At 42.0% G+C, this 288,358-nt stretch overlaps 1 protein-coding gene, 4 long non-coding RNA genes and 1 pseudogene across 11 annotated transcripts in view; 4 read left to right on the forward strand and 2 right to left on the reverse strand.

Annotated features, from left to right (window-relative positions):
* The first annotated feature begins 11,038 nt into the window (after positions 1 to 11,038).
* Positions 11,039 to 37,589, forward strand: LOC140600163 (uncharacterized). 2 transcript variants are annotated; one of them, XR_012003352.1, is made up of 4 exons: positions 11,039 to 13,632; positions 31,957 to 32,336; positions 32,704 to 32,991; positions 37,333 to 37,589. It is a non-coding gene; the product is annotated as an uncharacterized lncRNA (long non-coding RNA). The 2 variants fall into 2 exon arrangements; XR_012003351.1 differs by lacking the exon at positions 37,333 to 37,589 and having other exon boundaries at positions 11,040 to 13,632; positions 32,704 to 37,309.
* On the reverse strand, positions 19,230 to 200,877 carry LOC140600162 (uncharacterized). Of its 3 annotated transcripts, XR_012003349.1 has the most exons (17): positions 198,881 to 200,877; positions 194,455 to 194,528; positions 179,117 to 179,266; positions 115,221 to 115,383; positions 112,289 to 112,447; positions 111,595 to 111,707; positions 82,302 to 82,611; positions 75,939 to 76,311; positions 63,507 to 63,624; positions 63,387 to 63,423; positions 54,161 to 54,625; positions 49,767 to 49,933; positions 41,405 to 41,696; positions 38,728 to 39,003; positions 35,560 to 35,771; positions 34,116 to 34,315; positions 19,230 to 19,898 (listed from the first exon to the last, which is right to left on the reverse strand). It is a non-coding gene; the product is annotated as an uncharacterized lncRNA (long non-coding RNA). The 3 variants fall into 3 exon arrangements; XR_012003350.1 differs by lacking the exons at positions 179,117 to 179,266; positions 194,455 to 194,528; positions 198,881 to 200,877 and adding an exon at positions 118,029 to 118,232; XR_012003348.1 differs by lacking the exons at positions 111,595 to 111,707; positions 112,289 to 112,447; positions 115,221 to 115,383; ... (1 more) ...; positions 194,455 to 194,528; positions 198,881 to 200,877 and having other exon boundaries at positions 82,302 to 82,890.
* Positions 76,274 to 77,517, forward strand: LOC140600160 (ribosome biogenesis protein NSA2 homolog; annotated as a pseudogene).
* Positions 112,880 to 121,361, forward strand: LOC140600164 (uncharacterized). Of its 2 annotated transcripts, none has more exons than XR_012003353.1 (3): positions 112,880 to 113,064; positions 118,962 to 119,147; positions 120,925 to 121,361. It is a non-coding gene; the product is annotated as an uncharacterized lncRNA (long non-coding RNA). The 2 variants fall into 2 exon arrangements; XR_012003354.1 differs by having other exon boundaries at positions 119,001 to 119,147.
* On the forward strand, positions 145,990 to 153,860 carry LOC140600158 (uncharacterized). 3 transcript variants are annotated; one of them, XR_012003346.1, is made up of 4 exons: positions 145,990 to 146,117; positions 147,044 to 147,340; positions 147,425 to 147,768; positions 153,111 to 153,860. It is a non-coding gene; the product is annotated as an uncharacterized lncRNA (long non-coding RNA). The 3 variants fall into 3 exon arrangements; XR_012003345.1 differs by lacking the exon at positions 153,111 to 153,860 and adding an exon at positions 148,070 to 148,330; XR_012003344.1 differs by lacking the exon at positions 153,111 to 153,860 and having other exon boundaries at positions 147,425 to 148,330.
* A 3,943-nt stretch (positions 200,878 to 204,820) lies between the features above and the next one.
* The window catches only part of SRBD1 (S1 RNA binding domain 1), a 189,737-nt gene continuing 106,199 nt past the window's right edge, over positions 204,821 to 288,358 (reverse strand). Inside the window, exons 16-21 of the mRNA XM_072768227.1 lie at positions 283,469 to 283,551; positions 234,588 to 234,694; positions 233,115 to 233,291; positions 229,265 to 229,447; positions 209,254 to 209,438; positions 204,821 to 205,718 (exon numbers count right to left, since the gene is read on the reverse strand). Of these exons, the coding sequence (XP_072624328.1) occupies positions 205,429 to 205,718; positions 209,254 to 209,438; positions 229,265 to 229,447; positions 233,115 to 233,291; positions 234,588 to 234,694; positions 283,469 to 283,551 (1,025 nt within the window). The 3' untranslated portion in view covers positions 204,821 to 205,428. The remainder of the gene's footprint in view (positions 205,719 to 209,253; positions 209,439 to 229,264; positions 229,448 to 233,114; positions 233,292 to 234,587; positions 234,695 to 283,468; positions 283,552 to 288,358) is intronic.

Below are 288,358 nucleotides of genomic sequence, written 5' to 3' on the forward strand. Positions count from 1 at the left end.
AAGAGAAATATAATTTTCCAAACAACGCAAAACATCTTTTCCCCCAAATGGTTGTGTTGCAGAATGTTTAAACATTCCTTTCTGCTCGTGTTCTTGTGACAGATGTTCAAGGTGGCTCCAGTGGATGGAATCTTATTTTCCATTTTGAATCATTCAAAGCATTTCTCAAAAACGCATCTTTAAAAGGTCAGAAAAGCCTTCGTGCAAATCCTGTTAGAATCCTGACAACCTATTGATCGTGCATTCTCATTTTCATGCAAGATTACATGTATTTACAGAGTCAGTAAGAATGTTGCTTTCATTTCTTAAGCTCTTAAGGAACCATTTTTGACAATAATTTCTTTTAACTGTCCACGTTTTACCTGAATTTGCAGGATCCGCGTGTTTTTACTATTGAACGACAGTCCAAATCATTGTATCTTTAGCGACAGGCACATTTCTTCATAATTTTTAAAAATTCTTATCGTTGAGTTGCAAAATATATGGCTTAAAAAAACACACTAGCATATTGCATAAAGAACCAGCCAAAAGTTTGCCTCTTTCCATCTTTTCTATCTCAAAACTTAAATGAAATTAGTATAACTGTTACGCTTTTACTATTTAAATTCTTAAAAATATAACTGACTTCTTTAAATTGTTTCAGCAGAAGGCAAAAACATCTGGATGTGAAGTGAAAAATTCAGTCTGTCACCCAGGTCCCAGATGTTTGGTACTGCGTAGACAAAACATCAGGATGAATGACTGAACATGTTCTCTCCAAGCCAGATGGTTTAGTGCCTGGTGCTTCTATAAGGAAGCATATTTTCCTTTCTCTAAACATCACATCCTACCGTATCCCACGTAAGGCATGATTTACACTCTTTCATCGACAAAATGCTGGGCCGTTTGGGGTGCAGCAGAGCAATCAGTGAATGAGACTCTAAGTATATATTTTGGAAAATACAGTCCAAGTACCAGTGGTAGGGTGTACTTAGGAGGGAGTTGGTGGCAGTGGAGCCAGAAATGGGAAGATAGGAGAGAGAGAGAGAGAGAGAGAGAGAGAGCGCGCGCGCCGTGTTCAGTGGGTGACTTGGCTTCAATGACACAGCCTTCCAAGAATCCGCCTGTAGCATCTCATAATTGTAAATAGGCAAAGTGCAGCGTCCAGCAGCAGCGTGAGCAGGGCTGCCTTTTGCCTGAGATGAGCAGTCAGTCCGTGAAATGTCATTGTGCCCTGTCCCCTCATTATTCCTTCCCGGAGCATTATCAAGTCAAACAATTGTCATATGGCCTTGAAACCTGATCAGGATTTACGAGTGTTATACAGGTGGGAAGATTCTATGTTTGAAACGAAAGCAGTAGAGTGACTATTTTAATAACTCAAAAAATCTAGTGATCATAGATTTCTCTTCATGTGAAATACCACCACACTCTACAGTTGTGAAGCTTGGGGATGAAGACGTAGAGCCCCATTTTTTCCTACCCCCTTCAAGTCACAGAGATTTAAAATCTTGAGCCGAGTGTGAGGTTTTCCACTTTCGCTCTGCCTTAACTCTGTTGAGAAAGGAGGAACAGATATAAGAGAGGCCTTCCACCAGAATCAGCAGATGAAATCAAACCCAGAATGAATTCCATTCTACTTATTAGCCTCACACACTCACCGGATTATAGAGGAGTGTTTAGATAATGAATGGCAATGAATGTTAAAATATCATAAAATCTGACCACTTAACAATTGCTGCAAGAAAAACATACCATTTTAAATAGACCTTCTCACAACTCAGAATCTGAGACTTGGTTAATAAGACACAGGATTTCATACTGGCCCACAACCAATTAAAAAAAATAGTTTACAGGGATATCGTAGAGTTTCAGGGGTACACATATTGGGTCTTTAAAAGGCTTGAGAGGCAAAGGGAAATCTTTAACACCATATAAAACAGAATTGCAGCTATTTTTCTTAATTGCTATAATTGGGATGTTTTCATGACTTTTTGGTGATTCATTTATTGGAATAATAAAACGACAGGGCAAACTGGAAGGGATTCAGAGCTCATCCAGGCCTCCTCTCTCCCTTTATGGAGGAGAAGACTGAGGACCAAACATATTTTAAAGGACCTGTCCAAGGCCACACGTTAGTCAGGGGAAGGGTCAGAACTGGAATCACTGGATTCCAGTCGTGACTCATAGAGCCCACCGCTTGTTCCAGGACAGCTTGCCTTCGAATCATTACAATGCTGCTCGGACTCCCAGATTTCCCCTTGGTGTCTAGCAAACTGACACCCATCACTACGGGCTGGAAACAGCTCAAAACCATTCATTGGTGTCACACACCGAAGAGTTCTATAGAACAAAGCCAGTGCGAAGGCACAGTTCTCCCATTTCTCTCCATAGTAAGGCAAACTGTGGTGAAAACATAGCTAATAAAACTCTATCAACTTCAACACTTTGGCTTGTGGTCCCAATAACAACAAATGACAGCTTAGCTTTTTGCAGAGCTTACAGCACTTTGGAAGAATGTCATACACAGAATCGGCTGCAGTCTCTTTTCTTTGAAAATAGCACATTCAAACAGTCGGAATAAGGGGGTGTAGTGGAGAGAAGGGAGGAGGAAGGGGCGGTAGTGGTTGTAGCCATACCAACGCCATTCCTGACACAAGACAAAGGTGTCAGTGGAAGTGTCTCACCTGACTTACAACTGCATCAACTCACTGTCCCAGTGGTTTGTGTGATGAAATGAAAGATTAGGATGCATGGGGTAGGTGGTGGGGGGGGATAAGGAGGGGGGGCAAAAGAAATACTGATGTAAGGATATTTAGATAGCAACATGAAGCATATGTCCCCAATTTTTAGGACCTGGGACTCTCACTGGTCCTTCGTGGCGTGAGCCAAGGAATTGGATTCATACATAATGTGATGAAACCTCTTCCATTTTCTGTTTTATTCAATATCAAATGAGGACATAAAAGCATTGCTTCTAGGAAGGGAGACAACTCTTCTTCGTGAACATTCTGGTCCAAAAACTGCAAGGAAGGATACTGATTAGGAGAAATGCGGGTGAGAGGAGGGAGTGACATCAAGACAAAGTATTGGGAGTTGTGAGAAAAGAGATAGTCATGTTTCGATTGGCCTGGAGAGAGAAGAGATCCTGGTAAGCCTTTCCTACAGGCTAATCCAAGGTCAGTGCCCCCTGAGAAGCAAGTTCTGGCCAAAATTTGAATTGGGCAGTGGAGGGGAGATAATGATGCTGGGAAAAGAGGTCTGACAACCTACATTCTTCCTTTGAAATGCTTAGGGGAGGAACTAAACCAGCAAAAGTTAAACCAAATAAAACCAGCATGCCCGTTTACCTCTTTAATTTACTCTCCCAAACAGATCATCATTTGGGCTATTCCCCTGAAGTCAAGCATGAAATCTATTTAGCTGGATAGCTACCCATTTCCTCTGACCTGCGGAAGAGATGGCCTGTTCTTTCAGAATCCCTGGAATGCCAGAATCTAGAGAAAACTGGAGCCACATGCCTGGGCTCCTTGAGATCCCCCCTCCCCCACCCCCAAAGATGGAGCAGACTTTCAGCACCACCCAACCTAGAAGCATAGCTGCTGACTCATCTGTGTAGGTCACTTTGTGACTTGAAGTTGCCATGGGTTAAAAGAAAATCTTGCCAACAGGAGTTTCTCAGTTTTCTGTGTCCCTGGGACCTTTCTGACTGTTGGTCAGAGTGTTTTAAAATGCATAAACTATATTGAAATAAGTTTATCAGAATGTTTTTAAGAAAATAGTTTGTGATACAGTATTATATTTAACCCATTAAATGCAAGATCTAGTGGTGGGTCTACTAACATCTGCAATATTGAAATAGTGGTAAGTGTGAATGATAAGCTATCATCTGCAGCTACGTGATATGAAGGTAGCTGTGATTTCTGTTGGTGACACAGGCACAGGCACTGCTGATGTTGCAGTTTGCTGTCTAACTTCATAACGTAAGGACATGCTAATTTTCAAATAGAGGTTTGTAGAAATGAAGATACCTTTTTTTTTTACATCCAAGTTTATGGAATTCTCCTTTGACTTGATTGCATTTCCAGATCACTTTTTTAAAAGATTTTATATATTTATTTGAGCAAGAGAGAGTGAGCGGAAGAGAGTGAGAGAGAATGAGGGGGGGCGGGGGGAGAAGCAGAAGAAGGAGAAGCAGACTCCCCACTGAGCAGGGAACCCAGTGTGGAGTCCGATCCCAGGAATCTGGAATATGATCTGAACCAAAGGCAGATGCTTAACCGACTGAGCCACCAAGGTACCCCTCACTTCACTTTCAAGTGAAGAAACCTTTGGGGGGGGGGGGAAGAGGGGCAGTGTAGTAGTACTTTAGCAATATGTAATATAATGGTCATTTGGATCCGTTTTGATTGGATGATGTTGGGCCCACATTTGGAGTTTAAACGTTGAGCCTGTGATATTAGGTCTTGGTCTTAAAGTAAAAACTAATTTTATACCATAATCCAAGAGAGTAGAGATCTGGAAACTTGTTCCCTTGCCTAGAGGACACCAAAGGAAGTGTCAGAGATTACCTGCCAAAGCATTTCTGGGAGAAGTGTAACCAAAGCCAGGAAAGACTTGATAAGGATGAGTGGATCACCTCTGCACTGAAGGAGCCCAGGGTGGGGCTGACTGGAATATGAAATGCACAGGGACCCAGGGATGGAGTACTGGCTGCTGGTGGTGGGCAGGGAGACCCCAGCAGTCTGATAGTTTCAACCTTCAAGACTTGTGGCTACAGAGGAAGTAGGGTCAAGCACAAGTCAGAAAAAAATAGGACAATTCTGCTTATCCAGAGAGGAGTGAGACTACAGCCTCCACCACATGGAATCTACAGCAAGCCAGCAGAGCTGAAGGGATCTGCAGGAAGGCTAGGGGAAAGACCCACAGGTCAGGACAGAACAGCCTACAGCTTAAAAACTGCAAGCAGAGAGAGGACCCAAAGCAGACTATCTTACTGCAGCCAAAGGAACAAGTGATAACTAGAACTTCATTCAATTTTAGAACTCCCGTTCACCAGAAAACATCATCAAGAGAATGAAAAGGCAAACCACAGACTGTGAGAAAAATACAACATATATCCGATGAAGGATTTATACCTAGAATACATAAAGAGTTTTTACAAATCAATAAGAAAAATACCAACTAAACCAAAGTTTGCAAATATATTAAAAAAAAAAACATACACTCAACAAAAGAGGATATCCAAGTGGCCAGTAAAGCATATGAAAAGATGCTCAAAGCTATTAGTCACCAAGAAAATGCAAATTGAAGCTTAACTAAGAGACACACATGGCAGAGGGGCCAAAATAAAAAACAAAACCCCAAAATATCTATTGACAATATCAAGTGTTGGAGATGATAATCTCGCCTACGGAAATTCTCATGGGAATGGATACTGGTACAGCCAGTTGGAAAAATTTGTAGGATCTCCTAAAACAAAGCAGTAATTCATACCCTAAAGACCCAGCAGCTCAATTCCTAGGTATAGGCCCCAGATTGCATTTGTCCATCAAAAGACCTCCGAGAATACAGCATTAAGGTATGGCTCAGTAGGTAGAGCATGTGATTCTTGATCTTGGGATTGTGAGTTGAAGCCCCACATTTGGTATAGAGATTACTTTAAAAAAATGTTCTGGGGCACTTGGCTGGCTCAGCTGGTGGAGCCTGTTATTCCTGATCTCAGGGTTGTGAGTTTAAGCCTTCTGTTGGGTCTAGAGATTACTTAAAAATAAAAAAAAAATCTTTAAAAATATATTGCTTTATATATTTTACATGTAAAAAAATAAATATAAATGTTATATATATATTTATCAACTTTATTCATCATAGCACCAACCTGGAAACAATCAGACTGTAGTGTATGGTGGAGTATCATATAGCAACGAAAAAGATCCAACTATTGCTACACACGAAGTGGACGAATCTCACTGACATAATGTAGAGCAAAAGAAGCCAGAGTACAAAAGAGTACACACTGCATGATTCCATTTATGTGAAGGACAAGAACAGGCAAAACAAATCTATGGTGGTAGAGGTCAGGATAGAATTTACTTTTCGAAGGGGCTATTGATTGAGAAGGGGCACAAGGGCACCTTCTGTGGTGCTGAATTATAAATATTATTGACTTTCTGAAAAGCGATTTGGAAATGCAATCAAGTAAAAGCAGCTGGCCACGCTGTAGATTCAGTCCTCCTAACCCTGAGGTTTTATATTACAAGAAGATTTCACTGGGCCATATGAGCATGAAGAGAGTGCAAGTCACAGACCAGCAGAAGATTTTTGCAATAGATATATTGACAAAGGGCTTATCTCCAGCTAAAAATGTGCAAAAGACTTGAAGTGCACTTCACAAAAGAGGATAGTCAAATGGCCAAGAAATATAAGGAAGGGTGCTCAACCTCATTTTTCAGGGAAATACACACTAAAAACCACAACTTGATACTAATACAGATCCACCAAAAAGACTGGAATTAACAAGACTGCTGGTATCAAAGGCGGCCCAGCATCTTGAGCAATGGAATCTTCTACAGCACTGATTGGAGTGTAAAATGGGATAAGCCAACTAGACCTCCTTAAGCTTCTTCACACATGCCTATCAGGTTGGGTCTCTGCATGGCTGGTCCAGGAACGGGGTTAAGTAAGAAGAGGAGAAGACCAGGGATCTTGGTTAATGTAGTCTACCAGGCTTAAGAAACCTTATTCTGAGTGTTGGGATTTTTTCTTAGATTTCTAGCAGAGTTCCTTATGCAAAATCCCAGCATTATTACAGCTTAAAATAAAGAGGAAGGGAAACTGGCAGAGCTTAGTTCAGATCAGTAAGGGAGAGGAGAGATCAGGTCTGCTGGTGGAAACGACTGAGCCAGCCAGAAAACCTGGGAAGATCCCAGAAAGCTTTGAAGAGAATGTGCAAGTCAGAGTGGCTATAGGGTTCTCGCCTGGGGCACCAAGTGAGAAGACCAAGAAAGCCACTCATCTCTTCCCACTGCTGTCCAGGAGGTGGCCCTCTCCCTTCTTAGAACTCCTGCCACCTTGGGTGGTGTGGACAACACACCCGTCCTGAGCAGAGGTGTTTCTGTCACCCTCACTTGTGTCTTTGACGAGCCAGTGCTGCAGGAACTGAAATGAGAGTTACATTTATTCTGAAAATCCAGCTGGGTGGAGGGGCGGGTGGGGGAGTAGAACAAGGGGGATAGAGGGAGGGTGTGGGGAAGGGGAACAAAGTGACCCAAGAAGCAAAGAAGGCCAGAGCCAACGGAAGCCTGAGGCCCAGCCTTCCAGCTATCCTCACATGAGCCCATCCATCAGCACACACTTCTGGTCACACATTGATGCCTCCCATGGAAATTGGTGCCGGGACGGACAGGCTCCAGAGTGACTCATAAGGAACAGCAAATAGCAGAGGAAGGCCAGGGATTTGACATCTGTTCTGTGGCCCATAATTAAAGCTTCTTTCCCCTAAACAATGAGGACAGTAGTTATAAGTACCAGCCTTTGTGTGTCACTGTCGAAGTATTTTTTCCTAGCTTGAGAATTTTCTCAGGAGATGCAACCAGTGAAACGGCCACCCCCGACTTCCCAGGTCACGTGTCAAAGTTCCAAGTTATCTTTACCCTTGAACGAAATGTGAAGTACAAGATACTAGTCCTCTTGCAAAGGAAGAGCTTTTGTTTGTTTCTTAGAGATACTATTAAACTGTCTTGTTCTGTTCATCTGGCTTTGAAATTTGGGAGACTGACTTTTCAAACTTCATATTCCCTGTTGTCACCATCCACTGACATGTTTTAGGCACCTACTGTGTATGGGATGCCGTGTTTCACATAGGAGGGATGTGTATAAACTCATGAAAATTATCAGTAGGATGGCCTGGAGACACTTTGTCATTAAATCCTAAGATACCATTAGTCGCTGATTCAGTCATTCAAAGAATGTTTACGGGGCCCCCAAAACATCATGTGTCAGGCGCCATGGAGGTGACAATGACACAGCTGAGAACAGAAATCATCTCTGCCCTCACAGGCTTATAGTCCAGTGAGGGAGGAAGGTTTTAATTTAAAAAAAAACATTCCCTTCTGTACACTTCACCCTGTCCCCAACCCCAAACTACCTGAAAAAGGTAGTTGCTGAATGTAGAATAATCACGGGTACATAGTGGGGAAAAATCTCACCGCACTTAAGAGGCCTATTGACTCGTGGAAGAAACAGGGAAGCAGATAGACCAAGGGGGCTGTGGCTGGCGTTTCCATCCTAAGTTGTATGGGGTTTGGGGAGTTTGATGGAGGGCAGCTGTGGCATCCTCTAAACTACGAGACACGATCCTGCCAAAGAAACACAGGGGTGTCACTATGCTTCTTATTTAGTTGTGAGAGGCCTATGTCCCCCATGTGGCAGAGGGTAGATGGAATCTGGGGCGAGGGGTGGGAGTTGGGGCCTCAGGACAGTCCGAGACCTTGACTGAGGTCCAGGAGAATACGGTTCTAGATCTTTCTCACCTCGACTCTCTGGCTGGGTCTCCACAGACAAATCAGAATGAAGGATGATAATTCAGCTAATATCGCTCCCCTACTCTTGAAAAAAGAGGGGATGTGTTTGCACGCTGCTGTCTAGTTTGGAAAGCATTTCCACGTGTCTGATCACATTTGTCCTAACAGTCTTTTGAAGTGGGCAACGCGGCCCATTTCACAGATGAGAAAACTGAGGCTCTTTCCTCAGGTTACATGATTTGCCCGACCCATACAACTAATGAAGCGGCGAGGTGGGGATTTGAACCCATCTCTGCTGCGAGTGCCGCGTCCTTCCCACAGGCACGATGCTATCATGTAAACTTGTAGAGTTGAGAGCACGGATGGGTCCTCCTGCCAAGGAACCCGGAACCCCCCAAGGTGAAAGTTTGCTCCTGACCTCGGTGGACGACACCGACGATTCCGCCAGGAAGGAATCTTGCGTGGGTCAGACCCTTCCCAGGAGGGCCCGTGTGCACTGAAGAGAGAACAGATGACGGGGACGGGCTCTCAGCCGCCAACGTGAACTCCACCTTATGGTTCTCTCCCACGGGCAGAAGGAGAGGGGACATTCCTGCTCCCCTAACCCGGCCAGCCCTATGCACATGGACAATAAATGGGTCACCACTCTGTGATTGGGCAGCAGCGGTCAGCAAACTTCCCATAAAGGGCCGGAGAGCAAATGTTTTAGGGCTTTAGGGGCCACGCATGATCTGTGTCACAACTGCCGAAGTCGGCTGTGGTGGCACCTGCACAGCCAGAGACAACATGTACATGCATGGCCTGGCTGTGTCCCAGCCAAGCTTTTGGACCAAAATGTGAATGTCATCTAATGTTCCCGTCTCACAAAATATTACTCTATTGATTTTTTTCAACCATTTCAAAATGTAAACATTAGGGCACCTGGGTGGCTCAGGGGTCGAGCATCTGCCTTTGGCTCAGGGTGTGATCCCGGGGTCCTGGGATCGAGTCCCACATGGGACTCCCTGCAGGGAGCCTGCTTCTCCCTCTGCCTGTGTCTCTGCCTCTCTCTGTGTGTCTCTCATGAATAAATAAATAAAATCTTAAAAAAACAAAATAAAATGTAAACATTATTCTTAGCTTGTGGGCCATACAGAATAGGTGGTGGGCCACCTATGGCCATAGCCTGCCAACCCTGTTCCAGAGGACCAAAGAGGTCCCTGGCTTCCTGATACGCGTAGCACCCCTACGCGTATCAGGAATTCCACTTTGGCACTTTGGGTTTTGGGGTTAAACCATACTTCTCCAGACTTCTGTTTTAAGAAGCAGGCACTCTGACCCAGCGTATTAACTTTCTATCAACCTCCTTTTAAAAGTTTATGAGCTAAGTTAGAATGTAAGTGCTCAGCGGGCTGGGCTGTCCGGCTGTTTTGTTCACTGCTTGGCCCACTGTTAGCCCAGGACAGGGGACAGCGTTGTGTAGATACTCATGCCACAACTCTTGGTTGAATGGAAGGATGAACTCTCCCCCCTAGCCCGAAAGATTGGGGGTACCAGAGGGTCAGCAGCAGGAAGAGAGCAGTGAAGGCAAGGGGCGCCCATCCCTTGGGGGTGAGGCGGGCAGAGGTGATGAAGATAAAGCTTCTGACTTAATGATGTTCCTGAGGCCTGGGCAGCACCCAAGTCAGCGCTGCTCCAAGAGGCCAGCAGGCTTGGAAGAGGCGCCGGGCCAGGCGTGCCAGAGCCCCAGGAGCCTGGGAAGGGCGTCGGGAAAGCCCCAGCGGCTGCACCCGGCGCCCGGAGGGGTGGTACCAGGCCCCGATGGCTCACCCCACCCATTTCAGTGGAGTGGTGGCGTCCCTGCCAAGGAAAACACAGGGACTTGACAGATTTGGCAAGTCCCCGGGCCATGGATTTGTGCAACGTAAAGGAAGAAGGGCCCTTCGGGATATGGGGCAGATCTGAACAGACGGTGGAAAAGTGTGCAGAACCCACTCCTCGCAGGCCAGTGCCAGGGAAAAGGAAAGCCGGGAGAGGGAAGAAAATAAAGACCACCCCTCACACCCCCAGGAGTCGCACATTTTCCTGGGTCAGACACATCATTAAGTGCTGTAGGACTAAACGAATGCAGTGGCTGTGGGGTGTGTTAGTAAAAATAACCAGAGTTCCTCACTGTGACCACAATGAAAAATATCAAGCGGGAAGTTACTGGATGGAAAAGTTCTTGGAGATGAGCTGTCCCTGCAGAGGGGCTCCAGCCTTCATTTCTCACCCCCAGTTCTCCCCATGCGGCGCAATTCACAACCAGCCCTTCCCTGGCTGCCTCAAAGTTGCTCCTTATCTCTTACTTCAGGGACACTTCGATCTGACTCAGTCATTCCCAAGCTTGTAAAGGGAGGGACCGAGCCAGGTTTCATATGACTCTGGTTAGAAAAGTCAAGCTGTGGTCCAGTGGGAGACCTTCCAGATCATGGTGCTGGGGGTGGGGGCCCCACACCGCTGGCCAAGGAGCCGCAGGATGGGGAGGGCCAAGCAGGACACACTGGGGCTGGAGGTCTGTCCCCGCAGCGGTGCAGGCCTGCATCTGGGGCCAACACAAGAGTCATACAATGTTGGGGAGGGCCTGTGATGAGTGGTAGAGACACGTGCTGCATGGCTCTTCCTTAATACGCCCATAGTGGTGGGGCCTACTCTGGGTCTTACCAGCTTTTTTTCCCCCAAAGATTTTATTTATTTACTTGAAAGACACAAGAAGAGAGAGAACTAGCAGTGGGGGGAGGAGCCAAGGCAGAGGGAGACGCAGACTCCTTGCTGAGCAGAGCCCGATGTAGGACTTGATTCCAGGACCCCAGGATCATGACCTGAATCAAAGGCAGACAGTTAATTGAGCCACCCAGGAGCCCCTGGATCTTAACCAGCTTTTTGATTTGGGGCGAGTTACTTTACCTCATAGTGGCTTGATTTCATCAGCTCTGAAATGAGAGTGGTATTTGCCTCAGTGGTTGCAGCGAGGATTGATTGAAATGACATGTGTAACGCAACCAGTCCAGTGCCCGACATGCAGGAAGCACATGATACCTAGCATGCACTATTTTTTTTTTTATTGAAGTTTAGTTGACACGCAAGGTTACATTAGTTTCAGATGTAGGACATGGTGATTTGACAACTCTATACTTTCTGCTTGCTCACCAGAAGCGTGGCTCGCATCCGTCACCATACAGCACTATTACAATACCATCGACTAGATTCCCTATGCCGTATGTTTCGACTCCGTGACTTACTCACTCCATAAGTTGAAGCCTGTATCTCTTACTCTCCCTCACCCATTTTCCCCATCTCCCTAACCCTATCCTCTCTGACAACCATGTGTGTTCTCTATATTTATGGGTCAGTTTCTGCTTTTTTGTTTGCTCATTTATTTTGTTAAGATTCCATTATAAGTGAAATCATGTAGCATTTCAGATCGCCATATACAGTATTAACTTATTTGACTTAGCACAATACCTTCTATATCTATCCGTGTTGACTCAAATGGCCAGATCTCATTTTTTTTATGCCTGAGTAATAATCCAGTGTGTGTGTGTGTGTGTGAGAGAGATATCTTCTTTATCCATTTGTCTATCAATGGACACTTGGGTTGCTTCCCTACCTTGGCTATTATAAATAATGCTGCAAGGAACATAGGAGTGCATATATCATTTCGAATGAGTGTTTTGTTTTCTTTGGGTAAACACCCAGTAGTGGAATTACTGGGTCATATGCTACTTCTATTTTTGACTTTTTTTTTGAGGAGCCTCATACGGTTTTCCACAGTGGCTGCACCAGTTTGCATTCCCACCAACAGTGCATGAGGGTTCCTTTCTCTCCATATCCTTGCCAACATTTGTTATTTCTTGTCTTTTTTATTCTAGCTTGCTATTGCTTTTTTTTTTTTTTAATTGCAGATTGGTGAAACTATGGCCATTTACTCTAAATAAGCAGTTTCCCCTCCCATTGTTTGGCCACTGTGAAGAGAAGGGAGCCTTCCAATGTCCCCTGACATCTTACTGCCTATTTCTCAGCTCTTTTACCTATGTCTCCCAGTGGAGATTTGAGCAAGCAGGTATCTAGCTGGGTATGGCCCAGAGTGATCCTCCACCCTCATGAAATTCTCTTTTGGTCTCTGCTTTAATTTACATATTCTTGTCAATTTTATATCTTACTCCATAAAATATCTTAATATATTACGTCTAATTACATTATTCCCTCAAAGTCTTTGAGTAACATTGAGATCCCAAGAAGACAAACATTCATCCTGAAAACATATCCCTATTGGAAAATCTCAAACCAAAATCATTTCTGGCTACAGCAGGTCAGCAGGTTGGGGGAGGGACAGCCCAGGTTAGACCATCAGGGACGATGGTATGAAGGGGTCTTCGTGAAGCCCTGAGCTATCTAGCCCACTAGGATACAGACATGTGGAAAGAAGAAAGGTCATGAGCAAAGGTCTGGAGGTGAACACAAATGAAACCCTCAAGGAACCACAAAGAAGTTTTGTTCCCAAACCCAGGAACCAAGCTTCTTTCTCACCTGAAAGTCACTAATCTTTGTGTCTCATTCCAGGAAAGCCTGATCCCACAGGAGCCAGATTTGCTGTCCCAGGGCCATCAGTCATCTTCAGCAAGCACGCCATTTCTTCTACTCTCTTCTCGAACTCTCTACACATTTTCCATCTGGACAGGAGGCCCCGGGCAAGCATGTTTGGCACCAGGCATTCCTCATATGCCTCCCTTAGGACTTACGGTCATTAAGAAATTTCACATAATGAACACTTTGGCTCCAAAGCACCCAGCTTTCCTTGTCCCTGTCTGCAGCCAGCTTTCAGGTTCCACCCTCCCCTGTCTCAGGTCAGGGACCTTCCCACCGTGGGACTCATTCTTACTTCCCTCCCTCTTCCCTTCCTTTCTGTGTAGCTTCCTTCCTGGAAGTGTCGATGAGGGCTGAAAGCCAAGGGGAGGATGAATCATGATCTTCAATCGCTTCTGCTACATGAAGTGTGAGCTGCCTCAGCATGTGAGCTAATTAGCTTATCGCCAGAACACGCCCATGTTTTGCTTCCCATATTGGCTGTCTTCCTCTGGGTTCAAGTGGAGACATCAAGAGACAAAGCCAGGTACAGTTGGTTCGGTGATCTAACAGTGCCCGCCTCCCACTGACACATTTGCCACAACTGAAGAAGGCTGCTTTGGGACTCACTGGTATGGGATGGTGCTATAGTAGGGGCCCCTTGAAGATCTCCAGGTCCTTAGAGTTATTTTGTGATGTTGGCTCTGCAAATCTGAAATGACAAACCCATACCTCCGGGGCCTGGCTACAAGGAAGACGTGGCAAGTGGACATGTTTTTCTGCTTGTTTTCTCGTTCTGAAGCAGGTAGCTGTGTCCTTACAGATGGGATCTCTTCTGGCTTGTCTCAATGAATACTTGATGAAAGATTTATTGGCTTCCAGCCAACATGTTTTGATGCGCTCGCTGTCTTGAACACAGAAACCAACATGAGGGATCAAACTAAGAGAACTTTTTTAATTTGGAAAGACAGAGGTTGCTATAAGGCAGCATATAATGGTGTTACAGACTTGGCAGTGAGATGAGTATGGAGAACAGGCTAAGGCTTTAACCCAGATATGATGCAAAGCCAGCTCCTCACCCGTAAAATGGGGTAATGCTTCTTAAATAATAGGTATGATATGAAACAGTTTGTCAAAAGTGAACACTTACCGAAGGGTTTAGTACAGCGTAGATCCCAGTCCTAATCATTTACTTCTTCTCTATGGAGCGTCATCAAGTCGAAGTTGGTAAAGTGGCTCCTTTGGGAGAGAAAGACGTGTACCTTTTAGGCAACGGGAAGTCAGCTTATGAACTTCACTCTTCCTAGATGTGGCCCTGGTGGGAAATACAGTGAGCTCACAGGAGAATTGGGACATATCCTGAAAGCTGTTGCATGGATGCTCAGTCCACACTCTGCCCTGGGAGCCTGTGGAGGAGGCCCCCATCCTAAACTGTGCCTGTGGTCTTAGCTGTCAGACTCTAGGCTGGACAGAACCTGGGGTACTGACACTTTCTTAGGCTCCGACTTCCTTTATCCCCCTCTGGCCTGCTCAGCACTTTACAGCTAAAAGGAGAGAAAGAGTGGCTTCAGAGGTCTCCTTAGGACTTTGGGGAGGGACATGGAGATGTTTAAAGAGGATGCAGGAAGAACAGACCCCATAGAATCACTTTCTCTTGTCAGGAAGGGGGTCCTGGGGGACAGTACCCAAAGGATGTTGCAAGGCCTTCCTCTGGGCTTGTCCCCAGCTTGAGGCTTTCTGACCTTGCGTGGGATCCTTTCTCCATGGTGGCCGAGGCTAGGACGCTGCCTCTCACAGAAGAGTCAGTACTTGAGGTGATTGTAACCAACACCAGGATCCTGCGTCTACGTGGAGGGTGAAGACCTGACCACAGCTCTGAAAAGGTTTATCTTCCTAAACTGAACCGGGTAGAATTTGTTCAGTATTGATTCAGTTTTGACAGGCCCACTGAATGTCAAGAACAAGTCAGAAGACCAATGAGGTTTCCGCAAAACTGGTTTTGCTTGCTTGTTTTTGTTTTGTTTTACCACCGCAGCAAGAGGGCAAGGACTACAGGATTTTGTAGACTCAAAGCTCTTTTTAAGCGAGGTTACCTTCCTGTGAATAGCACCTTTTTTTTTCCCCAGGAAGCTAGTAAATCAACAGAATGTGTCCCAGAGGTGGGCATATAGGAGGGAATGATGGAAAAAGTGATCCGCCTGGATCACACAGCACAAGAAGGCTGAAGGGAGAAGGAGAAGCTTCCACGGGAGTTAGTTTTCTTATTTATTTATTATTTATTTATTTAAAAAGATTTTATTCATTCATGAGAGACATAGAGAGAGAGACAGAGAGACAGAGACACAGGCAGAGGGGGAAGCAGGCTCCACGCATGGAGCCTGATGTGGGACTCCAGGATCACACCTCAGGATCCCCCGGAAGTTAGTTTTCTAACCTCTAGTTCATCTTCTCTCTGGCTGTGGTGTATATTTTTTTATTTGGAACTTTTTCAAATTGGGTCAAAGGTCAGCCCAAGATAAGGCTGCACTGGTCTGGGGGGGTCAAGCTCATACACGGCAACTCAGAGGCCTCCTGCCGTGCGGCTCTCCTCTCCCCTGGCTTCCCGCTGCAGCCCTGGGCCATGGCTGGCTGGAGATTTCCTGCTCCCGCTTCCAGACTGCCAGGAATGGCCGGAGTGCTCACCACCACCGCTGCTGTGTAGACCCGGCCCGGCAGAGCCAGGTTTCCATCTTCAGCTTGGTTCTCAGGGCTGCCCAATGCCCTATTATTCATTCCTGCTTGACTTGCTATCCCGTTTCCTGCCTGCCTCGCCTTTCCAAGCCACACCACTCTGGCTGTGCCACCCCCCCTAAAGTCGCCACACGCACCCCTTGGTTCCCTCCCCAAGAGGCTGCCACAGCTGGCACCTGCCTCGCCTTCACCTCAACATTCTCTGGCCCATCACCCCTTCTATCTGCTGCTTTCCAAGGCCAATTCCTCCACCCGTCTCTGCCTCTCCCATGATCACACCGCACCTGAGTTCCCTCTCAGGCCCCCACCTCCGCCTTCACCCCCAGGCGGCCCACCACCCAGGGAAACTTCTCAGGCATCACTGTGACCTGGCTGTCAATCCACTCTGGCTGCCTCTGCTTCTCACTTCCCACTCAGCCTTCCTGTATGTAGACTTTTCTCCCCATGATAGCCACTGTCTGCTTATTGCACACCCAAGCCCCCCCCCCCTTCTGGGGCCTCTTCGTGAAGCACTGGGAATGTGTTCCCACTCTTGCTTTCAAAACCACCATCGTTTCTCTTCTCGGCTCATCTCCTGCTGCCCTGCCGTTCCTCACGTCCGTGCCATTGGCACCTCTCTGTGTGAGTGGTTCTCAGAATTCTGCCTTTCTCTTATATTGGTCTGTTTCTCCCCCTGCTGTCCCCTGCATCTTGTCTCATGAAAGTCACCCCCAGAAACTCCAACTCCACATACCCAATTAGAGCTGGTGCTTTCTTCTCTCCCTCTCCCCAAACCACTTCTCTCTCAGGGCTCCCTGTCTGTCTCCGAGCCAAGAGCATCTTCCCAAACACCCAGAAGATAGCAAACAACTTGCTGGTACTTCCCTTCTACCCACACACGTGACTGGCTGCCCCTTCTTCCTGCAGGCTCCCTGGCATCCATCCCGTCTCTCTAGGACCACTGCCTGCACCTGCCAGCCCTCCTCCTCTCTGACCTGGGTTATTGAAATAGGCTTTGGTCTGTCTGCCTTTACTTCTTCCCTCCTCCCTGGAGCTCCCTGGTGGCTCTTCATGGCTCACAGGGTCTACTGCAAATACAGAGATGGGATCACATCTCCCTTACTTACCCCACCCTCAAGGCTCCAACTCCTTTAGGGAATGGCTGTGGTTTGCAAAATAGAGCATGGCTTCTGTAGCCTCTTGATCATGGCTTAGTAGGGCCCATCTTAACCTCAGTTGTATTTACCACCACTCTTCCCACCCCCACCAATGCACAGGTGCACACACACATGCACCCTTATCTCACCCATCTTTCATTTGAGACCACTCATCATTCTCCAGATACAGCTTTCACACCCGCATGTCGGTGGCTCCTTTCACACTCATGCTGGCTCCTTACCTTGGAACATCATCCTCCCCTCTTGAAACCCTACTCGTCTTTTAAGACTTGCCTTTCCCACGAAGCTTTCTTCTATTCCCCCTAGCGCAGAGCACTGTGTCCACCTCTGAAGTCTCGTAGCACTTTGTTCCTGTCTCCCTTAGAAGCTCTTACCGCATCCTTGAGAAGGCAGACGGTGTCATCCCGATGCCTGTACCCTGAAAATCGCAGCAACACGGCTCGCACACAGTGAGAACTTACTATCTGCTGGGTGCATGAGGGCATGAACACCGAAAGTGGTCCACTGGTGTCCAGGAGGAGTATGTATAAGCACTTTGGGGGTAGGCTGAGTGGTAGATGACAGGGCTCTCACAATATTTATATCTGAGCTTCATCAGGGTCCCAGCTCAGACTCAGCGGAGGCTCCTGTGAGTAGCCCTCCACCTTCGCTCTCTCACCATCCTTCCATGCTTCCCTCCTGGGACACGGGTCTCTCCTCTGCCCCTTTACCCTGGGTAAGATTAAGCCTTTGCCTCTTCCATAAGTCCACCAGAACCTTTTACTTCTTCATGGGGCTGCTGTGAAGGTGTCGTCTGGCTGACACTCGTCCCCCTACATCTTTGCTTGCTCCCCCTTCCAAGAGTTGCCCTCCTGCCAGGCAGATACTAGTTAACTTTAGGGCTTTTCCTTGCCCGCCACCCCCTGCCCTCAGGATGGGCTTTGCGGTGCCCATCACCTACACCCTAGAGGAGCGCTAAGTCTCTGTGTCTCCTTGCCAAGGACTCCCGCCGGCCAGCCTCTTAAGAAATGACAGATTTGTCCCCTACCCCTGGCAGTTAGATGTACGAGAGGGGTGGGGCAGCTCCGAGAAGCTGAGCTCCTTCCTCCGGCTCCTGAGAGCCCGCAAGCAGCTGCCTCCTCCATCTTCCACTGCAGTAAATTCAGGGAGGCTGGACCACACAGAAGCCCTTCCCGAAACCCTGTCCTGGCGCGCAGCAAGGGAAGGCCGAGCTGGGGCAGGACAGCTTGGGATCCTGGCCGGCCGCGGCTGAGTCAGCCCCTGGCCCCTCTCCCCAGCCTGGAGGGGAAAATGCTGAGTCGCACACCTTGTGGGGAGCCTGGGGAGCTGGACACCCCCGTTGCTCTGTAGCTCCCCGTAACTCAGCCGGCTCGCGGGCTCCGTCCCCCCTGTTGGGCTCTGATGAGGGGGCCCGCAGGCTCGAGAGCAGCCACACCTGGAGAGCCATCCTGCCAGTGGTCGGGTGAGACACAGGCCTTCCAGGGAAGGGACGGGGCCACAGGTCGTGTGTCCACTGCCTGTACCTGTGTGGGCCGGAGCACCAGCCGCAGCTTCCTCCCCGGGCAGCGGGCAGCGGGTGGAAGTGGAACCAGCAAAGGCCACAGCCCCCCATCCGGGTCTGCATTCAGGAACCTTCCTGCAAGCGCCAGGTTGGAAGGCGGCCGCCTCTGCCGTGGCTGGAAGTGGTTCGCGCAGACCGAGGCCAGATACGTAATAGCTGTTCTCTGCTCTCTATGAGAAGATTTATTCAAAAATAAATTTAGCTAAAGGGGAAAAGTTAAACAAAAAAATAGGAAAACAGAGGGACAGATTTTCTTGTTGACTGGCTGCCAGGGATTGAAAGGTTGAGGCAGCCAGTCCCTTTGGAGGGGACAGCTGCAACGTTTCACGGTGTAAAGTCAGCGAATTTCCACCGGCTTGCCTGCCAGAGACCACAAAATGGTTTCAAACAACGGCTCGCTTCATGATATTTGTGTGTGTGTGTGTGTCTGTGCATGCACGCGCGTGTGTGTTGGAGAAAAAGGCAGGGGTGGGGGGTGGGTGACGGGGAGCTAAAATGTGTCCTCTCCCGGCCAGCCGAGTGGGCAAGGGGCACGGTGAGCAGATTAATGAAAATGGTTCGCTGGCATGAGGGGTTTGATTGCCCTGCTGCAAAATTGCTTGCAGATTCAAAAACAGCATGTTTCATTTCAAACTCATTCTCTTGCCATACATTAGCACTTGTCAATGTAACCATTAAGCACAGGCAGTGCAGAAATTTAATTACAAAACCATTTATTTTATTGAAAGAAAAATAAACCCAAGCTACCTCAAATGCATTAGGTAGGTTCAAAACATGTTCAGCTGATAACACCCAAGGGTAGGGAGGCTGCCGCAAGAATAAATGCGTCTTTCATGTGCGGTGGGGACTCGATATTAGAAACAGCTGCCCATAGGTCGCTCTTTATTTAAGTTCAATTATGAATTAAAAAACAACGGATTTAATGAAGGGACTTTTTATATCTGAAATCACTCGGCTGTGGCGTTCATTCTCCTCTTCCTATTTTTGCCTCCTCTTTTTAGCGTTTCAATTAAAAATGCTAAGTAGGCGAGCAGAACTTTTTACTGAATGGGTCTCCCCCACCCCAACCCAACCCCCATCTCGGGCTTGTCTTTTGTTCGCCTCGTGGTGGGAGAACCAAGGTCTGTGGTATTAAAGGAAGTCACAAAAATGTGCTAAACACATCAGAAAGTCTCCAATCTGTGTCTTATTTATGCCTTCTTCTCTCGTCCCCCGTGTGCATCTTCTGTATGTTGGAAAGCAGGCAGTGCAAGGCTCTCTGGTGAAATAGTAGATTTGGGTCAAGCGGTGGGCTGATGTCATGCTGGAGCCGGCCTCTCCTTAGCACTACGGAGCTGCCAATAACGTGTCTGTTTTACTATTCTGCTGGAGAGGGAAAAGAAAGAGTTATAACCTTAGTGGTTTGGACTGATTTGTCAATTTAAAGTGTTTTTTTCCCCCTGTCTGAGATATCAACCCACAATTTCTTACAGACATCTCCTCATGTAGTCCGCACAGAGGAGGAATCTGGAAAGGAAAGACCTTTTTTTTTCTTTCTTTTAATTTCCCTAGTGAGAATACGAATCTCTAAAATTTCAGGGAGGCATATTTGTCCGGTTGGAGGTGGGGAGCAGGAGGCAGATAGGCACAGAGGGGGGTTGTTCTGCTGAAAGTTCCATTTTAGCTCCTGTAACTAAGCTTATGCCCAGTAGCAGAGCCTTGTGACATTGTTATAGTGATGATTTTGCCTGTGTGAGACCTAAGGAGGATGTCCCAGCCTGTTTCACAAAGGCCTCCAGACATCTGTTGCCTCTGGAGGGACCCTGGCTGATGTTCTGGAGTGGGGAGGCACGCACATCATTGTCCAATGGCTCTGAGGCCTGCCAGGAGGGGAGCCTGAACAGCTGCGCTGTCCCACGGCTTGGAAATTGTACCCACTCCCTGGCCCGGATGAGCACCCCTGCCTCTGACCCAGCTGCTCTGCTCTGTTTTTGACACGTGCCCTCTGTGCCAAAGACCCAGGGAGCCTGAGGCAGGAAAATTTCTATTCCGAAATAGAGAGACTCACCACTCCAGGTAGCAAACCCTTTACTACAGTTTGGATAATTAGTTGTTTGGGGAGGGGGAAGGAGGGCACAAGGAAACAGGATGAGGATGTTGGAGGTCGGGGGTGGGGGTTGGTGTTTGCATCCTATTTTAATATTCTAAGAAAACTGGCGTCTACATTGAGCCCTGTAAACCAAGGAAGCTCCGTAGTAGAGTGGGCCTCCATCCTGTTATCACAAGTGCACCGGACAGAGAAAATAGCAAAAGGCTACAGACCTTCTCTGAAGGGGTCAAGAAGGTGTCACTCCACCCTGACTCAGCCAAGGAGAGCCACTCTCATTCCTTGACTGTGTATGAGAAAAGACAACGGGGCACAAAGGATGGTGGGAAGAGGGTTCCAGACTGGCTAATGATACTGTTACTGAAAAAAAAATTCCACTTGGGGTGTGTGCTGCAGACTTTCTAAACATCACATCTCACTCAATAAAAGCACACATCAACATCACGTGCTTCTGCTTATGTTTCTCCCTGTCCAGTGCTTGGGATGGATAAATGTGATCCTGCCAGCTTCTGACTCGTAGGTGTGCCTTTTCTAAGTACATGATACTTCTCGGCTAGGTTTCAGGCAAGGAGAGTTTTGAAAATGTATCTTAGGTTTGGAAACCACAATGGTGTTCAAAATGAAGCGAGTCAATGGAATATTCAATAATTCGCTTATTCTTGCCATCTTCCAGAATAAGATGGAAACCCCTAGGGACCAGCCAGAAGGCCATTGTGATCGAATGTGATGTGTGAAGATAGGGAGGCCAGGCACGAGGCCATGGGAAGCGATGTGGACTCAGCGTTCTAAGTGTAGTGGAAGCCAGTCAGTGGCTTTGAGCAGTGTTCTGATTTGTGTTTTTAAAAGATGATTGGCTGCAAGTGTGGAAAATGGATTGGAGGTGAGCAAATGGAATAATGGGGAGATTTGTTGGGAGGGTACCACAAGCTAATGAGAGAAAAATGGAGGCTGGAGCAGAATGACGGCCATGCGTACTCTTCTTCTTTTGCATAATGAGGTTGATTTGGCTTCTCAACCAGTGTGAGAGCTCCTAGAGGACAGAGAGGTTACTTTAGTCTTCTAAAGTAGGAGATAAAGATAGGAGAACCACTCTTTCCCACCAGTACCTTCACATGATGCAACAAGCTGGTCCTCAGCTCGATCTTCAAACAGCCCAGCATAGACTACTCTCCTGCCCCTCCTTGGAGACGCTACACTCTATTTCCTCCTTCCCTCTCGTCCCAAACCATGGCAGCCCATTCCCAGTACCCTCCTGCCTAGAATGTTCTTCTAGTCCTGACAAAGCCTGTTCCTGCTAATTGAAATGCCTAATTAAGTGCCAGCCCACTGAAGGTCTTTCCTGACTCCTTGGGGTTGTGGCAGCCATCTGCACATCACGCACCCATAGCACTTGGTTCACATCCAGATTTTAGCACCTCCTTACACTCTTATAAAAAATTCTGTGCTTGGTGTTGGTCTCCTAACCACGTACCTAGCTCCTACTCAAGTTATGAACTCATCATACAAATCTCCATTTTCTGTAGAGAGCCGTCAAAACTGAGGACAGGCTTTGAACATCATATCTTAGTATTGTACTTCTGCTGTACTTTAAAACCTGAGCCTTCCATTGTACTTTAAAATCTAATATTTAAAAAGTTTCAATATTGAGCAGGCCTGGTTAGGAAGCCACTCTCCTAGTGAATGACAGGATGAGTGACCTGGAAGATCCAACAAAAGAAATGATCTACTCTGAAGACAAAAAAGAAAATAAAGATTGAAAAAACTGAAAAAAGATTTAGGGACATGTAGAACATATATTCGAGAAAATACTGGCTAGAAAATCCCCAAATTTGTTGAAAGATCCAAAGCATGGGGAAATCCAAGGATAATTATAAATAAAATCGCATCTAGACATATCATAATTAAACTGCTGCAAACGAAAAATAAAGAGGAAATCTTGCAAGTAGGAAAAGAAAAATGACACATTACATACAGGGGAACAGTGCTTTGGAATGGCTATGGCAACGTTGGTAGCAGTGGTTTGAAGGGCAAGTGAACTTACATTGTTTTGAGGTTTCTACATTTTATGTAAAGAGGTTCAGTATTTTAATGCTAAGTATACTGCAAAAATCTAAGGACTTTATTTGTAATCCCTAGATCAACCATCAAAGAAATAATGCAAAGTGATATAGCTAAAAATCTACTGAGTTAGAACAAAATAATAAAATATATTCAAACAATCCAATAGAAGGCTGGGAAACAGAAGGATAGAAGACAGTGGAGTGGACAACAGAAAAGAAATCATAAAATGGTAGATCTAGATACAATCAAATCAATAATCACATTAAGTGTTAATGAACTAAATACTCCAGTCAAAAGGTACAGTTTACCAGAATAGATCTTTTGAAAATGCAAGACCCAACTATATGCTGACTAAAAGAGATAAACTTTCACACCATGTTCATTGCAACACTATTCACAATAGCCAGGATATGGAAACAACCTACATGTCCTTTAATAGATAAATGAATAAAGAAAATGCGGCATAGACAGACAATGGGATATTATTCTGTCATGAAAAGGAAGGAAATTCTATCATTTGTTATAACATGGATGAATCTGGAGGGCATTATGCTAAATGAAATAAGCCAGACAGAGGAAAACAAATACTGTACGGTATCACTTATATATGGACTCTAAAAAGAAAAAAAAGCCAATTTTACAGAAACAGAGAATGGAATGGTTGGAGGGACCTGGGGCTGGGGGGAGGAGAGATGGGGGAAAATGGGATGATGTAGGTCAAAGTGCATAAATGATCAGTTACAAGAATAAGTTTTGAGGATTGAAGGTACAACAAGGCGACTGTAGAAGAATATAAGAATATATTTTTAAGAATATAAGATTGCATACTGGGAAGTTGCTGAGAGTAGATTTTAAGCATTCTCACCATATATATATCTAAAGTTAACTTTAACTACGTGAGATAACGGATTGCTAATTTTCTTGCTCTTGGTAATCATTCTACAATATATAAGTATATCAAATCATCACATTGTACACTTTAAATATATTCAGTTATGTTTGTCAACTATTCCTCAATAAAGTTAACAATACATTTTTAAAAAGAGATGAGCTTTAAGTATAATGGATCAATTAATAAGAAGATCTGATTGTTAATGTGTATGTGACTAAGAGTAGAGCCTCAAGATACATGAAGCAAAAATTGATACACTAAAAAAAGAAATAGAAAAATTCACAGTTATAGTAGGATATATTTTTTAAAGATTTTATTTATTTATTCATGAGAGACCCACAGAGAGAGAGAGAGAGAGAGAGAGAGAGAGAGGCAGAGACACAGGCAGAGGGAGAAGCAGGCTCCATGCAGGGAGCCCAACATGGGACTCGATCCCAGGTCTCCAGGACTAGGCCCTGGGCTGAAGGCGGCGCTAAACCGCTGAGCCACCGGGGCTGCCCTATAGTAGGATATATTAACACCATCCCTGCAACTGATAGGGCCATCAGAAAATTCAGTAAATTCACAGAGGCTCTAAGCAACTTTATCAACCCCTTAACTTATTTATAAAATATTATACCCAATAACCTTTCAACTGCACACATTCACCACGAGAGACCATAAGCTGGGCTATAAAACAAACCCTAATAAAATAAAAAGGATCAAAATTATAGTAGCATGTGTCTTTGAATCACATCATAATTATATTAAATTAGAATCAATAAAAATAAGATGCCTAGGAAAACCCCAATATTAAATTAAACCCACACTTCTAAACAACCCATGAGTGAAAGAAGAAATCACAGAGAAACTAGAAAATATGTAGAACTTAATGATCATAAAAATACAACAAAATTGGTGGGTTGTGGCTACAGTAGAGCTTAGCAGGAATTTTATGGCTTTAAATGCTTATATTAGAAAAGAAGAAAGGTCTAAAATCAGTGACTTAAGATTACACCCTGAACCCCAAGTAAACCAAAATGGAACAAGTAATATAATAAATATGAGTAGAAATGAATGTAATAAGAAACAGGCAAGCAATAAGGAAAATTAACAAACCCCAAAGTTGTTTCTTTGTGAAGAACAACAACAAAAAAATGGTAAACCTTATTAGACTGCTGAAGAAAAAATAGAAGACACAAATTACCAATATCAGGAATGAGAGAGAGATAATTGCTACAGATCTTACAGACATTAAAATATTAAAAAGAGAATATGAGAATGTTGTGAAGGCCTTTATACCAATAGTTTCTACAAAGTAGGTAGAAATATAAATCACTAATATTTACAAGAGATGGGACAGAAAACCTGAGTTGTAGGCATAGATAATTCTACAGGTAAATTCCAACAGCCATTTAAAGAAGAAATAACACCAAACTTACACAAACCCTTTAAAAAAATAGAGGAGGATGGGATATATTTTCCAACTTGCTTTAAGGTATCAGTAATACCCAAACCTGACAAACACATATTAAAAAGAGGCCAGTATCCCTCATGAACAGAGATGTAAAAATTCTCAACAAAATATTAGCAGGTTAGGGATCCCTGGGTGGCGCAACGGTTTAGCGCCTGCCTTTGGCCCAGGGCGCGATCCTGGAGACCCGGGATCGAATCCCATATCGGGCTCCTGGTGCATGGAGCCTGCTTCTCCCTCTGCCTATGTCTCCGCCTCTCTTTCTCTGTGACTGTCATAAATAAATAAAAATTAAAAAAAAAAAAAATATTAGCAGGTTAAAACCAAAAATATAGAAAAAAAGAAAAATACCTCATGACCAACAACAGTTTATCTAGGAATGCAAGGTTGTTTTGATAGTAAAAAAAATCAGTCATGTAACTCACCAAATTCAAAGAATAGAGAAAATCATTTTGATAGATGTAGAGAAAGCAGCTGACAAAATTTAACATACCTTTATTTTTAAAAAAATGCTCAGCAATCTAGGAATAGAAAGGAACTTCCTGAATCTGATAAAAAAAAGTATTCTTTTTAAAAAATATTTTATTTATGTATTTATGTATGTATGTATGTATGTATGTATTTATTTATTTATTTGAGAGAGAGCAAGAGAAAAGGGAGGACAAGCAGACTCTGTGCTGAGTACAGAGCCCCACGTAGCTCAATCCCATGACCCTGAGATCATGACCTGAGCCAAAATCAAGAGTCAGAGGCTTAGCCAGTTGAGCCACCCAGGTGCCCCATAAGGGTATTCTTAATAATGAAATATTGAACACTTTCCCAGCAAGTTTGGAAACAAGGCAATGAGGTCCACCTTCATCACTTCTACTCAACATTGTGCTGACAGTCCTAGCCACTGCAGTAAGGCAAGGAAAAGAAATTAAAGGTTCTAAAGTTCAGAAAGCAGAATTAAAACTGCCTCTATTTGCAGATGACATGATTTCTTATGTAGAAAGTTCTAAAGAATCTGCAAAAACATTATCATAACTAATAAATGAATTTAGCAAGGTCATATGTTACAAAGTTAATATGTAAAAATTAATTTTATTTCCGTAGACTTTCAGCAAACAATTAGGAAAGGACATTTTAAAAGGTCCATTTACAAGAGTGACAAAATATACTCAAGAACGAATTTAACAAAAAAATGCAAGACCTACACACTTAAAACTATAGAATATTGCTGAGAGAAATGAAAGACATAAATATATGGAAAATCTATGTGGTAAAGATGTCAGTCAGTTCTCTTCAAATTTATCTTTAGACTTTATGCAAAATTCCAGCAGACTTTTTCTGCGTAGCAATTAATGAAGCAATTATAAAATTTATATGGAATAGAACTGACCTAGGTTGCCAAGATATTGTTTACGAAGAACAACATTGGTAGTCTTTTACTACCTGCTTTCAAGGCTTGCCATAAAGCTATTAAAATCACGAGTGTAGACTTGGCCAAAGGACAGACTATACACACAGTACAAGAGAGCCACAGATATATTGTTGGTGATTTCTTACAAGAGCGCAAGGGCAATTCAAGGGAGAAAGGATGATCTTTTCAGTAAACGGTACTGGAACAATTACATATCCATATGTCAAAAAGGAAAAAGAAAAAGAAAGAAAATAAAGGGAGGGAGGAAGGAAGAGAAAGAAAGAAAAAGAAAATAGCAAAAAGAAAGAACCTCCCTTTACTCTCCATACTTTGAGATGTATTCAAAACTAAAAATGGATCGTAGACCTAAGTATAAAACTTTAGATTATACAACATTTAGAAGGAAACATAGGAGAACATTTTTATGACCTTGGCAAAGATTTCTTAGATACAGCATCAAAAACACAATCCCTAAAAGAAAAAAAAAAAAAGATAAATTGGATTCCATCCAAATTAAGCAGGAAACAAAGTATCACTTTATTAATAGCTAGAAAATTGAGGCTTGCACCAGGTCACACAGCTAGCAAATGGGAGAGCCTGGAAATGAACTCACGGCAATCTGATTCCAGAATCTACATTTTCATGCATAGTATTCTAAAACAACTCCCTTCACAAGACACGATGCAGGGAGCATAGACTTCCACAGTACAGCTGTGCCTCTAGGCTAATAGGCCAGGACAGCACCCCACAACCTCCCAACCCGCCCCCCCCCCCTCTGAACCATGGGGAAGCCTGAGTGCTTGAGCTTCAGCAACACTGAATGAGCTTTCAACAAACCCGGCAATGCTTCATCGCATAAGAAAAATGTTATGACGGGGGTTAGAACCGGCTGTCTTCCCTGAAGACTTGCTAGCTCGATCTTAATGACTTGTTATTGCTGAAAATAAGGGCCATCCACGTGACCGGTGTCACCCCAGGGGCTGTGCCGTAGAGAATTCTGTTAGGCATGAGCCCGCGTCTTGGTGGAGGCTTGTAGAGGGATGGGTGGGCGGGGTTTGGGGTTGAAATCCCACAGTGTGAGCCCTTACTCTCTGGACCTGCCCCTGCCTCTCCCCGTGCCCCCCTTCAATCCCCCTTCCCCACCCCCCCACCCCCACAGTGCCTAACACAGGACTAGGCACACAGCAGATTTCACTAAAGGCTCCTTGCTTGATAAATGGTTTGTAGATGCCATTTTTCACATTAGAGATCTTTTTGCAGTTGCAAGGTCCAGACTTAGACCATTACATGATCTTCTCTGTGTTCTGTAGAACAGCACATACAAATCTCTTTTCAATTCAGACTTGAATTCAGTAGATCTGGAGTGGGGGGCCGAGATTCTGCATTTCTCTTTTTAAGGATTTTATTGGTTTATTTGAAAGAGAGAGAAAGAGAGGGCACAAGCAGGAGTAGGGGCAGAGGGAGAGGGAGAAGCCGATTGCCCGCTAAACAGTGAGCCCAAGGCAGGACTCGATTCCCAGGACCCTGGGATCATGACCTGAGTTGAAGGCAGATGCTTAACCAACTGAGCCCCCCAGGTGCTCCCAGATTCTGCATTTCTTTTCTTTTTTTTAAAAAGATTTATTTATTTATTTATTTATTTATTTATTTATTTATTTATTTATGATAGAGAGAGAGAGAGAGAGAGAGAGAGAGAGGCAGAGACACAGGAGGAGGGAGAAGCAGGCTCCATGCAGGGAGCCCGACGTGGGACTCGATCCCAGGACTCCAGGATTGCGCCCTGGGCCAAAGGCAGGCGCTAAATCGCTGAGCCACCCAGGGATCCCCAGATTCTGCATTTCTAATAAGCTTCCAAGTGATACTGATGCTGTCCATGGACCACCCCCCATGACTAGCAAGGCCAGAGATCATGACCTCCAGAAAAGTGTTTCTCTTCCTTTTCAACCAGGAGGGTTCAACACGAACAATGCCTTAAGATCACTTTCTCCCTGGAAAAAAAATCTTGACTCGCTTATTGCAAGTCTCTTCGTGTATTCATTTATTTTTTAAAAAGATGGACTGAGAATATATTGTGTTTGTAGTATAGCTACTAGGCTGGAGCTACCTACAATGCCAGGTGGGCACCAAATATATGGTGCCCTTCAAACACTTTTGGGCACATATATTTAGAGGTCATGCCAGCTTTGCCTGGTGAAGGGGGAGAAGCAGCCCAGTCGACCTCTGTCCTCCTGAGGAGATCAGCTCTTGTTCAAACCTGCAAACCCCTTAGAAAAAAAAGTCGCAACTATATATAGACTGCCCCTGAGTGTTTCTCACAGCCCACTCTCCTTCTTCCCACGAGGCAGATCAAAGTATGTGCAGCTTGCCCTTCACTCTCTCTCTCTGAGAAGGATCCAGTTAGTCTAAGTTTCCCGCCTTGTTATCTGTAATAAGTAGGCATCCTTGGGAAAGGTCCTAGCCCATCCATCTTGTAATCGGTGCAACTAAATTTCATTCCACCTGTACTTTATACTCAATGCAGTGCTGAGAAAACACGGTCTCTGCCTTCAGTAGGTTTTCCATCCTCTTAAGGAGAGAAGGCTCACGGCTGCGTCCTGAGACCCTGCAGCAGCAGAATTCTGGGTCATGGTGTAGCCAATCTGACTGCGGAGTGAGGAGCAACAAGTCCCAGTGGCCTGGCCAAGCTGGTGGAAGGCTGCGTGGAAAAGGCTGGGCCGGGCTGGAGGGACAGGAACGGAATGTGAATCCAGGGAGCAGAAACCGAGGCCAGGGAAGGAAAGCTTGCAGTCTGGACAGATGTACCCATGACCACGCCTGCAGGTGGTCAGTGTCCAGATCCTCCGGGTTTTCAGAGCCTCTCTGGCCGCACGCTCCTTTCACCAGCATTCAACCCGAAGTTCCACAAACATTTCCACCCTGAGTTCAGCCAGGCTGGAATATTTCATTCTACCAGAGAGAAGAGCCAGAGGCTTTGACCTGAATGCACGAGATGAAGGAAGAAAAGCAACGTTTGAATTTTATTTTATTTTTATTTTTTTTTTAATTTTTATTTATTTATGATAGTCACAGAGAGAGAGAGAGAGAGGCAGAGACACAGGCAGAGGGAGAAGCAGGCTCCATGCACCGGGAGCCTGATGTGGGATTCGATCCTGCGTCTCCAGGATTGCGCCCTGGGCCAAAGGCAGGCGCCAAACCGCTGCGCCACCCAGGGATCCCAACGTTTGAATTTTAATACAGAAAAAGGAAGGGAATTAAAAAAAGGAAAGAAAAGAAAGAAAGGAAGGAAGGAAGGAAGAAGAAGAAGAAGAAGAAGAAGAAGGAAAGAAGAAAGAAAGAAAGGAAGAAAGGAAGAAAGGAAGAAAGGAAGAAAGAAAGAAAGAAAGAAAGAAAGAAAGAAAGAAAGAAAGAAAGAAAGAAAGAAAGGAAGAAAGAAAGAAAGAAAGAGGAAGGGACCGGTAATAATCTGGAAATTCTAGACCAGGCAGCCGTTTCGGACAGCAGCCGGAGTGACTCAGGAACGTGGAAACCTGTGAGGTTGCTTCTCTCACACTGTGATTCTGATCCTGCTGTGACGGGGAGAAGCAGAGATGGTGACATGGCATTGCTGTCTTGGGTCTTTAAAAATCCGGATCTGCCTCCGTGATCTGATGCTACAGCCAAGCCCGGGGCCTCTTCGTCAAACACCACAGCAACACCGACTCCAGTGCATTCTTGCCATTCTTCTGCCCCGAGGCAGGCTTGAGGTCAGAGCAGTTGCAAGATTGGATTTGTTTGTGATGTGTTTGTAGAATAAAGTATTTTAACAGTTTGGCAGAAGGAGGGAAAGTTGAAACCAAGGTGGCTAGAGCATGTATACCCGCTGGGCTGCTCTTTGCCGGAGTGGGGAACTATCGGGCAGTGGGGCAGAGGGAGGCTAGGGTCCCCGACTGCAGGCCCCCCAGCCAGGGCGGCCGCCTAGAACCCTGAGCCAGTGAGATCCCCCTGGAAGGGGGAGCTGGGCAACGAGGAAGGCCTAGGGTGTTTATAGCGACCCCAGAAGGTCAGGTCACAGTATAGACAAGCTCCCATGGGGGTGACCAGAGATCCCAGCCACCCACCGCCTGCAGCTTCTGCTTTAGAGGGCTTTGAGTAGCTTGGGTGCCCGGGCATTCAGATTTAGGGGAGGAGAGACAATGACAAGTGGCATCAACCTCCCATGAGTCCCCTCGTGAATGGGATATATTATGAACCCTTTGACTAGGCGTTCAAGGTTTAACCTGTGGTCCCAGCCTGTTGGCTCAACCTACCTGCTTCCCTGCACACAGCATGTGTCTCAGCGAGGCCAGCGCTCTTAGGTTCTTCATTCTCCTGCATCCATGCCCATCCTTTCCCCTGCTCTTCCCTTTCTTAGTCCAACCTATCCTTCAAGGGCCACGCTGGCCCTACAGGCACACAGCACGCTCTTCTTTCTCTAGAACTGGATTCTCTACAACCCAATCAGCAGACCACACCAAATTTAGCAGCAGCAAAGCATGGGCAATTGAGAGCATCATTTGAGAAAAAGTTCTTACCAGAAAGTTTCTTTTAAAAGTACTGAAATAATCACAGTGGGAAAAAAAGGAATTTTCTTGTACTTCTTTACTCTGATTTTGTTGATTATGATATTGCTTATTTGTGTCATTACCTGGAAGGGGATACCCTGTAAACACTCCAGGGTTCAAGTCCCCTGGACCTGCACCAGCCTGTGCCTCTCTGACCACTGCACATTGGGGTCCCCAAATCATTCATGTCTTACATATGGTGATGTAGCTATTTCCCGGTCCTGCTTCCCAGTTAGTGAGGATCTCCTTGTGGGCAGGCACCAAGCATTCTGTATGTTACAGGATATGGGTGCATGGAAAGCTGTTAGGACAGCGCCTGGCATGTCAGATATTAATACTGTTGTGATTATTATTATTTCACTTCTTTGCATCACCACAGAGAAGAGATATTTAGTTTCTTCAAAGATTAGAAGCTCAGCAGATACTTGTTAAACTTCTTTGCAGTGATATAGCATCTACTAAATTAAGCAATGTTTTTGAAAGCCAATGTAGCATAGTGGTTATAAACACAGCCTGTGGAGACCTCTAGGTCCAAATCCTGGCACCACCACTTGGGTCTGATTACTTAACCTTGGGGTCTCTGCAGTGCCAGCTTTGTAGGTTATGTGAATTAATTGTTTGATATTTCAACAGTGCCATACTGTGCTTGGAACATGGTAAGTATCTTACATACAAACATTACCACATAGAGTTGGGTAGAAATTTACTTTGGAAAAGAAATTTTTAAAGCAGTTCCAAGAAGACTGGTGCTATTTTATTAATTTGAGAAAATGAGTTCCCCTTTTCGGGAATACCTTTTGCAGATAAGCAATTGATGTGCTGGTTACATTGAGCCCCAACTTCTTCCAAGCAGGTGCAACAGGATCTTTCCTTGGCAGGACTTGGCTAATGATTGAAGTTAAAGTATCTACCTTTATAATAGTTTTATTCAAACCATCCTTTCCCTTAGGGTAGTAGATGCTGTGACCCTGACTCCTCTTCAGGACCGTTGGGAGAGCTGCTAGCCAGAGGCAGAAATCTGCTCTCAGCTGGAGAAGGCCTCGGGGACAGCCACATGCAATGACCCGTCGCTGTGCAGAAGAGAGGTCCACACCCCTCGCTCCAATTTCCAATAACACTGATGGTCATCTCTGGAGCTCCCTCTGGGGCCAGCTGAGGCCTCTGATGAGACTATTTTGCAGTCCACATTTTCTCTCTGCCCGAACCTGCTTCACTGCCTTCCCTTCCACATCCACAGGTGTGGATCCCAAGAACATTCCCTAATAAACGTCCCGCATGCTAATCTACACCTCAGAGTCCGCTTCCAGGGAGCCCGGCCTGCAGTGCCTGGTGAGAGCACATTCATTTCTTTTCATTAATGTTGATATGACCTCTGACTTACAATTACCTGGATTCCACTTACAATTAAAATGTGAGTGTAAGGTGTGGTTTGTCTGGGTCACCCTATTTGTGCCTTTCATTAATAAAAGGTTTAAGTATTAACAGCAATCCCTTTGACCTTAAAAATATTTCTGGTGGATCAATAAATTATATGGTCACCTCATCTGGAAACAACCCTAATGTTCCCAGGCCTCACTGCCAGTGTGGAAGAATGAGGTCATATTAACACAGTGTGGATTCCCCTAGGTTGGAGTGCCTGTCAAGTGTAACTCTGGGACATCAGACCCTCCCTCATCCTCCTCTGCTTCCTCCTCAGAACATCTGAGTGACTCTGGAGCCTACAGACTCTCAACGGATTCAACTACTGCTCAGCTACTGTTCTCAACCCTCTTCTGAGGCTGCTGGTTATACCCCAAGGCTGATGACCTTCTCCTCTCTTCCTGGGACCAGTGGTTCCCACTGGGACAGCTGCTTTGGGGCATCAGACAGCCTCTGGGTGTTCTACCATTGTCATAAGGCTCGGATGGCCCAAGGCGGCCTCAACTTTGACTAGGGCTGGAGTCTCTACGTTGACTGTAGCTTAATATATCTGCCCTCCCATGAAGTAAGTAAAGAAACGTATTCCCTTTGTCTTGTATACATCTTTTGAGCTGACCCCCCTAGCAGGATAGCATGCATGCTAAATGGGTGTGGTTCATCTTATATTGTCCACAAACTCTTTCCCACTCAGGATCATACACAGGCTCTCCAGGTGGTAGCGTCAGGTTGGGGTTGAATAACAGACTCCAAAATATAACTGGAAACCCTCAACCTAGCTAACCCAAGGAGTTCAAGTTCTTTTCCAGAAGTCTCCTCACATTCCATGCAATTGAGTTGCCACAAACAGATGTGAAGAAATTGTAACCTAACTCTCCACAAACCAAGTATGTTTGCTTTGCACGATAGCGCAAGTTGATAAAAATGAGGCATATGTTGCAACCCTACAAAGCGCTCTTGATAATCAATGGGAAGACAATTGTTTCATGACCTTTAAATACTTTTGGTCAAAACTTTAAAAACTCTCTTACTGTTGGCTATAAATGCATTAGGAAATGAAAAATTAGCAAAATTAATATTTACACGTTCTACTGTAATTTAAAACATTAGAAACATTGAGGATTAAAGTGCTTTCTTTCTTTCTAAAAAAAAGCTTATCAAAAGTAGTTTGAGCAGTTTTTACCTTCTTCCTCTCATTGTGTAACTTGTGATGTGCAGCTGGCACCTTTTCTATGCCTTTGTGTGCTGTCGTGCTCCTTATGAATTTTGGATCAGCTTACATTGGTTTATCTTTCACTCTTGCAATGCGATGAAATGCCTATGAGCATTTCTTAAAGGTGAAATTTTGTTGTTGTTGTTGTTGGTATCACTTCTCCTGGAACACTTTCTCAGGATTGGGGTGCAAATTTCTGGGTGCACAAGTCATTTAACATCAACCAAATCATGCTGAATTCTGACATGATGAAACCAGCCTTTATTGGCAGTAAATGGTTCATCTTCAGTCTCCTCGTGATTGACTTTGTTGTTGTTATTGCAACTGGCTTCAATCCTCTGCTCTGAATGGTAGCCAGACTAATTAGGATTTTAAAATATTATGGTCTTCTACCCAAAGTAGAAAATATTCCATTTAAACCATAAGCGGCTTTATGTTTCAACTGCAATTAAAATGGAAAAATAATGAAGTGACTTTACCTGTTTTTTTATACTCATTGGGCTTTTCCAGTAAGATCAGCACCATAGCTTCTAGTAGCTTCGTGTCTCCTCTGATCTTTGCTTTGTTGTTGCCATCTTCAAATCTATCCACATCCAATTTTGCTGCCAGTGTTGTCACTTTTTACTTCCTTGCTGTACTTCTATTTTTTGTCAGCAAATCCTCTATAGAGTCTCCATTTCTGTAAAATGCCATGTGGGTTTATCACTAGGAGGCAAGGAGGCAACACAGCCACACACTTTGCTGCCTGTGCCTGAACTGAGTCCCAGAAGCATGGTGACCAATCACGGAAAGACTTCCAAAGGAGTGATGAGATTGGTCACTTCACCATCAATCTGTAGTCTGAAAAGCAGGCAGTGAAATTTGTACTTTACACAAATGGATAGTGGCATGTGATTACTTTTGGCCAATGAATTGTGAGCAGAAGTTACACGTATCACCTCCATGCTGAAGCATTTGATTGCCACTCAGTACTGGCACAGCCCTTGAGACTATCTGAGAAAGTAGCTACTCTATTAGCCAGGGTCCCTGAGCAACTAAGCTGAGCAGAGGCTTCTGCTAAGATGTCATAGGCATATAGCTTAAGCAGTAAGTAAACCTTTGTCTTAACCTATAGACATCTCAAGGTTGTTTGTTTCTGCAATGTAATAGCCTGTTCTGACTGATATATATAATTAGGAGAGTCTAGGAAAAGGAGGATAGGAAATTGGGCAGAATTCAGAACCCAGAGATTGGCAGCTAATGGTTAAAAGGGCTCCAAACTGGGACGCCTGGGTGGCTCAGCAGTTGAACTGCCTTTGGCTCAGGTCGTGATCCCAGGGTCCCGGGATCGAGTTCCCCATCGGGCTCCCTGCATGGAGCCTGCTTCTCCTTCTGCCTATGTTTCTGCCTCTCTCTCTCTCTCTCTCTCTCTCTCTCTCTGTGTGTGTTTCTCATGAATAATAAATAAAATATTTTTTAAAAAGGGGGCTCCAAATTATGGGGGCAGGGGTAGAGAAAGAATCAGGGGCATGTAGTGAAAACAAATATACCGTCTTCATATGGCTAAAAAACAAATAGCATAAATGCAGAAAATCGGTGTATAGTTTAATAAAGTATCAAAAGGTGAACATACTTATAACCTCTACCCAAATCAAGAGATAGAACCAGGTTCAGAAGTTCCTGCCTGTGCTCCAACCTGCCATAAACCCTGCCCTGCCCTCTGTCAGTTATGGTTGGGCCACATTTTATGATGACCTCCTTCCTTTCTTCACAGCATTATCACCCAATTGTGTATCCCTCAACATTGGGGCTCAGTTTCACTTTTTAAATATTTTCAAGTCTCTGAATATACATATTTCCCACCCACCCCTTTCCACTTGTGAACTTATTTACGGCAAAATTTGTTTGTTGTCTACAGTATATAGACAACAAATCTATACTCACAATGTGGCAGATATCTTCACCAACAAAGAGGGATCTCATCCCAACTGATTTATGCTGCCTTACTCAGAGGATGCATCCAGGTTCAGTCAGCGTCATGCCATCTGGAGGAGGCTTTAGGAGCTGTGTAGGATAAGAGTTTGCAAAAATTCTTCTTGAAATATTTACAGGGGAGCTGGTGAGGCATTGTGACTGGCAGCTTTTAAATGGACCTCCTGTAATGAAAACCAATCCTGTCATGTAGCCCATGGACAATCTCCTGGCACAGTTCACTGGCTTCCAGGGGGAAATCTGATGGCCATGAATGCCCAGACCTCAGACTTATTTGAAGTGTACCTATGAGTTTTTACACAATGTTGTGTTGAAATTGTTATATTTAATTTCTAAATGCATATCATAATATCTGTGTCTCTACTTCAGTGCCACAGTCTTTAAATATGAAAAGAATACATTTAGTTTCCAATTAAAGTAAAATTTGAAGGTAAAAAAAGGTGGGGAGCCATCTGTAGGGTTTCCCACAGTGTGGATTTTGTGGCTTGCATCACCTCTTTCCCCTGACCCTCTGGTTCCTCTAAATTTCTGGTCGGATCTATAGGTTGATCAAATTTGGGTGGGTTTGATTAATTTTGGCAAGACAACTTCATAGGCAGTGGTGTGTTTGTTCACTAAAAGGTACATAATCATCTACCCATGATTTTTGTGTTATAAATCGTCATTGTTGCTCAGTTCCAGTATTTATCTGGGGTTTCAGAATTGGTAAAATTCCAATTCAGAACTTTCCTCCTTCTATGATCTGTTTAACTGTGGTGCAGTTCGCAGAGGAAAATCCAGATAAATCCCCTTTTCCTCCAGAGCTCGAAGCTCTGGCCTAACCAGGTTAAGTTGCTAAGGTCTGAATTTGGCAAGTATATCATAAAGATGGCCTTCATCAGGGGCGCCTGGGTGGCTCAATCAGTTAAGTGTCTGCCTTCAGCTTGGGTGGTGATCCTGGGGTCCTGGGATCGAGCCCCATAAGGGGCTCCCTGCTCAGTGGGAGTCTACTTCTCCCTTACCCGTTCCCCCTGCTTGTGTTCTCTCTCTGTGTCAAATAAATAAACAAAATCTTTAAAAAAAAAAAATGGCCTTCATCCACCAGCCTTCTCTCACTATGCCTTCACCCACTAAGGGTTCACCCCAGGCCCTGTGATCCCTCAGTTTTCCCTCATCTCCCCACCCCATCAGAGCCCACCTTCAAGGAGGGCAAGTTCTTATTTTCTCCCCCCTTAGAAGATAAACCAGGGGCTTCACCCAGCGAGAGGCATCTGGATTTTCAGCCACCTGTCTCAAATACTCGGTTACCATCCTTGTGGGGTTGAAAACAGGTAGCCCTAAGCCCAAATCCAGTTTGTGATTATGTTTGTTTGAGCCAGCAAGAGTGTTTTTACTTGTTGTGTTGTGTTGTTTGTTTGTTTGAAGCTGAATGAGACTACATTTGGGCAGGGGGCATTTTCTGTCTGGTTAGAGCAGAGGCCGGCACACCGTCCTGTCCTATACCCGCTCTGGTTTCTGAGTCTCAAAGATACTTGTGTCACCACTTCTGTCTTACAGCAACCTAGCAGTCAGGTGTTAGCCCGTTTCACAGGTGAATGAACACAAAGGGCCTGGGCGAGGCCTGCCTGGAGAGGAGACAGGCAGCAAACGCTCTGGGATGCAGACAGTCTGGGGAGAACCGGGGATGGGGCTCTCTGTATCCCTGCACAAACTAAAGCCCACATTCTTTTTTCTTTCCTTTTACAGAGACAGCTCAAGGAAGCATGATAAAACGAGGCCTAAGATAATATTTGGGGGGAAAGTTTATTTTTTTATGGTCTGTTTGCATTAGACCGTCGGGCGAAGAGAGGCGGTTAAAGACTTGTCCCAAATGGCCGGGCTGGAGAAGCACAAATCCAATGTCAATAGTTGGAAATACAAGTGTTTGGTTTCATTAAACTTCTTTTTAGAAAACATTTCTTCTTTCCTTCTCCTGAGGCAATCCAGGGGAAGGAGATACAGAGCCGGAACGAGACAGGGAGGAGGGGGAGCCAGCCAGGGCCAGGGGGGCCTGTCCAGAGGGCCTCACTCCCCCAATCTGAGTGTTGTCAGCCAGCCCAGGAGGGTGTCAGCCCTGACCAGGAGCAGTCACCTGCAGTCACTCGCCGGCCCCGAGGACCATTGCTAATTGAGGGCAGAGGAAGCATTTGTCCAATAGCAAACTTAAAAAACAAAACAAAAAACCCAGAGCAAGAAGGAACAAATAGTCAAATCGGGGCCAGCTCTGGGAAAAACAGCTTGAGCCCTGTGTTCTCTTAAGACCCCTCTCGGCAAGAGCTGCCCCCTTTCCTTCCCCAAAGAAGAGGCCACAAGCTGAAGGGGGCAGGTTGAGAATGCAGTATCTAGTTGGCTTGAGCTTTCAGGTTAAAATCCCAGCTCTGACCCTTATTAACTGGTTCACGTTGGCAAATTCTTTGTGCCTCAATTCCTCATCTGTAAAATGGAGAAATAATAACACCTCATGGCCGGTTAAAGGATTAAGTGAGAAAAAGGCTTAGCACAGTCCCTAGCATAGAGTAAGTGTTCAGAAAACGTTTGCTGCTCTTACTTTATTATTTTTAGAGCTCCTTCTCTCTTCCTCCTCCTCCCCCTCTCTCTACCTTTGTCCTTCCCTTACACGCCTCTCCCCAGCAGTCCCACTGGATTTGTCTAAGTAGATAAATGCAGCCAGAAGAATGAAAGCACATATTCTCTTGCAGGGTATTTTGCACATGGTCTGCCAAGACCTTCTCTCTCAGCCGGTTTCCACATGGCTCACATCCTAGTTCACACGGCACAGTCTCCTTGGATCGCCCTCTTCCCCTCCATCAGCCCAAATCCAGTTCAAGGCCCACGCCATAACAAAATGCTTTTCTGTTTCAAGAAAACCAACCCCAGTGCATATAAGAAGAAAGGAAATGGGGCAGCTCAGGTGGCTCAGTGGTTTAGCGCTGCCTTCAGCCCAGGGCCTGATCCTAGAGACCTGGAATAGAGTCCCACATCGGGCTCCCTGCATGGAGCCTGCTTCTCCCTCTCCCTGGGTCTCTGCCTCATTTTCTCTCTCTGTACAAATAAATAAAATCTTAAAAAAAAAAAGAAGAAGAAGAAAGGAAATATACTGACCACACAGTTGAAAAGTCCAAGGGGTAGGTCTGTCTTCAGGCATGGCTTGATTCAGGGTCTTGTAAGAAGTCACTAGCACCTGATATCACCTCTTGGTCTTGCTACCTTTATGTTGATGCCACTCTCAGATAGACTCTATGCCTCTGGTGGGAAGAAGTTTGCACTGCAAAGTGAACTCCAGGTTCAAGCAGTGAGAAAGAGAACGTTCTTCTCTCCAAACGGCCCCAGCAGATGTTTCGTGTGTTCCTTGGCTGTCACTGGGTCACAGGTCCATTCCTGGACCAACGTTATGGTTGAGTGAACAGAGGGAGAAATGTGATATTCCCACCTATAACCCAGCTGACAGTTCCTCAGTTGCTGAAAGGGATAGGGGCTCTCCCAGAAAGAGAGCAGGGTAGTCTCCAAAATAAGGAAGAAAACCTACAGGAAACTCTAAGTCCAGCAAATGCCCACCACACACACATATCCTCCAAAACCAAACCCATCCCCAACAATTCTAGCCAATTCTCTCCCCTGACCTCATTCTTCACAGTATCACTCACGTTGGCAATGCCTTTTGCTAGTATCCTTTGGTTAGGAACAAGTCTTGCTATGTTAGCTACTCTGTGAAACTCTTCCGTATGAAAACTGTTCCCATGTCCTTCGTTTGGCAATGAACCCGCTACTGCTTTCTGCGCTGCGGTTTCTCTTGCTGATCCTGAACTTCGTGTTGTACGTGTATGTCTCACCTGTCTTTCAGACTGTAAAGTCCTCCATGGCAGGAAACAGAAATGCTTCTTGCCTAGCACCTTCTATACCATAATTGTTTGATCGGTGCTGTCGGATTAAGAATTGAAGGGCAATTCTTCTCTTATATCTTCTGTTGGTTGAATGCCATTGGGTGGCAAATAATATTGTTGGAACCATAGATTTAGAAGGAACATTGAATGTAATTTGGACCTTGACCCAAGCATCCCTAGACTCCCTGTCTGGCCCCCTCGGGGAGGCGGGGGTCCTATAGAAAGACTAGCTGAGCCCAACCCAGGAAACAGGAGTATAGACCCTTAAGCAAACAAAACAAACAAAAAACTATCTAATCTTTCATTCCTCAGGGAATAGAGATTAAGGCAGGGCAGGTCCTTAGCAAGTGAATTAAAATCCACAAAATAAGAGAAATACCAAAAAGGAGTTAAACCAGTTTGGACACTTCGTTCAAAGCCTTTGCCATTACCTGCAATGATTACCTGGCAAAGCTCCTGTACATCTGGAGATACCTCAGTCCTAGGCTAGAGACTCCTCTTTGGGACCTGGCTGGGGGCTTGGTCCCAACACCACCCAAGCTGAACTCTGGGTAAGGCCCACAGGTCAAAAGCCCCCAGGGACACCAATCAGCCCTCAACCAAGGGGGAGGAGAGCCAGAAAGGCAAGAAACTGAAGTGTCTCCAGTTCTTCTCAATCTTCTTTACCAGATGGAGGGGGGGTCCCTGGGTGGGCAGGAAATGGTGGTCAGGTCAACAGGGGCCCCTGCCCTCAGGAAACCTCTAGCAGATGACTGCCACCTGCCACCCAATGCCCCTGCTGTCCACTGTGGGGGCTTAGGTGGATGGGGTAGGGGTGCCAGGGCCAGGGCCAGTTTTATTCCCCAGAGAAATTGATAGGAGTGACAGACTGTCCCAGTGACTTCAGCCACGATGCCTGTTTTATCATTTTCGAGCTTTGTGACCCCAAGCAACCTCTTCAGATCTAACTGTACTAACCTTCGGTGGGGCGGGGGGGTGGAGGGCGTGAGGTTGGACGGGACCCCTGCCTGCTTTAAGTTAGGGGACATCCATTCTGATGGTATGCCATCACCCGCCCCAGCTCACCACCCACAGGCCACATCTCAGGGACCTCCGCTTTCCCAGTGCACAAGGAAGACCGGTTCTCAACTCCAGCCTGGGCTATGGAGCAACAGGGCAGCGCTGCCCAGCAGCGAAGGGCAGGCAGGGCTCGGGAGCCAAAGTGCTGGCCAGGCCCAGGCCTGCCCCCTGCCCAGGCCTCCCCTCTGTCCAACGGAGATAACTCCCCTCTCGCAGAGTTCTTGTGAGGACTCGGAGAGCGGGGGTGGGGGGGGGTGGGGGGGTGGCGGGGGGGAGAGTTAGACGAAACCTCTCAGAACAGGGGATCCCTGGGTGGCTCAGCAGCTGAGCTCCCGCCTTCAGCCCAGGGCGTGATCCTGGAGACCTGGGATCAAGTCCTGCATCAGGCTCCCTGCATGGAGCCCGCTTCTCCCTCTGCCTGTGTCTCTGCCTCTCTCTGTGTGTGTCTCTCATGAAGAAATAAATAAAATCTTAAAAAAAAAAAAAAACCCTCTCAGAACAGTGCCTGGCCCTCGGTAAGGGCTGGGGGTGCCGTGAGCGTTTGGGAGCCCACAAAGCCCTTCAAACCACCTCCCCAGCTAATGGAAGGTCCAGGGTGCGGCTCCCAAGGGCTTCGTCCCAGTGAAAGCTAAGCCCAGCGCAGCCCTGGGGCCGGACGAGATGGCCTTGGCTGTTCTCTCCCTCGGCCTCGGCAGGTGAGAGGCCGCCCCCGGCCTGGAGAGGAGCCCCCCCAGCCTGCGGCTCCCGGGGCAGGGCTGGGCCACGGCCTGGGCCCGTGGGGCCTGGCAGGCCGGATGCGGCCTCCTTCCCCGCCGGCTCCTGCCAGATGGCTTGATTACCGTGGGTGCATTTCAGGCCTCCTGGCTATTATCAGCTTCTCGCTTTCAGCTGCTGGAGCAGGGGCAGGATCCTTCCCTTCCTCCGGGCCCATCCCTGGGTGTTGGTTTTCGCGCTGCCTGTGCAGGTGAGCCGCGCTGCCCCGCCCCAGCCCCGCTCCCCGCCTGCCTCCCAGGACTGTCTCCAGGGAGGCGGGCAGGTGGGGAGGGGGCTGGGCCCCAACTGTCCGGTCCATGCCACCAGCACTTCGAGCTCCCCGAAGAAAGCATCTTTCCTGTGGTGATGCCCAGCACACTGGGAAGGATAAAGGAGGAGAAAATGAGCCAGAAGTAAAAGGCAAGGGTTTACCCCAAAGTCGTAGGTACCGGATTTACAAAATTCACCTCCCCTGCAGGCCTTTCCTCACGCAGCGCAGCCTCCCCTGTGACCTCTGGCCCCCCTCCCTGCAGGGCTGCGCTGTGACAGGAGCTCTCACAGGGCCCCCCATCATGCCTTCCCCAATGGACGCCCCCCAGCCAGCTCCTTAACACCTCCTTATGCGAGACTGATCCCTGAAGATGGGGGGAGAGATGGGACCTGGCCTTTGTTTTTGTTTTTTTTTAAGATTTTATTTATTTATTCATGAGAGACACAGAAAGAGAAGCAGAGACACAGGCAGAGGGAGAAGCAGGCTCCCTGCTGGGGACCCCATGTGGGACTCCATCCAGAGATTCTGGGATCATGACCTGACCCTGAGCCGGAGGCAGATGCTCAACCACTGAGCCATCCAGGTACCCAGGGCACCTTTGAGTAAACAAACAAACAAAAAATTCTTTCATCAATGAGCTGCAGAAGTGTCCCCAGGGGGAGGGGACAGCTTGACAGCTGGTCCCTTTCCCTCCGCCAAGGTTTTTGTCCTCACTGCCACCAGGTCACCTTGTCTGCCCTGTTCTCCTGCCCAGGTTTGGGCTGCACCCCATCCTGCCCCCCTTTTGCAGAACTTAGGCTGGAATTCTCTAAAAATAACCTCCTAGAAAATCAGCGAAATGAACAAAGGGAACACAAACGGCTGAACGACAGATGTGCTTGCCCAGCCCAGGTACTTAATCCCAAAACAACAGACATCCCGCCACCCCTGGGCTGGCCAGGCCTCCGTTCCTCCATGCCTACCCCCTACCCCTGCCAGAAAAGACCCTCTCAGGTAAACCTGTTTGACACCCTCCCTCCCTCTGCTGCCTACCAGCCAGGCAGAAGTGGGGAGGGGAAAGGCAGACGTTACAGTGAGGCAAGCAGCTGGCCTTGTGCCTGAGCTGAGGTCAAAGGGAAGGTGGGTCCCTAAGGCCCCATAAGTTGGAGGAGAATCCCACTGGGTGAAGCAGCCCCCCATCTGTTGTGACCTCTGGAGGGGAGAGGTGCTGGTTGGGGGAGGGGAACTGGCGTGATCAGAAGTGGAGCCAAGGCCAAGCTCTAGTCATGGGGGGCAGGCACCTGGTTCCAGCTCTACCCGTCATTCTGGCCATTCCCTATCTTTCCTGAGGCCTTGGCTTCCCCAGGGGTCAAAGGAGGAAGTTGGAGGAGTGAACCTCTAATGTCTCTATTCCTTCTAGCCCTTTTCCATTCTGCAACTCTCCACCTTGAGCCACCAGTTCCCAGATACAACTTCAGTCCATCAAGGTGAGTCTTGGGTATGGTACTTGGGTAAACGTGTCGGTTCCCAACACAGTGATGACAGCTAACCATTCTGAAAGTTAACCAGGTACCGGAGACTATCGGAGCCACCGTGCAAGCATGGCCTCATTTCCTCCTCACACAAGCTCTCATCAGGAGGACCTCATATCCCTATTTCACAGATGAGAAAACTGAGGCTTAAAGAGGTTAAGACCATCCCAGGGTGGGCTTCAGGCAGGGTTGCTCCAGGGTCTGTGTTCTGATTCCCCAATGTTCAGTTGCTCCCTTGCAGAGTGGCTGTGATGTCTAATATAGGCACAATAGTCAAAAGGTGGAATCCCAAATGTCCATCAGCAGATAAATGGATAAAGAAAATGTGGCTCGTCCATACAGTAAAATGATAGTCCGCCTGAAAGAGGAGGGGAGTTTGGACATGTGCCACAACATAGGTGAAGCTTGAAAACATCATGCTAAGTGAAATCAGCCAACCACAAAAGGACAAATATTGTATGATTGCACTTCCATGAAATATCTAGAATAGACAAATTAATAGACATGGAGAATAGATTAAAGGTTGCTGGGGACTGAGGTAAGGAGAGAATGGGGAGTTATTGCTTAATGAGTACCGAGTTTCTATTTGGGATGATGGAAAGTTCTAGAAATGGATAGTGGAGATGGTCGCACAGCATTGTAAATGTGCTTTATGCCACTAAAGTGTGCACTTAAAGATGGCTAAGATGGTCAATTTTGTGTTAGGTTAAAAATAACTTTTTTAAAAAGGTTTATTTATTTGAGAGAGAGAGAACGAATGTGAGGGGTGGCAGAGGGAGAGAGAGAGAGAGAATCTCAAGCAGACTCCCCACTGAGTGCGGAGCTGGACATGGGGCTCAATCTCATGACCTGAGCCGAAATCAAGAGTCACATGCTCAACCAACTGAGCCACCCAGGCGTCCCATTAAAAATAACTTAAACATATCTATACTAGGGACACCTGGGTGGCTCAGTGGTTGAGCGTCTACCTTCAGCTCAGGGTGTGATCCTAGAGTCCTGGGATCGGGTCCCACATCAGGTTCCCGCAGGGAGCTGCCTCTCCCTCTGCCTATGTCTCTGCCTCTCTCTCTCTCTCTGTGTCTCTCATGAATAAATAAATAAAATCTTTTTAAAAATATCTGTAGTAGGATAGATATCATTTATCAAATGCTACTATGCCCTTTCTGTGCTAGGTGCTTCACACGTCACCTTGTTTTACCTTTACAACAACAGTGCCATAGTCTCCCTCAGGCAAGGAAACCAAGATTCAGAGGATAAATTACCCAAGGACCCACAAGTGGTAAGTGGCAGAGCTGATACATAAACCCAGGTAATGCCGAAAGCAAACCTGGAGAAGAAGGTAGAGAAATCTGAGAAGGCGAGAACAAGCTGGGATGAACCGGGGTGTGAGGCCGCTCACACCCCTACCTGTGTTTGCCAGCTTCCACAATTCCATGTTTGCATTTGTCCCATCTCTCCCTGCACTTACGTTTCCCCCCATTTCACAGCCAACCAACACTTCCCTGCCTCACCCTTCCACTAAGTCACTACCTCTGCATCTGTTCATCCAGGACTCCTCCCCATCCGCCCCCTGCACAGGAGCACAGCCTGCCAGGACTTGGGGGAGGCGGAGGGCTCGGAGTCCATAGGTCTAATTCCGTTCTGAGGGAGAGAGGCCCAGCTCTCTCCTAAAGGTGAATGCCAAGCACATGGCAACTGGGGGTCCCTGCCAGGATGCTGATTGTCCCCAGAAGAACCTCAGGAAGGCTGGACAGGCAACTCTGTAAGGTGCCAGGCCTCGTGGGTCTCAGTCTCAGTGTGAGGATGGTCAGGGCGGTGAGTTTCTTTTGTCTTTTAAATAACAAACTGCCCATTGCCCCTGAAACAAAAGGCACTCCACACTCAGGTCACCCGGGAAGGCCAAGCATCCCCACATCCAGGCCACTGCACTCATGTCCGCTTGTAGTCTCCTGCCCACTTGTAGCTTAGCCCCAAAGGTCACATGCGAGTGCAAAGCATCCTTGGGAACTCCTCACATGGAAGGGCTCAGGCAAAGTCACCAGATGCTACAGGTGTGATTGTGGGGGTTGGATGTGTGTGTGTGTGTGTGTGTGTGTGTGTGTGCGCCCCATGACTTGCTGTCTTTATCCCTTATCCCCCAGGACATTTTTCCTGGCTTCTGTTCCCCCAGGCCCTGCAGCCAGCTACTCACTGTAAATCCCCAGAAGACGTTGACTGATGAGTTGTGACTCCTTTCAGGGGACCTGAATGGCTAACACCACCCCAAGGAGTGAAATCCATTGGGTTTCCAGATCTCGGGAAAGATTTTTAAAGCAGATGGGTCTTCCCAAACACACCTTTAGTCATGTCCAGGAAGGGTGGCCTCTGCCAGCTGGCAGATTTAAAGGGTAGGCTCCCATGCTCTTGGGAAAGTCACTGTGGCTCAGAGTCACCAGAGAACTTTGGTGTCAACCCTCTAGGCCCTGACCCTTGACTCTGCCATTACCCAGCCATGTGACCTTGAGCCAGTGTTGCTGGCTCTTTCTCCTTTATAAACTGGAGATAGTGATGGTACCCACCTTCGGACACTGAAGGGAATTAAATGGGATGCAGCTCATGAAGTACTTAGGACAGCGCTTAGTACCAAGGTCCTATTCAAGAAATCTTAGTTGTCATTACTGTGCAGACATTGGTAGCCAAGCCTGGTACCTTTCCCTGGAAACCAGACTCCTCTTCAGACCCAGTACAGCACAGGAGGTAGCCACTACCTGCTATTGGCTATCGGCCAAGGATGGCACCCAAGACAAAATCTATTTGCCATCCACGTCCAACTTTTTTCTTAATGGCAAGTAGTGTGCATCCCCTGTCTCTGAGCTGGGGCCCCTGCACTGCTCCATCCTTGTGTCCTATTGTGCCAATCCTGGCCAACCTCCTCACAACACACACATGCAGTTTGGATCTCAAACTGATCCCTGATTCCCCCCACACAATTTTAAACAGCTTTATTGAGACATAATCCACATGCTCTACAGTTCCCTATACATTTTAAAGTATAGTGAACTGTATTTTTTAAAGTATTTTAAATTGTACAGTTCACTATACAATTCAATGGCTTTTCATATATTCAGAGCTATGCATGCATCACGACAATCAATTTTAGCATATATTCATTACGCCTTCAAAAAAATTTGTACACCTCTCGTCCATCACCTTCCAAACTCTCCTGCCCTCTGCCCCCCCGCCCTAGGCAACCACTTATCTACTTTTTGTCTCTATATATTTGTCTATTCTGGACATTTCATATAAATGGAATCGTACAATATGTGGTCCTTTGTGACCGGTTTTTCACTTAGCATGATTTTTTCCAATTCCATCCACATTGTAGCATGTGTTAGTATTTCATTTCTTTTTATTGCTAAATAATATGCCATTGCACAAATATTGCATATTTTATTTATTGATCTGTCAGTTGATGGACACTGGGGTTGTTTCTACTTTTTGACTATTATGAATAATGCTTCTATGAAGATTTATGTAAAATTTTTTATGTGGGTACATATTTTCACTTCTCAAGTAGATACCTAGGAGTGCAATCATTGGGTCATGTGGTAACTCTGTTTAACCACTTGAGGAAATGCCAGAATGGTAGTTCTCTGCTTTTCCAAAGCAGCTGTACTATTTTAAATTTTCACCAGCAGTGTATGAGGATTAATTTCTTCATATCTTTGCCAACACTTGTAATTATCTGTGTTTTTTATTAAACTATCCTAGATAGCTCTATCCGGTGTGCAATGGTATCTCATTGTGGTTTTGATTTGCATTTCCTGACGGCTAATGAGGTTGAGCATCTTCTCATGTGCTTATAATAATTTGTATATCTTCTTTGGAGAAATTCTTCTTATGATCCTTTGCCCATTTTTAAATTGGGTTGTCTTTTTATTATTGAGTTGTAGGAGTCCTTCATATATTCTAGATACAAATCCCTTACTTATCAGATATATGATTTGTAAAAAATTTTCTCTCATTTTGTGGGTCGCCTTTTCACTTTCTTACTGTATTCTTTGAAGCACAAAAGTTTTTCATTTTGATGCTATTTTGAGTAAATTTTGTATGTGGTATGGGGTAGGGGTTCAACATCATTTTTATACATGTGTGTACCCAGCAGGCCCAACACTGTTTTAAAGACAATTCCTTTCCCAATTTCATTATCTTGGCAGCCTTATCAAAAATCATGTGACCATAAAGTTGAGAATGTAGTTCTGGACTCTCAATTCTGTTCCATTGATCCATATGTCCACTCATAGGCCAATACCACACTGTCCTGATTACATTTCTAGTAAGTTTTGAAATCTGTCAGTATAAATCTTCCAACTTTGTTCCTCATTTTCAAGTTTATTTTGGCTAATATGGATTCCTTGCATTTTCATATAAATTTTAGGATCAGCTTGTCAATTTCAGCCAAGAAATCAACTGGAATACTGATAGGGATTATGTTGAATCTGTAGGTTAATTTGGGAATAATATTATGTGTTTCAATCCATGGGCCTTTCTATTTATTTAAGTATTTTTAAATTTCCTTCAACAATATTTTATAGTTTTCAGAGTAGCGCTTCAGTTAAGTTTATTTCTAAGTATTTTATTTTTTGATGCTATTATAAATGGATTTTTTCTTAATTGAGTTTTCAGTTTACTCATTGTGATAGAAATACAATTGATTTTTGTATATTTTTCTCTTTTTTTAAGATTTTATTTATTTTTTCATGAGAGACACAGAGAGAGAGGCAGAGACATAGGCACAGAGAGAGAAGCAGGCTTCCTGCTGGGAACCCGATGTGGGACTCTGGGATCACACCCTGAGCCAAAGGCAGATGCTCAACCACTGAGCCACCCAGGCGTCCTGGTTTTTAAGTATTTTTCATGTATCCTGAAACTTCGCTAACTCATTTATTAGAGCTAATAGTTTATTCATGGGTTATTTAAGATGTTCTCTATATAAATTATGTCATCTGCTTCCTTTCAAATCTTGATACCTTTCTTTTTTTTTTTTTTTCTTGCCTAATTTCCCTGGCTAGAATGTTTATAAGTGATGAGTAGATATTCTTGTCTTGTTCTTAATCCTACAGAGTTGTACTCAGCCTCTTACCATTAAGTATGTTAGATGTGGGGATTTGTAGATGCTAATCAGATTGAGGAATTTCCCTTCTATTCCTGGTTTCTTGGGTGTTTTTATCATAAAGAGGTGTTGAATTTTGTCAAACGCTTTTTCTCTATCTATCGAGATGATCATAAAGTTTTGGTCCTTTATTCTGTTGTGGTGTATTACATTAATTGATTTTCAGATTTTAAACCAATCTTGTATATCTGGGGTAAATCCTACTTGGTCATATGCATTATCCTTTTTATGTATTGCTGGATTTATTTACTAATGTTTTATTGAAGGTTTTTGCATCTGTATGCTTAAAAGATATTAGTCTGTAGTGTTCTTTTTTGGTAATGTATCTGTCTGGTTTTGGTATCATGGTAACACTGACTTCATAGAATGAGTTAGAAAGTGTTCTATCCTCTTCTATTTTTAGAAGAGTTTGTGAAGAACTGGTATTAATTATTTAAATGTGTGGCAGAATTCACCAGGAAAGCCATCTAGTTGAGGGAATATTTTTTGTGGGAAATTTTTAAATTACTAATTCAATCTCTTTACTTGTTTTAGGTCTATTCAGATTTTCTATTCTTCTTGAGTCAGTTTTGGTAGTAGGTGTCTTTCTAGGGATTTATCAATTTCAATGAAGTGATCTAATATGCTGCCATATAGTTGTTCATGATGCTATTGATAGCCTTTTATCTCTGTAATGCCCATAATATCCTTTCTTCAATTTCTGGTCTTAGTATTCTGAGTCTTCTTTTTTCTTGATCAATCTAGCTAAAAAGACTTGTCAATTTTTTTTATCTTTATAATGAGCCAACTTTTAATTTTGTTGATTTTCTCTGTTGTCTTTCTAACCTCTATTTCATTAACCTATGTTCTAGTCATAATATTTTCTTCCTTCTGTTTGCTTTGGGTTTAGTTTGCTCTTCTTTGTCCAGTGTTTTAAGGTGCAAGTTTGGGTTGTTTATTTGAGGTCATTCCTCTTTTTCAGTGGAATTTTTTATAACTATAAAATTCCCTCTAAGCACTGCTTTTGGTATGCTATGTTTCATTTTACTCAAAGTATCTTCTGATTTCCCTTGTGATTTCTACTTTTATCCATTGGTTATTTAGTAGTATGTTATTTAATTTCTGCATATTTGTGACTTTCTCCAGTTTTTTCCTATTATTAATTTCCAATTTCACACTTATGACTAGAGAATATACTTTGTATGATTTCAATCCTTTTACATTTATTGAGCTTTGTTTTAAGGCCTGGCATATATTCTATTCTGGAGAATGTTCCATGTATGCTTAAGAAGAATGTGTATTCTGCTCTTGTTCACCAAAGTTTTCTGTAGATGTCTGTTACCCATGCACATTTTATCTCTTCTCATTAATTCCCATTCCCAGAATGCCTTTCCCCTTATCTCCACAGAGCTAAAGTACATCCATTACTTAAGCCCTAGAGCAAGTCTTCCCTCCAATGCTGTGTAAACTGCTTTGGAAAACTGAAAATAAAGAAAACATATGCATTTGTTATCTAATGCTGCATAACAAATTACCTCAACACTCCCTGGCTTTAAACAAAAACATTTGTTACTGCAGTTTCTGAGAGTCAGGCATCCAGGAGCAGTCCTCAGTTTCTTGCTAGCTATCAGTGGAGATTTTAGTTTCTTGACACATGAGCCTTTCCACAACATGGCAGCTTGCTTCTCCTAGAGCAAATGATCTAGGAGAGACCCAGCAAACAAAAAAACCATGTGAGACAGAAGCCATAGTCTTTTACAACCTAATCTCAGAAGTGAGATTCTCCTATGTGCTTTCAATTGCACAAACTCTGTAACGGTGTAGCAGGGGGCTACACAAAAGGTGTAAACACTAGGACATGGGGATCATTGGAGGTCATTCTTGAGGCTGGCTGCTGGAGCTTACAAATGATTTGTTTGACATAGCACAACATGGATCCAGTTGTCCAGTAAACACTGGATTAGACCTACTGGTCAAGCTCACAAATGAATATTGAGGCAATATTCCTAAATTAATTTTTAATAAACAGATTCATGTGGCACATTTGAAGAATAATACCTATATACAAGTGGGATTTATTCTGGGAATGCAAGGATGGTTCAATATTAGAAAAATCCATTAATATGATTCACTATATTTTAAAAAATCTAAGGAGAAAATTTAATTATTTCTATAGATGCAGACAAGGAACTGAATAAAATTCAACACTCATTCTAGATTTTAAAAATCTTAATAAAAGAGGAATAGATAGATTCTTTTTTGGCATGGTAAAATAGATCTTCCTCAAAAGTTATCATCTTGCCTAAAAGGAAAGCACTAAAAGCAGTTCCATTGAAGTCAGAATAAAAGACAAGAATGCATGCTACCATTATTCTTTAAAAACTCTGCAGATACAAGCTGATACAAGTAAGCAAGAAGTTAGAATTAGGAAAGAAGTTAGAGGTGTAAAATATGAAAATAAGAGGCAAAATTGTCACAATTTGTACAAGTATCATGATTATGATGTATAACCATCATGATTATATATCTGGAAAACCTAAGAGAATCTACTGAATTGCAAATAAGAGAAATGGGTAATGAAGCCAGTTATAAAATTCATATGTAGTAAATGATAGCTTTTTTACATATAAATATTATTCAGTTAAAAGACACAGTGGAAGAATTTCCAACAGTAACTAAAATATAAAATAGTCTGGAATAAGCCTCAAAATGTGCAAGAAATATATGAAGAAAACTTTAACATACATGTGTAGTGGCAGATGGTAACTACACTTATGGTGCTGAGCATTGTGTACAGAATCGTTAAATCACTATGCTGTACACCAAAACTAATATAACATTGTGTGTCAACAATACTTCAGTAATAAAAATTTAAAACAAAAAAAATGTTTAAGAGAAAGGAAAGGGGGCAGGGAGAGGGGCAGAGAGAGAGGGAGAGAGAGAACCTTAAGTAGGCTCCACACCACAGCAGGGAGCGTGACGCAGGGCTCCATCTCACAACCCTGAGATCATGACCTGTTCTGAAATCAAGAGTTGGACGCTTAACTAGCTGAGTCATCCAGGTGCCCCTAAAACAAAAATTTAACATATAAAAGGAACTTGAAAAAATGCAGAGCTATACCATATTCTCAGAGAGAAAGATCCATCACTGCAAAAATGTCAATTCTCTACTCAGTTGCTTTATAAATCCAACACTATCTCAAAAAGATGCCTGCAGGACATTTTTTGTGACACTAGAAGAGCTGATTCTAAAAGTAAACAACTGAGTCTACCCATGAAACCTGGGGAAAGAAGAATAATGAGCAAGCTTTGGGGGGAGAATAAGAAGCCAGGGCTCCAGGCCAAGCTCTGCCCTAAAAAATTGAAGGACCATTCATCATTTCTGTCAGGGCTTTGGTTTTCTCATCAGCAAAGCAAGGCATGCAGGCTAGAGGAGAGGGCGGGGGTCTAACCTTCCTTTCAGCTCTAGAATTTTCTGATCGATTCTGTGGTGAGACTGTTAGTCCAAACACTGCAGACTTGGATGGAGCCATGTCTACTCTGAACAAGTCCAGGGCACCTAAAAGAGTGTTTGGATAAGTATGTGAATTTCTGGGGCACCAGGGAGGCCTTTTGCTAAAAAGCAGCCCTATCCTTACCCTTATCCCCATCCTGTCTCTGGTATTGCTCTATGGGATTTACTCAGTTGATGTGACCTCTCCCTCCATTACCTGCCCCCACTAGGACATAAGCATGGTATTTGGGTCTTACCTCTCTAATCTTTTCTTAGGAGCCAATCTGAATAGGAGAAGGGAAAAGATGGGGAGAACAGAGACTCTACAGAAGAATGAACTCCCCAGGGACAAAGAAAAGAGAAAGCGGAGACACAGACACTGCAGACATCTTAGCCCCAGAAAGTCCATACAGAGACCCCAGAGGAAGCACAAGAACTATCCCCAGATGACAGTGGAATTACATGAATCAATATCTTTACCTGCCAAATAAGTGCATTAATAGACCGAGTTCGTATTTATAGCTTTCAACAGAACAGAATCATTTGCACAAGGAGAGAAGGAACATTTCCTCCTCTCTCCTCTACCCAGTAAGGAAGGACCTTCTGAGAAAGAGAACATTTGAAAGAGTTCCTCAAAGGAGAGGGATGAAGATGCTTGGCAAAGCTTGTTAGGGTGTGCTTTCTCCAAAACCAAGAGAAGGCATAGAACACGTGGGGGCACCCAGAGAGCAATAAGGGATCCTTCACTTGAGAAAAAAGAAACAGGTGCTGGGGAGAAAAGATGCTAGCCCAGGAGGCCAAGCACCGTGAAAGGCTTCGGGTGGGGTGCCATGCAGTAGGTGCAATAATTCTTCCTCTTAAGTGATTTTAACATTTCTCATGATTTCCCAAAAGCAGGCCCCCGCATGGGAGTTTTGGAGGTAATGCTCCGGGGGCCTGGCATAGTTCGGGCCTCAGGAAAGCCTGCAGTCGGACCGCTTCTAAGTGGCCTTTATCTGCCGCAGTGGCCAGGCTGAACTCAGGTGAACTCAGCTATTTACCAAACTCCTACCAGGAGTCCAGCGTCACGCTTAGGGCTGTGGTGAGCATAAGGGAAGCCAGGAGAGGGTCCTTGCTGTTGAGGAGTTCATAGCTGGAAAAACAAGAATTGCAGATTGGAAAGTGGTATTATTCATATAATTCACCCAAGTCCGGAATTAAATATAAAAATGAGTGGAACGGTGAGTGAGTTAGGAGCTCAGAGGGAACAGAGACAGGACAGTGGGCTGGTGGCCAGGGATGACTTTATGGAGGAGGTGGAACTTGACCCCAATATGCATCTATGGGATCAAGGTCCCTCTGCTTTCCTCCATGCTGCAGGCTATGAGAGGACCAAGCCAGAGGCCCAGGAGTGGAAGAAGCAGCTTCTTTTCTGGAATCTTAGAAGTGAGACTTTAAGTGAGAACCTTCTCCGATCCTATCTTTCTCAGTGCTGTTTGTTTGAAAAGGGAGTAGATTTTCCTGTTACAACAGCCAAAAAAACAAAATAAATCAAGAAGGGAACAGCAAGCATGGACCTGGAAATGAAGTTAAAATCTCTAGGCTTAGTGAAGACACCACAAAATGGTTTTCTCCTCAAAGCGGAGCTCCACCTAGACTAGACTGCTCTAATGGATCTGGGGACATATTCTTCTCCCTGACAACTCCACCCACCCCACTTCCCACCCCATTTCCTCCAAAAGCCTTTTGCAGATGGTGCCTCTCAGTTCCCAGAACCAGTCTGGAGCAGTGATTAAAAAGATCAGAATTCCGGGAACCACTTTTTTCTTCTTGGCCACCTTGGCAAATGCTTAAGCTACACTAAGATGCGGTGAACCATTTAAAAGTGACAATCAAGATGCTGGAGAAAAATTAAGAATTCCACTAGGCATAGAGCCAGTCCGTACACACACACACACACACACACACACACACACACACACACACACAAAATCGGTTGTTTGGGAAAAACTAAGATTCTGTGAACACCCTTTTGGGGAACCCTCCTGACCCAGGGGTGCTCAGACCCCCTCTCCCCTCACTGGTTCCCTCTTTCCTTTCCCCATTCACAAGGACAGGAATCATATGCATTTCTAGCAGTTCTCTGCATACTACAGGGTTGTAACCCAGCCTAGAAAAAAAGAAATAATGACAGACTCAGGATCTCACTGGATCTAATAACCCTGAAGAGTCCTCTGTACAACACCTGATGTACAGCCACTGAAAGGACATTCTGTAATCTTTTGCCCATTTCTGTCTTTCTCGATTTTTCCTGGTGCTTGAGAAGCTCTCCCAGGATGCAGAAGGCAAGATAAGGAGATAAAAACGAGAGAGAATATAATACGTATTAAAGACACAGCAGAAACCATACTCATGACCTATAGGTGACTTGAACAAGAAACTGATCAATGTACTCACCTAAAAATGGTTTATAAACTGAAAAGACTCCTGCATTCCAGACGGCGTTAGCTTCCCAGGGCTGCTGTAACATGGCACCTCAAAGTGGGTGGCTTAAAACAACAAGCATTTTTTCTCCTACAGTGTTGGAGGCTAGGTCCAAAATTAACATGTCAGCAGGGCTATGCCCCCTCCAAAGGCTCTAGGGAAGAATCCTTCCTTGCTTCTTCCAGCTTCTCGTGGCCCCAGGTGATCCTTGACTTGTGGCAGGTAACTCCAACCTCGGCTTCTGTCTTTACTTGGCCTTCATCTCTGTGTCTATGTGTTCTCTCTTAATAAGGACACCAGTCATTGGATGTAGGGTGCCCTAAATTCAGGGTGATTTCATTTGTAGGCAGTTGTATCTTTAAGGACCTTATTTTCAAGTAAGGTCACATTCTGACATTCCAAGTAGATGCGAAATTTGAGGGGATGTTATTCAATCAACTGCACAGAACAAATCAATTAAGAGACCAATAAGTAAGCACATCTTGGCAAGAATCTAGAAAAAGAAGGACAAAGGAAAAAATCTTCAAGCAGTGCAAAGTTATTATAATCAAATGATGAAAAATCAGCCTTCTTCAAGCATCTCAACAACTAGCAAGAGATGATGAAGACAAGTGACACAATGTCTCCAAGGTTTTAAGGGAAAACGTTCTAACTTGGTCAAACTGCAATTTTATTATTCACATATGAATGTTTCAGAAAAAAGCATTCTTAGATATTCTCAGGAACATCTTTCCTGAAAATACTGCTTTAAGATCCACTCCAACCAATGGAGAGGTGAAGGAAAATGAACCAAAGAATGGGTAGGTCAAGTGGCACCTGGGTGGCTCAGTGGTTGAGCATCCGCCTTTGGCTCAGGTCGTGATCCCAGGGTCCTGGGATCGAATCCCGCATCAGACTCCCCACAGGGAGCCTGCTTCTTCCTCTGCCGGGTCTCTGCCTCTCTCTGTGTGCCTCTCGTGAATAAGTAAATAAAATCTTTTTTTTTTTTTTTTTTTTAAGAATGGGAAGGTCATAATACAAAGGAGTGTTGGCAGGCATTGAAGATATTTAGGGATACAACAAAGTTTAAATGATTATTGTAAATATAGTTTCAAAACATGTAAATAGCAATTTTTGAAAAGAACATAAAGAGTGTAGAATGTCCACAATTTAAAAGTAATACTTTGGTTCCTCATATCCCAGATCCCACAACACATACACAGAAGAAATAGATGGGGAAATGTAGAAGGAAGTAAAGAAATGTGCATTTCTTCATATTACACCTGGCTGTTCAGTATTTTAAAAAAATTCTTAGTGCTGATGTTTAGAAGAAATATGGATTCAAGTATTTTACAGATAGATTTATAATTGATGAAATGATGTGTGTAAGCAAGAGACAGAGAAACAGAGAGACAGAGCATGCACACAAAAGAGCAGCTAGTTCTCTTCCTCTACTTGATAGGAAGCCATTTCCTGGCCTCTCCCCCCCCCCCCCATTTTATTGAGGTATAATTGACAAGTTTGTCTATGTAAGGTGTACAACCTGATGATCCGGTATATGTGTACATTGTTAGATAATCACCACATTCAGGCTGATTAATAACTCCATCAACTCATATAGTTACCATGCTCTTTTCTTTTTTTCCTTTCTTTTCCTTCCCTTCCCTTCTCTTCCCTTCCCTTCCCTTCCCTTCCCTTCCCTTCCCTTCCCTTCCCTTTCCCTTCCCTTCCTTTTCTTTCCTTTTCTTGTGTGTGTGCATGTGTGTAGTAAAAACACTTAAGATCTACCCTCTTAGCTAATTTCAAGTATATGATACAGTATCATTAACTATCGTCACCATGCTGGATATCGGATCCCCAGAGCTTCACCTCGCATAACTGAAACTTGGTACCACTTGAGCAACACCTCCCCGTTTCTCCCAGGATGGCACATCTAAAGAACATGTCCTTCATCCCCTTTGCTATCACAGTCCTTTCACATCCCCCTGGCCCTGCAGGTCCCCCATTTCTGGTTTCACCTGCCTTCACAGCTAGCCTCTGCACATTCCCGTGGGCCAAAGCGAAGGGAGGGGGTGAAGGAGGACTGGAACTGTTAGACTCTGCTCTGCTCACTTCTCCCTTCCTACTTCATGGCCTAAATTGATTGAGCTGAACAGGGGTTGGGGTGGGAAGGGGAAGGTACCTACTACCCAGTCACTTCCTAGACCTTTGAAGGGACATCTGCCCTGTTTTCCAATTTTTTGTTATTATCAACAACATAGTAGTGAATGTCTCCATACATGTGTGAAAACTTTTATCATTTCTTATTACTTTTATTATTTCTGTTACAAGCTGTGGGGTGAGATTATTCCTCTTTCCCCAGCAAGCAACCAGACTCACATCTGAGTTGGAAAAAGCATGAAGTACCATGACAGGCAGCTTTTGAGATGGCTCCCAATGATGCTCACCTCCTGGCATCCATGCCGTAGCTAGTCTCCTCCCCTTGCATGTGAGCTGGGCTTAGTGACTTGCTTCTAATAAATGGACTCCTTATAGGCAGGAGCAGAGAGTGTACTTTTTCCCCATGGGATCCAGTCCTGTGCCTGACTCTCAGTAAGTGTCTGGTGAGTGACATCAGATGTGAGAGGTGAGGGACAATATGGCCTACCTCTGGGTCTGGACACACTGTCACTCCTTAGGGTTCGTCCAGTGGTCTTCAAACCAGGGCATGCTGTGTGGCCAGGGGTAACCTAAGACTTTCCAAAAGATATGTGGACACAGGTGGTTTAAGGAAATCTAATTCTAGATTTTCAACTTCTACATCTATTTTTCCTAAAACGGGTCTCCCAGAGAACATCTCCTGGTTGAAGCTTCTCCTATGGGTTCTCCAATCCCACTTCTTCCTCTCAAAAGCCAAGGATTCCCTTTACCCTCCCTGAGCTTTCATTCCTACGGTACATGGTTCCCAGGAGATTAACACCTCCAGGGTATCAAACAAAGGGACAATTTAAGATATTTTTTATTTAACAATCGCACCTCTTCCATTCCCTGACCACTGTCAAATGATGCATCCTTTCTGTGGGAGGATCCCCTAAAAGTAAAACAAAGAGAGTGCCCAGATCAAATATCAAGCTAGCAGCACCTTACTTCCTACAAGTGACAAGCTCGTGGCAAGCCTCTGTGCCTCGTTTTCCCTCTACCAGAAATAGAATTCATAAGTGAGATTGTCTCCAGGATGCATGTCAACATATTTATTTGAATTAAAAAATGAAGTCTGAGGGTGCCTGGGTGGTGGAGTAGTTGACCATCTGCCTTCAGCTCAGGGCATGATCCCGGGGTCCTGGGATCAAGTCCCACATCAAGCTTCCCACAGGGAGCCTGCTTCTCCCTTTGCCTATGTCTCTATCTCTCTCTGTGTGTCTCTCATGAATAAATAAATAAAATATTTTTTTAAAAATGAAGTCTGAGTTTTTTCTGATTGAGAGTCTGATTTGGCCATTTGGTTTGACAGTGAGTTTTGGCTTAACTAATTAAGCTAAATGGTGAGCAAAATCCATAAATTGAATGAACTTGTTTTGTAGCTCCAAGTGTGTGTGTAATATGAATTTTAAAAAGACTTTGTATTAGCAAGATATGTTAAAATTAACAATATTTTCCTTTTCTGAACCCTTTCAGAGTATATCGGTTAAACAAAGCACTTTAATGTGAGAAAGTGCAGGATGCAATCAATAGTCATCCATAAGTGAGAGTAGATATACTTTTTCATATACTTTCTAGAAATTGAGAAACCTGAATGAGTGCAATGACCAAGAATAAATTTCCCCAGGAAGTTGATTCTCCATTCTTTGCATTCAGGTAAATTGATGGAGGATCTAATTAAATTGTCAGCTGATAGATCATTAAAAATGATTTTTGATGATAGATCACTATATGATCTTGGCATATAACTGGGAAGGGGTTCAAAGAATTGAGTCTCACTGCTACAACAAAACTCTTTTTCTTCCCATCATATTTCTTTTTTTTTGGTATATTTTTTTATTGGAGTTCGATTTGCCAACATATAGCATAACACCCAGTGCTCATCCCATTAAGTGCCCCCCTCTTCCCATCATATTTCTGTAGACATATTTTCTTAGCATGTACATCTATAAGGAATGAAAAATAGCAATCGAATTGAAGCTAAGCAGTGTCCCATTCTAACAATAAATAATGTTTATTCATGGATAAAGGAGCAAGCATAAAAGAGATCTTTCCTGTGTCATTAAAAGATGCATTTGCAACAGTATGGAGATTCCTCAAAAAATTAAAAATAGAGCTACCATATGATCCAGCAATTCCACTACTAGGTATTTACCCAAAAAATACAAAAACACTAATTCAAAAAGATCTATGCACCCTGTATTTATTGCAGCATAATGAACAACAGCAGAATTATGGAAATAGCCTGGTGTGCATCAACTGATGAATGGATAAAGATGTGGCATATATAGACAATGGAATATTACTCGGTCATAAAAAGGAGTGAAATCTTGCATTTACAACAACGTGGATGGGGCTAGGGGGTATTATGCTGAGTAAAATATGTCCATCAGAAAAAGAGAAATACCAAATGATTTCATTCATATGTGTAATTTAGGGAATAAAACAAAAGGACGAAGAAAAAAATGAGACAAACCAAAAAACAGACTCTTAACTAGATAGAGAACAATCTGGTGGTTACCAGAGGGGAGATGAGTAGCGGGATGGGTGAAACAGGTGATGGGGATTAAGAGTATACTTAGGATGAGCACTGAATAATATAGAGAATTGTTGAATCCCTATATTGTACACCTGACACTAATACAACACTGTATAGTAACTATACCAAAATTGAAATAAAAAACTTTGTATTATCTATTGTATTATCTAAACATTGTATTATCTAAACAATCTATTAACATTGTATTTTTCTTAAATATTTATTAAAATCCATTAGTGTTTTGATCAATTTTATAGGAAGACTATTTTAATGAACAAACTAGAAACTTTTTTTTTAACACCTGGAGCTATTTTCATGGATAATCTAGAAACTTTTTAATACCTGGAGTTTATGATCACAGGAGATTTTTAAAGTTAACTTGTGTATACATATTTTTACTACAGAGTATGATAAGCATAAAAATATATTAGGATGCAAATATCTGGGGGAATTGGAATGAAAATGCATATTCAAGGAGAAAGAGGAATAATATAAGATTTCTGTTAGTAAGGAAGAGCTTATTAGGTATTTTTTAAACAGCTGATGGTGAGTATCGAATTGCTATGCTATTTATATGTCATTGGATACATTTAAAAGAGTAATGTTACAGTTTTGTAACTGGCAGATTTTCAATATGCAGACATTGCACCCTTTGGGATCACTGTTGAAATTTGTGAGGCAAATATTTAGCTGTCAATGTACCCATGCCGCCTCTCAGACTTGGCCTAGCCCTTCTCCTTATCTGCAAAAATCTCCTTGTCCTGGCCAGGACAGCATGGATACCAAGGGTCTGGAATGGGGTGGCCTGACCAAAGTACAGGGCCCAGGATGGGGTACCTGGTGAACTGAGGGTGTACTGTCTGCATCACAGCCTTCCTGTGTGACCCGAACCCATCAGTCTCCAAAAGCCAAGCAGAAGGAAGTCCCACACTTTCCCTTAGGCACTGTGTCTTCTGAGCTGAGGACAGCAACAGGTCGTGGCCATGCAAAGTGTCCCCCAGACTTTTAGGCTACAACCCTCCCCCCCCCAACTGTCTTCTGCTTGGCTTCCTACAGAAAAGTGGGCTGAGGGGCCTGGGCTGCACACCACCTGCCTCCCACTCACTTTCTAGTTCACCCTTCTCCTCAGCAAGCCTTGGGTACGCCCTGTGGAAAGAGAGGAGACCAAAGCTTCCAGGCTGTTGGAGGAGACAGTTCCCACACAGAATCCTCCTCCCCTTCTCCTCAGCCTAAAAGAGGGACTTCATGCTCTGAATTTTTTCTTTGTTCATAATTCAAGAGAATTGATGCTTTAAAGGGCCCAGGGCTTGAAATATTTATAATGTTCCTTGAGGACCAGGTACAGTAGAAGAGAACCACCTGTATAAATGGCAAGACCATCATAAAAGAACCAAAGTGTTTGAGAAAGGCAATCCAGGAAGACTACTTAGAGGAAGTGAGATATTGAAATGACTTTTTTTTTTTTTTAGATTTATTTATTCTAGAGAGAGAGCACAAGTGGGAGGGACAGAGGGAGAGGGAGAGAGAGAATATCAAGGAGACTCCCTGCTGAGCTAGGAGCCCAAATTGGGGCTCTATCCCATGATCCTGAGACTATGACTCGACCTGAAACCAAAAGTCAGATGCTCAACCAACTGCGCCACCCAGGCACTCCTTAAAACAACGTTTTAAAGGAGATTTGGAGGCTACTAAGCAACAGTTCCAATGTTTACTGCCTCCCAGAATGTTCTCTCTGTGGTGAGGAGCTATAACACTGAAAATGCCAGAGATCAGCTGGAGACAGATAAGCTGAAGTCTGGGAGAGTGAAGTGAGAAGGGTGGAGTGGAAGGAGAAAAAAAAAATCCTATCTCAAATGCAATAACACTGCCCTGCTTCATTTCATTACCAGAGAGGAACGCGGCTTATAAATGACGACCTTATAAGCTGAAACGTGATCCCCTGGGAGAGAGTACCCGGGCCCCAGTATTTGTAGATCTGCTCCCAGCCTGCCTGCCATAGGAGCTCTGAGAACCAACTATCAGGAGCACCTTCCATTGAGACCAATGATGCTTTAGCTGAAAGAGCATAACCTGGCACAGCACTGAGCCTTGTTGGGTTGCCCTGGCCTGGAGACCTAGCCATAGCTCAGTGGCCCAGCCAAGGGGGCCACAGCCAGGCCCATTGCCCAGTGCTGGGGTGAGGAAGGCACAGAGCAGTGGGTACTCATTGACTTTCCAACCTAGTTTGGCCAGTCCCTTCCAGGTACTTTTGGCTCCAGTCTAACTGGGTTGCTTGCTCTTGCCCTGCACCTCCCTACCAGGTGTTCTCGGATCCAGGCCACTCCCTTCCCTTAAATGCCCTTTGTTTGCATATCTCCTTGTCTACCTTCTACTAGTCCCACCTCTAGGGCTCCTCCTTGGAAAGGCTGCTCTGATTCCCCATCAATTGAACCAGCCTTTGAGCCAAGATCATCTCATCATCTTCTGTGCTTACAGCCCCTGAGTCTCTGACCTGCAGTTCTCTCATGAAATGGATCCCTTTCTACTTTGCATTATGGTTATTGATATGGTCTGATTTCCCCTCCCAGCCCAGTGTAAGAAGTATCAGCCTCTCTCACTTCAACTCCATGAACCTGAGCTGAGTATCTTCTAGGTGACAGCATACTGGGTGCATTATTGAGGGAGGGACACATAACCCTGCAGCCAGGCATTCATGTCCCAGTCAGAGAACAGAGATCAAGCACAGCTCAGAGCACCACCTTCCATGGCCAAGCTCAATGCTCTTCCTATAGCTTTAGGCCAGAATGCAGCTAAAGTTCTAGATGGTTGGAAATGATTTATCTTTAGCCAAATGCAGACCAGTCTGTGATGGTCCAGGTAAGTGGTTGAAAGGCCATCCAGCAAATACTCAGTCATGGGTATGGGCTTCTGGGGAATGGTAAGCATATCCTGGGTCATGATATTTTATCTAACTGGATGCTCAGGAGGGACACTGGAGCCAAGATTCCTATGGTCCCCAGCTGAGTACAGGGAGAACATTCAGATCACATCTGGCAGGTGGTTTTGAACTTTCTGAGAAGCTATTGAAAGTTCTGGATGTTCTTTCCAGAATTGCAGACACATGCATGTACTCCTTGGCACACAGTTATAGGGGATTTACCTACTCTTGAAAACCCATCCCTGGATCCCCAAATCAACCTTGATGTAAACAGTGGGTCCCTTGGTGTGGTCACTATGGAATAATGGGCAAAATCTCCATACCCTCAGGGATAGGTGCTCAGAAAATATCTGTTGAATTAATGAATGACCTTGAATTTGACCAGGCTAAGATCCCTACCTTTGTTCACAAATCACTATTTCTTTTACTCTCTGGTAGAGCCAGAGCCCACTCAGTGTTCAGGTGGAACGACAGCCTTCTGTGTGGTGACATATGCGGGGTTCAGGAAATGCCTCACTTCTGAAGAGCATCTTTCTCCAACAAAGTCTGCCATGAACAGAGCCACTAACACAACATCCCTTTGAAGCAAGGGGTCAGAGTGACTGGGTATATGGAACTACTTCTTTCCTCCTTCCAGGAGGAGCCTGAGGTTGAAGATGGATACATAGGTCATCTCTTCCTTTTAGAAAGGGGCTCTGCAGACAAAGGTAAGGTGCATCGCTCCTGCAGAGACATTCTGACCTCAGCTCTAGCTCCTTCAAGGGCAATATTCCAATGATGAAGAGACCTTGAGAACCATTTCAAGATCAAAACACCACCCATATGATCTGACAATCCAGAAACACAAAAATATCCTGGAAAATCTTTTGTAAGTAAGCAAACAAGAACAGCCAAGAGTGCTCAGACTCTGGAAAGTCTAGATTCATCCAAGTAGGATAGACCTTTGTAGAAGAGGTGTGGAGGGATGAGGATTTATTGGGTGTCTACTATGTGCTGGGTGGTTTCCACATATTATCTCATTTAAGCCTTGTAATATTGGGAGAAGAAAGTATCATTTTTCCCATTTACAAGTGAGGAAACAGGCAAGTGAGCCCAAAGTCATGCAGTTGGTAAGAACCCAGACTCAAACTCAGGCTGTCAGTTCTCAAAGCCCATGAGCTTTTCACTGTGCCAGAGATAGAGGGTGTTTTGTTTTGTTTCAGAACAGAATACAGATTAGGCCTGTGATCACTTCAACTCACAAATAGGGGACAATCTGGAGAGACTAAGGTTGCCCTGAATTACATCAACTTTAAAATTTGGAGGGGGGGCCAGAACCCCACTATTTTCCCTGGAATGAGTTCTGGGTTTGCTCCATGATCATGAGAACTAATCACTTTTCTTTTTCAACATAGCATACCCAGCAGACCTTAGGATCCTTGTAAAATGTGAGCATGGAAAGATCTTCCTCAGTGGCCCAAGTCCGAAGCTTCCAGAAGCCGGGCAGAAGCTATGACATCTGATTCCACAAGATACCAGGTTCTGGGGCCCAGCAGAGCCCAAGAGGGCTGACCCCTGACTCCAGGTGAATATGACCAGGGACTCACCTGTCCATAGACTTCACTGTGCCAGGAAATGACCGACCTGGGAAAATACTCATTGTTAACCACATTCATTATTTCAAAAAATTTTTTTATCTTTGTTAAAAATATCTTTGTTTATTTTACCTCCTTGGCATTTCCTGTGGTTTCTATGAACAAGCACACTCCCATAAATGTGATCACCACCACCATCATCATCATCGCCAACATCAGGATTTAATCTGTAGTCTAAAAAGCACTTTTCCTACAAAATGTAAATCATGATCATGAGCCATAACCAAGACTTCCTAAGACAGCCAGTGTTGAGATAAATGTAATTTTTTCCTTTGGTAATAACTTCAGACATGTTTATTAATTTTCATTCCTAGATTTTCCTCTTCTAACTCTCATGGGTAAATTTATTTTTAACTAGATATTTTTTAATAAATCACTGAACCCATTAGAGAAATAGGGACCAAACATGGTATCCACACATAAATAAATATTTTTGTGCACTGATGTTTGAAAACTGATGACTTTTGAAGTCTAGGTTTCTCAGACAAAAACCATTTGGATATCATTAAAGGGGGGGGAAAAGCCTAAAACTTTTTCCCACTTAATAGAGGGCTCTGCAGAAAATATTTTTGGCACCTCAAGTTGTCTTGTTGTTAATCAACTATTATTATAGAGGTTTGCACCAGAACAATGTTCTAAAAGCTCTTTATCTTGTTACATAAGTAGAATGGCATTCCAAAATCTCATTTTTAAAAGGCATTAGTCACCAGTATAACAAAACACATGCTTTGTACCAATAAAATTTAATGTTCAAATAAAAAATGCTTGTTTACATGCATTTTTATATGCCAGTCTATATTAAAGAAGCCATGATTTCAGGAGATGTTTTCCTTAGGTCAATGGACACTCCCTCCTATTTCTCTGTCTAATGAGAAGCCAACCCATCTCCTTGTCATCGCTCCTGGAGAGGAGGCAGAGATCCAACAGAGGAGGAGCAGATTCGGTAGTTAGGACTTTGTGATTTGAAGCCGAGCGGTAGCTCTGCCTCCCCCGCCCCCCAACTCAGTCTGGGATAAGAACTGTTTCTGCAGGGGGGGTCACTGTCGCAATGAGTTGTTGTCACTTCTCTGCCCTCAAACCCAACAGTTGTGGACTGCAAGAGGGTCCCACCTCGCTTCACCAACAATGGAGAATCAGACATCAGAATCTTGTACTATAATAAGAATGATGACAAAAGGTGCAGTTTTTAAAGACATTTCCTTTTCATTCTCAAGTCTAGAGGATCTGTCCATCAATATGACTTCTTATTAAATTCACTAACCTTTATTTCATCCAAAACAAGTAAATCCTATGAGGTAGGGCAACAGTTCACTTTAAGCTACTATAACTCTATTTAATATCTTTAGGTTAAAATTTCTCCTTCAATCTAATTTAAATTTCCTAATTGAAGTTTGTGGCCTAGCAGCTTCTGATTTTTCCCTGTTACTGGGTTTGATGTATTTCTTTTTAAAAAATATTTTATTTATTTATTTGAGAGAGAAAGAGTGAGAGAAAGAGAGAACACACAAGCAGGGAGATGGGCAGAGGGAGAGGGAGAAGTGGAGCCCGATGCGGGGCTCCATCCTAGGACCCTGAGATCATGACCTGAGCCAAAAGCAGACACTCAACTGACTGAACCACCCAGACGCCCTGGGTTTGATGCGTTTCTTACATGCATTCAGAATTCACATAACATAACATTGCTAATGTAACATTAGGACATTCGTAGACTTCTCTTACAACACTTTGCAACCACGGGAGTGGGTATCAGAGTTGAAGATGGAGTTTCTCGTAGGTAATGTCTTCTTTTTTGGTTCTATAAACAAAAATATGTGTTATCTAAAGGAATATTTTAGTCTACTAAGAGGTTAGATTTTTATTCAATAGCAGGCAAATAATTGATTAGCCTTATTAATTAGACATCGAAGCCCTCCCAAATTAAAATAAATAAATAAATAAATAAGGTTCATAGTAACAGAAAGACCAGGAAGACAGAGAAACATATCCTGGAAGCTATTTGTGTGTGTGTGCAAAAGAGGTACTGCTACTACTAATTCTTCCTTTTCCTCACCTGAAAGCCTTGCAAATTTTCGACAAACTACCTCTCTGTCAGAATTGAGAAAGAGAAGGAAAAAACAAAATGAAGCTGACACCATTTTTTTTGCCTGTGATGTCATTTGCTGTCTTCCAAAGCCCGCGGGTCCAATTTTGATGTCAGGGTGCGTAACTCCACAGTGACAGGCCCAAACTTATTTGAAGAGGGAAATAACCTTTCAGCTCTGTGCAGTCATTTTCCCCACGAAGACAAATATAGCCCAGGCTGAAATCACTTAGTGTCAATCAAGGTAACCAGATCAGCTCAGCGTTAATAATGCATTTGGTCACGTGCCCTCACAGCGAGCGAAGTGTGAGATAGCCAGCTCCTTGTTCCATGGGACACCCACCGGCTTCTATGTCAGGCCGCAGCTCTCCTAGCCCAGCTGGGAAGCAACAGGGTAATTTAATCTGCCACCCACTCTAATTGCTAAACTGAGAGAATTATCAGGGCTGCCAGAAAGGGCTTGTAGAGCTCTGGGTCCAGGCTTGGTGGCCGGTATGCAAAGCTATGGCTGGGGTTCTCGTTAGGGATGGACTGGGTTTTGGAGGGTCTAATAAGGTTTATGCAACTTAGGGTCTCTCTTTAGGAAAACAATACAAACTTACAAATACAGAATCAGAAGCAGGGCCTTGGAAAGGTCCCTTTTAAGTGAGAGGCCCTGACTGAAGCTTATGTTTCATTAACATCACAGTAAATCCTCCAGTTGTCATGGAAACTGGAAGAACATTTGTCTCCCTTCTACATCCTAGATTTTGGATTGGCTGACTCCAAGGAAGTATATCTTCTCTACTCTTCTGTGATCATTTGTACTTTTCCATAATTCCTTACATGGAGGTGAACTATACACAATGCAATCATGGGTCACAGGTCATCCTTTTACCAACCACCTCAAATGTAGACACCAGTCACCTATTGGTATGTCCTGGTTGTCCTCTAGATGCCAACTTTTAAAGGTTAAGTATATGTCCCAAATATCCTTAGTTTCCCCTAAATATCTGCAATAAAACTTTTGAAGAGGATGACCAGAAACTCAATCACTAGAGATAAAAATACAATGGACTCAGGGGAGACCTTTGAAACAAGCAGTTTTCAGGCAAACCAAAGACCGCTTGTCCTATTTAAGTATTTATAAGCAATCTAGAAGCATTATTATCACAATAGGGAAAAATCAAATGGCATGTAATCCCTCAAATGCATTGCTGGTTCAACACTTCAAAATATTAATAGACTGCAAGAGAAAAATTATATGATTATTTTAATGGAAGCAGAGAAATTATTTCATGAATCTTAATACTCATTCCCAAAAAACTCTAGGCAAGTTGGAAATAGCAGAAAATTTTCTTTTCTTGATAATGTCGACCAGAAACCTAGAGCAAATATTATACATAGTGATGAAATAAGAGAAGTATTCCTATAGATATTAGGAACAAGATAAGGATCCCCATAGCTATTTCACATTGACCTGGCCACTTAAATAACAGGGAAAATAAGTAAGACATAAGGATTCAAAAGGAAGAAACAAAACTGCCAATATTTGCAAACATAATTATGTATCTAAAAATCTAAGAGAAAAAATAAAAAAAATCTAAGAGAATCTGAAGTAAATGATCACAATTCACAGAGTTCAGTTAGGAAGAAAAGCATAATTTTGACATATTAAAACAACAGCTTGCCTGTATCCTACAATAACTATTACAAAATGTCATGAAAAAAACTCTCATTTACGAAACTCACAAAACACAAAATACCTAAGAATAAACAAAAAATGTTCAAGATCTAAATGAAAACATGTTAAGATTTCACTGAAAAATGTAAAAGAATACCCAAACAAATGAAGAAAATATTCATGTATCTGGTTGAAAAGTCTTGGCATCTAAAGATGATTGTTTCCCCCAGATTAATCTACACATTCAGTTAAATCACAATCAAGCTTCCAGGGGGATGTTTCAAAGAACTTATAAACTGATACTAAAATTCTTCTATAGGAGAAAACGTGAAAAAATACCTAAGGTAATTCTGAAAAACAAGTTCTAAAAGAGAGGTCATAAATTCTGTCATAAATTTCTTTTTTTTTTTTTTTTTTTTCTGTCATAAATTTCTGAAGTAGACCAATAGAGGCTAGGCTTGAAGATGAGTAAGAAGGAACACTCAGGTACTCCAGGAGTACACAAATTGCATGTCATTGCAATGACCTTAAAGGCTATGACATTGCATCAAGTAAGAGAGCTTGGGGAGCACATCTTGGTTTACCTTAATCACACTATGAGAGACAGTCTGAGTGCTGGCTGTGGTCAACCGGCCAGAAAGAAACTTCCAGGTGATGGAAGTCCTGAACAGTGTTTTCTGGAGTCCATAGTCTCCCAGCCAAAATGCCTCAAAACTTCAGAATGGTTTTGCAAAACCACTCTTGGTAAGCCACATTATCCAGACCTATTATCAATTTCAGTTTCTTGCTATATTGCTATTATGCCATATTGCTGCACTGCACACAGATTACATGATAATAATCAGGCATCAAACATGCCTGATTGCCTTAAGACAATATGACAGGCTATGTGTGATGCCTGGTTATTATTACTACTCACCCTACAACCCACTGTATGCTACTTTAGAAGTGTAAAAGAGCATGTGCTCTCTTTCAGGACTTTTTTTTTTTTTTTTTCAAAATTTCAGGCAAGCATGCAATTTATCTACTGGGAGGAGCTGAGCAGGACAGGCGTGGTCATTGGCTGTCACAATATCAAAATAATAAAAAGGGAAATAAAACATTGTAACTTTGGTACAAAGTAGCTTAATGAGACATTAAAGGGAATACAGAAACTTAACCATGAATATATGGGAAGATATTTTATGATAAACATGGCATTTAAAGTCAATACGGAAAGAACATACTGATTATTCAAAAAATGATATCAAAGTGGGCACCTGGGTGGCTCAATTGGTTAAGCATCTGCCTTCAGGTCAGGTCATGATCCCATGGTCCTAGGATCGAGTTCCACATAGGGTTCCCTGCTCAGCTGGGTCTGCTTCTCCATCTCCCTCTGCTCCTCCCCGTCAGCTCCTGTGCTCACTCTCTCTCTCATGCATGTGCTCTTTCTCAAACTAAATAAATAAAATCTTAAAAAAAGATATTAGAGCAATTTACTAACCATTTGGGAGAAATTAATTTATGTTGCTACTTTTTACTACTCAAAAATATAAGTTCCAGAAGGATTAAAGACCTAAACCATATACAGAACTATAAAACATTAGAAGAAAATCTTAGAGAATGTGATGTAGGGAAAGCCTCTGCAAAAACTATAGAGGAAAAGTGATTAGATCTGATTTTGTCAAATTGTAAAATTCTGTCAACAGAAGTCAACATAAACATACTAAAAGAAAAGCAACAGATTATGAAAAGATATTTGCTACATATGTAACAAAGGATTGGTGTTCAAAATATATAAGGAATTCCTATAAGAAAATGACACATAGACCAACAGAAAACTAGGTGGAAGATATGAATTGACAATTCATAAAAGACAAACTATAAGCCAATATTAAACACAAAAAAGTCAGCTTCACCGCTTACCAGTATAGAAATAAATAATAGTGGGATACATTTCCATTTTTTGCTTGTGATCAACAATATTTTTGTTTGTCTGAGAAAGTATATTTTCCCTTAATTTTTGAAAGATATTTTCACTGGGTATGAAATTCTGCTTCACAGAGGTGTCCCCCACCACCATCCCCACCACTGTCACCCCCTCCAACACTTTAATGATGTCACTCCATCATCTTCTGGCTTACACAGTTTCTGACAAGAAGTCTGCAGTAATTTTAAAATCTTTGCTCCTATGCATAGAATGTTTTTTCCCTCCATCATCTTCAAGTTTTTCTCTTCATCCTTGGCTTTCAACAGTTTGAATATTATATGCCTAGTTATTCTGGTTTGCTTTTGTACTTACTCTGCTTGGTGTTCTCTGAGCTTTTTAGATCCATGGGTGATGTTTATCATTAATTTTGGCAACTTTTCAGCCATAATTTCTTTAAATAATTCTTGTCTTTTCTCTCTTCTCTCTTTCTAAAATTGTAATTTATATGTATATTAAACTATTTGCTATCATCCCTCAGATTTTGCATGTTCTGTTTTTCTTTCTTTTTTCACTCATCATGTGTGTCCTTCCATTTGGGAAATCTCATAAAGATAGATCTTAAAAAAAAAAAAAAAGATCTTCATGTTCGATGATTCTTTCCTTTTTTTTTTTTTTTTAAAGATTTTATTTGGGATCCCTGGGTGGCGCAGCGGTTTAGCGCCTGCCTTTGGCCCAGGGCGCGATCCTGGAGACCCGGGATCGAATCCCACGTCGGGCTCCCGGTGCATGGAGCCTGCTTCTCCCTCTGCCTGTGTCTCTGACTCTCTCTCTCTCTCTGTGACTATCATAAATAAAATAAAAATTAAAAAAAAAAATAAAATAAAGATTTTATTTATTTATTCATGAGAAACACAGAGAGAGAGAGAGGCAGAGACACAGGCAGAGGGAGAAGCAGGCTCCATGCAGGGAGCCTGATGTGGGACTCGATCCTGGGTCTCCAGGATCACATCCTGGGCTGAAGGCAGTGCTAAACCACTGAGCCACCTGGGCTGCCCTCTTTCCTTGGTGTATCAAGTTTACTAATGAGCCTGTTGAAGGCATTCTTCAATTCTGTTACTATGTCCTACGTTTCTAGGACTTCCATTTGATATTTTCTTATTATTTATATCTCTCTACTAAAATTTCCCATCTGCTATTGTGCATTGTCCATCTGTTCCATTAGAACCTTTACCATAGAAATCACAGTTATTTAAAATTTTGTCTGATCAATCCAACTCAGTCTCACCCTGTTGGCTGCTTTGTCTCTTGATAGTGTCTTTTTCCTTACTTTTTTGTATGTTTCTTGAATTTTTGTTGAAATACATTCATCTTATAGGTGATGGTGAAAATTGCTGCAAATGGTTTTTAGGCCTAGAAATAAGCATGCCTTTCCCTCTGCTAGGCCTTTGGTATAGGCGTTTGAGTCAATATATTCAGGAGATGCTATGTGGCAGACACTGTTGGTTGTCTCTCCAAAGGTAATCTCTTCTTTTTTCCTTGCTAAAAAAAATTGAATTATCAAGGGGGCACCTGGGTGGCTCAGTCAGTTAAGCATCTGCCTTCAGCTCAGGTCATGATCTTGGGGTCCTGGGATTCAGCTTCATGTTGGCCTTCCTGCTCAGTGGGGAGTCCGCTTGTCCTTTTCTCTCTGCCCTTCCCCCTATTTGTTTTTTCTCTCAAATAAATAAATAAAAATCTTTGGGACACCTGGGTGACTCAGCGGTTGAGTGGTTGAGCATCTGCCTTTGGCTCAGGGTGTGATTCCCAGACCTGGGATTGGGTCCTGCATCAGGCTCCCTGCAGGGAGCCTGCTTCTCTCCCTACTATGTCTCTGCCTCTCTCTGTGTATCTCATAAATAAATGAATAAAATCTTCTAAAAAATCTTTTTAAAAAAACTTGAATATCAAGCAAGTATTGGGTGACAATGTCTTTAGGAAAAATATGGCCTTCCTCCAGTTTCAGGTGAATCATGTTTGGTTTAAGCTAATCATGGAAATCTGATTCCCTTTGCCAGTGACTGGCTTATAAGAAACATTAGTCCAGTCCATACCAAAAATATCAGAGTGCAGACTTCAGGGAGGAGTCTGGGAAAGATTTTTCCACATGATAAAAAAGAGGGCTGCAGAAAATAGTTTTTCCCCCTTCCATTCTCTCTTTCAGCCATGTGAAGATGTGCTGTTGGAAGCTGTGAACACCATCTCATGATCACAAAGGAAAAACCAAGGGAAACTTGGAGACATGACTCAAAACCCAGACATGATTAAACTACTGAATGAATTGACCCTAGAATCACCTATGTGTATTCTATATTGTATGAGGAAAAAAATAGAATCTCTCTTTCTGATCTTATTCCTTGGAGGAGAACCATCCCAAAGAACATAATGCTTAAAAAGCTCCCATTGACCTGGGAGACTCCGTTGGTTAGGTGTCTGCCTTTGGTTCGGGTCATGATCTCAGGGTCCTGAGATCGAGTCCCACATGGGGTTCCCTGCTCAGTGGGGAGTCTGCTTCTCCCTCTGCCTCTGACCCTTGCCTCTGCTCTGCTCTTGGCTCTCTCTCCCCCTCTATCTCTCTGTCAAATGAATAAATTAAAAAAAAATTTTTTTTAAAGTATCCATTGACAGAGTGAACAGAAGGCTCAGGGTTAGGTCTCTGCTTACCCCCAAAACTGTTCTTCTCAGTTCTCCGACCTCCTCTATGCCCAGCCATCCTGACCTTTAGCTTCTTCTAGCTCCATGACTTATGCATGCTGTTCTCTCTGCTGAAACAGTCTTCCCCCAAATCCTTGCCTAGTTAATTCCTACGTATCCTTTAAGTCTCACTGAGGGCATTGTCTTTTCTAGGAGGCCTTTCTGACCCTCCAGAGCACGTTTAACTGGGCCTCTTACATTCTTTCATGGCACCCAGTGCTGTTCTGTAAATAGCACTTGGCACACTGAATGCTTATGAGTTCTTACTAGAATGTAAGCTCCTGAGGGCAGGGACCACGTGTGTCTTAATCATTGCAGCATTCCCATGTGGGACTCGGGGTCTCACACATGGTTGGGCCACAATAAATACATGTTAAATACAAGAATGAAATTTTACCCTCTAGAAAGGAAAATAAGGCACACATATAAAAAAGAAATAAAAATATAAGTCCAGAATTGGGATGCCACTAGCTTTGGTTTTCTTTTTCAATATTCCTCTGGCTATTAAGGGTCTTTACTGGCTTCTACAAATTTTAGGGTTATTTATCCCAGCTCTGTGAAAAATGTCGAGGGTATTTCGATAGAGATTGCACTGAATGTGTAGATTGCTTTGGGTAGCATAGACATTTTAACAATATTTGTTCTTCTAATCCATGAGCATGGAATGTTTTTCCATTTCTTTGTTTCTTCCTCAATTTCTTTCATAAGTGTTCTGTAGTTTTTAGAGTATAGATCCTTTACCTCTTTCATTAGGTTTATTCCTAGGTATCTTATGGTTTGGGGCTTAATTGTAAGTGGGATCAATTCCTTAATTTCTCTTTTTTTTCTGTCTCATTTTTAGCATATAGAAATGCAACTGATTTCAGAAAAGACCCTGAGTAGCCAGAGGAATGTTGAAAAAGAAAAGCAAAGCTGGTGGCATCACAATTCTGGACTTCAAGCTCTGTTACAAAGTTGTAATCATCAAGACAGTATGGTATTGGCACAAAAACAGACATATAGACCAATGGAACAGAATAGAGAACCCAGAAATGGCCCCTCAACTCTATGGTCAACTAAACTTTAAGAAAGCAGGAAAGAATATCCAATGGAAAAAAGACAGTGTCTTCAACAAATGGTGTTGGAAAAATTGGACAGTTACGTGTAGAAAAATTAAACTGGGCCATTTTCTTACACCATATACAAAGATAAACTCAAAATGGATGAACGACCTAAATGTGAGACAGGGATCTATCAGAATTCTGTATCGAATGGGAGAAGATATTTGCAAATGACATATCAGATAAAGGGCTAGTATCCAAGATCTACAAAGAACTTATCAAACTCAACACCCAAAAAACCAGATAAGCCAGTCAAAAAATAGGCAGAAGAAATGAACAGATATTTCTCCAAGGAAGGCATACAAGTGGCCACCAACACATATATGAAAAAATACTCTATGTCACTCAGCATTAGGGAAATATCAATCAAAATCACAAGGAAATAACTAACTCACACCAGTCAGAATGGCTAAAATTCACAAGACAGGAAACAACAAATGTTGGAAAGGATGCGGAGAAAGGGGAATGCTCTTACACTGTTGGGGTGAAATGCAAGCTGGTACAGCCACTCTGGGAAACAGTATGGAGATTCCACAAGAAGTTAAGAATAGAGCTACCCTACGACCCAGTAACTGCACTACTAGGTATTTACCCCAAAGATACAAATGTAGTGATCTGAAGACCACCAGTACCCCAATGTTTTAGCAGCAATGTCTATAACAGACAAAAGAGCCCAAATGTCCATCGACAGACAAAGGGATACAGAAGATATGAGATACATAAAGACTCCTAACTCTGGGAAACGAACTAGGGGTGGTGGAAGGGGAGGAGGGCGGGGGGTGGGGGTGAATGGGTGACGGGCACTGAGGGGGGCACTTGACGGGATTAGCACTGGGTGTTATTCTGTATGTTGGTAAATTGAACACCAATAAAAAATAAATTTATAAAAAATAAATTCCACCTAGTTAACATACAAAAAAAAAAGATACGAGATACACACACACACACACACACACACACACACACTAAAATATTTCTCAGCCATCAGACAGGATGAAATCTTCCCATTTACATCAACACGGGTGGAACTAGAGGGTATTATGCTGAGTGAAATAACTCAATTAGAGAAAGACAATTATCATTTGGTTTCACTCATATAAGGAATATAAGAAACAGCACAGAAGATCAGAGGGGAAGGGAGGGAAAACTGAATGGGAAGTCATCAAAGAGGGAGACAAACGACCAGAGACTCTTAGCTATAGGTAACAAACTGAGGGTCGCTGGAGGGGAGGTAGCAAGGGGTTTGGGGTAACTGGGTGATGGGCATTAAGGAGGGCACATGATATGATGAGCACAGGGTGTTATACCCAACCAATGAATTAGTGAACTCTACATCTGAAACTAATGGTGTACTATATGTTGGCTAATTGAATTTAAATTAAAAAAAGAAAAATGTAAGTTAGGGTATGATCAGTCTCAAATAATTCCCACTAAAGTTCAAGGGACTTGAACAGGATAACTGAGGGAAGCTCCCCAGCAGAGGTGGAAGTGAGCTGGATCTTGCAGGAATCGTACCAGAGGAAGACATTTCTGGCAGGATGAAAGCCAAGGTGCCAGGAATGGGAATAGGAGCAAGTAAAGCAGCAAAGTTGGATCCAAGTTTTCAAGTGAGGTGAGTGCCAGAGATAACAGACTATATTATAGAGGGTCTTGAAGGCCAGGCTATTAAATCTGGAGAGAGCCTAGGATGATTGAAACAGGTGGGATGGGGATCCCTGGGTGGCGCAGCGGTTTGGCGCCTGCCTTTGGCCCAGGGCGCGATCCTGGAGACCCGGGATCGAATCCCACGTCGGGCTCCCGGTGCATAGAGCCTGCTTCTCCCTCTGCCTGTGTCTCTGCCTCTCTCTCTCTCTGTGACTATCATAAATAAATAAAAATTTAGAAAAAAAAAAAAAAAAAAGAAACAGGTGGGATGGAGCTGGGATGACCCATTGTGATACTCAAAGTGTTAGGAAATGGGGGCATTCACTTGAGAAATGAACCCTCTCCCATTGTTGGTCTATGCTCAAGGAATAAAAGCAGTGATTAGTATATATAGTGAAGACAAACAGAGATTTTAAAAAGACCAGTAGAAAGAACAAGTCGGGCACCATGACCCTCCAGGCAAGAGAACAAGAAGCAGACCCAGGAAAAGAAAAAAGAAGGTCTCCAAGGCAATTCCTTTGCTGACAAAAATGAGTTCTTTAGAAACCATCCATTTCGACTGAGGCTGCGAAGAGAAATGTGGTTCATTTTTACAAATTCCAATGCCATTTGTGGTTTGTAGTGTTTTCAACTACAAGATAATTTTCCTGCTGTCACTGAAAGCTGTAGTGTTCTTCAAACTACACAGTGAGATCAAAACAATACTGAAGTAGGTGAGTGTGCTTTTCTCCAGAAATGCCTTTTAAGACAGGACAGGAGAGATACTCAAGTAAGAGTTTTTTTTTTTTTTTATTTCAAGCACTTTAATTATGGTAACAATCTGAAAATTCCTCATACCTTTCCCGCGAGGTGATCAAAAGCAATTTTACTGCACTCATGGTTTTTATTGATATGAAGAAAACTCTTCAGATTTCAGCAAAGAGGTGAGACTTATTTTATATTTGCATCAAAGCTACCAAATCACACACCTGACAAGTCATATTTTACCAAAAAAATGAAGCCTTGAAATTTTACTGTCATAAGGTTTCTAGTCCCTTCCTTTTGTTTTAGTACTCCTGCCAAACATGCCAGGAGAGAAGGCGCCTTGAACTTCCCTGAACAACACATCTCTCATGCCCTTCATACCTCATCTCAATTCTCTGACAATCCAGTCTGAGGTTTAAGAAATTCTCCACAGGAAAAACCTCAAAACACACACAGTACCTTCCACTCACATCAGGAGTCATATATTAAAACTGCCCTCATGGATCAGCTCCTGGGTTTTCCTGACAGAAGGGTAGGGAGGTCTACCCTCAGACCTAGGAGCTGGTTCTCCTGGTGCCTGCACTTCTCTCCTTTTGCTCTCAAGTGAACCCTCATTTCCCTGTAGGAAACCTACCCCTCTTTGCAGTGCTCCGAGTCCTTGGACAGATTGCCCATGATTTCCCAAGAACCCTCCAAATAGTTCCTCAGTAGGGTTCAGCCAGCTGTGATCTGCTTCTTCGGGTCCTAATTCGTGAAGTCAAGTTTCTTCAGTGCTATGAAACATGCATAGTTTAAAATAAGGAGGCCCAACTGAGTTGGAACCAGTGGGAGGTGAGGTCCAGACATCAGTTCAATTTTTAAAGCTGCCCAGGTAGTCTTTTTCCCATCGTGCGTTGCATGGAATCAGCTCATGGGTTTGAGACCTGAAAATTGAGAGCTTCTTTGCCCCAATGGCTCTGTGCCATCACCATGCCACCAAACGATTATTTTGAATTCTGTCAGAAGCACTGTGGCCATCGTTTGGATTACCAGGAGAAAAAGAGAAAAAAGGAAGGTCAGGAGGTTCAAGAGCATTCAAAGAAGGCAAAAAAAGTTGATTGGTTTGAAAGCTGAGCTCTACTATCAACAGGTCCAGGCTGAGAAAATACAAATGAAAAAGACTATCAAGACGCGTGAAAAAAGAAGCTCCAAACAAAAGAATGATGGGAAGACTCTTCAGGGAGACTCTGCAAGGACAAGCAATACCTGTATGTCTACAGGACAGGGAGGGACAGTCCCGAGCTAAAGTGCTTTCCACTATGATTAAACAGAAATGCAAAGAGAGGGCACCTAGGGCAGCCCTGGTGGCACAGCGGTTTAGCACCACCTGCAGCCTGGGGTGTGATCCTGAGGACCCTGGATCGAGTCCCACATCGGGCTCCCTGCATGGAGCCTGCTTCTCCCTCTGCCTGTTCCTCTGCCCCTCTCTCTCTCTGTGTCTCTATGAATAAATAAATAAAATCTTAAAAAAAAAAAAAAGAAAACTAAAGAAATGCTGATGATGTAGCCCCCCTCCCCTGCTTTAAAAAAAAAAAAAAAGAGAGGGCACTTAGGTGGCTCAGTCGGTTAGGCATTGGCCTTCGGCTCAGGTCATGATCCTGGGGTCCTGGGATGGAGCCCCGAATCAGGTTCCCTGTTGAGTCTGCTTCTCCCTCTCCCTGCCACTTCCCCTGCTTATGCTCTCTCTCTCTGTCAATAAAAAAAAATAGAATCTCTAAAAAAAAAAAAAAAAAATGCAAAGAAAAAGCAGGAAAATGGGAAGTCCCTTTTCCCAAAGTTCGTGCCCAAGAAGAAAGAGAAATATTAAAAGTTATCCAAACAAGGAAGAGAAAGAACAAAGCATGGCAGAGGATGGTTACTAAAGTCTGCTTTGCTGGAAATGGCTTTACTGGAAAACCACCTAAAGATGAGAGATTCATTAGGCCAATGGGCTTACATTGCAAAAAGGCCCCTGTAACATATTCTGAATTGAAAACTACCTTTTGCATGCCAATTCTTGGTGTAAAAACAAATCCTGCATCCCTACTATATACAACTTTGGGTATTATTACCAAAGGTATCATCATTGAGATGAAGGTGAGTGAGTTGGGCCTTGTGACATGATTTGGGGAAAAATATGCCCAGATACCAATGATCCTGAAAGTGATGGAGGAAAGGCAGTCTTGCTGGTCTGACAGCAGTTTCAGACAAGTAAGTCCTTATAATTACTGAAGACCACACACCAGTCAAGAGAAGCAGCAGTACTGGGGTGGTTCCGAATACCACTAAACAGCCTGACATATCTGCAATCACCAAGAGAACTATTTATTCTATTGTAGGAAAAAAAAAAAAAACATTAAAAGAGCTCTGTTTCACAAACTGGTGTTTATTTTTTAGTCTGTTTAGCATTTAGATGTTCATAAGTTTGAATACTTTAAAAAGCAATTATAGAAATATTGTGGTCTGTATCTGCATTAAGAAATGAGTCCTCAGCAATGCAGATCCAGTGTTAGCGGAAAAACTAGTATAGTTGAAAGCACCTTTTATCATAAATGTTAGAGCACACTTAAATATGGAGCCTACACTATGAAACATCATCTCTGGGATCTTACCTGAGGTCTCTTCCACCTCATTTTCCCTCATTAAACCTAAGAAATGTAGCATTAACATGCAGTAACATTTGTTTATAAAATATTGACACTAAAAGTACAGGAGACAAGGCATGCTACCCTACTAAATAGGAAGGGTGCAGAAGCATTTTCATAAATCTTTTCACCTCTAATTCCTCTTACAGTTAGTTGGTGAATTTGTATTTGAAACATTTTTTTCCTTTCAGTCATGAGTAGTAATATCTACTTGGAACTGTTTTGGTTTTTTTGTTTTTAAGATTTTATTTATTTATTCATGAGGTACACAGAGAGAGAGACAGAGACCCAGGCAGAGGGAGAAGCAGGCTCCCCACAGGGAACCTGATACAGGACTCATCTGAAGACCCCAGGATCACGCCCTGAGCTGAAGGCAGATGCTCAACCACTGAGCCATCCAGGCATCCCTGGAACTGTATTTTCTACTCAAAATATATAGAAAAAATACAGTAAAATGTTTAAATTTTCATACTTTTAGAATGGTTAAAAATTTAAGTGATTCCAGGTAAAATAGTTTTTAAAAAGACTGTACTGATGTCCTTAAAGATAGATTCATTGCAGTTACTTGGATAATATAAAAAAGGTCATGTTTTATGTTTGTAACCTAAAACTCTTGTCAAATAACCTTTGTAATCTGAATTATGTTTATAGTTTTGAGCTTAAGGTGTCCGTAGTATTAATCTATAATCATGTTAAAGGTATTCATTTATTTATTTATTTTAAAAGATTTTATTTATTTATTCATGAGAGAGAGAGAGAGAGAGAGGCAGAGACACAGTCAGAGGGAGAAGCAGGCCCCATGCAGGGAGCCCGATGTGGGACTCGATCCCAGGTCTCCAGGATCATGCTCCAGGCTGAAGGCAGCACTAAACCGTTCAGCCACCCGGGCTGCCCCTGTTAAAGCCTTTTAATTCTGTTTATTTTTTTAAAGTCTGTCTTGAAAATACAAAATAAAACAAACAACGAAGCAGGACAGGTAATTTTAGTCTGCAACCAGGGTTCAGAACCACTAGGTTAGAGGATCTGTAAAGTTCTGTCATCTTTAGCATTCCGTGGCTCTAGAAGGTACTAGTGGATTACGAGGGGACATCACTCCCCTTTTCCTTTTGAAACATGATGACTAACCCTAGAATGGCAAATAGTTTCAGTTCAAAGACCTACACTCATGACTTAGTAGTTGCCGTCTAGAGCTCCACAGTGAGGTTTAAGGCAGAGTCTGGACTAAAAGGGAAAGAGCATTGAATCAACCAGCCATGTCTAGTATGAGCAATGGGGAGAGAGAAGTACCCAAGATTTCTCCTGGCCTGTCCTAATCCAAAGAAGAGAACACACAGGAGATCTCAGACAAGAATATAGATCAGTGCTATCCCTTGTTTCAGGGAAATTCTGCTGTGTAACAAAACATTCCAAATCAAAGCAGACCAAAACAGTAACTGTGCATTCATGGTGATACCAATTGGACAGGGTTTTGGGGAGACAGCTTATCTCATTTCCAAGTGGTGTTGAGGGAGAGGATCTTGACTGAGGCTGGAAGATCAAGATAGTGTCACAGTCCCAGGCTTTCCTTGGTTGGAGAAGCTGGAAAGGGCTGTGGGGGATGGCTGTCCCCCTTCTCCAGCAGGGTCCTTACATGGTGGCTCAGAGCTCTAGAAGAGTGAAAGTAAAACCTGTCAGGCCCATGAAAGGCCTCTTACAAGGCTCAGACAGGCACAGCATTGTGTCTGCAGAATTCTCTTGGTCATAGCAAGTCACAAGGCCAGCCCCAGATTCAAGGAGAGGAGAAATAGTCTCTACCTCTTGATGGGAAGCATGACACAAATGTCCAGGGACTGAAGGAATTGTTTGCAGCCGTCTTAGCAGACAATTGACCTTATCTCTGTTCTTGGCTCAGCTGATGGATCCTGTTGTGTGTTTATTGGCCTAGAAATCATACCATAAAATAGGTGAAGAGAGCAAGTTGATGTTCCTGATGATCCATTCCTAACTTATCTTGTTTAAGTATTATAAACAATATAAACAACCCTTGAAGGGATTATATTTTGTTTTATTAAGAAACACTGGGGGACTACTGGGGGAAGGAAGAGAGAGAGGGAAACCAAGAAACAGACTCTTAACTACAGAGAACAAACTGATGGTTACTAGAGGGGAGGTGGATGGGAGGAATGGGTTAAAATAGGTGATGGGGATTAAGGAGGGCACTTGTGATGAGCACTGGGTGATGTATGAAAGCGTTGAGTTACTATACACTTGAAACTAATATTACACTGTATGTTAGCTAACTGGAATTAAAATAAAAACTTCAAAAAAAAGAATACTATTGGACATAGGAAATTAAGAACACAATAGGAAGGGAGCTGTTTCCCCAGCAGCACTCTTACGCAAAACCCAAATTGCTAGATAGTCTCTCGGGTGTCAGTTTCAGGATATTGTGCATAACATGAGATTAAGAACAGGAAGTGGAACCAGTGGCTTAAAATCCACTTCTAGGAAATTACAACACCCCCCCCCCCCCACTCCACTCTGATCTCCCTCTACCATGCTGCATATGCTTAGGGCATCTGTCTTCTCCTAGAGGCTGTGTTCACTTGTTTAAGGTCTTTGTTTTCCTTCATGCCAGATGATCCCAAAGACTTTGGCAGGCATCTTCTTTTATCCTAATTACTCTTCAAATAGAACCCAGCCCTAGATTCTGTTCTTGAAACCATGTCACAAACAGTAAGGTTGTGCCCACGACTCCAAGTGGAAAAACTTTTACCAATGGAGTTTCACTTGTTTCTAGGTTGTAGTTGTACTGGTTAAAATTCCGAGGCAGGGGCACCTGGGTGACTCAGTGGTTGAGCGTCTGCTTTTGGCTCAGGTTGTGATCCTAGGGTCCTGGGATTGAGTGCCATATTGGGCTCCCTGTGGGGAGCCTGCTTCTCCCTCTGCCTATGTCTCTGCCTCTCTCTGTGTGCCTCTCATGAATAAATAAACAAAATCTTTAAAAAATAAACAAGTAAAATAAAACTCCAAGGCAACTTTCTTTGTTATTTAGACAAAAATGAGACTTGGGAGTTTTTTTAAACAAGACAATTTGAAGGAAGGACACAGAGGTGTAGTTGACATAATGCTTGTCCTTTGAGGTTTACTGGAGAAAAATGATGTGAATGATGCCATAGACATAATTACATAGACTGTGCCCAATCATTTAACCCACAAGGGTTTATTGAGCACTTAATATGCTCCTGACATGGTGTTAAGCATTGAAAGCAGAGAAAAAAGGACTCCGTTCTGGCTGTGATATTCTGAGTAGGGGAAGCAGATCAGATAGGTAATTCATTACGTTGCACATGATAGCTTATGTAGTCTGATAATAATAATAATAATAATAATAATAATAATAATAATAACAGAAAACTTTTGTAGCACTTACCATGAACCAGGCATGGTTCTATACACTTTGACTTATACTAATTCACTTATTTCTCAGAATGACTGTGTGGTCTAAATTCTCTTATTATCCCCATTTTAAAAATCAGAAATGGAGACACAGAGAAGCAAAATAATATGTCCAAGGCAAGCCCATAGCAGGTGATAGAGCCGGGGATTTAAACCCACATGGCTGGCTCTTGGGTTTGTTCTCTTCACCACCACAGAGAAGAGCCCTGCAGAATGTGATGAGAAAGGTCCATTTGGGGGCAACTAGCTTCCCTGCACCCTCTGTTCAGAAACTCACCCCTCATTCGGAACCATGTCCTCACAAATGACAGGTTGGAATCTGGAAAAGAGAGGTGGAGTGTAATTTTGATTTTCAGAGTCTTCTTTTAAAGACTTTATTTTATCTCATGAGAGACACACAGAGAGAGGCAGAGACATAGGCAGAGGGAGAAGCAGGTTCTCCAGGGGAGCCTGGTGTGGGACTCGATCCCGGGACCCTGGGATCACGACCTGAGCCAAAGGTAGACACTCAACCACTGAGCCACCCAGGCACCCTGATTTTCAGTCTTTTAACACACATTCCCTTAGCTACCTACATCTCACATTTTGCAGTGAGGAAAACAGATGAAGAGATAAATGTCACCCAGTACATAAATCCAGAGCCAGGCCTCAGACCAGATCTCCAGATGGATTATCCAGTGCTCCGTCCACTGTGACAACATAGTCCCTCTCCACAACAGGACCCCTAAGTGTCCATTTGGCTAGTCTTGTGTCCAGAGGGTCACTGTGACACAAAAAGAGTCGTTGAGGACATTCAGAATGTTGTGACCCCAGAGGAGGCAAATGCACTCATGCTGAGAATGATGTCTCATCGTTATTGTAGTCACAACATGACCTGCAGGTCTCAGTGTCCTTACCTGTGAAAGAAAGGAAGAGGGTTCAAGAGGATTTCCAGAGGGCCCATCCGGTTCTATTTTTCTCCATCTCCATCACCATCCACATGTTGCTTCATTATTTTAGTCAACTGTTGTTTTTGGCCATCACCAAGTGTCCAGTTCCACTCACAGCAGAGCTGCGTTGACAGTCTATGTTGTCGGAGCTGGAAGCCCGGCGCCTGAGACACAGCCTGAGGCATGTCTGTATTCCAGCCGAGTCCCTCTCCTCGGTTCAAGCTAACCTCGGAGCAGCCAGCATTTCCATGTCCCACTGTGGGATCTGCTTTGTAGCCTGAAACGAGATACGTGTCTCCCTATTAATATCCTCACACTGTCTGAATGCATTTTAAAAGCTCACCGTGCTTGGCAACCTGCAGGCCTGTTTTTGTTATTGTTGGTTGGAGTCATGCATACTTGACTTTAAAAGTTCGCCCTCGGTGTAGCTTTAGCTGATCAGAGGAGCATGACACAGAGAAGGACATGGGTAAATGTCCTTTGCAAAGCAGATACCCCTGGATGTATTTCTCTTGCTGGAGATCTGCACCAACCCGAATGCATGGCTGTGGTGGTTCTCACCAGGTGGAGTAAATGCCAATGAGGTCACAGAGAGTAGAGGGCATCACAAAGATTGCAACACAGCCTGAGTCTTCTGGCCCAAGGAAAGGGACACAGGGCAGGAACCATGTTGACCTGATTCCCTAATCCCCTCCTCTAATTACACAGGGCTGTTCAGTTTTCAAGGAGTCTTTGCGTGCCTGCCTCCATTTGATTGCCATAGCACCTGGGAGATGACTGCAACATAGATAATTCTCTGCAGTAATGGGAAGCTGGGTTTGGCAAATGGCTAAGGTTAAATGGAAGGGCAGGACTGGAACCCAGGCCTCCCAGCTCCTGGTCGCACCATGCTGCTGCAACCACTGGGGTTTGAAGTTGAACTTCTAGAAGACAGAGACGGCCCTACTCATCAATGTACGTCTCAGGACTTGGCATACCAAATCAAGAAATATTTGTTGAATATCTTGAACTCTAGCTTGACTAATGAGAGAGATTGGCCTTTATGAATTTACTCAAGTAGGGATAGAAAAGAGTTCAAGTCCTTATGGTGCCTGCAAGGCCCTCCACGATCTGCTTCCTGTTGTCTTTCTGACCTCAACTCTGACTTCACCTCCTTCTACTTCCCTAGTGCTCACTTCACCCTGGTCACTTTGGCCTCCTTGCCGTTCCTTAAATGTGCCAGACATAGCCCTCCCTCAGAGCCTTTGCACTGGCTGTTCCCTTTGCCTGGAATACCCTTCCCGAGTTACGTTCCCGGCTAGCATCCTCATTTCCCTCACATCTATGTTCACACGTTATCTCCTCTATAAGGCCTGCCCCTGTGTGAACCCCTAACTCAACCCCTCCTCCAGCACTTCCAATCACTCTTACCTTGCTCCTTCATTCATGGGCATTTTTTGCCTTCTGTCACAATGTATACATTTCTTATTGTTTATGATTCCTATTTATCACCTGCCTACAGCTCTTAGAATGCAAACTCCAGGGAGGCAGATATTTTCAATTCACTGATGTATCCCAGCATCTGGCACATAGTAGATCCTCAATAGATATTATGGAAGGAAGGAAGGAAGGAAGGAAGGAAGGAAGGAAGGAAGGAAGGAAAGAAAGAAAGAAAGAAAGAAAGAAAGAAAGAAAGAAAGAAAGAAAGAAAGAAGTAGAAAGTAAGAAAGAAGAAAGAAAGAAAAGAAGAAAGAAAAAAGAAAAGAAAAGAAAAAGAAAGAAAGAAGGAAAGGAGGAAGAAAGGAAAAGAAGGAAGGAAGGAAAGAAAGAAAGAAAGAAAGAAAGAAAGAAAGAAAGAAAGAAAGAAGTAGAAAGTAAGAAAGAAGAAAGAAAGAAAAGAAGAAAGAAAAAAGAAAAGAAGAAAGAAAAAAGAAAAGAAAAGAAAAAGAAAGAAAGAAGGAAAGGAGGAAGAAAGGAAAAGAAGGAAGGAAGGAAAGAAAGAAAGAAAGAAAGAAAGAAAGAAAGAAAGAAAGAAGAAGAAGAAAGAAAGAAAAGAAGAAAGAAAAAAGGAAAGAAGAAAGAAGAAAGAAAAGAAAAGAAAAGAGAAAGAAAGAAGGAAAGGAGGAAGAAAGGAAAAGAAGGAAGGAAGGAAGGGAGGAAGGAAGGGAGGAAGGGTAGTTACAAACATACTTCTATTTCATACAGAGGTTTTCCCTCTGCTCTATTCAAGTATCTATGAGCTTAAGTGTGATAGAATCAATTCCCTTTGGTGCTGCAGGGTTGTCAGGGAGCCAGGACTCTGTCCCAGTAACTTCTTTTGAGGGAAAAAGGAGTGCTGTGACCTGAACACTGATGGAGTATCTTCTCCCACTGAGTGTGGACCTTTTGACTCCAGGTGGGGTTCTTACAAAGAGGAATAAAGGGGCAGATGGGAAAAAAATGCCGGACAAACATATGCTTCATGCTAGATCTTCAGAGGAGCTGAAGGACACATCGCAGGACAGTAAGGCATAGCACCAAGAACGCTACATATAGCAATTCTAGATATTGAGGAAGGGATGGAATGTGGCATCAGACACACCTATGTGGCAGCACAGGAGCCAGGACAGCAATTCAGAGCTGCCGGGCAGGCACTGGGTTCAATGGGCATGACTTCCTCTAGAGCCAGGCCCAGGCAAGTGCTAAGCAGTGGGGAGGAGGGGGCAGGGGTGAAGAAGGAGGGGGTTTCCCCAAAGTTGTGGAATCTCAGTAAGTGTGCCAAGCCTGGGTACAGGCCAGCGGGAGAGCCGGCTTCCAGCACCCAGACATCTGTATGGAGCAGGTGGGAATCTTTGCTCCTGGGGGGCTACTGGGACCCTAGGCTGGCCACCAGGGCAAGGCCCTGAGGGAGAAAAGGAGCTGGAGCTCAGGCAGGAGGCCAGTGCTGTGCTCAGTTACCAGCCAGGCAGGACGGGCGGCGGGTCATCTGGAGACCCTCAACATCTCCTTCCTTACTCCAGACCTGGTTTGGGAATTAGGGATAGGCTGGGCCAACGAGGGGAGAGCCAGGGAAAGGGGGCGTGAAGCAGCCCGAGCTGTAAGGGAGAGAAGGATGCAGGGCAGGGCTGACCACGGTGCCTAGAGGCCTCTTCCCAGGGAGGAATGGCGAAGCCTGGGTCCTCTTTATTTATGTATTTGCTTTTGAATATTTTATCTAAATTTAATTTGCAGCACACAGTATAATACCCAATGCTCATCCCATCAAGTGCCCTCTTTAGTGCCCATCACCCAGTCACCCCATCTCCCACTCTTCTCCCCTTTTGCCACCCTTTACTTGTTTCCCAGAGTTAGGAGTCTCTTATGTTTGGTCTTCCTCTCTCATTTTCCCCCACTCAGTCCCCCTCCTTTCCCTTATGGTCCCTTTCACTATTTCTTATGCTTCACATATGAGTGAAACTATATGATGATTGTCTTTCTCCAATTGACCTATTTCCCTCAGCATAATACCCTCCAGGTCCATCCACGTGGAAGCAAATGGTGGGTATTTGTCCTTTCTGATGGCTGAGTAATATTCCATTGTATACATAGACCACATCTTCTTTATCTGGCTGGGTATTGTGGAGAGAGACTGCCCAGGCTTTCAGAGTCAGGGTCAAAGCCCAATGTCATGGCCATAGAGCAAGGCGAGTAGTTACTATGTGTCTGAGCTTTAGTCTCCTCACTGTCTCCTTATAGGAGCTAAATGAGCTGATGGAGAGAGAGGAAGTGCTCAGCAAACCCACACACCTCAGGCACACACCAAGGCCAGGCCCTCTCTGAAGCGACCAGCAGTTTCTGATTCCTCTACCATGGCCTTAACCTTAGCAGGTTGGAGGAAGGGAGACCATAGCACGCCACCCCACCCCCCACCTTACAGCCAGGCTTCTCCTTGCCCACCTCCAACTCCCATGGCCATCCTACCCCGTGCCCAGCCAGAGCCCGTTTGTTTAAACTAAGAATTTGAATGTAAATATGCAACATCCCTTCCCCTCTCCCTCCACTTAGGGGGCAGGAGCATGTGTCTCCCCCCAACCTCGTCAGCTGCAGCAAGAGTGCCCTGTGTGCAGAGATCCTATCTACGCCCAAAAGAGTAGAAATATTAGACGAGGTTAAATTAGAAAACACAGATTATTGCTGGAGACCCCTAAGGCCTACTTTGTCTGTGCAATAGTTTGTTTTACTTTTCACAGAATTTATTTTGGCTGCAGCCAGATTGATGGTGATTATATCTGAAATCCCTCCCACATATCTGTCACATAAACACTTCGTTTAATTCAGGTCTGTAAAAAGCTATGGGCCAATGGGGAGCCAGTTTTCCGATTAATTAGCAGACGCTAATGCCGGGCATCGTGTCACATGGTCCGAAGGCTCAGGGGCTGAGGGTCCAGGAGGGGATGACAGGCGGGCCTTGGTTCCTTTCTTAGGAGGTTGATTGCTTGGCCAGTAAAAGAAACCAAGGAAAAGTTGGAGGGGGAATAAAGAAGGCCACTCTCTGTCTAGCCTGGCTGAGGAGAAGGATTCCAGACTGTGGAGTGGGTCAAAGTCACCCATCCGGGCATCAACAAGACGAAGGGGGCTCATCTGGATTTTGAAGTGGACACAGAATCAACCCCAGGCTTCCTCGGAGTTTCTGTCCATAGCATCACTGGATCTGATACCTCCTGGGAAAGGGGAGGCCCTTGGGGGCCAGTGGCTGGGGAGGGAGGCCCCTGCTCAGGCAGCCATGGGGTAGGTGGGTGGGGGTTGAGGGGGACACGCGGCCTGGAGCCTTGGCAGCAACGGCTCAGGTTCGCCGAGACCCCCAGCCTGCTCCCCAGTGGCTGCTCCGGCCCTGCCAGCCCGGGGCAGGATTTCCTTCTGTCTGATGGGAGTGTGCCCCTAACAGGCTGCATATGCCTGCCAGCTGTTGCTCTCCTTCTGCCCCCGCAGCCAAGACAAGAAAAGCATTATTTCCTCTTGGCCTTCTAATCTCCAGGCCTCTCTAACTTCACAGGCCGGCTTTGGGCCCGTTAACTCAGCGCTTCTCTGGGGCGAGTTCCCCTTTGCTCAGAAAAGGCTCTTTTATTTTCCCCATCCCGTTTGCCTTTGCCTTTGATGTGGGGCTCCCCCACTAAGGGGGCAGGAGTATACAGGACTTCCACGGGGGTGGGGGGGTGGGGGGGGTGGTTCAGAGGCTTTATTTGCATCCGCACTGATGTACTTGATGTATTGATTCGGAGGAGGCTGTTTCCTCTGCAAGACCAGTCCCACACCCAGGACGCTTCCTGGCAGGCCCAGAAAAAGCACTTTCTGAGTGTGTCAGCCTCTGGGCTCATATGCATCATCTCATTTAATACCCAAAACCCAGCCAAAGAGCTATTTTTTTAAATTTATTTTTTCTTCAAAGAGCTATTTTATTTTATTTTAAGATTTTATTTATTTATTCATGAGAGACACAGAGAGAGAGAGACAGAGACAGAGACACAGGCAGAGGGAGAAGCAGGCTTCATGCAGGGAGCCTGATGTGGGACTTGATCCCGAGACTCCAGGGTCATGCCCTGGGCTGAAGGCGGTGCTAAACCGCTGAGCCACCCAGACTGCCCCAAAGAGCTATTTTAAAACCCCATTTCAAAGAGGAGGGATCTAGATGAACAAGAGGTAACCCAGCCAAGAAGAGGCTGAAAGAACCCTAAGTCCCCGTCTGCCTGAATCTGCCTTCCATGCAACCCAGTGCTTTCCAGAAAGGACTCCGGAACTGGGACAGCTGTGCCACTCACTAGGATGACCCAGGTCGAGTTCCCAGCCTGCCCTGGGCCTTCGTTCCCTTCTGTGTAAAGGAGGGGTGGGTGGCACCTCCCAGACCTGGCCTTCTGGCTGCCTGCCTCCATTCCGCCCCCAAATAACCGCAAGAACTGGGCCATCCCCACCTCGCAACCTGCAGAGGGACTGCAGGCCAAGGCCCAGCTCCAGCCATATCCCGTTACTAACCAAACACTTGTTTTTCTTCCTGACTGAAACTGAACGTGCCTGTCGCTTGGGGCTCTTGACCAAGAGAGCTCATTTTTAACCCTTTCACAGCAGCTGGGTTTTTTCCCACAGCGCATGAAACACAAGGCACGGGTCAGACGCCAACTCCGCCCGGACCTCACCTGGGGATGCCCTTCCGAAAGATGCAGGACCCGCAGGAGCCAAGCAGCACACACCATTGGCTTAGCGGGTCCTAATTTTTCACTCCTATCCCTTTTTCTAAATGTGACTTTGAAAGCGTGATTCCTATTTCACCACCCTTTTTAAAACAAAGTGCACCATTGTTTGGAGGGCAGGAAAGGAGAGGCTGGCTTGGAGGAGGGAGGGAAGCCACGGGAGGGAGTCGGGGTCAGGGGTTGCTCTTTGGCACAGGCTTGCGTGTTCCCCAGGGTGGAGCTGGGGAAGGCTGGGGCTCCTGGGGGATGCCCACCCAATCACGCCGGATGCCCCAGGTCTGTGAGGAACTCCCCATCGAACGACTTCAAAGAGTCTTTGGAACATTAACTCCTATTCCTCACGACTCTCCTCTCGGGACAAGACTGGAATAAGACTTTTGTTCTCCTGCCCTGATTTGTATTGGCTTCCAAGATTTTTAAAACTTCACCTTCAGAGCCAAAAACACACAAACCCAAAACAGAACAAAAAGCAACCCCAGGGGACGGTACCGTGGAGACAATGAGGATCCAAATTCCAAAACTCTTGAGGTTACCCCAGCCTTAAGGATGTGATAGTCACACTCAGGAAACCAGAGCACGGGCCTCTGGGCTCAGAGGCCTAATTGTCAGGCTGTGTCTCCAGACGCAAGGTTCCTGCCTTTGGCGCGGGCTTGTTCTATAACAAACCCACTCCGGGGTCATTCATCAGTGCCTAAATACACACCTGGGAGGCGGGGGACAAGCCCCCATTTTTCTGGCTTTATAAATACGGAACTCACATTTCTCCCATTGACGTTTGCAAAAGAATGATCGATTAGAGGGCTTTGCACCATGGAACAATTTCAAATAAACGAGCGTCGTCTGGTACAAGCTATAGCTCTCCACACCCTGCAGAGGAAACGGGCCTTTCCTTCAAGCCTCTTCCTTTTAGGTGGGCAGAAGCCAAGGCTCAAGCCTGACAGGGGTCCCAGCTTCAAGTTTTCGACTCCACAAGGTGGCAGGAGGGGGAGGATATGCCAACTGCTCAGCAGATGGAGGAACCAAAAGTCCAAGACGTGGAGCCCAGAGGTCTCCATGAATGTCTGGGGCCAAAGAAATAGAAGTGCCTGAGACTCACTGTTGGGTGACTTCCCAATGTCTGCTCCCCACCAAGAGGGACCTAGGGCCACCTCTGTATGTGGGACAAGTTCATGGTTGTGCAAATTGAAAGATTTGTTATTTGACCCAATATATTGTCTGCGTCTGGTATCTGGAATGACACCACTGGAGACACCTTCTTCCTTTGGATGAACCATGTTACCCGTTTGTGACATGGTGGGGGTGCACTAGGAGGAGAGGTGGAGGGGTTTGGAAGCTGGCAATAGGAAAACTGCAGCAGAGCCAGAAAGGACTCAGAAAAGGCCCTAGGTTTAGATCTGAACATTAGGGGTCACCTTCAGGAAGGCAGTCCAAGTAATGTGGGAGGAGGGTTGTAAGTCAGTAAGCGGAAGTGCTGCGTATGGAGCTTTCTTTTCTTTGAAAGTTTGGGATTGAAGGGAAAATGAGAAAGCTTAAATCATTGTTAGTAAGACAAGTGAATAAAGGATTTGGAGGAACTCTCTAGACTTTTTTGGGCAGCTCACATGATATGCTTATATGTGAAAATACCATCAAAATACTAGGGAGCCATACGGATTAAAGTTCAGGGTCCTGATTATTAGCTGGCGGAGTGTCGAGCCAGTGGAGGGGAGAGACTGGAGCCTGGCCGGGTCAGCTCTCCAGTGCCCGCCACCCTCTGCACTTCCACGACCGCTCGGGGTTTCTCCAGAACTTCAGTGACTGGTTTCTCCACCTCAGCACTAACCACCCCAGGAGATGAGGACTGGAGGCTGGAGTGCCTGGGACGGAAGGTATGAGGAAGGACCCCCAAAGGGGCAGTCACTGCCCCTGCCCCCTGTGAGGCTGGCCTTCAACACCATGCAGCCGCCCAGCACTTGCTGAACTTGCTCTTGAGCTTGCACAGGGAAGACCAGCATGGTGAGGGAGGCCTAGGTGAGCCAGTGACTAGTTTGGGAGGAGAATTTGATTTCCCAGAAGGGGCCTCTCTTCTTGGGATCCCTAAGAGCTCCTGCCACAGGCGCCTGAGAGGAAGGCCATGCAGAAGTCTGGCCGGCGGAGGGTGGCTGAGCGGGGCGGGGGCATCAGGCCTGCCATCAGCACTGTAATTCCAAGTGTGAGCCTCTCTCTGCCTGCTCCCGAGAATCACAAGTGAAGCCAACAGAGCCAGGAGCCTTCGGCAGGAGAAGGTGCCCACGAGTCGGCACAGGGCAGTCCCGGCAGCTTCGGCAGGACAGAGCCACCCACGGGGACTTCTGATGCCCCAGCCCTGCCTGGCCTGTTCCCTCTCTGAGCCCCGCCTGTGGCCACAACACCGCCTGTACCTGCTTAGTTTTATTGGTGTGGCCCCTCAGAAGGAGCACTGCCCACGTGTCACCATCACATCTGCTCCTCATTTAGGGATGCAGCCAGGGGGCTTTGCATCCATGGCAGAGAGAGAGAGACAGAGACAGAGAGATGAGACCAAGAGGGAGAGGCCTCAACTGAATAAACATTGCTAACTCAATGGCTGAGTTTCCTTGCTTGGAACTCCTCCCTGGATACCCTCCACCCCCACCTCCTCCCATCCGCCCCTCTCCCATCCCCCCTCCTACCTCTTCCCCCCAGCCCACCTTCCCTCCCCTCTGCCCCCAGTCCACTCCCACCCCCGCCCTCCCCCTCCCCATGCACCCAGCCTGGCTTCCTGGTCCTTCACCACCACACAGCTGTTTCAGCCTATCTCAGGGCTCCGATCTGAACCAACCTTTGATTTAAAAAACACTGCTAATAACCACCGTGGCCCCCTAAACAAATGTCGTTATCCACAGACAACAGACACCAACGCACATACGTAGAGATAAACACATGTGTGTTCTGTCTCCCAATCTTTTAAAATAAATGTTACCACAACACAGCTCAGCTATGTAGACTTTCTTTTCTTTAAAAAAAAAAAAATCAATATTGCCTGGAGCTAGCAAATAAGGAAGGAAATCACTGGGAAATGCATTATTCATGAGCTTGCCAGAGTGCTGATGACTGGCAGTGATAAAAGTCCCAGTGTGAGCCGAGCAGCAGTCTGATAGCTCCCTATCGAGTCAATCTACCCAGCCTGCTTCCTGTTTTGGGGAGCAGGGATATCGGCTCTCATCACTTTTCTCTTCTCCCTCGTTTCAGAGAGTGGGATCTGTGCACCTGTGGGAACTGAACTTGCCTTCTGCTCGGGTCAGAGCGTGTGGGCAGCAGGAGAGAGCAGGCGGGGAGGGCACCCCATTCCCGCAGGGGGAGACCCCTGGGAACCAGAGCCCCGTCCTCTGCAGTCCTTCAGCTCACACCTTCTTGTGAGCCAGGAAGAGTCCTCTCTGCTCTCCAGCTTTCCAAGTGGCAAAGGGAAATCGGCGTGGCGCACTAAAGGACACAGAGCCCTTGCCTAAGGGAATTCTGGGAAAGGCTCTCAGAAGCCCAAGCACAGAGAGAGCTGGGGATGGCCTGGCCACCTCATCCTTTAGCCTTCCTCACAGAGCCAGGCCTCCAAGCCCAGGGAAAGGAGGAGGAGGAGAGAGGAAGGGCTGGAGGGGCAGGGAAGCCGGGGCTCCCTCAGGGGTCCTGGACTGGCCCATGGAGTCACCTCAGGCGAGAGGCCCATTCCACCTGAGCTTCTGAGCGTCCTCCGCTCCGTAAAGTAGGAAGTCAGGAAGCCCACAGTGCCAGGAAGAGACTGGAATCCTTCCAAAGTGTTGCATGAGCTCGAGTGGGAGGGCGAGGGCAAACTGAAGAGGAGGCAACAATTGTGTTCAAATTAAATTTCAAATGATTAACAACACAGACTCATGCATAACGTATTTGCACCTGAGAAATGTGTTATGTAAATGAACACAAAGTTCCAAAGAGCGCGAGTTCACACACCGTCACACATGCAGGGGGTGTGAATCCCAGAACAATAAGCGCTGAGCCCGGATGCGGCTCGGAGACCACCGCAAGAGGGGACGACGGGTCACCTGTGGTCCTGCCACAGCAGCTATGCTCAGTCTGGATCAGCCTCTGGAGGAAAGTAAGTCTGTTGTCAGGTAGTTTCTTACAGGCCCCCAGCCTACTCTCTGCCATGACTCCTAGCAGGCTGGGAGGCTGGGACTTGTCAGACGGCAGGGCCCACGTCAGAAATCTGAAGAAGGTCCCAAAGTGGGGAGTCAGGGCAGGACCAGGCCCGAGGTCCAGTCCTCCGGCTGCCCAGGTGGCAAGCAGAGGGAACTGAAGCCGGGTCACCTTCTTTCAGTTCCGGCCAAATAGGGCTCCTGGGTGAGCAGGCAAGGTGAGCCAGAAGCAGCAGGAGGCAGGGTCTGAGGCAGCGATCCTGGGCCATCACTCAGTGGAGGGTGAATCAGCACCAGCATTGAAACCCCTGGTAGAAACATCAATAGCCCCCCACAAGTGAAAAGTCTGAGTTCCAGATTTCTTTCTTTTTTAATATTGCTTTGATATTTTACATACTAACAGGGTCTTGAAGGAAGTTAATAAAGACTGACAAGGAGAAATTTCGTGGTCCCACTTACCAAATAGACAACAGAGAGAATTCGCACGGTTGATTGTACACGTTCCTAAAGCAGGTGACAATTGCTCTTTTAATTGAGCTACTCTTCCACCTGCAATTTGATTTATACGATAGGGGTTACCTGAAGGAAAGACTCGGACTCAGAGACTCAGAAGCACACAGAACTACCGTGATGCCCACTGGGAAGTGGAAAGAGTGTCTCAGGGGCAGCTTTCACAAAGCTCATGCATTGTACGCTTCACAAGACAGATGTCCTCCAGCCCCTCGCCCACATGTGGCATCTGAGAGGCAGAGCCTGGCAGCAAGAAACACAGCAGTAACACATTACCCGCTGACAGTCAAGGAAGTGCTATGGAAACAGTTCCTCTATCTGTTTTCTTTCGGGGTCATAAATCTGGGTCCACTGAATGTAGGGATGGAAATAACACACAACAACAACAACAATAAAAATGCTCTCCTTCCTTAATAGTCCTAGGGTGTACCCCCATGTTACAAAATAGCCTAGAATAATAGAACGTAAGGATGGAACAATTTTTCCCTCATTATGGTCACTAACATACTACGAAATGACAATATTTTGGTTAAACATATATGTTTCTTTCCCCCACCCACACCCCAAATTTCCTGTCCCTACTCCACACATACTTTATCACAATCTCAAAAAGCCTAGGTGGAGTGCCCAGATGAAGCTCTTAGAATACCTGCTTGGTGTTCAAAGGCAGCTTGTTCTACGTGGCTAATTGCTTTAATGGCCCCAGTTTTGCCACTCTCCCTTTGCCACATAATTGTGCAGTTCCTTCCATAAAAGGGGAGGAATAGATTTCCCCTTCCTTGACTCTGAGTTTGGTCATGCACCTTAGTTCAGCCAAAAGCAATGACTGTGTGCCAGTTCCCAGCCTGGCTGCAAGGGGCCGCGTGATTCCTCTTGCTCTCTTCCACCATGCCACTGGCACAAGAACATGCCCAGGCTAGCCTGCTGAAGGAAGAAAGGCACATGGAGCAGAACTGAGTCACCCAGGTGCCCCAGACGAGACCAGCCTAGATCAACCAAAGGCCAGTCAACCACCAGATATGTGCGGAAACAGCAGAAGTACCTGGCCGACTTCCCGTAGGCCCCAGAGGGGTGAGCAGTATGCACTTATTGTTGTAAACCATTTAGGTTTTTTGGTTGTTAATTATGTATCATACAGTGTTACCGAGGCAACAGATAACTGGTAACATATAGTAAAAAGAACAAGGGTTTTGGAGTCTGTTATATTTATATTCCACTCCTACCTCCACTGCTTTTCATTTATGTGAACCTGAGCCCACTCCACAACTTCTTAATTTTAGCTTCTTCAAGCATGAGCAAGATAACCTTAGAAAGTGGTTGTCAGGATTAATAAAGACAATATTCGAAAGCTCCTAAAATAGTGTCTCGCACATGGTAGGTAATGGGTAAATGTTGCTTCCTTTGCCTGGAATCCTTGAACTGCATTTCCATCTGAGGCTAAGCAGCTTGGTGTCCTCATTTATAGATCTGGACAGTCTGAAGTCCGAGCTCACCAGGATTCCCTAGACATAGGGGCCATCCTAATGCACGTACTGGTTAGCAGCCCACTGCTACACTTAATGACATAATAACACAGACTTCATTCCAATATTCCAATGTCTGTATCAGTGGTCTTCTACATCCTTTTCAAAGGTCACAGAGAACCCATTCAGCGAACACATCATCATTTATTTTACCATTTGGGATTTTTCCATCATTTTTTTCTCACTGAATAAGAAGTAAATGTATATTAAATACCAAGATAGATGAGGTGATGGAATTGTAAAATAGCATATAATGAACAAAAGAATAGCAAAGAGAAGACAAAGTCTTTAAAACTGACATTCAAAATAATGGCCCTGCATCATCAATGAACACTTAATGTCTCTGCAACAATTCTATTGAAGCAGCACAGGTAATATATTCTTGAAAACTGTCTATCCTGAATGGTTAAAATAAAAGCTTCGCTGTCTACAGGAAAAAGCCACAGTTGTCTGAGAAATGTCACTTCTGAGGTACACCCAAGCCAGATAACTCAAATTTGCCTGCAGATTCTTAAAGAGAGGGCAAAGAGGGAGCCCAACCTTTCCAGAGTTCAAGAGTTCTGATTGGTGAGATTTGGTTGTTAAAAACATCATGATCCTCATCCCTCTGAACCCATTTTTATTCCCGATCCTCTCAGTACATAAGACAAACAATAGCAGCTGTATGGTTCCAGAGAAAGGCGCCTGCCTTTCCTCAAAGCCCTCTGTGAGCTCACGGGCCCCTAAAAATGCCATTTCCCTGCTCTCTGAGCCTTCCAGTGGAGAGTGGGTAAGTCTGAAAACAGCCGTGGACAACTGGTCACCATTAGCAGATCTCTTGCTCCTGGAGGAAGTCATACTGGCCTATAGCGGAAGTCCATTTCCAGTTATTACCACTAGACAAATGGCTTTTAAATTACATCCTAAAAGGCTAACAGGCCATTTGTCTTTGTAAGTAATGGCACAGAAATACTGTATTACTGCCATTCTAGCGCTGCAAAAGGGGTCCGCCTTGCAAGCGGGAGTGTGGGTGGTGGATAGGAAAGAGGCCCAGGACACAGAAACATCCAAGGTAGGACGGGATTTGATCCAAAAAAGTGGGTCAAAAGTCAAAAGAGAGAGTGCACACTGGCTGTGTGCACACTAGCTAGACCTCTGAGAAGGTAAAGCTGAGGTGGCTTTTCCTGGAAGCTGTCCCGGTGGACAAAGAGGACCAGAGCTGTACTTTGAGGATGAGAAAGGTGAGTGCTGGGAGCACTGGAGCAGAGGGAGATAAAGCTGGGCCACAGCCATGACCAGGCCTTGACCACCAGCCTAGTGTCTGGGTTTACCCTCAAACGCATAGCCGTGGGAGCCATGGGCTTCCTAAAGAAGCAGCCCGATGTCAAGCCAGCTACGACAGAGCTGCTTCAGCCTCTGCGCTTCGGGCCTCTCCCTCACCGGGCTTGGGAGATCTTAAAAACCAGGAAGTGCTACCTCCACTGGGCCAGGCGTTAACTCTGTGACATGTTATGAATAGGGAAACATTCAAGAAGGAATTCCAGCATTCCTCCCCCATGCTCTAAAGCCTTTGTTTACCTTATTAGTTGGGGCCTGTCAGTTCCCCCCTGAGCTGACAGGTCTGGAGGGTGAAGGAAGCTGTCACCACATGGTTTCCACGCTGACAGTCTGTCTCGCCTCCGTTTCAGCACACAATCTGCCTCGAGGCAGCAAGGCACGCTACATCTTTCAGACTGCGGCCTCCCTGGGGCATGGCGGGACCAGATCCCCCAGTCTGGAGCCCGGAGAGTCCCACAGAGGGGCCTCTGGGTCTGCCAAGAACAAAAAGCTGCCAGCTTTCAGGGATGAAGTTATCATCTCACATGGCTGGCCTCGCCCCTTCCCAGGGAGGAGGCGCTGCTTCTGTGCGACTTCCTCCCTCTTGCTCCCACCCGAGATCTCCAGTCCCATCCTTCATGGAGCAGTCACTGTGGTTTAAGATGCTCCGTGACTAACTTCGTGTCCCCTAAACTGGAGCTACACGCTCTTAGACATGTTCCTCATCCTAGGAATAAGTATCACTTTTAGGAGAGTTGATCTTACAGAGAGAAAGAGTTGAAGGGGAAACTACAATTTCTATACTGGAACAAACACAGATACATTAAGAAATAAAATGCAGAATTTGCATGCATTGTTTCAGACAACATAGAAATCCAAGACATTTAACTCTTATGGAATGGAGCTAAGCCCCGAGAGTCCTTGGATTTATGTTTCTCCTCTTTTCTGACATTAGGGACGCTTTGGCCAAAAGTTCACTTAACTAATGTGAAAAGGTACAAAATGGTTCCCGGTATCTAGTTTTCAGCAAGTCTATGAAATATGTCCATGACTCAAATTCTTCATTTATAGCAGTAATAATAAAATAATACTTATATGGCAGGCTCTATCCTAGGCACGTCATCTGGATCATCTTCTTTAAATGTAGTACCACCCAATGAAACAAGGACCATTATTACAGCCGCTCAAGGAGGTTAAGTCCTGTGCCCAAAGTCAGGAAACTTCAATGCGGTGGGATCAAGATTTAAATTCAGTTATTAAAAAATAAATAAATAAATAAATAAATAAATAAATAAATAAATAAATAAATTCAGTTATTATGACAACAGCCCCCCCCCCCTTTTTTTAAGCCATTCATCTACACTGACTACAGAAGCAAGTGTTAGATCAAGCGATCTCAAAGGTGTCTCGCAGCTATGCACTTCCAGGGCTAAAGCATAAAAGGAGCACGAGCAAAGAAAAAGAAATCCTTCCTTATGAAGACAAATCCAAGATGGCCATGTCATCCTTAGTTTGTTCTCCTCCACTTTTGGGTAGGCGAGAATTTGGAGCAGGCTTCACTATTAAAACCAAGTTTTGCAAAATGGAATTTGGGAGGGATTCCTGTTGGGGCTCAGAGGACAGAGGTCCCAGGGGCTTTCCAGAGCATACACAAGTGCTATGGTAGAGCCGACTTCTGTAGAAGAGGAGTGGCTTCACAGTAGCTGCTCCCACTGAGAAAGCAAAGTGGAGGAGACAATAATCAAGTGACAACCGTGTGATGTGAAAGGAGGCAGGATAGTTGGAGAGTGGGCCCAAGAAGAATGCCTGTCTTCCTGTGGGGTCCTAAGGGGCTCTGAGCAAAATGGCTCCAAAGGAAGGAAATCTGGTACCAAAACCCTATCCTTCTTTCCCAGCTAAAAGACACTTCTTGGCCCAAGATGCTGGCCCCAAGATGCTGCCCTCTGGGTCTGCTCTTACACAAACTGCAGTAAAGGCAGGTCTGACCCACTGAAACAAGGGAGGAAGCAGACAACCATGCAAGAATCCAGGGGAAGACAAGATAAGGGGTGAGGAGCCTCAGTGAGAAGATGTGGGCAAGAGAGGAGATATCCCACAAATCTCGTGGTCCATCGACTGCTATGGGCGGCAGCAGAGGCCACGGGCTGAATGTCTGAGAACATGGAGCTTTTCTTAGCATTGACTTGAAGCCTCCCTTCATCCACCCATCTCTGAGTGCCCACCACACCCAACCCCGTGGACAGTTACTGGGTTTCCACTGCTTCTTCTCTGCAGCAGCCCAGGACTTGCCAAAGTAAACTGCTCAGTGTTATGCTCCCACAGGGTCTGGTACCATGGGGTCAAGGATGTGCAAGGGAGATATCTGACTATTGGTATGACTTGGGCACCAACCAGTAAGAACAGGGTTTCTCACCAAAGATACCTTCATATTGTGTCCCTTCTACTCTTTAGTTTTATCCTTCAGTGACATCCCTCCGTGTGGGGCAACAGTCATTCTTTCACTTCTGTGTGTGGATCTCCCCCACTGGCCCACAGCCTTTCTCCCCAAATCCCTCCTTGTGCCCCACGTGCTTCTCTCAAGTCCTAGTCTCTTTCCAGCAAAGGCCACCAAAGTGCATGACTCATGCATCACTCATTCCAGCCTCTAAGTGGTCACTTAAGCCCTTCCCCCTGGCTAGTACCCTCTCCTCCCTTCATGGGCCACATCTCCTCATGCTAAGCCTTGCCTGTGGGTTCCTGATTCCAATGATGCTTCCCTCTACCCTGCCCAGGCTGGTGGGTATCTCTTCCAGGACATGTTAGTCTGCACTTAGCATCTGACATTACAACACTCCACTCTTCTCTCAACATTGCCCTACAGTGTCCATTTGACTGCCTTGCCTGTTATCTCTGCCACCCTGCTGAGGCTATATGATCCTTCAGGGCAGGGGCAAGGCTCCTCTTATAACCCCACTGTGTCCAGGGGCAGGACTAAACACTCTGTTAGAGTTCAACAATCACCTAGCGAACCAAGTTAGCTGGTGCTTGGATATAAGGCCTGGTCCTGACACTGGCAGTCACCTCCATCTTGGGTCCTCAGTTTCCTTATCTATAAAATGGGAAGTTGGCCTGTGGTTCTCCCTAGCATCACATTAGAGTCACCTGGGAACTTAGCAAAAGTCTCAATAGCCAGGGCCTAACCCAGGACTTCTGCCTGAATAGTGTTGGGTGGGATTGGACATCAGTTTTTGTCTTTTTTTAAGCATTCCAGGTGATTTCAATGTGCACCCAAGGCTGAGAACAGAACCACTGGGTTTGATCATCAAAACAGTCCTGTGCAACTCTGTGATTCCATGAATTGCATTGCAATCAATGCTATTCCAAGTGAGGTCATCTCTGAGAGAAGGTCAGGTTTAAAACTCCTGCTGACTCACAGTGAGGAGAGGCCACCGCTGGGGCTGTAGCAGTAGCCACTGTCAGAGCTCAAGGCTGATGATCACCTAGCCCCATGGCAGGCCCTCCTCTGGGGCTGTTCTTAGGTGGTCCTATTCTGAAGGACCCTTAGATGCTGAAGGAAAGGGTTAAGGCCTCCCCCAAATCCAACCCCCTCAACATATTACGTGCTCTTCAAAGTGTCAAGAAAAGTTCAGGATTGCTGTTGGCAGGTGGTGCCAAAATTCTTGCCTGAACATATTGGATTATAAAATATGTGGATATGACAAGCATATCTGACAGATCAGTTTGCCTCATGCTAAAATGATGTTTAGAAGAAAAGACATGTTTTTTTCACTGTTGTGGTTTAGAGTTTTTTTTGGTTGTTTTGTGTGTTTCCGAAGTGTTTTCATTCTTTCCTCCTTCTGGAAATCTATTCCTGACGTTGAGTTGTGACATCGATTAAAAACTAAGCTAATGAAAAAGCTAAACCCACGGGAGTGCATTAAATGCCACTTAGGAAAGTTGGTTCCGGCTCCTCTTCAAAGCCAAGTCTTGGACACCAAATCATCGTCAATTACAGACCTTGGTTTTCCCTTGTCTATAAAAGTCTTTTTGTAATTCCCCCTCATTGTAGGGCTGCATAAATGGGGCATATTCATATTCTCCCTCCCTCTCTTGCTTTCCCTCCGCCTCTCTCTTGCTTGTTGAAACAAGCATAGTAATTGCATTACCAGATTTCCAGGATTAACTTTTGGTTCAAGGAAAAGAGCTCAGTTTGAGCGTGTATCTGTAATTAGAGGTGGTCGAGTAATTAGCTGCACACAGCTCGACTGTCTACGAGGGGCCTAGAAGACAGGTCTATTTGTTCTGTTTCATCAAACAATTTAATCAAACAGTGAGTGCCTTGCTCACAGGCCTCACAGAACAAATATTTGCTGATTGATTGATTCATCAAACAACTGGTCAATTCAGTTAAACCAGCTTTGCTGTCCAGTAAGCCAAGGAAAGAAAAATAATTGACCTAAGTCTTTCACTTTTCAAACGGCTGCTTTGCTGCCTTACAGAAACAACTGCAGCATGGCACATGGTGAAGGTGCTGAAACCCGCTTCTTTCTTTTCTTTTCACGTCTTTCCAAAATAAATAGCATTTAAAAAATTAATAGGCTACAAAACGAGGCTAGGGAAGAAAACATACAAAAGACATTCATCACTTTGTCTCCGCAAAGGCCCACTGCTCCTAGCAGCCTGTCTCCTTGGGGTCAAGGTGTCCCCCATCATTGCGAGGCACTTAAGTCAGCACATCCCTCCCTGGAGCAGCGCAGGCTTGACCCACAGGGGCAGGCTCTCTGCTACCAGGAGATGCAGTCATTTCGCAGGGAGTCTTGCTGTGGACACGCCACCAGCATCCAGATGCCGAAGGAACACCCAGACCAGATGCTGGTGTCATCCCCACCTCTCAGAGAGACCTCTGCTTTCTCTGTCACTCATTAGCAGTCTGTCAAGACTGCCTAGAAGCCCTGCTCTGCCCCGCTTGGCCCCACTCCGTGGGTAGAAATTCCTGGTGGGGAGTGAAGTGTTTCAACACACTTTATTTTCCATTCTGGAGCCACTGACCAGCGGAGATTTGTCTCTGTTGGGCCCAGAAGAAAGAAGTTTGCCCCACAGCAAGGCGAGTCTCCAGCTGTGCACAGAAATGCCTGCCCGGAGGCTCTGTGTGCAGGCTGAGGAATGGCAGGGAGGCAGTTTTCCATGAAAAGCAATTTAAAGTGACATGATGTTAAAGGCCAGGAGTCCAAAAGAGGCAAACAGCCCATCACCTGTGAGTGATCTCCTGAGCCGGGTCACATTTTTAAAAAATCCATCTCACAAATCGCCCAGTGTTTAACTTGAAGTCCATTTGTTAATTTGGTAAACACTGACATGATATTGACAATATGACTCTAATCCAGGCAGGAAGGAAGTATCCGGTGTCAGGCAACTCCAGGCCCCTCTCCTGTCCCTCCTCACCTGAGGGTCGGGAGGGGGTAGTGACAGTTCAGACAGCAGGTGGAAGAGCCAGTGGGGGCAGGGCTCCTTAACCCTCTGTGTGCCGGGGCATTCTCGCTTGTGGGAAGGGGCGGGTGGGGACTCTCAGAGCTCGCCCCTCTCTCAGCAGATAGAGCAGTATACCATTTGCAAGACCCTTCTTACATTTCCTGACTAATGAAATCTCCAGGCCTGTCCCATGAGACAAGCTATGATCATTAATTTTTTAAAATATTTTATTTATTTATTCATCTGAGAGAGAGAGGCAGAGACACAGGCAGAGGGAGAAGCAGGCTCCATGCAGGGAGCCCGATGCAGGACTCGATCCCAGGACTCCAGGATCACGCCCTGGGCCAAAGGCAGGCGCTAAACTGCTGAGCCACCCAGGGATCCCTATGATCGTTAATTTTTTGTGTCAACTTTACTGGGCCATAGTGCCCAGATATTGGATCAAACATTATTCTGGACGTTTCTGTGCAGGTGTCTTTTGGATGAGATTGACGTTTAAATTAGTGGACTTTGAGTAAAGCAGATTACCCTCCATAATGCAGGTGGGGCTTGTCCAATCAGTTGAAAGGCTTAACAGAACAAAGAGCAACCTCCCGTGAGCAAGAAGGAATTCTGCTGGCAGACCTTCTTTGGGCTTCGACTGCATCTCTTCCTGAGGTCTCCAGCCTGTAGGCCTACTCTCCAGATGTTAGATTTGAACCTGTGCCATCACATGAGCCAACTCCCTAAAGCACGACTTATTCTGTTTCTCTGAAGAATGCTGACTTACATACCAGCAGTGTTATCAACTCCATTTTATGGATTAGGAAGTCGCATTAGTGAGAATAGGAATCAAAGCTGGGCCGCTGCCATGTAAGCTGGTCACTTGGAGACGTTCCGTTAAGGCTGTGTCCTCACATGATCACTTTGCTGGTGCAATCTCTCTCTCTCTCTCTCAAATAGATAAATAAAATCTTTAAAAAAAAATAGCACATAGCTCAACGCAGATGCATAGAATAAATAAATCAAACATTTGTGTTCATAGTGTCCTATAAATGGGGCCTGGGCTTTGTAAACTGTATGGCATTGTGCAAATGTAAATGACCGTCATCATCACTGGTGCAGGATGCAGGCCAGTGGTTGAGAGGACACTCAATTTCTCAGGTATAAGAAGCAGATCATAAAAGCGTCAAGTCCAAGGTTTAGACTATTCTGCTAAAACGTAGTTGTAAAGTGCGATGATATGGATTTAATACCCTGAACTTAACTACATAAATTCGAGCCCCGGTTTCAGTCACTTCACCCTCCAAACCCTGTTGTTCCTTCATGGTAAATAAAATAGGTTCCCCTTCTTTTATTAATGGGAAGTGTTCTGGTTGCAAGGAACGGAAAGCAACTCACGCTCACTTAAATATACAAGTATAGTCGCACAGAACCTGAGGGCAAGAGCGGCCGAGCCTAAGAAAGGGAATGAATCAGGAAAGGGAAAGCCATTGATCACCCGGGGCTTACTCTTTCTTCCTCTACCAATGACTCCATTCTCGTCTCTCTGCTAACTCAGTCCACACGGTGGAAAAAAGCCTCCCCGCTGGTCCTAAATTTATTATTTCTCCTTTATCCAAAAGTCTAGCCAACAACACCATTTCTTAATCCTCATTCCAGGTTTTTGGCAAGGAATTCTAATTGTCCAGGTTTAAGCCAGAGTCCCACCCATTATCCAATTAGCTGTGATCAGTTAGTACCTGCCACATGGCTGGCAAAAGATTTGTGGCTCTGCACCCTGGTGATCCGTGGCTGTAGGATGGAGACAGGAAAGCCATCCCCCAAACTGTCAACCACACAGTGTTCCTCCAACCAGCTCTGCATCCAAGCCACCTGGAAAGCTTGGGATAAATATAGACTTCCCTACACTCTAAGCCTACACTAGTTTGGAGATCTCGGACCGGTAGTCTTCAGATGCCAACAGCCTTGTCTACTTTCACTAGAATGTTCTAGAACAGGAAAGGACAATCAGTACATTCAGCAGGCGCTTCCACCCCACTTCTGTCACTATTTCTTTCCCCCGACCCCTGACCCAAGCAGTTCTATGCAACTGTTTAAGGTCTCTTTTGGGGAAACCATATGAAAACATCATCAGGTGATGCAGAGGAAGAGATGGGGAATAACAATCTAAGAAGCTTGCACCAGCTTTTTACTGCATATCAAACACCTCCCCATGTATTAAGTGCTTCCTGCCAGCCAATCACTGGGTGAGGCTGTTTAATAAACGTGACCTTCTGTCCTCACGACAATCCCATAAAGTACACACTTTTTATTCTCATTTGACAGATGAAGGAAGTGAAGCTCAGAGAGGTCAAGTGACTTGCTCAGGGTCACTTAGCTAGTTGGTGACAGAACCACTTATATGTCTGTCTCCCTCAGTTTCACTGTCAGTTCCATGTGGTCAGAGACAATATGTACCTGCTGTTGCCCATCCCCATATCCCCAGCACCGAACAAGATGCCTACCTAACACAGGGCAGCTGCTAAATATTATTTGGGAGAAAATGTAAAATAAATAAATGGCAGCCTGACAGTCTTTGGGGAGAGCATTTTATGTCTCCCTACCTCAGCCCTGATGGGTTATAGGTGGACTCAGCCACTGGGACAGCCAGAGCCCTCGGACCCTTCCTCTGGCTGTAAGTAGCCTTGTCCTCTTTCCTTATGTCCAACAATAATTCTGTTCTATATGTAGAATGATTTGGGAAAATATGGGAAGTACAGTACAGTCTTATTTAAGGAGTAAAGATTTGTTCTGCTGCTCAAGAACTTGAAAGTGACCCACCCCAACCCTTCCTAGTTGTCCTGAGATATTTAGAAACTTGTTCTGCATCCTCTTTCTTGGGAGAGTCACTGGATGACAGCCCTCATGAGCCAGCCTCCTCCCTTCCAGCAAGAGCACCCAAAGCTTCCTCCCTGCTGGTCCAGATTTCAATCAGATCCTCACGGTGGGGGGTAGGCGGGGGAGGTGCTGACTGAGCCAAGCCCCAGAGTGACAGCATCCTGCGTTCCTCACGTTCCTCACGTGAAGCCCAGAGCCTCCAAGCCTGATGCCAGGACTCTGAAACGCCTTTCCTGCCAGGGGATTATGTTCATTTGCACAGGGTCTGAAACAGAAATTCCAGAGAGATGATACTGGAAACCAAAGGCCTATATCATATTAATAACACAGACAGGAAGGCTCCCTCAGCAGCCAGTAGCAAACATATTTAAGAAAGAAGGGCCCTGCAGCCCCAGCCTCCCAGCCAAGTCATTTCAGATTACAAATAGACACACTTAAACCTTACTGGGTTTACAAATAGACACACTTAAACCTTACTGGGTTTGTTAGAGACCTTGTCTCCGGTTAGCTATTACATCTCTGCACTTACATGCTAATTTCTGAGTCAAAGAATCAGAGATCTCCCCAGATCAGGTCCCCACCACAAATCAGTAGGCTGCAAAAATCAAGCTTCCCCTTCACTGGGTCCTCAGCGCTCCTGCCAGGGCGCCCCAGTGCGCAGGAGGCTGAGGCCAGGGAAGGGCCCTTACCAGGCACAGAGGAGGGCATGTGCTCTATGTTCAGAGGCCTTGGGTTGGAGGCCTGCCTCAGCCACTCACCAGCTGGGTGACCATGGGAGAGGCAGGACTTACATTTGACCAATTTAAACTTCAGTCTGCCCAAGCACCGTCAGCACCCACCTTCCTCAAACCCCAATTCCAGTTCTCAGATTCCTGTGCCCACCACTTCTTCAGTCTGTGAGCAAGCAGACTAAGCAGGTGTCACACCTTTCAGTAGTGTGGGTTCAACTGTAGACAGAACTTCAATTTTCTCATCTATGAAATGAGAATGATAATAACCCTGTCTGGGTTTTAAACCCCTGAGGATTCATATTCTTGCCTGGGATCACCAGCTGTATAAATTCAGTTACTTAACCTCTCTGGGCCTCAGTTTCCTCATCCTAAAAATGGGGATTGGCCCGTGGGAGGAGTAATGAGATTGATTTTACAAATGGTTAATTCTTGTTCTTTGTCCACTTTCCTTTTGGGACACACTTTTTATTGATCTGTAAGAGCTCTTTACATATTATAAACTTTAACCCTTCCTCATCAGTGCCACTTTTTTTTCTTAGTCATTTGTTTATGGCACGTAAAGGGACTTAGCAAAATGACTATGATGTTGGCAGCAATTTTATTATTGAGAAATGGCTTCTATGTGGAAAGTTCTAGAACAATATGAGCTATCATTATTTTGTTATTACCAACAAGGACAAGGCTGGATCCAAAGAAGAGAAGCTCCACCTTTCTGAAGAACTGAAACCAATTCCAGCTGGCTAGATGCAGAGTGGTATGGAGACAGATGTGGCTGTCTAGGCCTGTGCTAAAGACCTAAGGTCTTTGGGTAAGAAAGACAAATGTTGAGGGGCACCTGGGTGGCCCAGTTTGTAAAGGGTCTGCCTTTGGCTCAGGTCATGATCCCGGGGTCCTGGGATCAAGTCCTGCCTCAGGCTCCCCGCTCAGCAGGGAGTCTGCTTCTCCCTCTTCCTCTGCCTGCAGCTCCCCCTACTTGTGCTCTCCTGCTCTCTTTCTCGAAAATAAATAAATAAATACGTAAATAAATAAAATCTTTAAAAACAAAAAAAGAGACAAATGTTGAGAGAAACCAAGATCTTGAAGATAAAGGGCTCTCCTTGAACGAGACTCCATCTCATCCCCACCCACACCACCCACACACCACATGGGCCTACACACACCACACCTGGCACCCACCACACATACCTCACACACCCACATTACAGGTGCATGCACACACACCCAAACACACATGTATACACACATCTCATACTCATACACATCACAAACTTCACACCCCAACGCACACATGCACACATACAACTCTCAGCCAAAGAGTCTACAGTGGCTGGAATAGAAACCAGTCCGAGAAGGGTTGGATGCCTTTGTGTGAACAGGGGTCACATTTGCCTATCAGGGTGAGCCTCTGAGAACAAAAGGTTACATACGTGCCTACTTGAAGATGCAGGACATAACACACTTTCACATCACACTCTCTTATTTGCTCTTCAAAGCAGCCCTTGGAGTTGTCCAGGACAGCTGGCCCTCTTATTTAAAGACACTTAGCAAAAGACGGAACCAGAATGAGGATCTGGGTCTCTTGATTCCTATTCAAAGTTACTCATCCAACAAATATCTCTTGAGACCCTAGCTTGGGCCTGGCTCTAAGTGGTCAGTTAGTTCTAACACCTGGTTGCTGAAGCTTTCAGAGATCCTCATGCCTTTCATGTTGGCCTAATATACGTTGGGGCCCCCAGAATCAGAGTGTTGGGCCACAAGAAACTTTGGGAAGGATCCTGGCCAGAGTGGCACACCTCAGTGTTTTGCAGATGTACCTATGTCCTTGTGCCGAAGAAAACAGTACGTTGCTCTGTGGGCAACTCTTTGCTGAGCAGCTGGCCCATGGTAGCTCTGAAAAAGACTGAGCCGGGGGCCGAGCAGAACCCTCCAGCATATTTGATAGCATGAGAGGTTTGTGAGTCTAGAAGTACCTTTGGTTTCACTGCCCTACCTGAAAACCCTTTAACGTTTTAATTCCTGCTAACTCAGCAAGATGACCATGGCTTGGGTCAGGGCTGGGGGCGGGGGGGAACAGGGATAACCTCTTGTCCCAAAACCCAGTTTGTGGGCGTGCCAAAGCAGCCCCCAGAGGCTCCATCTCACTGCCTTCTTCCAGCCACCCCCTGGAATGGCTCAGGGATGATCAGGAACGAGGCCACGGAGACCCAAAGCATGCCCAGGACCAGTTGCTGCGTGGAGCTCACAGTCCTTGCACCTTCCCCTCCTCCCCAGCATCCTCACTCTCAAGAACCGCCCCCTCTGCACCAAGTCTGACCAGCCAGCGGCCAGAGCCGAGGTAACTGAGCTCAGACACTGGATCGGATGTCTGGAGGGCCCCCGCCATAAACTGCAGGTCACATAATTCAACTTGATCTCTCACTCCATCCTACACTTTATGTGCTTCGGGGGACACGGGCGGCTGATGGGCAGAGAGATAAGTCCCTGCGATGGGCTGGGGAGATGAGGGATTGCCCTAAAATGGAAAAGTTACTCCAGATCCAAAGACTAGTGAGTGGCTCAAGACTGCAGAGAGAAGAGAAGGGGCGCCACCCTGGGGGTGGGGGAGCTCATCACAAGTCCCCACCTTCCTCTCTGAACCCCAGCAGGATGATTCAGCCCTTCCCTCTGCTGGCATGCCAGGCCACCTCAGAACTGTGTCAGGAGGTTTAGGACACCCTCCTGCCCCCCGACAATTTTCCCATCTGTAACATGGGAAAAGCTTTCCTCTGAGAAAATGTGCCAAAATACCAGGATGCATTAGTCCTTGGGAGGAAGAAGCCTTGAAATGGGCAAAAAGGTTGTCTTCTGAGAGGCTAGAGCACCTTCTGCACGAGGCTCAGCCCCTGGCTCCTTCTGTTTTCACAGGGAGGACATGAAGGGGCCTTTCTGCGCTGGAACAAAGGGGCAAGTAGGCCAGGCCCTCCTGCCCCCCTCTTGCCCCCCACCCCAAAGCCAGCCCACAGCTTGGGAACCAGTCAGAGGCCCACCCACCAGAGGTGGCCGCGAGCCTTGTGCTGCTGTACACCCTGGTGCCATCTGCCCATCACGCTGGAGTCTGGGCTTCTCATCTGAGCAAGTCCCTCCCTCCCAGTGGTCAGGGCCGGCCCGGCCCGATGGTGGGGCTGCTTGCTGCGCACCAGCATCCAGAACACACTGCTAAACCTTCCAGCTGCCCGCAGGCCCCCGGGCCGTATGAGGTGAGACTCTGCGAGGTCTCACCACACAGGTGAGGACAGCCAAAGGGCATCCCTAAACTTTTTTCTAGTATCTTCCATTTGATGAAACACTTGTGGTCAAACCTTTATCTTCCATGAACATTTAAAATGTGGTTACCTCGATTTCCATGTCCCATTTTCGTTTTATTTTTTAAAAGGGCTTCCTTGTAGTAAAACATCTGACACTGGATGTTCTGCAGAAAACAGATGTTTCCCCATGTAATAGACGTCAGCGGGCCTCTGCGTGCCCGCCAGGCCTCACACTCACACTCAGGCACATCCACACGCACGTGTGTCTCATGAAAGTCCAGGGCAGGGCTGGGACCCTTGGAGGGACACAACGGCACAAGGCTCCCTGCCGCCACGGGATCTTTGTGCCAAGAGGTAAGAGAAGGACCCAAACCTGAACCATCCGTGGAGGAGGTTTCAGGGCTGCTGAGTTCTGTCCAGGAATGTTCCCTGCCCCTCTCGCTCTCAGGGTCCTCCACACAGCCTCACACGGAGCACTCTGGCGCTCTCTGCCTCCACAAGGGACAGGGGCTCAATATTTGCAAGGGCACACAGAAGTCCCTGGGCACTCTGGCCCAGTTGGCCTTTGACAGAGCTGCCACATGGGCTTTCTACTCTCTGTCCCATATCACAGTCCGAGCCTCAGGAAGGCGCATGGAGGCCCCAACCCTTAGGGAAGAGCCACGGTTTTTGCTTCCTTTACCTCAAGCACATACACCCCACTGTTGGCTTGACCCCTCAGGCATTGGGACAGCCCGGCCCACCCATTTTCCCAGGAATTTTGTGCTCCATCCCACCCTGAAACTCCCCTGGAGCTGGCTGAGACACCTGAGGCTTGCTTCCTTCCCAGGGAAATCTGTGCTTTCATTGAGACCCTGAACACTTAAGAGTTCTCAAGACCCAAAGGAAGTAACTCCCTATACTGACAAATGTCTCAGGTGCTAAGAGAGTCGTTTCTGGGCAACACGAAAGTATGCCAGGCTGGAGGGGGCCCCACACCCACACACCCCCACCCACCGGGCAGTGTTCAGTACCAGAATTTGCCCAGCCTCAGGATGCCTGGCTTCCCTCTAACCTGCCTCTCTGTCCCCTGACTCTAGAGCATCACTTCCCTTCTCTGTGCCTCAGGGTCTCTTGAGGAGGGTGCACTGTCCTCTCTCTGAGCTCCTGTAGTTCCCACGAGCTGAAACTCTGAGTCAATGATTCTGTAAAATTATTACCCCAGAATTACCTTTATTTACATCCGTCCCACCTCATTCCAAATAAAATTCGTGGAAAATATATGTAGGAATGCACATGAGATACAAATGACTGGAAAATGAGGGTAGAAAAATAAGACGAATCCTAGCTGTTACATAAAATCTTTGCTAAGGGGAACTGCCAATTTGGCTCTGTGCTTCCCGGATGCCAGAGCAAAGGGGATGATACTGTCAGTTACAAGACTGACAAGGTCACCAAGGTAAAAAAGCAAACCATTTGTCAGAAGAATCATGGATGTTCCTAGAAGGGAGACTCCAGAGCAATTTCTCACTTGGGTTCTCCAAGGGAATCCCGAAGAATGTAGTAAACCAGGGGTTTTCATCTTGAAGGACTGGACAATTCTTTTTTTAAAGTTTAAGTAAAACTTACTCTGTTTAAAGTAAAGAAATGAAACAGACAAAAGGGTTTCTCTGGCTGAAGGGGAGTTCAGGGCAAGAGCTTCATTCTCTACGCAGGACGCCGAAGAACCTGCGCAGGACCCATAGCCTCACTCTCCAGACAGCTCAGTCGGACTACCCGGGCACTGCATGAGTCACCGTTTCCAAATCTTGCCAGAAAGAAGTCCTCTGGAGAGCTTGTTAAACATGTGGAGCCCCAGGCCCCACAGAAAATCCACGACATCAGAATCTGAGGGGGGTGGTGGGAGACAGGGTCTGTTCTATGGCCCCAGATAATCTTATGTCCAGGCAAGTTTTGCAAACGGCTATAAACTGATGCCACAGCCATCTGTCTGAACTAGACAGTAAAAAACCCATTAGAATGGCAACCCCCATCTCTGGGCACGTGGCATTCATTTTAAGGTGGGGCCCCGGAGGAGGGGCCCGCTGGGGGAAAGTCAGTGCTGAGGAAGCTGTCAGGGCCACAGGCTGGGGGGATCTGGGAGGGAGACGGAGAATTTTGCTGGCCCCTCCTTGGCAGCATCGTCCCCACAGCCACACCAGCTGTCCCTTCCCATCCTGCCCTCTGCACTCCCAAGGTGAAGCAGCTGTTCTCCAGAGACACACAAAAAAAGTGATGGTGATGCCAGGCAGGGCGGGCAACGAGGCTGCCCCTTCATGAGACAGATGTTGGAGAAGCTCGAACCTCAAGTGACCTGACTGGCCACCGCCATGTCCTTCGTCTCCCTCCACATCTAAGCCCCTAAATTGTGATCATCAGGTCACCTCCTGTTTGGAAATTCATCACTTCCGACCGCTCATGACTTTTGCTTTTGGAATCCCATCACAGCAGTTAAGAGCTTGTGCTCTGGAGCCATATCTGGGTTCAAAGCCTGCTATTCTCATTATGACTTGTGTGCCCAGGGCAGAACATGCTAGATTCGGCTGCAGTAACAAATAGCCCCCACATTTCAGTAGATTAAAACAACAAACACTGATTTCTTATTGGAGCAAAGCTGGCTACAGATCCAGTGACCTCCTGAGGCATTTTTCCCTCACGTGGAAGCTCAATAATCCAGTCATCTTCAAGCATGTGTCATCCCTGTCCACCACATGCTTCCAGGTACAGAACAGAGCTCTGGAGGGCCTCGCAGAGACTCTTCAATGCATTGGCCCAGAAATGACACACATCACTTCCATTCACCAACAGTTGGTCAAAACTCATCACATGGACCTGCCTCCAGCAAGGGTGTGCGGAAGGATGAGCAACCAGGTGCCAGGAGGGAAAAGCCACCTATGTGGGAACACTATACTGTGGGAGGCAGTGCTGGAGATAACGAACGGGAACAATCCATGTAAACCTTTAGCCCAGTTTCTGGAATACAGAAAAGGGCTAATAAATGTTGAGTATTATAATCATCATTATCATAGCCCTCCAAATACTGGCCATGATCGCTTGACTTCTCTTCCATTCTGGTTCTGACCAGTTTCCTTAGAAGTAGTGGCCTGTTTCCTAGTTTGAAACTTCTTTTAGCTCCAGATTCAGGTTTTTATAGCTTCTCATCATGAGATTTGCATCAGTCATTGTAAGGACTCTAGATGCTATCATGGCAAGAGGCTAAGAATGATTTATTATCCTATGTATGATCACACACACAACACACACTCGTACTTGTTAACGATGGCTTATTCCAGAGGTCATTAATTCACGCGTCCTCAGTGTTGTCATCTGGGATCAAGATCAAGGAGCAGGAGGGGCCTCCAAATGCAGAGGGAAGAGCACTCCTGGAAAATGAATAATAACACGGTTCTAAAGCCTCAGTGTCCACAACCATAAAATGGGACTAAGCTGCCTGCAAGGCTTATCAGGCTGTGAGAATAAGAAGGTTGGTCCCTGGGAAGTGCCATCCAGATGCAGGGCATGGTCTTCTGACAGGTGCCAAGTACTGTGGTACCTGCCTCAGAAAGCACTTATCAGCAGAGTCCTCTGCAAATCTCAAATGCTGCTTTTCTGTCCTTTGGATTTCTCTTGTTTGGGTGTCTGTTGCCACAGATTCTTATTCCCTTGATAGTTGGTTCACCATCAGATTGCACAGCCCAGTATCTTCCCCGCTCCAGCCTTCCTGGGGGTAGGGGTAGGGGTAGGGGTGGAGAAGGGGGTGGGGGAAGGGTCAGACTGTACTGGGGGGTGTGCGCAGCTTACCGGGGCCTTTCCCACTGGAGCCCCAAGCTCTGGGGAACAGCTTACTGCTGCCCTAATCATAACAAGGCTCACACCACCATTACACAACTTTAATACCAGCTTTTATGCGGGCATCTGGGGATGTGTGTGCTTATGAGCAATTTGTAATGAAAAAAAGACCGACCTGCAGCAGTCTGGGAGGAGAGAGGCCCAGAGCACCAGGCGGGGCAGGCCCCCATCACAGGGGCCGCCCAGACTCTAGGGACACGGCTGCTGCCCTGGGACGTTTAAGGCACTATTTGATCTCTTGTTAAGCCCCACATGGCTTCAATTTCCATGTGTTCTGAAAGAGAATGGAATTAGAGTCAACAGATCCATTGTGTCTTTCATAAAGACGTGTTCTTAATCACGAAGGAGATGAAGCAGGAAAGGAAACTTGCATTCGTGGAAGGCCTACTACGTGCCAGGACCAGGCCAAGAACCTTACGTCTATGTGTTATCTCAAATGAGCCTCACAACAACCCCCAGGGGTAGATTTTATCATTATCTTTTGTGGCAGATTACAAAAAAAAATAAATAAATAAAAGATAAAAAGCCACAATATTTTGCACCTCATCGCATCGAAAGGTGGACTCTGTTTCTCCATCCTTTGAATGTGGTGTTGACCATCTTCTTGCCTTGGCCAATGAGGCATTATTAGCAAACACAAAGCAGGGGCTGGAAAAGTGCTTGTACATCAGGGCTTGCCCTCTCTTGCAGCTTTGAACCATTTTACCACTATGTGAACAGGCACAGGCAACCCTCGGGGAGGAAGAGAGGCCAAATGGGGAAAGATCCAAGCCATTCTAGCCCCTTGGCTGAGGCCACAGGCACAGGAGGGAGGCCAGCCTAGACCATCCCCCCCTTAGCCACAGCAGAGCACACCTGAAGCCCAGCTACCCTGAAGAATCATGGGAAATAGTAAGTGGTTGCTGTCTGAAGCCATCGTGTTTTCAAGTAGTTTATTATTCAGTAAAAGCTCCCTGATATATCCCTTGTTATGGATGCGGAGACTGAGGCTCTGAAAGGTTTGGTCATTTTTCCAATATTTCTGCTTGGTAAATGGTAGAGAGGGATGTGAATCCCGGATTTTCATTCAGTGCCCTGAACTTCCTGGGATCCCCTGGGATCATGCCAGAATGTGCAGTGGGACTCCTGAGAGCAGAGTCTCTTTTGAGAAATGCTAACTTCCTCCTGACCCCTGCCATGGTCACCATTCTATCTTGAGGAAAGTTGGAAAACCTCCAGTCCAAGGGATCTCATGCTTACATGGGCTTCAATCTTTAAAAAAGGCACAGCACAGACCTGAAAAATTTTCTCTACCTGGCATTTTCATAAACAATCTAATTTTTCCCCAATGATTTAAGAATTGTTCCATCCTTCCACCTGAAGAATATTCAAGAGACCCAGGTAGTCACTGCAAGGTTCTCTATTCCTCTCTGGCTCATAGCCTTTTTTCACTGGTCAGGTTTCAGTGGTTTGAAAATAAACTTTTTTGTGTGTGTGTATTTATTTATTTATTTATTTATTTTAAAAATATTTTATTTATTTGAGAGAGAGACAGAGACAGAGATAGTGATGGAGATAGCAATAAAGAGCATGAGTGGGGGATCCCTGGGTGGCGCAGTGGTTTGGCGCCTGCCTTGGCCCAGGGCGCGATCCTGGAGACCTGGGATCGAATCCCACATCAGGCTCCCGGTGCATGGAGCCTGCTTCTCCCTCTGCTTGTGTCTCTGCCTCTCTCTCTCTCTCTCTGTGACTATCATAAATAAATAAAAAAAAATTAAAAAAAAAAAAAAAAAGAGCATGAGTGGGGAGGAAAGGGAGAAGCAGGTTACCTGGTGAGCTTGGAGCCTGATGTGGGGCTTGATCCCAGGACCCTGGGATCATGACCTGAGCCAAAGGCAGACGCTTAACCGACTGAGCCACTCAGGGCCCAGGGATATTATTTTTTATGGTGATAAAATCTACATAGCATAAAATTTTCCACCTTAATCATTTCAAGTGTACAGCTCAGTGGTGTGAAATACATTCCTAATGTTGTACGACCACCTCCAGAACTCTTTTCATTATAAAATGGAAACTCAGCATCCATGAAACAGAACTCCACATTCCCTCCTGCCCCCAGCGCCCCACCCCCCCGCCACCACCATTCCACTTTCTGCCCCTATGAACGCGACTGCTCTAAGTACCTTATGTAAGTGGAATCATACATTATATGTCTTTTTGTACCTGGCTTATTTCACTTAGCAATAATGTCCTCAAGCATCGTTTATGTTGTAGCCTGTGTCAGGATTTCCTTTCTTTTTAAGGCTGAATAAGATTCTCTTATATGTATGTATATATCACATTCTGTTTATCCTTCCATCCATCGGTGGACACTGGGCTGCTTCCATATTTTAGCTACTGTGAATAATGGTGCTATGAATATGGGTGTATAAACATCTTGAAGACGAACCTTTGTATGTATCTGGGAATCTCCTTGCTCAATAGTCGTACTAAGGGGAATCATTTTGGATGTTTGAATTTGTCTCTTAAGCAAACTACCTTCCTATGCCAACATCATGTTCCAAGGAAGGCCCACCTGGATACAGACTCAGGGAGCCTCAGTTACAAGTCCTCTGCATCCCAGAAATCAGTTAACAGAACACATCTCCCCAGTGAAATCCTATTATTCCTGCTGGTATCTTCTCAGGCTAACCCACATACCCCATAATAGAAGCAAAGGATAAAATACAAGCTCTGGGTTCTAGGGGCAGGGCAGCCCTCCTTCCTGATGCAAAATTTCAGCAGAATTACAAAATAATCACTGTCATATTTTAGTGTTTCTGAGGCTCCTTCTCAGCCAGGTTCCTGGCTTCTACACTTTGGAATGAGCCCCACCTCCCCTCCCATCTCCCACACCATCAAGGTTCTCCAATGCCCTAGAATTTTTGCTCCTCTCTTCCTCCCTCCATTCCTCTCCTCCTCCTCCTTCTCCTTTAGCTATCCCTATTTTGTTTGAACTTCTTCTCATCCTCTTTTTGGAATCCCACAGATTATCTAGAGGCACCAGCACTTTCTCACTTGTCTCTCACCTGGAAATGGCAGCATAGAGTTTGCTGGTAGCATCACTGATTAGTCCATCAACAACATAAGTTGCATTCAAATCTGGAACTTCATCTGTAAACCTTCATATCTACAATGAGGAAGGAGTTTGTACTTTGGGATCCTTCACTACTTCAAGGCTAAAGTCTGAACCTGTTTAAAAAGAAAATGCATAAGGAGAAAGACCTCTTTTGATATGGTTTATGGGATGTTGTATGGAGCTTGGAATTTATTCTTGAAAGCAACTGTGTGCAAAGAAATTAGCAGGCACTGATTGCTTTCAAGAGAAAATTGCATTTCATCACAAACTATTGTTTGTAAGCTCCTTCCCAGCAGGGGAAACATCTAGATTCCTAGGGGCCATGGGCAATACCAAGAAGGAAGACTGGTTTTCCAAGTTGCTGAGAAGCTTTAAGTGAGGAAGGGCGCAGGATGGGAAGTGTGGAAGGTTGCTTCTTTGCAAGGGGAATCTAGGGGCCATCAGAAATAGCAAGCAATTGTTCAAAGTCTCAGCTTCAAGACCATACACAGCATGACTTTCAAGGCCTTCTATGATCTGGGCCTTGCCAGCCTCTCTTCCCACCACTGTCCCCCTCCAAACCTATTCCCAGTCCACTATGAACTCCTCCGCCTTAGACTGTCTCCCCTCTCTTCACTGATCCCAAACCCTCAGACTTCAAGGATGGTGCGAGGGGACTTTCTCCCTACTGTCTACAGCAGCCTCACCAGCACTACCACGGAACCCCACCATCCAGCTGGGTCTCTTATGACCTCCTTCCCCGGACTTATAACTTAGAACAGAGGGGAGAAGTAAGGCTTGCCCACCACCATGCCGGTGAGAGGCTGGAATCTCTGATGCAAAAGACAGTCAGGGCTCCTCCTCTCAGGGGCAGTACCACTTTTTGGGGTGGCCGGCCTGGCAACTTAGTGGCCCAACCTACAAGGGCAGCTAAACTGAGCAATGATACATCAGGATAGAGAAAACTGCATTTACTGAACTCCCCTCAGGGCTCTGTGGGTAGCAGGAGCCCCCAAGGGTCATTCTAAGGCAATGATGGATGGCCCTTCAGGGCACGAAAAGGCCACAGTGAATTTTGGGGCTCTTGTTTTACTGAGAGGGGAACCTAAGTTGGAGCGAGAATGGGACTCATTTCTTGAAACCAGAGAAGAAACTCTCACTGGCCTGGAAAATTCTCTCTCTGTGCCCTTCACACACAGCTTCAGCTCTCCTCCAAAGAAAAAGGGAACATGTATTTAAAGAGAATCCACTAGAAATGGTGCCAATTTTATCAGTCTGCCCAATGTACTTACTGTCTCTCACCATGGCCCTGTTGACACAGGAACAGGGGCTTCTCCTCCTCCCTCTCCCAATGACTGGCTGGGCACACAAGGCCAGCCCCTTCTCTTCTGCTCAGGGAGAGAGAGACAAGGGCCTGCTCTCCACAGCTCCACTGAGAGTTCTACCCTGGAGCAGATTTCTCAGAAGTGCAGTCACTTGGGCCTTTCAAAGTGCTCATCAGTCAGGGCAAAGTGCTTAGTCCCTGGGCATTTTTGGTCAGATCCTCCAACTACTGGCGGCTTATAATGACCAGGTCACACCCTTGCCCCACACTTCTAGCCTCAAAGAGAAGCACCCATGCGCAGCAGGCCGCAGCTTCCCTACCACATGCTTCAAATACTGAAGCTCTCCTCACATGTGGGTGTTTCCAGGAACCTAAAAGGCTCTGGTGGGTACCTCCATTCTGAGCCTCATGCTTCCTGCCCTGGAATCTAACTCCTGTCTCAAAGACTGGCCTCCTGCTGACTTCCTCACCAATTTATGATGGGGGGTAGGGAGGAGGAAGCACAATCTCCTGGCCACATCAGAATAAAAAACTTCCGTGCATCAAAGAACAGAGTCAACAGGGGAAAAGGCAACCCAAAGAACGGGGGAAAATACTTGCAAATCATATACCTGCTAAGGAGTTAATATCCAGAATATATAAGGAATTCCTACAACTCAAAACAACAAAAAACCCCTCAACCCAATTTTTAGAAATGGACTAAGGATTTGAATAGATATCTCTACAAAGAAGATATACAAATGGCTAATAAGCATTTGAAGACATGGTCAACTTTGTTAATCATTGGGGAAATGTAAATCAACAGCACAATAAGATACCACCTCACATCCATTAGGATGGCTACTATAAAACAATACTCAGCCATTAGAAATGACAAATACCCACCATTTGCTTCGATGTGGATGGAACTGGAGGGTATTATGCTGAGTGAAATAAGTCAATCAGAGAAGGAAAAACATTATATGGTCTCATTCATTTGGGGAATATAGGAAATAGTGAAGGGGAATAGAGGGGAAAGGAGAGAAAATGAGTCGGAGGTATCAGAGAGGGGGACAGAGCATGGGAGACTCCTAGCTCTGGGAAACAAACAAGGGGTGGTGGAAAGGGAGGTGGGTGGGGGGTGGTGGGGGTGACTGGGTGATGGGCACTGAGGGGGGCACTTGATGGGATGAGCACTGGGTGTTATGCTATATGTTGGCAAATTGAACTCCAATAAAAAAAAAAAAAAACCAACCCACCCAACAACAGAAAACAGCAAGTATTGGTGAGCATATAAATACAGAAAGAGGGTGATGAAGATGCTTCCTCATTCCCTGATTCTCTCCTGCCCTTGCTTCTCTCTAGTCCTTTCCCCCTGAGGGGTGGGAACCCGAAGCATTTCCATGCTTTCCCCTTGGGGTCCCCCACTCCCCATTCTAAGTGTCAATTCCTAACCCCTGAGGTCCTTCCCCATACCTTGCTAATTTCACAGGCTCCCACAGCATCCATCCGGGGACGGTCCTAGTGCCTCTTCCCAGCCCAGTGGCAGCTGCTGTATGAGGTGAGGGAGCGTGCCCTCTGGTCTGAAGGTCTTTGGATAACTTGAGGGCAGGATGGACTGTGGAGGCATCCCTCCCGCAAGCTTATCTCCTCTTCACCCATAACTCATTGCCTTGTGGATGGATTCCTTTAAAAAACAAAACAACGACAAAACGCCTAGGGTGGTTTTCGGGAGAGATTTACACTCCTCCTTTAACATGACTTTCGCCTATTTAGGGAGAATGAATAACTCGGCCATGAATAGTGTTATGCCCAGATCTCTTGCTGTAATGCCTAGGAGTCTCCATGATCACAGACCACGGGGTGGGGGTGGAGGGATTGGTTTGGCTGCTAGTTTTGTTTTAGCTATCACCGATAGATAGAAGCAGAGCTGGTCTGATTAAAATGGTGGGTGAGTGGGTGGGAGAAATCCCTTCCCCTTGAGGACCCCATTCCTTTCCTGGCAGAGGTCCTAAATAGAGTTGCCAAATATAGCAAATAAAAATAATGCCATCCAGTTAAATTTGAACTTCAGATAAATAATGAGTCATTTTCTAGTATAATTATCCCAAATCTTGCACAGGACAATCCTATGCAAGAGAACCCGCCACCCCCACCCCACCAAGATGCATTAGGACTTTCCCGAGCACTGACTGAGGGCACTGTGTGGGCCAGGTTGGCTTTGGGCAGGGGGATCAGAACAGCTGATGTCTCAGATTTCCTTCATCCCAAGGATTCTGTGATTTCTTAAGTGCCCACACACCAAGGGCAGTTGTAAGCAGAACATGGGCTGTGGTCCCTGCCTGTGAGGGGCCCCTCCTCAGAACTCCTCTCCCTCCCAGAGCCCTGACTGTGTATTGTCTACTTCAGCGCAGAAGCCTCGAACTCTGTGCCTTGCTTCCTCCTCAGCGCCAGTGCTGCCTCCTAGCCAGGCATTTCCAAGTGAGCATCAACACTGGATAATGGCTTCTGGCTCTGCCTCCTGCATCTCCTCCACCTGCCCTCAAGTCCAGGACCTCCTTACTGATTTTCTAGAACTATCACCTGATACCACAGGTGAGTAGCTTGTAGCTAAGGGCTTTGCTAGTACACCAGGCTCCTCTCAGAGTGGCACAGACCAAGGCAGCAGGAAGGCCTAGGCTTTCAGAATGAGAGTCCTCATCAGAAAAGCAAATAGGATGTCTGTTCTTAAAAACAATAAGCCAAGATCACCACATGAGAGAGAAAACTGTGTTTAGTTTGGCTAAAGTCAGATCTAATGGAGAGTGTGTGTGATAACCATCTCCAGGCTCTGCTAGAGGATACAGACCAAGGAGGAAAGAGGAGCCAGGTAGGGGGACTCACAGAATTGGGAGATAACGAGGAGGGGAAACACAGTCTGAAATGCAGGAATGTACCCAGCCCTGGGTCCCGACAGAGATGCTGAAGTAGGCTTGTAGATAGACTGATAAAGATACTGACAATCCTGCTAGAGTCATCCTCCAGCCTTAGCCTTCTCTTGAAAGAAAGAGAAAGAAAGTGAGAGAGAAACCTAACAAGGAAACAACCTCCATTTCCATCTCCTTGCAAAATGGAGGAGGAGATGCCTTGTCCATGTCAGCATGAGGCACAGTGTCCACCCAGATGAGCCAACCAGTGGAGCCACAGCTAAGTGGACCAGTAAATGAAGGCAGCTGCCCTATTAGAACTCTCTCTACCTTTGGAACCTCAGGACAGCTAGGCTCCAAGCCCATGTGCGTTACTATTTGGCCTTGGACAAGCACTTGCTCTCCTCAAAGCCTCAGACTTCTTGTGTATAAAATGGCATCAGTAACTATATCAACTTTGCCATACAAGAGTAAGGATTGAAGGAGGATGACATATCAAAAAGGGCCTGTAAACTCTAGAGCAGCGTGCAAGTGCTAAAATACCACAGAATGCAATCCTTGCCTTCAGGAGCCTTACAATCCAGACCCGCTCTATCCAATATGGTAGCCACTAGCCACATATGGCCATTGTGCATTTGAAATGTGTCTGATGAAAACTGACACAGACTCTCAGTATATTATATTAAAAAAAGTACAAATATGGTTTATATTTTGCATGCAAAGATAATACTACTTTGATATACTAGGATAAATAACACATTGTTAAAATCAATTTATCTTACTTCTTTTTACTTCTTTTAATGTGGCTACTAGAAAATTTTAAATTATATATGTGGCTTATGTAATATTTCTATTGGATAGTGCTGGTCTAGATGGATCACAGTCATGCACATCCACAAAGTCAATGATAATACAAGAGCCAAACAATAAAATGTCAATAAGTACAAGGCCAAGAGGGGTGCTCAGCATTTTATGAATGTTTAATTAGGTTGGCAATAGCAATAATTCATGACTATGCAAATGCCAGTCAACCAGTGTGTTTTGGAATATAAACCAATTATGTGTGTGTCTCTTCTCAGTCTCTGCTGATCAAAAGAGCTAACACGAACATTTTGAACTCTGTGTGGCTATCAGGACAATCCAATCCAACACCTGATTTGTTTCAGTTGAAGAATCTGAGGTCCAGAGAAGGCTGAGACTTAACCAGGACTGTAGAGATCAGAAATGACCCCATGTATCTTCCATTTGACCACAGTGGGGCTTGGGAGATTTTCAAAACCCCCCCCCCTTTTTTTTTAAATAAGGATTGCCTAAATTGAGTCGCACAACAATTCTGGGAAATAACAACATATCCGCATTTGGCAGATGACAAAACAGAGGCCCTGAATGACTAAATGCACATAATTAGTGGCATCTTTGAGGCCAGCACCCTGACCTTTCGCCCCATGTTCTTCTTCCCACCCCAGGCTCCCTCTCTAGATCCGGAGGATGGTCCAATAACATGTAACGTCTGGCTTCCCTGGTGCCCCCACCACCCTTCGTTCAGGATATGCCTGTGAGCGTTCTTCAGCCTAATTGAATAATGGAACCACACTGATCCTTTCTTCCGAGGTCCAGGGGCACTGTTTCCTCTCCACTCCAGTTCAGCTTGGGAATGTTGACTTTGGAAAACAGCACCGAAAGCACTCTGGCTGCAATTTCCAAATCAGAAACAGCCTCCGAATCCTTACTTAGCAGAGAGTAAGACACCCTGGAAGGAAGAGCGGTCTGTTTAGGCTTTGAGGGCCTAGAACCTCTTCTCTGCGCGGAGCCTCCAGGGAGGATGTGAGGTCATCACATCCAGCTCACATCCACAAATGGGAACCTTCTGTGTGTTCTGGGATTTAGAGATACATAAAATAAGTCTTCGCTCCTAGTCATTCCTGGTGCAGCAGAGGAGATTCACACAAATGGTTAGCTTGGCCACTAGGCATTAAGACAATGGGGCCCAGCATAAGGAAGCTCGGGTAGGCTCCCTGGGGGAGTGGGGTCTGATCCAGGTCTTAGAGGATAAGAAGGACATCGTAGTTAGACAAAGGCAGGGAGAAGTGAGATCCAAGAAAACAACAGTTTTTGAGGACATGTGACACTGGGGTGGCTGTTCCTTCCTGGTGCTCTCCAAGGTCTCGCTGACCAAACCTTCTCAGCAACAATAGTTTCTCAGTAACTCCCTGAGATGTTTCATCTCCATACCCAGTCTCATTACATCCTCTCGAGCACCCCCAAAGGTAGGCAGGGCAAACGTCATCAAATCCATCCTTCAGATCAGGGAAGACCTGGGGAGGCTGGTGCCCCAATTGGCATCACGCAGCAATTCAGGGGCAGAACCCAGGCATCACCAAGGGTTTCTAGCTCCTCTACCTCTGTTCTTTCCCTTTTGTAGAGTTTAGCAGCTGGGGATTGCAAAACTCTGAGGTTTTTCCCATCCTCACTTGTCTTAATGGCAACTCAGTTCCTGCCAAGTACCGCTTACAGGGCACCTGGCTTGTATGGCCCTGTCCTGGAGCTACTTTCTCAAGGTCCGGACCTTTGTCTCCAAGGTGCTTCTTTTACCTCTCATTATCTTTTCTTTTCTTTTTTTTTTTTTTTTCTCACTATCTTTTCTTAAAGCTCTTGTAGAGTTTAGAACGTGGGAATTGTTCAATGAAGCCTTGCTGATTGGTTGATTGGAGGATGGGAGGATTCCCCCAATAAAGGTCTATGGTATTGTCATTTATAATAAAATATATGTATTTGATCTTCTTCTTTGTCCTGATACAGAGCTTCTAAAACCCTAGGAGTTTCCTAAGTGATGAGAGTTATTAGGTGTCTTTTGTCATGCTAATGATATGAGTTTTGGAAAGCCCCTAGATAACCTGAGGATGGGGGCTGGTTGCCAAGGAAATCAACCCTGTGATTAGAGAGTTGAAACTTTTAGTCCACCCCACTCCAGGGAGGGAGAAAAAAGGATAAGGATTGAGGATTGAGTTCAGTCACCAAAGGCCAATGATTTAGTCGATCAATGTAATGTAATGATGCCTCTATAAAAATCCAAAAGGACTAGCTTTGGGGAGCTTGTTGGTGGTGAGCAGGAGGTGCTGGGAGTGCGGCAAGCCTAGAGAGAGAGTATGGACGCTCCTCGCCCCTTCCTACATACACTGCTCTATGCAGCTCTTCCATCTGGCTGCTCCTGAGTTATAGCCCTTTTAGAATAAACCTGTAATCCAGTAAGTAAAATGTTTCTCTGAGTTCTGTAAGCTGCTCTAGCAAATTAATTGAGCCCAAGAAGGAGTTCGTGGGAACTTCTGATATACAGCTGGTCAATCAGAAGCACAGGTGATGATCTGGACTTGGAAACAGCATCTGAAATGGAGGGGTGTGGTGCATGGAGTCTTGTAGGACCAATCCCTTAACCTGTGGGATTCTGACTGTATCTTCAGATAATGTCAAAATTAACTGCTTGGTGGTAAAGAAAAAAATAGACACATATCAGAGGTCTTCAAAAGAGATGGTTTCTCGCAAACTTGGTGCTTGGATTTCTCACCCCTTTTCCCCACTCCAGGCATTTACTTCTTTCCTATGAAAAATAAAATAAGCCACAAAAAAAATTCAAAGGGCGGCTCACCAGGGCTCCATGCACTGCCTATCAATGGGTTTCTTCTTGCTGCATGCTCTCCCCAAGAATGAATCAATTGGTGCTCAGAAACCAAGCATAGTGAAACCAATCTGGGCCTCAGAAATGAGGCTACAGGGACTTCTGCAAAAGCAGGTGCTAATTTAGAATTCCTCATCTATGTCACCTCTTACACTAACAAGGATGACTTTGAGCAGGTCCAGCGAGGTCAGGGAAGCCAAACGCTCCTCTGAGGAGTAATGAGCTCCCAACAGGCAGGATAGGAGGCTTCAGAAGGAAGTCTGAATAACACTGCTCTCTCTACCCGCACAGAGCTCCACTAGAAAGAGCCCCTATGCACCAAGGATTTGGTCCCTCCTATCCTGTCCACCAAGCCAACAGGCCAAGGCTTAGCCCCAGAGGATCCCACCTCTTATGGCCTAGGGGGTGTCCCTGGGTTCAGCCCTCAGGCTTTCCATAGTGCTTCTTATAGTCTGAGCGCCTCAGTGTGGGCCAACAGTGAGGCACGGGGTGTGGGCTGGAAGGAGCTTTTCTTTTTTTGGGGGGGGGCAGGGAGGCAGGGGTGGTTTCTTTTATAGTTGCGTCTTGCTTCTGCATCATCTTTACCACAAGGCCATTCCTGCTAACCTGATTGTCTTAAATTTCCACTGAGCTATGGCTGCCTTGTCCAGTGTCAGCAACCCTGGACATCGACAAAAAGCATATTTGAGATAGATGAGAAACTTAGGTTTGGCTCACAGGTTCTCCCTGGGCCTCCAGCACAACATTGGTCAGTGAAACTGGCCACCACCCCCAGAGCAGGTCTAGGATTCTCTGGACTTCCTTATGGGGGCATTAGGTCCCTTGTCTGGGGTCAGCAATCCTACAATCCCAAGGGTGCTGGGAACAGTTCTTACTCCAAGCTAGATACTCCTTGTCTCTGGGACACTTCTCTCCAGTAACGTCTCCCAGCCAGAACTTAATATTCAGGTCCACTCGACGTCCCAGAGGATGATGAACCTTGGCAGCCATCTAAGAGTTCTCTACGCTCAAGTAAATGCTCTACAGAGCCTCTAATGTAGTTTTGAGGGCTCATCCCTGACCCACGTTTAATTTTACTAAGACCATTAGAAGACTTCACAACAAGGGTACCGCCCTGTTTGAAAACTTGAAGGCTGTGGCTGGCCCCAGACTTTGTCAGCATTTGGTGCTAACTCAGAAGATGGTGGCGCGGCCACGGAGGCTTTTTTTGGTGACAGCTTCTTCTCCCCATTCATTCTTCCATGCAGTGAAGGAGCTGGGATTTCAGCTTCCCCAGAAGGGCCAAGCCCCTAAAGCTGCTGTGACATTGAGATCCTCTGGTGCCACCCCTGGCACTTCCTAGGGGCCGGTCTCCTTCACCACTGCCAGCTCTTAGAAAGCCCTGGTGTATGAAAGAGTGTCCTGCACTCAGGAGAAAAGAGAGCTGGTGCTTTTCACTGTGGCCTGAGCCTTACTCCCAGGAGCAAGGGGCAGGAAGGGAGAGAAAGGCTGAGCATCTCACAAGTCCCAGCCACCCTGCCTGGTGATTGACACCTGCTCTCCCCTGGGCAGCACGCAGTGGGGGGGCCTCTCTTTCCTCTCTAGAGCCCCGGCCTCAAGTCCCCCAGCTGGCTTTGTGGGAACACTCCTGGGTGTGCTGGGTACATAGTGAGCAGGCTATAGTGGCAAAGGCAGGTCTGAGCTTACAGCCTCGAATCCAAAGTGCTGCCCACATGCCAAGTTTGGCAAGACTCCAATCGGACTTCTGGATGGCTTCTGGGGCAGCTGAGGTTGGATGATTATTAGCGTATCCTGAAAACTTGAATGATATGCGGAAACACTCTAATTTCACCTGAACATGCACAGGCCCCACTCGTCATGCAGGCGGCACGATGCTTCGGAATTTCTCACAAGGGCTCTGTGCTTAACTCCTTTCAGGGCTAAAGCAAGGCTCACAGGCCCCAGGAACTGCACCTAAGTGGTGTTACAGCACCCTTATAAACATCACCTGCCTGGACTTGACGACACTTAGCATTCACTTTGAGAGCAGGGGAGTATATCTTGTACCTGCCACCTTCCACAGGGTCAACTACACTGTAAGTGCTCATGAAAAGGCTGCTAGTTAATGCATCACTTGCTAAGTGGATTTATTAGGGGCTTGCCTTCGTACGGGGGTGACCCCAACCAGGTCTCGGTGGGCTACCAGATGACCACATTGTGGTAGCTGGGAGAAGAGACCCAGTCAACAGAGTAGGGTGGGCACCGAACAGGTGAGGGCTGTTGGGAGGTGCAGACACTGGCATCTAGACCAGTGTCTGCTTTCCATCTAGGTTGACCTGGAAAGCTGCTCAACCTCCGAGGTCTGGGCAGCCATGGGGCCAGGATCAGAGAGGCCTGTCAGGCAAAGCAGGGGTAGAGAAGCACCAGAAACCATTCTGATCCCAGGGCAAGGCTTCCACTCCAGACAAACTGGGCCTTCCATGAGGGGAGCAGGGTGGACACTGATGCTCAGGGGGCTGGGGCAACCTCTGAAGAGCAAGCCTGTTGCTGAGCTGCTTATCCAGAGCCACAGATTACAGCAGGATAAGCCCCTGCATCCGGGTAGGCCTGACACAGGGTCCTGCTCATGGTTCCAGCAGGAAGGTGACAGGGACATGGTGGCAGGGGCCTCTGCATATCATTTCAAGAGTAGAAGCCAAAGAACCGTGCTAGCCCCCCTAAGAGAGGTGAGGGAGTAAAACGCAGCAGCTGTGACGCTTTCAAGACTCACCCTGAGAGAGCCCGGGGTTGGGCCAGCTGTCACACAAATCGTCTTTCTTTCCAGGGCACGCAGGACCTCCACCTGCCCACGGCCTGGTGTCTTCTTCAAGCCCGTGGCGGCTTCAGTCCACGCTCTTTGCGTGATGCTCTTATGTGTTCACACACCTACCTCAAGTGCTAGAAGAGTGAGTGTTTATATGCTTTATTGTCCTCACAGGCATTTCTATTGAAGTTACATTTTTCTAGACTTTTATTGCAAGTGAAAGAAATGCATAAATGTGTAGTGTGGAATTAATGACACATTCAGGATATACGAGGAACATTAAAGGCTCTGTTAGGATTTGGTGACAGCTGCCAAGAATCTTTTCTATAATCATAAATGAGATAAGCACGAAGCAATGAAGACGACATAAAACCCCTGGCGCAGACCAGGGGCAGGTGTTTCCCCTGCCGCAGTTAATGACCTTGGGGGAGCCTGCTGCAGACCGGGAACACGTGCAGCCCAGGGCTCCGGGGGCCAGAGAGCCTCGGGGTGACTCCTTCATTCCCCATGGCCCTTCTTACCTACACGCATTTTTCCTGGCCCATGGCCCCGCTTGGAAAGCATCTCTCTGCAGTGTTCATCCACTGAAATCCCCGCCAGCCTCTGAGTCTCCCAGGCTCAGCCGGACACTCATCCTCCTGGGACGGAGGCTGCCTTAACTTCTTCACCCCATGCTGCGCACGCTGCCTCCTATTGCGCTCATCCTCCGGGTGATCCTGCGGTGCTTTTTTTTGGGGGGGGGGGCTTTCCCTAGCTTCCTGGCAGGGCTCATGCTACTCATTCCAGCAAACATTTCACTGGGCTCTTCCTAGCCACACCGTGGAGGGACCTCAGCGAGCAAGCCGGCACCTACTGCCTCTAACTGTTGCTTACCTTCAAACTATTCCTCCCTTCCCTCCAAGAGTCCTCTATTCTCAAACCTGCAAGCACCATCCTATTGAGGATATGTATCACCCTGATACTGCCCCAGTGGAGTCCCTCAGAGAGCAGAGTGAGCCTCAGCAAAGCTGTGAGTGCACAGGGCTTAACTCAGGGGCACCTCGCAGGTTTGTGCTCCTCGCCTGCTCCTGGGCCCACCCCTGGCCTTCTCCCACAGTGGGAGAACTCTGGGAGGCTTGGGGAGGGGTGGGTGGAGAGGCAAGTGAGGAGGGCTGCCAGGACTCAACCTAAAGGTGGGACAGGGAACAAACTGAGGTCTCTTCAGGGGATTCAGCCCACAGCCCTGCCCCTCCCTGCCCCCCAAACTAAAGGCTAGCCAGACGGAGGGGGAGCAGGCTCCTCAGTTTGCATGGGAGGCCTGGCGGGGAACAGAGCAGCCGCTGGCCACAGAGACTGGTGGGGTGAGGGGACTCTGGGCCCTGAGCAGACGCACCTTAGAGGTCCTCACCTCCTGCCCATGCTCCCCAGAACTCTAGCTCCAAGGCTCTCAGGGCCATCTGGACCAAGCTAAGAGTCAGGGCCCCTCATTTAAGTAGGGACTCATGGTATGGCTGCAGCTTCCCCTCAAGCTCTCAATAAACACAGGTGGAGCATGAATGAACACCAGTCACCAATATTCAGGAGGAAGGGGCTACGATGGAAGGTTCTGGGAAGTGCCTGATGCCCAAGGGTCTTCCTGGGAATCAAGGGGAAGCAGAAAGTTTTTCCACAGCGTTGGGCTCTTTATCTCCAATGTTGCCTATGACACTCCTGCCAGGACTGCCCTCCTGCTGAAATGATGCCCAGGTCAACCCTTCCCACCCACCCTGATGATTCTTCACTCTCAACACAATGCTGTCTACATTGTTCATTCATTGCACACCTTCTAAGATCTGTTTCCTCATTAGTAAAATGGAGATAACAGAGCCTGCTTTAGGATTGGGGTGGGGTGAAGGGTTAAGTTGCATGGGAAGCCCCTGGAGCAGTGGCTGACTTATACTGAGTTCTCACTCAGCGTCAGTCATTGCACTTACTATAACTAGTATTACCGTTAATGCGCCTGGGAGAGCTCTGGGTTTTCCACTGCCAGGTACCTTTGATGTGCCATCTTGGGCCTATGGGCCCGGAGCCAGTAGGGAAGGAGAGACTGGAGCCACAAAGTCCTACTTACTGCCATAGGTACCACTGCTGTCCACTCCTGGACATCGAGCACCCATTCCATGCCAGCATGGCATCTAGACTGGACCTCTCAAACCTTGGCGCACCCACAAACCTCCTGGAGAGCTTGCTAAAGCACAGAACAGCGGGTCACACCCTCAGAGTTTCTGCATTCCTCAGAGATTCCCAGATAATGCATATGTTGCTGCTCCGGGAACCACAGTTTGAGAACCACTGCTCCAGGATATAGCAGACAGGAACTCTGTCATATTGTGTGGATCCCCAGCACCCAGCACAGTTCTGGGAATAGAGTGTTTAGTTACCATTTGATGCTCTGTGTGCACCTCGCTTATTCTGTGATGGGCCAGCACACTGCCTCCTGCCCAGGTGAACCCCACCCTCGTTTTGAGAAGCATGTGGCCTTGACCTACTCAAGCAGCTACGGAGACCACTCAACCCCTGAACCACTTGAAAGGTCCTCTGACAGAGCTGGAGGGCAGCGTCCACCCCTGCTGTGCCCTACACAGGCTCCCTACAGCTGTCTGCCACAACTAATCCCTGACATCTTAACTGTCCTTGAGATGAGAAGGAGCTGGAGGTGAAAGGCAGATGGGGAGACAGGGTGACCGGATCCCAGAGATCGCAATTCTCAGCTTTTCAATGACCTACCAAGCTCTTTCACCCTTTTCCTCCCTTACCTCCTCCTCCTCTTCCTCTTTCTCCTCCTCCTCCTCATCCAGTGCTGCTCCTCCAATGCATTTTCCTGGTTCAGTCTTTTCATTTTTATCTCCTAAAATGTCTTTGACCATGACAAGGCATGACCCATGGCCACGGATGAACTTTCAGTCTTCCTCTCCTTGGAGATAAAGGTTCAGCAGACCTTGGGGGACATAATCCCTCTGAACGGCCTGCCTCCATCACATCTGCCCCAAAGTGGAGAGAGGACTCCTAAGTCTCCCTTGGAAGCGTGGCTCCCTCCTGCATCCCAAAGTGGGGCCCCACTGCAGGCTTCCACCCACTGCACCCCCATGGGCTCATCTCATTTTTGTGGTGAGTGCAGACTCTTGCTCTGTCTCTAAGGAGGTCTACAGTGGTCTCCTGTTGGAGCAAGCCATCAGGAGAAAATGTCAGCACAGCAGAATAGGATTGTTACCTATTCTCTTGGGAAACAAAGTAAGAGAAGAAAAGGAGGGCCAGATTCAGGCAGATGGAGGTAGAGTAGGCAACCAGAGCTGAGGATGTTCTACCAAATAGTTTTTTTTTAATAAGCTTTTAATTTTGAATAATTTCAGATTTCTAGAAATTACAAAGACAGTAAAGGGAGTTCCTAGATCCCCTTCACTCAGTTTCCCCTAATGGTAGCATCTTACACAACCTGGGTATGTCTTTCAAAACTAAGTAATTAACATGGGTGGGTTACTATTAAATAAAGTTTACATTTTATTTGGATGTTACCAGTTTACCCACTAATGTCATTTTCCTGTTCTAGGATCCAATGTGGCAAATAAATGTTTTTTAGTAATTCAACAAATTTGTACCATGGGTGCTGGAAAGCCACCACTAAGGAATCATGCCTTTGGAAAGCAGAGCCTTCCTGGTCTTAAGCAGCCTGAACACAGCAGACTCTGGGATGGGTGACCTGTGAAGGTGCTATCAGGCAAGAGCATGCCATTATCTGTCCTCTACAGAAATCCAAAGATGAGATAAGCCGCTGTGTCTGTGGTACAGCATGACAAGAGTCTGTGACTTCCTGGGGGAGGCTGGCCCCCCAGCATGGGCGTGGGGTGGTGGTGGTGGCGGAGGGGCACTCCACCCAGAGTCACACTCCTAGGCATACACACAACATTGCTCTGTTTGACCAAGGACCGGAGGACCTGAAGACTTGTGTACTTGTCCAGGCACTGTCCCTCTTCAGCTAAGAGGCCTTAGGAACTTTAGTGCCACTCTCTGCTTCTCAGTGTCCTGGCCTGCACACCAAAGGGGTAGGCTGCGAGATCTCCAGCCTGCTAGCCGCCTACTGTTTGCCATGCAGAGGGTCCTGGAATCTGACAGACAAGGGCTACGAAGAGACATTGCCTCAGCTACTCCAGGGAAACCAGAGGGTCACTGCTTCAAATCTTATCCCTGAGTCCTCACACCAGCGGTCTAGCCTCAGAGGTCAAGTTCAGAAACCGGAAGCATGGGAGGCCTGGGTGTCTCAGTGGTTGAGCATCTGCCTTTGGCTTAGGTTGTAATCCCCGGGTCCTGGGATCAAGTCCTGCATGGGGCTCACCACAAGGAGCCATCTTCTCCCTCTGCCTATGTCTCTGCCTCTCTCTCTCTGTGTCTCTAATGAATAAATAAATAAATAAATAAATAAATAAATAAATAAATAAATAAAATCTTTAAAAAAAAATGTAGCAGCAGGGATGGGATTAGCTACTGGGAAGAAAAGGCTGGAACTCAGAGCTGAAGCCCCTCCCCATCATCAGAGGCCTAGACACCTGTAGATAGGAAGATGTGTACACCACCTTAGGCTGAAAGTACATAATCAGAGTAACTTGGCTCCCTTTTGGGTCAAGAAAATGCATTCTTGTCTGTTTGTTTTGATTTGTTTTCTGATCCTCCTTTAAGGAAAATGGAAAAGAGAAGGGAAAGCAAAATAAAACACACACACAAAAAACAGTGTTCTCTTAAGCTTGAGAATGGCCAAAGCCTTTGATTATTCAACTGTAAGTTTACAGAATGGTTCAGTTTGAGTAGTTTCTCCATCTATTTATGGTGCCAGTAACAATTAGTAGCACTTCTAGGATTGTTCACAATTGCAGGACCGTTGACACTAATCACCCTCAGTCCCTGGATGCCAGCAGGGAGGGTCTCAACTCTGGGTTTCAGACAGCATGCTCCAAGGAGCTGCCACTCGCACAGCCTCAACCTCCACACCAAACATGCCCGAGATGGATGGGAGACTCTCTGTACAATCGGCATTTGAGGCAGAGGGAAACCTAAGGTTGAACCCCTTGGCCAGGGCTGGGCATCGGATTCACTGGGGGCCCTTTCCAAGAGGTACGAGTCTAGGCCCTACCCACAAAGGTTCCTTTGGAACCCAAGGTCTGGACCCAAGGATTACAAAAGCAGCTCAGTGATTGTGGTGTGTCTCCAGAGTCCCCATATACAGCTGAACAGTACACAGCAGCCCCTGGACCCCTCAGTTAGAACCACTAGATTCAACCCAGTAATGGGGTCAGCTTCCACACAGAAACATATTGGTACAGGATGAAGAAGGCTTTGTCATCAGGGGGAAGTCCTTGTCATTTCGATCCTGGGAAGGAGTGTCAGGCCACACGACTCAGGACCAGTTCAAAATATTGACCTGTGGCCTACCAGTCAGTCAGCAGGGCCTTGCCCTAGAATGACTGGCCCAAGGGGTCTGAACTCTTGAATTCTATAGAGGGAAACTAGAAATGATTTTCTTGGTTAAAAAAAAAAAAATCAAGCCTCACAATATAATTTGTCAAAATTTAGGGGGACAGATCAAAAAGTCTTTTTGTTCCTGATAGCCAGCCCGAAGTCTCCAACCAAGCAGACTAGTTTGGTAGTTAAAGGCACCATACTGGTGCCACATTGCTGGGTTCAAATCCCCAGCACAGCCACTTACTGGGTGATCTTGCACACATTACTACTTTCTCTCTTTCTCAGACTTGATTTCCCCAACTATAAAATGGTACGACCTCGTAGAGTTGTTGACAAGATTAAGTGAGAAAATATGTGGAAAGTGCTGAGAACAGGGCCTGGCCCTGTAAGCTGTAGAAATGTTAATTATTGTTACTACTGGTGCCATATCCTCCAGCTGCTGCCAGTCATTCCTGGGCACCAAGCCCTGAGAAGTCAAGATCTGAGGAGCCATCACAGACTTCCGGATGGCAGCAGCAAAATGAAGACTCTCCCCTCTTCTAGTCCTTTGGACATTTGGGTCTTAGAGGCAGACTGGGTTAGGAAGTATTTAGAACGGCCAGTTGAGTAACTTGTGACACATTCACATGACGGAATGTAATGTGACTGTCACAAAGAGGGAGTGCATATGAATACATGGAGAAGGATATGTGACACAGTGCTGAGTGAAATAAACAGGTAACAGAACAGAATGGCCCCATTTTTGTTAAAAGCATATACATGTAGTGTGTATGAATCATACTCCACAAGTTGAGATATGCAAGAAGTATTACATGTCATTATTTTATTTAAATCAACTCAAATCTGACTCCAAGTTTTACCCTCCCAGCAGGCAGGAAATTCCCTCTCAGGCATTACTGGGGTTTCTTCTACCCAGTGACACATGAGAACCCAGCATGCTAACATGGTGCCCAGAAAATAGGAGGCCAGCCTCTAGCCTCCTGTCTCTGGTGGCTGTGACATCCTCAGGGTCAAGCCCATAGACCCCTTGCAGATATGTGGCTCTTCATGGCTGGGGAGGTGTGTGTGTGTGGGGTGGCACTCTTCAGCAAGCCTGGGAGTTCAGGTGCCTTCAAGCTGTTCCCTGGGGGCAGGCATCTTCTCAAGTGTCCTGTCCTCTCTGCAGGTGCTACCCGGACAGGTCAGGTTCCCTGCACCTTGAGGCCTATCATGCTGGGCTCTGTCTTGGTCCCCCTCCCAAGCCCCCATGCACCCCTTCCTTAATACTTAACTCTTCAGGGAGCTGGGGTTTTCCTGAGAGCCAGAAGTAGGGACAGCTTCTGCTTCCTTCTGCCCTGAAGCTCCGCAGGCGGAGAATGCATGGGTTTAGGCTAGAGGAGGAAGCAGCGGGGAGAACCTGCACTGATTAACAGCACAGTGAATGACTTGCCCGCCTGTGTATGTGTGTGCCTAGGCACAGGCCTGGCCAGTGTGCTCCCAAAGGTAGTTCTCTCTGGTGGGGAGGGGGGATTATGGGTGACTGGAACGTTCAGTTTGCCTTTTAGTTTCTCTGAACCTACTACAGTAAATATGAATCACTGGTATGAAAAGTTGTAAAGCTTGAGAGAAGCATTTGGATTCGTTTTAGAGGCCTGGATGATGAGTTTCTGAGGAAGGAGGAAGCTAAAAGCAGGGGCAATGAAACAGAGCAAACAGGCCCTGTGAGCAAAATGAGTTTCGTCTGAGTGATTTCACCTCTAGTGCACGCTCTTGAGGATTAAGTCCTTGGCGTCTGCATATAAATAGCTGTATGGTGTAAGAGGCACCCTCAGAGCTCTGGGGGGAGAAGTCAAGAGCTGACTGAGCTACTCCCAGTTCCACCGCCCCCTTCACCAGGAATCAGCTTTCCCAAGAGAGCATGGCCTGGGTGGTACCAGCTACTGCCAGCAGTATGTGTGTATGTGTGTGTGTGTGGGGGGGTGTACACATGTAAAATTTCCCAGCAGCCTCCTTCCTGAGTCCCTGTTCATGCATCCTCCCCTGAGCAGCAGCAACACCTCCAGATGTGTTCATGTGTTTCCCTGCCTCCCCTTCCCACAAGCCTTCATGATGCCACAGAACAAAGAGGATCAAGATGAGGATGGGTGTCTCTCATTCTGGTTCTGTGGATCACAGGGTACCTGGCTTACTTGTTTTGGTAGGCTGGCCAGCTGTGAGCTGTTTAGCTTAGGGCTCTAGGATGAGGACTGTTTTTCTTTCAGAATTTGGTTCAGGGGTGAGACAGAGGATTCTGGGCTGAGGACAGCCAGGGCCTGGCTTCTAGGCTCTCATTCCTCACTGCTGGGGCTGGGGATTCCAGCTCCCCCAAGGGTCAAGGATGCTGCCTTTTAGGGAGGGCCAACTCTCTGGACAGAGGCAGCTCATGATCACCCTTTTCCCAGGGCCTAAAACTTTCCCAGAGCTCCTGGGGAAGGAGTCTCAGGGGGCTAGGTAAAACACAGAGGAAATAGGCAGGGTAACAGTCCCTCTCTCAGTCTCAGGGTTGCCAGGACTGTAGAAGGCTGCTTCTTCCCTCCCCACCTCCCAGCAGATTCCAGCATCCCCGGGTCATGCAGTATGTGGGGTCCTTGAAGACTCTTTGATCTTTAGACCCTCAAATCCACTGGAGTGCCAGGCCATAAATATTGTGCTACCACCTCTGTCACCAGCCCTCCAGAGTAACAATATCTATGCTTTTAATTCTGGCTTAGATTAACAATGCCTAACGTCTTTTTAATGATTCCCGTGTCTGGGCTTTTCCCCCTAACTTGATTGGAAGTTCTTTTAGAGTAGACACAATTTTCCCACAGGACAAAGCATAGGATATAAAAAAGGACCAGACATTCAAAAAACACACTTGTTAAATGATTAACCTGGATGCATAGGTGGATAGGAGGTAGACAGACAGGTGGATGAATGGCAGACATCCTTCATAGAGGTCTTCCCATAACAGGAACAGTTTTTCCTGTGCATTTATCCAACAAATATTTAGTGTTCACTATACATTCTAGTCATTGTTCTAGGCCCTTGGGATGAATCAGTGAACAAAAACACAAGAGTCTGCCTTCATTAAATTTATATTCTATCAGGAAGAGACTTACAACCAATAAACATTAAAAAATAAGGAATTTCATGGCATGTCAGAAAGTGATAACTACTATGGAAAATAAGCAGAATAGGGTAAGGTGGGTTGGGATTTAAGTAGAGGTAGGTTGTAGGGTATATGGAGTCAGAGTAGGTCTCATTGAAATGGTGACATCTGGGCAAAGGTTTGAGGGAGTTGGGGGAGTAGGTCATGTGGCTATTTGGAAAAGGAGCATTCTAGGAAAGTGAACAGTGTGTTTTGTACCGTGGAGGACACTTGGGATCTTGAGGAATTGCCATGTGGTCACTAGGATGGAATGGCATACATGAGAGGAAGGCAGTACGAAGTAAGTTCAGAGAGGTAGAGTTGAGACAGACTTCCCTATAAAGTCTTAGGGAAATGGGAGCCATTGAAAGGTTTTAAGAAATGACATGATCTGATTTAAATTTTAAAGGACTCCCTCTAGCTGCTGTTTTGAGAATAGACTGCAGAGGGACAAAGGTGGAAGTAATTAGGAGGCTTTTATAATAATCCAGGTGAGAAATTTTAGAGGCTCCAATCAAGATGATAGCCATGAAGGTGGAAAGCCTAAGCAATTGAAAGAATGGAGTTGCCATTAAAATGGAGATGGCTGCGAGTGGAGCAGGTTTATGAGGTATCAGTAGGCACGGGGACAGATCAGAAGAGTAAATTGAGTCGAGGTATCTTCTCTATGACATCCAAGTAGAGATCTTGAAGGCTGAAGGTATAAATTGAAATTTGGGCATCATCAGTGATATTTGATGTGCAAAGCCGTGAGATCAAGTGACATCACCAAAAGAATTAATGTAGATGAAGAAGAGAAGGGGACAAAGGGGCCTGAATCCTGGGGTATATAAACCCTAAAAGGTCAAGGAGATGAGGAGGAACCAACAAAGGAGACCAGGAAGGAGTAACTTGCAAGGTAGAAGAAAGACAATGACAGCATGATGTTCTGGAAGTCAAGTGGAGAACATGTATCAAGGAGGAAAAAGTGGTCAGCTTGCATCAAATGCAGTTGATGGGTTAAATGGTCAAGACTGAGACTGAGTCCAGCAATATGAAGGTTGGTAAGAGCAGTTTGTTGAGCACTGGGGGCAAAAGAGTGATTGGGGTGGGTTTAAGAAAGAAAGGGAGGAATCCACACGTTTATGGTCAACTGATCTTTGACAAGGGTGTCAAGAACATACAAAGGGGAAATGACCATCTCTTCAATAGTTGGTGCTTGGAAAACTGGATATCCACATGCAGAAGAATGAAACGGGATCTTTACCTAACACCATAGAGAACAATTAACTCAAAGACTTAAATGTAAGAAAAAACTTTTAAAAATAAAGACTTAAATGTCAGATCTGAAGCTGTAAAACTAGTAGAAGAAAAGCTTCTTGGCATTGATCTTGGCAACAATGTTTTGGATCTGACACCAACATCAAGGCAACAAAAGCAGAAATAGATAAGTGGAACTATATCAAACCACTAAGCTTCTGTACAACAAAGAAACCAATCAACAGAATGAAAAGGCAACTTACAGAATAGGAGATGGGAGAAAATATCTGCAAACCACGTATCTGATAAGGGTTAATATCCCGAATATATAAGGAACTCCTACAACTCAACAGTTTAAAAAAATGTTAAAAATGGGTTAAGGACCTGAACAGACATTTCTTAAAACAAACAAACAAACAAACAAACAAATGACCACTAGGTTCATGAAAAGGTGCTCAACATCATTGATCATCAAGGAAATGCAAATCAAAGTTAGAAATGAGATATCACCTCAAACCTGTTAGAATGGCCATTATCCAAGAGACAAAATATAACAAGAGTTGGTGAGGATGTGGAGAAAAATGAACCCTTGTGCACAGTTGGTGAGAAAGTAAATTGGTGCAGCCAGTATGGAACTCAGTATTAAGGTTCCTCAAAAAATTAAAAGCAGAGCTACCATATTATCCAGCAATCCCACTTCTGGGTAGATATACAAAGGAAATGAAATTGGTATCTTGAAGAGATATTTGCACTCACATATTTATTACAGCATTATTCATAATAGTCAACATATGGTAAGTCCTAAATGATCTATCTCTCCCTACATATATATACATATATACATATATATATATACACACAAACATGTACAATGTAATAGTATTCAGCCTTTTTTAAAAAAGAAAATCCTCCCATTTGTGACAACATGGATGAACCTGGAGGACAGTATGCTAAGTGAAGTAAGCCAGACACAGAAAGACAAATACTGCATGATTGCATTTATATGTGGAATCTAAAATAGTCAAATCCATATAAGCTGTGAGTAGTATATGGTGGTTGCCAGGAGCAGTGGTAGGGGAAGAGGAAATGAGATGTTGGTCAAGGGGTGCAACATTTCAGTTATACAAGATAAATAGATGAATGCATTGTGGAGATCTAACGTATAGCACAGTGATAATAATCAACAGTACTGGGTTGTACACTTGAAGTTTGCTAAGAGGATAGATCTTAAACCTTCTCAACACACACACAGGGACTATATAGAGGTGATGAATAAGTTATTGACCTTGGTTTTGGTGATCTTTTCACAATGTATACCTATAACAAACCATCAAGTTATATACCTTAAATAGAAACACATTTTATATCTCAATAAAATTGTTTATTCAAGCAAGACTTGGAGGAAACAAATTGGAGATAGTAAGTACAGACAACTTCCTGGAGAAGTTTTGCTGCAAATGGGAAGCAAACAAAAAGTTGCAGGAGAAGTGGGCTCAAGAAGAGGGCTTTATAAAATGGGAGAGATGATCAAACACCTGTATGCATGGAAAGGATTCAGGAGAGAATAAACAATCGTAAATGGAGGAGAGAAGTGGGCAATATGGTGAAAGCAATGCCCTTGCGTAGGTGACAAGGGTGAGATCTGATGTACAGGTGGAGAGGTTGCTCTAGAGAGATGCACAGAAAGATCATCAAGTTACAGCCAAGGAACCAGAGGACATGAGGGCAGATCCATGCTGGGGTCGAGGGAGATGTGTTGGTGGAGTCTGTGGGAATTCTCTTCTGATTATTTCAACTTTGTCGTAAAGAGGGAAGCAAAGTCACACCGGAGAAAGGTGTTCAGGGGCTGGAGAGAGAAGAGACAGTGTAAAGTCCTCACCTAGGGGAGTGGGGGAGTGAGTGGACAGGAGAGGATGGTGACCTGGCAGCAACTGAGGCCTTCTTGAAAATTGTGGGCATGAATTTAAAGTGAGAGCTGTCAGCATGGTTGCATTCTATCCCCAAACCTGCGTGGAGGAAATGGGGAGTTGGATTTAACCTTGGTTGTGGTTTTGCCAAGATAGTACAATGAAACAAAAGGGGAAAGGGAGCGATTATAATGATTGACTATGGAATTTAAGTTATATTCTAGAAAGAAGGGCTTCCATTTTAGTAAGCAGGGATGTATGAGGTTTTTTTCTTTGCTAAGAGTGAGTGTGGATGGAAAAAGTCTGAGACTAACTGCCCTGGGGGCCATCATTAACTCAGTGGCTCCCTGAGGATTTAATGGAGGTGACCTGCCTCCCAAACTTGCCTTCATACTCAGTTTGCCAAGAGGTGTGTTATAGCACAGGGGTTGGAAGTGGAGCAGGGAGGCGAGGATCCATCCTGTGTGTACCAGGCTTTCTCTTAGGCTATCTGCGGGGCGCTCCAGTCACTCTAAAGACACAGCGCTCCCTGTCTCATCAGCAAGCCTCGCTTCACTGGGAGTGGTGCTAGCAGTGACCCTGACCTCAGCCAGGTCTCAGCTTCTCCAATTGGACCCAAGTAGCTCTACTATTCAGCTGCTTATCCCTGTCCTCCTGCCTTCCTTCTTATGGCTCACCTCTCCCCGCCATTTGTAAGTCCCAGGACAGTAGCCCTATTTTCATGTCCTCTGGATTCCCAGGAGTTTCTGAAGCCCTGCTCCTGGCTTATATGACCCAGTCCTTGGCTGTTCTACATCATTCAACCCCCACTCTTCCCTTTCCACTCTACCCAACTGGCCCCATCCAGCATCCGCACCTCAACAGCACCCAGCCTCATTCCCACATACTCAGCCCCAGAGTTCATTGGCTCAGCCTCATTCACTCACTGGGAGACAGTCAATCTCTAGGCCTGTTTCTACAATTGTGATGACAATCATAACAACAGCATTAACTGCCACAGTACAACTATTGAGAAGGTGTGCTTACTGCTATGTTCACATTCCCAGAAACCTCAGATGTAGTAGGTAGAGCCTCACATATAGTAGGTACCCAGCAAATAGCTGAGGAACAAAGGGATAAATGAGTTCCATCTACCAAGTGCTTATAAAGTCTTAAGAATGGCACTGTCTTTTTACATGCATTACCTAATTTTTATCCTCCCAACAACCTCCCTCAATGCAGGATATGACAGGTCCTAATTTATGGATGGGGAAAATTAAGGCATTAAGGAGTCACATAGCTAATAAATGGCACAAACAGAACTAGAACCCTGTTCTGTCTTTTAAGTGCATTACCTTATACAGATCTAGCCCACTGAGTCCCCAAGGTCACCCTGTCTCTCCCAAAGGCAAAACAAGAGGTGACAATTGAGAGCACCCAGGCCAGAGCCCCCTGGCAGTCAAGCCATGTTTCATGATATGTGAATAAGAATGACAGGGCCCTGGCTTCCAGAAATCCCTTGGGCACCCTGCCCCCAGCTTTGGGAAGCCAGGCTACAGTGATAGCTCAGCCTCCTCAGGCAGCTCTGCCCAAGGAAGGGCAGATGACCATCCAGAGCTCTGGCCAGGGACCTCAGAAAAAATTCCTCCTGCTGGTGACCACCCTCAGTCCCTTCCCTCTTGTTGTGCATGCTAGACCAGTATCTTGGATACGAGGTAGGATTCAATAATTTGGAATCCCAGATGCCTGAAATAGATGCAAATAGTTGTTCTCAAACATTCATTCTCTGTTGCTATTTATTTATTTATTTATTTATTTATTTATTTATTTATTTAAGAGAGAGAGAGAGAGAGAGAGAGAGAGAGCACAGGGAGAGGGAGAAGCAGATTTCCTGCTGAGCAGGGAGCCCAATGCGGGGCTTGATCCCAGGACCCTGAGATCATAACCTGAGCCAAAGGCAGACACTTAACTGACTGAGCCATGCAGGCACCCCCATTCTCTCTTGCTTTATAATAGAACTCCTAAGTTCTAGACAGGTGTATGACTGCCTAGCTTATTATGGCCACAGGATAACACCAGAAGAAATACGTTCCTTTTCCAGATCAGTGATTCTTTTTTCATTTTAAAGATTTTATTTATTTGTTTGTTTGTTTATTTATTTATTTATGAGAGAGAGCACACTTGAGCTGGGGGAGGGGCAGAGGGAGAGGAAGAGAGAATCTCGAGCAGACTCTGGGCTGAGCGGAGCCAGACATAGGCCTGGATCTCATGACCCTGAGATCAAGACCTGAGATGAAACCAAGAGTTTGATGCTTAACCAACCGAGCCACCCGGGTGCCCCTGAATCAGGGATTCTTAACCAGGGATGGTCCTACCCTCTCCACCCTAAGACATTTCTGGTTGTCACAACTGGGGGTGTTCCACTGGCAGAGGCCTGGGATGCAGCTAAACATCCTACAATGCACAAAACAACCCTCCACAAAAAAAGAATTATCTAGCCCAAAGTGTTAACAGTGTCAAAGTTGAGAAATTCTATTCTATATCATGCCCTTAAAAGGAATGTACATGCCCTCCTCTGGTCCTTTCCTCCTTTTCCTCTAGGCTAGAAGTTGAGCAAAACTGGACCAATGTCCTTGGACCTAGGAACACAAGCCAGATGCTTGAGGGTAGAAGAGCAACAGTCCTGGACTGCCTGCCTCCGCTATTACTGTGAAAAAGAAATCACCTTCTCTCTTGTCTAAGCCATTATATTTGGGGGTACTTTTATTATAGCAGCGTAGCCCATACCCTCACTGATACAATGAGTTTTAAGACAACAGCACCAGGACCCCTGAAATGGCTTACACTGTGACCAAGTGCCTCCCCCTGCCCTTTGGCCCAGGCCCCCAGACCACCATCTGATGCTTGTCCAAGATGGCCTCTCAGTCCAGGCTAAACAGGATTCCAAATTTGTGTAATTTCATATAATTTCTTTTCTCTTAGTCCCTGTCCCTCTTGCTATTTCTTTCTATAACACCTCGAGGCAAGCAGAATAATGCCTCCCAGACCAGTCTGTGTCCTAATCTGGGGAACCTATGAATGTTTTGCATGGCTAGAGAGAGTTCAAGTTTTTGATCAGCTGACTTTAAGGAGGGGATCCCGAATTACCCAGGTGAGCCCAGTGTAATCACATTGGCCCTTAGAAGTGAACGAGGGAGGTGAGAGAGGTTAGTGTCAAAGTGACAGAGTAAGGAGAAACTCAACTGTCCCTTGCTGCCTTTGAAGACACCTTTGCTTTTCAAAAAAGAAAAATGCAGCCACCTAGGCAGCTAGGTGATAGGTCAGTCACCTAGGCGACCTCTAGGTGATAGCCATACTAACTGGAGGCAGAATTAACCAACCCTCTAATTCCAAAGTGTTTAGCTCTGGGGAGGGGGACGGGGGGCACGAGCCCAAGGCATGTGAGCGGCCTCTAGAAGCTAGAAGAGACAACGAATGGTTTCTCCCATAGAGCCTTCAGAAGGAACACAGCCGTACTGACGCTCGATGTTAGCCCAAGGAGACCCATTTACAGACTTCTAACCTCTAGAACTGTAAGATAATAAATTTATGTTATTTTAGGCACTAAATGATAACCTATTAAGCACCCACACAAGTATTCAACCTTTCTCCCCTTCTTCTTCTTCCTTCTCTCTCTCTCTCTTTCCAATTTAGTGGCTAGAACTCTATTTATTCTCTATGGAAGCTTGAGCCAGGGTGAAAGACCCAACACCTGAGAGAAGAAATGGATCATGCTAACTGGGGTATGGGCTGGGTTCTGCAATTCCTGGATTCAAAACTAGGTCCTTTTCTCATTTGCTTTCAGAAACATATATTTCATCTGCACCCAAGATCCTGCAGTAAGCAGCCTGCACTGCTTGTCATGGAATCCAGGCTGTCACTCGATTGTCTGTGTTTCCAAAGGGGTATCTGTTTAGGGCCAAGGCGACCGCTAGGTGATAGCCATACTAACTGGAGGCAGAATTAGCCAACCCTCTAATTCCAAAGTGTTTAGCTCTGGAGCACAAAAAGTTAAACACCTTCTTGCAACACATTATAAACATGTCAGTGTGTTTAACATGTTAACTGTCCTCTGTTCTCCTGCCCACGTGTTTAGAAAAGAAACAGGTTATGATGTTTAACTAGTAAATGGATGTATGTGCTCATAGCAGCTAACACTTTTTAAACACTTGTGGATGCTTAAAATTATGATGTGTTTAAGATTTGAACACGTTTGCTTTTCTACACTCTTAATCCAATGAGTGGCTGGCTGCATTTTTTTTTTTTTTTGAAAAGCAAAGGTTTATCCACCTTGCAAAGGCCAGTCTGCAATGACAAGTTCTTAGAGCTGCCAATTTTTTTTAAAGCATTTTTTTCCATATACAGACCCCCTCCTCCAGGGTAAAATGATAACTAAGAGAACATAAATAATGTCATTCTTGAGAGGTTGTCTAGAGTTCTATTCAGTCAGGGAATCTAGATGGTTTTACTGGCATGGGCTAAGAGGCTTCACCCATTTCTCTATATAGTTCTGAAAATGAAAACCAGAGAGACTCCAGGTCCTGCCCAGGCTACAGAACTGACTTCTCAACCCAGTCTGCCCAAACCAGTAGTTGGCAAAGGCATTATTTACTCCCATGTGCCTTCTATTGTGGGCTCACTGTGCGTGATCACTGAGAGAGTCTCTGGGGGTGGCAGTCCATCTGCCTTCCTCTGTCCCACTGGGACCTCTTTACTCTAGGCCTCCACTCATTCTTGTCTGATGTCTCCAACAATCTCCCCACTCATCTCCCTTGTCCCCCCACCAGTGTCCGCTCACTTTTCCATACCCGACTTCCAACCACAACCCTGCCTGTATGTGGCCATCAGACCCCCTTCCCTAAGCAGTCTCATTTCCTGCCAATGTGTCCCTCCCTCCCTATGCTTTAGCCACCCTGGCCTTCTTGTAGTCCTTGCTGCTTCTTACCTCAGAGCCTTTAAATATTCTGTTCCCTCTGCATGAAAGCTGTTCTTTTCTTAGTCCTCTTCAGCCGGCTGTTTTAGTCAACAGTACTCCAGGAAAGCTTTTGCTGACTCCCCCCAGCACCTCCGGCCTGGACAGAGGTGCTGCCCTAGCACTCTGTTTCTTCCCTCTAGCACGGATTACCACACGTTTGGGTTTGCCTGCCCCGCTCAGCCGTGCCTCCTCCTCTCCCTGTCTTCTCACTGCCGTAAGCCACCCATGAGGCCAGGGCCTGCTCCACCTAATGCTGGACATAGGCTGGACTATGGTTAGCACCTAGTGAATGCTTGCTGAATGGCCAGAGATGGGACTTGCAGCTCTGTGGGCCATCTCAACGTCAAGGGGAAAAGATTGTGTCATGAGTCGGGGCTATAGTTTCTGACCTGGGGCAAGCCCTTTCATTTCTCTGACTCTCAGCCTGTCTGCATGTGGAGGGGCACCAGATCAATTCAGTCAATGCTTACTGACCTGGCACGGTGTACAAGAACTCTACTAGGCTCCCTATTGCCTGCAGAGATGGAAACCTCAAGGGGCTCGCCCTCCTGGCCCTGTGAGGGCTTGCAGTTTAGTGCACAAGGTAAGACTTGCACAAATAGCCCCAATACAAGGCAAATTTGATAACACTCCGAGATTATTTGAAAGGACTACGGAATGCATAGAAGGACCCACTTCCATGTGACAGGCGGAGAAAGCCTGTGGAAGAAAGGACATTTGGGCAAACCTTAGAACAGATAGGACTTCAACAGGCCAAAAGGTGGGGGAAATGAGGAATTTTATCAATGCAGTGACATTAAAGGCCCAGAGATGGAGAAGCCTGGGACATGCTCATGGTGTGTCCAGGATCCTGCTTGGCTGCCATGTAAGACGCAGAGGAGGAGATGAAGCTGGAGAGGTAGACTGGAATCATGGCAAGAGGCCCTGAAATGTCACTCAGGAGTCTGAAATAAATTCATAAGGTGGCAGGGAGCTGCTGGAGGGCTGGGAGCAGGGGAGCGACGATGAGAGCTTCACGTAGGGTATGAGGCCAGCTGTGGGGCTGGGGCTGGGAGGCAGCTATCATGAATCAGGAGAGTAGGCAAATGGCAGTGAGGAAGGCAGGGAGAAGAGGAGGCAGAGACGGGAGACCAATGAAAGACGGAAGCAGCAGGATTCAGGAGCTGATTGGGTGTGAAGTTGGAAAGAGTGACGGTCAGGAACACAATGCTGCAATGAATAAAAACAGCGAACATGGGAGTAAGGGAAGTGGGTAGGAGCTGGCCTTCTGCAGATCGCCATGGTTCCTCTGCAGTTTTCTGAACCAGGTGACTTCTTGGGAGGTATATTTAAGACATCCAAAGCTCAGATGATAAAACAAACCACTCATTTTCTGAGAACAGCACTATAGCAGGTGTCCTTCAGTTTCAGAATCTCAGCAGATTAGGGCTGCCAGCTTGAGACAACTGTCTGCTGGTCAGGAGGCCTGGTGTTTACACCATGCACCTGGCAAATGCGAGTCATCAAACCATGTGTGAGATACGGGGTCAGAAGAGTGGAGACTGTGTTCTCCTGCCTGCTGCAGGTACTCCGAGGAAGGTTTTACTGGCATCTGTGAATCCTCAGTTCCCATCCCCTTACTGGCAGCAGGCGGTCTACACTTTCCAAGCCCTTTAGAGGCAGGTCAGAGCCAGACGCTGGCCTCTGGCCCCGGGCTGTGAGAGGAAGGAACTTCCAGCCCCAGGCAGGAAAATGTCCCTGCAAGGTTTTCCCTCTCTCTTCTGCCTCATTGATGAAGGAGACCACATGGTTTGCACATAGACCCCTGGGCTGCTATATGGAGGGCATGTGCTTCTCAGAGTCGCCAGGACCAGTAGAAGTAAGAAAGAAACCTGTGTGTTACACTGATATCCAAAGATCGTGTATGGGAATGGGACCTATACAACATTTTTCATCTATTTCAGTGACATTTCAGCTCCTATCATAGACTGGTGACTGTATTCATTTCCTATTGCTGCTGTCACAAGTTACCACAAACTTGATGGTTTAAAAACAGTACAAATTTATTCTCTTAGAGTTCTCGAGGTCAGAAGCCCCAAAGCAGCCTCACTGGGTTAAAATCAAGGTGTTGGCAGGACTCACTCCTTCTAAACTCTAAGGGAGAAGCTTCCTTGCCTTTTTAAGCTTCTAGAGGCCACCTGCATTCCTTGGCTCATGGTCCCCTCGTCAGTCCTCAGAGCCAACAGCGTGGCGTCTTTAAATCTCTCTTTCTCTCTTTTGATCTCTGCTTCTGTTGTCACATCTCCTTCTATAACTCTGATGCTCCTGTGTCCCCCTATCTAGGACCTCTGCGATTACATTGGCCCAGCCAGATAATCCGGGATAATTCCTATCTCAAAATTCTTAACCAACTCACATTTGCAGAATCCTGTTTACCACATAAAGTAACATATTCATAGGTTCAGGGGAATCCATCACGGACATCTTTGGGGGGCACATTATTTGGCCTTTGACAGTGATTATCATTATCTTACATCTGATCCTTAATCCCAGTATGGTGGGATGTGGCCCACAGCCAGATGGTCTTCCCCCAGGTAATATTCCTCCCACATCACCTATAGCCATGCATCTTTCCTTTTGAAACACATATGAGAATTGTGTTCCACATATGAGAATTGACTATGGGGGAAACCATCCAAATGAGGATAAGCCTTATGCACAAAGATATGTATGAAGCATTACAGGTTTTGTTATAAAAAAGATTGGAAACACTTAAACATGCAGTAATAAGGGAATGTGCCAAAAAGTTCTAGAATACTTGTGTTTGAATATTAGGCAGCCATTATAAATGATTATGACAAATGTTGAAAACTGAAGCCCTTTATAATGTTTAAAGCAAGTTGTACACTTACGTATCTCAATTCTGAGAAAAACATGTAGAGAAGAAAATTCTGGAAATGTATACACCAAAATGTCAACAGTGTGGGGTTTTTCTTCTGGAGGTCTGGTCTCACTTTTATTTTCTTCTTTATGCCTTTTTTAAAATAATTTCTACCAAGAACAAGGACTACTTTTGTTATCAGAAATCTGTTGGTGATAACAGCAGGTCATCAGACTGGAAAGAACAATCTGGCAATCATGGAGATGACTATTAATGAGGAAAGGTGCTGCATTTTCTATTTCAAGTAAGCACCTGAGGATCTGTGGCTGTATGATTCCTGCTCAGACCCTAAGGGGTCCCTTCTTTCTGGGATTTGTCTTGAGGGAGCAGCTAGGACTTCTGCAGATGGTACAAGGACCCACAGGACCACCCTGAATGATGAAGTACAAAGTTGGAGATGTCATAATGATGGTTACCCACAGGTTTCTGTTGAGCTCAGCAAGGAGATGATCAGAGGAAAATCTTCAGTGTGAATATGTAAAAGTTCATCATCTTCCAGGGTGGCCAGAGCCAAAAACAAACACTCAGGTAACAGTTCTACTGAACAAGGGCAGTGCTGGTCTCAGACCTCATCATCCCCAAGATGAAATGAGTGTCAGCCCACGTGGTAGAGGGAATGGGAAAATGGGCACATTCAAGGACTGCCAGAGGAAGTGTAAACTGGTAAAAACTAGAAGGCACCAGGCAGTGTGTATCAAGTTGTAAAAATGTCTGTGTCCTGTGGCCTGGTATCTCCATGTAAAGGAATTTATCCAAAGACAGGGAAAATAATCTAAGTGTCCAGTTTTATGAGCTCTGCATGGTGGAATATTATTCAGCCATTAAAAATCATGTTTGAGAAGAATATTTAAGAATATTCTTAAAGAATATTCTTTAAGAGAGATATTTATAACAAAATGCTGTTTAAAAAAAGCAGAATATAAAACAGTAAATATAGCATAATGCAATTTCTTAGCAGACAAATATATAAACAAGTAAATATATAAATAGATGGCCCTAAAAAAAGCCTGACTTATACCAAAATCATATAATGTGATTGAATGATAGGTTATTTGCAGGAAGGTTGACATGGGGAGATATTTATCTCAGTTTTTCAAGTTTTGTGCATTAAGTGCATATTACTCTTAATATATACTTATTTTTGGGCTGTTGCTTCCCAAATCGTCATCCCAAAGTTGATTCTACTGATGGAAACCCTGTTCTGCTCCATAGAAGGGACTCCCTTGTCCACTGTCCGGGTCACTGCAAATATGGACTCTCAGGAGGCTATTTGGGTTCTTTAGACTAGTGCAGGACTGGGTGCCACGGATAATTTTAAGGACTGAACAAGCTTTTCAAAGACAGGATTGTGGTTCCTTTGGTATAATAATTTCCTCAAATGCTTTTGAAATACTTTTGCTTCTGGTCATTCCATGAGCAAGTAACTACTACTAAAACTCTTGCCTATTCAACAGTTTTAGGCCAACAGGATGCCAAGTGCTCTCCATTTAATGGCAACTATCTTGAAGCCATTTGAAACAGACGCTTGAGTGGGAAGACAACACCCTTATGCCCTCCTAGACCACCAGGCTCCCAGTGCTCTACGGAGGAACATCTTCTGCCAGATTCATGCCTTCTCTTCAGTTTGAGGCACAGAAGCAGTTGGCTTTTTTTTTTTTTTTTTAAGTAGGTTTCATGCCCAGCACAGAGCCCAGTGTGGAGCCTGAACCCATGACCCTGAGATCAAAACCCAAGCTGAGATCAAGAGTCAGGTACTCAACCAATTGAGCCACCCAGATGCCTCAGAAGCAGTTGGCTTTTTAATGATTCTGATCCCCATTTCCAATGTGTTTCAGGGTTTTTCTACATATACTAGGAATTCTCTGATACCAGCTTAGATATCCTACAATTCAACCCAATTCTGACACCTTCTACCGGGAGATAGCACCAGATTCCACAGGCTGAGGGCTCAGTCCCACAAAGACCACCCCTGAGTTCAGATGCCAACTGCAAGTCCAGGTTGTCACCTGTGTTTCTGACCCACTGGCTGGAAATCAGAAGCCATCATCCCTCCTTGGGTTCAATTAATTTGCTAGAGTGGCTTACAGTTGGGAAACCAGTTTACTGTTTGGATCACCAGTTTATTACAAAAGATGGTAAATACGAATTAGGAGCCAGATGAAGAGACACACAGAGCAAGGTACGGGGAGAGGGACGGAAACCCCTCTGAGCACACTACTCTCCCGGAGTCTCCCTGTGTTTGCCAACCTGGAACCTCTCCTGACTCTGTCCTTTTGGGGTTTGATGATCTCCATTACATAGCCATGATTGATCTAACCATTGGTCATTGGCAATCCATTCACCTCCAGCCCCTCTCCCCTCCCTGGTGGTGAGACTGTAAATCCAACCCTCTAATCACTTGGTTGGTTCCTCTTGGGTGACCTAGGGGCATTCCCAAAGTCATCTCATTAACATTACAAAAGACACATTACCTTTTTCAGCATTTAGGAAATTCCAAGTGTTTTAGGAGCTCTGCCAGGAACTATGATTTCTCATCATAAATCACAATATCACACTTTTGCAACCCAGCAAGACTCCAAATTACTGAATTCTCAAGTCAGTTTAGATTTCAGGCTGCAGGCAGCAGAGCAGCACCTTGGCAAAGCAACATTCCTTACCCTCTGTTCTTGAAGACCAGCTAATGCTAGCCTGATTTTGCCTCATTCTCACAAGATTTAATAAAAGCAACAAGACGCAACCCAACACACAAGAATAGTCTGACTTTTTCTCATTCTTTCTCCTACTACTACAGCCTCAGGCAGCATACATTCTCCTTTCTTAAGGTGCAATTTGAGCAAATATTTTGCCACATAGGACAAGGGTTGCTCAGCAATATCCCAACCCTCACTGACTGGTACCTCAACTTCTTTTTGCGACAAGGCAGGGTCTGAAGCAAAACATGCGTATCCCATTGAATGCTGGCCTCCTAGGTGACTACTTTAAGGAAACAAGCCTTACCTGCCTGTGTACATTCTTATAGACTTAATTTTTAAAATGCCAGCCAATGTTCCTAGAGAGAGATTTTTCTCCACATGCAAATGCCTTTGTCAACAATTAGCAAAAAGCGAACTTGCTTAGCTGCATTAACTGTGTCATGTATTAAGCTGCAATTGTGCACAGCAGGTAGGTCCCTCAATTCCTTGTTAGATTCCAGAGAAATGCCTAATGCTGATTTGATGGTGGTGGGTACAGAAGCTCCACATTCAGGATAAAGTAGAAAAATATCCCCCAGCTCACCATTTCCCAAGTGCCTGCCCAGAATGATGGTGTCTTCCCTCTATGGCTCCAAACAGGACAAGGCAGTCAGGCTTGGCAACCTCGGTGGCCAAGGTGCCAGCTGCGTGTGTGCATGGGATCTGGGTCCACTCACCCTTCTCCACGCGAACCTCCCTCACAGGTGTTGGCCCTCTCACATTTAAACCAGCCGCAGGGAAGAGTTTGCTTTTCCAAGACAAATAAGGCCAGTGGTGACAACAGCTTTGTAAGGCAGCAGAAGCCAGTCCCTATTACCTGAAATTCCCATAGCTGTCACATTCCTGGTCCAGGCTTGTCCCTCCTAAAACACTGAGCGGTGGGGTGGGTGAGAAGGAAGGCCAGTGAGCAAGCCACCTGTGAGGTATGATGGGAACAGGGACACCAAAATGCTCTCTGCTCTTCAGGCCTCTCTCTCCCCTGCGCACTCCACCATCTCCATTAAGATTTCCGGTCCTTTGGACTAATCAGTTTCCTCTTGTAAGTACCTGTGCCCAAGCCAGAGAGCTGCTTATGGCCTGGGGGCAGGCTGCAGTGAAGCACCCATCCTCCTCTCTCCTCCAGCCTCCTTCCCTTCTTAGCCCTTTGCCCAGTCCCTATGTGTGTGGTCTCTCTCCCCTTCAGCTCCTCTTTCTGGCTACAACTTCCAGATAATGGCTGTCCCCACTCAGCCCAATCCATGGGGCATCATCTGTTTACCCCCCTTGAAGGATTAACCCATCCATCACCAAACACCTCCAAAGGGTTGAGTGAACAGCTGCTTCCCAAGAGGCAGGGGGCAGGACAATAGAAAACTCTGGGTATGGATGAGGATGATGCCAGAGGTGAACTCTGCTCCCCACATAGCTCCAAGGGCTGCCATGATGTTTGACCAGGTTCCCTTGCCCTTTGCCTTCTTCCTCCAGGCCCTGACCCAAAGTCCATTCTCGAGTCTGTCTCAGACTATGAGCTCTTTAAGGAGGCAGATGGGGCCACTGCCAGCACAGGGCCAGATGTAAATAGTTTAAAAGTGACTGAGAAGAGAAGGAGGAAGACAAGGGAAGAGAAAGAACAAAGATGTGAAGAGGAAGAAGGAAAGTGCACCTTTATTCTAGCCTGTGTGCCTCTGTCTGTCCACGCTAAACCTTTGGGAGGTTGCTGTGACCACTCTGACCCTAATTGCTCTCTCCCTTCCCTGGCCTCACCATCTGGCCCCCACCACCTCAGCAGAGAATTGCCTGTGTCCCCACCGTGGGCTTGGACTCCCAGCCTGCTGCCACTGTGGTTATTTGCTGCCTGTGCCTCAGCTCTCGTCTGCTAGTTGCTTCTTCCTTCTCCCCTCTGTGGTCATCAGCCCTTGCTGCAGTTTTTATTCATTGGGTGATGGGGTAGCCAGGGGCTGAGGCACTCTGGTAGCTCCTGCAGAGGAAGGAGAAGTCCAGGGCACATTCCAACCCTGCCGGTGCTGGCGCAGCCCCTCGGTGGTGTAAAATCTCACGCCTGGAGCCCTGTGAGCTCCTGGTGCCAGCTGCAATTTTATTGGTGGTCTGTGACTTCAAAGGCCTCTCCCCCTGCATGGCTGAACCAGCAGGCTGCAGAGCAGAAGGCCTGTGCCCAGGGCACCAGGGAATTCCCCTGGATCTGGACCCAGCCTCTCTGTAGGCTGCCCTGCCTCTTTCTTTTATAGTCACAAAGTCAGTCTGTGACCACAGCAGATGGAGAGGAACCACTTGTATAGGAGACTGCTTTCAAGGACCTGTATGCCCCAGTCTGTAGGCAAGACACTTCTACCAAACATCTATTCAATGTCCCAACATTCCTTCCTATAGAAACTCTTTCAGCATCGAGGTGGGAGGCTGGGCTGTGGTCCGGGTGATCCTAGGCACCCGCCTGACTTTTCTGTGCCTTGTCTATCAGGGGAGTGGGAGTTGATACCGAGGCCTGGCTGACTGCCTCATCACTCTTTGGAGGCTTAGAAATGTCAGGTGTGGGAGAACAGGCAGGAAATCTCCCTGTGGCAGGGACTGCTCCATCCACACTGCTGGCATCCCTCTCTGGCAGAGAGAAACTCAATCGAGTCTTTAAGACTCGAGGCTTTGAGTCTCAACTGTGACATGTCCTAACTGGGTTACCTTGGAGAGTTACCCACCCCCTCTGTGCCTCAGTTTCCTTATAGGGATTAGTTGATACTGATGAAACACTGGACCAGTCACTGGCACTCGGTGGGTGATGCAGACATGCTTGCTAATTCTTTCTAGTAACAAATAGGAGCAATAGGAGCCTTGTGTTGCTTGTTTATTCCACATGAATAGGTTTGTCTGTCGATGAGGTGACAAGCTTCCAGTTTTCTTACCTTCTTCTCCCCACAACACACATGGACACACAGACACATGCCAGCCTGGTATGGTATCAAAAGCAGTGCAGAGGTGAGACCCTGCTAAGTTAGCTCAGGGAAGTCATGAAGCCCCTGCAGAACCAGCCTACTCACTTTTAAAGAGGGGCTAAGGGTAACCTGCTTCCCAGAGCAAGATCAAATTCACATGAAATTTAAGTAAAGCTACCAGTAAACATCAGTGAAGCTCAGTGCTCTGCCTAAGGTAGGCATTTAATGAATGTTCTAGTTCTCTCTTGGCTGGGCTCATGATAGCTCAAAAGACACTTGAGGGTGAAGAATATGTTTAAGCTGGGAAGTCAAGGGCCTCACCCTCTACCACAGGCCACACCTCCCAGAGGGGCCACACTTATGAGGCCCTCCGATGGACCAGGAGGGGTGAAGCTCTCAGGGGCAAGGACTGCATCTTCTCCCTCGCACTTGCCAGCAGCTGGTCCAGCTCGGTACAAACAACGCGAGACACGAGCCCAGCAACAGTGACCCTGGCTGTCTGAAATCCTGTCCAGAAGGAAATTATTGAGAGAGAACTGAAGAAAGCAAAGCTGCTCTCAGACACATTCCCAATCTTGCCGGAGATGGAAACTAACAGGGATGGAAACATGACAGCAGAAAAATACAGACCATTTTGAAGTCTGCCCACCTGGGAGTCAAGCCACATTGAAAATCAATAAGGCACCAAGGCCGGGAGCTCGGGAGCCGACTGGATACCTGCTTGTGCCTCCTTTAAAGCAGGGAAAGCTTTGAAGTTGCAGACGACCAATAAAAATACAGCTGGCATTTACAGCTTCAACTCCTCCTTGCCTTCCCTTTTCACCAAGTTGCTAAAGCTGCAGCCCGTAGCCCAGGCTGGAATGTTGGCTCCGGACCACGGGGCCCATGCTGTTGACAAGGACAGTGGCTCCCAGCACGCACTGGCTGGGGACTGGGGAGTGGCTGTAGGCACACTGGCACCTTCCCAGAAAAAGCCTGTCTTGGGTTCCAGCCTGCAGAAGCAGCGGTTGAGGTCCCTGAAAACATTTCAGTAAGGTCCGGCTGTTTTAGAAACTGTCCAAGTCCTGCCCCAGACCAGCCACAGGGAAGCTCTCATCTGCATGGGATGTTGGCTTCCTGTCTCATCCTCTACTTCGCCTGATGCTCTCTGTAACGTCTGTAACATCAGGAGAAGGATAATCCTGTGGAATTGACTCCCTTCCTCAATAGGTGGAACAATCAGAACACAGCAGGGTTACCTGACTAATCACAAAGGCAACAGAAGCCGTCAGAGTGAAAGGGAGCTAGAATCCACGTCCCAGCCCAACACCAATGCTCTTCTCATGCTCTTGTTTTCCTCTTGACTGCTCCCAGGAAGCTCTGTGACCTTCCTCTTCATTCCGTACGCGGATAGCACATTCTCAGAGGAGGGGCCCTTGGTCCGGCCAGGGAGACACCATTCGGAGACATAAAACATCCAAGAAAAAAGCTACAAAGCAGTCTTTGAATGGAAGATATTATAGCCTACAACATATATGGGCAATGTCAGGCCTAATGACCAAGCTGAGCTAATGTCAATAAACAGAGAACTATTAGGAAATTCATTAATCAAGATCTTGTTTATACTCCTATTTGTCAACCCAATTATTTGTTTGACTTGTGGCCTCCCAGGTTTATTACGGTCATTTCTGTCATCAATAGAGCTGGGAGGCTGGAATTTCACACATAGGTAGGGCCTGCACTCCTCTTAGGTATGTCGGTTTGAAGAATCAGAGCTCTCATCAGGGCCCAAGGTCTGTCTTCAGTTAACAAATAACCGCTCTTTGTAATCCAGTGGCTCACTGGACCTTAAATTAATTGATTTGCTAATCACTGTTTCCTGTTTCCAGAAGTTGACCTCTGCAGCACTCTCCTGCTCTTGGGGGAATGTCATCAGGAAGAGAATCCAGGCTGAAAACACAACAGCGTGGCAAAGAGGGGACTGTCTGCTGCTCTCTGAGGACACCTGGGGTCCTGCCTCTCCCCCACTCCCCATTTGATCTTTATAGTGTCATCTCTCACTGTCCCCCACCTCTGTGCATTTCCTTCCTGCTCACTTGCTCCTGCTGCCTTTTCCTAGCCTCCGCCCAAATGTCAAGCTCCTCCAGAAGATGTCTCCCCTGACCATCAATGAGCCAGAATGGATCTGTCCCACCTCTGGCTCTTGGATTTCTCAGTCCCAGTGATTGTCTCTGTTCTGTTCCATTGGCACCTTCCACACAGAGCTTTATGAATTTCAGCTGGTAGCTACTGTGTAAATTCTTTGAGGATAAGCTGGCCTTAGGTGTCTCACAGCTCTACATCCCCTCCTTAGCCACACCCCTTCACTAACACACACATGTGCATGTGTACAATCACGCAGGCATACATGCAATGCTGGCCCAACAGAGGGTACTCTGCTGAGGGCAACTGTAGCCGTTCCATTAGGGATTTGCCTCCCCCCAAACCCTCTGGTATCGCTGTTGAGGCCCTGCTCATAAGTGAACACAGAACGAATATCACTTTGGTAAGGAGCAACTGTCTTCCCTACTTTCATCTCCTATGTTGAACCAATTTCTAGGGTTTCCACCTTCTCAGAGCCAGTGCTTCCTGTTTGGGAAATAAATGTCAAATGATTTCTCCATTCAAAGTGATGGATCACAGTAGGTTTCTGGGTAGCAGGCAGGGGAGCCCGCCTCATAAAAAGTAGACATTCTTTATTACTTTGAAGGGAAAAGGGTGAAGGGCCTTGTGGGGAGTGGGAGGAAGGGTCAGATTTCTCCAGAATTAGTCAGAGCAATATCTATCCTCAGCAGCCACCCTATGAATTCTGACACATCTCAAAAAGTGGGAGTCTGGAAAAAGCAGTCGGAATCTCTTACCTTCTGCAAAAAGCTACTGTGCAGTCTATTCCTTTGTAGTTCAGCTTCGGGGTGTGTGTGTGTGTGTGTGTGTGCATGTGTGTGTGTGTTTTAAAAAAAATCAAACCATCTTGGAAAAATCAGAAAGCAGATGCACCCATAATTGAACTTGGCAAGGGCAACAGAAACCTTGTTATAGGTGTTCCAGGCCCTCACACCCTAATTAATCTGGGGTGTGGGGGGGCTGTGGGTTTCTCTGCACAGATGTGGGGGGTAAGAGGTTGCAGTGGGCAGGAGATTTAGATGCCCCGAGCCCCCCTGGAAACTAAGGGCTGGGGACCCTTGCCCAGGCATGTCACGGACTCCCTTTCCTGGCTGGAGAGACTCCTGTCCAGGGATCCCAGGAACTCGGCAGTGGGCGCTGGGCTGTGGGGGCCGCTGGCCCACCTGAGAGGGGCCGCCACCCTGCCTGGGCCAGCCCCGCGCCCACAGCCTCGACCCGGTGGCGACTTTTACTATCCGCCATTTACCATTCTGACGGGAAAACAAATTTAAAACACCTGGAAATTTATGTCTCTGATGGGTCGAGTTGCACTGTTCCATTATATTAAATAATCCCGGCTGGGCGCTTCAAAGGCTGCTGGCCTCCCGGAGGCGGCCTGGCTGCGGGGCCTTTGTTAATGCAGTGGGCATCCTGGGCGCGAGCACCAGGACCGCACGGGCATCCGCACCTGAGCCCACTCCCGCAGCCGCGCCTGCACCCTCCTGGCTCCTGCCTCGTGCCCGCACCTGCGCCCGCCACCCTGATGCCGCTGCACCTGCGCGCCCAGGCCCGAGCCGCCAGCCCCGGCCTGCGCTTCCCTCGCGCTTCAGTGCTCCTGCCTCCCTGGGCGTTCACCGTGCCCCTGGCCTGGCTGTTCTCGCCATCTGCACCCAACCGGGCTCAGACCACTGAGGATGCGTTTCTCACCCTGTCGCTCCCTACCTCCAGGACTCTGGTTCCTCACCTGTGTACCAAGAGTTGGTGGCGGATAGCTGTTCATGGTGACACCCCTCCTGGCTGCAGCACCCTGTCTCCAGGGCAGCATCCCCTCGCCCCCCACTCCCACCCTCATACTTAGCAGCAAAGAGGTTTTACTCCATTGGGTCAGAGAAGCTCTAAAGGTCAAGGTGGGCGTGGGCCAGAGAGAAGGCTGGGGGTGGGAGCAATAACCAGAAAAGTCTAACTAACAGTGGGTGGCTAGAGGGGGTCAGAAGAAGCTTGGGAAAGAGTTTGGTTGGCACTTGGGGCCAAACAGACCTCCTCAAGGCTGGAACAGCCAGGAGCAGCACTGATGTGGGGGTCTGAGGGTGCTTCAGTATCCTGGGACTATCCAGAAAGTGCCCTCGCCACTGACATCACCTGGGTGTGGGGCTCAGAGGTGAGCACCAGTTGCCTAGAAGTGGGCAGGAAGGACAGCGAGTTGTGCTTGGAGTATGATACCAACAGACTGGTTTGTGGGCTTACACAAGGTCCCCCTTGGAAACTTCCAGAAAATACTAAAGGAGGGGGTGGCAGTGGGCTCTAAGATGTTCTTGCCTTGGGGTGAAGGCCATAAAATTTCTCATGGAGTCTCCTGAACCTTCTACATAGCACTACTGTGGGGACTAGAGGGAAAGTTTTCTGAAAGCACAGTTGTAAACCTAAGGGTATACAAATGAGGCCATATTATTGCACTTGGGAAAAATGGAGCCCCAGGAGACTGGGAACATCTTGCTGCCACAGCAGGAGAGGAACTGGGAGCAGGTGCTCCCACTCCCAGCTTCTTTGCTGTCCAGTCTCCCATCCTGCAGTTAGGTGGGGCCTGGTCTCCTCCTCCCCATATTCCCTCTATGGCTCTCTGCCAAGTCGTGACTCCTCCCTAGGGTCACTGGTACTATCCTATTCGGTCACAGCACCAGGGCTTAGAGAAAACTCCAAGACAGTCTCTTCTTAGGACAACCAAGCCGTTTACTAAAACAGGGTTGTTCATTGGTTTTCAGTTGCTGCCATGTGGATAGCAGTCACTCACTAGCCCACACTTAGAGCAGAATGCTTCAAAAATGTGAGTCCTAGACCTGGACCTACCGTTGTCTAACTGGCTTCAAAGGAACATGTTATGTCATCTCAGTCTTGTCATTTTGGAAATGAGGGCACTAGGCCACGTTCTCTGAAGCTACCATGTTCTCATCAATGGTTCTTCACCTTGGCAGCACAGTTGAGGAACTCTGAAACTACTGTTTGGGCTGCACCCCCAAGAGGTTTCGATCTGACTGGGCTGGGATGGAACCTTAAGTGATTCTAATGTGCAGGCCAGGCTGTGAACCCCTCTGCTAGTTGCTATGAGGATTTTATTAAGCAAACATCAAGTCTACATGGAGTGGCTCAGGGACCAGAACTCAGAAGCTCAAGAGGAAGCTTCTAGGAGTTTCATTTCCTCTCCTGGAATAAAAAAGTTTAAGAACTCAAAAAGCCCTAAAGGTGATATTTTTGGTCTCTTTTCAAATCATGCACTAAAGTTTAGGCCACCAGCAGTTCTAGGTAGGTCGGCTAAAAAGAAGTGGGCCCAATCCTGGCCTGGGTGTTGGATGAGTTCACTGGCCACAGAAATCCTCTATTGAAGTGTCCCCAAAGTGTCTCCTGGGCACAAGAGGGAAGTAGCTAGAGAGGCTCCTCCACTATCTTACCCGGACTCCCACCTGGAAGAGCCTTTTAAATCCATGTGCCACCCAGGCAGCATCCTTGACAAGAGGCATCACCTGTGTGTGTGGTCAACCATTCCTCTAGGCCTCAAGGGAACCTTGGAGCTTTGAACTGCATTGCCCTGCCCACAGTGTAGAGCCAGTGTTTGGAATGGGCGAGAATGCTGCCAGAAAGTCCCTCCTCTGTGGTCCAGAGGGGAAAAACTTGGGGAGCAGTGAAAAGTTCTCCATCAGAGGCCTTAAAAGAAATGCTATATAAAACCCTTTCAAGCTGTAATGAAATAGGGTCATTTCTAATGAACCAGACTCTACACATGCATGCAACTGATATGCTTGGAAAGTTTTCCTTTCTTAAGTAATAATGATAATACTTTCCCCTTTATCACATTCCAGTGTGCTTGCACAGTATGACACTTCCCAGCCCCTTGAGATAAGGAAGGCAGGTATTACTGTCACTCTTTTATAGGTTAAGCACCTAACATAAACAATACCAGGACAAAAATGTTCTGCAAACCATGTAACCTGAGTATCTGCCATGGTCTCATCCCTACCCCATGTCACTGTTAAACAGGACTCTCTCTAGCTACAATAAAACCTACACATTTGCTCGTCCAGAAATTTTATTTATAATTTAAAGGCATATGTGTGTTCCCAACTATCACATAAAGAGAAGTGTGATAGAGAATTCTGTTTAAAGTATGTTCCCAACTTCAAAAAAAAAAAGTGTGTGTGTGTCTGTGTCACACACAGAATAAAATAAGCCAAAAAAAAAAAAAAAGAATAAAATAAGCCAAATAAAATACATCAAAATATTAATTATGGTCATCCGTGGACTATGAGAATGTAGCTGACTTTATCTTTCTATATACTTTAAGACCTCTAAATTAAGCATGCATTAATTTTAAATTTTAAAACAAGATATTTTAAGAATAGTTTCGTTTCCACAAACTGTGCAAGAATAAATTTCAGCTCAGCCCTCCGCTATGTCATTGTGAGTTTCAAAATGGCACCTATCCAGCTGGGAATGGCAATTACCAAGGGAGAGCTTGTGGTTTAGCACCCCAAGCAAAGCCCCACGTTAATGGCTGTTAGCCATTACAATGGCCGATTTCTCAGGGATCACTCCAATTAGGATCTTCTCTGTGGCTTACAACACCAGCCCTCTGACTTCAGACAGGGAGCATCTGTGGCACAGCTGGAGCAGCTGGATTGGAAAATCAATCACTACCCAACAACTGTGCAACTGATGGCCCATCAATCAGAAACATAAGGCGTCCGCTCCATTTATAAAACACACGCATTCTCTCGCGAATCTGTAAATGCAATAAGCAGCCCCAGCACCTCAGCCCCGAAAAAAAAATGGCGGCATCAGTCACTTCTGCCTGTGGAGAATCACAGATTGGCACCATCAAATGAAGCGCCACTACTGCAGGAGCTACAGAAGACCCCTGTCCCCACACCCAGTGGCTGTCCAAGCCAGGGTACCCTCTGAGACCCCCAGTCCTCCTGACTTTGAGATTTTTATTGGCCCTGACAGCCAGTCATGCTATAACCATGAGAAGGCATCGGTACTTGAAGAATTTCTGAGGCTTTCTAAAATGGCCATTTCCTCCTTCCTTTCTTTTCTTTTCTCCTTCCTTTCTTCCTTCTACCCTTCAAACACTAAAGGAGAAAGGTCTTTTCCCTCTATCATGGTCAGGTGATGACCAGACCTATGGGAGTTCAACACTTACCCACAAGTGAGCTGACTTCTGGGGTGAGTTTATTTTTTCAGGATCCAAAAGACTTTGCCACAAGGCCCACAGAAGACTAGGCTCACACAGTATTTCTGATTTCAGTGCTGGACTGGGAAATGCCAGAAAGACTCAGCCGGAAGTCTAAAGTCTGGGAACACTTTTCCATCATTATTATTATTTGAAGAGGAACATATTAAGTGATCCTGGTAGGGACCAGAGATAATGGATAGGCTATCTTTCTATCCTGTGACCCACCTTAGCACCCTGAGGCTGGACTTGGGGTTCTGGGGACCCTATTACTCACATATGCAACATCAGGCCATTGCCTCTCAGTTTCTGGCTGGCCCCAGAACTATAGGCTCTAACTGCTTCCAAGGAAGGTTTCCTGAATCCCAGGATCCTCCACCGGCTGGTTTGAGGAAAGAATGGTTGAGCTGTCTCTTCCCATGGCTTCAGGAGCCTTTCTTTCCCTCTGTGAGTAAGAGGCACACACCATTGCATGGGCAGGAGGGCGTGCTACAGTAGACCCTTTTCTTGTTCTAGTAATAGTGGTATTACTATAGCATCAGAAAACTCTGGGCAGCAGAACCAGACTGCCAAACCACATCACGCCTGGGGGTGAGCTGTGAAACGACAGGGCAAGAAATGTACAGGGAGCTCGCTGGGTTAATGGTGTTTAGAAATAATTGTAGAGAGCAGCTATTGAGCATTTACATGTGCCAGATGGAAGAGCAATTGAACTTTTCTGTATGGTTCTCAGGGGAGGGATGAACCCCATTGGGAAGAAGCTAAAGGGTGACAGATTTTAGGTTGGAAAGGGAAGAATGCAGCTATGCAGAGATACAAAAAGCTGTCTTGCTGGGCAATGGCTCCTCATCACCAGAGGTGTTTGAATGTAATGTGGATACTCTCTTGCTGCGATGTTAGAGCTAGAATCATGCTGTAGGGGAGCAGAGGTAAGATGTAAAGATGAGTTTTTAAAATATTTTATTTATTTATTTATTTATTTATTTATTTATTTATTTATTTATTTATTTATTTGAGAGAGAGAGAGAGAGGCAGAGGGAGAAGCAGACTCCCTGCTGAGCATGGAACCCAACATGGGGCTCAATCCCAGGACTCTGAGATCACGACCTGAGCCACCCAGGTACCTCACAATTTCTTTTTAAGATTCTATTTATTTATTTGAGAGAGAGAGAGAGAGATAGAGTGAGCAAATGGGGGATGGGGCAGAGGGAGAGAGAATTTCAAGCAGATTTCCCGCTGAGTGCAGAGCCCAATGCGGGGCTTGATCCCACGACCCTGAGATCATGACCTGAGTTAAAATCAAAAGTTGGATGCTTAACCAACTGAGCCATCTAGATGCCTCTTGATGTGAAGATTTGTTAATGTCCCTTTTAATGCTGAGGTTTCTATGATTCTGCTTCCATGTTTTAGCCATGTATCTTCCTCTCTTACATCCTTTGAGTACTTGCTGACATGTTCCAGATCTTCTTGGCAAATACTGTGTCCCAGACGCTCCTGGAGGGACAGGGACACAAGGCCTCCTTCCCTCTGTATCTCCTTGCAAAGGCTCAAGACCATGCCCCAGAACTTCCCATCAATGCAGTGTTCATTAATTCATGTTTGGAGGCCTTCCTGCACTCCAAATCATAGCAGCATGAGATAAAATGTGAGATGAGAAAGATACAAAGACATAGTTCTGATTTCTCAAAACCAGGTAAGCCCCTCTGAGGACCTGAGGTAACACAGAAAGACAAGAGAGTAAATAGGTGGCAATTCAACTCTTGTAGGAGAGAGGGGCCTAAAGGTACCCCAAAGAGGCAAAATAGTTAGATCCAGAGTCAGGGTCTGAAACCAGGAGTTGGGATGGGGCTTTCCTACCCATGAAATGAGGTGGGAAATAATTCTCAATTCTGCTTAAGGCCCTGTTTTATTGGAGGGGAAGGCTGAAATAGTATAGCCTTGCAGCCAGGGTCTGGGCCCAGCTGCCCACTGGCTCAGGACAGGAGACCCAAGCCACAAACAACAGGCCTGGGCCTAGACAAGATTCCTGGGACACTGCTGGGGAAAAAAACCCAAATCTCCCCCAAAAACAAACAACCCCCCCCTCCCAAAACACCAACAAACCAACCTGTTAAACAGACAGGTACATGCAAAGAGAGAGACATATAACAAAACTCCTTTCCAAATGAGCTTGCAAACAAAGTTCCAACCCCTCCAAAAAATAGCCTAAATAATCAACCATCAGTAAACAAATTTATCCAAATGAAATGAAAATAACAGAGGTCTGAAAACAAATTTAGGATATACATGCTCAGGTAAAGGAGGTAAGAGGGGTAAAAGAAGAAATAGCAATTAGGTTTTTTAAATTACAAAAAAGGAAGAAATAGATCAAGAGATATAAAACTAAAATCTTGGAAATAAAAATATCACTGATGAAATTTAAATAATTAATAGAATAAGTTCTACATGGGATACGGTTCAAGAGAAAAGTGATAAATTGTAAGATAGCACCAAGGTATTTGCTCAGAATGCAGCATAGACAGAAAAAGAAACTTTATTTAGATATATGAAGTTTACAAGACCTTGAGGATATCTTGAGAGGCTCAAACGTATATTTAGTAGAAGCTCCATAAAAAAAGAATGAGAGTTATAAGAGGAAAAAACATTCCAAGAGACGATGATGGGGATTTTCCAAAATTGAAGAGAGATAGCTTCACAGATGGAACGATGGCCCTGAGTATAGACCAGGATAAAGAAAACACCGTGACACACATCATAGTGAAACTGCAGATCATCAAGAAGAGGAAAATCATGAAAAGCTCCCGGAGCCTGCCCAGTAGAGCTCAGAAAAGGAACACTCAGGGAAGCTCAGGATGAGGAGCTGTAACTTCTCTTTCACTCATTTCTAGAACAAGGAGCAAGATTGGCCCTCAACACCAGGCAGGAGCTGCAGCTATCATCCAATTTAGCCCAGCCTGGTACACAGGGAAGCAACCACATCCCTGCAGGCCTGGGGAAACTGAGTCTGCCACCTTCCTCCTGCTGGTCCCAATTCAACAAGTGCTTTACCAAAGCTCTCAAAGATCCATGGGAACTCTTTCGGGCATTTACAATGATCATGGAGTCCTGAACTTCTTTCTGTCACTGAAATAATCCCTGGTTCCCAGAGAAACAGGTCTTTGGGAAGGTAGTGGATCCCTTCTCTTGCTATTGCCAATTGTTGTTTTTCTTTACTGTGTAACTGTTTGCTCCCACAGTATGTCACTCTGGAAAAAAATATGGAAGTGGGGCTTTCACATGTTTGAGAGAGAGCAAACTCCTGTTGGAAAAAATGAAATCTCCTACCTGGAGCCCCAAGGCTGAGTCAAACTTTCCACTGAATCAAGATCTCTGCTTGCAACTTGAGAGGCAAAATTAAGTTGTAATATTCCAGCAAATAGCTATAGCCATTCAGAATGCTACTCCTGGCTCTTTGGCTGGATCGCAAACCAATGCAGAGGCAAATTTAATTACCTGTCAGGAACTAAATAAAAGGTTTGCTTCATCTGATACTCCCAGTGTGTAGGACCGCTATGAAAACAAGCCTGACGCTCAATCGATTTGCTGTTTACAGAGGCCCAAAGAGGCGCCCAGACACACCAGTGGGCTGCTTGAAGCTTTTGGAAGCTTAAATATTTTTTAATGCACTTGCCCACTGTTCCCTCTTCCTAAGCTTGGCTCAAAACCACTGTCCACTCCCAAGAGCTCTTGCATCTATTCCTAAAAAACATCCCATAAACTTCCCTTTCAAAATGGCTGGTAAGGCCAGACCCATCCCATTAGCTTTTCCACACGAGAAGGCTCATCTCTCCCAGAGAGGGGCTTGTTTTCTGGGATTGGCTGCCTATCCATCAAGACCTCCATGCTGCCCCAGCAGCATCATCCATCAGTGAGTCATGGGAGAAAGAGTATTTTGGCACCAAGAGGCTCTGGCATGCTAAGCTAAGTTCACATTTATTGCTGTAACCTCAGTTTGTCCAACTGCAGCATGGGGAAACCTGCCCTAAGATTCGCAGGGTTGTAGCAAAGCTAAATGTGAGGATGGGTATTAAAAACCTGGACCAATGTACAGAGGTGTCCTTTCTGATGAATACATATTATTTTATTGCCTGGATTTGGAGGGCCAGAAGGCAGGGAAGGAGCAATTTCTATCTTTGTGGAAGTTGGAAATGGAGGCTGTAGCAGCACACTGAAAAAAAAAGGGGGCAGACAGAGCGCAGAGCAGAGCCTGTGCTATGAGCAGTGCAGGAGAGGCCACAACTATGGAGCCTCCAGGGCCTCGCAGAAAGCAGTCAGCCCACAGGCTACTGGGACAGCCCACTCCATTATTGTACCATTAGGGCTTCTGCTGACTGCTCCCCTCAGAGCCTGGAGGACTTTAGGGAATGAAATGGGCTCAAGTGCCCTCACTGTAGCTTCAGGGGGGTGTGAAAGAGAGGGCAGCCTGGAGCTGCTCCAGAGACTACAAACCTAGGCCAGGTGGGCACATTTTTCAGTCTAAGGGCTCCAGATTCGGTATGAAGGCCTAGACTTGCAAGGACTGGGTTAAAGCAGAATCCTACCCTCTCCCCGCACCATCTATCCCTCACTCCTGACACCCGGGCACTACCTCCACCTCTGGCAGGGCTCCTGGGACCAGAGGTGCTCATGCTTTTCTCTAGACCCCTTACCACCACTTCTCTCCTACTGTGTTTCCAGACAGGCCCTGGCAAGTGCTTGGCACATCCTCGTTGGGACCAAAGTCTGCCACTCAGTCACCTCTGCTAGCCCTTCTGTCATTGGAGGGATCACATAGGGGTCCCATCTTCCTGCTTTTGCACTCTGTCTCCTACAGATCAAAGTACACCTCCTTCAGGAAGAGCTTCTCAACCTCCTTGATCTCCAGAGAACCTTCCCCCACCTCTGCCCCTGCATGGAGCAAATAGGCAAGCCCCCTGACATCTATCTCTTCAGCTGTCACACTCTTTTGATAGTAACTCCAGAGGGGAAGAGGCTCAGGCCAGCTCCACAGGTCTGCAGCCATGCCTCCTTGCCCATTTCCACCTCCAGAGACCTACCAGCACCTGGCAGGGAGTTGGGGTCAGATGGATGGCACTGTGGACCCCACCAATCACCAAAGAAATGTCCTACTCCCAAAGCCCTACAAGGGGCTGAGAATAGAGTCACTCCTCACCTGGCCAGAGGCAGGGAGGCCTGCTTCCCCAGCACAGCTGGCCTTTAAGCTGATGGTGGAACAGGTAACAGCTCCTACAGATCCTTCTTTGGAGAACAGGAAAAGAAATATGCTCCCTGCCACATCTTTAATGATCTGATTATCAGGAAGGCACCACATTTTAAATTTCTCTCCATAGTGCGTGTGTGTGTGTGTTTCTAGGCAGTGCTAATAAAATCTCTAACCCACGTGGCAGCCCCACTGCTCATCAACTATCAGCTGCCCTCAGGCTGCACCAGTCTGTTTATATTATAAATAAAGTCTGAAATACGCTGCTTGCTCAGTGCAGGCTCCTCAAGGGGCCATGGAGGAGAGGGGGAGCTGAACCAGCCCCTCCCTGCTCCCTCCTACCCTTGCTGGGGGAAGGATGGCCCAACAGAGGCTTTGCCTGAGGCCAGCTCCTTTGGACGTTAACAAACCACTACAAGGATCTGCGATCCATCCCAGGAATCCCGGTTTAATTATTTAGGAAGAACGCTTTTGCTCCCCTGAAGCTCTGCGGCTCCCCAGAGCCAGTGGAATCATTGTTCAATGCTTATTACTGCCGCGGGCCCCTGGGTACAGTGTGGCAGAGACCTCATTTCAATATTTACCACTTAGATCACTTAAGGGCTGTCAGCTTTAATAACATTTTATCAATTGGATACTTATATTATTCACGGCTTCATAAAAATAACAAGACCTGCCTTGGCATTTCAATCATACCCGGGCTAATTTCAGTGACTGCTCAGGGATTTCGTTTTTATTAACATTTAGATACGACGTGACTGCTTCTCTTCCTGAATGCACAGTGTCTGAGGTGGCCGCTGGGCAGGCTGTGGGGGGTGGGCCACACAGATCTCTGCCCTGGGCATGTGGGCAAGGGGCGGGTACACGGGCAACACACCAACAGGCTGGGCAGACACCCTCCCCAGTGATGACTCGTTCGTGGTGGGTGGGGTGGCTCACTGCTCCTGCCCCTGACAACTTGGTTCCCACCTCACCTCCTCCTGCCCTGCCCAGGCTGCAGCCACAGGGAACCATCTCTGGGGCTCCAGAAGGCACCCTTCTCTTCTGCAGGGCTTGGTCTGGAAAGCTTTTGCTCCGTCCTCCACCAATAGAGCTTCCTGCAAGCCCTCTAGGCTCACCTACAAGGCCTCCCCTACTTCCCAAGAGCTCGGGGCGCAGTCAGTGCTTGGGGTGTCTGTGAGTGGCTGGTGCTTCCTGGCCCTTCCCGTCTCCTGGCTGATTTCCATGTCCTCTTCTCCCACAGGGGTCACAACCCTTTTCCCCTCTGGTATCCTGAGAAACCAGAAGAGCTGGGCATAAGCCTCCAGACTTTTCCTTGCAAATGCTTTTTTGTACCTGTCTCAAAGGTGCTTGCTGTTGCTGGTAACTGCAGGACTTGTGCTAGTTGCTCACCTTGGCAACCACCCCCAGAGATGTCATGGTTTTTGAGGAAACACCACCTTGGCAGTGGCTGCCCCATCTTCGGTGGCTCTTGGCTCCTATGGCTGCCTCTCCTTGCTGCCCCCAGGCCTTCTCTTCTTCTTTAGACCCTGGGGCCCCTCAGTTCCACTGTTGTGGCAGCCTCTGCCCCTTCCATTCCATTCTTTTCACAGATGCCACAGTCCTTCAGCGTCACCCTCCTCATTTCAACCCATCAGTAGATTTTACTGCTCTCAGAACCCCAGCCCGAGTCTTCCCTCTCACATGAGCCAGTCCCTGCCCTGGCTCTCTGGCCTCCCCATGCAACCCTTCCCTGGCTCACAGCCCTCTGGCCACTCTGGCTATTCGATCCACCAAGCCTTTTTCTTCCTCAGAGCCTACAATTTCCCATCTGCCCTGGAAGGCCCTTCCCACTGCTCCTCACATGACTAACTAGTCTCTGCTTTCATGTCACCAAGAGAGACCTGCCATGATGCTCTCTCTAACATTTTCTCCTTCCAGCCTGGTCTTTCTCTCTCGTGGTCGCCTTTGCTACCTCTAGGGGGCTGATCACAATATGCAATGATTAATAAAACTTTCTTTTAAACAAAGGTTGGTTTGATTTGCTCCATTAGCTTGGAGAGTATAACTGACACATAGCTGTTTAATAAAAAAATATTGAATGGATGGAATAACACACCCTTTCCTTTCTTCCCTTTTCTTTATGAGAAGTTCCCCATACTCCAATCCTCCTAAGTATACAGATAACTAGATAAAGGGAATCTGATTCACAGGAGCCACTTATACTGCTGGAAAAAGCCCAGACTAGTGCTCTCAGTCACAGACAGCATAGCACAGTGGTTAGGGACACAGGCTCTGCTTCCTTAATCTTTCTGTATTTCAGTCTGTTCATCTGTAAGCTGAGATTTGTAATACCTACCTTATAGCATCACTATGGGAAGTAAATGAATTAATATATGTAAAGTGCTCAGAACAGTACCTGGCAAGTAGTAAGTGCTCTATAAATGTCAACCATTCTTACTGTGAGTTTAGACCTTCTCTATTTGCCACAGAGCAAGTTGCCCCCTCTCTCCCTTATGTGTACATGCTACTGCTGCTGTCGTGGGTGACCAACTGTCATTCACTGTTGAACCCAGGGAAGCGCATTCAGTGAAGCCCTGACTTCCTTACTCTGATGCAGTTGCTGTGAATGACCTTGGGGTGGGGACAGGTTGGAGACTGGTAAAGCCTTGCTGCTAGCTGACCAGGCAAATTACTCTTGGGGAAACAGACTTTCCTGCAAGAAGATGCTTCTCATTCTTCTTCTTCTTCTTTTTTTTTTTTTTAAAGATTTTATTTATTTATTCATGAGAGACAAGGGGAGAGAGAGAGAGAGAGAGAGGCAGAGACATAGGCAGAGGGAGAAGCAGGCTCTACGCAGGGAGCCTGATGTGGGACTCAATTCTGGGACTCCAGGATCACACCCTGGGCTGAAGGCAGGTGCTAAACCGCTGAGCCATCCAGGGATCCCCTCATTCTTGCCTACTACATATAGGTAGACTCTCCGGGTCCCCAGAGAAAAAGCCTATTCTTTGCAATAGAGACTGAAGGGAAGTCAGTATCTCCCTTGGAGATCCCTGGGGCAAACCAAACAACTATCCCCATGGAAGGGTTGCCACATCTGCATGTCCCATGGAGGCAGCCAGTGTGCCTGGGGGATGGGGAGGGAGAACAGTCCGTGGCTGTTCTCTGGACATCCCATCAGGAAAATCAGAGCCTGGTCTGCAGCTCATCTCCCATGCTGGCTGGAGTCCTCCAAACATATGCAGCTATTCCAGAACTGCCAGGCTCCATTTGTGCCCCTATAAAATGTACTTGATTCCGTCAGTAAATGTGTCTATTGCTTGAAGCCTCTATTTCTTTTAGATTGATGTTAAATGCCTCCCAGGTGGTGGGGCTGCAGGGTTCCAGTGTCTCTGGGGCAGTGTGTGTGTGTGTGTGTGTGTGTGTGTGTGCTATGTGAAGTAAGACCTGTCCGTTTTGACACCCTAGGCTGTCTGGGTTCTGTCCTCCCAAATGTTCTAAATTGCACGAGAAATTGCCCTGACAGAGCCTCCCACTGGCAGACAGTGTCTTTTGTTACAGACGGAGGTGTTGATCCTTCTCTAATCAACAGCTTAATTAGGTCTGCTGAGATGAAAGAGTCATTTTTACTTTGGGAGCTAATATTTATAGACAACCCTTTCCCCAGTCCCTGCACTGGAGGTGTTAACAACTTGAGGGCTAAATCAAATAAAAATTATAAAACTCATTTCTCCACGCTACAGAAATCACTGGCAAACTCAGAACTCTCCAGACTATGGGCTGTTCCACAGAGCAGTTTCCCTCATGGCCATAGAGCCCAGCACAGATTTTGGCACACAGTGGGCACTCAGGGAGCATTTGTTGAATTTTGAAATGTCCGATGGTGTGTGATGGCTTTCTTCTCTAGCAGGAATCTCTATGGCATGATGGTTAAGATCTTGGCTTTGGAGTCTCACAGACCTGGAATTAAATACCACTTAGCTGTATGACCCTGACCAAGTTGTTCAACATCACTAAGCCTCAGTTTCCATGGCTATAAAGTGGGACAATAGGAATACCTGATTTATAGGGCTGTTACCCTTAAAGCCTAAAGCACGGTCTTTGGCGCATAGAAGCCCTTTAGCATTGGTTTCTAGGAACAGAGATGGTGGCAGTAAAGGGGGAGGTGACAACTAAATCTCAGAGCTGCTACTTCTGTAAGAAAGTCACCTGAACTACTCCTAAACTATCTCATTTCATTGACGAGATTCTGTTAAGAATGTATTAGGCTCCCTCAATAGGGAAATGAAAATCAAAACCACAGTGAAATACCACTTCATACCCATTAGGACAGTCATAACTTTTTAATTTTTAATAGAAAAATAAGTGTTGGCAAAGATGTAGAGAAATCAGAACGCTCGTAGACCACTGGAGCATATGTTCAATGGTATAGCCTCTGTGGAAAACAGTTTGGCAGTTCTTCAAAAAGTTGAATGTAGAGCTAGCATATGATCCAGCAATTCCATTCCTAGGTATCTGCCCCAAAAAACTGAAAGCAGGGACTCACATAGACACTTGTCTATCAGTGCTCATAGCAGCCTTATTCCTAATAGCCAAAAAGTGGAAACCAGCCACCTAATGAATGGGAAAACTTAACGAGGCAAACCCATCAAATGGAATATTATTCAGCCATAAGAAGGAATGAGATTTAATACATGCTACAACACAGAGGAAGGTTAAAAACATTGTGGTAAGTGAAATAAGCCAAACACAAAAAGCCATATAGTATATAATTCCATTTATATGAAATATTCAGAATAGGGAATGCTACAGAGATAAAAGCAGATTAGGGTAGCTCTGGTTACTCACTTCCCTACATACACCTATGAGGTATAGAGAGACTGCTAATGGTTTGGATTTCTTATTGGTGGTGATGGTTATACATCATAATGAACATACTAAAGAACATTGAATTGAACACTTTAAAGTAGTGAATTTTAGATTATGTCAACTGTATCTCAGTAAACAAATGAAAGAACAAACAAAATATTGTATTAGGCCCCCCATGCCCAGTACTCATTCTCATTGCTCCACATGCCATATGCACATGCCCCGCAGACAGCCTCCTTCATCATCTTTTTTTCTGGGACCAGAACCAACCAATGACTTTCCAGGGTGAAGCCTCTATATTATGAAACATTTTCTTTTTTTTTTTTTTTTTTTTTTATGAAACTTTTTCTAACACTTTAATTTGCAAATCACCTTCCAATTTGATCCCTTACACCAGCCATGAAGACGGGTATCATCATCACCATTATACAGATGTGGAAACTGACATTCAGAAACGTGAAACAACTTGGCAAAGATCGCCAAGTTAGTAAGTGGAACACGGGACTTCGAATTCCAACACCCCCTGTGCTCCGTCCCCACAATCCACAATTTGACCAACAGTGCTTTCAGATCTTCACAACAGTGAGCTACTTCTGAACAAGAGTCCTGACTACCTGTGACTTCAGCCTTCCGCCTCACCTACATGGGTAGCCTTCCTGACACTTGTCAGTTATGGGCCCCCCACGGTGCAATCCTGCAGGTCAGAGACACAGCCTCCCCTGATTCCCATTCCACCCGGGGAAGGGTTTTGCCCAAAGCATGAGTCACTTATCCAGTGCCAGATGTCGCACTGCTTTTGACATTGATTAAGCACCTCAAACCAGCAAAAGGCAGTAAGGAGGTCCCTGTTTTCAGTTGCTTCTGTCTCCTTCCGGCCCTATATAATTTCTACTCCATTCGTAAGAAGGCTTCTTGCGTAGTTCTGAGGCTTTCACATACAGAGATGAATCAGGGGTCGGGAGCATCCATGCAGTGTGGGTCAAGAAGAAAGGACAGGTATGAAGAAGCTGAGAAGAGTGAGGAGGGCTTTCTATTCCAGATTGTTGGGATAGGGAGTGGGAGAAAGGGAGGGAGGAGAAACGAAGGGATAGAGCAGAGAACATCCAGAGGATATGGAGGGAATCCTGAAGAGCCCAGGCTGCCTAGAGCAAAAAGGGCAGGGATGAGGCTGGGAGAATAGACAGGAGCCAGATTTAAAAGGCTATGGGCACCAGGTGAAGCAGGGAGGCCACAGCAGCAGGCAGAAGGAAGCCACTGGAACTTCTTGAGTAGGGACCTGATATGAGACTTCATAGTAGTCTCTAAGGTATACATGTCCATACGGAAAAGCTTTAAAAGGAAAAACACCTGCTCATGGGCCTCAGGTGTAGTTTCTGTGGGTGGCCAAGTAGGGTTTTAACAACCAAGTTGAAGACTGTTTCATGAGGAATGGAACTATTGGAATATAAAACTTTTGAACGAAAACCATGAGATGTTTGGGAAAAGTCATGAAATCCCAATGCTTTCTTCTTTATTTGACCCCCCCTGGGACCTCACCAGAGTAGAAGCTGACCCTCTTCAGACTGGTCAGATTCAATAGATGTAAAGGTAGTGGCCTTATCACTTTTTCTGTGGTCACAACAAAGCACTGCTTCTTTGGCTGAAAGTGACCCTGAAGTCATTGATACATGTGAAGCTGAGGTTCTGATGTAGCATCCTTGTCAAACTGTTGTCCAGCCTCTGGACAGGGTAACAGAGCCAGAATTACAGGGCTGTCACTTAATATTGGGCAACCCTCTCTATCTTTAGAAATATCTGGCTTTTATAAACTATTTCCTTAGATAAAGTCAAAATCTGACTTCTTGTTGACCTCCATTGACCTCATTCCACCTCTTCAGGACACTCAGAAACACCTTACTCATAACAGACCTTCAATACTTTAACTCACTCAATGAGTCTTCTCTTTTTCATAATTCTTACATGACACTTATTTGAAGCTCTAAACCATCCTAGTCATTTTACTCTTTTTTTCCCTCATAATTCACTTTTTAGAGAAGGAAACATTTATATTTTGCATTTCCTCTGAGATACTTCTGAACTTCCCTTCCACGGCTTAGCACTGCATCAAAAACTTTCGTATAGGCATGATCTCCGTCTCATTCCCCAATTGTTACATCCTGTAGCATGGGCATGCATGGATGACAGATATGGAGACCTGGGACTAGACCCATTAAGTAGGCTCTGGCAGGGTCTGGGAGGAAGTCAAGTATAATAGCAGAATGTGACATCTAGTGGGCATGGAACCAAACCATAGCAACCATCAAGGAGTCAGTCCAATGGAGAAGGCTCAAGGGAGATGTCCTCCTAGGTCCAGAGACAGACATCCAAGAACAGTGACACCCTAAAAACCAAGCAGGGAGTCAGTACTAGGGAAGCTGTACAGTGAATGGCCAAGCTTCAGGCTCAGATCCCTAGTCCTAAGGAGACTATTGTTCTGCGAAGGCCATCAGTACAAGGACAAGTACAGTACAAGGACAGAGAATGAAGTCCCAGATCTGGGACTGGATGAGGGGCTTGGTTTGGGCCACACTACACGCCAGCTGTGACTGACAACACATTCCAAGAGCACTGTGTTGAACAAGATTCTGGTTCCTTTCTGCATGTGTGGCCTCATCTCTGCCCTTCTTGCTCTAGGCAGGCTGGGTTTCTCAGGATTCCCTCTGCACGCTTTTCCCTTTCTGGCTTTCTCTCACCCCCAACCCCAACGATCTGGAATAGAAAGATCTCCTCACACTTGTCAGCTTCACATTCAGCCTTTACTTTTTGACCTAGCTGACTGGCTGCCCCAACCCTGATTCATCTGGATTCTAAGATTCTAAGACTGTTGTGACTTGATTACCAATGCTACTCCAGGCATAAGCGGGAAGAGTAATGGCATGAATGCTGAGGATTTCCCAACTAGCAACAAAGATCAGCTGCTGGACCTGAGGCCTGGATCAGAATGGTACTTCGAGTACTTGAGTCAAATGGTACTCGAGGCTGTTGCACCCGAGCTGCTTCAATTCCTCCCTCAGAAGGATGGGATGCACAGAGCAGACTGTGACACAGCTGAGCCTCTGTGGGTGTGGGAGAGAGAAAGTGGAGAGCAGGCATGCGTGGTCAGCTATGGCCTTCGGACCCCCAGCAGGAGGCTTTGGCCCTGTTAAGTCCTCTGAATTGTCCTAATATTCAATTCTCCTCAGTTTAGGTGGTAAAGGTATGCAAACAGGAAGCACTCTGCAGAAGCAATTTTTATAGAGAACAAAAAGAGAATTCCATATGTTTCAGGTCAAAAAGGGTGGCGGGGGGAGAGTGAAGTGGAGAAGGGAGATGAAATAAGGGTGGAAATAGTAACAGAGAGACTGACTTCTTTATGTATATTTAAAAGTCTCATATCACTACTTGGAAGGTAATCCTGCATGAGAAGCCTGTAATAGAAACTGGTCGGCCTGTAATAGAAACTGGTCGGCTTTTCTCTGAATGACTTTATTGTAGAAAATCCACATGCTTAATGAGGCACAGGAAAGTCAGAGGAGGCCACCAGGATGGACCACGGCAAAGGAGGGCCAGCATAGCCTGAGATGTTTGGAGCCTGTCAAGACATCTGAGTAGGATTTTATGCAAATCTAATCAACTCCAAAATCAAATCACAATTATTTAACCCATTATCACTGGCTAGAGTAATGCCGGGCACATTATTCTTACCAGCCCTCACCCTGTCAAGACAAGGAAGAAAATCGGAGTATTTACTTTTGTTATAAAACATCCTGTTATGAACCCCACTGTCACTAAGTGCATGCAGCACCTTAACTAAAGAAACTAATTGCAAGCCACTTTCAATATCTCTTGTTTTTTAATTTAATGCCCTCGGAGAGATATAATTGGGCTGGAGGGAAGAATTTTCACCGAAGTCATGAATTTGCTATATAAATACAAACAAGAAAGAAAGCTAATACAGTAAGGGAATATGGGATTAATTTTGAAATTGTCTGATTAGTGGATTGCTGCCCATCAATAATTGCCTTATATTTTCCCAAGGCCCTCTCTTTATTAGAGTCTGGCACTGCATCTGCCCACAGCCTGTCAATCAGGCTGTGCAGCTGGGAGGGTCTGCAGAGAGACCACAATTGGAAGCCTGCTGGGGCGCCTTGTTAGACAAAGCAATATATCCCAGACGTGAAAACGCTGCCATCTTAGCCCGGCTGCTCACATCTTTACGCTCAATCCTCCTGTGTTGGAGCAGGGCCTTGCTGTGACTAGGTCTGATTTTTAAAAAGGAAAAGAAAAAGTTGCAGTCTCCTTTTTACATGTATTTTACAGGCCTGGGCTCTGCTGGAGTTTGAGGTCACTCCCCCACCCCCGTCCCCCACTCCCTGCCTCACAGTGGCTGCTGAGTTGCTCAGTAATGTCGTTAGGAAAAGCTATGCAACAGCTGGAATTTCTAAAGCAGCATCAGTGTCATGGGAGACAACTAAACACGCTTCATACATTTAAAAATTAAGAAAGATAATCAGAAGGGTTACGAGCAAGTGTGCAGATGGTGGGTTTCTAACTTAATTAATGCTTAAAATCTGGAATGTTCGTCAAGCTCCCAGAACTTTTCCAGTCTATCCTCTCCAGGCCTGATGCTCTCAAGCCTTAAAGACTCTTGATCAGAGAGAGTTGAGGAGGGTCTGTTGACTGAACTCGCCATAAACATCTTTTCAAACCACACATACACACAAAGTTGCAGCCCTGCTAATGATATGTTTATGCCATGTCCATTTCCAGAAATATTTATGTCTCTCTATCTTGCCAGCAATCAGTCAAAATATACAAAAATGGATTTGCATGTAAAGATGCTTCATTTGGAAGACAAAATATGATGATAATAAAACAAAGATGGCTCAGAGCATGCTCCTTTTTGTTTTGTTTCCTTATCATCTACTGTTTTCCTTTTCTGTTTGGTAAACTGAGCATTTGTTTTAAATTGGGATTTTGTGCTTGTGAGGTAGGAAATAAAATGATCTGGAGCCAAGCTCCCTGTAGCACCAGGCTGGGTTTATTAGCTACTGAAGTGCCACTGCCTCTCAACATCCAGGTCCTGGCCCAGCCCTATGGCCAAGAATAACCTTGGTGCCATCTTCTACTTGGCACTGTTGGCATCTCTGTCTGCCCCTTGGCAGGATCACCAGCCCTTTGGGCACAGGGGCTAAGGTCTAAGGACAGAGCTTGACTCCATAATGCCCTGTGTGACAAGAATACCAGCTCTGGTCCATTGAGCAGTGCACGTCCATACTGATCATGCATGCCTTACAAACCCATTGGTTCTCCCTTCCTCTACTTTCTACTGTGGGGCCTAGCCCCAGTGTTTGTAATACTTGTCTCCCTTACTGTCGTGTCTTCCATCCTGGAAGACTAATAGGAGCAGGGAGCACCAGGTGTTGGGGCTTGGCCTTCCAAAATCACCCCGGTGGGTACCTCAGTGTCCCAGGGGCACATATTATCAGGCCCAAAGGCCACTCCAAAAATGTATGTCTCCTTCCATTAAGTAGGAATGCAGAGATTTGCAGCAGAGTTGTGGGAATGAAGAGATGAAATGTGAGTAGAAGCACTTTTTAAGCTATAGTCTAGAGCATTTTGCCAAGTAAGGGGCTATTTTGTTATTAATAATATGGAACCTTTAATGACTGTCCATAATAGTGGTATCAAGGCAGCTGCCTTGGCCGCTAGCTTTGCTTTGGAGGAGCTACCAGTTTAGGCCATGGGACCATGATAAGCCCCGGTGGGCTTGTGCCTCTCACAGTTGTTGAGAATCTTCTGTGTGCTAAGCACTGTGCCAGAGCAGATCCATACAAGAATATATACTCTGATGCCATTCCTCATGTTGTGTTTGTGGGTTTCAACTGCCTGTCTTCAGTTTAAGCTCCTGGAGGGCAAGAACCACATCTTATTCTGTATTTTGCAGATGTTCGTAGTTACCTGTCAGTAAAACTAAGAGAACTAGAGACTCCAGGATAACTGGTTGTTCGAGAGATGCAAAGGGTGAGGTTGATCCATACAGAAAACAAGCTCTGGAATCAAAATGTGTGTACCCCAGTCAGAGTAGCAATGTCTCTTGCCCATATTCCCAAAACACACAGATGACAGAGAAAATGAAGAAGTCACAACATATTCATATCTTCTTGCTAACACAATATAATCAGCTCTGGTTCAGACACAAAATAGAAAGATGATATTACAAGTGGGGCTGAAACCATCAGTTTGCTGATACTAGGTCCAAGGTAGGCCCCTGCTTATGGAGGAGGCCAAAACAGATGCTTGGGATCTAGAGCTCCTGGTGAAAGGAGGAGGAGGCGATCAGGGCCTGCACCAGGACTAGACTCATGACATCCCCTAGGGCACCATGGGATAGGAGCCTTAGCCACCCATATATGACCGGTTCTGGTTTGGGAGGTTCAGGAAACTAGGTGGAGACGCCTACAAAACTGTTAGATCAGGAAGGGTCTGGTCAGTGGTAGCTCTTCTTCTTTTTCCATATTTATAAATGTGGAAGTGCTTTGTGGTTCCTGTCCTTGGACCTCTTCTTTTCTCAACCTACACCCATTCTCTGAGTCACTCCACGCAGACCCTTGGCCCTAATATTACCAAAGTCCTGGTGATACTGCTTTTTACATCTCTAGACTCTGCCTATTCCTGAACCAGATACTCAGATGCCTAATAAGTATCCTGCAGTTCCCATGTCCAAACATACCTCTTGATTCCTGTCCCACACCAGCTCTGCCCCCACTTCTCCTCCTCTCAGTAAATAGCATGAAGGTTCACCCAACTGCTCAGGTCCCAAACCCAGGAGTCAGGTCTGAGTTCTCATTTTCCCTTATATCCCACATGCAATCCCTCAGCAAGATCAGTTGGCTCTGTCTTCAGAAGATATCCTGAGCTTGATGACTTCTCACTACCTCAACCACTGTAACGGTGTGCAAACCTGCCAACATTCGTCTGAGTTGCTGTAAGCATGTAGCTGGTCTTCTTGCTTCCATCTTGTTCCCTACTATATGTTCTTCACACAGTGGTCATAGTGATGTTTTAAAATCATAAATCAAGTCCTCCCACCACTCTAAACCCTCTCCTGGCTTTCCCTTATGCCTAAAAGACCCCAAATCCCTATCACAGTTGCAACGTACTACCTGATGCCTCATTTCCCACCAAGCCCTCTTTGAGCTCCAGCCACATGGGCTTGTTGTTGTTCCTTGAACCTATCACCCTGTTTTTGTCTCACCACCTTCATGGTGTTCTTCTCCTGGACCTTTGCAGACTGCCTTGCACCATGTCACTCTAGCTTCCACCCAAATGTCACCTCCCAAAAAAGCATCTATCCTGTCTAAGGCTCCCTCATCCTTGTCACTCTTTTCATCTTTTCTTGTTTCATTGGTCTTCATATTAACCACCTGAGACTGTGTGTATGTATGTATATATATATATATATATTTTGTTGTTGTTGTTGTTGTTGTTGTTGTTGTTGTTGATATCTCCCTAAGATCCATGAGGGCAGGAGTTTTGTCTCTCTTGCTTACTGTTATATCCTCAGTGCCTGAATTGTGCTTAGCACATTAAAGGTATTTAATAAATATTTGTTTTGTGAATAAATCAGTGAAAGATAAATATGTGAGATATAAGCTAATGCAATGTTATTGTTGTCATCATATACGCATTTAAATGAGACTTCCCCAAAGGTCCAGTGAAACTGAAGGAAAGGCTTGGTATATGGTGAGGGGACACCAGGAATTGTGAGGGCTGCAGAAAGAAAGAAGAAAGATGTCCAGGTAAAATCATTTCCCTGAGGACCAGACTCACTTATGCTACAGATGGGCCACTTAGGAAAAGACAATGTAAGGTTTGGGAGGTAGGAAGAGGGCTTAGTTGCAGTGATGGGAATTCCCCCATTCACTCCACTCTTCCTCACCACTCATGCACCATGGGAAGCATGATCCCAATTATTACGAGCAAACATGGTGCTTGGAGGCAGGAAGTGAAACCAGGTCAGCATGACCAGAAAAGCTGGTGCTGTTTGAAATCCATTGGGTCTCCCTTCCACCCACCAACACCCCTTGATCCAAGGTCTCCTTCTCCAGCTGGGGCCTAAAGAACATTGCATGAGTCCACTTACATTCCAAGATCTTTCAAAGTCTACAAACATGTGTACTAGCTTGTTTTAAAACAAATGGTATCACCGTGATTCCCCAGTGATTCTCACATCAAAATGGGGGTGGGGGCACACAGGGGAAGGAAAGCTCTGAAGCAAAGCTACTCTCTAACCATAAGGTCAAAGCCTTGCTAGAAACATGACTGATGATGTGATAAGAAGGTACCCATACCATACTGAATGCAAAACAGGAATTCCAAGGTAACTGATTGCATATAAAGGACTAGGTAACTGATTGCATATTAAGAACGCAGTTTCCATTTACTCACTTGGAACAGAACAATCTGTAGCATAAAAGGAGAGTAAAATTTGGCAGGGCTTGCTGTGGGCCTGTGAGGAGGCATGAGTGGAGAGAATTCCTAAAAGAGATCCTAACTTAATCAATCACTTGAAGCAGGAGGCAAGAAGCTGCCTTCGGAAATAGATCAAAAGAGCTGTATTGGCCCTGGCGTGCGCACACCATATCAATCTCTGGCCCAGTGTGTGAGGCTCCAGGCATCACCTCAGAAGCATGCCCAGAGCAGCCTGGTTTTATTTGTAAATGCACAGGAATGGCCTGAAACACAATCCCAGAGCAACGCTGATGGGGCAGGGGCCATGTGGAGTAGAAGTCAGGACCAAATGGAAATTCCCTCAGATTTATTTTCCTACAGATTTCAGTCCTGTGGAACATACACTAAATCCATCCTCCAAATGACAAATTAGTCAGGCTCCATTTAGGAGATGGAAAAGGGCCTGAGGAAGGGAAGAAAGGCCAGGGCGGGCTTGTGTCAGGGACAGAGGACCCACCTCTCCGGCCTGTATCTGGATTCTAGTCACCAAATCCTGTTTCCGAGTCTCAGAGTTCACTGGGCCCAGGAGCCAGCCTTTGTTCACCTAACTCTCTGCACTGATAAGCAGATAGGGTATCTTTTTTATTTACATAAAAGGGACAGTTTGTTGTCCATCTTGCTTTCCTCCCTTTATACTACATGTTGCAGATATTTCCATATTAACTTTGGTCGCATTAAAGAATTGTCTTAATACTCTGAGGCCACAATGTATGTCACGAATTAACTTCTCTCCTATGCATCCAGAAAGGTAGTGGTCATGTATGATCCTTGGGAGAACTGAGAAAATAGAGTCACTCAAATCACTTTCTGTTTTCTGGGGTGTGGATGAGGACCCTGGTTAAGAGAGACATATATATATATATATTTAAGATTTTATTTATTCATGAGAGACAGAGAGAGAGAGGCAGAGACACAGGCAGTGGGAGAAGCAGGCTCCATGCAGGGAGCTCAACGTGGGACTCGATCCAGGGACTCCAGGATCAGGCCCTAGACTGAAGGAGACACTAAACCGCTGAGCCACCGGGGCTGCCCAAGAGAGACTTATAGAGTGTTGCTCTGTATGGTGAACTATAAGTTAACTAGTCCTGTACTACTGCACATTTAGGTTATCCCTTCATTCCCCCTTTTTTCCTATTATGATGCTTCCATGAATATCCTTGGTTTTTTTTTGTTTTTTTTTAAAGATTTTATTTATTCATGAGACACACACACACACACAGAGAGAGACAGAGAGAGAGACAGAGACAGAGAGGCAGAGACACAAGCTCCATGCAGGGAGCCTGATGCAGGACTCGATCCTGGGACTCCAGGATTAAGCTCTGGGCTGAAGGCAGGCACTAAACCACTGAGCCACTGAGGGATCCCCCCGTGAATATCCTTGTAACATAACTTGAGTTTTTGTGTTTTTTTTTTTTAAGATAAAGAGAGTGCACATACATACACACACACACACACACACACACACACACACAAGCAAGGAGGGGAGGGAGGGCAGAGGGATAGGGACAATCTTAAGTAGGATCCATGCTCAGCTCGGAGCCCAACACAGGGCTCAATCTTATGATTGAGCTGAAATCAAGAGTCAGACTGCTAGCTGACTAAGCCACCCAGGTGCCCCAACTTGGTGAACTTTTGTAAATGTATTGTAGGATAAATTCCTAGCATGGAAATTCTCTGTACCTAAATTTTAAGCCCCTTCAGACCAGGAAAATATATTAATCATCTTTCTTGTTCCATTGCCTCACACAGTCACAAAATTGTATATATACTAAGAACTGAAAACATATTTGTTGCAATGAATTAATGAAAAAGATACGATTCATACCATGAAATTATAGAGCCTTAAGCATGAAACAGACAACAACAACAAAATGGTTTATAATACAGTGGTTAAGTAAAATGGTACCGACCTGGTAAAACTGCTGCAGGAATTCCAAATGGAAGGTGTAGAATCTTTGATTTTTACCCTTTTTCCTACATCTGAATTTTATATAGCATTGCCAATTAACATCTTGTTCTAAGAGGCCAGCTATGGATAAGTCAGCTTTGCCTTCTTACTCCTAGAGATAACAAACAGGAGGAAGAAAAAAAAAATCAAAAGATCCTGGTCAGAACTTGCTCCTTTCACTGTGATTTTTACAGACATCTAGAACATCATTTCCTAGATGGGTCTGATTTTGAAACATAGTTTTCTAGTAATCTGACTGGCCCAATATGTTTGTCAAAAACGAAAGAAAACTGCTTCTCTTAGTCTACCTTCTTCTCTTTGCACCTCTCCTTCCTGGACCCTGGGAGAAGCCTTAACATTATGTTTATAAGGTCACATATTTGTGTAAAATTTAAAAAGGTAAGATACTGAACTGTAGTAAAAAACCAATATCTTCTCCTTTGGACTTTCGTCTCTGAGTTATTCACTTAAGTGTCAGGTGGTCTTCAAGTGGTGGGGGCATTTTCAGGATCTGGCTAAAGGGAAGTTGAATTGGGGGTACATTTAGTTTGGTTTTGGTCAGATACATTTATATGATTCACAATCACTTTTATGTTAAGTTATTGCTGGCTGTCCTTGTGCAAAACCAAACCAAATCAAACTAAACCAACAAACTCTTAATTTTACTAAAATAAAACATGCACATGGTAATAAATTAAATAATACAGGGGGGCTTAGAGAAAAGTTGGATAAGATTTTAAGACTTATTACAAAAAGAAGTCCTCCTCACTCATCTGAGATAATGAATTTCAATTATTTGGGGCAATCTCTTTTGACATTTATCTCCATATTTTTAAATGATATCCAAATATGTTAATTTCTTAACTAGGAAAACTTGTGGACATGTAAACTTCCCTTCTATAAATTATTTTAAAATAATTTCTTTTTGAATAGAAAAGTTTTGTTTATATATAAATATCAAAATTATATTAAAATTATAATAACATATTTTATAATACTATCTATATAAGGCATTATCTATTGATTCCTTTTATTAATAGATAAAGCTATAGCTCTCTTAAACCTATCCACTTCCTCTCTCCTATTTTCTTTTTATAGTTATAATTTTTGGTGAGATCAACAAAGTTCACATGTTCTACAACAAGGATAATATTTTTGCATATTTAAGTTAATACATTTTCTCCCTTAAATAATTATTCCCAACAGAAAAGCAGGCATGTGTTCACCAAATAGACAAGTGCAAGAATATCCATAGCAAAGTTATTGATAATAGCTTCCTCCTAAAGACTACCAAATAAATGCCCCTTCACAGTAAAGTGGGTACTTGTGATATGTAATTGAGTACTCTACATGTATGATGAGGAATGGGTTACTATTACTTACAACAACATGACTGAATCTCAGAAACATAATGTTGAGCAAAAGAAATCAGACACATTATTGTATATGAGTCCAATTACATGATACACATGACACAAGACAACACACAAAACTAATATATTGTTAGAATTTAGTACAATGGATGCCCTCGAGTGACTGTGAGAAGGGAAGGAGAGGCCTCTGAGGACTGGCAATGTTCAATTTTTTGATCTAGTTCCTTTCAGTATGAGTATATGCATATGTTCACTTTGTGAAATTCCATTGTTTGCACACTTATAGTTTTTTGTATTTCCATATTTTATATTCCTTAAAAAATTGTTCTAAAAATATCATTTAAAGAGGATATTTATACCTCTATTACTAAATGATTTTTGATCGGCCAACTTTTAAGAGTTTTGCTACACTTACACTAATAATTCATGTCTTTTTCCTTCTCCTCTCAACTTTGTTACTTCATTCCTTTTTCATAATTTTTTTTTTTTTAAATTCATGAGAGACACACAGAGAGAGAGAGGCAGAGATACATGCAGAGGGAGAAGCAGGCTCCATGCAGGGAGCCCGACATGGGACTCGATCCTGGGACTCCAGGATCATGCCCTGGGCTGAAGGTGGCATTAAACTGCTGAGCCACCCAGGCTGCCCCATAATATCTAGGTTTACATTTAACAATCTTTTCTGTAATCCAAAAACCCACATTTATTTTAATTTTAGTTCTACAGTTAAATAAATTCAATGCTTACCACCAGATTATTTTACTGTAGTTTTCCTGGTATTCTCTTAGGTAGCTAAAGTGCATACTCTTATTCACACACACAAAAAAACTCCCTAATATCTATTTTTATTTGGCATATGCCCCCTTGCTTTTACTAGCCAACATCTTGCTGATTGATCAATTACTTTTTTTACTATGTTTTATTAAGTTTGTATTATTATATATTTTTATATTTATTTACATTTAGAATATTTGTATTCTTGTTATAATTGGATATGTTATAGATTTTAATGTAAATAATATATAAAGCAACAATTATTAATAAACTTTTTGTACATCTCCCACTTACTGATGGTCTAAAACTTTCCTTTTGCTAAGACTTTCCACAGAGTAGTTGAAATTTCATTCTTAAAAATAGAACATTTATCAATAGAATGAAAAGACCAGTCACAGATGGAGAGAAAACATTGCAAAAGATATTATCTGATAAAGGACTATTATCCAAAATAGAGAGAACACTTAAAACAACAATAAGAAAAACCACCTGATTAAAAAAAAATGGATCAAAGACCTTAGCAGACCTCACCAAAGAATATATATAGATGGCAAATGAACCCACAGAATGATGCTCCACATTATATGCCATCAGGGGAATGCAAATAGAACAATGAGATACCTACAAAATCCAGAACACCAACAACAGAAACACTGGTCAGGATGTGGAGCAACAGGAACTCTCATTTATTGTTAATGGAAAGGTAAAATGGTATATAGCACTTTGGAAGGCAGTTTAGCAGTTTCTTACTAAACTATAGATACTGTTACTATGCAATACAGAAAGAGCCTGCTTCGTATTTACCTAAAGGAGCTGGAGACACAAAAACCTGCACATACATGTTTGTAGAAGATTTTTTTTGTAATTGCCAGAACGTGGAAGCAAGCAAAATGTGTTTCAGTACAAACAGATAAACTGGAACATCCAAACAATGGAATATTATTCAGCTCTAGAGTGAAATGAACAATCAAGCCATGAAAAGACATGGGGGAAACTTAAATGCTTATTACTAAGAAAAAGAAGTGAATATGGAAAGATTGCACTCTATGATTTCAACTACATCACATTCTGGAAAAGGCAAAACTATGGAGATAGTAAAAAGATCAGTGGTTTCCAGGGATTAGAGGAGAGGGGGAGATGAATTGGGATGAACACATGAGACTTTTAGGGTAGTGAAACTACTCTGTATACTATACCAGTGGAAATGTCATTGCACATTTGTCCAAGCCCACAGAAGGTACAACAGCAGAGTAATACCTACTGTAAACTACGAACTTTAGGTGATAATGTGTCAGAGTAGGTTCATCAATTGTAACAAATGCACCTCTCTGGTGGGGGATGTTGATAATGGGGAGGCTGTGCATCAGCCATGGCAGGAAGTACATGGGCAATCTCTGTACTTTCTGCTCAACTGTGCTGTGACCTAAAACTGCTCTAAAAAATAAAGTCTATTAAGAAAAATAGAACATCTATCTCCGTACAGGTGTAGGATAAAATGTTCCCAAAACATAAACTGGAACATAATATCCTGAACTTTAAAAACCTTTATTTAATTAGGCATAATTCCTCCCTCAGATATGATGTGCTTTTCTAATAATATCAAACATGTAATTATAAACATGCTCCTTTTCAAGCACTAATAAATTGCTAACTTATCTCTACAACTGTTCAGTATCTTTCTGTCTTGCTTTTTTTTTTTTTAAGATTTTATTTATTTATTCATGAGAGACACAGAGAGAGAGGCAGAGACACAGGCAGAGGGAGAAGCAGGTTCCATGCAGGGAGCCCGATGTGGGACTGGATCCCGGGACTCCAGGACCACACCCTGGGCTGAAGGCAGGCGCTAAACCGCCGAGCCACCCAGGGATCCCTCTGTCTTGCTTTTTAAAGATATTTCAGGATGTCCTACAAACAGAAATTCAGCATGATTATTATTCTTTGTTCACAAAGACTGTATAAGTTTCATATTTGTGTTGGTTTTTAAATCTCACTTTAATTTGAGCTACAAAAATAAGATTTTTCTAAAAATAAGATAAATAACAGTAATGTTATTTAAGAAACTTTTCTTTCTAAGAAAAGGCTCTTTTGTCAAAACTATCAAAAACTGAATGGCTTTAAAGACTAGAAACAAAAATTTTTGCAAGTTAGGGGGTTTCTAATTCCTGGGTTTTGAAAAAGTTGAAGGAGGATCTAATCAAATTACCAATGATATATCATTAATAACAATTTTTGAGGATTACTATATAATTTTGGCAGGTAAAGTTGAAAGGGTTTCCAAGCCTTGAGTGATATTTTAAAACTAAAACTCCTTTTCCCTTTATCAGTTATTTATGTGAAGAAGGTTCTCAGCTTTTACATTTATAACATCTAAAAGGAAGAAAAGAACTGATGCTAAGCCCATCTCTTTCTGAAAATAAGTCATACTTAAATATTTACCTGTCATTACATGAGCTAATTGAGAATCCAATATAATTCAATAGTAATTTTCTAGTAAACTTTTACTTTTTAATCATTTGTCAAAATTTATAATGTTTTTTTTAATTGTGTCCTGCTGATAACTGCAATAACTTCATTAGAGAAAGCAATAAGACTTATGGACACAAGAAATTAAAACAAATTTTAATTTGTAAATTATTTTTGTTGCAAGAAACATGATAGGATAATCAATAAAAATGTTTAAGCATAACAATATTGCGCTGGGATCAAATTATGTGAAAGAAGTGAAAAGAAAATAGAAGTTCAAGGGAAAAAGAAACGATGTACAATATCTGACTTCTAAAAAGAGCTCATTCATATATTTTGGCACCTATCAAAACATTGTGTTATTTAAATCAGAATGGATAATTTATGAGTTATGTCAACTAAGTTTAATGTGGTTCTTGGGTGGTAGTTGGCTGAACCCTGGTCTAGATCTAAGTGATAGAGAAAATGTTAATAATGCAGATGAAACATAAAAATATGTCACATCTGTACCATTTTATTGTAAATAGAAATTTAAAAAAAACAACCCTTTTCTTCTAGTATTCAAAAACTATGATCCAATTTCATAAAGAACTCACACAATTGGTGGATGAGTGAAGTTTGAACAAATCTTTTGTTTCACTTTCATCTGACTTGTTAATATCAACGTTCATGATGGAATTACACTTAGAGAGGCAGGTGTTACACATTTATCAGTTGCGCATACTGCTGAACTCAAGTGGTGATTCCTTGTTTAGTCCATCTCCTTTTGTTTCTCAAACCAAATCTGGTCTCGGCAAAAGGTCTGGCACCAGTCTATGTATTTTCCTCTTGCTACTGGGCACAAAGGATGAGATCTTACACTTCAGGATGTGTCCCTAACTCTGATGAACACTCCTGGTAGGTTGTTCTGAAAGCTGCTTGAAAATGCATCCTCTCTGCTTCTCCCTACATGCTCTCCTGCTTGAGCTCCATGGTTTTGTTTCTGTCGTTTCATCCAGACTGAAAAATTTTGCCTTTTAATCCAAGTACTTATATTTAAAGTAAATATCGATGTATTAGGGTTTACATCTACATCTTACCCTGTGTTTTGTTTGTCCCATTTGTTCGATGCTGGTTTCTTGCACTTGAAGAGAAAAATCAATCAAATGCTTTTTAATAATTTTATTTCCCTTTTAATTAGATTGTTAATTACACATTATTTTACTATTCTTTTCATGGTTACCCTAGCAAGTACCATACAAGATGCATCTTGATTTGCTAGACTCTAACATAAATTTGTATTTTCACTATAGAACCTTTTTTTTTTTACTCTTCTTGCCTTTTGCGCTATTATTGTCATGACTTTTATTTCTACGTATTACAATTTTAAACTTTATTTATTTATTTATTTATTTATTTATTTATTTATTTATTTATTTATTTGAGAGGGGGTGGGGGAAAAGGAAGAGGGAGAGAGAGAATCTCAAGGAGGCTCCATGTCCAGAGCCCGATGCAGGGCTTGATCTCACAACCCTTGAGATCATTACCTGAGCTGAAGTCAAGAGTCAGACGCTTAACCAACTGAGCCACCCAGGCACCCTAAAACTTTTTAAAGTAAACTAAGCCACATGTGAGGCTCAAACTCATAACCCTGAGTCGAGAATTGCATGCTCCACTGACTGAGCCAACTAGGCAACCCCCCAACATAAACACCTCAAGATAATAAGTATTTTATATTGCTAATATTTATTATATTGATCCCCCATTTTATGTTGTCGGGACAAGGGTAATACTGTCCTCATAGAATGAGTTTGGAAGTAGTCCCCTCTTTAGTATTCTGAAGTATTTGTGTAGAATTAGTGTTATTTCCCTCATTAAATGTTTGGTTAAATACACCAGTGATGACATCTAGGTCTGAGGTTTTCTTTGTAGGAAGGTTTTAAACTAGCAGTTCAATCTCTTTCATAGAAATAGCATAATTTAGGTTACCTATTTCTTCTTGAGTGAGCTTTGGTGGTTTTTACTTTTCAAGGAATTTATCTACTTGATCTAAGTTGTTGGATTGGCATAAACTTGTTCTTTTATTATTTTTCTTATCAATAGGCTCTGAAGTTACATTACCCCTCATTCCTGATAATGGGAACTTGGGTTTTCTTTTTCTTCCTCTTTTTTACATCAGGCTGGCTAGAGGTTTACCTTCATTTTTTATTCCCGCCCCCCGCCCCCCGCGAAAGAAATCAGTTTTTGGTTTCATTGACTTTATTGCTTTTTCTGTTTTCCATTTCATTACTTTGGGCTCCTGTGTATTCTTTTCTTTCTTCTGCTTACTTTGGATTTCATTTGCTCCTTTTTTCAGTTTCTTAATCTGGAAGCTGAGATCACTGACTGGACTTGGGGACAAGGATTCCAAGAAGTGGGGGCTACATTCCATACAACTTTTCCTTTCAGTGAATTTGCTGATAGCAAATATCTCAGGGCAAGAGCTGAAGCACGACAGCAATGAGCAGCCCCTAAGAACATGGGAAGCCAATCAAGTCTGAAGGCACTCTCTCAGGATGGGTGACAGAATTAGAGATCGGTGTGTACTAATGGGAAGGGGTCTTGGTATACATCTCAGACTTCTAGTTAAGACTCTGGGAGGGAAACACCATATGTATACGGTTAAGATGGAAGTAGAACAGTATGCTCAAGAGACTGAAATCCAACTTCGAATCAGCTCGTCCCAGATTCATTTATAGTCATCTGTCCCTACTCTGCCTTCCAAGTGGTAGGTAAATCTCTGGGAGAAAACAGCCAGAGCCTCAAATTATATGTCCAATTTTCATATATAAAGCTTGGCATTCAATTAAAAGATTACCAGACATACCAAGCGATAGAACCAACTGACCCAACCAAGGAATATGACAGACTTTAGAACAGACTCATGGCTGGTATAGATATATTGGAGTTATCAGGCATAACTTTAACTATGATTAATACGTTCCAGAAGATACAGGACAAAATGGATACTTTCACTAGAGAACTAGAAAATAATACTGAAAAGAAAGAATCAAAAGTAAATTCTCAAATGGAAACACAGTAATTGCTGAAGTTAAGAATTCAAAAGGAATTAAAAACTAGACAGAACAGGATTAGTTAACTTAAAGGTCATTAGAAGAGATCCAGAATGGAGGAGAGGAGAAAAAGATGTTTCATGGATATACACAAATGTTAAAACTTACCAAACTGCACATAAATATGTGCAATTTATTGAATGCCAATTAGTCCTCAATAAAGGTATATTGCCTATAATGGAGCAAAAATCAAAGTGGCATCAGATTTCTTTTCAGTTGAATCATTTTTTAGAATATAGCAATACTTTAAAAGTTCTCAGAGAAAAAATTAACTTTATCCTAGAAGTCTATGCTCAGCTAGACTAGCAATCAAGTAAGAATATAGATTAATGGCTATTTTCAGATATGTAAGTCCTAAGGTATTTGTATCCCATGCATACTTTCTAAATTAAAAAGATTAAGAATGTATTTTAGTTAAACAAAAAAAGAGGTATGGGAAAGAGTTAAGCTTAAGAAAATGACACCTACCTAGGAGTGTGATTTAAAAAAAAAAAATCCCAGATGACAAATAAGCAGTAGACTTTGAAAGCAATTAGTCCCATTTGGATACCAGCAAGGAACCTTCAAGAAGAAAGTAGATTCTTATCAAAAAAGTTAGTATAGTAAAAAAAAATGGACTTTTTAATATTACAGTGAATGTCATATTGTATATATCAGAAATAATATATATATTTAAAAGGAAAAACAGGTCATTAAAAGCCTGGAGGGGGCAATCTACAGAAAATGTGAAGCAACTAAAATATAGTATACTTTTCTCGGAGTATAAGAAAGATAATTGTTTCACATGGTACTTGGAACGTGTATCATGTTAGTGATACATGTTAAGAGTTAGTGGCATAGAATTATGTTTCCTTTTCTGAGGTCCTAAAGATACTGTTTTACTCCACAGTTCACAATATTTAGAGTTCATAAAAATTTAATCAATTGCTATTTTTTCTAGGTTTTAGAATTAGCTTACAAACAGACCAACAAACCTAGAACAAAACAAGGCAAAAACAAAACACCCGGACACTTCTACTACAGTTACAAAGATATAAATGCCTTAAATCTCAAGGCCGTAAAAAATAATGGAATGATAGCATATGTGGCAGGGCAAAAGAAAATGGAGAAAAGAAACAAAAAATAGAGAAACAAAGGTGAAGGAATTATAGATATCTTTATTTTCTTACTTTACACAAAGCAGTGAATCAAAATATATAGTCTAAAGCTGTCCAGTCTAAGCTGGACAAGAAATAGAGGACTTACATATATTAAAGCTTAAAAAATAACCAAGAGAAGAACTAAATTAATAATAAAATTATCAGTCTCAACTTTTAAGATGGAAGAATAAAGAAATCTCTGACTCTTATGGACTGAATGTTTATGCCCCCCACAACAATTCATATGTTGACACCCGTTCCTTCAGTGTGATGCAATTAGAAGGCAAGATCTTTTGGAAACAGGATTAGTGGAGGCCCCATGAATGCAACAAGTGCCCTTATAAGAGTTGGAGTTTGCTTTTTCTCTCTGCTCTGTATCATGTGAGAACTCAGTGAGAAGGCAGTCTGCAGCCTTGCAGAGGGCTCTCATCAGAACCCAACCATGATCTCAGACTTCCAGCCTCCAGAACTGTGAGAATAAACTTCTGATGTTTATAAGACACCTAGTTTATGGTATATTGTTATAGCAGCTGGAGCTAAGACAGACCCTGTCTGCTTTCTAAAACCAATCAGAAACAACAAGGGTAAAAATGAAATAAAAACTCTATCTAGGAGGAATCAGGCAACACTTATGATCTGAACCTTGTTATTTATAAAGAAGGACTGCCAAATACAGTGAAAATTAGGTCAGAGAAAGGGTGCCAAGAGACAATACCCATGGCTGCAGATCTCAAGCAGAGGGAACAAGGCACAGTTTTCCAAGTTAGCTGTATGCCCTGAGGGGCAAAAGCAATAGTAACTTGTTTAAAAGAAGGCTGACATTTGCAAACTGGTTTTAGAATTCTCTGACTCCCTTGTGAAACCACACAGACATGACATTCTTGCAAGAAAAATTTCTGAAAATAGGGAAACTAGGTTAATGGATGGCACTGAAGCTACCAATTCTATTCAATTAATGTTATGTAAAGTCTGAATTGACACTCACAATACACTCCACTAGACCTCAAGGATGTAGGGCTTTATTATGAGTTAGGACTTGTTAGCCTAGAAGTTGTTCAAAGCCTCTGATGCCTCTCTCCCATTTTCTTTCTCCATATAGGTAGTTCAGAAAGGATTGTGTTAAAAAATGAAAATAACAGAAAGGAATAAGGAATGGTTTCACAACCTTATGAATATGCTAAAAAATATCAATTTGTACACTCTAAGTGGGTAGATTATAAGCGAATTATATTTCAATAAAACTTTTTTAATAAACTAGGAGATAAAACCATTGCAGGAAAAAAGACAAAAGAAATAAGAAAAATTCAACACATGTTAGAAAATTGATTGTGGAATGGTTGGAAAATGTGACTAAATACACTTCTTGTGGATTCAAAGAACTTAGTGAAAAAGTGGCTTCCATGAATTAAGGTTCAAAGCACAGATAAAAGGACTGAAGAAAGAAGTGATAAGATAACAGCAGATAAAATAAAATTGACCTGAATGAGCCCAGGGAAGATGTAGAAAAGTAATGACACACAAAAATGGAAACTGCAGAAAGAAGAGATATTGTTGAAAACAAGCTAAAGAAACTGGAAGACAGGCTTAAGAAAATTAAATAACATTTTAAGAATATAAGTAACATTTTTTAAAAATAAAAAAATAATTTTAAAGAATTAGAGGAAAAATCATCTACATGGAAGAAAGATAAGGAAGGGTTAATGTTCAATATGCATTCAGAAGACAACAGAACAATCAGCAAAAAATATTCACAGTATAATTCAAGAAAATTCTGAAGTAAAAAATTTGAATCCATAGATTTGAACAGGCACACCATCTTCCAGGAAGAACTAACAAAGATTAATCAGTACTAGAACATGACCTAATCAAGTTACTAGACTTCAAAGATATGATCTTTCAGACAGAAAATCAAATCACCTCAAGGGGAAGAGATAGAAATCAGGCTGCTTCATTATTCTTTAGAGCAGCATTCAACATTATAGAAATTCACTGTCTTCAAAATTCTAAGGGATACTATGATCCCAGAATTTTATTTCCATCCAAAGAATAGTTCAAGCATAAAGGCAACATGCAGATGATCCAAAACATACAAATACTTAGGATGCCTGGGTGGCTCAATGGTTGAACGTCTGCCTTCAGCTCAGGTTCTGATTCCGGGATCCTGGGATCGAGTCCCACATCAGGTTCCCTGCAGGGAGCCTGCTTCTCCCTCTGCCTATGTCTGCCTCTCTCTCTGTGTCTCTCATGAATAAATCAATAAATAATCTTAAAAAAAGACGTAAATTCAGTATAACATTAAGATAGTCCAATCCCTAAACATTGTAAATAAAATATCAGCCAGTTGAATCTAGCACATTAATCAAATATATTATGATTAAGTAAAACTCATACCCCAAATGCAAAGATGGCTCAATATTAAGATGATTGTAACATGATTTAAACATAAGTCAAAAAAGAAATACCACATGAACATTCCTGTAGATGCTGAAAAGGCATCTAAAAAGACTCTACCCGTATAGGTAATAGATGAATAATTTCTTAGCATGAAAAATATACATATAGCATTTCAAAGGCTAGAAACTTTACAGTGAAATACTGAGTCTCATTAAAATCAGAAAGACAACTGGTATTATTTAACTTTGGCCAATATTAGTTAATGCCATTAGAGAAGAAAAGGAAAAAAAATGAAATCATGAAGGAAAAGGAAGAAAACATTACTATTTGCAAATGAAATGATGTTACAGGAGAAAAGCCAGGAAAATCAACTTAAAAAATCATTGTTACCAAGAGTAAGATAATTTAGTAAGGTGGCTGAGAAAAAAATTAAAACACATTAATAGTTCTCCAATATATGGATGATTACCTAGAAAATATAACAAAAAATATACAGTTTACAAAAACAAGAAACATGATAAAGTACTTAGGAAGAAATGTGTAAGATTCACACGAAGAAAATGTGGAAACACTATGAAGAGTCATTTAAAAAGATATTAATAAATAGACATATTCTTAGGTAGAGAGATGATAGAATATGATGGCAATCCTTTATAAGTAAATGTATAAATTGAACTTTCTCAAGAAAAATACCAGTATCATTACTTTGGGAATAAAGCAGGAACAGCGTAATAAAGGAAGAATAGCCCTACCAGATACTAAAAGGTATTATAAATACTATAGTAATTAAAGCAATTTGCTATCTCTACGCCCAGCCTGAAGTCGGCTTGTCTCTCTCTCTCTCTCTGCTCCTCCCCCAGCTCATGCATGTGCATGCTCTCTCTCTAAAATAAATAAATAAAATCTTAAAAAAAATAAGTTTGGTATCAGCCCATGAACAGAAAGCTCTATGGTAAAAAATACATAACCCAGAAATAGATGCAAATAAATATTGAGATTAGTTCCTGGTAAAGTTGACATTTCAAAATAGTGGGGTAAAATGATATATTTAATAAATAGGATAAGAAGGTAGCCATCTGGAAAATATGAAATTGGATTCTCTCATATCAAATTAAATTCTAGATAGATAAATATAAAGGTAACAGAAATGATACATTTGATTTTACAGAAATTTTGATTTTCTTTATGGCAAAAATTTCCAATTATATTTTTCATTTCCAAAACTCATTTAGTTTCTTTTATTATTAGATCTACCTGATCACTTAAAACATATTTTTTCCTTCTTCAAGTGAATTGTGTTCCTTTTCTTTTATTGAAACATATTAAATATACTTATTTTGTAATCTGCCTAATAATTCCAATGTGCGAAGGATTTGACTCATTCAGCTGTTTTTCCCTGCTGCTTCCGACGGTGGCTTGTTTCTTGTTTTGTTTCCTTTTAAATTTTTTTGTGATAACATATTTCTTGAATTTTCCTGAGAGAATTCTGCAGACATGCATTTAACCCTGCAGATGCCAAGGGGCACAGTAATTTCAAATAATATTCTCAGCTCCAGTAGTATGAAATCAGCATTACTAAGTAGTTTTATTATTTTTGATAGTTTGTATATTTCTTCTTTTTTAGTTCTAAGTATTTTCTAATTTTCATTCTGATCAATTCTTTGATTGATGTAATCATTTAGTATTCTTAAACTTCCAGACATTTGTTATTGTTTTTTGCTACCTCAACTACCTCTACGAGCATTCTGCAATTGAATCTTTATCACCACTACCTCATTCAGGCCTTGGTTACCTCTTGCTTGTACTAGAATAACCACTATGCCTGATTTATAGCACCAATACTATCTCTATACTTAAGGGGAGAATGCTCTTTATTCTTTGTGTATTTTTAAAAAACTGCATGCAGGGGTGTGTCTAATATTGATCTTACAAAATTATTCCAGAGGAAAATTTACAGACGAAACTTAGCAAGGATATCACTGATGAATTGAATCACCTGGCTTCACCTGAAACAATAGAGCCCATTGAATTAGGGCAGTCAAACACGTTTCCTCTGAGGACACATAATTGATTTGTTTAATTTCTGAAAGGTCATCTGCCCTGGGAACGGGAAGGGGGATTCTGCATTCCCTTCCATGGTTTGTAACCTCATCCTGACAGCTGCAGGGACACGTGCTTGGAGAAGAATCTCTCCTTCTCCTCCCTTCCCCCTCCTCCCTGGCATTCACACATAACTGTGTGGCAATTACTTTTATCACCATGTCCTTCAATGGGCTTTACTTGCTAGGCATCATGTTCTCCACAGAGGCTTGCCATGAGAAAAGTCTCTCCTTCTGAGCCCCCTCAAATCACCAGACCAGGCATTTTTCCCATCTTGGGTTCATCCCTGGATTGATATCAGTTCATCAACAAGTCCTAATGAATGTACTTAACTCATGTGGACTGAGTCAGTGTCTTCACACTGACTTAGACATTCCCAGTTACAGAAGGCAAAATACAGGCAACAGGGCCAAAATTAAGCCAAACCTAGGCTCCTATTAACTTGTACCTTAACTGCTGCAGTTGCTTCTTAACTTACCTCCTGGATTTCTATCACTTGCACCTCCCATAATGCATGTCTGCCAGAGCAATTGTCCTAAAATTGCTGCACATGTTTAAATGTTCACTTCCCTTTCCCCACTAAAACTCTTCAATGGATCCTCTTTGCTTAGAAAATAAGGTGCAAATGAAGAGAACCAGGAATGGTGGATAAAAAGGTTAATATAATGAACTCTATAAGATGAAGTCTCTTGCTTCCCTCTCTTTTATCAGGTTAATAGACATAAAATTATATAGTCATAATTATACCAATGTATTTATTGGGCTTGTGACATACATAGTTATAACAATAATTTGACAATAATAAGAACAAAAAAGTGGGGGAGGGAATAGAGTTCTAATATTTTATTATATTATAAATATAACACAGAAACATTAGGGTTAATGTTTCTGTGTCTCACTGGGAATAAGTTACTATAAATGGCAGGTAGGTTGATACCTACCATCTTATCTGGTAAGCCAGAGGAACACCAAGAAAATAATTCCAGACAAAAAAAATCACAAGTAAAGAAAACAGATCAACATCTGTTATGAATACAGATGCAAAACTCCTCAACAATAAACTAGCAAACCTAATCCAGTAATATATAAAAAGGTTAATTCATTGTGTAAGTTTGCTACAGCTGCCATAATAAAGTATAATATGGGTGGCTTAAACAACAAAAATTTATTATCTCACAGTTCTGGAGGCTAGAAGTCTGAGATCAGTGTGTTGGCAGGGTTGGTTCCTTCTGAGAGGTCTCTCCGACCTTCTGGTAGTTCGGCTTATGGTAGTATAACTCCAATCCTCACATGACATTCTCCCTGTGTGCATGTCTATGTCCAAATTTCTTTTTACAAAGGGCATGACTCAATTAGATTAGAGGTGCATCTCAAATGAGAGTGATCTAATCTTAACTACTTACATCCTCAACAGACCTATTTGCTCATAAGGTCACATTCGGAGGTAGAGGGGGTTAGGATTTCAACATGAATTTCTGAAGGACACATTCAACCTACAACATAAGCCATGATCAAAAGGAATTTATCCCAGGAATGCAAGATCGGTTTAATATTTAAAAAATTAATTAATGTAACATACCGCATTAATAGAGTAAAAGACAAAACCCACATGATCATTTTAATTGATTAAGAGAAAATCTGAAAAAAATTCAATACTCTTACTTGATGAAAACAGTAAAAAATTAAGAATAGAAGGGAACTTCGTCAATATGATAAAGGGCACATACAGAAAAAGCAAAGCTAAATCATACTTTTTTTAAAAAAAGATTTTATTTATTTATTTGAGAGAGAGAGCATGATCGAGCAGGGGGAGGAGTAGAGGGAGAGGGAGAAGTGGACTCTGTGCTCAGCTTGATCCCACAAACATTAGATCATGACCTGAGCCAAAATCCAGAGTCAGACACTTAACTGACTGAGCCACCCAGGCACCCCCTAAATCATACTTAATAAATACTGTACACTTACTCCTTAAAAGCAGGAACAAGAGAAAAATGTCCACTCTCACAACTTCCATTCAACAATATACTGGAGTTTCTGGTCTGAAAAATTAGGCAAGAAAATTTGAGAAAAGAAATTCAGAGAGGAAAGAAAGAGGTAAAACTATCTCCATTCACAGATGGCATGATCTTACACACAGAAAATCCTAAGGAGTCCACTAAAAAACTATTAAGAGTAATAAGTGAGTTCAGTAAGTTTGCAGAATACAAATCAGTACAAAATAATCAATTTTATTTTTATACATTCATTGCAGCAAACATTAAAAAAATGAATACGAGAAAACAATTCCATTTACAACTGTATCAAAAAGAATAAAATACTTAGGAATAAACTGAATAAAAGAAGTGTAAAAGTTAAACTTTGAAAACAGCAAAACATTGTTGAAAGAGATTAAAGACATAAATAAGTGGAAATACATCCCATGTTCATGGATTGTTAGACTTAATATTGTTAAGATGGCAATATTCCCCAAATTGATCTACAGATTCAATGCAATCCCTATCACAATCTCAGCTGATATTTTTTCAGAAATTGACAAGCTGATCCTAAAATACATGCACAAATGCCAGAGATCCAGAATAGCCAAAACAATCTTGAAAAAGAATAGTTGGAAGACTCACATGACATAATTTCAAAATTATTACAAAGCTACAGTACTTAAGACTGTATGGTACTGGCATTAAGTATAGCTATAAAGATCAATGGAATAGAATTAACCTATATGTTTATAGTATAGAACCTGTAAGTCTATGGTCAATTTATTACTGACAAGAGTAGCAAGATAATTAAATGAGGAAAGAACTGTCTTTTCAACAAATAATCCTAAAATGATTGGATAACTACATTAAAACAAAATCAATTGGATCTCTACCTCATTTCATATACAAATTAGCTCAAAATGGAGCAAGATCTACATGTAAGAGCTAAAATTATTACTTTTAGAAGAAAACATATGTGTAAATCTTCATGACTTTGAATTAGGCAATGGTTTCTTAAATATGACACCAAAAGCACAAGAAACAAAAGAAAAAAATAGATAAATTTGATATCATATCAACAATTTTGTTTATCAAAGGATACTATGAAAAAAGTGAAAATAAAACCCTACAGAATGGAAGAAATTTTTTATAAATCATGTATCTGATAAGGGGCTTACAGCAATATCATGTTATATATAATATTTATATATTTTCTTATATATTATATGCTTTTAAATATATATGTGTGATATATAATATATAAAGAACCCCTAAGATGTAGAAAAATAATCTAAATAAAAAGTGGTCAGGGAGCTTGAATAGACATTTCTTCAAAGAAGATCTACAAATGCCAATAAGCACATGAAAAGATGCTCAGTGTTATTATCCATGAAGGAAATGCAAACTAAAACCACCCTGTGAAACCACTTTACAACCATTAAGATGGCTATAATAAAAAAAATACAGATGAAGAACAAGCGGCGATGAGGATGTAGAAAAACAAGGTTTCTTGTTGGGGTAATGAAAATGTTCTAAAACTTATCATGATGGTTTAGAACTCTATGGAAACCATCGACTTGTCCCCTTAAATGGTGAATAATATCTCAATAAAGCTGTTAGCAAAACCCAAACCCAAACAAGACCAAGATAAAGTTTCTGGAGGCAAATTTGTGATTTCAGACTATTTTCTTTGGTTCCGGCTCTATTCACTGGGGCCAGCAGACTGTGTTAGTGAAGAGTTGGCCAAAGCCCAAAGGAACTCTCTTCATCTGTGCTTTGCCTTGAGCAATTTATTTTTAAATAACCCTTTGTCAAATTAGACATACATAGTCTGGTTTTGCATATCCTCTCCTAGGGTTTTTGATGTTTTTATCTTGGGGATGAGGTGGGACATGGAGGGTTATGTTTTCCTCTTTGAAAGATGTGATGGGTTAAGGGCCAATTAATTGTCAGTTTTAGTTTTCTTGGCCCCTGACTCATGTCCATTTTCAACTCCAACAGCTTCCAGTATCAATCACACAGGAGCCAAACTCTCCATGAGGCACAGAGATCTCACTGCTCTGAATTTCTAATTTCCTTTTTTAATGGTAGTGCACTCTCTGCTTAGATTAGTTCCCTCCCCGCTACATCTCTAAGAATACTAAGCAGAGACTCTACTCAACTCTAACCCAGCTGTCTAACCAGCTCTCAAGCAAACCAGCCCTGGCCTCATAATTTATAGCAGCACTGGGTAACCTAGGTATTGAAAAACCTCTATTTCTTCATCTTTTACAAGAGTTAGCATTTAGTTACACAAGTACAGAATAGGAGCAAGGAATAACTGAGGGGAAAAGGAGGAATGGTGGGCATTCATGAGGTAGCTAGTAAACAAAGTTTGGAAGAACCTCAATTCTAATGCTCCAGAGGCTATAGTGGGCTTCTTTATGAGGCTCCCAGATTCATCCAGCCTCACTCAGTGACTCCTACCCTCATCCTCAGCCAGAGACTCCGTAAGAAGGCTGCCTGTTACTGCAGTTACTGTTGTTTGCTGGAGAAGCAGAGATAAGGACCAGAATTCAATGTGGCCTCTATCACACCTGTTGCAATGGGATCCAAAGTAGCTCCAACACAAAGGTCTGACCCAACCGGACCTATTTCCTTACCAACTGCCCACAGTAGGCAACCTGGAAGCATGGGGGAATCCATGCTTGGTAGGATCACCTGTGACCCGTGAGAAACAGGAGATAGGAAGGAGAAAGCACATAAACTCCCTCTCTTTGCTACCTTCCTTCCACTCTTCCACCATCTGAGCCACTGCAATTCCATAAAACTTCTTCAAAGACAACCTGGTCACTGGTAGTGTTTTATTATGAGGCTGTATGCAAAACCTTATTTTGCTTTCCCACTACCTGGACTTACTTTCCCTTGCTCTTCCTGACTTGGGAATGTAAACCCCAATAAAGCATGAGTATATAAGTTTTTTCTCAGGCTGTTTTCTAGAGAACCTGAGCTAATGCAGAGACTGAGGCCAAACACTCTATCTGGAGGAATCGAGGTAAATAATGGATAATCAATGGTAATAAGGTCTGGGTATAATAATCTGAGGATGTAAGGAACAAATAAAAGGGGGGTGAGGTTCCAATACCATGGATAGCGGTGGGAATTCAAGGTTGCTGTCCTTGTGGAGTTTCCAATCTGTAGAGAAGATATTAGTTAGATGCTGTTATCATATACATAAATGGATAGTCCTAAACTGTGTGTAGAAGTGAAGGAAAGTTACATGGTGCAAGGAGAGCCTATAAAAGGGAATTTGATTTAGTCTGGGAGTTGAGTAAGTCCTTTCTGAGAAAATACTATCTGGGGTGACATCCAAAGGGGCGGGATGAGGGCAAAGGAAGGCTGTTCTGGGCACAATGAAAGGCTCTGTGGTGGGAGGAAACACGCTCAGTTTGGGGGAGGCAGAAGGGACTTCTCCATAGAGAAAGGTGCCTTTGAGCCTCAGTTTTCATACTTTAAAAAAGTATCTCAACCCACAATAAAGAATGAATTTTACATCTTAACCTAGCAGCAACACAAGACACATACACCAAAACAAAAGTTTCATGACATAATATTTACCTTTATGGGGTTTTTCATAATAGCTATTAACAATGAAACGTGCATATGCTTGGAAAGAGCACTAACACTGGAACAATGCGCTATGGTGTTTGCAAACAGAACTGTTGGAGATGACTTACATAACATATGATGAAACATATCAAGGTAGATATGTAGGTACTAACATTAGAAGATGTACATGCTATATTACAAAGAGAATAGGTACAATATATATATATATATATTTATTTATTTTTAATTTATTTATTCATGAGAGACACACACACACACACACACACACACACAGAGGTAGAGACACAGGCAGAGGGAGAAGCAGGCTCCATGCAGGGTGCCTGACATGGGACTTGATCCCAGGTCTTCAGGATCACGACCTGGGCCGAAGGTGGCACTAAACCACTGAGCCACCTGGGCTGCCCAGGTACAATATATATCCTGATTTGTTAAAAACATTTATACATGAAAAAGTCTATGTGTAGAAAAAGGGTTGAGGAAAAAAATTAAAAAGGGGCTACTTCTCAAATTACAGGGGATTTTGTTTTCCAACTTTTATATTTCATTATTTGTATTTTTTACACTATTTGTATTACTTTTTCAACTGGGAAAAATAATGAAAATCAAGTTAAAAGAAAATGACCAAAATACCTTTAGACGTTCCTTGAGGGTACCATTACAGGTAAAGTGAGGTTATTGATTTACTAGAAATTTAGTGGTTTGGGTTACCCATGCAGCAAATTACACCGAATTTGGCTCAACTGGCATACTGAGTTTTAGTTTCATGGAATCATTTTAACCTTATGAAGCAAAGAACTTGAACAAACCTTAGGTCTGGTTCCACTTTCTTCTTCATTGCCAAGAGATTCAAACCTGGGAAGCTGGTGGGCAAATGTCAAGTGATCTAAGAACCACCACTGTGACCAGAGAAAGACATCCAGAGGCGAGTTGCTCCCTTGCAGAAAACCTCCCCAGTTACTGTGGGCCTGGTGATAAGGAGGTGGAAAGTTCCTCAGACGTGAGAAGTTTTTAGTAGAAGGCATTCATCCCTCTGTTACTTGATTGCTTTTGTAAAATTCTTCAACAAACTTGGAGACTTACATTTGCAATCATTACTTAGATAAAACAAGACTCAAAACTTGAGACAAAACAATGCTGGGCTATTCCATTGCTCTCTCTTTATCACCCCATCTTTCCCTTCAACACTGCATCTTCAACTTTAGATTTTTCTGCCTGTCACATGGGGCGGACTATACAGCTGTAACAAATTCTCTGGTATCTGAGAGGGTTCCCTGTAGTGTTTAGATTATTATTATTATTATTATTATTATTATTATTATTATTTCTATTTTTCTGGGATGGACTTTTCTCCTTAAAAATACTGGTGGCAGGGGTATTATAATCCTTATTTAAATTCTTGATATGAGCTAAGAGAATAGCAAATCTTTTCTGGGGAAAAGACTTAATTTCTAAAAAGGTAATTTTTAGTGCTGACAGGACCAGAGTCTGCTTATCCTACTCTCCCTCTAAATAATAAACCTAGACTCCACGCACAGAATCATCCTCACCGTATAAAATGAGTGAGTGGGAAGAAATCTATATCTCTCTTCCTGTCGAACAGGCTGCTTTGGCAATGAGCCCAGTCATTCTGAAGTTCTCTACGATCTGTTATTTAAATCCAACTCATTATGACTGATTTCAGGCAGGAAGCCAAAATGAGAAGACTAACTAAATACGTATTTTTGTTTTTTCCATTCTGTCCCTTCTTTCCATCTCCAGTATTAACACAAGTGCTAACTCCGAGGTCAGGGTTAGATGTATAGATACCTCAACATGAGCACTCCACTAATGGAAAACCAAGTATTCCAAAGGGTCTTGTGGCTTCAAATGAGATGGGATGACACCATATTCTGGAATAGACAGCAGCCAGGTTTAACTTCAAAATGCCCATGATATTTAACTTAAAATATTCTGCGCTATAGTTTAAGTTCCAATTCCCCATGGTTGCAGACATCCTCGAAAGATATCATATTCATCTTTTGTCCCCAGCACCTGGCACAGGGTCTCATGCTGGGCATCTAGTAAATGTCTTCTGAATGGAACTCTGAGGCCTCCAGGCCTGTGCTCTATTTTTTCTTGTACTCTGCAACCTTGGCTGTTCAATCATTCCATAAAGCTCTTCCATGTTTGCTTGTAGTTCTTTTAAATTTTGTGGCTAACCCATCTGTAATTTGTTTTTGTGGTAGCATGGCAATATAATTTTGCTCTAATATGAAAAGCCACTTTTAACGTACATTAATCCCCACCGATTTTGAATTCTGTTCATTCCATTCTTCTGTTTGCCTCTTTTTGTGCTAGAAACCATACAGTTTAAACCATACAGTTTAAATTATGGTAGCTCTGGACTATACTTTAATATCTGGAAAGAACAAATTCCCTCATATTATTCTTTTAAAGTATTGTTTTGACTTTTTTCCACAAAATTCTTCCAAATAAGTTTAACTTCTGACTTCAGTTTGAATAAACAGACTGAATAAACAGACTAACAAAAGCAAAGCTGATCAGAATACTTATAGAGTTTTGCCCAAAGTAGGCATATATAATCATTTTTGGAGGACTGATCTTTCTATAATACTGTGTCTTGCAATCCAGGAACATGGTATGCCTTAATGTTTTCTGCTTTTATTTTATATTCAATAGTAAAGTTTTATACATTTTCATCAAACTGATCTTGCACCTTGTTAGATTATTTCTAGATACTTTGTAGTGTGTTGTTGTAATAACCTCCCCCTGACCCCTCAACAGCTTAAATGAATAAAGCTTTTGTTTTTCTCACCTAATGTGAAGTCCAGAGTAGGCAGTTCAGGGCTGTTGTGTGACTCTACAATGCCAAGATGGGTTCAGGAACTTTCTATCTTTCTGTCCAGCAGTCACTATTGAGTATTTGTCACTGTCTGACCTCCAGCACTTTCAGCATTCTGTCCACACTCCGAGCAGGAAGGAGGGCAAGGACAAAGGATAAGAAAAAGATGATACTGGCACCTAGCCTTTCTAGAATCCCATCCCATGACTTATGCCTACACTCATGGGCCAGAACTAGACCACAGGGCCACATCTGTGCCTGTCAGTCATGTTATGATCACTTTAAAACAGAATTCTTTTAGTAAGAAGGAGGGAAGAATGCTGAATCGGCACTGAGGCAAGATCAGCCACAACAACACAGATTCCTGCCCTTATGGGGATGTTCAAAGAATTTATACACACTGGTGATCTTATTCAGCCTTGTGGCTGTGGGCACAGTTTTATGCTACCAGGTACCGACTGACACTCTCACCCAGCCCTCCCCCCTGAACTTTAGGCAGAAACAGCCAACTGCCTGTTTGGCATCTCTGCTTGGATTTCTTTTTTTTTTTTTTAATTTAATTTTATTTATTTATTCATGACAGACACACACACACACACACACACACACACAGAGGCAAAGTCACAGGCAGAGGGAGAAGCAGGCTCCATGCAGGGAGCCTGACGTGGGACTTGATCCTGGGTCTCCAGGATGACACCCCAGGCTGAAGGTGGCGCTAAACCACTGGGCCACCGGGGCTGCCCTCTGCTTGGATTTCTAATGAGGGTCTCAAATTTAACTGTTCCAAAATGAAGTCCTTCACTAAACCTCTCCAAGACAGCCTTCTGCACCTCAGTAGGTAACAATGTCCTTCTGGTTCCTTAGGCCAAAAACCATCCTAGACTCCTGTCTGTCTCATATCTTATATCTAATACACCAGGAAATCCTGTTTGGCTCTGCCTTCATCTTCCAGATACATCCAGAATCCCACTGCTTCTCGCCATTTTACCACTAACATTCTTGTCCAAGCCACCACTATTTTAATGCCTGCATTGCTGTGATGGCCTCCTAAAATCATCATCCACATAATCCTCCCTGAAGACTCAGTCTTCCTCTTTTCTAATAATCTTATCCTTGTCGCCTACCTCTGCTACTTATTCCCATGATCCTTCCCTACCCTTTGTAATTACCCAGCACCACCATCCTGACAGCTGTAATTTCAGAGTTAAGCATCCCACTGCTGATGACCACTTTTCACCCATCATGTCCTCTGTTTTCCCCACTCTAACATTCCTCCAACTCTTTCAGGACCTACAATCATTAGTCCTGTACTTTTTCACTGACCCTCATGCTCCCCTTATACTTTTGCTTTTCTTCTTACAAAGTTTAAATTCCATAGTCAACAATTTGTCAACATGCCCTCAACTTCCTTACCTTTCTGTCCACTCATTTGGCAAACTCCCAAACCTGATTAGATCCACCTCTCTACCTGTCCCCACCCAGTTGCTGTGGTGGAAGAAAAATATATAAGCAAGAAGATTGATCCTCCACTTGACTGACCCTTACCCTGCAGTGGAACATTAACACTGCATGAAAAGTCATATTCTATTTCCCTAGGCTTTTCACTCTCATCTTTTTCTTTCTTTCCTTTTCCTTTCTTCTCACACCTCGGACTCCCTTTACACCCAATTTTCAGGCTCCTATGATCACCTTCCTTTTTATTTCAATGAGAAAAATAAAAGCAACCCAAGGAAACCCTCAATGAGCTCCAATCACCATGTCCTCCTACCTATGTCTGGGACCATACAATCTTCTTTTGTTAATAGGGGCAAATTGTTTGTATTCCTATCTCAGACCAGTCACTGTGTATTAGATTCCACCCAGGCTCATCCACTCAAGGTTATGATTCCAGTGATTCTCCTCTGTCTCCTGTCTCAAAATTTTCGGTTTTACTAGCTCATTTCCACTTGTACATACTATTATGTCTTCTTAAAAAAAATACAAAAACGCTCTCTAGGCTCAATTTCTCCCTTCTAACCACTGTACTATTTCTCTTACAAACCTCCTGAACAAATGATCTATAATGGCTATCCCCAATCTAAATCCTCCCATTTTCTTTTAAACTCTCACCCCCACCTTTTATCAGAAACAACTCTTGTTAAAGTTAACAAAATAGCTGTCCTAGTTAACTTCCGGGCATCTTTCACATTTCAGTCAAACCCCACTGAAATATTTTCTGACATTTCTGACTAGGTAAACCTATTACATGCTGTCATCGTATTATTTATCTTGCTTTTAATTTTATATTCGTATGTGATTTCTCAGTTAATGATTCTTTTTTTCTCAATAGACTCTAAGTTCCATAAGGGTAGGGATAATGTCTATTTTTCCATCATAGTTTCATGGTCAGTGTCCAGCACAATGCCTGGCACTCAGGAGGCCACCAATAAATTCTGAGAGAATGAGCGCTTTATTACCATCATCCCCACTTTAAACTTGGGAAAAGGAGGCCCAGAGAAGTAAAGACACCAGATCAAAAGGACATTGTGGATTATCAGTAGGATAGGGACTAGGATTAGTTGAACATTCTGATCACCAAGTGCCATGCTACATTCTAGAAATATAAGATGAATGAGACATGCCCCACTTGTCCCAGCCTAGGCCTTATAGAGCTTCCACCATGTTTGGGCTAGACAGGACAAACCAGGCAACCTAGTGCAATATCAAGTTTTCCTTGTGTCTACAAGGGCTTAGCTACCAGGCCAATGGAACTGCTTCTGCTACTCTGGTTCTTTTATTCAAAGTGGCCAAGGAGAAGGTTTCTTCCCAAAAAGCATTTTAACTAGGTTTATTATGGTAATCATTTTGAAATACATACAAGTAGTGAATCAGGCTGTACACCTGAAACTAATATAATGTTATATGCCAGTTATGCCTCAATTAAAAAAAGCATTTGTTTGAGATTACATTGCAGGCTTCAGAACAAGACTCTTTGGGTGCATATTACTCATCACTGATCTACAAATTATGAACCAGGAAGAACACTGGAAGGAGTAGGCAGATCAACTTAAAGTTACAACATTAAGATCCATTGTCACTTGAAGACCAGTAGAAAAGAGAGAAAAGCATTTCAGAAATGAAATTGTCGGGAAAACAAGCCTTGAGTTATACAACTTTTAAGGTAACTACTGCATCAAAAAGATCTATGTATACCAGTTGGAAGACTGAAAGTTTTGAGTTTAGTAAACTACCAGGCAAAACTATCAATGAACGGTCCAATTTGCCACTTTGTAAGAGACTATACTACTAAGATGATCATACAGTTTATTATGCACAATGAGGCAGTTTGGGAATAAAAAGACGTACTATTAAAAACCTATACTATGGCAGTGAGTGCTTACTAGGACAGTCCCAGGCAAAAAAGCAGGACTGGTCACCCTCTTTAGTAAGTATCTTCCACTCATTACACATGGAGAAAACCAAGTATTCATTCAGTCAAGCAAATGACTCCATTAAGCAAATTAGCTAGAGCAGCCAGAATGGGTAAGACCCCAGTCCAGTGTGGGCTCTATCTAAATAATTTTGCCCCTGAATGGTCATGCTAATACTTACCACCTCCCCTGAATAAAAGCAGAGTTAAGAGTCACTTGCTTTATCTACTTGTTTTTCTTGTCCCTTCATACCTGACCTACAGTCAATCTTTAGGAAGGCCATTTCTTTCCTCATCTGAAGTTTAGCCCTACTGCTTAAGAAAGAGTATAGCTTCCCGTCCTAAGCCAAGTCAAACCAAATGCCATTCTTCAAGTTTCCAGAGGCATCCCCCTTGCCCAAAGGCACAGTTGGTTTATATGAAATTTGCATGAAGATGTGCCACATCAAGAAGGAGTCCTAGGTCATTCACTGAATCAACATAACAAAAACAAGGTCACTAGCCACAGAATTTTATTGTAGGGATCAATACATATATATACTTCTCAGCGATGTTTTGAGCCATTCACTTGATGGTTACAAACACATCAGGATCTATCTAATAGGCATATTTTTTATTTCCTTGGCAAGAGAAAATCATGAATCAAGTCCAAAAGGCCTGATTAAAAAAATCTATAAAAAGGAAGAGTCAACCACCACCTGCCCTACTATGTCAAGAAACATTGTACAGTTCAAATCAAGAACACAATTCCATACAAGTCCAGCAAGGCAAGCTGGCAAGTAGAAATGAAACAAGAATCTTTATAATACAAAATGCAAAAGGAGTCAAAGATGAACTACAAAAAATAAAATTTGGGTCAGAAAACCATTACTAAATAAAATGACATAAGGATGTCCATTAGCTGTTTTCTTTAAGGGGAAAAGTAACTGAGCTCTTAGTTTTCTATTTACTCAGAAGGAAAAGGAAAGTGTTTGAAAAATACCTCAAAATATTGAGTGAATTCTTTCTCATCTACTACCTAGAATTCACAAACATCTGACTTATTCTTAAACATCTATAGAAATGAGAAAAATAAAATTGGTGTTTGACCTTTAATGCAACACTCACAACACCCGAATGAGGTCCAGAGTAATCCTAGATCGGGGGATGTCAATGTTGAGTACTTGGACTTCTACTCTTTCTCCAGGGCCTAGGCCAAGACTCCTTCTCTTCTTTGTTTTAGAAAGTTTTGCTTCTGTTACATTTCGTATGGGAATCAGCCCTGATCTCCCCACTCCTATATCTACAAAAATTCCAAACAGAGTGGCATTCTCAACTTTGCCTGTAAGAACAGTCCCAACCTGCAGGTCTTCCAAGCAGACAATGCTTCTCTTGAAATCTGGTTTATCAAAATCTACAAGAAAAAGGGAAGAAAAGATAGTGTAAATAGTATGTACTATATCTCCTGGACCTGTATCATGTACTAATATACATTAGTAAATAAATATTTACTACGTATCAGTTATGTGCCGGGACCACTAGTCAGCATTGAGAGGGGACGTTAAAAAAAGCTAAAACCGAGGCTTGCCTTCAGAGACAATGCATCTTAATTGGAGAAGCAGCATTCACATAGTAGGAACAATACAAGAAAATTTACTCACACTTTCTCCTCAAACTGTATCTTGCTAGCATGCAAACATTAGCACTATACATAAAGAATGAGAAGAGCAGAGTCTTAACTTTCCTCTTTATGAAGAGGTGATGAGAAAATATCTTTGCATAATGAATATATAAGGCCAAATCACAAACACTGAGAAAGTAAGACCTTTAAAGACAGAAGATTGGAAGATTCCCCCCACCCAACCCCCCAGTACCTGAATTCTCAAACTGTTTAAAGGTGATAGAAAGTACATTAACATTTTGTCGAATATGGATGAAATTAAAGTGTTCTCCTCATTTCCCTCCACAAATTTGGAATTCAGGAGTCAATTTCTATTCATTTTGAATTTACTTGTCCAATCAAAACTTAATACGTTCTTGATTATCTATGGCTCAGAAACCCAGATCAGCCAGTACCTAATCTTCTTTCTCCTCTTTCAGTTCAATTCATCAAACATTTATTAGCCTCTAGTATGATCTCCTGTCCAGGCACTCCGCTGGGTGCTAGAGATACAAAGATGAGGACACGCAGATCCTACTCTCAAGTTCCTTATAGCCCTCTTTTCTTCTTGGCCTCAGTGTACATTTCTCTGTTCATGAACACCATGCCGCCCAAAGTGGGTATAAAGCATGCCAAGGAATCATGGCTCTAGTAAAAACAAAACAAAACCAACAACAAAGGTTTTATAAGGGAGAAGGGTAGAACTAATAGTTTAAATGGGGCTTCTGGGTTATCTGTGGATTCCATTTTCCCATGCTCTTCTTGGCCCCCTTTCCTAGGATTACTGAATGTTGATTCTAATAACAAAGAACATTCTATGCTTGGATCTCCTTTTACTAAGGCCTCATTTTCCCTCCACCCATCCCACTTCCTTTTCCTCCACAGCTGTTGGCTTGATCCTGATTACTTGTTAAAGCTATCCTTTACAGTTGTACTAACAACTGGCCACCTCTTGGTTCCCCTCCCCCAGTCCAACCATCCTGAAATCAAGTTTTTTTGTTTTTTATTTTTTCTGAATTCACCTTTTTCCTATAAAACAAAACAAAAACCCCTCCTTAAACCTCAAATCTCATTTTCCTCATAAAAAAGGAATATGTGAAAACTGGAATTGATTCTGTAGAATTTTCCCTGACACAGAAGTAGTGGATTCCAAAAGCAAGAAACCTGTTGTAATGTAATATTCCAATGGGCAAAGACTGTGTCAAAGCAAACTGAAACTAAGTCATTGATCAGGGCAGAGGTAGGATGGTCTCTGAGGTCTCATAGGCATTGTTTTTATGTTTGGAAATTCTTTTTTCTTACAGAGGTCCAGCTGCTACAGATTCCCCAAGGGTTCCTGATCAGCTGCTTAGTTTAATTTTGCATGGAAAATCAGAGTCAGGAACTACTTAACATGTTCCTGAAGACAGCCTGGGCCACTGAGAAATCAGAAAATCCTCCATGTACCAGGCAAACTTTAACACTTTGATTGCCAAGGCTATATATTCAGTCTGCCATCACTAGGCTGCTTCTGACGAATCCAATTATAGAAACTAACTAGCAACCAGAGTGTTAATAAAATAGAATTGATCTTGTCACTGAGAAAAGAGACAGGATGAGTTCATGGGAAAGAAAGAGGCATCAAGGAAGGAAATGCTTCTGAGAAAACGGAGAAAAGATGTAACATTTATAAATACTGTAATGAGGAAACATCCATAATACTATCTGCCTCTTCAAAAGTATGACTGTCTGCCTTACCCCTTGGGGATATTTTTAGTATTAAAATAAAAGCTTTCAAATATTTTGAAAATTGTGACTTACACTAGGGCAAAGGTCAGTTCCAAAGTGAGTTTAGACACTTATTTGAAATTTCACTTATCACACTGATAAACACTGCAGTAACTGGTAAGCTCGGTCCAGAGCCAGGTGCATCTGTGTTTCTGCTCACTAAGGGCATGACAAGGTGAGGACCTCTACTTAGCAGTTGGTTGTTTAACTGAACCATATAATCTGAATGTTGATCTTCGTTCTGAATCTACATTATAACTGGGATAATGGAGCAATCAACACCAAGAGAGAAAAGCGAAGATGGACAAGAAAACCCAATGCAGGAGGCCTGGAGCTAGAGACAGCATATTTACCAATCTTCTAATGCGGTGGTCCTAGGCATACCAGCCTTATATCTCACCTTGTTTGATATCTATTGCTCTCCTTAGTATTCTGCTAAAATACCCAAGGAATTCATATACAAGGGTACCAGGCCTCCAAATAGAAGTGGATGGGTCTACTGAAACATCCACTTTGGATGGACCACCCTGGAGACTCCTACTGCTACATTTTTGTTATCTTATTGTGTATTTTTTCTTCAACTTTAAAAAAAATTAATTTCTGACTTACAGAAAAGTTGAGAAGTAGTATAATGAACTTATCAGGTGTTTTTTTTTTTTTTTAAGTTTATTTATTTTTTCAGTAATTTCTACACCCAACATGGGACTCAAACTTACAAATCTGAGATCAAGAGTCCCATGCTCTTCTGAGTCAGCCAGGTGTCCCTTACTGGGTATATTTCTAAACTCCTTTAAACCTTTTCAAAGAAGCATGTCTAACTCCCTCAACAGAGCCTAAATGAGAATGAAAAGAACCAAGCCCTAAACATGTATCATAAAACTGGTTATGAGACAAGTGCAGATTCATTTAAATCTCAGAGCTTCCTATTCAAATTTCCTTAGGCGAGGGTTACTCAATACCTTAGTTCTTTTTCATGGGGTCATTGCTCTCAACAACTATGGCTGTCATACTTCCCTCACCATCTACCTATGCTGAAAGCTAAGAGTTCTTTTAATTAGAAGGAAAATCAATGGAGAGATAGTATCTTATTTGTTCAGTGTGTTCACTGACACAGAATCCAGGAGCTTGGAAGGTTGCAATTTAGGAAAAAGATTCACTTTTTAGTTTATTAACCAAATACCTTGGACTTCTGGCTCCTACAAGATAAGAACAGCTTACAAAAGGATCATGAAAAATGTGTGCCTCCATCCTCACGGCAGCCAATGTATGATGCACTTAGTCTAACATGATAGAAAATAAGCATGGGACAAGGAGTTGGGAGAGCTGGCTTCTAGCTTTGGCTCAGGATACTAACCAAACACAGTGACTTTGAAGAAAGAGCACTGTGCTTTAGTTTTCACATGTACAGAATAGAGAATAATACCAGTTTTGCCTATGGCAGAGGTTTGTTGTGAGGGCAATAGAAGATAATGTGAGCTATGTAGGTGAAAGATGATGCTATTATTTAAATTCAATTATTTACCTGTTCGAAAGTCAAAGCTCTCAGGCTGGCTGAGACCATCTATGATGACCTGTAAGGTGTGAACTGTTGTTTGCAAACTTTCTGCAATTTTCTCTATTCCGTCCTTTTCAAGGAATGAATTTATTTTTTGTTCCATTTCAGGCTTTCCAATCTCACACAGAGTCCCTCTGAAGAATGACAAAAACCTGCAGGGGCAAAAAAAAAAAAAAAAAAAAAAAAGGCCCAGCACTTATTAATAGTATTACTGATTTTCTAATCTCCTTATATAGGTCACCCTAAAATTCATTCATCTCAGATCCATATATCATCAATCAACCAATCAATCGGTCTTGACTGAAAATCTACTGTGTCTCAGCCTGTAATGACTGTCGTGTCCTGGAAAAGAAAGGAGAGGATAGATGTAGGTTCCTGTGCTATTTTCCAATCAAGCTCCTTCTCAAAATCAGCATCAGAAATGCTTTACAATGTAATGTTCGTTAGAGTTTAGTGTCATACATATTTTATAAATAAGAATACCTATGTTTACCTGATGTTTCCTAAATTTGAGGTAGAAATACTCATTTGAATTTAAGTTAGCTAACAGGCAAACAATGAACTAATGATACCAAAATCCAGTAAAATATCCGGTAAGCACCTTCAGCTTTTGACAAATGAAAATTTGTTATTCATGTATCATATCACTGCTTTTTACTTTTGGGTACCCATGATGACTATTAATTCTCAAATTCTATTGACAGGCAAGCTTCACATGGATTAAATTATATCAAGTACATTAAGTACTCAGAGTCCACAGGAAAAATATGGGAGGGGATATAAAAAAGAAAAAGTAACTGTGTTACAAAATGGAAGGAGTAAGAACAAGTAAGACCTCAATTACATAATATTGAAGTGAATATTATTTTTATATACTATATATATTATTGCTGTAATATTTATAATATAAAAATATCTGCCTTTCTCAATTTCCCCTTGCTATGTTTACCATTTCCTTTGCTTGCTGCCTCTCAATTACTTAGCTTTGGAGTTCAGTAATAAGTTAATTAAGAAAAAAATGAAGGGTTAAGCCATTTCCCTCTTCAATTTCATCTGAATATTGGGCTGTAGCTTACTTTCTTGATAGTTCTTGGCTGTGTATTTTTCGACATCATTAAGTTCCATTTCCTATGATTAATGGCACTTTAAAAATGTCAACACAGTAATCAGACAGATAGTGATACTAATGCCCTCAAATCCTTTCCTCTAAGGATGTCTCTGGAATATAAGGGAAAAAGGAAATTGTTGGAGGCTTGTCCATCATCAAAACTGGAATGTATTCCATTTGGCAGGCTGCTGCATTATCACAAAAGGAATGTTTGTCATTTCCAGTCTTTTTTTGTATTGTTGTGTTCAACCAAAGCCTCTTTAGTGATCATGCAGTACTGATAATCTGGCATCTGGTGGAGAAAGCTCTCTCATCTCTCATTTAGGGCATCTTTTTGGGTTCAAATGTACAATCTTCCTATATCCCATAGCTGTATTTTTCATCAAAAACAGATAGATACTCCAAAATCTAACTAATTCTCTTGAGAATATATATTGGTTAGTGGTCCAATGAAAGACCAAGGAATTGGTCCCTTGTCTCTCTTTTTGGAAATGAGCTTCTATCCAAACTGGTGGGCCAATGAGATATACAATGTAAGTCTGTGTCCAGGCTTCCCCAGCCCACGAGAGAAGCAGGCAGTATCTGTTACTGCCATTGGAAAAGCAGTAGCACATAAGGGCCCTGGTGACAGGGAACAGCTGCTGAAGCTCTGACTGATGGGAGACATGACACATGACAACTTCTGCCCACAGCCAACTTCTCTGCACAACTTTCTGAATAATGCATGCCCTGCTGGGCAGGCTTCCCTGGTATTTATCCTCTTGGCTTGATTGGTCTGCAACCAGTTATTTAGTAGAACATCTTTCAAATCCTCAAGATTCTGGCTTACAATCAATTATTAAAATGCCAAAGCATATTCATGGGGTAAATCTATAACCTTGGTTGGCAATTTATAATTAATGAAAGTTAACTAAATGGCAGAAAATTCCATATACTTCCAAGCACTGTATAAGTCTTGGCCTCAATAACAAAAACACTGGCTCAGGAGGCTGCTTGGAGTCTTAGGGTTGTATTTGGTGTGTGTGTGTGTGTGTGTGTGTGTGTGTGTGTGTGTCTGAAAGAGAGAGAGAGAGAGAGAGAGAGAGAGAGAGAGAAAGGGAGAGAGAAAGAGAGAGACTGCTACCAAAGTCACTTCCATCAAAGAATTCTGTTTATGGTGGTTGCAAATGTAAGAAGAAAATTGGTCTGTTTAACCTGGGTGCATATTTCATATATCATTTTCATTCTCACACACACAAGCCTGAGGACACTGGTAACTGAAATCAATAAAAAAGTACCAAATTATGCTCCTAGCTAACACTTCATATTGATCAACTCTATTTTTAAATGACTATGGAACAAAGTCAAATGTTACTTTATTTTGAAAACTTTCTTAAAGTTACAACAGGATTGCAGAAAAAGGAAAAGAGCGAACAAAAATGGAAGAGAGACTATAAAATAAACTGGGAATAGCATTCAGATTGACCTCTCCCTTATTGGATTTCAAATACATTCAACTGTAAATTATAGGAAACAATGTCTTAGACCTGGCAATCACTCAATAAACATGCGTTCTTTAAATATCCTAAGAGAAATTTATTCTACATTTTCTAAATTTTCACTCTGGAGTTGAATGTGAGAAGTAACATGCAATACAAAGTTTCATTTTAGAATTGGGTATGATAAGTAATACTCAATACAAAGTTCTTTCTGCCTCGAAAAATACCATATAAAAGCACATCACACTTTATGAAGCTTGAAAAACAGAATGACAGGGAACATATACTGACAGGTAAGTGCCGGGCATGATGCTAGTGCTTGAGAGATGTGTTCATTTAATCCTAACAATAATCCTAAAAACTAGGTGCCCTATAACACAGAAAAGTAAAATTGAGGTTCAGGGAAGTTAAATAATTTGCCCAAGGCCACAAACCTATTTTTACTGACTGGAGTTTCACACCACATCAGTGTGTGTCTGTTTAGAACTGTAGTCATGTCAAAATAAGTGATATCTTTAAGATATAAAACATAATACTTCTGGTAACATTTCACCAACACAATTTAACGATAGATGATTTCTAAACATGAGACAGTTAATACTGAATAAATTCCACAAAAAAATTGTTACATAAATGAATTTCTGGAGATAATTCTCTCAAAAGCCAATGAGTTATTAAAGTCATAGTGTCATTTTCTCCACTGTCTTTGCAAAGCTTTTTCAGTTTGCTAAGGACTGTGGCCTGAGCTGCTGTTTTTATTTAATATGTAATTTCATCCATCTTACTTAAAGTAAGAAAGTAGCATAAATGCAACAAATAAGCACATCATGTTCTTTTAGCACACATCTGCATGAAGTTAAAATATAGACCTTGCAGCAGAGATAATGCTTGTTTTTCAAGCAGAATGCTTATATGACCTAAAATTGTTGATATTTTCAACAGCAACTTATTACAAATGCAATGTTTTTTCTCTCCAGAGTCAGTCTTTATAAGGCTTTTTCCCAAAGAACAAGAAATTCTCAAGATTCATAAGACTTCAGATAAATCACTCAGCTTAGGAGCCCAGGACAGGTTCATTACATTAAAGCACCACAGTACCCCACAGAGTATGGAGGAACCACGGTGATGCAAGACCATCACTTTAAAAACAAATTACTATCAGCACGTGCTTTGTGGACTCAACATACAGGATTTATAATCCCACGAAAAACCCAACAACCGTGCTGCAAGGGCAAAGTACCTGTGGCTGTCTACCCACTCTCAACAGCTCCAAAAGAGACTTTTGTACTGGCTTATTTTTATCCATTAGTTTTACTCAATTGTAATTACATCAATAAACAAAGCATTAAATGAAAGAGCACAGTCATTTTATAAATAAGGAGGCACAGACAAAGCAGGTCATAACTTGTAATACAGATGGACGTTCAGTGATTTAAAAAGAGAGCTTGCACTCTACGAGAAAACCTGGCCTTCTTAACTCTGATTGTAGATTAAGTGGTGGGACACAAATGAAAGTTCAGGAATAATCTGTTACGCCAAAGCCACAGATTCAATATATATTTTTAAATCTACCGCTCTTAATATTAAAGACTAAAAATAAATTCCAATGTGGCAAAAAAGAAAAACCTGATACTCTTTTTACACTACCTACGGGGAGCTGAATTTACACAGGTGAATGCAGAGCAGTGCACATTTAGTTCAGCTTGAAAGAGAGAGCGCCGACTTTACCACATCTGCTGTTTCAGCAGCCAAGTCCAAGGGGCAGCAATGTGAGTTGCACTTTAATCATCAAAGAAGCTTTTCAAACTTCTAACCTCTTTGTTAAACCGAGACACTGAACTGGGCCAAAATCCTTAAAAACCTTTGCTGGCGCAAAATCTGTAAGTACTGGTAAATTCAAGTAGAGTGCATTAATGGAACATCCCATTGGACTGCAGAAGCTGCTAGGTCAGTGAAGACAATGTTTAAATGGCTTTTCTTAGCATGTAATCAACCAGAGAAATGTAAAGCAAACAATTTTTCACAAGAACTTACAGCTAATTGGCTTTTGAAAACTGCAGATAAACTTTTAAAAAATGCAATCCTTTCAGAATGGATAAAGGAATTGTTCTGAAAGCCTGTACAGACTTTTATCTGAGAGTATAGTTTTAAATGGTATGCAGCCATCCAAGCAGCAGCTGGAGGACATCTTCAGTGGCATTGGCTTGGTATCATGTGGAGCATCTTTGGAGCACTTCCTCCATCTAAACACATCCCTACATCTAAATACACTCTTGCATCTATGAGTAGCAGAAAACAAAAACAAGAGGAACTGAAAAGGAGAAGCTGTCATAGATTAAGAAATGCAGTTTGTTTTCTAAAAGACTTGGTTTATAACCATAAGACAACAGTTACCTGCTTCTAACTTCCAAAGAACTTACTAAATGTTTCCTTCTTTTTCAAAGATCTGGTATATATGCAGAGAAACTGGATACAGCATCCATGCTGCATTAATTGTATATAGGAAAATATATTCTTAGAAAGCTGTTTTATTTTATCTTGGTAATTCTGTATATGGAATTGGCTTTATAAAAAAAAATGCTAGTTACAATGTGTTTACACAGTTGTACCACAAAAACATTTAAGATCAGTGAAATAATAACCAATGCCACAAGGAATTAGTAGTGATTTTTTTTTTTTTTTTAGAGATTCATCCACTTATTTGAGAGAGAGAGGGAGAGGGAAAGAGAATGAGAGAGAGAGAGAGAGAGAGGGCGCGCACATGAGCAGGGTGAGAGGCAGAGGCACAGAGAATCCTTAAACAGACCCCCTGCTAAGCATAGAGTAGCTGTGTGGCTGGATCCCAGGACCCTGAGATTACCACCTGATCTGAAATCAAGAGTCGGATGTCACCCAGGTACCCTGTAATATTGATTTTTATGTAGCTTTTCCTATTTCAGAACTATTTGCTAGGTTACGGTATACTGCGTGATAGTATAATTTAAAAACCCAAATGTATATACATATACATCCAAATTAGTGTGAGTACATAAAAATGGGAAGGCATCATGTAATGAAATGATGTGATTACTATTCTAAAAATTTCTAAAATCCTGTTTTAGGAACTGCCTTAGAAATAAATTTACAGGCAACAAAGGAAAATTAATTTTCTTACATTTTTTTTTAAAACAACAATACCCCCTTCAATAAAAAGAACCAGAGAAAACCCCATCAACCCTGTATTATTCAGGTTGATCATCCTCTTTTCATTGAGTCTGGTGTTTTATATTTTAATTTTTATTTATTTTTTAAAAAGATTTTATTTATTTATCCATGAGAGGCACAGACAGAGGCAGAGACATAGGTAGAGGGAGAAGTACAAGAGCCTCATGTCAAAGACTTGATCCTAGGACTCCAGATCACAACCGGAGCCAAAGGCAGACACTCAACCACTGAGCCATCCAGGTGCCCCGAGTCTGGTTGTTTTAAACACACATACACACAAACACCCTTAAATGATAAAGATTTTCTAAAATATCAAGTCTCTTCCAAGGAATGTGACACAATTGAAGTATTTTTGAAGCATCTGAAAAATAATTGAGTAAAGCATACTCAGTTTTTCTCATTAAGTATTCATTTACTGTGAAAGAAGACTATGGAAGATGATAACAGGGTCTCTGCCTTGAATGAACTTAGAGAGTCTTATTTTAAGCAATGACAGTATGTCAGAATAAATACTCTTCTACATCTGCTTTTTAAGGGGTAGGATTTTTACATGCAGATAAGCATACTTTCAAAGTACTAATAAAGATGATTTCATTTAATTCCCTCAAAAATTTATTGTGGATATAGATTTTCAGATAAAGGAATCGAAACTCTGATAGATTAAGTGACCTGCCCAAAGACACGCAGCTGAGACCACAAAGTTGTAGGTAAGGTAAAAGCTGTCATAGATCACCTCTTCATTAACACTCCTTAACTCTTTACTGCAGGGAATATTCAATGCAGACAAAAAAATTAGATCCCAGATAAAATTTGGCACCCAGAATCACTGCCTGGGAACAATTTATTATTTTTCAAACCAAATTCAAAAGGAAAAAGTTTGGCTCTTTTTGAGTTATCCAGCAAGAGTTGGACAAAATTAAGTTAGTGGTTTCAAAGCCTGTAGACTCTCTATAGCTCAAAAACACTGTGCTTAGAATTCATATAATTTAATTTACTGGCTGTAAAGCCATAACGTGGATTAGTGCTTGTGAATATTTGAAAGAGGAGGGCAAATAAAAAAGTAGTACTCAAAACCACTAGGCTAGATGGCAGAGCTGGAATTAAACAGCTCCAGTGCTATTGGGGTTTGATAAAGCCCAGGTATTAGAGTAAGGACTGTCCTCCTTGGGAAAACAGTCTTTTTACTGTGAGTTTGGATCTGTCAAGGAATCCTCCTTTCAAGGAATTTGAAAATGCTTAACATCTGTTATTTCCCTAAAAACCCTGGTTGTCCTCTGAATGGGCAGAGTCATTTTTATTTCATTTGAAGAGTATGCAATTGAGGTCAAAGTAATTTGCTTATGGTCACACAGAGTTAGAAGACAGGCTAATGTTAAAATCCATAGTGAGACTGGGGACAGGAAAGGAAGGAGGCAGATAATGGGACACTAGATCAATACCCTACTGAGTTTCAGGCTCCAGACTGAGTGATCTAAGCCTGAGGAAGACGGGAGAAGGCCAGTCCTAAGGAGATGAGAGAGTCTGAAGCAAGCACACCACTGGGGCTGGCTGGAAACTCCCTGGCACTCCTTCTCTGCTGGGTGCTAACAGGCTGCTCCACATATGCAGCAGAGAAACCACAGCCTTTTCTCTAGTCCCAAGACCCAGTGTTAATATTAATTAACAATGTTCAATGACCCAAATTATAGCTGGATCATACGGTAAAACAATTTTTTCCTGGGAGGCCAGCAGTTGTAAACCACATCCCCCTTTACTTTAATGGCTCACCTTGACAGCTCCTCCTCAATCACAACTAAAAATAATAGCAATAAGGGAGCACCTGGCTGGCTCAATTGGAAGAGCATGCAACTCTTGATCTCAGGGTTGTGGGTTCGAGCCCCAGATTAGACACAGGGATCACCAAATAAATAAATAAATAAATAATAAATAAATAAACTTAACAGCAACAACCACCCAGTAATAATAATTACAGCAACAATAGCTTACTCTGTCCCAGGTATTAAGGATTCTAGATATATTAACCTATGTAATCCTATCAGACAGGTACTATTATTATCTCATTTAACAGACAAGTAAACTAAGGTCCAGGGAGGTTAAATCACTTCTCCAGCTCAAACAAGCATGATTTGAACCCAGGCAGTCTGGTACTGTACTGCTTCCAGAATAAGCTAGAGGGAAGTTAGGTACTATCTTGGATTCTTCAACTTCCTAGCTCCCTCAACTAGCCTTGCCTTAAACTTCATGGGAGTGGTGGTGGGGGTGGGGGGTGTTGCAACAGCATGTAAGACACAAGACCTGACAGTCAATTCCTAAGAACCTCACAGCATAGTCAGGTGGGTACATTTTCATCTTTCTCTTTTGTGAAGGCACTTTAGAAAGTATTATAAATGTTATTTCCTAGGAATTACAGTATGATGTTTTGAGGCTTTGACTACTAACAAGATGAAAAAAAAGAAGAAAAACAAAAATCACCTTTGTAATCTATTGGTCTTTCTTTTATGATGCGGTGCCACTTTCTGAAAAGGCAGTCTACTCTTGTCCAGTTATAGCTCCACAGGAACTAAAGCTGATACACATGCTAAGACATCATTTATCAAAGGTCAGCAGCGATTCTGACTTAATTTTCATGTCCAAATGCTGCCAACTCTTGTGAGGCAAGTCCAGAAAAATGTAAGACCTTTCAAATTTGCAAATAATTTCTTACATCTGTTTACCTAATCTTCATTTATTTTATAGAATTTGTAGTTGGGTTTCTTTTCAGGCAAGCTTCCCACAAAGAAACATGTTTTTATCATTGCAGAAGTTAGTTGGCATGCGAATGCAGGAGAAAGCTATAGCAAATTGTAGATGTGCGGAGGTGTGCTAGGCATACTCAGCAGGCTAAGTAACTTACCGCTCACAAAAATTACAAATCACCACAAGTCATGCGCCTTCTGGGTTGTTCACAGTCAAAACCATGAATGTCAAATCTGTGAATCTACTGCTGCTGTTTTTTGTTTTGTTTTAAAACAACAATCTAAACTCCCTGCATTACAGCTGCTTATTAGCCAACAGACTTCCTTCCTTGCTGGGCAGAAAGCTAAGTTTCGGAAGAATGTGACAAAACCTCTGAATGCAATTCTAAAAAAAGAGTTTGGAGATAGTAAATCCTTGAACAGGAATGGGAAAGAAACAGAGGCTAAGATGTGCTCACTCATTAAAGGTCTTCAGTCTGGGGCACTTGTCACTGTCTGGCTTGACTTACTGTAGCTCCATGGCAGGGAGCAAGGCAGGACCTCTACAACCCCTAGTCCCCAATATTTTTAGGCTATGAGCACTGTTCCATTTATCCAAATGGGATCCATTTATCCATTTATCTCATCACAGAATCCTCTGTATCTATTGGCTTAATTCTACCTGTTTTTCTTTTTTTCCAGCTATATTGAGACATAATTGACTTTTAACATTTTAGAAGTTTAAGGTATATAACCAGTCAGTTTGATATACTTATATAACTGCAAAATGATTACCACCATGACAACTCCATCTGGTCACATAATTATCATTTCCTTTTTGTGGTGAGAACATTTGAGATCTACTTACCAACTTGCAGGTACATAATACAGTACTGTTTGTTAGCTATAATTACCATGCTGTACATTAGACGCCCAGAACTGAACTCATAACTGAAAGTTTGTAACCTCTGACCAACTTTAGTTCTAAAAAAACCTGATAAAAGTTTTTAGTAAATTAAGAATAAACATTACTGGGCTTTTTATAGAAGATCCTCTTTCCCCAAGTAATTATTTTGTCAATTTATATAATTATTCTTATCCTAGACTTGAATTTTTAAATTGATGGTTGTTTACTCTCTGAAAACATACTTTTCAGCATTGACTGTAGGGTCAGAAATAGGTACATCAGCAGTAATAAAGGAACTGACAGTGCTAATACTGCACAGTATAGCTACTGATACAACTCATCTGATACACATTGGCTTAGTCCATCAGAATGGTGCTGCATGTCACAGTCCTGTATGCAGGCTACTCACCAATTCCAGAAACTAGTCTTTTAGATGTTTCACTAATGGCCAGAACGGAAAAAAACAATTAAATACTAGCTAATGCTTTATTAAAATGAGTGCCAAATGACAGATTTGATATTACATTTTCTGGAATTTTTGAAGTTAAAATCAAGACCATAACAAGCTTAACTATCTGAATGAAGTGAATCCAATTCTCAATGCAGGATATTCTTTGGGAGAATGCCAGGTCTCACTGTGACATGTACAAACCAGCATAATTTGCAGTACAAAACACTACCTCCCAGCACTTTATTCAAGAAAAAGGAAAAAAACACATACTTGTCTTTGGCTATCTTGATCAACCAAAATGGTATGGCAAAAAAAGAAGAGGCATGGGGGAGTGGCAAGCCCTAAATTGGCTGTTTCTACGCTTTATTTTACTCGTAAGACAGGAGCAATTTTCCTCATGGCCCCACGTTACCCAACACAATGAAATCACTCACACATGAGGACATTGTGAAGATTTCTAGACGATGACAGGAAATGGTAAGTAATCCTCTTTCATGGTCTGTCTCTTGTTTTCTAGTCTGTAAAGTTCAGGAAGGCTCTGGACACACATGCTCTGGGAAGGCATGGGATTCAATTTGGGGAGGTCTGAAAAAGCATCCAATCCACAAGGGATTCTGAAATAAGTACTTACTCAACTTGTGGGATAGGCAATGGCAGAAAGCAGGTTCTAGATGTTCTATCAAGAATTTTGCTTATACAACTGCATTGACTTCAGCCAGTTTAGACTAGAGAAGAAAAATCTAGATTGAAGTAAAGCTAGACTTTTCATTCATTTCACTTCTAGCCACTATAGGATGAAACTTACAAATAGCCATGACACAGTGAGTGCAATAATTAAGTGGCCTTTGTGAAGCACAGAAGCTGAAAAAGAGCTCATTTACAGAGAGGGGTATCTTTGTAAGATTTCATGCAGGAGGTGACATTTGGGCTAGGTCTTTAAGAAGATTTCTTTTTTTTTCTTTCTTTTTTAAAAAAGATTTCATTTATTTATTCATCAGAGACACAGAGAGTGAGGCAGAGACATAGGCAGAGGGAGAAGCAGGTTCCCCACAAGGAGCCCGATGCAGGACTCGATCCCATCATGACCGCCAAGCCACCCAAGTGCCCCAGAAAAGAGATATTTAAAGGGCTGGAGTCAGGAAAATATAGCTCAGGTCAGGTTTGGGGAATAGTTAACAGTCCAATAAAAACAACAAAATCTCATTACTAGGCACTTTAGAAACATCATCTTGTTGACCTCACAGCAATCTTATGTGGTTGGTGTATTATTATTATTCCCACTTTTTATGGTATAGAGAGTCTCAGATGGGTGAAGTAAATTACCTAAAATAATTCAGCTGGTAGAACCAAGATTATGAACCAGATCTATGACACTCCAAATCTTGAGCTCTTAATTAGCTCCAAAACCTGATCTTTAAACCAGGTCACAATTAAAAAGCTAGTTTGGAGCCAGATTTGAATGTAATCATAATGATCTTTCAGATTAAGGATACTGCATCCTTAAAGGTGGTATGTTAGTACAGAAGAGTAGCAAGACTTGTTATGTGTGCTTCCTAAGGACAAAAAAAAAAAAAAAAAAAAAAAGAAATGAGTATCTGGAATATGCTATATTTGACTGTTACTCTCTATCATCACATGGCTGAAATCAGACTCTGCCTTTCCTCTGGAGAAAACATTACCTCCTCCATTAAAGGAAGCTTTGCCTATTTATTTTATTAAGGGATCTGTAGGAAATGAATTCTTTGCACAGAGTGTGTAGAATTTTATGCTGTTCTGCTGCAGATATATTTCCTGAATACTGCATTAAAAGAATTCCCTTCTGTTGTTTTTCAGAATAAGGGCATGTGCATTTCAAAAGAAGCAATTTGATAGTGACTACATTTGGTATCTTCTCATTTTAGGAGAGGAACTGGGCATAGAGCAGGAGTATGTACCTACCTCTGCCAGTAGATATTTTTAAGTAAGAGAGAGAGGGTCAGGAATAATGTAAAGTTTTTAGGAAATGTCAATGAAAAAAACATACAGATTCCGTATTACAGAAGATTTAAGTGGAACATAGGATTAAGAAACCTATTATTGTTACAGACAGATTTTCCTTCAGTAATCCTTTGAAGCCATTTTGTTCTAAATCTCTTACTTCCGTCAGAGTCTCCTCACATTTATTTGATTACTTCCTACTTTACTGAAAAATTCAAAGCTACCTTAAAATCCCCTTCCTTAGAATATCTCCATATCTTTACTCATCCTGCCCCATACTTCCCTAAACTACAACTCCATCCCTTGATTCTGTTTCTCTTCCCACCCTCATTCCTCACAGGCTGCTATTAAGGACTCTTGACCTTGGCATTCTTTTGGTCTCTCTGCCTCCTAGTTGCCCCACTTCTAAATGTGGGCATGGGAAGTGAGGAGTGACAGCTAAATGAAAGAAGTCTTTTAGCTTTAGAAAATTTTATGAATGTCTCTTGTATCTTTCATGTCTCTACTACTTACTCCTCTCATTTTGGCCACAGATGTTTTATTGTTGTGGTCTCCCCATTCTCTATTCCTTAAAAGTTAAAAGTAGCAGCAACTCTTTATCTTACCTCTTCCTGGACTTTCATTACATGGTTCCTTCTTTTCACTACCAAATTTCTCAGAAGAATTATCTGTCTCTAATACTTACTGCTTGCTTTTCCCCAGTCTCTTACACATTGGTTTCTATCCTTGCCACTCTCCTAAAATTACTCTCTCAATTAATGACCTCTCAACTGTCAACACATTCTTAAACTACTTATCCATTCTGCCATATTTGACACCACCAACTTACTGACCTTCTTTCATGACTTTTGTTTTCATATTCTGTCTTCTCTGACTTCTCTTCCCCCTCTGACCCTTTAAATGCAGACATTCTTCAAGTCTTTGATCTTAACCACCTTCTCCTCTTGTTCTACATGCTTCCTTGGATGAGTGTACCCACTCACATAACTCCTTATCTCTCGCCTTTCACTGATAATTCCAATCCTACATATCAACATGTCTAGTTCAGGTCTTTCTCCTAAGCTCTAGGACTGCCTTTCCATTTGCCTGCAATGGAATATTTTAGCAACTCAAACTCAATATACCTCCAACTGAAACTTGTATCCTCCTTTCTTCCTCCCTTTATAACTCTCTCTTCTCTTCTCATTTGTCCTCACTATCCCTGCACAAAAACAACAAATAAACCAAAAGGCTGGTCTTCCTCTCTTGTTCCATAATGAATGGTTAATGGCACTACTGTTTTCCACTAACCCAGACTAGTATTGACAGAATTGTTCATTCATTCCTTCATTAAGCATATACCTAGTGAGTGCTGCTGTATTCCATTCTTTTCTGCAATCTTGGAATATATTCAAAGATCCCTCCTCTCAGGAAGACTGACAAGATACAACCAGCACAATAAGTAAGTTGTAAAGTATGATAAAAGTGGTAAGTGCTGTGGGAAAGAGAGAAAGAGTAGAGAGTAATGGGAATCAGAATGACTAGGCTTACAGGTAAGGGCATGTAGACTTAAGTAGGGTAGTCAGTGTAGGTCTTGTTGACCAGGTAACATGTGAGCAGTCTTGGTGAGGTAAAGGAGGTTAAGTAGTTAGATGTGCAGATATCAGGAGGAAAAGAGTTCGGGAAGAGACAAGACAGTGTAAAGACCCTAATGTGGGAGAGGCTTGGCATGTTCAAGAAATAACAAGGACACCAGTATGGCTCGAGCAGAATGAGCAAGGGAGGGAAAAACCTGAGATCAGGTTAAAAGGGCATTGGGAACTATTATGGGACTTGGCCTTAATTCTGAGTGTAACTGGAAGTGATAGCAGAGTTTTATGCAGAAGAATGACATACTTTGATTTACATGTTAAAAGGATCTAGTTGTCTGTTGCTAAGAACAGATAACTGGCTGTGCGGTAAGAGAAGCAGGGAGACTTGTTAGACTAATCGCAGTAGTCATAATCCAGTGGAGATGATGGTGACTGAGATTGAGAGGTCCGTACGACAGTTGGTGAGAAGTGGTCAGACCCTTCTCACCAGGGTATATTTTAAAAGGACAGCCAATACAGTTTACTGACAGACTGGGTGAAGGTATAAAAGAGAACAACTGGATACGAATGGCAAAAATGAATACCAGAGATACTGGAAGATGAAGTGGAAGCTCACTGTCAATGGAGGGAATGGGTAAAGGAGAAGTTGAAGCACTAAATTTTGGTCAGTCCTGTGGTGACTTCTTCCCAACTCATGGCTTTAAGCACAAGACTCATATCCTCAGCTCGGGTCGCTCTTCTCTCAACTCCTGACTCACGTATCCAGCTGCTTACTTGATGTCTCAAACCTAACAGGTCTTCAACTCAATTCTAATGCTTTCCCTTCAACCTTGCTCCCATCATGGTCTTCCTCATCTCAGATGACAGCAGTTTATCCTTGCAGCTTCTCAGTCCAAACTCCCTAAGTCATCCTTGTCCTTATAAGACAACCCCACCAGGAAATGATCTCTCTGTCCTGTGAACAACTTTGTGTTTCACAAAGGTCATTGACTATTGATTTCTATTATGGTTATTTGTTATTAGAGATTAGTTATCTTAAGAGAAGACTAATTTGCATAAAAGTAAAAAAAGTTATACTTCATAAAAACTGAACATTTATATTTCAAAAACACAATCGCATTATACGGAGATAAAAAAGGTAAACCAATTAGAAAAAATTTCAGCTCACACAACAAAGGACTTTAATATTTAATAGAGAATCCCCACATATAGATAAAATCGGCAAAATAAAAATGCAAAAACAAAAATAACAAAAATTAAAAAAAATAGTTTAAAAAGACAGAATTTTAAAAGAACCACTAAATGACTAACTCAGGTTAAAAAATATCATGACTTCAATTTTCTAAAGTGTTATGTGAGGGAGAATAACACAAATATAAAAATAAAAAGACTTAATAGCTTCACATCTTGGTGTATTTTGGGGAGTAACATTATGGTAGGGGAGCATGAAAGCCATTACATTCCTACTGGTTTTCTGATGTAATTAAAAATGAACTTTACTGCAATGGAATTTACTTTTACACAACTGAGGTCAAACCAATAATAACTTAATCATAACCGCAATGAGCTTTCCTTCCCTGGGAAGACACTTGTATAATACTATATGAAAGTATGAACTACCTATGTTGAGTGATGCCTATGATGTCTATACATCTACTATACATCATACTATAAGTATGCTTAAGAGCCAGAAATAATTATTATAGCTCCAAGGTGGATAATGGGGATAAAACTTAATTAGATAAATTACTAGTTCTGTTGCCAGATTTTAAAGGTCAAGAGTTGAACTTCATGTAGACAAAATTTCCCATGAAATAGTCTACAAGAACCCTCCTTCTGAGAGACAAGCCTGCTCCCAAAGGAAGCAGAGAGAAAGGTGAAGTTTCTGGTCAGGCTTTTATGTTCTACATGCAAAAGGTGGCCCATGTAAAAATTGGCAGAAAAGTCCTGCTTAACAAGAGAAATTCAAGATCTCTCAAGCTTCAACACTGCTGGTGGCATCATAAATTAGTATGTTACTTGGCAATGTATATCAAGAGCCACATAAAGTCTCAAACCCTTTGGCAGAGTAATTGCATTTCTAGGAATCCATTATAAGGAACCACTACTAGTACTGCTATTAATAAATTACAGTCTAATCATGTGATGGGATATCACTCAGCTTTTTAAAAAGAGAGATATGCAGAAATAAAAAACTTATGCTTATATGAGAGAACAAGTTGAAAAATTTATGAACTATAGTATAAAAACATACAATGTACATTTAAAAAGACATTGATTTGCATGCAACAAAATGCTATTTTAGTACCCAAGGAGGTGTCAGTTTTTGCAAGAAGTGTATAAAATCATGTATAGTACATATACATCTTCTCAAACAATAAACACTAGAAGTATAATTACTATGAGACCATAATTTTTTAACTTTTATATATATGTATTTTTAAAGATTTTATTTATTTGATGAGAGAGCACAAGCAGGTGGAGCAGCAGGCAGAGGGAGAGGGAAAAGCAGACTGCCCACAGAGCAGAAAGCCTGACACAGGGCTCATCCCAGGACCCTTGGATCATGACCTGAGCCAAAGGCAAATGCTTAACTGACTGAGCCACCCAGGCAACCTGATCATAATTTCTTTATATTAAAAAAAAATGAGAATCATGTGTTAAGACTCAGAACAGGACAAGGATGCCTATTTTCACCACTATTCAATACAGTACTAAAGATCCTAGACATTGCAATGGGCAAGAAAAAGAAATAAAGTGCATTAATATTAAAAAAGAAGTAAAGTTTTCATTTATTTGCTGATAACATAATTGTTTATACAGGAAAACTTAAAGAATCTATAAACACATCTATAACTACCTACTAGAACTAGTAAGTGAACTTATAGCAAGGCTGCAGGATACAAGGTTACTATGCAAAAATCAATTGTATTTTTACATATTAGCAACAAATTTTTAAAATTCCATTTATAATAGTGTTGAAAAATATAAAGTAAATTTAATAAGAAACATGCAAGCCCTGTACAGTGAAAATTTTAAAACATGTCTGAGAGAAATGAAGGACCAAAATAAGTGAAAAGATGTTAAGTTCATGGTCAAAAGACTTAAGAGATTATTATGAAGATATCCACTGTTCCTATAATCCCTTACAGACTCAATGTAAATTTTTTTTTTTTAATTTTTATTTATTTATGATAGTCACAGAGAGAGAGAGAGAGGCAGAGACATAGGCAGAGGGAGAAGCAGGCTCCATGCACCGGGAGCCTGATGTGGGATTCGATCCTGGGTCTCCAGGATCGCGCCCTGGGCCAAAGGCAGGCGCCAAACCGCTGCGCCACCCAGGGATCCCTACAGACTCAATGTAATTCCAATCCTAACCCCACCAGGTTTTTTGCCTTTTTTTTTTTTTTTAAGATGTTATTTGTTTAATAGAGACACACACACACACACACAGAGAGGTGGGGGGGGGGGGGTGACGAGGGAGAAGCAGGTTCCATGCAGGGAGCCTGACGTGGGACTTGATCCCAGTTCTCCAGGATCACACCCCAGGCTGAAGGCGAGCTAAACCGCAAAGTCACCAGGGCTGCCTGGTTTTTTGCTTTTTAATGAAATAGATAAGCTCATTTAAAAAATGTATACAAGGGCCAGAATAAGTAAATGTTCATAATGTGCAAATAAATAAATAAATAAATAAATAAATAAATAAATGAACTTTGATCCCTACTTCAAATCACACATGAAATGTAACCTCAGATGTATCATCAAGCTAAATGTAAAAGCTGATACTATCAAGCTTTTGGAAGTAAACACAGACATATATTCATGATTTGAGGCAAGGCAAAAGTTTCTTAGGACAGGGAAAGTAATAATTGTAAGAGGAAAATACTGATGAGGTAGACATCACCAAAATTCAAAACCTCTGCTCATCAAGACACCAATAAGAAAATAAAGAAGTAAACAACAACCTGGAACAAAACATTTGTGAAACATATACGGACAAAACACTAGTTTCCAGAAAAAAATTTTTAAAATGCCCACATTCCAATAATATAAAGATAAACAACTCAATTAAATGGCTGTGAGCCTGGGTGGCTCAGTCGGTTAAGGTTAAGCATCTGCCTTCAAGCCTCCTGCAGCTCCCTGCTCAGCGGGGAGTCTGCTTCTCCCTCTCCCTCTGCCCCTCCTCTCACTCATGCTCTTTCTCAAATAAATAAAATCTTTAAGAAAGGTTAGAAAATGGCTAAATGATATGAACAGAGTTCACAAAAGAAGGTATGCCAATAGCCAATAAGCCCATGAGAAAGTGCTCAGTGTTGCCAGAGAAATGCAAATTAAAGCTACAAAGAGATACTACCACATACACACAACACACAAGAATGGCTAAAATTAAAAAGACTAACATCAAATTATGGTGGAGATGTCCAGTAACAGAACTCATGTATAGTTGATGAAAAGTATAAAATGGTACAACTATATTGGAGTGAAGTCTGGAAGTTTCTAAGAAAAAATTCACCTACCTTTATGACCCAACAAATTCTCTCCTAAGTATTTTTCCAAGAAAAATGAAAGCAAATGTCAACAATAACAAAAACAAAAAATGTATAAGAATGTTCATAGCAGTTTTACTCATAAAAGCCAAAAATTGGAAATAGTATAAAGGTACTTTGATAAGGAGAAAAACTGTGGCCTATTCATTCATACAATGAAATATTAGCAATAAAAAGAAACAAGCTATTTACTTGTTTTAACACAGATAAAAAATCTCTAAACTTTATGCTGAAAGAAGCCTTACATAAGAGTACAACTGTATGGTATCATTTATATCAAGTCCTAGAAGAGGCAAACAAATCTTTGGTAGAAAAAATTAGAATATGTGGTTAGGTCTAGGAGGTTAGGGTAGGGATTATCTAGGATGGGGCATAAGGGAAGGTTTTAGGATAACAGCAAGATTTTTTTTTTTTTGGATTATACTAATATAATTAGTATTATATTTGTGAAAATATTTATTTGCCCAAATTCACCTCATATGTACTTAAAATTTAATTGTATGTGAATTTTACCTCGAGAAAAAAATACTGTTAAGAATTACAGAATTCCAGTTAATGATATGCATACTGAAGTACTAGTTGAAAGTGCACTGACGTCTGCAGTTTTCTTTGAAATGCATAAAATGAGATGGACTGATGAAGAGATGAATAGATAAGTAGAAAAACAGGCATAGTAAAATGTTAATGATAAAATCTAGGTGTGGGTACTTAGGAATTCATTGTAAACAATTTTTTTTCCAATTTTTCTGTATGTTTAAATTTCTCCATAACAAAATGCTGGGGGAAAAATAGGCACCATTGTTTTGATGTTGACAGAGTATTACATATTATTTTTTTAATATTTCCTAAGTTCTGGTTTTTTTTCCTTTTTTTTTTCTATTTCCTAAGTTCTCTATGATGTGCTATAGTCTATAATTTTAAACACTTTTAAAAGAAAGGAAACAAGGGACACCTGGGTGGCTCAGTCAGTTAAGTGTCCAACTCTTAGTTTCGGCTTAGGTCAAGATCTCAGGGTCATGAAATCAAGGCCCAAGTTGAACTTTGTACCAGGCATGGAACCTGCTTTAGATTCTCTCTCTTGACTCCTAACTCTGGGAAATAAACAAGAGGTAGTGAAAGGGGAGGTGGGTGGGGGATGGGGTGACTGGGTGACAGGCACTGAGGGGGGTACTTGATGGGATGAGCACTGGGTGTTATACTATATGTTGGCAAATCGAACTCCAGTAAAGAAAATATACAAAAAAAAAAAAAAAAAAGATTCTCTCTTTTGCTTTCCCTCTGCTCCCCCCCTCCCTCTTTCTCTCTTTCTAAAAAATAAATAAATAAATGGAAACAAATTATATTTATTAAAATCAAATAGAAATTTTTTTCAAAACAAGCTAAAAAATCTCACTTTTGATTCAGTGAAAGTTAAAATATTCACTATTTTAAACCCGCTTTTATTTAAATCACTAAAAGTCTTAAAATATTCAGTGATTTTTAACTAATTAAATGTATTATTAAATTTCCTTGTCTTTTAATGCCTTAACATTAAACTTTTCCTTCTACTCAAAACCTCCCCCATATCATTCTGTGTAATGTATGCTCATTAAAAGTACACCATTTCTTAGACTCTTAATAACTTAGCAGGGCAATATTTCTTAAGAAATTTGAGAGTTGGCCATTTACTTTCAAAAAGGCTTTATCTTTAGATAAGCACAAGCTTTAGGCCAGGTGCTAGTCATTTGTGTCTTGTTAATTTCCAAAACAAACAGAGGAGAGTGCCATGCAATTTCCATTACACACACTTCACCATTAGTACCAGGGTTTATTAGCTTGACACTGCTCCAGGAATAATGGTTTCATTCCTCACTGAAATAATATAATGTGCCACATAACTCAGCAATGCGGAACTTCTGAAAAATGTTGTCATGTTAAACATGGTCATGTTTTTAAAGTCTCCATTGTGCCAAAACAAAGGCCATTTGCTGTAGGGAACTCACTTGGGGCATGGAGAATTCTCACATGGGCCTCAGACTTACCTCATCGCTATGTCATACGATTCCGGGTGAATACAAGTTTGGTCCAAAGGATTTGGCTTCAGCACAACATTCACAGCAGTTTTGTTCTTCTTCTTGCCCTGCTTCTCATTTGTGACCTCAACACCTGCTGAAGATGTCACAGCAACTTCCTGAACTTGACTGGCAGATTCAGTTTGCTGACCACTGTAACCATTTAAAAGAGGCAAGGAATGGGAGGGGAAGGAAGGTTGGGAAGAAAAGAAGTCTTTAAAATGTGCTTATTTCTCTGCCATACAAATACACACAAACAGCACCCACATGCTGACCTTGACTTCACAGAAATTATCATGTATTTATTTAAACACTGTTAATAGAGTTTCCTGTTACTTAAAGCCAAAAACATTCCTGACTCAGCCTGTATAATTGGTATTCTAGGAGAGAACAGAGAAAAATGAAGGAAAGTAAATTAAAAAGAAAAAGGAGAAGGAGAAAGAGAAGACGATTTCCCAGAACTGAAGAGAATTACAAGTTCTTAAAAGAACCTACTGAGTACGAAATAGGATGACTGGAAAAAGACTCAGGTTTGACATATTGTGAGGCAACTTTACAATATGATTCAAGAATCAAGAGAGAAAAATAAAACAGATTACCTCAAAAGGAACTAGAATCAGACTGGCATCAGATTTCTCACTGGTAAACATCAGATGCCAGAACACAGTGAACCAGTATCCTAAGAGTTCTGAGAGAAAATGATTTTGAATTTAGAATTATATACCTCACCAAACTAGCATTCCAAAAGGAAGGCAAATTAAAATCATTTTCAGACATTTAAGGCTAAAGTACAACCTATATAATATACCTTCTCTGAAAAGAATTTAAGGATATATATATTCCAGCAAAAACAAATTCAACAAAAGTGATAATGTAGACTACAAGAAACAGTGATGGGCAGAGACTATACTAACTTATTAACTGCTAATGAATAATGTAAATATATATAAAGAACAGTCTGAAACTAAAGTTAAAATCCCATGTCATCTTATCATGGGACATATAGTTGAAGGGAAAAAGGCTGGGTAGAGTCCTAAGGTGCCGGTCTTCTCCAGGAGGACAAAGATACCTATTAACCGCAGAGGCTAGTCCAAATGATGCTTAAGGATAATCATCAGAAAAAGACATTCAACTTGAAATCACTAAGGGGAGATAAAAATGAGGTGGGAAAACTAGTTAGCTGAGAAATCCAACAAACAGCATGAAAGGAATTCAGAAAGCATGATGATGAGAAAATATGCAATAGATATAAGATTAACATCAAAAACGGTAATAAATGAATATAAGATTGAACAAAACCATGAAATCTACTGGTCTATAAGAGTTGTATCAGGGATCCCTGGGTGGCGCAGCGGTTTAGCGCCTGCCTTTGGCCCAGGGCGCGATCCTGGAGACCCGGGATCGAATCCCACGTCAGGCTCCCGGTGCATGGAGCCTGCTTCTCCCTCTGCCTGTGTCTCTGCCTCTCTCTCTCTCTCTCTGTGTGACTATCATAAATAAATAAAAAAAAAAAAAAAAAAAAAAGAGTTGTATCAAAATTAAAGGTCACAGAAAGTTTGAAAAAAAAATACTAAGCATACTAAAAAGGCAAAAGCAGCAACATTGCTAACAAACAAAATAGATTTCAAAGCAAAAAACACTCAATGAGATAGCAGTAGTCCATTCTGAATAAAGGTATGATCTATTAAGATTAACAGTCATGAATTTTCAAGTACTTCATTATCAGCTGATAAAACATAAAGTTTTAAAAACAACCCAAATGAAAACAACAATAAAAACCAAACAAAAACAACCCAAATGTTCATCAATAGGGCACTGATTACATTAGATTATGGCCCACCCATAAATTAAATATGATGCAGAGATTATAAATAATGATATACATCTATATGTAATATGTATAAAGAATTCTGAGATCTATTACTGAAATAAATAAAGCAAGTTTCAAATAGTTTAATTAGATAGCAGAATCCCTTCTATATGCATTTTTAAATAATAAACATACAAGTTGATCTAAGTATAAATTTACTATTGGGAAGCAATATATTAGAAACTATTTTGAAGTGACGGTGGCCTTTCATTTTTCATTTTATTCTTTTTTATATTATGTGAATTTTCTAACCAAGTGTTTAAAAAACATATAAACTAAGAAACATGGGATTATTTTATCCTCAATTGTTTTTCATTTCTGTCTTCTAGGTTTTGTTGTCTACTTACAAAAGGCCTCCTAACGTTCCAGTGTTCTGCAAAATTTACCCATGTTTTCTTCTGGGACTTTTACAGTTTCACTCCTTCTATTTAAGTCTATGATCCATCTGGGATTTATTTGGGTATAAGATATGAGGTGGAATTATAGCTTCCCCCATGCGTTCAAATTCCTGCCACTTGTCATAATACCACTTTTTGGATAGTTAATCAATTTTCCTCACTGTTTGAAACTTCTCCTTTATCATAAACTAAATTCTGTCTATGTTTTGAATTTCAGACTCTATTCTCCTCCACTTCTACATCAAAACTAAATGGTTATATAACTCTTTTTTTTTTTTTTATTTATGATAGGCACACAGTGAGAGAGAGAGAGAGGCAGAGACACAGGCAGAGGGAGAAGCAGGCTCCATGCACCGGGAGCCCGATGTGGGATTCGATCCCGGGTCTCCAGGATCGCGCCCTGGGCCAAAGGCAGGCGCCAAACCACTGCGCCACCCAGGGATCCCCGATAACTCTAATTTTATATTATTATTATCCAGCAGGGCTGGTTTTTCCCTTTTAGTCTTTTGCAGAATAAAGATTATTTTTCCATATTATCTTTCTTATAATTTTGTCAAAAGAAAAAAATAATATGAATGAAACAGGTAGCCCCAGAGAAGCAAATACATAAACACCATTTCGGGATGCCTAGGTGGCTCAATTGGTTAAGCAGCCAATCTTGATTTTGGCTCAGGTCATGATCTTGGGGTCCTGGGACTGGGCTCTTATTGGGCTCTGTGCTCAGAGGGGAGTCTGCTGAGGTTTCTCTCTCTCCCTCTGCTCTTTCTCCTACTTGCATTCTTTCTTTCTAAAATAAATAAATAAATCTTTGAAAAAAACCCTATTCTTTCATGACTATAAAATGCTAAGAAGTTTACCCAGTTTCTTTGCTTTTGTACTACCAGGATTAGAAGTTAAGGGCAAGAATTTAGCTCTTAATCTACACAATTATTTTTTGGTCAGTTTTCAGGGAAGAGGGAGTGAGAAGGCCCAACTTCACTTAGAGAAACAGATAAAAGTGGCCATTGTGAAGTCCTCTTTGTCACCTCACCTTGTATAAGTCCTTCCCACTTGTGATGCTCCAATCACACTGGCCTTAGTTTCATTTCCAGAATACACCAAATTTGGTCATGCCTTGGGACCTTGCAGATATACTGTCTGCCTAGAATGCTTTCCTTCCAACTCCTGTGTGCTTAGCTCCCTCATCTCACTCAACATTCGGTTCAAATAACTTTTCAATGAATAACTCATATAAAGCATAATAAACTCATACTGTTCCCCCAAGACAGTGTCACATCTCTCTGTTTTAATTTGTATAACTTACTACATCTGAAACTATTTATTTTACTAGTTTATTTACTGTTTGTCTCACGTATTAAAATGTAACTTCGTGAGAGCAGGAAATCTGTTGATTTGTTCACTACTGGATTCCAGTGCCTAGCAAAGATTGGAGAGTCAACACATGTTGAAGGAATGAACAAATGGACACCTAGGTTTGAAGCCAGTGAGCAGGAGGAGCAACAATAAAGGAGGACGCTGATAAAGAACCCAGAGCACACACTTTACTAATTACCTGCAAAATGTTCGAATATAATCCTGGTTGATTCTGATGAAGCCAGCACACTGTTGGAAAGACTTTGGACCAAGACCTTTCACTTTCTTTAGCTGTTCTCGGTTGATGAAGGGCCCATTTTTCTCTCGCCATTCAATAATATTTTTGGCTCGGTTGGCATTGAGTCCTGCAATATGCCTAGAAAAAATAAACAAAAGGAGTACTGCGGCAGACACAATAGTCCTAAGAGTATTCAAAGAAAAGACCTCATCAGAAAAGTCAATGACATAAAACATCTGCATCATAAAAACAACTGCAATTACATACTGTCATGTGGCTCTAAGTTAATCCAAAAGGGAGTTAAATAAAAAAGACAAAGGGGGATAGAGTAGTCCAAGAGGAGACAAGGACAAGAGAATACAGAATAGTGATAAAACCAGTAGTGGTACTAAGGATGCTGGTAAACTGGTTAACACTAGTATAAGAAAAAGAACTGTTCCCCACATTCTATACTATTCACATTCCTTGTATTTCTGAATCAAGTAATAGTTCTGCTTATTCCTGTGTAGTAGTTTACAAACTGAGTTAGCAGCAAGAGTTACAATAGCTACAGTTGTATTGTATTACTTCTCCCCCCTTTTATCAGCTTGCTCTCATTAAAGACTCAGATGACAGAAAGGAGGTGAACCATGAATGTCATGGTTAGTATAAAAATATAAAAACTATAGTATTAGATAGTTTGCTTGGTATTATTTAAAAAGTTAAAATTTAAGAGATTTTTAACTCTGTCATTGAATTCCATACATGAAATTATGGAATATTTGTAGCTGTGATAGAGAAGCAACACCATAAAATAAACATAAGGGATATTTTTCTGCAATACTAGTCTCAAAGCAAAAGAGTCCAGATCTTTTACAGAGGTCCAGAATTTCATGCTGCATCGGCAGAATCGTGTAGTAAGTGCAAAACTATGAGAGAAAAAAATCATCTCTTCTAAAACCCCAGTAAAACAGGACAGAGTATGTAAGATGTGATTATAGTAAGATAAGGGTTTTGACATGTGACTTGTAGAATCCAGGTAAAAATATGATAACCATACCTTGAACCCTCAGAATTTATCTTTTGGTTACTGCCAGCTTTGACAGATGTATCCACAAGACTGAACCAGTGAAAAATACCTACTCTCATGTGGTGGGAAACAGCTCTTTTCCATGTTAACCTTATTTAAATTCTATTAGCAACACTAATGCACTCAATGGTTACCATATGCTCTTCACTTTAGATTTGCAGTATTAAAAATGATAATGTGAATTGTTACAATTCTTTTCTTAAATTATGTCTTCCCCTCAAACTGATTAGGTAAAGCAATGAACTCATAGATTTTCTATACTTGACAACTTTATACATGTGTCTCCTTATTTTAGCTAAATTTGAACTGAAGAGTCAGTTAAACTTAAGATTCTGTGATCTGCAGCCACAGAACTCTTGTCTTACCTTAACAAAACTTCCGAACAGATGTTAATATCCACTCCCACAAAGCTGACACATTCTTCTACAACACTGTCCAGCGTTGCCTTGAGTAAAGTCTGAGATACGTCGTGCTAAAAAGACAAAGATCAAATGTCGACCAAAGGTGAAGGACACGCAGTTTTAGGGCTATTCCATTATGCACCTATATTACTGGTAGCTGGCAGAGACACAACATAGTAAACTTTTTCATTTTTCTTAAATATACTGTTAGTATGTAATTGAGCTGAACTTAAGGAAGCGGTCTTCTTACTCCCTAAATCACTCATACACCTAGCTTCAATAGAATAGCACCAGTAATTTTTGTTTTCCCAGAATTCCGCCAGGCCATTGGTTCTCAAACCCTAGCTTGCCCTCAAAATCACTGGCAGGGCTTGTTAAAACACAGCCTGCCGGACTCCATATCTAGAGTTTCTGACTCAACAGGTCTAGGATGGGGCCTGAGAATTTGCATTCTAATAAGCTCCCAGGTGATGCTGTTGCTGCTGGTTCCAGGAGCACACTTTGAGACATACTGGTCTCCATCATTCACACAGTGTCTGGTAGTGTTTTCCTGACTTACATGTGTATATTATTCCTTAGTTCTTCTTAAGAGAAGAAAAATGTAAATTATAGTAGAAAACAGTACACTAATACACAGTAAGTCTAATAGTAAATCAAAGTCTCCTGTTTCATCACACTGAAGATATCGTTGCTACTAAGATGCATTATTATTTTATGTACCTATTAAATCATGACACAATGCTTTATTACTTGAAATTTTTATTTTTTAAATATTGAAAGAATTCTTTTGGACTTATTTAGAATTTTCTTAAATCATCTATCAGAGATTAAAAGGAAAATATAAGCAATCTAAACTGGTTAAGGTATTCATAAAATTTCTTCACATTCAGCATTCAACTTTTCTGATCTTTTTTTTTACTCAGTCTTAAATGTCCAAGTGTTGTCCTTTATACTCTGAAGATTGCAGGTAATGCAGCATTTCCTAAAAGAGTAATGTTCTATGGTGTCTGAGATTATCTTTAAAGGTTCCAATGCTCATTCTGTAAGCTTTGATAGTAGTTCTATCTTAATCTTAACAGAAAAAGTACCAATAGGAGATTTTAGACAGCAATAAAACTCCTTAAAGGTCCTTAAATGTTTTATTGTTCAATAGTCTGTTGACTAAAATAATGAAGAGTTTGCAGTTCAGTCATGACTCCAAGATTAACAATCAAGTCCACAGAGAATCCACACCATTATTTGCCATGGGGGCCAACAGCAACTGTAAGATACCATTAATTGTTAAGAAGCATTCTGATTTCAGAGATGTTAAAATGTAAGAAAATGTGCATCTTAGAATTTATATAACACAGTATTTGGAAGTAAATATTTGTTGGCTAACTGAAGCAAGATTACCATGATGAGTACCTCATAATATGCTTGATTTATTCGTAATTCTAAAATTAAAGATCTTCTGATTGTTTTTCCCAGATGTGAAAATACGGGTTAGCATCTTTCTCCATTTGTCTCAAGAAAACAAGGTTAAGTTTGACAACCTGAGGTTCTCAGGAAGACCATATAGTAAATAGAGTCCCCAGGTACTGTGATTATGTTATTATCTTTTAATAATAGTAGAAATTTTTGTTCTGAAAGACTGAAGGGTACAGTAGTACTTTTATATTTCAGAGACAACCTGACTAGTTATCTAGGCCACAGCTAAAAACCACAGACATAATTTTAAAACTCCTACTAAGCAAACATAATCATGAAATGGATCATAAAAACCTAATTAAGACCTTGCTGAGAACTTAATTACTTTAAAAAAAATTTATTACTGAGAGTGGGGGAACAGAGAGAGAGAGAGAGAGAGAGAACGAGAGAGAGAGAGAGAGAGAGAGAACGAGAGAGAGAGAGAGAGAGAGAGAGAAACCCAAGGAGACTGTGCTGAGCATGAAGCCTGACTGGGGGATTAATCTCACAACCCTGATATCAGACTTGATCCCAAACCAGAAGTCGGTTGCTCAACTGGCTGGCTGCACCACCCAGGTGCCTCAAGAACCTAATTACTTTTGATCCACACCACTTAAGAAGCTAGATGGTCTTTTCTTGGTGTAAGTAGATGAGAAGCAGCAAAATGAAAAGGGGGCTTGCAAAAATGAGAGGGTAAGAGATGGTGGACAATGTAGTGGCAAACACAATGATAGCAACAAGAAAAATATCTGAGGAAAGAGACAAAACTATGAAAAAATAGGAAAAACTAAAAGTAATAGTTGGGAGCCATTAGAATAAAGGCAAACAACTCCACATATGTCAAATAACACCAGATGCTTGGGATAGCTAAGTAAGTAGAAAGCAGTTCCTGTAGCTGGACAGTCTTGGTTGCCTATCCCACTTCTAGCCTCCAACCTTCTTTTCCTCCTTCCAAACAAAAAGTCTGTGTTTCATGCATCTACTCCATCTCTGGAAGGCCAGGGTGTTGAGATTTGTACTGTTATGATAATAATAGTACAGTCAGTGGTTTTCAAGCTGAGGGTTGTGACCAATTAGAGAGTCATAAAGTTAATATGGTGGCTTGCCACCAGCATAAAAAAAGTCAAGAAAGAAACAGACCACATCAAGTATGTTGCACATATTCTCAACATGGAATGAACAGTGCAATAAATAATGCACCCAATTGAGAGTATCACGTGAGAAGAATACATAAATTGGCCAGGAACATGTGTTTTGTTCATGGATATCTCATTGGATCTTCTGATAAACAATGGTCACTGAGTGACAGAGAGGCTAAAGAGTAACTTTACAGATTTATGAAGCAACTATCAAAATATGAGAAGTTTCTCCTCTATGGCAAAGTTCTGATTCTTACAACTAAGTTTAGTCACAAATTTTCAGTGTATTTTTCAGAAAGGATGTTCCTGATTATAACATTTTTCAAATTACCAGCAGTTATAATATTTTAACTAAGTCAGCACAAGTTAAACTTAAGAATCATTATAAACTTTTTTTTTTTAATTTTTATTTATTTATGATAGTCACAGAGAGAGAGAGAGGCAGAGACACAGGCAGAGGGAGAAGCAGGCTCCATGCACCGGGAGCCTGATGTGGGACTTGATCCTGGGTCTCCAGGATCGTGCCCTGGGCCAAAGGCAGGCGCCAAACCGCTGCGCCACCCAGGGATCCCAAGAATCATTATAAACTTTGAGGCACCCCGGTGGCTCAGTCAGTTGAGCATCTATCTGACTCTTGATTTTGACTCAGGTCATGATTGTAGGATGGAGAGATCAAACCCCACACTGGGCTCTGCACTTTGTTTTAGATTCTTTCTAACCTTCTCCCTCTTTACTCCCATCCTACACTCTCTCTCTAATAAATAAATAAATAAATCTTAAAAAAAAAAATCATTGTAAGCTTTGAAGAAAAAGAAAGAATAATGAAACAAGCTCATTACCAGATCTGGAAGTGTTAACAGCGACAAAAAGGAGAAAGTACTGACTCTATTCAACCTGACTCGAGGCACATTTTATTATTTATTTATTTATTTATTTATTTATTTATTTATTTATTTATTTATAGATTTTATTTATTCATGAGAGACACACAGAGAGAGAGGCAGAGACACAGGCAGAGGGAGAAGCAGGCCTCATGCAGGAAGCCCGACATGGGACTCGATCCCGGGTCTCCAGGATCATGACCTGGACCGAAGGTGGTGCTAAACTGCTGAGCCACCCAGGCTGCCCTTGAGGCACATTTTAAATAGGAAAAAGAAAGAAAAAAACCTCTAAGACTTTAATATGAACTTGATTTTAAAACAATTTACAAATACACAAAATAATTAAAATGTTTGACTTCAGATGTTATTATTGATAGTAATGTTCTTGTAGATGACAGTATAAAACGTGCAAAATTAAAAACCAAGCAAAAACACTTGGAACATCCCTACCAAAATGGCTAAAATGCAAAACATGGAAAATAGCAAGTATTGATAAGGATGTAAAGCAACTGGAATGCTCAAAATATCAGGATGATAAATGTTATTTTAGGTCAGATATGTAAGGCAAGGGATGGCAGTTTTATGGCAGACTTTTTTGTATAGTTTAAATATAACTTCAAAAAATATAACTGAATCATATGTATTTATACAATGTAAAAATGCATTCTTGTTCAACATAAACTGCAAAGAAATAAAAATGGACAAATTCCTAGAAACACAGTAATCTCCAAAATGGGCTCAAGAAGAAATAAAATCTGAATAGACTTTTAACAAGAGATTCAATCAGTAACCAAAAATCTCCCAATAAAGAAAAGAGGGTTAAAGAGTAACTTAACCATAGACTCTTACAAAGAGCTGGATCTTTTCTTTTTTTCATTCAAATATGACTACTAGAGCTAGGGTAAGCACCGTATCAGTGACTAGGCCTAGCTTGAGGACAAAGCTGACTCACTGAGGATGGCAGGTGGCACACATGGCCAGATTTAGTTCTTCAGGATACTCTTGAGATTTTGTATTAGCCAGTTCTGAACTCACCCTTTCTCTGACCTTCCTGTAATGAAATGTCTTTACTATTTAATAAAGAATAATAAATTTACTTATTGTTCAAGCTACTTGGAATTGAGATCTCTGATGTTTTTCTAACCACAGCAGTTATTTTATCAAGAGACTCAAGGTCTAGTGGAAAGACAGACAATAAAAACAACCGACAATAACCTTACTAACAAAAACCCTTGAGAGTTTACAGTCAAGGAATTGTTATAAGGCTTTAAAATATTATCTAATTTAATCTTTACAATAATTGTACAAAATGTACATATAATGTAGCATCTTTATATGTAATAATTTATTCTACAGAAATAGGTATGTGCAAGGTATGGCATGTGTACGTGCGTGTGTGCGTGCGTGCATGATCTAAAATTATATTCAGAGGGGACTGATAAAAATAAATCATGAAACAGTCACCAATGTGAACTATTATTATGAAGTCATTAAATGTATAAGTTAGAACAGCTATTTTACCAAAATGCCATGCAAGATAGAAGGTCCAAGATATCCTATGGAGTTCAAGTATTTTTAAATTCTTCTAGCAGATAGACTTAATATAAGAAAAATTTCTGCAAGAACTGCTGTGATTCTGAATTTTGCCTACATTCTTCCTCAACTTTTTGCCTAGTACTTGATAGTACTAAAGAGTTAACACCATTTTCTAAAAGTACAAATTGCCTATGTTTAGGGGAGGAAATAATGAATAAATTTCCATATTGTCCCCATAATAATGTCTTTGGCATTAAAGCGGAGGCATTGATTTTGCCATGCTGGAAACATTTTCTAAGCAACTATTATGTGCCAGGCACTGTGCTAGCTGTGCTGGGTGTTGAGAGTATGGGAAAAAGCATAGGAAGCATATGTCTTTTAGAAGCCCAGTTTACATCTGCTTAAAGCTGAGATGACATGCACCACCCTCTTGGCAGTCATGAGTAGAAGAGGCAAGAGGACCCCAGGACTGACTGTGCTAATTGTCAAGGACTTGATGCCAGAAAGATGAATTGCTCCATTTTTTAAAAAGTTATCTAACTCTGAATTTTTGGACAAGTTATTTGAATTATATAAACAGTCTGTTTCAAATTCAAAGAAATATTGTTTGGGCCATTACATTTTTACCTAAAATTTATGAGATTTTTAAAAAGGAATATAAGCACTTATTCATGCTAGTCAGCTTTTTTGAGGTCAGAATCCACATTTTTATTATTACTCTACCACAAACTTCTGAAGAATTGCTGATCCAAACTGCTCTCTTTTCTTTTTTTTTTGTCCTGAAGCACTAAAATTATCTCACAACTATTTAAAAAAATCCTTCCAGATGAAACTGTGTCTGTGGACTATAGCTTCTACAGCAATGAAACTGCACTCTGCATATTCCATGTTAAACTTTAAATTTATTCCCAAGTGGCTTCCCCATGAAATATTCTTATTTTCTTTAGAAATTATCATTCACTCATGGCTCTTCCTGTCCTTTTCTATTGTGAAAATACAAAATGCATTTAGAAATTAAAGATGCAAAAAAGCTGTAAGGGGAAAGCCTAGCCAACTTCAAATAATATAAATTGATTGCCTTATCTTGCATCTACTTTTCTTTGACATCTAACAGTTTATTTTTATTTTATTATTTTTTTAATTTTTAAAGATTTTATTTATTCATGACAGACACAGAGAGAGAGAGAGAGGCAGAGACACAGGCAGAGGGAGAAGCAGGCTCCATGCAGGGAGCCTGCTCTGGGACCCCATCCCGGGTCTCCAGGATCATACCCTGGACTGAAGGCGGCGCTAAACCACTGGGCCACTGGGGCTGCCCGACAGGTTTTTTTTTTTTTTTTTTTAAGATTTTATTGATTTCACAGAAGAGAGAGAGAGACAGAGAGAGACAGAGAGAGAGAGAACAAGCAGGGAGAGCGGCAGGCAGAGGGAGAAGCAGGTTCCCTGCTGATCAGGGAGCACAATGAGGTACTCGATCCCAGGACTCTGGGATCATGACCTCAGTGTCAAAGGCAGATGCTTAACCAAATGAGTCACCCAGGGACCCCAATTTGACAGCTTAAAAGAATAATCTAGGGATGTGTGTGTTAGATGACCCACGAAAGACAGAGCTGATAGAAGAATGGAAACATTTCAGAGAACAATATGTGCGGAAGAGTAGCTCCTCCTCTACATCTTCAAATCCAGTACACACTATATTTCCTTTAAAGACTAAGATTATGTTCAGCACCATAGAAATATCATATTCAACTTTCTAAAAACCTATGTGCGCTACCTCTACTAGATCACAGATATTTATAGTAATGAGACAAATACTCTTGATAAACTTAGGGGATCCCTGGGTGGCTCAGCAGTTTAGAGCCTGCCTTCTGCCTGGGGTGTGGTCCTGGAGTCTCAGGATCGGGTCCGAGTTGGGCTCCCTGCGTGGAGCCTGCTTCTTCCTCTGCCTGTGTCTCTACCTCTCTCCCTCTCTCTCTCTTTCTCTGTGTCTCTCACGAACAGATAAATCTTAAAAAAAAACTTTAAAATATTTCTTCATAAACATTCTTTTAAAAATAAATATTTTTAACACTAGCAGAATATTTTTATTTTTAAAATGAATAAATTATACAATTATATAATTTATACAACGAACAATTCATTGTGCTTTTGGGGCTCTGGGAATTAAGATGGCAAAGGCCATTAGTCTATTGGCACTGGAGGGATTTTTTCAGATCTGGAAACATAAAGCATGGCCAGCGGTCTTAAGAGGGGGAAAAAACCTGGAAAGAGATTCTCTCTGTAAACCCTCCTCCTCTAATTGATTAACTGGAAGGTTATGTTGAACTGAGTGCTAACTCAGTATTTAGGCACCCAGTTGGCGTTAACTTACACTATTTAATGTAAACCAATTTATTTAAGCCAACTTGACAGAAAGATCCCAGGGACAATGCCAGTCTTCTTTGTTTTGCACAAGACAAATGGAAACTAATTTTTAAAACTCAATCTTCTACTCTGAGTCTGGGGCTGGAGTAGCCCCACTCCTAAGGCACAGCTCTTCTGGGGACCTCAAAGGAGTACCTACAGTTGTTCAGAGGTTTTCCCACTCTGGATGGCCAGATCTCCTTTGTTTCCAGGGCACTGTATGACATCTGGAATCTCCATTCAGCTCACAAATCTCCAGCAACTTTTCTGTGATAGGCCTTATGGAGCCTTTGACTACATATATGCACCTTACTATCTGTTCAAAACATTTTGGAAAACAACCAACCAACCAATAAGGCTTCTACTTTTACCTATAATCGAGTAATTGGTACCAGAGTATTTTCCCCACCACAAACAACTATACAGCCGGGCATGATATATTTGGCAACTAATTTTAGACTTTAGACAATAGTGTTGGACTATGATTCTAGAGAGAGGGCAATTACGTGAGATGAGTCCCACAATTGCCCACCGTCTATCTGAAGACACTCTGCAGACTGTGGCACAGGGAGGTGGCCAACAGAACCCTGCTATCTCACTGAGTTGGGGAAGCAAAGATTAGAGTACAGCTGAAGTAACTGGAATTTTAAGAGTGGGATAACAGAGAGAATGGAGCTTTGAAGAGCAGATCTCCAGAAACTTGCACAAGACTCTGAAAGTATGTAAAGCTGCATAAACCCAGGGCACCAGGACGAGACTCTACAACATCGGGCAGAAAACAGCTGCCTGGGAGTTTGGGGCCATAGAGAGATTCCTGAACATGTGCAGAGATGGGAGACATACAATGTACCCACCAGCCACAGTGGGGAGACCTCAGTGAATACCCAGATATGCCACGATACCCCAGAAAGGACAGGCCTTAAAAGTGGGGCTATTCTAGTCAAGCAGTAGAGGCAATTCTACATCCATTCTAACAAAGTTGATTAAATAATCCTTTCCACAATGGTTCATTGGTGTACTCTACCAAACATTTGAGGAAGAAAATATACAAATTCTCTACAATCTCTTTCAGAAGACAGAAGTAGCTTTATTCATACAGATCTTCCTTGGTTTATGATGGGGTTACATCCCAAAAAGCCCACTGGAAGTTGAAAATATCATTAAGTTGAAAGTGCATTTAATACAACTAACCTATTAAACATGATAGCTTCATCCAGCTTACCTTAAACATGTTCAGAACACTTAACATTAGCCTACAGCTGGGCAAAATCATCTAACACAAAGATTATTTTGTAATAAAGGATTAAATATCTCCTATAATTCATTGTATACTGCCCTGAAAATAAAAACCGGAATGGTTGTATGGGTACAGAATGATTGTAAGCATCACTTGTTTACCCTCATGCTCACATTGCTAACTGAGAGCTGTGGCTTGCTGTAGCATCACGAGAGAGTATCATACCATATATTACCTACAGCCCAGGAAAAGATGAAAACTCAAATTCAAATTATGGCTTCTACTGAACATGTATTGCTTTCATATCACCTTAAAGTTGAAAAATCATAAGTCAAACCACTGTAAGTAGGGGACTCTGTCAAAACTGGAAAGCAACCAAGATATTCTTCAGGAGGTGAATGGATAAATAAACTGACATAAATATTCCAGGCAATGGAATATTATTCAGTGCTAAAGAGAAAAGCACCATCAAGCCATGAACAGATATGGAGGAACCTTAAATGCATATTACTGTGTGAAAGAAGCCAATTTAAAAAGGCTACACATTGTATGCTTCCACCTCTATTAAATTATGGAAAAGGTAAAACTATGGAGATATTATAAAGATCAGTGATTGCCAGGGAAGGAAGGAGTTATCAGCACAGCAGAAGGATTTTTAGGGCAATAAAACTGTTTTGTATACTATAGTGGTGGATACACGTCATTATATAGTTGTCAAGACCCACAGAATGTACAATATCAAGAGAAAAGCTTCATATAAACTATGGACTGTGGGAGATATTAATGTGTCAATTTTAACAAATGTACCACTCTGGTGCAGGAAGATGATAGTAAGGAAGACTGTGAACTATGAAAACTGTCTTTCCATTCAATTTTAGTATAAACCTAAAAGCTGTTCTAGAAATAAAGTTTTTAAAAAGTTTAAAGTTTATTGAAAAAAAAAAAAAACACCACTCCTTACAAGATTCAATCTGATCTGACACAAAATTAACTGATTTGGAATAAAATTCAACACTATTTAAAAGGCGACAACAAAATTTGCAATCTCAACATCACAATATCCATCATACAATAAAAAATGACCAGACATACAATGAAGCAACCAAATATATCCCATAACAGAATGGGGGTGGAGAATCATCAATAAATAGAAACCAACCTAGGATTAAACCCAGATGTTAAAAACAGCAGATAAGAACTTTCATGCAGCTCCAAGATGTACAGGAAATACAATCATAAATGAACAGATGGGAAATAGCAGAAGATAAATGGAAACTATAGTAAACAACCAAATGGAAATTCCAGATCTGAGGATATAGTATCTGAAATGAAAAATTTACTCGATAGGTTTAATAGCAGACTGTAGATGAACAAAAAAAAAAAAAGGTCAGTGAACATGAAGAGCGATCAACAGAAATTATCCTATCTGAACAGAGATAAAATTGAGGTGGGGGTGGTGGTTGTGGGAAAGAGAGCCTTCATGACCTTTGTGACAGTATCAAAACATTTAAATGTGTGTAACTGGAGAAGAAGAGAAAATAGGTTATAAATATTTGAAAAAGTCATGATCAAAATTCCCTAAATATTTTGTAAAACGGAATTTATAGATCCAAGAAGCTCAGTGAAGAATCTCAAGGGTAAATGTGAAGAAAACCACATCTATGGATACTATAGTCAAACTGTTAGAAAACAAAGATAAAGAGAAAATTGTAAAAGCAGACAGAAGAACACATTGCATAGGGAGGAACAACAGGAGAATGGCTAATTTCTTATCAGAAACAAGAGAACCCAGGAGACAAAGAAATGACATCTTTAAAGTGCTGCATTAAAAAACAAAACTCAAGGGCACCTGGTGGCTCAATGCATGATCTTAAGGTCCTGCAATCAAGCCCAGGATTGGGCTCCGTGCTCAGCAAGAAGTCTGGTTGTCCATCTCCCTCTCCCTCTGTTCCAGAACAACCCTCCCCCCCCCACTTGTGCTGGCTTTCTCTGTCTTTTTCAAATTAATAATCTTAAAAAACAAAACTCAAAATTAAAAACATCAAATTCTGTATCTTTCAAAGAAAAATGAAAAATTAAGGCATTTTAAGGTAAATGATAACTTACTGCCAGCAGACCTGCATTACAAAAAAAGTTAAAGGAAATTTTACAAGCTAAGGAAAATTGATACCAGATGGTAAATATAAATATATAATCGAGTATGTTCTAATTTAACTTAAAAGACATATGACCATTTAAAGCAAAAATTATTGCACACTTTGGGATGCTATAATCATCACAAAGAATGAAACACAAAGAATGAAGGGGGGTGAGGTAGTATGATATTAACTTTAAGTAGACTGTGAAAAGAATATAAATTATAATCACTGTAGTAACCATTTAAAAAAAAAAGGCCAAGAGTGCAGGTAAAAGTAAAAAAGAATTAAAATAGAAAACTAAAAATCATTTGATTTTCTGTTAAAATATAGCAGAAGAGATGTTGAAAACAGATGAGACATATAGAAAACAAGTAGTAAAATTATAAACTTTAATTCAATCATATTAGTACACTAAATGTTAATGAAGTATATGCTTCTATTAAAAGGCAAAGATTGTCAATCAAGATGTAACTTACGTTGTCAACAAGAGATACACAGTAAATATAAAGAAGCAAATGTTGGAAGTAAAAGGATAGAAAAGATAACAGCATGCACACATTAGGACTACAAAGATTAGAGTGGATACATTAATATTAGACAAGAAAGACTTCAACACAAAATGCTTATTACCTAATTATAGAGCTTCAAAATACCTGGAGCAAATCAATTGCTAAGTGTTTAACTATGGGAAAATTTTAAATACGCTCTCCCAAACCTTATACAAAATGTTCATGGCAGTTTTATTCATTAACAGAAAACAAAACAAAACCAAAAAATCTAAGAGTAGTTCAGGTGTCCATTAATAAGAGAATGTATTAAAAACATAGTATGTTCATACTATGGAATACTATTCTGCAACAAAACGAATAAACTACTGATACACGCAAAAACATTCACACCGGTTAGGCTGATTGGAAGAACTGGGTGCAATGGACTACACATTGTGTAATTCCATTTATGTAAAATTCTAGAACAGACAAAAGTCATTGTGTGGTGCAAACATCCGGGTGTGTGGGAACAAACAGGAATAAATTTTCTGGGATGACAGAAATGTTCTACATCTTGATATATGTGAGTTACACATTTGTCAAAACTTATTGCACTGTATCACTTAACCCTTTTCTGTATGTAGATTATAAGAAAAAAGAAAAACGAAAAAGAAAAGAGAACTGCAAATAAATAAAAATCCGACCTAAGTTTCTGAATCATTAAGCTGGGAACAGTTAAAAATGCCTGTAACTACAGATCTGTATCAGGATTCACAGCTCTGAAGCAGGTGGCAGGGATACAAAATATAGACCACTCCTGGTTTTTGTTCCTTGGAATCTGATGGTAGATGTTCTCCTCAGTTGTCTCACCTCCTAAACCTAAAAGATAATTCTTTTTTTGTACAAAGTAATTTGCAAGCTTAGAATCATTGTCAGCATAGCTTCAGTGGACCACATAGGAACTTAATGACAAATGCATGCATGCAGTTAGATGGCACAAACTTACTAGTTAGCTGCTCATTAGTTCCCATTCCATAATTAACATAAAATATTGATCCTGTCTTAAAAAGTTTCCCATAATGATCAAAATTTAAACATAATATTTAACATCTTTATGAATTATGAAGCTAAAAAATGAGTCTTTGCTATCATACTAGTCCAGTGTTAAAATTTTAATCTAGTCTGGCTTTCATTTTGTCTTCTAGTAGGTGCTCTTATGTCCCCTAGTGGATACAGGTCGATATGGTACAGGAAAGATAAGGGTAATACTAGCTAAGGAAAGGTCCATAAATCCTAAATGCCTGCCTTGCCCACATGCTTTTCCAAACCAATGTCTCACACTACCCAATTTACCATAAAAAAGAAAAACATTAACACATCTGAACTGGACCACACCTATCTGCCCCTTGTGTGGTCACCTATAGGGCTTGAGCTAAAATATAATCCTGGTTTATGACATACACACGAACAAATGCATACCAATTAGCTAGACATTTTGACCTGACATAATACAAAGAAGTCGGCATTTCCACCATAAATCTCTATTTTTAAAGATTTATAGCTTAGTCATAAAAGTAGACTTTAGAAAAATTTAGGGTGCAAAGATTTAGCCACAAGAGAGAAATTTCCCTTCTAATAAATTAAAAGTAAAACAGCATGTAGAAAATCTGATCTGAAACTCCTGTGTGTTTGTGTGTGTAATAAAGAAAAAGAGATCTCTGTGCACAGAAATTTTGACAGCCTATTGTTTAAATTGTTAGGGGGGGCCAGGAGTTAAAGATAAAAGAGGGATATAACGCAAAGTAATAAAAAAGTATTTTTCCTCCCCAAACTGAAGTAACTAGGTTCCTTGTCAATATTTCCAGCAAGAAGTTCTAGACACATTTTGTCTCCTCAAATTCACATACATAGACTTATAGGCAGCCACACATGCAGACATATATGAATTGGCTTCCAGTTCATTAATATTATGGATAGTAAAATTTTCCCAATTAAACCTGAGGCTAACACCAGCACAGGATCCATTCATGTATTTCCACAGGGGTAAAGCATTAATATGGTAAGGCAAGGTTCCCTTTTGTTTGCATGTCCCCTGTCTCTGCATGACAGTGGTTAAGGAGGCCAGGAGCTCCAAAGGATCTGAAACAATCACTCTGCACCCAACCTTCTACAGTGGGAGTAAAGACAAGGCACCCAAACTCCATCCTCCACACCACTTTTATCCCCATTTCCTATTTTATTTTTATCTAGAGTACTTCTTATGATCTACTACACACAGGTTTGTTGTGTGTGTTTAGTATATATATGTAATATATATGTATTTCATTCATTGCTGTTTCCTGGCACACAGTAGGAGTTCAATCCTACTACTGTTTTAGTTTGGATTTCTTTGATTACTGGTTTAGTTGAAGATTTGTGTGTTTACTAACCAGTGAGACTTTTCTCTGTATTCCCACTTCCTAATGCTATGCTCCTTGAGGGAGAACTCAATAAATTACAACTGAATTGCATAATGGAAGGAACAACCAAGAGCCAATTTCTGACAATTCTGCTTCTAAATTCTTTTGGCTGAAGCTGGGAATTTGGTTTAAGAAAAGAGTTGCCTTAAAATAAAAGGAGATACCAGTGACAAGGGATTGGTTGAGGACACTACAGCAGTACAAACCAAATTCCTATCGTGGGGAAACTGTTCTAGCAGGTACCAACCTAGCACACTCAGACAGTGAAATCTGAAAGTGAAATCTGAGATACCATGACATGGTAAGACTGACCAAAGTCATAAGGTCCCTCACTCCAAGCCACCAAATACCCTGGTGAACAGTTTCTGGTAGGTTTCTAGGTCAAAAAGAGTTCTTAATTCAGACCTCAGTCATAGACTCATCCCTGAGGCTATTAATTAGAAAAGCTTAAGTCTTTCTTTTCTTGGAAATTGAACATAAGCTAAAGTACAGCATCCTGTCACACAATAAAAGGAGACCAAAGAACCTGGGAGATTTGACCCAGAAAGTAAAGAAATCCATAGAAAGAAAGTCCTGAGTTGCCAGCTTGCAGGTCAAGATTTGTGAGACTCAGTCATAGGTCAATCTCATAACCAGCATGACCGAAAAGTAGTTTAGGCACCTCTACCAGAAAGTTCAAAGAGCATACCTCGAAATAGGTACATACCTTGATACAACTAATGGGTTTGGGGGAAGAAATATTTTTAATAGGAAAAGATGTTATATTTACACATAATTGTTTCCTTAAGGCTCATGCAGTATAAGGACTCATTTTCCCCCAAATATCTCTGTGGGTCACGGTAGAATTGGGTAAAACCAAACCCATCTGACCCAAAAATAACTGGGCCATGGATAAGGGTTAGGTCACAGAGTCAAAGAAAATACAAATTGGAGAACTCTAGAAGTTAGAAGAGGGATATAGATGTTACCAAGGAAAGAATTCTAGGACTAAACATTGGTCCTTATAGGATCAGCTATGTAAGCAGGATCAGAGCACAAGTCCTAGTATTCATTCCTCAAACCACTAAGGGGAATACTAAGGTAGAGTACACCTCACTTTAGAACTGACAGTTTATTTTTAAATAAATTTGTTTTATAGTGAATTAACAATTTCTATTTTTTCTATATGAATTTTGCTACCTTCTTTATGTCTCTCCCTTTTTATAAGATTCTAGCAAAACTTCTTTCCTTCTCTTTAAGGCAGGAGTATCTCTTGGTTGTAAGAGGTGGTTTATAACTAACACATACTATTCTGAATGGAAAATTTCAAGAGGCAACCAAAGATTCTCATCCTAATGCAAAGAAGTAGTAAGTTTCATCCTTTTTAAAAGTCACCATCCAGGTCACACTTAGGGAAATTGACACTTTTTCATTAATTACTGTGGCAGACAGACCTTAAGGGGACCCCTTCTGGTGTTCACTCCTTATATTATCTTCCTGTGAGTGCGAGCAAGTCCTGTAACTTGCTTCTAAACAGTGGAATATGACATTTGTGACAGGATGTCACTCTCATGATCAGGGTAGATAACAGGGGAAAGGTGATTCTCCTAAATTCTTGATGAAGTAAGCAGTCATGTTAAAGAAGCATGTGTGGCAATGTGTGGCAAGGAACTGTGGGTGGCCTCTTAAGCCTGAAAGAGGTCTCCAGTCAGTAGCCAGCAAAAAGCTGGAGCCCTCAGTCATGAGGCCAGGAAATGAATTCTGCCAACAATCTGAATGAGCTTGAAAGTGAAGCTGGAAGTGCCTTGAACAGATTCAAAAGCAAGGAAATAATAAATAAACTTTTTAATGCTTATAAAAATTTATTCATTTATTCATTCAATGAATGTTATAAATATGTACTGAGTGTCTGCTTTGTACCTGGCTTTATTTTGATTAATAGGATTACAGCAGCAAACAGACAGGACGCACAATTAAATAAACAAATAAAAATTATAATGTGATAAATGCTATAAAGGAAATAAACAGAGTAACATGATAGTCACAAGGAATGGAGGTGGCTACCTGAGTGACTTGTAATTGATTCTTTGAAGAAATACATTAAAGCTGACACTTTAAGAATGAGAAGGAGTCAGCCATGCAAAGAGCCAGAGAAAGAACATTTCTAGGCCGAAAAAAGCAAATGCAAAAGTCCTAAGAGGGGAATGAGCTACAATATTCACAAAAGTGAAAGTAGGGAGTGTGGCCAGGATGTAATGGGTAAAGGAAAAACAGTCAGAGATAAGGCAGACAAGGATCTGACAGGTCCACAGCAAAGTGTTTGAATTTTATTCGTACTACAATGGGGATAGAGACAGGATCTAACACACATTTTCAAAAAACTGTACTGTAGAAAATGGACTGAAAACAGACAAAAGTGGAAACACGGAGTCCTGGGAAGAGACTTTTTCAGCATATCATAAGAGAGATGACAGTTGTCTAGAGTCAAGTGGTAGGGTGGAAAAAAAGGAGACACAGTCAATTTTTAGAAATAATGAAGCAAGAAGAAGGATCAAGAATTTTAATCAAAGTAAATTTTTAATGAGACAGGTTTGTGACTCTACTAATTCAGTGGAGATAGTGATGTCATCAATCGAAATAGGGAAGGATGGCAGGGAATCATTTAATGGTTTTCATTTTAAATTTGGGGGAGGCAAGGAGAGTTAGGAGACAGAGGTCAAGCGTTCTTCTCTAGACAAATCTGTTAGACTTCCAAACTGAAAGGTCAGGTTGGCAATTGGATATATGGAGTCTGGAGTTAAGGGAACAGATGTGTGGGGAAGCATTCTAGATATGAACATAATGAACATCTAAAACCTAGGATGGGAGGCAGAGTGTAGGGAGTGGATCCAGCAGCATCAAGGGATAGAATTAGAAATGTGCATATTTGAAGCAGCTACATAAATGAAAAACTGAATATAATTCTTTTGCAGTTGCTATTTACAAATAATTCTGAAATTCATCTAAAAAAAAAAAAAAGGTGATAACTACCACCACCTGGCTTATACTGAGTGTTGCCTCCAGAATCCTTTTTATGAACATCCAGTAAATTTCACTGGATGAGATGCTTAAGCTTTAATGAAAGATACTCCATAGGTATGTCTGTGACAAAGCTGACTTTTCAAATGAGAATTCATAATTTGGTGCAGTTATTACCACGCAGGGGCAAAATACAAATGGTATTTTGTATTTGGAGAAGCTATATTAAGCTTTATGTTATATTAAATTCCTTAAGATCCCTGTACAAGAAAATCCATTTTGCCATAGTAACACCAGAAAACATTTATATTGGGTGCTAATAAGTGTCTGGAATTTATAATGCTAACTTAATTCATCTTCACAACGTTGTGGTTGTTATTATTGTTATATTATTACCTCCATTTTGTGTAAGAGTAAACAGGCACAGAATGGTTAAGTGAGTTGCCAAGGTCATACTGCCAGGGTGCTGCTGAATACAAAGGGTCTATCTCTGGAGCTTAAGCTTTTAAAGACCATAGATGACCCTCTGTTTCTCATAAGTAAAGTAATATCGCTTGATCTAGCAATGCTAAGTTAACTCTCTTGCTTGGGTTGCGAAGAAAACCCACTGACTTTACCTATTTGATTTTTTAAGCAGAAGTTTTATAACAACCAGGAACATTTTTTTTTTTTACAAGATTTTCTATTCATTCATTAAGGCTTACCAGGACAAAAAATGTTCTGACAAAAATAGGTATGCTTTAAAAAATTCTGTATCACCTTGCTCTTACCACAAATCTTAAGTAAATGGTAACAGTGTCTATGCAATGACCAAAAAAAAAAAACAAAAACAAAAACAAAAAACTGAAGAAACTGTGCTTTGACAGGGCACTAGTCTTTTTCTCTTATGAAACTATAATTTACTTTCTCCTGTTCCCTTTCCCTCTAATTTTTCTATACTTCTGTCAATAAGAAGGATCAATTACAGCATTTTATTTGACACACTGAATATAATTATGATTTGCCACCTAACCGGCTCAGCTATGAGTGACAGATTTTTTTTCTCAAAGTAAACTTGACTGACTGCTCTGGGACATTTCTATTCCTTGATGGTTCCTTCACGGCAGCAGAACAGTACAGATGGAGGTCAGGACATAAGTGTGTACCTGTCTGAGTCAGAGGGACAGGAGGATGTCCCCTCTACTGGCAGTTTTCCTTCTTCTCCTTTTGGGCAACTACTAGGCTGATGAAGTTCTAATTTGGATTTTAAATAACTGCATTTTTAAAAATGGGAAATGCAAAGTTTTTATGGTTACCTCTCTTTTTTCAGCAAATAGTGTAGGAGAGAAGAATGATGTCCAAACGACTTCAGGACCTAACCGCCACCCCCTTGCCTTTCTCCTCAGTAAACTGTATTCCCGCATTAGACTACATTCTAACAGAAAACCTTCTATGCCAATAAATTCTCAACATTTTAGGAATGGAAAGGCTTATGGGAGATCATATAGTATAACCTTTCAATTCACAGGTGAGAACATCTAAACACAGAGCAACTGGCTAGAGTGACTAAAGTTAATATAGTCTTCATGTGCTGCCATCCCGTCTACCATGAGCATGAAATACTACCTGAGTTTCCTCAGTTTGGTTTTTCTACAGCCACATTTCAAAAGACAACAAATTTTCTTTCATTCAAGCAAACACCTGAGGGCACAAAAGAAGGTAAACTTAAAAATTACTACCTGAAATATAGTATGATGAAGGATGTTGGTTCCCAAATGTCAGTTCATGACAAACTTTTCAGTGGTCAATAGCAAAGTGAGAAAAAGAACAATGTCAAACTTTTTCAACAAGATAAATTTATTCAATTTAAACAACTGTCCTTTACTATATAATTATGACATTCCTATTTTGGTGCTAAAGCAGTCCTTTTATTTTCCCCTGTGATAGACATATATACATACATACATATATAAATATGTATCCTGGAAATATATTGGTCTCCCTAATCCTACTATATTAGTTATCTACTGCTGTGTAACAAATTACCCCAAAACCCAGCAGCTTAAAGCAACAAACATTTATTATCTCACAGAGTTTCTAAAGGCCAGGAAACCGGAAGCAACTTAGCTGGGTGGTTCTGGCTCTCATGAGGGCCTCTCAAGAGGCTGTAGTCAAGATGTCAGCTGGGGCTGAAATCATCTGAAGACCTGAGTGGGCCGAAAGATGTTTTTCCAAGATGGCTCACTCACATCACCACTGGCTGATGGCCTGAATTCCTCAAATGCTGTTGGCCACAGGCCTCAGTTCCTCTCCATATGGGTCTCTCCTAGGGCTTCTCATGACACAGAAGTTGGCTTCCCCCACACTGAGTAATTCAAGAGAATGGAAGCATCCAAGACAGAACCACAATGTCTTTTGTAACTTAATCTCAGAAGGGATATGCTATTACTTCTGCCATATTCTACTGGTCACAAAGACCAGTAAAATATGGAAAGGGACTATATCAGAGTGTTAATATCACAAGGTAGGGATTATTGAGGACCATCTTGGAGACTGGCTGCCAGGAACACAATTTTTTTTTTAAAGTTATTTTAGTAGTCCATGAAATCAAATCTAAAAACTGTTGTAGTAGAAAGGACATAAGAGTTAAAATTAAAAGATCACGTTCTAGTTAGTGGTAGATAAGCTATGGTAGATAAGCTATTTAATTTTCTTTTCTTCAGTTTCTTTAGAAAATAAGGGGATTAGATTTGACAGTCTCTCAAATACTTTTCAGTGCTAGCGTCCTAGTATTCTACACTAGGGATGATGATGATGACAATGAAAATGATGACAAATTTGATAACGTGCCCAAGGTCACTAGGCTAATCAATGGTGGAGTCAAAATTTGAACTCAGGCAACTTGACTGTATAGCCTATGCTGTATCTTATCTAATCTTTGAAATAAATATGAAAGGTAGTGAGAAAGACTAAGCAAGTCAAATAACATGTTGCTGTCTTACTCTCATCCATTGCAAAAGGGAGAGTGCAATCTCATTCTATCCCTACTAAGTACTTCATAAATACTAATTAGCTGTTTTATTATTATTGACTTAGGACAATGTAACATTAATTGCCCACTTCAAGAAACCTATCTTCATAACAACTTATAATACAATAATGTTTTGTGGGATGTGAAATTTCCATTGCATAATCATCATACTTACTATATGGTTAGGGTATCATTTCCAGATAACTTTGGTAAAGAACATCTATAGTCAGGGAAACCTGTTCAGGTTTTGAATGGAGGTGGGGTGGTGGTGTTTAATTTTTAATCTTGGTATTTTTCTTTCTTTTTCCTAAGAACTACTTTTAATTTCCCTGGGAAACTTTATAATAGCTTAGTTTTTAATAAATCATTTTTTTGTTAATGTTTTTCAAGAAAAATATCAAGTACTATGTAAATTAACAAAAGACAATACTACAATGATTTATCCTTCCTTTTAGCTAAAAAAATACACACACACACACATATGTATGTATATACATATACTCACTGGCATCATATTCATGATAATTTCAATTATGTTTTTTCTAGATTTCTTCTCAAAGTACTTCTCAGTACCCCAAATATTAGAAGTCTTTTGCACAAAACTCAGAAGTCAACGGGGGAGCTTCTTTGGTATCAGTAAGAAACAAGGAAAATCCATGACCCTGTGACTGCTCAGTGTGCAGTAAAGGCAATCTTCTGGCATGAAACAAGGCCAGAAGTCAGTCAGAAAAAATGATGCAAAATTTCTTAAAAACCTTGCCAGAGAATGAACATGAAAAATAGACAGCAAAATAACATTGTCAAATTTGCTTTCCATTTTAGAACTCAAGGCAGGACAAAAGTCATCTTGGGAATAGTAGACAATGTTTCCATTGCTTTTAACTAATATGGGAGAAAAAGCATTTAAGGTTTCAGGCATTCAAGAGTGACAATTGTCTTTGGGACAGTTTGAAAGGACTTGAAAAAAAACATTTTCTGGAATACATGGAATGTGCCTTGGCTTCTGTGGTCAAAATTTCTGGGACTCAGCTGAAACAAGATTCTGGCTTAAGACTTATATGGTTTTCATCACCCTATAAACATTAACATTATTGATGCAGATCTGTCGCTTGAAATATTTTACCCATATCCTCCACTGCAAGGAATTTTCTTTTTACCCATTCATCTCTAGTGACAAATTTGTGGCACTTACAAATTTAAAAGGCTGTCAAACTCTAATAATGAAACCTTGGGGGGAATCATAGGGGGAGCACAGATCAGAAAGAACCAAAATTAATTTCAGAGGATTTACTACATAGGTTAGGGGTCACAATGAGGTGAGTTTTCATTCTACAATGTGAAATCTACAGAAGCAATACCTTCCCAGAAGTAAAGAAAAAGTAGAAAAGGAATTAGTGCTAGTCAAGCCACAGAACAAAGTTAGAAACTCATTATAGAAACTAATGCATAGATAGCATAGAAAACCACATTTTGTCAGTGACTTTAGTCCATGCCATACTTGTTGCACTAATGGTTAGTCCTAAAACTCAGATATACATTTCAACTACTGATAACTCACCTAGGAAACTATCCATCTTAATAGGAACTCAAATTAAAGGCTTGAGTTCTACAGTTTTTCCCTAGAAAGTATAACAAAAATGGAAAGATAATTTTAAAAGAACAAAAGGCTGGGCTTCTCCCCTTGCCTAAATCTCTATGATGTACCTGCCGGTAGAGAAAGTTCAATGGCTCAGAACATGTTTTCCTCAAGGCTTTAGTATTAGGTACCTGAGGAAGTAAAGTCAGAAGGAAGAAGTTGCAGGCTGGTGCATTCATGCAGAGGACACAGAGGAGGAAGGAGCTCACGAATCAGGCAGAAACTCTTAGAGAGGCTCTGGCTTGGGGTATGTCAGAGACCATACTGGAACAAGACCTGGGGCATTAATTCTAAGACTAGAAAACAGTTGCCTTCTGTGAGAGGTAAAAATTAACATGCCAGGGCTCGTAGCAAGCTGACTTCACATAAAAAGGAGATGGTCTTCAGTACAGCATGCCATGGAAAAAGTAGCACAGTGCTTAAGACAATCAATCCTGGTAGAGATCTGAGGTGGGGAATCAGATCACTACTACTGGAATTGCAAGTCCTGAGACCACAGTCTTTTTTATCTTGCCAGGGATGGACTGGTGGTCCCCCAACCACAAAAGCTGAGGGAGCAGAGCAGGAGCACAAAAGGCTGGATCCACGACTGGATCCTTCCAGCCCCTACCTACACCATGGGAGAGGCTAATCCCTCCCTAATCCGTAAAGCTAAAATCTCATAGACTTAGAACTGGAAATCCTTTACTCATGCCTGAGTTCTCATGTCTGAGGTCTGGCCCTTTGAAATTCTTGTGTACAGCACCCAAATGCAAAAGGCCAGGAGGTAAGAGATGCTGTTCAAAAAGGCCCGGTGAGTTTGCTGGTCAGGTCATTGATTTGTTTGCTGCACACCTCTGTTTCAGTTTCCTTGGACTGTCCTAACAAATTACTATAAACCGGATAGCTTAAAACAACAGAAATTTATTTTCTCCCAGTTATGGAGCTTAGAAGTTCAGTATCTCTGAAGAAGAGATACTGGTGTTGGTGTTGTCAGCAAGTCTTAGTATTTCTTAGCTTCAAATCTTGGCTCTACTATTAACAGATTTTTAACCTTGATGAGCTTCAGTTTATTCCTCTATAAAATGGAGGAAACAATCGCACCTAGACTTACAGAATGGTGAAAATTAGATTACGTGGCTAATAATCTAGGTCTTATTTTTTTTTTTAAAGATTTTATTTATTTAGTTGAGAGAGTGAGAGAAAGAGTGTGAGAGCAAAAGCAGGGGGGGGAGGGGCAAAGGGAGAAGCAGATTCCCTGCTGAGCAGGGAGGCCGATGTGAGGACCAAAAACTGCAAGGGACCATTCTACTACTGAGAGAGGTGCTCAGCATTAGGCACAGAGCTGGACAAATATATTTGCATCTCAGAGGCCGGGGAGATTAGACACTGGAATGAGTCAGTCCAGATATATGACAGATGGGGAGGGGCTGCTGATACTGAAGGTATGCTCTCTCCTAAGAGCGTTCAAACTTAGAAATCATTTTAAAACTCTAGTGCTAGCCAAACAAAATCTTCTGCTGGTAGAATATGACCTAAAAGTAGTTTTTCACTTCCTGAACTAGGACCACTATTCAAGCTCTTAAGCCACCCCTTTTGAAAGAAATTAGAAAAGAGGATTCTAAGATTCTAATTTATCATTACTATTTTTTTTCTAGGTTTCTCATTTTAATAAATCTTTCTCTCTCACAGAATTAAAGTTACGTGTTTTAGGGATACGTAGGTGGCACAGTCTAAGGTTAAGTATCTGCCTTCAGCTCAAGTCATGATCTGGGATTTAGTTCCACATCAGGCTTCCAGCTCAGCAGCAGAAAGCTTGCTTCTCCCTCTCCCTCTGACTGTCACTCCCCTGCTAGTGCTCTCTCTCTCTCAGTCCTCTGTCAAGTAAATAAATAAAATCTTAAAAAAAAATAAAGTTACGTTTTAATTATAGCAAATTACAAAAGTGTACAGGTGCATAAAAGAGAAGAAAATAACATACACAATCTTATCACTGAGGAGCAACTGATCTTAACTTTTAGGGATTTTTTTCCTCCAACTTTTCCTACGTATATTTTTCTTCTTGTAATCCAAATACAAATCTAGCTTTTTGACTGAATATTTGGACATTTTATTTAAGATTTTTTGGAAATTTAATATTAAATGATTGCAGATAATTCAATTACATGATACACTAGTTAATTCGGTCTTTCTAATAATTGAACATTTTCTTTTGCTTTCTTGGTATGCAATTATAGGTAACACTGTAAGAATATGTTTATGCATCAAATTTAAAAATTAACTTGCTTCCTTAAGACATAATTCCCCCCTCCAAAGAATTTAGTTAAAACATAAAAAGGACATTTTAAGGTCTCTTGTCTCTATTGTCAGCCTGTATACTGAAATAGTTACATCAGTTGATATTCCCACAGAAGGACTGAGGAATGACTTTTGGCTACCTATTTGCCAAACTATGAGTCAATGGGTATGTTTAACACTAAAATTTCAAAACTACTTCCACATCATCAAAAGAAATTTAAATCCGGGGATAATATTAAAATTATCATTCTAGCCAATATTTTCAACCAATATCAATCCCGAATTTCCTTCTGCTTCAGAGCTATAGGAATGAAAATTATAACATTGTATCTTACTTACATGAACACTCTCAGAAGGCCTACTGCACAGCTCTAGCTCACACTAGGATGTGCTCTGGAATGTAAAGACTACCTACCTAAGAGTAAAGCAGCAGCAATATGCCAGCAACAGTTAATATAAGCCATATAATCATCCTGAGCCACCTATTTCAATTAAATTTTCAGGAGTGGGAGCTGAGAAGGTGAAGATCAGGGCTTTATAAAAGTGATCAGGGTCTTTAGTGATTCATAAAAGTGACTGAGGGTCTTCAGGTCTCTGTCTTAAGAGAGGTGAAACCAAAAAAAAAAAAAAAAAAAAAAAGACAGGTGCAACCAGGTATCATGTTCAGGTTTTAGAGCCCCAGATAACACAACAAATAGTGCCCTAAAATCTGGAAGTGAAATCAGAGTTTTATATTTCCTAACAAACACAGAAAACAACAACAGAACAAAAAAATCCACATGGATAGGATACTAATTTTTCTTTCTCACCTCATGAGACTGTTACAGGGAAATCAAGTACAAGAACAGCTAAGCATTTGGAAAATTAAACATCATCACCACTAGACATTGCAAACTGGTGTATTTTGAAGCACTAATTATCAGTTAAGTTTAGTAGGAAGATAGTGAATTCAAAGTTCCTTATGGGAAGGGATCATGTTCTTTGTGATTCCCATAGCTTACAGCATATTTTCCCTGAAATTGAAAGTATAATTATTTGTTGAATAAGTGAATAAATAATATTAGTAAAATATATTTGTATTGTACCATATGCAAAATGTTTTTCAAAATATTTTCACAAAACAAAGAATCAGTAAGTCCTAGTAGCAACATGTTTCCAATCATTTCAGATCCTCTGTAGTGGAACAATTATAATATTCCTAAATTTTTTATGCTTTATAACATTAATTGTGAAATAAGTTCTTCTCAGCATCATGTCTTAAAGTAAAGCACTGTCTTAGTCCATTAGATGTTTAAAAGAGGGAAATAAGAGATTGACTATATATGTCAATTAAAACAATTATAGAAAACAGAAAGATGTTGGGATGAATATCCATCAAGTTAGTTTTAGAACTCATAAGAAGCATCAGAGTTTTAGAGGGAAAAAAAAGGCAAAACTGCCCTATCTTGGCTGAGTAGCACTATTAAATTCAGATGCAGGGTTCTATTTAGTTTGGACAGGTCCCAGCCACAGAACAAAGTCAGTCTGTCTTAGTACCATAACTGAATTCTACAAGTTAACAGCTTTTCATGAAAAGCTGCCATTTCAAAATGTCAATCAAATCTGAGCATAAGTGGGAACTCCTGCAGAAATAACCAGCTGCAGGTTTGAAAAACATTTTTCACTGAAAGTGGAAACACAAAAGATGTTTGAACGGGATCTCTTTTCATTCCTGTAACAGTAGACGGCCATTTTCACAACATCAAGGACAGAAAACAGAGGACAAAATTGCAAATAATGTCTTGAAAGGGCTATTTGCAGGGGTGATGACTGATTCAAGTTACAAATGACAGAATTATTGGCAAATGGGAACTCATTAATATGAAATTGTTTGTTTCTCATTAACTGATCACAGTCTCAGACTATTCTTTTAATTGCACTTGAATGATTGTGCAATACAGAATGAAACGTAGCCTCAAGTTTTGACATTTATTTTCAACTTCTTTACAGAAATTGATGATGGTATCACCTATCTTTATGTGGAAGGAGGAGGAGGATCCACCAGTTACAGTTTATTATCAAATTAAAAAAACATTATTTCTCTTTTCAGAATGTTAAAGATAATAAAAATACTGTGCAATATTGCATCATTTTTTCATGAAAAAGTCCCTTGTAAGCAATGATATAATAAGGTGAAACTAAATAAAAGAGTAGTAAATATGATATACTATAAGCATTTACATGGAAAGGATACAGAATTCACTCAGGGAGATGCACATGGGAAAGTACCACTCTGCAGAAGATCTGCCACCATACTAGGTAACCAGAGGCATAAAATACCATAAAGAATAATCAGAAAATAGCTTTAAAAAAATTGTTCCACAACTTGAGGAAAGTGATACAAACAAATGCTCTGCAAATATTTTCTTTGATATCACACTCTTCAACAAATACTTTTTTCACTTGTTGCCAGGTAATAGAATTTAAAGTTCATAGAAATGATGACTCCTCTCAATACCAATGCCACTGTCTGTGCAGTAGAGATATATTAATGTTGATTTCTTTTGTAGAAATGAAGGGGAAAATAAAAACTACTTTAAAAGGTACTACCTATATCACAAGGTTGTATTAGAATTTTCTAGACTCCCATAGTTAACCAATTTTTATGTATTTAGAAGATTTAGAGAACCTGTGTGAGCCTTGTTGATATATTTATTATACCCCACACTGCTGACACTTAAATATGAAAACAAACAGGTGGTATTTAGAAATTAGACTCCAACTCCCAAATAAATGTTACAAACCAAAAGTGCTTTCATATGGCATGAGATAATTCAGGGACACTAGAATCTGCTGTTTTATTTATTTTTTTAAGTTCAATTTCCCTCATTTTCAGAAATTTAGACTATTTTGTTGATACAAAAATTAACACACATCATCCCAAATGCAGATTTAATTTTAGTAGGTATAGCCTAATTAACATAGTTAACTCTAGCCCAAAACATGATGCTCTGGTTTCACACACCTTTATCTACCTGGGAGTTTCTCTTAGGCTTATAATCAACAACAACAAGGCCTCAAAATAAGCACCTAATAATATCTGTATAAAAATTCAGTAAGCAGAGATATAATAAATCTCACTAACCTCCTTTAATCTTTTCAAAAAGCCACAATTCAAGTTCAGTTATATACACTAATCTCATTCTCCATTACAAAGAGATACTCTTCATCTTAATTTGAGTAAATGAATTCAGTTTTATCATATGTGTTTACAAATATGGGATGGAAAAAAAAAAAAAAACAACAAATATGGGATGGTTAAGCCTTGGCACAATGATGTCTTTTGCTCTACTTTAAGAACTTTTTACCTAGTACTATATAGCATTCATAGATCTTCCTAAGAGAATATCCAATATTTAGTTCCAAATGCTTTTAATTCTTGTGTTCAAACAGCTGTATGAGGTTGAAGAGCTTGTTAAAAAAAACTGGGAGGGGGCATGAGTTGATTAGCAGTTGTCACCCAAAGATAACAGTTACTTTTATGGGCGAATTACAAATGCAAATGGTTAATGTGGTATAAATTGTATACTAGATTTTAGTGAGAATGTCTAAAGCTATCACACAAGGCATTCAACTGTGTTCCCTGTTTATGGGAATGAAATATGTAGTTATTTGAAGTCCACAATATGTATACTGTGTTTGTAATAACTGCAGATTTTACAAGCACATTATTCTTTCCATTAGGATTAAAACCTCACCGAATAGCAATTTGTGAAAGAATTCTAGCAGGGCCCGGAGCCCAGAACTCTGACCTCTGATGAGATGCTTGGCAGCAACAAACTCTGGGTCTAGGCAAAACATCTGGTTTGAGTTAGACTTCCTGAAAAAATAGCCCCTGTACTGGGGAAACTGGTATTCACTCAGCTTTGTATATATACTTTGACTGACTTCAACACTGCTATAGGAAAAAAAAAGAGAAAAAGAGAAGAAAGACTCTACTAGAATACTTGTCAATCATGACAGACTCTTTGGTGGCCCCTCTAGAATGAAACTCTCTTATTAGCTGGAATAGTCTTTCTATATTTCTTGAGCATTTATTTCCACATTATATCATGTAGAATGTACAAAAACTTTAAAAAGTCCAAGTTTGTTATTAGCAAAATACATTTCTTTTAATCACTCAGGGCGGGGGGAGGCAGATTAATGAAGTTAATTTTAACTTCATTCTGTTTACATATATGGAGGGGAAAAAACACAACATTTTGAGGATTCCTATATATTTGAGTAAATATTAAAACTCAAAAAAAATAGCTTCTAACTAGTGTTCCTTCTAAAATAATAAACGTTATAGCAACGCTTGTTTATTGGTTAAGAGGTTCTTTGAGTTTTTGCAAATTTAATAAAAAAGCAGAACCCCAAAATGATTCCTCTAATATTTATATACTACAGAAAAAATGATCTGGATTAATATGCAAACACAATATGACAATTTGGAGACAGGACATTACTTAAAGGTTCTCCTGCCACTTTTATCTTCTGATTAGTAGGTTTAGTAGGACAAATGAGGAAATCCATCCACTGCGATTAACAAGTCTCTAGTTCATTTAAACCCATCAAAAGGGGGCCATTAAATTATTCTGCATTCTTATATATACACACAGTCTTTTGAAGCAGAGTTCTTATATACCAGACTGAAGACAACTCAAAACTATGAATGGTACTTACAAAAGAAAAGGGCAGTATCTAGGTAAGCTGTTCTATAGCCAAAAGGATGTAATATAATATTGTATGTAAAATTAAAAGAAGCAGAAAAGCAGGATATTCCAACATAGTACTCTTTACCTTAACTACCATTTTATTTGAGCTTCTAGTGAAAGCAAAAATATAACCCAACCTATCCTACTGTCAAATGCGTAATGTTAAAGGGCATATGGGATAATGACTGGAAGCGTGATTCACTTTGAAGGACCTGGGAAAGTTTTGTCAGTCTCAGATGGTGGTAAATTGACATTTTACTTTTCTGCATATCCTTTTAATTAATACTTTTGTGACCAGAAGTACAAACTCACTTAAATTTAGCCTTTTGAAAGAACAGTGTGGAATAGAATGCAAATTAATAGTCATACATCTTGTTAAGTACAAACATACTTTTCTACCTAGTGGCATTGCTAAGGATTCTATTGAATAGTACTATGTTACGAAAGATCGTATTATTCTCCAACAGGTATTAGCAATCTACAAACTGTACTTCCATCATACTTTAGGGAGCTATTCAGGAATAACTATGATTATTTATGCTCTGCTTACATATAAAAAATAAAATCTTATTGGCCAAATTCAAGCCAGCATCCGCTTAAAGTTCCTCAGAATCCTCATGACACACACACATTTGTCTACAGTTTTTAACATCTGTCATAATTATTATTCAGCAAATTATAAAGTTTGTACCATCTCCACATTATTTAACTTTTAAAAAGAACATTCACATTTCTACTACGAAGTCCTGTCATTTCTATTCTAACTGAATCAACAAAATAATGATGGAAAATAAGATTTTGCTTCTCCTAACACTATTTTTTGAATCCATAATTCTTATATATTTTACCATAATATGTGCCCTTGCTAAGTTTTGAGTAAAAGACCATGTAGCTGAAATACAGCACTTCTTTTCTCTATACTCTTACAACCTTTTTCTGTACACACACCACACATAAAACTTCTTGGCTCAATGAAACTTAAATGTTTCTCCAGAAGGTACTTATTTTGATACAAAATAAAAGTTAATAAAGGATGTGACAAACTCTTCTTATTTAAATGTAATATTTTGAGAGAGCACATTGTGAAATACAATGCAGATTTATACTAGCAAATTTCTACAAGCACACGTTTACTTTTCCACCTCAAAACAAGGATAAACTAATCCTGTTGTATTCATTTCTGAAAGAAGGCAGAGGCATTTTTTTTTAAAACCATGTAAGAATGCATGCAGAATTATCATACATATTTATAGGTAATCATACTGTAGGTATATGGCGAGAGACTTAGAGATAAAGATTTTAGAATAATTATTGCCTAAAATGCCTACATAAATTATTTCTGAAAGACTGCTTCCCTTAAAACCTGACTGTCTAACAATCTGTATTTGAGTCAGAGCATAAGCATAAATGTACATGACTTGACACATGCAATTTTTTCATTTTGTCTGATGATAAAAAAGAAAGTCATTATCATATTCTGAAGGCCACTTGGAGAAACTCTTTGAAGCATAGGGAAAGGGACTCCTCTGTCATCCTCCTTATGAAAGAAGTAGCAAGTAAAACACTTTTTTCCTTGATGCAGCTTTGGAATGTTACATAGCTCACTCCTTTGAGTACATATCAAAAAACAACAAAACAAAACAAAACAAAACACCTACCTGTAACAATGAATAGTTATAAAAAAATAACAGTGGTGATTTTGTATTATAGTGTACTTTTACACTGGAATTAAACAGCAAATTTTCTCTCCAAAGGCATAAAGAGCATTTCACTGCTAACCCCCTGCATTTTTGAAAGCTGTGGCCACAAAGGCACCTTTATAAAATAAGCCCCCACTTGTTAAAACTGTAACATTGCCACCATCACTTGAGTTTCACCTTAGTGACTTAAATAAATATAAATAAAGTAATAAACACTATATGTTTTATAGAGTTCTATGAACCAGAAAAAAAAATCACCTTACAAAATAACCTCCTGGCAAATGCAAAAGAAAAGCTAAATTTGGTTTGCTCATATTTTCTGAGTTCCCAGAATACAAGAAGGAGCTAAGGGAAACCTGACTTATTTAACTGAAAGACTTTTGCTTATTTCATTTTCCACATTAGTCTTTATGGAAAGCAAGGGAAAAAAAGTATTAAACAGGAAAGAATTAGAGAAAGGCAGTCATTATAATAAAAAATACAAGATATTTATTTAAAACAAGATATTTTTCATATTTTATGTTTTAAGATGATTTTGATGGAAATCTTTCTATTGACTGATACTGGATACTGAAAATAAGCTCTGTCAGAATTAGATATGATGGCTGCTATTCTAGGTGGTCAAAATGCCCAGCAATTAAGTTACCTGTTTCGCTATCCTATCAATCCAAGTGATGGTAAAACTCCATACTACTGCTATTGGATGGCTGTGGTATAAACTGTTTTACTTAGAATGGAGGAATAGAAAATATTAATGGCTACTGTCATATGAACAACTTTAAAAAATATATTGTTTCAGACTTGCTAATGGATATTTTGTAAAGTTTGAATATAATTCTTGAGTCATCACCTGGATGAAAGCAATAACAACAACACTTATTTTAAAGAACTCCAAATTATATACAGTTGAGTCAATTTTAATTTGTTTTCATTTAAGGTCTTCTAAAGTTGAGGCCAGCATGCTGAAGAAAAATATTAAACTATGTATAACCCTGTGTCAACATATGATGCTACTGGGAATGGTAAGTGAATTAATTTTCCAAGGAAAATTAATTACTTATGACTTACAGTTGTAAAAGCAAACAACGTAACTCTGGATTAGGGCACATTTAATTTCTGTTTGTAGTAGCGATTAAATTAATTTCATATAATTCATGGTATGTAATGGAAAGCAGAACAAAAATGAAATTCTAGACAATGACTGACATAGAAAAATGTATATATTTATGAACCTGATCCAAAAATAAAGGTCATGGATATTAATCACTGGATAATAAAACAGCATTTTTAATGGTTCTATAATAATGGATTTTTAGCATAGTTTTTAAGAAAACTTGTCCAAATAGAAATGTCTGACACAGAGAAACAAAATAGAAAACTGTAATTATATCCTGTAACATCTCTATATCTCCCTCCTCCCACCACAAAAAAAGGTATTTGGAATAAAGGATTTGAACATCTTCTTTTTATAACAATAATTTTTGTCCACGTAAATTTGGGGCAGCTAAAATTCAATACGCCATTAAGTGACTTACGAATGAAGTTCTTAAAATTACAACTAAATTCTCTTCCTAACACCCAAAAAGTAAAGCACTTCTAAAATGGATCATCTGTGATTCATTTGACTGAATTATGCACCTGAGTACTACTAAGACAACAGATTTTGGCTAACTAATGGAGCCTTAAGAATATATGCACAGCTGCACATAGGAAAGTATTCATCTTTTTATTCTATCATTTCCTTACCTGTTCCAATTAAGCCAGACATAATCTTTTAATTTTGGATTCCAACTTCATGGCACAGTTCATGTGTTAAAATCAAGAATTAAATCTTGCCCTGCTAGAAACTGTAATTAGTTTCAAGTAGCTATATGAAATGTTATTCTCATGCTCTATTAGATGCACAAAATCAAAACATTTAATATTCTGGTAATAATCCTACATACTGACTGTCACTGGCCACCTAGTGAAATCACTGTCAGTCAAATTCCCACTGACATTTGGGACCATTTGTCTATAAGAGAGCAAACATTTAAGGTACAGTAAAATATTTCTGTGACTTACACTTTAGAAAAGAGTAGATGTGGGCTTCTGATGAAAGATACAGTATGAACCCAGGCAAAAAATAGAAATAAAGACTATCCGCATATAAAATATACATTTCTCCTCAAAATTTCACTTTTTTTAAACACATTTTCAAGTATTCTCTTTTCCTAGCCACACTATCAAAAAAAGCACTTACTACTACCATAGTATTTTATCTCTCAAGAGAAACATTTATATGGAGAAAAAATTATGTAATGCCTAGAGAAAAGTACTAAAAATATTCTAAATTCCATTATAATTTTAAACCTATCAAAGGAAAGAGAAATTGTGACATTACTTTGGAGTCTATGAAAATAAAAATTAGTAACAGTATAGTCTTTAATCTTCAGGGATTTTTTTGAAGTAACTGTACTATGAAAAGATTAATTAAGGACAGAAATTTTCATTCCAAGATAAGCTGTGACTTAAGCATGATTAGGAAACATTTTTGCTCTATTTCGAAGAGTAGAACTAAATGGAGCAATCAAAACTTTACCTTTCTGGCTTGTTTTCCTAAAACAGAGGTTACCCTCATTTCAAAAAGGACCTCACTCACATAAGCCAGATTGAAGAGGGTCTGTGTATAAAATGTCCTAGACAGGTTCTCTTTACGGTAGGAGGCACACTCAGCTTTGATTTGGCAAGTAAAGCTACCCAGGAGGCTGAAACATCACCTTGGACTCTCAGAGAACTTAAATTTGAGTTTATTTATTTATTTCCTTTCATTCCTGGCTTCAACATCAGAACAGGGTTTTGAGAAGACAGAAAAGAAAGAAAAGAAAGGAAGAAAGAACACAGGAACAGAAGAACGAAACCATGTCCTTCTGGATCAGAACGAAATCGATCCTACCACCCACATCTGTGCTGCTTAACTTCACTCCTGAAAAGAGCACTGAATGCTTTTCTGATTGGCGACAGAGTCTACAAGACGGGCAGGAGTTACAGTGATACTCCCTCCTTAGAAAAGACACACACAACACCCTCTACGTTCCCTTAAGTTTGAAATGAATTTCAGAAGGTTCTTCAGGCATCTTTCTTTTATTACAACCCACATTCATATCTCAGTAGAATGACTACAAGGGAATCACTAATTTTTTATCTAAACTATGACGTTTTGGCAAATGTTATATAACCAACTATAAATCCACAACAAGCCTCAAATACTAAAGAGCTGGTAATTATATGATGAGAAACAGCTTGATTATGGGAGAGGCAAGGCGGGCTGTCAACAAACAAACAGCTGTTTCTTATTGACAACCCATAACTAGATCGTGCATCCCAACAAACTAAGGAGTTTGTTTCTGTTGTTGCTGTTGTGTTTGTTTTTAACTATTCCAACCTTGTCCCCTCCCACCTCCGAAATACTGAGTCAATTTAAACATTAGATGCAAACCACAACAGAAGAATCGGATACACAAGGATAACAAGTAAAGCACTATAGACTTACAAAAAAAATTCTGTAGGTAATCACTAACAGAAGTTTAAAGTGTACTTTTCAATTCAACTTCAAATGCCTATCTTTCCCTGTGCAACACGTCCTGTCATTGCTATTTATAAGAGGCAGCTCCGGCAATGGGCCTGTTTCCTCATTCCTGGATCATGACCACAGCAATCCCGCCACTCTGATTCTTTGTTCTGGAAGCTTTCCCTGCAGCTTCTTCCGTCCTCCCTTTTAGCAGAAGAGAGTGAACACTTATATCTGCCAGTGTGAACTATAAGGTCCCCTGTAACTTGAAGTTAAGTGATTCTAGGAATACTTGATAAGCTTAGCATGTGAATTGATAGGAATAGATGAAAACATCAAAGGCTAAAAAACCAAAAACAAAAAAAAACAAACCAACAATGTAAATAGGATCTGTTTGATGATCCCATCGTATGAAATAAATTCACCTTCATATTTGCACCTTCAGGCACTTTGACATCTTTTTTTGCTTTCCTTTTTATTCAATACATGTATGGTATTTCCTTTTGACACTCTTTGAGAAAGCATATAGGCAACCTTATTTTATTTTCCAACAAGGCATGAAGAAGTACAATTACTTTACCAAAGTCATACAGCAAATGTAGCTAAACCAAGATAAGACCACAGTTCCCTTTGCTGCCCTGGGGCTCTGTGGTTTTTTCCACTGTACTACATTGAAACGAGGAGGGGGGGCCAGTTAGAATATTCATGCAATTTCAGTTTAAGGCAGGTTCCCTATTTATGCAGAAGCTTTACCTCTTGGGGAAATTTTGATTAAACACATCCTGAATTCTAACTCCCCAAATACAAAAAGGAATATGTATCAATGAGCATAGTTAGGTGTCCAAGATACAACTAACCAAGTATTTTAACCTAGAACCCACATTTCCTTTGCAAACTTAATGATAAATATAGCATTTCTCTTCAAGGGGATTATCTCCTGTCTCACAATCAGCACTTTATTTTATTTAAAATCATGCTCTTACCATCTAGCATATTGGGCTGACTATCTTCTGTATTCTGCTGCCATCAGAATCTGTGTTCATCTGGATCTGTGTTCAGCTAATGCTACTTGGGTAACATGCTCATACATTTGTATTGTGAGTCTCTAAGTTGCCTAAATTTGTCAACACATATCTGAGTAGGTTTCAAATCGTAAATGAGGGTACAATCATTTTTTTTAAAAGCCTGGTTCTATTTCACACCATATGAAGGGAGGGGCCCTGAGTGAGGGACTAGGAAACAAACTATGTCTTCAAAAAGCAGCTCAGAGGACGTCGGAAGGGAGACAAGGAAAGAGGCACAGAAGCAAAAGGACTCCGTAGGAGAAAATGCTGAAGAAGGCAGAGAAAATGAAGGGCACACCTGGAATGAAGGTTTCTGTGTTATCCACGCTTTTGAAATCACTGTTACCCTCTGCATGAGTTTGTGATGGGCGTTTTGTTGGGAAGGCAGGGTCACAGACTTTCAAAGCCAATTCCCAAGAATGATTTAAAAATTTCAATCTTCCAAAAAGTAACCAAACCATTATGAAAATAAACCCACTTTGAGTAAGTTAAAAATGCTAGCTTAGGTGGTATCAGACCTAATGTCTCTTGGAATGTCCAAAACATAGTTTCATTCTCCTAGCAAGGATATCTCAAAAGTTCGAGAGCCCCAACCAATATCACTAAAATGAAGTTTTGCCTATAATCCAATTACTTTTAAAATTAAATTTCTATTGCAGTCTAGGGCTATGGATGGCTATTACTAATCACCGCGGCTGAAGCAGTCTCAAAGAGGACACATTTTCACTGGGACTGACTGCTCATGATGGCTGAGTAATAACCTAACCAGGGGTGTCAGTGCCCCCTTCCAGTCTACCCTGTTTACATAAACCACAGGCCTGGACCTCCCTCCTCTACACTCTGTCTTTAAACTACACAAATAATGTTTCTCCTGGTCTTTGCCAACTCTCTGGGGAAGTGCTATGAGGGAATGACATAATTTTTAGAGCAAATTGAGGACTCTGAAGAAATGCAGTATGCCACTCCAAAGCAGCAGAGATAAAATAGAAAACTGATTACCATCCTTTTTCATGGAGCCTTGTAATATCCCCAATATAAAATGCTCTAATTAATTCTTACCATTTAAGTGCCTTACTGATTTCCAAGACTTTCTGTTTGTGAATGGTTGGTACGTGGCACATCTGGAAAATGAAGGGGGTCTTTCAGAAATACTGGCAGGAAGATGACCTATTTTCCCCTCTCTCTTTCTCTCTCTCTCTCTCTCTCGGCAGGTTCACATCACTACATGATGCTGGCTATGGCATAATTCCAGAAAAAACAAACTTTTCTTGGTCTTGCAATGGCTGTTTATGAGTATACAACAAGTGCTTTATACCCTATCTGCTCATTAGATGGACAGGTCTTCTTTTGATTCCATTCCACAGTGTGTGTACTTCTATGTGGCATTATATCCTCACCTCTTCCCACAGTCAACCCTCACTTCCAAACGTTTGTCAGACTTCTTTGCATGAGATTGAGTTCCTTTTCCATTATAGTATTCTAATATAGTATGTTGATAAACACATCCTACAAAAGGGAAGAACAATAGGTTCCTTAGTTTTCCTTAACTCGTATTTGGTACCAGGTAGTCATCTTCTTTGGTTGAAGGTCTAGAATGTTGATTTATTTTGTGAAGTCCTCCTGGGAGGTATGTGTGGGCTGCTTGGGAACCATAAAGATACTACCAACTTCCCTAATGCCCTAACACATCAATCCCTTTCTTTTATTTTTTCCCCTTAACTTGCTGGCAAGGACTATTTTAGATCATTCATATTCAGTAAATGCCCAAAATAAAATGAAGGAAAAAATTTCAAGTTTAAAATTGGACAAAAACATTACAAAAAAAAAAAAAAAGGGGACAGAGAGAGAACCATTTTGTAGATAAACTTCATGCTCTGGTGTTGAAAGTTATGGTCCACAAATCAAAAAGCAGTCATTTCTAGAGTGAGGCTTTTCCACCGTTCTCTCAGTGAATCACGCTGTGGTTAGCTGAAAGTGCTGTTCACATAATAAATTAACCACCTCATTTCCTTCATCACCAAAATATACATAGCACCCCCATACAGATTTGTTTTAATAAACGTAATAAAGCAAGCCCAGAGGTTATGGCTGTTATGACATAATCACACCTCTGAGATTTGAAAACACTCACTTGCACATCATGCCTCAAAAAGTCTTTGCAAGCTCCCCTCCAACAAAACCTAACTGCACTCACACCGTCTGGCCCCATTTATTCCAAATAAATAATGAAACAAAAGCCTTGTATATGTCAAAAGAAAATTCTCCCTTTCAATTATACATTTGAAAGGGAAATACATTTTTTTTTTAATAATGCTATACAATAAACAGCCTGGGAGCCTGATCGGGATTATTAAAGAAAATTCATCACTAGAGTTAACAGTGCACAAAGAAGGCAGCCAACTAGCCCACTAATCTCACCTAAAACCAAAGATACCTTCTAAAGTTAGTTGTTCAAGAAGACAAGTGACACATGCATTTCCTTTTGTGGAATAGGAAATAATCTTCACCCTATACAAATCCAGGTAAATTAACTTTTCTTACCTGTAATGATATTTAAAATTATTGAGAGTAAACCCTCCCCCCCAAAAAAACCTCTCTCATCAATAGAATTTTTCCTCAGTATAGACTTTTCCCCTTAGAATTCCTTTCCATGATCACCAGAAAGAAGGACACTGTGATACAACCAACCACAGCATAAGGGAGATCTAGGGCAAGAATGTGCCATCAGTGAACTCATGCCATAATTTAATGAGGCCAGCTTTCCTGTCTCTGTATCAGATTATAATCACTTTGCAGGCACATTTCACATCTTACCTAAATTCTATTAATTTCACAGCCCTTTCTACAGGACTATGAATTTAAGGCATCCTGTTACTGTGATAATGATGATGCCTTCCTCTTGAATTTAAAATAGAATATAATCTTACAAGTAATTTATCTGTACTATTCTTAAAGACCATGATCAACACCTACCCCAACACACATATATAAAGACTGAGTTCATGAATATTCGTTAATACTATCAGATATCAGGTATTCAGAATATAGTTTTTAAATTATCAGAAATGGTCCTCCTAATATTCACACATTTTATTTCTCTTCCTGACTGCTATAATTATCTAGCACTATCTTACATATTTGGGTTTCTTAAATGAACATTATTGTGTTACAGAGATAGAGTAGTTTTTTGCACTAAGAAATACATCCTAGATGCTCTTTTATTATCCACACTAATTATATGCAAATAGCAAAACAGAAAGTAAAATCTCTTTGAATGTCAGAATTAAACATTTTTAGAATAATCTTATTCCACTCCACTATTTTTAGCCTGTAGACTATCCATCCACACATAATATTAGACATAATCAAAACTTCCTTAGGGCTTTGTGGTAACAAAGATAAAATTATTAAGAACTTTCATAAACTTAGGTTTTAGTAGGTAATTTCACTTTAAAGATTCTACATCGAGTGCCACTGCCACAAAGGTTTGTCTTTGATAGATACTACACTGTATTAACTAATTATAGGTCCTTTGAAAGGACTGATGGACTCATTTTGTCACAAAGAACATTCCTCTCTAAGTGCTCTCCCTAATCTGTCTCTGTGAGAATTACCTCCCTTGAGAATAGAATGTGCTGTAGAGCGAGAAAGGAATGGAGCAATAGATGTTAAATTGAGGAACTCTAGTTTCTTTGGCCACAGCAACCCTTCTTCACTTTCCAGTCATCTCACTGCAACCAGTTGGCTACACTAATGGTTCTCTGCTCTGAAATTCTCACTTTGCCAGAAAAGAGATTTGAAAAAAAAATACTAGTAACTCAAATTTCAGGCTTACCCCACAAAAATTTTCAGTGAGAGGCTACAAAATTTTATGGTGTGTTCACAAAAGAGTTAAAAAATAGAATAAAAGACCAACTATACCGACACTTCAGCATTTATTCACTCAGCAAATACTTACTGAATATCTATCATGTGAGGGGTCATGGGAGCTGTGGATACAGAGGTGGAAATACCATGTCCTCATATAAGCGTTTACATTCCATTAGAAGAGACAGTAAAGAAAATTAATACAATGATTTCAGAAATTAAAAAATTCTCTGTTCTTCTGGGAGAAGAGGGGGTATAGAACTGGAGCTTCCTACTTCACAGAAAAATAAAACTATCCAGGTAGGGTAGCAAGCCCTCCCAGTCCTGTTCTCTTCCACCTCCTTCCAGCCACCTGCCACTCTGGGAGCTTCTCTTTTCTGAACTCGTCTTGTCTATTTCCTTCATTAGGTAAGCTTTGAGCATCATCTCCTCAGGTAACCAGCCTCTGCCTCTCCAGGATCTTCGACTTCTCTCTTAACTACTTAAAACTCATTCCTATCAGTATTTCAGCACATTCAAATCCTGCTCTCCTAAAAACCTCTCTTTCCTTAGAGATTTGTATACATTTGTCTCTAAGTCGCATCTTTCATTCAGCCTTCAATTTGCTTATCTCACCTCTGCCTCCCTAACTCCAGTGAAACTATTATTATGGCCACCACCACCATTTTTAAAAATTATACATGAAAGCACATTTTCAGTATCCTACCTTTATATTTGCAGTGTTTTACAATATTGATTTTTGCTTCTTCAAATTCTCATATCCCTTACATTTTGGCATATCCTGATTTTCCTCTTGCATTGCATATACTGTAATGTGCATTCAAAATACCTGGAAATCTTGTTAAAATCTGATTCTGATTCAATGGGCCTGGGCTGGGGCCCAAGAAGCTATCAGTAGGGTCTCTTGTTACTCAAGGTGAATCCTCAGACCAACAGCATAGGTATAGGAGTTTAAAGAAACGTAGACGGGCACTGCAGTGGGCACTTGACAGGATGAGCACTGGGTGTTATTCTATATGTTGGCAAATAAAACACCAATAAAAAATAAATTTATAAGAAAAGAAAGAAAGAAAGAAAGAAAGAAAGAAAGAAAGAAAGAAAGAATGAATCTCATGCCCCACCCTAAACCAACTGAACCAGAATCTGCATTTTAACAAGATTCCAAAGGGTTTTATATGTACATTCAAGCTTGATAACACCCCCTGATTTTGTGATTCTATAAGCCTGGGAAGTGGATGCAAGAATATGCATTTTCTAACAAGTTCTCGGGTGATACTAATGCTGCTGGCCCAGGAATCATACTTTATGAACGAATGGTTCTCAACATGGCCTGTATATTAGAACCATCTACAGAATTTTAAAATGTTGCTGTCTGGGTCCACCCTCCAGACCAATTAAATGAAAATCTCTGAGGATGTGGCCTAGGATAGTTATTTTTAAAAGCTCCCTTGCTTGATTTCAAGGTTCCTAATTTACATAATTTAGGAGTGTGTTGGGGGAATAGTTAGTGGTGAAAAGAAAACAGTATAGAATGAATGCTAGTTATATTACAATACCATTATTATACTACAATTCCTTAAACATTGATTCTACCTAACTCCGCCCTATAAATAAGCACTAGAAAGATAATCACCCACAGTTTTGTCCTAGGCCATATCTCTGAAATGACCATTTCAAACAATGGAATCAAACAATATTTTTAAAATCCACAGAAGAAAAATCCATATTTGTGAAATGAAGAAAAAATTTAAAGATAGTGCTAGAATTTTGCATTAAAAAGTGTTTGAGGGGTACCTGAGGGGTACAGTTGGTTAAGCATCTGATTTTTGGTGCTTCTGACTCACATGGTGATCTCAGGGTCATGAAACTGAACCCTGGGTTGGGCTCCATGCTCAGTGTGGAGTTGGCTAAGACTCTCTCTCCTGGGACACCTGGGTGGCTCAGTGGTTGAGTGTCTGCCTTTGGCTCAGGTCGTGATCCAGGGGTCCTGGGATCGAGTCCCACATCGAGTCTTCTCCTTCTGCCTATGTCTCTGCTTCTTTTTCTGTGTCTCTCATGAATGAATGAATGAATAAGTATATAAATAAATAAATATAATCTCTAAAAAAAAAAGACTCTCTCTCCTTCTCCCTCTGCCCTCCACTACCCTCTCTCTAAAATAAATAGATCTTTTTAAAAAGTATTTGATTTGGTGCAAAATTAGGGTCTTAAAGATGAAAATTTCAAGGAATATTACAAAGAGAAATGTACTTTAATATTAAGTGTGGTTTGCTTTCATTTTCACTAAAAATTGAAAATGGCTTTTTTTCCTGACTATATAAATCCTCATTGTCACACACACACACACACACACACACACACACACACACACACACACAAATATAAGGAAGAAATTAAAACCAATTGGAAGCCAAAGTTCTTGAAATAAAACACCCTTAACCACCTGACCAAGGTTTCCTGCATCTTTTTATAAAATTATGATTTATTTAACAAAAATTTATAATGTATAAGGAACACCATTAACCACCAAAGAACTTAAGAAACTAAAAACTATAAATACAGTTCAAACAAAAACACTATAAATACAGTTTAAACTCCTGGTATACCTCTCCCAGTTCCTATTCTCCCATCCCATGCCCCACCCAGAGTAACCACAAACATAAATTCCAGTGCTTACTTCTATATTCTTATTATATATATTGGTATTCACAAATAGTACACAGTATTATATTTCATATCTTAAAATTTTATACCATAAAATACTGTATATATTCTGGAACTTGCTTTTTCTTCTAATATTTTATCTTATGAAGATTATCTATACTAATACAGATAGCTCTAATTTGGTTATCTTCACTTCATGTAATATTCTACTGTCTGGGTATACTATATTTTATTTTTCTATTTTCTGGATGATGAACATAGTTTCTAAATTTTCACTGCTATAAATAGTGCTTCAATGAATTTCTAATACATATCAGCCTGTGCACATTTGAGAAAACTCCCAAGGCTATGTACATACAGCAACAGAATTATTAACTTGAAGAGAATCCCCATCTCCAACTTTATTAATGTCCAATTACTCTCCAAAGAGGTTGGATCATTTTATATTTCTACAAGTTATGTACAAGATTCCCAATGTTCCACATGGTTGCTAACATCTAAATTGTCAGACTAAGTTGTGACAACCTGAAAGGTTTTCTATAGTGGCTTTAGTTCGCATTTCTCCAGTTACCAGTGAAAGTGATGATCATTTAAAAAATATTTTTGTGGTTTTTTTGCCTCTGCTTCTGTCAATTGCCTGTTCATATCCCTTGCCTATTTTTCTGTTGAACTGCTCTTTTTTCCTCTTGATTTGTAGGTCTTTATATTTTTTGGTCCTTTATAGGTTATATGTGTTGCAAATACCTTCTCCCAGTCTGTAGATTTTCTATATATAATTTTATTATTTATTCAGAGATGTTTTAGATTCTAATGCAGTTAACATGTATTAATCTTTTCCTTTATGGAAGTACTTTTAATGTCATGTGTAATTTTTTAAATCATCTATGATAATTACTAGTTTTAAACACTGTGAAAATAGCTTAATGTTTTAGAACTATTAGAACTTTGTGCTGATGTATGAAAACTAAAAGGTGAACTTGAGTAGAAACAGAAATTGATCTAGTTTCATTTTCCAAGGTCAATGACATACAAAGAGTAAGCAAACAAAAGATAATCAAATATTTCATTGTTAATAACTTAAGGCATTATTGGTAAAAATTTCTTCAAATCATACTAACATCTCACATTTCTTTTAAAGATAAGTATGGTGTTATACTAGGGTGTGTGTGTATATACATGACTTATTTCATTGTTGGTGATTTCTAAGAACCTGAGAAAACTGAAGCCCAATACTCCAACAAAAAGAAGCGTTTTCATCCTTAAGTGGAAAAAAAAAAAAAAGCACCCAGAATAGAGATTTTAAAACTAAGTTTAAGGAATAATTAGTAAATTCTGATAGATGAATTTATTTATACTACCAGTCAAGGTCAATTACTTGTACTTGTTCAGTTACAGAAACGGCTCCGTTGCGGTCACAAATAAATGAAATATCTGAATTGTGAGGCTAAGTTTGATTTCATTTATAACACTGGGTAAAGCACAAGATTCAAATAGGTCCATATGCTGGGACTTACAGTTAAGGGACAAGATTGTAAAGACATTTTGGCAGGGAACTCATCTCTGTGATGTCTGTTTTTTAGAACAAATTTCCTCCATGTTTTACTTTTGTGTTTTATCTATTCCAAAATATTGTTTTGTATAAGGGGGCAAAAATCCAGGTAAAAATCATCTAAGTGAATGTCCATGGGGAAGACTCTTTCCTGTATCCCACTCTACAATAACAAATAATTAAGGGATTAAATTGTTTAAAAGGATTTGGGCAAACAAAATGAAACAGAGGAGTCTTATTAACTTTTACAGACCTAAACTAAAACTACATTTCATAATCCCTCCACGTTACCTATAAAACAGTTTTAAAAACTATAATAATATCACCACTGAAGAGTTGTTTTTTAATTTTTACTCATAACTGATCCCACAGAGTGGGTAGGGAAATAAAATACAAATTCCCACCTTTGAGGTTTTACCATGAAAAATTCATCTGGGAAGATGATTTTCCTTTTACAGTGTCTTCTCCCTTATCCATAATAATGAGTAATAAAGATGCCTGGATATAGAAAATTCACTAAGGGTTCCAAAAACTCATTTTGGAACACAGTTTTGTTCTCTAACATCATCAAATGATCTAACAGGCACGAAAGGAGGAAGAGGACTGTTTTGTCTTTCCTACTTCACTGTGCATGCTCATTAACAAATGGAGGTGTTAATGAGCACAAAAGTATCTAAAACACAGCCCAAAGAAGAAATAAATAGCAAGTAAATCCAACTTACTTAAGTTGTGCTCTCAGGATATGACAAGGCCAAGCTAAACCACACTCCCCATGTCCCACAGAACTCGACAGAGCCAACCCTGCATCATCCTGCTCTCACCCTGGACTGTTTTCTTGGGAGTAACACCAAGCCACTTTCCAGCAAAGTCTTTAGGGGTCAGTTAGGGATATGTTGTCATTCGACCACACTGGCTGCCTCTCTCTCTCCAGAAATTATGACAGGCATGTGTTTTTAAAATCAGGTCTCCCCATTTTCTGACAAGGATTGGAGTGCTGCCTTTAGCATTTTAGCTGTTATTAAACCAAAAGTATTTTAGTTTCTATTGAAGTAATAATATTATAGCTTCTATTATTTCATCTAAGTACTTAACATTCTTTTCTTTGAATAGCTTTCATTTTTAAAATCAACAATGTTTATCCAGTTACTTGCATTTTAAATCAGAATAAATATAAATATTAAATTTATACTAAAAGCATTTAGAGGTTCCTAAAGAACTTAAAGAACTAAAAAGAAATCAGTCCCACTCTGGATATACTGGAAGTCTACTGTATCAAGGCTTAAAATGAAGCAGCCCATTGGTTAGAATATGGAGATAGATATATATTTTATAACAATTTCTTCCTAATACATATTCACTATACAAAGTTTAAAAAAACTAAGAAAGAAAATAAAATCCCCTAATCACACCAACAAAAATATAAATACCAGTCACTAGCGGGGTTTTCTTTTCTTTGAATAAATGTATATCTACATTTTTAAAACAGAAATTGGTTTTATTCTGTATCAACAAATTCATTGCAATTTAAAAATAAAGCAATTTCTCATGTCATTAAATCCTCTTTGAAAGTCTATATTTTAATGGTTGTATAACATTTCAACTGGATATACTATTCTCTTGTAGTTGCTTCCAATAATTTTGTTAATCTTGTATATAACTTGTATATAAATCTTATCAATAGTTCTTAATACTGCCTTAGAAGAGATCCTTAAAGGGAGAACTACCAGGTCAATGGGATGCATTCTTTAAAAGTGCATCTTGATCGGTATTATTTGCTAGAGATAACAATTTATACTTCTATCAGTAGTGTTGGTCATTTCACTGTATCCTCACTTGCATAGATGTTTGTCATTTTATTGCAACTTTACTCAATTTTAGATTGAAATAATATCCCTTTAATATGGGTTTCTTTGATAAAGAAAAATTTTTATTGCATCTAAGATAAATGGTGTCTAGATGCCTTTATATATCTTTTGTAAATATTTTACTTATACCAACATATAATTGCATACAAATCAACAAGGAAACACCAAACCTTAATAATAATTTTTTTTTAAGATTTTATTTATGTATTCATGAGAGATACAGAGAGAAAGAGAGGCAGAGACACAGGCAGAGGGAGAAGCAAGCTCCATGCAGGAAGCCTGATGTGGGATTCGATCCCGGGTTTCCAGGATCACTCCCTGGGCCGAAGGCAGGCGCTAAACCGCTGAGCCACCCAGGGATCCCCCATAAAATAGTTTTGTAGATATATACATTTGTGGCAAATAATTTCCCTAGTTCATTATCTGGCTTTAAATTTATGCGTCAAATGACTTAGCAAACATGCTCTAGATATATATTTAAGAGAAGTGAAAACATATATCTTAAAAATTTGTACAAAATGTTCATAATAGCATTATTCATAACAGCCAAAAAGTGGAAATAACCCAAATTTCCACCAACCAATGAATGGATAGACAAAATGTGGTATTATACACATACAATGAAATAGTATTTGCCCATAGAAAGGAAATGAAGTAATGACTTGTGCTTCAGCATGGGTGAACCTTGAAAATATTATAAGTGGAAGAAGCCAGTTACAAAAAGGCCACATATTATATAATTCTATTTAAATGAAATATCCAGAATAGACATATCTATAGAAACAAAGTAGATGAGTAATCAATTGCCTAGGGCTGGGGATGACGGGGTGGTAGAGATGACTGCTCATGGACACTGGGTTTCCTTTGGGGGATGAAAATGTTCAAAACTTAGTGATAATAGTTTCACAACCCACTGAATGAAAATTCAGTGACTTGTACACTTTAAATAGGTGAATTTACATATGTATGTATGTATAATATGTGTTTATACTCAATAAAGCTGTTTTTAAAATGCTTTGTGTTAATATACTGTAATCTTTTAAGACTTATAAAAAAAAGTGAATTGGTCTCTTGCTTTAATTTTAGAAGTCTTTAATACGGCATTTTTTGAAGCTATGTTGTTAGATAACATAGAATGTTCAGGGCAATTACATCTTCTTGGGAAACTGTCATTAATATGAAATATCCCTCCTTGACCTGTTCAATGCATTTTGCCTAAAATTCTATTTTGTCTGATATTAGCAGTACTATGACTTTCTTTTTCATTTGTGTGGAACTATTTTTCTCCAAATTTCTAATGTCAGGTTCCTTTTTTCTTTATAAGTATCTTGCACACATTACAGCTGAAACCTCCTCCTATTATGTCGGTGATTATAACTTTCCTCCATTTCTTTTCATTTGAATTTTCTATGAGATGAATGTTGAATCTTTAAAATGGCCTCTATATCATATGACCTTTTGTTTATACTGCCCACTTTTCTCAATTTAAGACTATATTCTAAAGAATCTCTTAACTCTATTATTCAATTCATTAATTTTTTTTTTAATCTATGTCCATTCTATTTAGTCAGTTTGTTTGTTTTTCATCTTGACAAGCATATCTTTTAATTCTAAGACTGGTTTATTAATTCATTCTATCCTCAGTTTGTTTTATACATACAATAACCTCACTTATCTCTCTGTGAATATTCATTTTACTTATTTCAAAGTCTACTGCTTATTCATGGTTTCATTGTTATTTTTTGCTTATTACATTTGGTGCCTCATTTTGCTATGGTAAGTTTTCTTCAATGTTCAGTGATTCTTAGCAGAAGATCATTCCAGAGTCCCCATTTGTCTGTGTATGCTGTTTTTTGTTACCATCATCTGAATCCAGTGATAATGTGGGGAATGTGGGATATGATGTCAGGTGTCAGGTATGCGCCAGGAGTTTGTCTTCCCAGCATGCGAGACTCCTTGAGCTTCCTGACAAGCAAAGGCTACTTGAGGGATCTCCCAGCCTCTCTCTGGTCTCAGGGTTATACCCAGTGCTTGAGCTTGAATTCATAGGACATGGAGGGAAGGGGTCACTATGGGCCTACTTACTCCATATGCACCTCCTTTTCTAATAGTACAGGCCACCTACCCACTACTTAAACATGACTCTAGTTTGAGAACACTATTGATCTGTATATTTTGAGCTGCAGCTCTACCAGGTTTTATCCCCATGGATATGATTCCTCATTCTTAGTACCTTTCAGGAATTTCTGAAATTTTATCCACCAACCCCTTCTTGTTTTCCCAGGTTATAAATTTTTCATGTAAGTATGTTTATATGAACACAAATATGTATGTGCTCCTTCTCTGTCATTTTCTAGAAGGTGAAGTTGTGGACATGCCAGTAGTAGTGGTAGCATAAGTGAAGGATATCATAAGTTCAGCGTCACCATCTTGATGACTTTCTCAGTGTCATCATTTGCCAAAGTCTGTACTCCAATTAAATGGCCATTCCTCTAAATCTCAGACGTGCATATCCAAATTCTATTTGATATTTCTTGGATTTCTTACAGGCATCTCAACACATCCAAAACTGAATTACTGATCTTATCCCCACAAAATCTGCTCTAATCAGGCATTAGCCACATACCAGGACCCCTGGAGCAAATTCTGAACAACTCCCTTTCCTCCACTTACTACCAAGTAGTCCCTACAAAATAGATTTAACTTCTTTCCATTTCTCCCATCATCTCTCACCTGAGCTAGTATAACAGCCTCTGAATTGGTCTTACTGCTTCTCTTTTTCCCTTCTAAGCTACTGTCCCAAGATTAGCCAGAGCCAATGTTTAAAAATACAAATAAGATCATATCATTCCCTTGCTTAAAGCTCTTCCATTTCTTCTCACTGCTATTGGAACAAATTCCAAACTCTTTCATGTTAAGTGCTGTATCTCTGATAAATCTAGAGGTTAAGTCTCTGCTATTTAGAAAAGATTTCTTTGGGGGTCAATAGCTTAGTAACCTGTCTGGGTTCTAGGAATCTGACTTCTCCTTTCTTTTTCTTTGTTCTACTATTTTGCTCAGGCATTCTATAACTTTATCTTAAATTAATAGTTATAATTCCTCTTAACTACAATGCCTGTATCATAAAACTGTAACAGTTATACTCATTACATACTAGGCATTTCTATCTATCTGTATAGCTAGATCTGTCTCTTAAGCAACTATCCTTCCCAAATGAACAGGTCAACTCAAAGGTCTAGATCCTTTTACTCTAACTTGCTATAAAATGGGAATACTTCTAGTTAAGTCCAATATGTGACAGGTCAGTCCAGGCTTTGCCACTGGGTGATTCTGGGTAAAAATCCTAACTATTGTAGGACACAGCTTCCTTTTCCATCAAATGAAGGGGTAGGGGTATATGATTTCTAACATCTCTTCCATTTCTAGTGGTCACAGATTCCATGCCCTAATATATTTCTTAGAGAAAAGTATAGAACCTATCACTCAAGTCCCATGAAAACTACATAGAAGATATTATTTTATTTCAGATTTTAAACAGACTTTCATCGAAGAGAAAAATAATTCAATTTGATCTTTCTGAAGACAAGCTACGATGGATTCACTTTGCCAAGATTTAGTGTTGTCTTCAACTGCCCAATGAACACACGTAACCTCAAGAACTAAAAATACAGTAACAACAACAAGCACCACTACCATTACTGTTAAGGCTCTAGCTCATACTAGGTAATGACCAAAAACTCATTACAATACTCAAATCGAAATAGGAAACAGAAAAAAAAAATAAAGCACAGTAGGTACCAAAGGCTTCTTCCAGAATGGTCAATAAAGATCAATATTTCATACTGGCTTACACAAAGAGCCAACCCATCCCCCTTGCTCTGTTTCCTCTGCTTTTTTATAATAATGTGAAAGGGAGAGGCTCTCTGGATTAAGTTACTAGTCTGATCTAATGTTTTAATAGTCTTAAAATCTGACTACAGTCAATTCTAAATCTTGATCCAAACCATAAACACCAGGAAAAAAAACAAAACAAAACAAAACAAAACTCCCTCCTTCCCTAATAACGTAACTTCTAACTACCTTCCCATCAACCGTGTAACCTCTGAGAATGGGAAGCTATTCCCACCGACACTTAATGACTATGCCAAGTCTGCATACTATTGACAGGTTTCACAAAATAAATGACCCACACTGCTTTACCTGGTACATTCCAACTCCAATGTGCTTCGGCTCGATTTTCACCAGCTCAGCTAATGGGTCTTGTACGCGCCTTGCTATGGAAACTGAAAAAACAGAAAATAAGTATGGCTTAATGTGAAAAGCAGTATCCAGATAATTACTTATGTTAGTCCCTTATAAAGTAAGTATTTAATTCCTTCCCTCTTTTCCCACACAGAGACCAACAATTTAACTACTAAGTATCAAAGTTTCCCTTTTATCACACAAAAAAAGTGAATGCAAAATTTCGGGATTAATTTTATTACCAGAATCTGTAGGCATTTCTGAGCACAGATTGAAAAGATAATACAGTTGGAAAAACAAATAAAATGCTTACTTGCTATACTTACATAATCACCTGTTCATTCTTTAAACACAGCATAGCAGGGCACCTCACACTTAAATGAACAAGTATATATTTGTTTTACTTTTAAATAATCCTGCTTTATTATGACATACATTTGCAAATCAAATATGTTATTAGGACTAGATCATGATAGTGATGAGTAACTGATGGAATCATATTTTACTGCAATCAGAGACCAAGTCAGTTGGCTAGTAAACACACTTGTTTTGCCTTAAATATGACTGCAAGATTAACTGTGAAGTGATCGGAGTCACAACTGCTTGTCTCTGGACACACTAAATTCAGTTCTAAATCACACTGCTTTCTTGACCAGCACAATCCACGTACAAGAGATTTGAGTTAGCTTCTAACATTACCTTATCTGTTGTCCATTTTTCCTTGGTCATCATTTCTCTCTCTCTCTCTCTCTCTCTCTTTTTTTTTACAAAATGTTAACAAAAGTTCATATCTAATTTAGCTTAAAAGATAGATTTAGCTGGAGAAAAGAAATTTAGTATGAATATTAAGGATGCTTCCAAGGGCAGCTCTTTTTTTTTCTTTCCCCAAGTAATATAGTTTTACATGGGGTCCTTAGAAACAGCTTTCATTTTCTAAATGCGAGAAAGCTAGTCAGTGTCATTTACTAATACAGAAGGTTGGGTGAAATATAAACTCATTTAGTGAAAACATTAAGACTATCAAAGGAGATCCCATGCCTGTTCTTGTGTTATTTAACTGTTCAAACTCTAGCAACAGATGCCACCTCTTGCATGGGACTGTCGAATTCTCTTGTCACTGGTTTATACCACCTCTTCATCAGAGATAAGACCTACTCTGTGTGCTCAGTTCACTGCATGGTCGTTCAAGTCTTTTTCATATATTTTATTATTACTTCTAACATACAGTGACAATGGCAGTTTGCAAAGCCAGCTTAGAGAGTAATAAACTGGTATCATACAATCTGCTATCCCCACCAAAAGAGGCGGACTCCAGCCTCCAAGGCCTTCACATACACTTTCTTATTAAACCTCACAAAAGGTTAATGAGTGCAAGCACTGCAGGTTACAGGGAAGCTGCTTCCCCCCCACTAATCACATGCATAATTACACAGTGAGAATAGATGCCACCAGGGAAACATCTGATAGTCTCTGAAAGCAAAGATCATTTCTTTATTCTAGCCTTTAAAAACATAATCCAATAAGACTGATTTTCAAACACATATATATATTGTCAAAATACTTTCAGATTAAAAAGAAAAAAACAAAACAAAACAACCCAACAACCCACGACAGTAAACCAAGTGAAAGATACAGGCATCAGAACATTCACTGCAGGAAAGTATCAGAGATTCAAAAAAAGGATATTAACAAGAGGTAAATCTTTCAAATCTACCTGTTCAGGAAAACCTACATTATGAACACCTAAACTTAGAAACTGGTAGTGCAGTTGTATAATTTGTTAAGTGCAAGTAGATTTCCATATTAAAAAAAAAAATTAAGTACAGAAAAGGACTTTGACATATTTTCTACCTGGTTCCCTCCTAATTGGTTCACTGCTAGCATCTCCTTTGTGCATCCTGATATTGCTAAACACAGCAACAATGAACTGGAAATAATAGTTTCTAGATGACATATTAATTTTCCAGTAAAGTCCTAAGGGCCTCTGGAGTTACACTGTCCCCAATAAACAACCTCTACATAGACCCTAATGTTCCCAGAATTGGCATTTCACCTTCAGGTGCTATTCACTCTGCAGAGCATAAAAACTCAAGCATGAAGAGATGGGAGATAGAAGGAAGAAGGAAAATGAACATTGTTTATTTGAAGGATTTTCTTGTTCATGAGGGAAGGAATATAAACATTGTTTAAAGTAGAACTGGAGGGACGCCCGGGTGGCTCAGTGGTTGGTTGAGAGTCTGCCTGCAGTTCAGGTCGTGATCCCAGGATTCTGGGATAAAGTCCTGCATCAGGCTCCCCGCAGAGAACCTGCTTCTCCCTCTGCCTATGTCTCTGCCTGTCTCTGTGTCTCCAATGAATGAATAAATAAAAAAATATTTAAAAAAAAATAAAGTAGAACTGGAAATTCTATGTCCAGGCTTTCAAGAGAAGATAGTGCTGGCAAGGTAAGCAAGAAAATAGTTAATTAACAGTAGTAACACACACCTGTAGGTTGAGAATGATTAGGCAGACAACAGATTCCTGAAACTAAGAGACAGATAGGTAGCTCACATAAAAGGAGTTTTATGGAGTGTTGAGAACAAAGAGAAAGGAAGTCACAACCCAAAACTTGGGGGCATATTCACATTGTGAGATAGAGAAGAAAAGGTGGACACAGTGAAAGAGGTAGAGAATAAATAGCGAGGAAAACAGCAATAGAAGTAATAAATAAATAAATAAATAAATTCTAGAAAATGTTTAGCATAGTTACCATAGGTCATCCAATCTTTACTCTTGTGTGGTATACACTCAAGAAAAATGAAAACAGATGTCCACGTAAAATCTTGTACATGAATGTTCATAGCAGCATTTTTATAACAGCCAAGAAAGTAAAAACCCAAATATCCATTAACAGAAGAATGGATGAACAAAATATGGTATACCCATACAATGGAAATTATTTGGCAATTGGAAGGAATGAAGTGCTGATACATGCTACAGTGTGAATGAACTTTGGAAACACTATGGTATGTGAAAGAAGCCAGTTACAAAAGACTGCATCTTGTAATAATTCCATTTATATGAAATGTCTGAAATAGGCAAATCCATAGAGACAGAAAATAGATTAGTATTTATCAGGAGCTGAGGGTAAGAGGGCAAGGGGGACCAATTGCTAATAGATGCTAGGTTTCCATCTGGAGTGATGAAAATGTTCTAAAATTGGATAGTGGCAATGGTTGTACAATTTTGACTGTACTAAAAAAACACTGACTTACACACTTTAAACAGGCAGGTTTTATACTATGTAAATTATATCTCAATGAAGCTGTTCTATATTTTTTAAATGTAGTATATCCAAACGTATGCCAATACCACTTTGCCCACATGTCAACATATCTCTGTATCTGTTCCTAATCACCACTGTTCAGGAAATTCTAGTCAATGCAATTGGACAAGGAAAAAAAGGCGGCATAATTATTGAAAAAACAGAAACTAGATTATTATTTGCAGATGTTGGCTGACTACTTTGTTTTTTAAAGAGTTTATTTATTTATTCATGAGAGACACAGAGAGAGAGAGACAGAGACATAGGCAGAGGGAGAAGTAGGCTCCCTGCGGGGAGCCTGATGTAGGACTCGATCCCAGAACCCTGAGATCATGCCCTGAGCCAAAGGAGACGCCCACCCAACCACTGAACCATCCAAGTGCCTGATGACTGACTAGTTTGGAAAACCCAAGCAAATCAACTGAAAAAAAAAAAAATCAGAACTAACAAGATTTCAATTGGTTGATACCAAGACAACGACTAATGCAGCACCATATGCCATCAACAGCCAATAAGAAAATTTCATGAAGGACAATCCATTTACTCTGTGTGTGTGTATTTTGCCTATGAGTAATAAAGTGTACAGAACTTGGATGAAGGTGCCAATATAACAGAATTCCAATTAAATGGCTCTAAAATGTATATGGAAAAAAGGAAATGCATAAGAAAAGTGCAATTAAAGAAAGATTAAAGCAAGTCACATCATTAGCTACAGTAATTGAGAGTCTTGACACTGTGGCACATCAGACAGACCAATGAAAACAGGACAAAATCCATACAGGAATTTAGTTTTTAATATATGATAATTTGTTAAAAGGTAATAATGTAACTCAGTGTGTAAAGGGAGACAACTAAACTGCTATTGAACAAGTGAGGCATTAGAGGGTAAAAAACAGGTTAGTTACACCAAAAGGAGGGAAGGGGAGGGGACCACGGACTGAGGGCTAAATTGTAAGCAACCGGAGAGACCTCATAGGGTCAGGCAGGATATACAGGGCTCAACTACATACACAACCATGTGGAGTGACTTGGAAGCACCATTCCCCCCTCATGCAAAATGTGTCTTATATCCAAAGGATTAAAAGAGTTCCGTGGGTTTTGGTCTTCAGTTCTATGAAATATCTAGAATCTCTGAGCTTCCGAAACAAATGAACATACTGCTTAAAAGACTGGACTAAACTGTATTCTCTTAAATGTTTGCCATATTCTGTTATCTAAGAATACCAAAGTAGAAATTTTTATTTGTCAAGTCCAATATGCCCCTCATTTTACCCCTCCCCTTGTCATCACACAGCGACAGAGGAGGATAAATGTGCTTTTTTCATTCAGCAACTCCAAATAAGAATTTTTTTTCATTATAAAGCTTATTAAAATGTACTTTCAATAAATGATCCTGATTCTCTAATTAATAATTACATTTTTGAAAAAATGTGGACAAAACCATTGACCTAATAAAAATAATCTTTATCTTGATTATAGTGTTAGTGGTTGTGGTTACCTGACTGGTTTAAGCTTACTGAAATTCACAGATGAATTTAAAAACT

This window comes from Canis lupus, chromosome 11 (genome assembly GCF_048164855.1).
Source record: "Canis lupus baileyi chromosome 11, mCanLup2.hap1, whole genome shotgun sequence".
Taxonomy (NCBI): Eukaryota; Metazoa; Chordata; class Mammalia; order Carnivora; family Canidae; genus Canis; species Canis lupus.